We start from the raw sequence: 288,358 nt of genomic DNA, 5'->3' as shown, positions 1-288,358 counted from the left end.
GTCAAGATTGTAAGAACTGGGCCCACGCTAGAAGTAAGCAGAATCAAGCCTGATTAACCTACTTATGCCCGAACTGTGATTGTGATGTATCTTCTGATGATTAATTAATTGTAAGTAGATATGTTTTCTGCCTGTGACGGCAACATGATAGATATTTTCAGCCTAAGACAAGGCCAATATGATTGAAGACTGAATTATCAAGGCTGAGGAGTTACAAGTCATTTGATAACCTGTTAATTACTAAAGGATTAATAATTGTTTAAGTACAGACTGTACTTACTTGTAATATAACATACGTATGTTTATCTGATGTTTCGTACAATATTGTTGATTATTACATAAATAAACAGGCATGTTTTAATCATTTTTTGTTTTTTACTTCACAAGTAGTAGCTTTAACAAATACGGTAACAACTTACTCTGGCTTGTTAACAATTTGCTCCAAGTCTGGGTAAGTCGTTATTTTATGACTTTACGCATTACACCATTATTACTAAAAAATCTCAGAACAAATGACCCAAATAACTGTCTTAATATCAAAGTTACATGTATAAGTTAATTTTGATTGCATCGCATGAATATTAAAATCAAGCATTCTTAACGAATTTTGAGTTTAACTAAAGATCGGAACTTGCAGCTTCACTCTACCCTACAAGCAAACTTTTTTCCGAAATATTTTAGGCTTTTATTATTTGTGTTTACGTTTTAAATAGTGTGTTTTAATATATCGATGTACTAGCAGTTTTATGCATAATTTGAAAAATTGCCAATGATTGTGTGCATTTGACAGTGATTTGGAAGGAGTGAGCGGCCCTCTGATTGCCATCGAGAGTTAGATTTCGTTTCGACGTACCATGAATCTCTCCTATTCCGTGACAACTTTCTAATATTGTTACTGAACTTCTCTAAAACTTCCCCACATGTCGATACTGGAGGTTGGGGCTGTTTCAGACTTCCAGTTTTTCTCGATGTCCCTTTCTCGACGCTTTTATTTCTCCGATTATATTGTATTCTGTCTTTGTATTTACCTTATTACACGTTCTTAAGATCTTACAATAACTAAAAGTGCTTGTAGTGAATCCTATTAAACTAAACTTCGTGTTATGGTAGTCATGTTGTCAGAGAGTGTGAACAAAATGAAAGACGAGACGGGCAATCCACACTAATGGCTGCCAAACTCTGCGTCATTATCTAAAAGACGATACACAGGAAAAAATACGTTTATAACATCACTTCAGAACTTTAGATGCAGAAATTAAGGATTCGGTATAGGAGATTGGCACTCAAACTTTTGCTGACGAAATTTGTGCTGTTCTCTCGCTGGAGAGTGACCACCTTTCGTAATCATGTGTGTTACGAAACTAACAAACGATAGTCAAGGACTGTGACTGGAAAACTTCAGATGTTACTAAGTTATCAAATGGAAACAACAAAGACTGTACAGTGAGGTGGTAAGTCATGGGATATCTGAAGTCCGCTGCACAAATAATGACCCATGCTACCACTATAGCCGTCCATGATTCCGAAGGTATTGTCGGTGCAGTATTTTGTGCAGAACTGACCTCTCGATTGTGTTCCATAAATGTTCGATGGGATTCATGTTGTACAATCTCGGTGGCCAAGCCTTTCGCTCAAATTGTCCAGAATGTTCTTCAAACCAATCACGAACAATTGTGGCACGGTGACATGGCGCATTATCACACATAAAAATTCCATAGTTGTTTCGGAGCATGAAGTCCATGAATGGCTAGAAATGGTCTGCAAGTAGCCGAACATAACCATTACCGAGTCCACTTGTTGGAAACATAACCAGCACCATTATGAAGCCACCGTCACCTGGCACAGTACGTTGTTGACAACTTGGGTCCATGGCTTCGTAGGGTCTGCGCCACACTCGAACCCTATCACCGGCTCTTACCAATTGAAATCACCATCTCACCAGCCACGGTTCTCGAGTCGTCCACGGTCCAACTGATATGGTCATGACCCCAGGAAAGGCCCTGCAAGCGACGTCATTCTGTTAGAAAAGGCACTCGCGTCAGTTGTTTCCTGCCATAGTCCATTAACGGCAAATTTCGTCGCATTGTCCGAAGCATACTTGCGTGGTACATCACACATAGATTTCTGTGGTTATTTCACGTATTGTAGCTTTTCTGTTATCACTGACTACCCATCCAGGTGCCGTTGCTCTCGGTCATTAAGTGAACACCAACGGCAACTGCGTTGTCCTTAGTGAGGGGTAAAGACTGGAGCTAAGTATTCTGGACACACTCTTGACACTGTAGATTTAGGAATATTGAATTCCATAACGATTTCATAAATGAAATGTTCCATGCACCTTCCTCCAACTAACATTCCGCATTCAAAGACTGTTAATACCCGTCGTGCGCCCATAATTACGCCGGAAAGCTTTTCACATGAATCAGCTGAGTACAAAAATTTCTACCAGGCGGCGTCCTCTTTCATTCCTTACCCCCATTTCATATTCACCTACTACGTTTCCTTCTCTTCCTTTTCCTACTATCGAATTTCAGTCCCACATGACTATAAAATTATCGTCTCCTTTCACTATGTGAATAATTTCTTTTATCTCGTCATACATTTCATCAATCTCTTCGTCATCTGCGGAGCTAGTTGGCATATAAACTTGTACTACTGTGGTAAGCGCGGGCTTTGTATCTATCTTGGCTACAATAATCCGTTCGTATGCTGTTCATAGTAGCGTATCCGCATTCCTTTTTTTTATTCGTTATTGAACCTATTCCTGCATGACTTTTGTTTAAAATTGTGTTTGTAACCCAGTATTACCTGAACAGGAATCTTGTTCCTCCTGCCACCGAACTTCACTAACTCCCTCTACACCTAACTTTAACCTATCTATTTCCCTGTTTAAATTTTCTAACCTACCTGCCCGATTAAGGGATCTGCTATTCCACGCTCTTTCCTGATAACGACGTCCTCCTGAGTACTCCCGGCCCGGAGATGCTAATGGGGGACTATTTTACCTCAGGAATATACTGCGTAAGAGGACGCCATCATCATTTAACCATACAGGAAAGCTGCATGCCCTAGGGAAAAATTACGGCTGTAGTTTCCCCTTGCTTTCAGCCGTTCGCAGTACCAACACAGCAAGGCCGTTTTGCTTTGTGTTACCATGCCAGTTTAGTCAGTCATCTAGACTGTTGTCCTGCAACTACTGAAAAGGCTGCCGCCCCTCTTCAGGAACCACACGTTTGTCTGGCCTCTCAACAGATACCGCTCCGTTGTGGTTGCATCTACGGTACGGCTATCTGTATCGCTGAGACACGCAAGTCACCCCACCAACGGCAAGGTCCATGATTCATGGGGGGGGGGGGGGTAAGTATTTATATAAGTTATTATTTATTAGATATCCCATGAATATCCAAAAACACACAAATGGCTCTAAGCACTATGGGATATGATATCTGAAGTTATCAGTCCTCCAAAAACACATAAAGACTTGAAAACAGTAGAATTGGCTAAAAAATGTGGATACATTTGTGTAAATAAATTTGAAATTCATTTATGGTGACATGTAGGACAAATTGTGCGATAATGCTTCATATTTTGTTATCTTTAGGATTGATAGTTAATTGTAGCAAGTATTTTGTTAATGCGAGAGAGGGATTTACTTAATTTCTCTCAGCTTCTTTGTTTGTATAATCAGTTATCAGAACAGTAAATTGACAGTGTTGGAGTGTTGCTAATTTATCAATGGGTACATTAATTCATGCATATGAATTATATCTGTGTAAGATATCTATGTAAGTGACTTCATACATTTATTTAACTGTGAGGCTTCAGCCTTATGCGGTTTCGTCTTATTTGTCTTCCATTCGGAATTGAAAACAGACTTTTGTTTGCGGTCAGTGTCGTCTTATTATGTTGTTAAGATCATAAATCACAGGCCGTAATTCCGTGTAAAAGTCTTACAGGATTTGGCGTGGTAGCTAAGCAGATACCGGCATTATAGTAAGACGTATGTTGCAAGAAAGTGAGTTACGATGATAGATTCAGTTGTATTACTACAAAAATTGAGATCACGAATGCATAGTTCATTGAAACCATAGGCAGTTGCATCTAACTGGAAAGTTACGTGTACACAGATTCGCTAGTTGTTAAGATACGAAGCAAATGACTGAACTAATGAGAAGTCATCAACACAATTAAACTGAAGCACTTGTGATAGAGAGCAAAGAGCTCCTCACAAAATAGAATGATGAACCGATCTTGAGATAGACTAAATCGCTAAAGAAACAGTTACAAACTGTTGAAAAGTCATTAACGAGAAAGTGTTTGTTTAATGGAATAACGGAGACAGCGGAAAGTCTAAAACTGTTTTATTTTGCATTCTTTAAAGTACTAGATCGTAAGGTGATAACTCTGTTGTGGCGTAGTTACTGTCTTCAGGAAGAACAAAAAAAAAATCTTAAACTTGCTTACGTCAACAAACACATAAGTAAGTCATCACGTCACAGAACAAGAGAGAAATAGTGTAAGAATCCGTACATGGCTCGATGCAGGACATAAAACCCAATTCACACAAATACGAGAACAAGATGAAAGACTAAAGGTTTTACAATGGTGTTTTCAGCTCAGGTCGAAATCATTTGAATTTAATTAAGGTTATTATACGGATAACCTATTTGATGTGGATGCAATGTCGATCAGTTTTGATGTTTATACAAAATATCGAGAACGGACGAAAATGTTAGAGAAATATCAGAAAAATATGCTGATGAATCTGTTGGGGATCTATGATAATTAAGCAGATATTGCTATATATGTAATGTTGGAGCTAAATTGGGATATTATTCTCAGCGAGAATGTATAGGAAACGCGTTCCATTAGAAGTTGCGACGATAACACCATCTTCAGTCCGAAACTGGTAAAACTGACGAATTCAGATTGTTAGCCTCGGCATGTGAGCAGTGAACTCTAGGGAGCAAGCGGTCAGAATATGGTAGAGAATTCTAACAGTTAGAAAACATCTGGATCACGACGCTTTTTTCTCAAAAGGAACCTGCGCATAACTAGAATCAGTGATCTAAGAAGCAAGTATTTTAAGAAATGTTTTTCTGCAATGAAAATCGAGGAGTATTTCATAATTAATTGTGTCACAAACATATTAAAAATATATCACTTCTAATTTATTACATTTGTATTCTGTTTTTATCCATATCATTAATCTGGTAATTGAAACAAGATGGAATCCTCATGAGACGAAACTGGAACTTTTAAAGGAGTTATTAGTACCAAATTTGAGAAAAATGATAAAAATTTCAGAACAATTCGGCTAAAGAATGAGCTGAATCGCGAGCTTCTACTCGTCGACTAAATAAGTCGTTTGGCGTGTTTCTGTAATTTTCTTGGATTAAGTTTCACTGTTTGTTTATGCAATATACTGTCGATGGAATGTCCTAAGCTACAAATTTCCTGTCAGTAACATGTCTGACAAACAGTTCTATTAAAATTTTCTCTCGTGTGTTGTGAAGAGAAAGTGTTTATGTTACATATTTCGGGAAATTTGTGCGAAGTTTATGCTTGGCGCAAGGCCATTTCAGTTTGACCCTGGAAGGTCCACTGCAGTTCGTAGTAATTACTCTTGTCGAAAGCTACCCATAGCGCTTTCTAATGTCCAGTGCAGAGCTTTAAGCCGTGTGTTGATACATGACTCTCCAACACTGACACAACCTCAATTTGCGGTTTGAATAATGGAGTAATAGGATCTCTGCTCAGTCAGATTCAATTCCATGGTCGCGTGAAATACTGCACAACGTAGCGGCGACTTTGGACCCGTTATGACAATCTCCCGGCTACTTAGATGAGACCTCTCTCTAAAAGGTTTAGCACGCACTGTACCATTGTGAACGAATGTTAAGGAATTACTGAACAACACTCTAGAAGTACATGTTTTATTTTAAGAATATATAACTGCTTCAATATCTTGGCTGATAAAACAGACGTTACAAATATGAATCACATTACAGTACTACGATAATTGCGTACCTAATAAAATCATGTCTAAATCTCTTGAACCTTATGTGAAATATTAGGATTCGCTGATATGTTGTTACACCTTCAGCTTTTAAGTTCCCATTATACACACTGTCATAGCTAATTAATAAGACAGTTATTGTTCTTGTACTTTAGTTTACCAAGTTCTGAATACCATCTAGTTACTAAATTAGTATATCAACCGTTTTTCATTTTTATGAACCCGAAGTTATAGAAATAGTCCATACAACTGCCAAAGTTTACCTCACTGCACAACCTGACTTTTTCGGAAAGCCTTTCATTGATTTCTGACGTCGAAGACATGACACAAGCTCTGTGACTGATCATTTTTATTGTATTACGTCGTACCGCAGCGGAAATTCTAGCAGAACGACTTGCAGAACAACTTTCTGCCGGAAAGAAATATTTTGCAAAACATTCAGATGACTCTGCTCCACTTCAGTTCATAATCTTAAGTGTAATTTCCTTCGTGCTTAGTAAGAACCGGAAATAGAACATCAAGGTGGATCGTAGGAGAACGCAACACATATCATTTCAGAACTTCAGAACTTAAACTAGTTCTTTACTCTGTCTTCGTATGCCGATTCTCCAGGGATACATTACAGTACAATAACTGGTCGACAGAAGTCGGACGCGCAACATTGATTGGAATAAGAAGCAACAAGGCAGTTTCTCAGTCAATCTTGAAGATACTTTGAAGCTAAGAAAATTGCATGACCATTGTATCGCTACTGTTTTAGATATATACCAAGAATACACGTTAGCTGTATACAAGGAACCCAATACGCTGTCATTACCAAGAAATATAGTGTACAGTATGCGAATACGGATTCTGTCGCTATTTTCTCTATTACCTAACGGACCACGTCGATCTTTCTGTGGAAACTGTAGCATCATCGATTCTAATTTTGGTTGCTGCTTTCTCACAGTAGGGGAACGGTAAGTCAGTTATAAATCAAAGTATTACGTCTGGTGGCAATTGTCCAGACCTGATAGCAAGTTATAAATAAAATTTTATCTGCTTCTGCTACTAGCCCGTAGATACGAGATGTCTATTACATTTGCAATAAACGATAGAAATAATAATATATTAACTATTAATTAATTAGTATCGTCCAAGTAATGCAGAAGGTTGACGATTGTCAAAAGCCAGTATTCAGTCTGGGCAACAGCAGTAGTAATAACGCTCAGATTTTAATATTACTTTGTTATTGAATTTCATTGTGATGATATACAGCTCGATTAGAAGAGAAAAAGAATCTAACTTAAAATATACTAATTCTCTAGTGGTAATTACAGTAGCATTCGTATCAGGAGACGAGCGCTGTGTCACACGGCAGACGAGTTTCAATCGGTGAATGCCCCCACAGTGTTCTAATTGTGGGTAGGGCAGACAGCAGATAACTGGAAAAATAAGAACAGTTTTAATTTCGTACGGAAACACATCCGGGAGTATAAGAAATGAATATGCTGTACATACTCACTATCACAACTCACTATGAAGCGCAGATGGGTCTCCTTATTTGCTATTATTTTGGATTATTCCTTGCCTTGAACTTAACTAGCACTAAATTTAATTGTGAATCGATATCCTAACACGGACTGGATTGATCGCATTCGTGCATAATAAATAGGGTTTAACATAATTCGAATATTTGCAGCTGATGATGAATGGACATGTGTTGAGCGTACTTTCACAGAAAACGTATCTGACATCTCTAATATACTTCAGGTAATATCTGTTTCCACGCATATCGTTTCCTTTCCAGAAGAGACTGCATTGCGATGTACCCGTTCGCAACATTGTCACTGTCAAATATAGGTACTCGTAACTGGCCAATTACTGAATGGGGAAATATACTTTCCCCTTAGCAACAAGTAGTATGAATAACTGTCAGAAAATGACAACGCATCTGGATCAGTGCTATGTTTTTTGCACTTTTGGGATTGTGTCTACACCCCGACTCAGCACCTGAACAGAAGGTGAAGGGACAGATTAAATGAATTTCTTTCAGGAAGTGGACGGAGAACCACAAGTACACAAGGCAAATGCCTGTGATTACTGGAGTCAGAGGTTCATTTTATAGATCAGTCATGCAATAGATAGATGGTCTTGAAAGAAGTTATAACAGAACAGTACCATAAATTATTGGACTAATTAAAATTAAACTCCGTCCGAACAGGCCTGGGACCGCAGTGACGCCCTCAGTCAAAAGCCGTTACTGGATATGGGCGTGGACGGGCATGTGGTCAGCACACCACTCTCAAAGCCATTGTCAGTTTTCGTGACCGGGTTGCCACTTCCCAGTGAAGTAGTTTCTCAATGGACCTCATAATGGCTGAGTGCACCATGCTTCCCATCGACAGACCCGAACGGTAACCCATCTAAGTGCTAGCCAAGCCCCTCAGAGCTTAAGTATGGTGATCTGACGGGAACCAATGTTACCTCTGTGATAAGGCCGTTGGCCAATTTATGTGACAATTTCCAGAAAAATATAGCTCATTTGTTTCATTATAACATTATAGGGCTGAAAAACAAGATAGATGGCATTTTTCTTTGTCTGAAATAAATTAAAAAATTAAAAGTGATAGATGTAATGTGTCTCTCTGACACCGTATGACCACAGGGATATAAAAAGTTAAATTCAAATAACTAGAAACAAACTAATTACCGTGTAGAAGGAACATGGAAAGAGGAGGAGTTGCAACACATGTAAAAGTTGGAAGCAAAGTCAAAAATATTGATACAAGCAGTTTTTGTCTACATCATAACCTACCAGAACGTACCAGCGAGTTACTACTGCAGAATTCTTGTAATTGTAGCAATCTACAAATTACCTCTAGGAAACTTTCGTCTGTTTTTGAGAAATCAAGATGGGTGATTGAGCGACCTGTCAGACAGTAAAAAACAGTTACGGTTTTGTAGAAATTTCAATAAAGATTTCTTAAACGGATGGACAGGAAACATGAACTGAAATGATTATTTGGGCGTTTAGATCTAATTTCTGTGGTTAATTTTCAATTCCTTTGCAGCACCATAGTTGGACCCTGCCTGATAGATTTTTATAGAGAGTGCTCAGGTTGAAATATTTGATGTGTGCCCAGTAGTTAATGCACTGTTTGATCATGATGCACAAGTAACGGAAATACACAATATACCTTACATCCCTGAGGCAAATTCTTAAAGACAGTGGAGTTTGGTAATGGAATCAAGGTGAAGTGTTTTAAGAATAAGTTAGGAGGTGGTATGGGATGAGGTTTATATAAAAATAGATGCTGATGTCATATTCAACATATTCCATAGTTAATTTGTATCAGTATTTCAAAGTAGATTTCCTAAAAAGTTATCAAAAATCAATTAAAAAATAAGTAAGCTATGGATAACTTTTGGAATTAAAATCTCATATAAAAGAAAAAGAAGAATTTATGTGAAGGAGAAAATAAGTTAAGATCCTACATTACTTGCGTACTACAAATTTACTGTTGCATTTTAAGAAAAGTAATTAAAATATCCAGAAGCATGCATATTCTGATACGAATTAACTATAACTATACGGGATGTCGTCAAACAGGTGACAGGACAGCCAGTCAGTGAACAAGATACCATAATAATTTAACTAAGGGACAATTTTGTGACTGAAGATTCACAAGTAGAAAGTATTTTCAAACTCAGTTAGCGAACGTAGCAGCGAAAGCAGGATTAAAGGGTTCAGTTAAGGTAGGAAGATAATATGTCATTCTAAAAACCTCAAAGTCACTAGACATAGCTCTAACATCCTTCAATGAAATTAATAAAATTATAAACATTCCAAAAATTGAAGGCTCATATAGCATTGATGGAATCATAAACAGAACTCTGAAAAGCTGTTCCAACTTAATAAGTAATGTCCTTAGTAACATATGTAATGCATCACTGATACAGGAAATATTTCGTGAGAGGTTAGAATATGCTTTTACTAAACATCTTTATAAGGCAGGTAGATACACTTAAATAATTATCTTCCAGTTTCATTCTGACATCTTCTTCCAAAACACTTGGAAAAAATGTACTCAGGAATAGTGCCCCATTTGAAGTAGAAGCAGTTTACTTAGGATCTGACAATGTGAATTCCAGAACGCTTACTCAACTGAAAATGGTGTATACACACAAGCCCACCAAATATTAAAAGCCGTAAATAATAAAATGTTATCAGTGGAACTTTTTGTAATCTTTCCAAGGTATTTGATTGTGTATATCATTTTACGCCCTTTGATAAACTTATTTTATGGAATTGATGGATTTACAAACATCTGGTTAGAATCATACTTAACAAACAGAATTCAAAAGTTTGAGTTGAATAATACCTTTCAGTTAACATTCAACAACCAGAATTGGTACTTTTTACAACATTAGTATAATAATGAATTCCATTAGAGAGAAAGCAACAAATGAGAGTCTTACCGAGAATCATTAAATAATTTTTTGAAAATGAACCACTCCTAAATTTTTAGGAAAGAAGTTCACCAATCCAAGAATACAAACTGAAACAAATGAGATGGGAAACATAGTTCTTAAAAGTATCATTGACTGGTTTTCTGCAAACGGTCTCACCTGCAGTACTGTAAAACGACAAAACGTATTCAGTTGTGCACATCTCAGGTTACTACACCAATGGTAAGTGTAAATATGGTAAGGAAATGATAAGTAGTGTGGAACCATCAAAATGCGTATGTGTCGATATTCGTCAAAATTTAAACTGGAAGAAGCACGTTATTGAACTAGTAAAACAACTTAGATCAGCCACATTTGCAATTAGAATCACTGTAAATCTGGGGTAGAGACAAATCACTAAGTTAACATATTTTGCATATTGTCGTTCTGTAATGTCATATAGAATAATGTTCTGAGGTAACACATCTTTAAGAAAGAATATCTTCGTTGCACAAAAACATATTACAAGAATTATATGTGGTGCTCACTCATGATCATCTAGAAGACATCTGTTTCATTAGTTTGGCATTTTGATTACTGTTGCATAGTATATTTGTTCCCTTACGAACTCTGTTGCAAGTAATCCATTACAGTGCTGAAGGAACAATTATTTGCATAATTACAATACCACAAGAGAAAATCACATTCATTACTCCACTTTAATGTTGTCTTTAGCTCAAGAAGTGGCCCAAATTGCTGCAACATAGCTTTTGATCACTTACCCTCCTCTATTTTCTAGAATAATTTCTAATACTGTAATGTACAAAGTATACATTACAATAATATATATATATATATATATATATATATATATATATATATATATATTTGTGTGTGTGTGTGTTTGCGTGTGTATAGAACTAAACTTATAAATGTTAAATATGTAACCATATGTTTATATTAATTTATTAATTTTCGAGTTTCGATGTTAATGTAAAATGATTCGTTTCAGATCATTACGCTCTATCGTGCAAAAGGGCTCATGGAACATGTAACTAATTAATTTTTCTCTTGCTCTTTGTATACTTGCTAGACTTGGAATAAAACGAATTTACCTCCTGACATGGTTTATATGTTTTCTCTCATTAATGTCTTACAGAATAATTTTCAGATGTAGGTTATCACTTAGAAAGTACTGACTGCACAAACGAGAGCTGTAAGAGTAACGGGAGTTTGTGGTGTTCACCAGCTGTCCTCATGTAGGCATCTCCTCAAGGAGTAAACGAATTCTATTTGCACCGTCACAGAACATATATTTGCTAATGAAATTCAACGTAAATAATCCTTCACACTTGGAGAATAACACTGATGTGCATACATACAACACTAGAGCAAAGAATTACTTTTATTACCCATAATTTGTCTGTTGCTCAGTAAAGACTTCAATATGCAGAATCAAAAATTTTTGATGTTTTCCCGGTACCATAAAATGTCCGACCGGTAGATAAGCAAGTTTAAAAAATAATGTCTCTTGGACAAATCCTTGTCTTCCATGAACGGACTTCTGTTTACAACTTGATAGCCCGAAAAAAAGACCAACTATATTTTAACCACGGTGGCACGAGTAGGACTAAATTATTTTGATTTTATTAATGTTAACATTATTCATTTACCATGTATACCAGTAAAATGACTCATTCCACATCATTTCGATAAAAGAATCTCTCATATGATCTATGGAACATGTAACTAACTAAATTGCTAATTAACGATGGTCAAAGCAGTCAGATAGGGAATGATCTTATTAACCCGCGCAAGCTAAAAAGTACCTCGAATAATTGTAAGCTTTATAGGAATGGGAACAAGTGAAGAGAGATAGAACCATGTGCACTCAGCGCGTATACCGGCGGGACTTATTCAACGATCTGAAGAGGCCATCCCAGCAGAAATTCGGGATATCTCAAGCCGGAAGGAACGGTGCCTTTCTCGGGGATCTGAAGCCATATTTCGTTCCTTCCAGCGGACTGAGAGAGTGGGTGGGAACAACGAGCCTCGCTCTGGTTTAGAGCCGAGTGGAAACCTGAAACAGACTTCAGCACTTCTATGACCACTTACGCTGTGGGCACTCTAGACCTGTGCCACAGGGTTGAGAGCTGTTGCGTTCCCGTTAAAGGGAGTAGCGTTGCGTTACGCACTATAAGTGGCTACCAGTTTAGCTGACAGCATACAGAATGCGTATAAGGCTTTTTCAGAACCGGTGAACCCCGCTGCTACTGCAAAGGGCTCCGAAATCTTCTATTTGGACCTCTATAAATGTCCCAGACAGATGAAAGTACCAATATATATTTGTGGCAAATAGTGGAAGAATTCGGAAAACAGTTCCAGAAATTTGAACACAATTAAAAACCTGTGGTGCCCACGTAATGTTCGATAACGAAAGTTGGCTAAAACCAGACACTAACAGTACGGAGCTGTTTGGGACAAATCTAAGTTTTTATCGAAAAGACGGGCCTCATGGGTTGGAAAATGGCGTATTTATAGCAATTGTCTAGAATATTAAATCAAGTGAGTCATCAAGCAAACTGTTCTGGTGCGAATAACCACCACTAATGGGGTAAAACTTGTAGTCGGAACGTTCTAGTGGCCACCAGAAACAATTAAAGTTTGACCGTTAGCTACAGACAAGACCTTCTTTTTCTGGTACTTACATTTCCAAGTATGCTATAATAGAGGTTATGATCGCCTCACAGTTGCCTGAGGTATTATGACTTCGGTGATTAGAGAACCCATTATGCTGAAAAGTTATAAAAACTTCCTCTAAAAATTAAGTGGAATAGATGGTTCGGAATTGTACTAATGATATTTGCGTATTATTTTCTTTACACGAAACAGATAAGAGTTACAGTATGTTCTCATAGAGACTGCTAACGCCAGTATTCAGGATGCAGTTGCCGCTACAATGGGAACCATAAAATGATCTTCTCAGTAACAAAAACCCAGCGTTAGGAAACTTATGGGCGATACAGGAGCAGCAATAGAAAGAATAAAAACAAAATCAAAAATACTGATTTCTTTTTTAAATCTTTCTCTCTCAAAATAATATCAGATAGTTTCTGTTGATTTCACTGTAGGAACCTGGTGCAACAAGATTATATTGAAAATCCAGACTCTTTTCGCTTCTTTCACAAGCTGCTTATATAGAGCCTAGGTTTCCAGTTATTATACCACAGTCTGGCATAGCAGGAAAAGCTCTTATTGTGGACAATGCTACAAACATAAGCCACACAATGAGCTATTTATCTGAAACCCATGTAGCCAAAATAAGTAGTAAGTGAAGCAAGTGCCTAAACAGTTGAGTTTTTGCTTAAAAGGCGGGTAATGTTACCATAATTAAATAACCACACCCTTGCATATATGAGTGACAGATTAATCAGTACTCATGACGTTGATAAGCATGCTAAATTGACAGAAATCCAAAACGGCCCAGGACCAGGGCGAATGCACTTACTGTGCTTTTGGCCGTAGTTATCGCTAGTCCCCTCAGCAGAGATTCATTCTCAGAAACGCAAAATAGCAGTAGCCTCTCCGGTCCATAACAGAGGAAGCAGAACTGCGGTCCTGTGTCACTCAAATCTGCCTGTTGGATAATACTCGTACTATCGCATAGTCTGAGTTATGATATAATGATCTACCTGCACCAAATAAACTTCTACATGCAAATAAGCATGGATACCAAAACCAACGATTTTGCGAAAGGCAGTTCGCTTTCTTCACACGAGATACACTATGTGATCAAATGTATCCGGATACCTGGCTGAAAAGGACTTACAAGTTTGTGGTGACCACCATAGGTAATGCTGGAATTCAATATGGTGTTGGCCCACTCTTAACCTTGATGATAGCTTTCACTTTCGTAGGCATACGTTCAGTCTGGTGCTGGATTTTTTCTTGGGGAATGGCAGCCCATTCTTCACGCAGTGCTGCACTGAGGAGAGGTATCGATGTCGGTCAGTGAGGCCTGGCACGAAGTCGGCGTTCCAAAACATCCCAAATGTGTTCAGTAGGATTGAGGTCAGGAATATGTGCAAGCCAGTCCACTACTGGAGTGTTATTGTCGTGTAACCACTCCTTTACAAGCAGTGCATTATGAACATGTGTTCTATCGTGTTCAAAGATACAATCGCCATCCCGAATTGCTCTCCAACAGTGGGAAGCAAGAAAATGCTTAAAAAGTCAGTGTAGGCCTGTGCTGTGATGGTACCACGCAAAACAAGGGGTGCATGACCCCTCCATGGAAAGCACTACCACACCATAATACCAACGCCTCCGAATTTTACTGTTGGCACTACACACGCTGGCAGATGACGTTCACCGGGCATTCGCCATACCCTCACCCTGTCATCGGATCGCCATATTCTCGTAGTTTTGGTGGTAGCTGTCTGTGAAAATGCCTCGGTTGGCCATGTTGTTGCTGACTGTACATCTAGTTATGCCTTTGTACCAATGTCTTTTAGATCTTATCTACAAACCTTAACAAATTGACTACAGTATCTACGTCTTTTATGCATCCGATAGTTCAGCGTCTAATAAAATTCGCGTTGTTGTACGTAAAAATCATACCTGCCTGCACAGTAAGTGATACCCTATCACTGTTAAACGGAACACTTATTATGTACTCACTGCTACATGACACTTTCAGTACAGACTAATTTCGAATGACGATTGTAAACTCGTCTCCGAAGAAACTACAAGATCTGTAGAGGTGCATTACAAATGCTAACGGGGCAAGGATTGGAAAAATTTCGCTACATTTTATTCTGAAGGATCTACCAAATCTTTCCTGATTTTCCTCCAACTGTTATTGTGACTTCCTTTTTCATTAGATGCACAATAATCTCTGCGACTAGGAATTAACTTCCGCTGCAGATATTCGGGAAAATATCTCTTCAAAATGGAATTTTGCATGAGTTCAACTAATGGTCTGTTCAAATGAATTAGCTTCTTAACCTCTTCACTGCAAGATTCTCGCATAGAACGTCTATCTGTTTCACCTCTCATACCGACGACGAGACTGTTTTTGCATATGCAAGTAAATCAATAGCGTGGTTCTTACTCTCTCTAGATATACATCTTAAATTTGGGATCTGAATACGATAACTCTGTGCCGCTTTACACAGTTACACCGATTAAATATCTACACGTAACGTCCAGAGCGATATGAAATATAAAGAGCATGTAAGAACTGTAATAGGAAAGGCGACTGGTCGATTTCGGTTTTAGGAGAAAGTATAGCTCCTCTATAAAGGAGATGGAGCATAGAACGCAAGTGCGACACATTCTCGAGTACTGCTTGAGTGTTTGGAATCTGCAGCAGGTCGGATTAAAGGAAGATATCGAGACATTTCCGAGACGTTCTGCTGGATTTTTTACCGGTAGATTCGATTAGCAGCCCCGTGTTATGGAGACACTTCATGACGTCAAACGGGAATCTCTGATGGGAAGACGACGCTCTTTTCGAGAGGCACTGTTTCGGAAATTTTGGGGGAGTGGCATTTGAAGCCGACTGCAGATCATATCTGCTGATGCTACGGATATTACGCATAAGTATCACGAAGATAAGATGGGAGAAATTAGCGCTCGTACGAAAGCTTGCAATGAGTCGTTTATCCCTCGCTCTATTTCAGAATGGAAAAAAAAGGAAATTACTAGTAGTGATTCACAGTACGCTCCGCCATGCACCTTACTGTGGTTTGCAGAATACGTGTGTATATGTAGTCGTAGATGGAACAACGATCGATAACATAAATGATAATAAACTTTCAGCACGTATTTGTCAGGCCCCTATTCCTAGTATGCATTAAAATTAATTCGAGTAAAACCAATGTTTTTAAAAGTAAACCACGTACGTTTTCCACCAAAACTCCGGAATTAACGACGTAGTTGCGTGAAGTTTTAGTCATTAGATGATCTTGGTGTCGTGAGTGTATTAGCTTCGAATGTTTTATAACAAGTGGCCTCACTGTAGTCGTTCGAAGGAATGTGGGGACGTAATGCTAGGTTAGGTTAGGTTAGGAGTGAGTGAAATTGCCATTGTAAGGATACCACGATTAAAATTTCAACTCTTTGATTATGCAAATCGTTTGAGATATTTATTTGCCTATCTTGTTGATATTTCTTATTGATTACATTATGAACCCTCGTATTTTTACCAAATATTATACGGAAAAAGATGCAAATGAAAACTGCAGAATGAATATGGGTACGAACACACATTCTCTGTTCCCCAGCTAGATGCTTTGACAGCTACACCGGCGGCGCTTTCTTTGACAACGTTTACCTTATTGGTACATAAATGGGAGTCGCAACAGTTTCATTCTTCGGTTTGTCGGAATATTGTCTTAGTAAAATAAGCGTTCGTGGACCTCATATTTGACGTTGATAAATGCTCAACTTTTAATTACCTGTTAGCCCATGACTTTTGACTCGATTACACGTTATGAACTTTAGGAGTGACTTTCTCATAAACGAGGTGATATTGAGCCAACGTATCGTAGAGCCTTTCGTTGTAGGTTGTACATAAGCTCCTGTCAAATGTGAGACGAATTTGTCAGAGTGTCTGAGGCCTTCCCCTTGTATATCAAACTTCTGCACTTTGCAACTCTAACCTACATCGGCTACCAGGCTCTCTGCTGACCATTGAATCACAGTCACTTAGCCGCTTCTCTGTAGTCCATTCTGACTGGTGATATAACTGAAATAGCAACCAAAACCAGAAATGCGGCGCTGTATTCAAGTAGCCTAGATATGTCAGAAATCCCATGCTCCGTGTATGACCTCGCCGTCGTCTGCTGAGGTGAAACGGGTGTTGCTACGATGCCTGCTACTGCTGCATGGGTTGAAACTGCTACTGTCTGCTGCTCTGCTGTGGTGGAAGGTATCGTAGTCTGCCGCCACGTCCTCATGTGTTCCGTTTCCGCCGTTCTGCTGCTGTTATGGATACGCTGCATAACTTTTCTCAAGCCCACCATACCGATACATTTACTTTGTTGTCCGCATCTCGTGATCGTGCGATAGCGTTCTCGCTTCCCACGCCCGGGTTCCCGGGTTCGATTCCCGGCGGGGTCAGGGATTTTCTCTGCCTCGTGATGGCTGCGTGTTGTGTGCTGTCTTTAGGTTAGTTAGGTTTAAGTGGTTCTAAATTCTAGGGGACTGATGACCGTAGCAGTTAAGTCCCATAGTACTCAGAGCCATTTGAACCATTTACTTTGTTCCCGCACTGTGTCTTCTGTTCATTCTCATTGGGCTTCTGCAAATAGCCCCTTCAAATAGAGTCACCCAACTACAAGATCCTGCAATCTAGGGGTCAGCAAGATTTCTCACATACAGTCCGACAGTGTGATCGGATAACATCTATTTTCTATAATAAAATGTAGGTAAAACACTTATAGGTGGTCACAGCCACCAGTTTAAGTAGGCAACAAAAATTTATGGATTACAACAAACACTTATTTCACACTACTATCTGTTGCTCGTCGGCACGCATATCTCCATAGCGTCTCCCGGACACGCAGTGTCCTGCAACTTGCCTGCAGCTACCTGAGACAACATTTGCAAATTCAAACTGATGTACGGTACACGACTGTATAGTTAACACTGAAACATCCGCTTAGAAAAATTTATGAATTACTCTGCTTGGATACCCCTTAAGTTATTTGATTTTCAAACAACTGAGCAGAGTTGAATGTACTCAGACATTTCGCTCTTTACTTATCCTGATCAACACTAAACTGACACACAATATTTTTAGTGTAACGCAATCTGACTTTAAATAATCCCTACAAAGGAATTGTCCTGTCTAACAGTAACCTATACCTTCCATGAAATCACTTACCTCACAAAAATCTTCGCTACTCGAACTACTGCAATTATATAGTTCATGACATCCAGTATTACAAATTTGCTGTCTCTGATGAACACACGTCCAGATCGTCCACTCTCAAAACTCCGCCATCTCTCTCCCCACATCCACCACTGCTGGCGGCTCTCCTCCAACTGCGCAACGCTACGCGCTGTTCACATCCAACTGCCCAGCACTACAATAGCGAATATGCCAACAATGCCACCCAGCCACAGACTGCACACAGCACAGCCAGTGATTTTCATACAGAGCGCTACGTGGCGTTACCAACATAAAAACCTAAACAGCCTACTTAGAACATGCGAGAAACTGCATATGACGTGGCGAGGACGCTTTTAGAATTCACAAGATAAAAAAACTTTTTCACAGGTGTAATCAAAAGTTAACTCAAAGGTAATGCAAGGGTAAAATCAACATAAATGTTAATCTTTCGTTATCTTTCTCTTTGTTAACGTGCAGTCCTCTTAATTTTTTATACCGAGATGCTGAAATTGGCTGTGAGCACCAAACAGCGAAAACTAATTCGAGTGTACTGAAGAATAGTTAGTTTCACAAGTATATAAGATATGTATAAAACATTGATTATCTGGGTAAAGATTTGACAAAATAATCCACAGAAGGCGACTTCTACCTGAAGAGGAGTTTTTTCTGTATTTCACATTTCCAACGATTACATGCCACAGATTACATTTTACAGTACCGATTTTCTTTATGTACATGTATATGCTAATATTTTCCGGGATTTCCCACTAATTTCTGTCTTTTCCGACGGCGATTTCTGAAATCAATTTTCATTTAGTAGGATCTTTCCTTTACATACTCGTATTCACACTTGTAGAATATATTTTCGTTATTTATTGTTTCTCAAGTGTCATAAATATCTTGTTAGTGCTCATTCGTACTTCCATCTGTATTATAAGATAGCAACTTTTCCTAATGGTGCTCTTTTATATAGCGATTTTGTAAAATACTATGACACATATGATTTTTCCTTGGTTACTGTAATGTACGAGTAGCCATATCTGATTTAGATTTTTATTTTTATATTTCCTTTCATGTCAGGTACATGTGATACATCAATATGAATAAGATTGTTTGTGTTTATTTAATGATCATTGTAGCATCAAAGATGGTTCAAATGGCTCTGAGCACAATGCGACTTAACTGCTGAGGTCATCAGTCCCCTAGAAATTGGAACTACTTAAACCTAACTAACCTAAGGACATCACACACATCCATGCCCGAGGCAGGATTCGAACCTGCGACCGGAGCGGTCAATCGGTTCCAGACTGTAGCGCCTAGAACCCCACGGCCACTCCGGCCGGCATTGGAGCATCTCTAGAAACCTTAACCGCATAACCTTCTCTGTAAATCGCTATACCATATTAATGCGTTTTTATTAATAAAATTATATTGGTGAATTCAGCTACTTGCATACGTGTAATAAAAATAATTTTAGCTCGTTTTTATTCATACGGGCCGGCCGTGGTGGCCAAGCGGTTAAAGGCGCTACGGTTTGAAACCGCGCGGCCGCTACGGTCGTCGGTTCGAATCCTGCCTCGGGCATGGATGCGTGTGATGTCCTTAGGTTAGTTAGGTTTAAGTAGTTCTAAGTTCTAGGGGACTGATGACCTTAGAAGTTAAGTCCCATAGTGCTCAGAGCCATTTGAACCATTTTTTATCCATACGGCTCCCGCTTCCGATGGGTGACACACTGTAAAAGTTATGGAGCACAGCCTACTTACGATTGGGAAGATGTCGCTCGCAGCGTGAGGGCGCTGTTCGGCTTGTATTTCGTTTTAATGGTCGCAGGGATGGTCTGAGGATTCTGAATGCTCTGTTACTGGTAGCGACACACACAGATCGGGGATCCCCTCCATCTATCAGCTTGCGTTCGCCGTTTTCTCCGATGTTACTTGAAGTTAATGAGATGGCTCTTCCCAGGACTTGCAGCTGTATGTGCAGATACGTGATGAACGCCCGCGGCATGTTACTGTTGCCGAGGCTGGCCGCAGGCTGGCAGTGCGGCGTCAGTGCCATGGCCCCTGGCCTTGTAGTGTTGACTCAGATGTACAGCATCTCGTCGTAAATATGACGGTGTTTGCGCTGTTATCAGATATGTACAGACCGTTTTTTTCCAGCAGTTATTGTGTACATTGATTGCAATTTGAAACCACTTGGTGGTAGGTTAATTGCAACTCAGTCTATAGAGAAATTTTTTATCTGCGGACGCTGCTAGAATTACACACTTCTATTAGGTTGAACTTCTTTTATCGTATAGAGGGAAAGGCGCTGAGACCTCTGGGAGTCGTTGACTTTGTGTGTAGTATCAGTGTGGCCAGTGATCATATTTGTAAACGGCGACGACGTACATACTTTGGATTATTCCCGCACTTACTTACTAGTTTTATGTGACGTTCCATCAGTGATACTCAGACTTTTTAATTTCCCCGAGAGCCCTGACGGATCTCGCCCATAGTCAGCGTCCTTGCATGATTGCATTTGCGAGCCCAACGGAATCACCGAACACTAATAAAATTGAAGTGTTATTTTTATATAGATATCTTAATTATAATTAAGTGTATTCTCTCCCTCTGGGAGTGGTGCGAGGCTGAAAATGAGTTCGCCTACGCATAAGCGCGAGTGAAAGAGGGTGGGGAGGGGAGTGCTTGGCACTTAAACTGTTGGCCAAGTTTAGTATTAAAGGCGTCTACAGATTTCCTCTGGTGAGCATGTAGGTATCTGCGACTTAACGACTGTTTTCCCTAGGCGGTGTGAACCCTGAATGACTACCAGGCTGGAGATGATTGCACATATAGGGTGTCTCCGTAAGAGCGTGCAGAAATGTAACAGGACTTAGAGAATGCTCCACTGAACAATTTGAGTTAGTGAAACTGAGGTCGGATAAGCCATCTTAAAAAGATATGGAAGTAAACTTGTCTACCGTTTTGTCGAGCATTACTGTTTTCCACCTTATGTTCAACTAACATGCGTAGAATTTTATGCGTACTGTGCTCTTTATTTACATGCACTTTCTTTATTTCCAGCAAGGAAACATGGAGGACAAGCCTCATTACTAGTGTGTCATGATGCAGGTTTTGTCTATTGTACTTGTTCATAAGGTAGCTCTGTCGTATCGTATTTACATTGTCCGATGACAGACCATGCTATGAATCAACAACAGTTCCGCAGAACTCACTGACAAGCACCTTGTGTATGGGGAAGTATGGTGCATTGCTGTCGCTCCCCCAAGGCTGTACAGGGACCGATTTCGTAACCTGCATCATCCGACACGACGAGTGTTTATTTCTTTCGAGGGACGAGTGTGGGAGAATGATTCATTAGAAAGGAAAAACGATGGACCTGGCAATATGAGAACCACACCAGGTATATTTTCGAGGGACGAGTGTGGGAGACTGATTCATTAGAAAGGAAAAACGAGGGACCTGGCAATATGAGGACCACGCCAGGTATATTTGTCAGGGTGCGTCAGAATCTTGTTCGACGATGTCATTCTTGCATTGAGGGTGATGGCCGTCAGGGTCAGCACATATTGCAATATAAGGTAGAAATGGTACGTTCATTGTGTCAGTGATGGTATTTGCAGCTAACTGTAACTAATACAAATAAAAAAGTGCACAGTAATGTGATTTTATTTCTATTATCTCCTTAAGCTGGCTTCCCTGACCCGAGGTTCCCTGCCTCAAATTTCTCGGTGGCGCATCCTCTATAGTTCAAATCGCTCTAAGCACTATGGGACTTAACATCTGAGGTCATCAGTCCCCTAGACTTAGGACTACCTAAACCTAACTAACCTAAGGACATCACACACATCCATGCCCGTGGCATGATTCGAACCTGCGACCAATCCAGCGGCGCGGTTCAGGTCTGAAGCGCCTAAAGCCGCTCGGTCACAGCGGCTGGCAGCATCCTCTATGTACTGTAAAAATTTTGCATCCTCTAATCGAAACACACTGTATAATTGAGCAACTATATCTAACTGCAAGTGTATTTCAGCTATCTTGAAGCAGAGACGACTCCGCTGGCTGGGACACGTCCACCGTATGGATCCTGGCAGATTACCACGTGAGGTGATGCTTGGAGAGATCTCTATAGCCAAAAGACCTGTAGGACGTCCTGTATTGAGGTTGAAGGACTCCTGTAAACGATATATGGAGAGCTTTGGAATCGACACAAACAGATTGAAGGCACGAGCTAGCATGAGACCAGAGTGGCGTGATGATATATCATCTGGAATGTCGAAGCATGATGAAGGCTTGTTAGACAGATTAAGGCAGAAAAAGCTTCGCAATGCTACCACTGCTCCTGCCTCAGCAGCCAGATACACTTGTGATAATTGCGGCAAGAGATGCCGTGCTGCCATTGGCTTGACAAGTCATATGAAAAAATGCCTCCCATAAACACACAGACACTGCAACAATCATCTACCAAGATGTCGTGGCCAATATATATACCATGCCTAGGTAGATGGTCTGACTAGTGTTGAGCAGGTTGGGCAGACATGTAGAAGTTTGTCGTTCGCGCCCAAGGATTCGATGGCGGCTGCGGCCGCTAGAGGAATTCCATACCTGAGTAGTTTCTCACTTCGCTCGTTCTACCTGCGAATGCTGTAGAGATTTCCTCGTATTCCTGGTGTGTATGTGTAGCAGTCTTTCACTTTTCCACTAAAGCGTTGGGATCTGTTTGCCAGTATTACCGTGGGTGGGAGATACCTTGGCCAACCGTATGTGTCAGCCACCAAGCCGGAAATTATTGCGACTATTATTACATCTATTATTACGTTTTCTCTAGGTGGTGACAGATGTGAAAATTACCGAACAATCAGTTTAATAAGCCACAGCTGCAAAATACTAACACGAATTCTTTACAGACGAATGGAAAAACTAGTAGAAGCCGACCTCGGGGAAGACCAGTTTGGATTCCGTAGAAATACTGGAACACGTGAGGCAATACTGACCTTACGACTTATCTTAGAAGAAAGATTAAGGAAAGGCAAACCTACATTTCTAGCATTTGTAGACTTAGAGAAAGCTTTTGACAATGTTGACTGGAATACTCTCTTTCAAATTCTAAAGGCGGCAGGGGTAAAATACAGGGAGCGAAAGGCTATTTACAATTTGTACAGAAACCAGATGGCAGTTATAAGAGTCGAGGGGCATGAAAGGGAAGCAGTGGTTGGGAAGGGAGTAAGACAGGGTTGCAGCCTCTCCCCGATGTTATTCAATCTGTATATTGAGCAAGCAGTAAAGGAAACAAAAGAAAAATTCGGAGTAGGTATTAAAATCCATGGGGAAGAAACAAAAACTTTGAGGTTCGCCGATGACATTGTAATTCTGTCAGAGACAGCAAAGGACTTGGAAGAGCAGTTGAACGGAATGGATGGTGTCTTGAAGGGAGGATATAAGATGAACATCAACAAAAACAAAACGAGAATAATGGAATGTAGTCGAATTAAGTCGGGTGATGTTGAGGGTATTAGATTAGGAAATGAGACACTTAAAGTAGTAAAGGAGTTTTGCTATTTGGGGAGCAAAATAACTGATGATGGTCGAAGTAGAGAGGATATAAAATGTAGACTGGCAATGGCAAGGAAAGCGTTTCTGAAGAAGAGAAATTTGTTAACATCGAGTATAGATTTAAGTGTCAGGAAGTCATTTCTGAAAGTATTTGTATGGAGTGTAGCCATGTATGGAAGTGAAACATGGACGGTAAATAGTTTGGACAAGAAGAGAATAGAAGCTTTCGAAATGTGGTGCTACAGAAGAATGCTGAAGATTAGATGGGTAGATCACATAACTAATGAGGAAGTATTGAATAGGATTGGGGAGAAGAGAAGTTTGTGGCACAACTTGACCAGAAGAAGGGATCGGTTGGTAGGACATGTTCTGAGGCATCAAGGGATCACCAATTTAGTATTGGAGGGCAGCGTGGAGGGTAAAAATCGTAGGGGGAGACCAAGAGATGAATACACTAAGCAGATTCAGAAGGATGTAGGTTGCAGTAGGTACTGGGAGATGAAGAAGCTTGCTCAGGATAGAGTAGCATGGAGAGCTGCATCAAACCAGTCTCAGGACTGAAGACCACAACAACAACTAGGCGACTGCCAGCGCTGTGTCCGCAGCTACACCCTACGGGTCGGAAATCGAGGTTCGGGCTATCCTGCAGACAACCTGGTATCACGAGGGTTGGTTGCAGTTACTGATCACCTCTCTAGGTGCCTATTTTTTGTAACGCTGGGCTACATATACAGTATCTTCGTTTGTGGCAATCAGTATTTTACTGCGAAATCATACAATCTAGTAACGTAGTGGTAGTTCGGCAGGGGCTTATCTATCACTGTGTGGTATTTCTTATACATACAGTCTGTTTGGTTAGAAATAGGTAGTGCTTATAGAATTTGGTATGATGTCATTCATATGACGTGACGTCATTATTTCTGCCAATGTGTTCGTTTAGAAAGTCACAAAAACAGTAATAATTGGCCCATGACGCATTGCGTTTTGCTGAGACCATCAAGACATCAACGCAACTTGATGCGTCGTTGATGCGACAAGACGCGATGACACAACGTTGCAACGTTGATGTGACATCGTGACGTTGCGAGACGCGATGTTGACGTCACATTAAGACAGTACTCACGAAAATCCTTTAAATCCGTAAAACTATTGAAAATATGGAAAAATACGGAAAACGTAATATGTGGGAAGAATGAGCGTACTTATATATCCGTGTGGGTGGACTTCTGCAGGTGCCCCTAATGATGATATACTATATTGTTTTAACAACCAGCCATAGCCTAGACATCAAGTGATGTGACTTAACGTAATCTGTTACTAACAAATAGACTCAGCCTACAACCTCTCCCACTACTGCCCAGCTGCTGAGTTTCCCAGTTATTGAAGATGGTACTGCGGAGGTGTGCGTCAAAATCTGTGATAATTAATTCGGGAACATGCTGCATGTGATTTGCTATGAGTGTGTCATGACGCCGACGGGACTTCGGGAGCAGTGGGATGGATCTTGCGTAGTTTGATAAAATACGAGAAACATGGCAATATAGATGGCGGACAAGCGTTAAGTAAGCTGTCTCTTGATTATATCTGTTCGTTTTCTAAGTGTTCTGCCATAAATGACAGTCTTTGATTTGTTCCCCACAACATTAACTATCTGATCGTTCCTATTTAAGTTATATGTAATTGAAATATCAAGGTATTCAGCTACATTGACAGCCTTTAGATTTCTGTGCTTTATGGTGTAACAGAAAATCAGCGGACTTCTTATGGTACTCATGTGGATGACTTCACACTTTTCATTATTTAGAGTCAATTGCCACTTTTCGCGCCACACGAATATCTTGTCTGAATCATTTTGCAATTGGTTTTGATCATCTGATGACTTTAAATGACAGCATCATCTCTAAACATTCTAAATGGGCTGCTCAGAATGTCTACTTAATCATTTACGTAGATCAGGGACAGCAGAGGTCTCATAACACTTCTTTGGGGAATGCCAGGTATTACATGCGTTCTACTCGAGGAATAAGATAAGTTACGTATCTGTCAAGGTATGGTCTCTGCTGGTGCCTCGAATGACGTAATATTAAATTGTTATTAACAACTAGGCTATAACTCAAATGTCGAGACTTAACGTAACTTGTCAGTAACATACAGACACACTCCGTTCTTCTCTCTATGTTGTTCAGCTGTAGAGTGAATCCCTCCTTCTCAAGTGTCCCAGTTATAAAAGATAGTCATAGGGAGGGAGAGGAGAGGGTAGTTAGTCGTCAATGGTCCAATGGAAAGTGAAGAGGAGGGGAAGGCACTGAAGACTTGGAGGAGGGGAGCGGTTGGCGGGAGAAAAAAGTAGGGGTGATCCTGCATATAACTCGCGTAAGTGTGTAACATGACACCTGATTTCCTTACTTTATCAGCAGTGCCCACGATATCTGGATCCGGCACAACTGTCCTACTTACGCATTCGAAAGCAACGTCTTGTCCACCGATTTAACTCAAAATCCCGAGAAGTTTTTATCCAGCATTCAGTCAATAAAAGAATAAATTTATCGAATCGCTCAATTGGTATACTGGCACCAGATCAGCCTACAGCAGAGCGATAATAAATTCTGTTTTGCAAAATTTTTTCACCGAAGACGGTCGTAGTACAGTTTCTTCATTCAGTCGTCTTACGAATACGAACTTGACATGTCTCTAGAAACTTTTTGTGGTAGGAAATCAGCTAAAATCACTCAGCAGAAATAAAACTACTAGATCTGATGGAAAAATGGCTCTAAGCACTATGGGACTTAACATCTAAGGTCATCAGTCCCCTAGACTTAGACCTACTTGAACCTAACTGACCTAAGGACATCACACACATCCATGCCCGAGGCAGGATTCGAACTTGCGACCGTAGCAACAGCACAGTTCCGGACTGAAGGGCCTAGAACCGCTCGGCCATAGCGGCCGGCTTCTGATGGAAATGCTTTACATGTCTAAATAGAGTATGCGACAGAATTTGCTCGTATTCTAGCAACAGATCACCGTAGGTCGCTGGAGGAACGAAGCGTTCCATATAACTGGAATAAAAGTAAAAGTCATTGCCGGTTTCAAAGAAAGGTTGTCGAACATCTGTCCACGATTGTAGGCCAGATTTGATAACGTCAATATATCGAAGGATTTTCGCTCACGTTTCATGCTCGCATACGGTTATCCCTATTGAGACTGAAAATCAACATGGATTCAGCAAAAAATGATCTTCTGAAAGCTAGCTCACTGTTTTCGTCCACGATACCCAGAGTGCAGTAAAGCAAGTAAATGCAGTAAATGTACTGACTCGATCCTTCACTTCCGGAAAGCGTTCGATAAAATTCTGCATTGCAGTGTAGTGACGAAAATACAAAAAAATACAAGGCTACGAAATGTCTAGCTTTGTGGTTGGTTTGAAGAGTTGCTAGCCAATAGAACGTAGTATCTCGTCCTCGACGAAGAGAAATCATCTGTAGTAAAAGTACGAGAGCGAACGTGCTGAAAAGCAATCACCACGAATATTTTATGTGAAAACTCTGAAGGGTTTTTAAATCAGACAGACGGTATTAACATTCTGCATCTATATTCTTCATGTCTACATATTTATTTCTGAACGTAGTCACCCTAACAATAAACACATTTCTCCTAGCGAGAGATAGTTTGCTACTGAGCCACAACATCATCAATACCTCTTCGTCACTGTCAAAGTGAAATCCTCGAACGTGTCTATTAAGATTTGGAAACATATTAAGATCGGATTGGGCCAAGTCGGGAATGTACGGAGAATAAGCCAGGACAGTGATCCCAAGGCGTCGGATTGTGCAGATGTCTCAGCGCTCGTGCGCGGTCTGATATTTTCATTTTGAAGGAGGCTGACGTTCAGAATGCGAAAGTCGATTACAGAGCCCTGTCCCTGATGCACCGACATAAAATGAGGTGACAAAAGTCATGGGTACCCATTATTATCGTGTCAGACCTCTTTTTCTCGGCGTAGTGCAGCACAGGCTCAACAAGTCGTTGGAGATCCCCTGTTGAAATATTGAACCATGCTGCCTCTACAGCCATCCATAACTACGTAAGTGTATCTGGTGCAATGACCTCTCGATTATGTCTCATACATCTTCGATGGTATTCATGTCGGGTGCTCTGGGTGGCCAAACCATTCGCTCGAATTGTTCAGAATCTTCTTCAAACCAAAAGGTAGAAACTGTGACCCGGTGAGAAGCCATCGTTCAATGGGAACATGAAGTCCATGAATGGCTCCAATGAATGGTCTCCAAGCAGCGGAACACAAGTAAATTGAGTATATGATCGGTTCAGTTGGACCAGAGGATCCAGTCCATTCCATGTAATCGCAGCCTACACCATTATGGAGCCATCACCAGCCGCACAGTGCCTTGTTGACAAATTGGGTCCATGGCTTCGAGGGGTCTCCGCCACCCTCGAACCCGAATATCAGCTCTTACTGTCTGACATCGAGACTCATCTGACCTGACCACACTTTTCCGGTCATTTAGGGTCCAACCGACATGGTCACGAGCCCAGGGGAGGCTCTGCAGGCCAAGTCTTGCTGTTAGCAAAGGCACATGTGTCGGTCATCTTTTCGTATAGGTTATTAACCGCAAATTCTTCGCACTGTCCTAACGGATCCGTTCGGCGTACGTCCCATATTGATTTCTGCGGTTATTTCACGCAATGTAGCCTGTCTGTCAGCGCTCACAACTCTACACCAACGCCGCTGCTCTCACTCGTCAAGTGAAGGCCACCGGCCTCTGCGTCGTCCGTGGTGAGAGTAATGCCTGAAATTGGTATTCTCGGCACACTCTTGACACTGTGGATCTTGTAATATTGAATTCCTTAATAATTTCCGAAATAGAATGTCCCTTGCGTCTATCTCCAAGAACTATTCCACGTTCAAAGTCTGTTAATTCCCGTCGTGAGGCCATAAACACATCGGAGGCCTTTCCACATGTATCTCATAAGTGCAAATGACGGCTCCAACAATGCACTCCCCTTCTCTACCCTGTGTACGCGATACTCCCACCATCTGTCTACGTGCATATCGCCATCCTATGAGTTTTATCACCTAAGTGTAGTTGCGTTGTACACCGCACATCCTATATGCTGTAGTTCGGAGCCCTCTAGCGACAGAAGTCTGCGGATACGTAAACATGACAAATAAATATATACAGTGTTAATGACGTTCATTTTATTTAAATAGTTTTAAGAGTTTTCGCATAAAAAATTCGGAGCCCTCTAGCGACATAAGTCTGCAGTTATGTAGACATAACAAATAAATGTGTACAGTGTTAATAACGTTTATTTTATTTAAATAGCTTTAAGAGTTTTCACATAAAAAAGCGGAAGCATTACTTTTCGGTGCGCCCTGGTATATTCATTGTACCACAATGGAATATTAAAGAAAGATTGCTGATGTTATCTGGTGGATTACTTCGGAAGCCCCATGAGTCTATCTGTGAAGGGTGATGCAAGGATAGAAAACAGTCCGGAAGCTCCGAAGGACCTGCAGTGTGTCGACATTTTGCGGAGAGGTTGGAAGTTGATTTCTAACGTAAGGAAATATGATGTACGGGGCATAAACGGTAGTAAAATCCGTTATTATTTACATAGACGATAGCCGAAGAATCACAGGAATGCTTGAAAACCTCAACCGGTACCAGGTAGTAATGATAATGGAAACAGAGAAAATAGAATGAAGAGCAAGCGCCACGGAGATACTCCATCAACTCCAGTGGGCGTTATGGTCACAGTAAGGTTTTCTGTTAAGGTACCGAGAGCATACATGCCTAGAGGCGGCAACCTACATACTGATTAATCCTAAAAATAATATAAAACTGGGAAGTGATACAACTTTTTCTTTAGTCCGTGCTTTTCACAACTGGATAAGGAACATGAGGAGGCGCGTGAGTACTTGATGTGCCCTCCGCCACACATCGTACGGTGGACTAAAGAGTATACATATAGGTGTAGATTCATTTATTTCGTAACACAGTCGCTCTTGAAAGCTGAACTATTTTCATGCTTCCAGTACCACAGTCATTTACTTCAGTCAAAATCAAAGAAGCAAAGTGTTCTATCGAGATCTGTAACAATCAGAAGCTAAGTTGTTAAGAATGGAACGGGATATTGGTTTTTTCCTTCTGAAAAGAAGTATTGTGATAACTGTTTCATGTTTAGATAAATCACGGGGCGTCCGTTATTGCCCTGAATTTATGATTTTCCCACAGGTTCCACTGTTGTCTCGCCGTGCAGTCAAAACAGCATAGTTTGTCCAAGTGAGAAGTGTAGCTCCCTCAGCCTGTTTTGTCACCCCCAGGATTCTGAAACGTTGTGGAGTGTCTCTACCTGAAATGTCCTATACTTCGCTGTGGATGTAGTTCACGTACTACTGCATGGCCGAGCTTTTATAGTTACTTTCATCCCTAGCTCTTCAAAAATGCCGTTAGCTCTGATTCGCGAGTACTTATCATCTAAATTTAACCAGTGTTTCCACTTACTACATCAAACTGAAATTGAGCCATGGATTATCTTTTACGTTAATTGCAAAAACCAAATCTGGAGAAAATCTTTAGGATATCTAGGACTTCTATGCAGGTGTGTCATTTAGTACGATGCGGATCCTAATAGGCCAAATGACGTAAATTATATTGCTAGGTGCAGATTTATTAACTACAAAGTGATAAGTCCTTACAACTGTATCACACGTTTAGAAGAAACTAAATGAAACTAGAGCAGGACAATAAAATCTTACGTAGTAGATTTACAGTAAAATCTTGGAAACTATTTTATGAGTGTGTAATTCCTACATAAATAATCTCATTTGTTTTGTATTTAAATTCATGTCGAGCAAATGTTACTGTAACCAGCGATACCGCTACGAAACACTACGTTTCTGGGAGATTTAAAAGGCTGAGAACCTTTTGGGAGAACGAATCACATATTCTGCTGGTTCTTAGGTCACGAGAGAATGCAAAAGATGTGTCCATTAAACTCTGTCCTTATAATTAGGAAAATCATTCCCCCAGAAGGGTCTAGGGCCGCATTTATTCACTTAACACACCACACATCCTTCAAAAAATATCTTGTCGGATGTACATCACTTACGCATAATGAACATACAACGAATAAAAACAGAGATCTGAGAATGGAAATAAATTATCAGTAAGAAATATATTTCATCTGTTAAGACTATCAGGGGAACATTCTCAAGTATAGGCTATAAATCTACGTGGATCTTGCTAAGCTCTTTTATGTTTTTCCCTCCAACCATCTTTCAACTTTGTACATGTCACGACTGCAGAACGAGGGACTATAGTAATTTTTGAAGATGGCGGGAAACTGAGATGCAAATTAATGCAAAATTAATTGAGACACTTTGCTTTCGCCTTACACACAGTTATACATCTCAATGCTGTCAGATTTGTCTGGAAATTTCTGAACGTTGGATAGCTACACTGTCCCGTTAAGAGTAATAGTAATTAAATTCTCAGTGAAAATAAATTTTCATCGTCGTGAAATGAAATAAAATCATGTGTAAGAAATATAATTATTTCATGTGTATATTTCACTAGATTTTATTTTCAGCTTCTAATGACGTTGAGATGCTTACCCATCCAACAACGTTTAAACTGCACACGGATGTGTAGGACTCCTGATGATTATTTTTGAAATTCTGTGGCTATGTTCTTGAAGCGACTATCAGATTATTACAATGAAGGAATTTTCCACCAGGTTGCATAGTACTGCTTAATACAGTATCGAGACCATCATTTTAATATAAGTACAATAAAATGAGTAGCATTTGATAATTTGACTTCTTTTTCCATTTAGAAATTCAGATGAGCATCAACAAGCGTCCCTTACACACTGAGTAATTAACGCATAATTTTACTTTTCGACAAATGTAAAAGACGGTGTACTGCAACTAGAGACTGAGCACCTTAAATACATAATATATTACGAAACTCAATCTGCGTTGAAATCACTATTGAATAAAATCTTGCGTAAAAATTATTGCTGCGGATGTGGTGAGTAAGCGTGTAATTCATCATCGCATTTCACCGATATATGAGCACTTTCAGAGCTTCAGACCGTCCATCTTTCTGCTCTTTGCTCTTTTGCGGCGCCGTTTGTAAAACTATTCATGTCTCTTCGTCTCTGTCACCCCCCAAGTCTCTCCTTCTCCCTCCATCCAAATTCCTCTCTCTCTATTTGTCTCTCTCTTTCCTTTCATACTTCCATCTCTCTCTTTTCTCTCTCTTTTCTCTCTCTCTCCCCAATACCAGATATTTTCTGGTAGTCACAAAGAGCGACCCTTTTCGATATGTCAGCTTTGTTTTCGTCTTACTTGAACTGTTCTCTGTTCTTATTCTCTTAATATGCGGACGCTACAAATATGCAACTATATGAAACGTACTTTTATCTCTTGTTTGAAAAATCTGTAGAAAATTATGTCACCCTGGGGAATGGATTTTAGAACGGAAATTTCAATGTCTATTCAGGAGCTGTTGACGGAGAAGTAGCAATGGTTCTCAGCAAATGTGCTACACCTAGTTGCATTAACCATAGTTCAGGATACTACGCTGTTGTTAGCAACGTTATTGTCTTTCCCTGGGCTGCATTACTCTTGAACGTGAAATTCGTGCGACTGTTACGCTATCACTTTTACATACCGTTCACTTTTAGTGTGATCGGATCACTCATTGTCAGGTTCTTCAGGCTCCATTATGTACTTGACTATTTTGACTTATCCGAAACCGTTTCATGGCGTCAATCAACGATACAAAAGTTCGGACTGGGGTAGGAAATCAGTTTAAAAGGAAGCACCCCACGATTATCCTTAAACGATATGATGAAACAACGAAAAACTGACGCATTTGTTCCGTTATACTGATTACACATTCCTTGTGCGGCTGTATTGGATTGGCACGCTTGACGAACTATTTGTCCATCACAATTCTATATATCACTATCTCCACTCCACCTTGGAAATTCAAGTGGATAACTGTATATAAGGCTCCAATTTCTACAGAATCTGCCAAGCTGCGATTGGGTGGCACAGTTGGCCACGGGGTGCATTAGAGGAAGGAACATACTGTCTTTATTTTCACGCCGACCGCAACCATCACCAGATGCAGAGGAATGGAGTAACCAGAACACTGGTTCCCAGGGCCCACAAACCGTTCGAGACGAATAGTTACACCAGGGGAGTGAGACACCTAAATATTGTTTTCCAGCGGAAAGCCGACGAAGGACAACAGCTTGAGTAAGTAGCTCGCCCAAAAATAACTGTACAATCAAAGAAACCTGAAGCTTTACGTTCCTTTCATATTATGCTGAACTGATGGGAAAAATCAAGATTTTCGGTTGTTTTTTGGTAACATAAAGTAACACAGTAACAACGTTCTCAAAGGTGCCCTTGGACTAAAAAAGTCAGACGTAAAATTAGTTAACTAGTTAGTTACATGTTCTGTAGATCCTTTGAACGAGTCTTTTATCTAAATGTTGTGGAATTAGTCAGTTTACGGGATGTGTATACAATATTAGTGTTAACTTTAATGAACACATTATTACTTTTAGAACTACTCATGTAACTAAACTTTTTTTAGTTACTAACTGTTTTTAAGTAGAAACGCGTCAATGGAACAGAAAGAGATGTCGAGAAGAAATGATTTTAAACTAGATTTAAAACTAGCTTCGCTTCCTGTGAGACATTTTATGTTACTGGGAAAATGATTGAAAATTTTTCTTGCTGCATATTCAGCTTCTTTCTTAGCCACTGACAGCCTTAACAATAGGTAATACAGATCTTTTTCCTCTAGTATTGAAGGTATGGATATCACTGTTCTTCTAAGATTGTGAGGAATTATTTCTGACGAATTTCATTATTGAATATATATACTGTGGGCACAGTTAAGATGCCTAGCTCGATGAAGAGACACACACATGACGTCCGTGGGTGAACACCACATATTATTCTTAAATCAGATCCCACGCTTTTGTGGCGTGACGGAAACAAGGCACACGGTGCTCGCAACGGAAAATCACTACCGATAATCTCAGTCGTGTACGGGGCATCTAATGCCTAATAACTTTCGCAGCAGAATCTCCCTTAGGGTTATATGATATGAACTGGTACTTCACCAAGATTCTGGGCGTTACTTCAACTTACTGGGGCTCTGTCATCGAATTATCAACTATGATGCAAGTAATGGGCAAGTTAAACGGCCCAGATACTTCTTACGACCTTAACAGTGTCAGAGAATCCTCCGTCGCTTTAATTACATGGCGGGAAGAGATAACCCTGTAACAACAATGAACTTGTTGCTGTTGAAGTTAGACACGTCCCTCTAACAAAGTATTTGACTGTGCTATTCCCTTATTACGAGCCTTACTTTTCTTGTGTACATGGTTGGAGATTTAGCGAATTACAAAAACTTTACCTCATCAAAGTTTTAGTAGTATTGAGGAAAGAGCACTTCGGAGGACCAATTTTTGTGAATATTTACCAATCATGCTAAATTTTATTTCTAAACCGAACTATAAAAACTTTCATGAGTGATTTCGGTCTTTTAACAACAAGGTATTTTTCTGAAAGTTTATGTAAGCATGCAGAATTGTATCCGACAGAAATTTTCGTTTGCTGGCAACTGCAGCGTCTGAGATGCTAAACTCAATTAATGTAGTCAACGAAAAATCAATCTTTTGAGCATTGAGGAGTTCAGTGAAAGACGAGGAGATATAACAATCGGAAATCTCCGTGGAATGCTCGCCTGATTTAGCAAGTCAGAGCTGACGCCGTACCGTTTAACACGGAGGCAATTTGGGAGAGTGCGCCGAAGCATCAGGAAGCTCGGTAAACTCATTATCTCCGTTTGCTTAGCCCGCCGCAGTGCCACGACACTAATTAAAATTCAGGACAATTATCTTATAATAGTGCTCTGTGTATGTATACACCCTGCTAATCGTCCTCGCTTGACATCTATCTCGTGTGCCTACCAACCAGCAACAATACGAGGTAAAATCAATTCCTTACATTTTCTGAGCTAAATATCACTGCACCTACGAAAAGCTGTTTCCTCATCTTGGTACTCTAACTGCCGAATAATACACCCGCAGTGTCTCCACAATGTGTCGAGTTCTATAATTACGAATTATTGGATGGATTAATTCAAAGTTTTTCTTGAATTATTCAAGGTTTTCGGTTAGGGAAAACTGTCTGTAAGCTACGTGCTGAAGCATCGGCAGATATTTGTACAGGTCTAGATAACGTCTTACATTCCTTTGACCTTAAACAATTGTTGATATTAGTAACACAACGCAATGACGATGTGACCTAAACGATATGTACGAACTGATACATTAATATTGACACATTAATACAATAATAGGAAGTGAGAGTTTTAACGTAAATTTTCACGCGAATTGACAGAGATTAACTGCAACTAACAGGCCCTTCGTACTCCTGGAGAGATAGCGAAAGTACGAGGGTAATCCCAAAAGTAAGGTTTCCTATGTTTTTATAAGTACATAGACCTATTTATTTCTACAATGGTTTACATCAGTTTACAGCTTGAACATTTGGCTATTTATTGACATAATCACCATTTCTTTCGATGCATTTTTGTAGACGCTGTGGCAGTTTTTGTATGCCCATGTCATACCAGCTCGCAGCCATGCTGTTCAGATGGCGTGATTGTTGCTTGGTCTCAGGTGTAAAGTGGTATGCCCAGGTTTCGTCACCGTGACAATTGAGTCCAGAAAGTTGTCCTGTTCGGCTGCAAGGCGGTGAAGAAATACGCGGGAAGCATCAATTTGTTTCCGCATGTGGTCTTCAGTCAGCATGCGTGGCACTCATCTTGCGCACACCTTCCGATAGTTCAGGGTGTGTTCGTTAAAATTCTGTGAGCGGTGCTTCGGGAAACCTCAGGAACCAACGTGCAGAGATCACCCAGGGTGATCCGCCGATCTTTAAGCATGCTTTGCTCAACTTTCAACACTGTCTGCTCAGAAATTGACGGTCTCCCGCTCCTTTGTTCGTCGTGAATTTCGGTCCGACCAGCTGCAAACTCTCTACAGCAGTTACGAACATTTTTGACATCCTTACTCGACTCACCATACACTTCCGTCAATTGGCGATGGATTTCAGTCGGCGCAGTGCCCTTTTCGTTCAAAGACCGAATAACTGCGTGAATTTCGCACTAGGCGGTAACATCCATCGGGAGCTCCATTCTCAACGGCTGCCAAGCCAAGACTGAGCGCGACAGCGCGGCGTGCGCATGTTTACACACAGCGCGCGAAGCACTCTTCATAACAGTGAGACCAACTGCCACACAGACAGAGTTCTGTACTTATATAAACATAGGAGACCTTACTTTTGGAATTACCCTCATAATAGGAAACGTTGGTTCAAAGTGTTGGCTTGTTCGCTATATGTACCTACAGATTTTACTTGTGTTTCACCTTACTATACAAATCAGGCGATGGAGATAACATCAATCGTTATGTGGCTACACTTGAAGAATTTAAGATTTCTGTATGAAACGAAAGATTGAGAACTTCTGTACTAATAGTGTAAGAGTGTTGTACCAAACATCTTGTAACTTTAATACCCCTATAGGATGTGTAAGCTGCGTACTTTAAAACACGTATCTGGTAGTTTCCAAACTTTTAGTCCTTTTTTTTATCGAGGAACCATGACATAATCTTCAGTGGTGGCTGTTTGGAATTTCATATTTGTTTCGGACCTAATATATTTTCAGCCAAATTCTTTGTTTTGGAGTTGAGTTTCGTGTAAATAGGCGGAACAGAATATAAATGTGCCCCCGAGACGTTTATTTGGTATCCTTCCAGTTTGCCCTATGCAGGGGCTGTTACACATGATGTAACGAATGGTGTGACCACTAGATGTTTTTAGCTGCTGCAAAACTTACACTAGAAAGATGGCATAAGTTCACTCACGGAAATACAATAAAGATGTACGAAGAGTATTAATTTACCATAGTTCACAAATAAATAACAAAAGAACCATTAAATGAACCATTGAATGAAAGTCTAAAATGGCCGAAAAAATTAGTAAGCGATGTATGTTTCTGTGACACTGTTTTCATGTCCTGATTTACAGGTAAAAAGAGAAGTTTCGTACAACAAAATTGAAAAACGCCTTCTGTATATAATGCTTCACACTAGTATTGTTGTATTACAATCGCTTGATGAGAAATTGATCCCAGAAATGTTAAGATACACTCTTATTTTTAATATCTCTGTAGTGCACACTTAACTTTTCGTCTCTTAACTGGACACAAGCAACCTTCAATAAAAGATAAAGGTCAAACAGGGAAACATCGTCTTCTAGCCAATGTACTCGTGAAGTATTAGACATTTCAGAAAGAATATGACAACGGAAGTAAATAGTTATAAAAGTAATTGATATGTTTCTTCAAAAGCCCTATGCTTTCAACTCTTTCCTATGCCCTAAAGTACCTCAACTTACCACAATTTACAGTGCACAAATACTATAATGACACGAAACTTCCTGGCAGATTAAAAATGTGTGCCCGACCGAGACTCGAACTCGGGACCTTTGCCTTTCGCGGGCAACTGCTCTACCAACTGAGCTACCGAAGCACGACTCATGCCCGGTCCTCACAGCTTTACTTCTGCCAAATCTCATTCTGGAAACATCCCCCAGGCTGTGGCTAAGCCATGTCTCTGCTATATCCTTTCTTTCAGGAGTGCTAGTTCTGCAAGGTTCGCAGGAGAGCTTCTGTAAAGTTTGGAAGGTAGGAGACGAGATACTGGCAGAAGTAAAGCTGTGAGTACCGGGCGTGAGTCGTGCTTCGGTAGCTCAGTTGGTAGAGCACTTGCCCGCGAAAGGCAAATGTCCCGAGTTCGAGTCTCGGTCGGGCACACAGTTTTAAACTGCCAGGAAGTTTCATATCAGCGCACACTCCGCTGCAGAGTGAAAATCTCATACTATAATAACAGTTGGAAACATGGAGGAATCCCCCCCGCATTGACTAATGTCAGTACACGCTGGTAAGATTATAACGCAAACTTCGTTAGTCTCATTTGGCCTCTTCGCTTCACTGTACCGCTAACATGGGTGGCCGAGATTTTTCAAGTAGTGGATGATTATTTAAGATGAATAGGATGCCTAACACATCTGCCATCGATTTACATGCTTAGCGATGTCCGGACTTACTGATAGGGTAGAACTATGTTAGATTGGTGTGAGGAACACTTGAAACATATAATGATCCTCATGTCATCTGACAGTTAATCTGACCTACTTCCTGTTGCCCATATGTTGGACACGGTCAAGGGTAATGTGTGAGCATTTAACACGGCATTGATCAGTATCAGTGCTAGACGTCGATTAAGCGGCCATGATGCGGAATACCTCCCAACTCTATCGGTGGTTCCTGCAATCCTGGCATTCAGCAAGTTGCATGCGGTGATACACGTTAGTAGGTAGATGTATTTACAAAAAACCTGACAGACTACCTCTTTGACTCTCTGAGACTCTTCGGAGGTGATATAATATTGTATACGTATTGGTCATGTCGTACGAAATTTTAAATTAATAATGAAAAACTTCAGATGATCAATGCTTGGAGACAAAAGTAGCTACTCCAGAGTCACATAAAGTGTATAACATAAACTTCCACGAATATCTGTCTAGGGTTGCTTGGGATGAAAGAATCGGATGTATTTAGCTGTGCAACAGACGTATACCAGACTGAAATTTATCGAAGGAGATCACTTAATAGCAATCCTTCCACCAGTTTTTGAATTTTCTTCGTTGGTCTGGCAACCTCATGGAGCTGTATTAAAGAATGAGATGTTAAAAACGCGAAGTAGAGCTGCGAACTTCACTATGGGTTAATTTTGTCAACGAGAGACTTACGCGTTAACAAACTTCCAATGCGAGACGGTTTGTGGGATGCGTCGATCATCGTGCTGAGTCGAATTTCATTATAACGATAGTTAGTGTCACAGTACGAAACAAGAAGCACTGTGTAGTACCTGCAGCAAATGATGACCCTAGAACGACCAAGGTGAAAATATTAGAGAAAGTAAGGCGTATATACCGATAATTCTTTCCGTTCACCATTGACCAATGGAACAGTCCAGGAGGAAAATGTTTCACATACATTTTGTATCCCAACCACCGTAAGGAGACTTTCGGTGTCTAGAAGCAAATTTACCACTCACAGATCATCATTGGAGTCTTACTTTCCACAGGGTCCAATGTGTCTACTGAACAGATCACTGGAAGACGCGTGGTCTTCCTTTACTTTGATAAGAGGCCGTAGACATTTCAATGATAGCGCTCCTGATTATCACTCTTTGAACAATGGGAGTCGTGCCACATGTAGTCAGCAACGAAACGTTCGTTGTCTTCGGGATTTTGAAGTATTTACGTTTAAAATCTACCACGGCAGAAATAAATAATGTTCTTTGGTGCGAGTGATATGATGTTACTTCTTCTATGCATTCACTGACAAAAATTTACATGTTATCCCACTTTTATTTTAGCCCCATACAGCTTTAAATGTTTTAGCACGAATCAGTCTGTATTCAGTGATTTAAGAAAGCTTCAAATGAATTATGTCCGCTTAATCTCGTATAGAGAAGTTTATAATTTCCTCATATTCTTCGAAGCACTATTAAATGTTCACAATTGTTTAAATAAATTCAGCACTAGTTATTGCAGCAGAAAATTCTATGCTGGAAACCATCTGCGTCATCGCCTGTCATCCCCAGGTACGTCTTATGTCGATAATACTCTTTAATAAACGTAACTATCTAAAAATCTTAAATAGAAATTTATAAAACTGTGAAAAATAATTGTAGCACACGAAAATATGCCGTGTTATTAATATAAATGTATGAAGCACATTAATCTATACAAATTATTTCATCTGATTTCACTGTCGCATTCAGATTTTGTGTATCTGGGTTCACTTTCGAATAATGATATATGTTTAAAAATTAAATACCCCATGACACGAAATGCACTAAAAACTTTGAAAAAAATTATATCTGAGTACATGAGTACTGAGCCCACTAAACGTTGTTGATTGTTCGTATATTAATGCGTGAACTATTGTAAGAAACTGTTTACGACGAACGAACAGTCTCAGGGTGCTTCAGGTAAGTGTTCATACAACAGGTGCTAATGTCGAGTCAAAACTGTTCTCAACGGCTTAACCGGCTTAACTGAAAGAACTACTAAGTTTTTGTAACTTCTTCTTCTTCTTCGTTTCACCCAACTTTGGGGTACGTTGAATCAATCACTTCTGTGTGTTCTGTGCCTTTCTTTTCGCCCAGTACTGTTTCATTCTTTCTGATCTTGCTTTTCTTTCCTCATCAGAGATGACAATCGTTCTTTTCTTTCTATTTTGGAGCTGGAATCCCTCTTTTCTGCCTTTGCTTATCATTTTTGCGGTCCTGTCTGTGAGCATTTTTTCTGTGATGTGTAGTTCTCTTAAGTCTTTCTCTGTTTGGATAAACCAATTTGGTTTGGATTTTTTATTCCTGAAGTAGTCAAACATTCTTTTTGTAAGTCTATTTGGGTTCATTCTGAGAATGTGCCCATAAAACTCAATTCTTCTTTTCCTCATTGTATCCGAAAGTTTTTCTGTGGTTTTGTAGAGTGTTTCATTTTTGATTTGAATTAGTTTGTCGTTATGAAATTTGGGGCCTAAAATTTTTCTCAATATTTTTCTTTCTTTGATCTCTAGCCTTTCAATTGGGCCATGGTTAGTGATAGATAATGTCTCAGCTGCATATAGTGCTTCTGGTTTAATGACAGTGTTGTAATGTTTTATTTTTGAATTCCATGAGAGGGACTTTTTATTATAAGTATTTTTAGTAAGCTGAAAGGCTAGTTCAACTTTGTTTCTTCTTAATTCTATTGCTTTTTTCTCAAGGGCGTTCCAGCTAATCCATTCACCAAGATATTTGAATTCTTTAACAATTTCGATCTTTTGGTCTCTTACTTTAAGATATTTCATTGGCTTTTTTATATTTGTGATTATTTTGGTTTTTTCAAAAGAAATTTTAAGGCCTATTTTCTCTGCTTGTTTCTGTAATTCGAGGGTCTGTTCTTTGGCTTCTTCCCATGTTTCAGCTAGTAGGGCCATATCATCTGCAAATGCTAGGCAATTAACCTTGATGCCTTTGTTTTTTGTTCCTAGTCGGATTCCACTATTGATTTTCTTGTTCCATTCTCTTACTATTTTTTCTAGGGCACAGTTAAATAACAATGGAGAGAGTCCATCACCTTGTCGTACTCCAGTTTTTATCTCAAATAGGTCTGAGAGTTCTCCCATAAATTTAATTTTGGAGTATGTGTTGGTGATGGTTTCTCTAATTAGGTTTGTAGTTTTATTGTCTAGGTTCAATTCTTTTAATATGGAGATTAGAGATTCCCTGTCTATGGAGTCGTACGCCTTTTGAAAGTCAATGAATGTGATGACATACGCTTTTGCTCTCGATTTTTGGTAGGCCATAAGATTTTTGAGGTTTAGAATTTGTTCTGGGCAGGATCTTCCCTTTCTGAAGCCTGCCTGGTATTCTCCAAGTTGACAGTCTAGCTGGGGTTCTGCTCTGTTCAAAAGGATTTTAGACAGTATTTTGTATGTTACGTCAAGGAGCGAAATCCCTCTGTAATTGTTGGGGTCTGTTCTGGGTCCCCTCTTATCAATTGGGTGAATGAGGGCCATCTTCCATTCATCCGGAATTCTTTCTGTTTTCCATATTTCTTCAAATATGTTTTGGAGAGATTCTATGGCATTTCTATTGACATTTTTCCACAGTTCAGCTGTAATTTGGTTCTCTCCCGAAGCCTTATAGTTTTTGAGATTCAAAATGATTGATTGTAGTTCCTCGACGGTGGGTGGTTCTGAGTTAGGACTTGTTGAAGTTGGGTTGCTGAAATCCATTTTTTCAATTGGTTCTTTACAGTTGAGAAGGTTTCTGAAATATTCCCTCAAAATTTTGCAATTATCCCTGTTGTTGTGTGCAATATTACCATTTTTATCTTGTAATTGGAGTGTCGGTGGGCTGTACTTGGTTATTTTTTGTTTAAAAGTTCTGTAAAAGCTCCTAGTCTTGTTTTTGTTGAAGTCTTCGTTGATCTGCAAAAGGAGTTGATCTTCTTGTGCTTTTTTAATTCTTTTGAGGTTTTTACTCACTAGTTTTCTTACACTCAGGAAATTTTGCCTATTATATTCATTTTTCTGAGATTGCATCTGTTGCCATGCTTTCTTTCTTTGCTCAATAAGTTTGTCACATTCCTCTGTCCACCATGCGTGTTTTTTGATTTTGGTTATAGGTGCTATTTGTTCAGCTTTGGTTAGTAGGCTTTCCTTCATTTGATCCCAATTTTGGTTCCTTATATCTTGAGTCGCGAGGGGAAACTCCTTCGAATTCATTATCTTTTCTGGATCGTATCTTCTGCTTTTGGGTTTACTGTTTCTATCTTTCCTTTTGGGGATAATTTTGAGTTTTATTTTAGAAAGATAGTGATCAGAATCCAAGTTTGCTCCTCTGAGTACTTTGACATTTTGTATTTCTGTATGGTGTTTCCATTTTATCGCCACATGATCAAGTTGAAATTCACCCAAGTGTGGGTTTGGTGAGGTCCATGTCTTCTGTTTTCTGGGTAGTCTCTTAAAGGCTGTGGATTTCAGGATCAAGCCATGCGCTTGGCAGAGTTCTACTAATCTGACTCCATTTTGGTTAGTTCTATTGTGCGCTGGGTAGTTTCCAACAATATTTTTGTATTTCTTCTCTTTTCCTACTTGAGCATTGAAGTCCCCCGTAAGTATGATGTTGTGTTTGTCTGGGATCTTTTGCACCGCGTCATCTAGTTGTTCCCAAAAACGTTCCACCTTTTCCTTATTTTTCCTATTATCTTCATTTATGGGGCCATGTTCATTCACAATTGTGTATACTCTATTAGCAGATTTAAAAGTGAGTGTGGAGAGTCTTTCCGATTGTGATTGAAAGCTGATAATGGAGTCTAAAATACTTTTATCTATTATAAAGCCCGCTCCGAGGTGGGGTGTGTTTTTCATTATTCTTTTGCCTACCTTTCCTTTGTCTATTCTGAAACCTCCGGAATCAAAATTGTTTTCATCTATGTATCGAGTTTCTTGTAGTGATGTTTGAGGGTATCTGTAAGATGTTTTAATTTTCCTGTTTTTAAAAGAGAGTTTACATTGAAAGTAGCTATGTAACTTGTTTCTTTACATTTCAATTTGCTTGATGTCTTATCATGTCCCGATTCATCTCTGTGCAATGCTGCAGACTCCCCAGAATCCGATAGTCTGCTTGCGCACCTTGGTGCGGTGGATTGTCCACCTGGGGTAATTTGTTTCACATTACACTCTTCCATGATTGATAGTATTATGTAAGGGGTGACTCTTCGAGCCACAAATTTACAACCACGGTTGTTAGCCCTGGAGGTTTTTCCCAGCCGCCCCTAACCTGGGGAACAGACGCTGACCAAAGACCGCCCAATGTGAGACAGTCGCCTTTGGATTTCTGGTCCTGTGTTGGTCCACGGGTGGTATTTTATTTCCCACCTACCCTACATATCTGTAGAGCTTTCCCCTATCCGCCACCTGGGGACGCGCCCGGTAGGGGAACAGGTTCCCCCTTTTTGTAACTTATTATTATATGACTATTCACATATAATAAGTTTTTGTAACTTATTATATGTGAATAGTCATTAATTTACAAATTATTGCAAATTCAGGATAATCTGTGTGTGTGGTGTCTAATATATGTGCGTCATATGTGAGGCGCATGCATCAAAAATATTGTCTTTAACAAAGCTTCATAACGGTATATCTGCTTTCTGAATCAGACGATTTCTTCTGGCAAAGACAAAATGAAAACTCATCCACAGTTTCTATCGCTACAGCTGTTTAGTAACATCCGGGCACTCTTCCGTCAGCTCATTCTCCATTCGAACCTAACAAACCCTGACTACATGATCACATAACCTCTTTTGACGAAATTACATAGCGCCGTGTCCACTCCTTCTGATCATGGCCTACTGTCATGTAATGACACAATCTGCTTTAAACTGGGGGAGAAGGAGATGTACATTATCATCAAACAAAAATGTATTCATCGTGGACGAGATAGTGAATATGTGGCGGTAAAGTACCTTTAAGCCGAATGTCTTTCTTCAGTCTTGCATAAATCTTAATGTTATGGCAACAACTCATGGTTTTTAGTAAAAGGTGACAGTGAATGACCACATATAGCTTATCTCTTGGATGAATATCATCCACAGCAAACATTCTTGCTTCAAAAGTGTCCAACTTGGTCTCCCATTATGAGTCTTAAAGAAAACATTTGGCGTACACTTTGAAGACATGTAACATCCTTTTCATCCAGATGAGCGCTAAGAGTAGTTTTGCTAAATAAGTGGTATTCACTGAGAATGAAGCTACTATATATACATAGGAATATAATTAACTGAGAATGAAGATAATATATATACATAGGAATATAATTACACATCAGTTACCTCTGCTCTCAAAAACCACACACAGTTCTGATGTTACTTACATTTTTCTAAATTTACTCGTGTTTTTAACTCATTAGCTATATGTTCCTCTATTATAAGCTCAAATAACAATTAGTTTTCCGGAGCTTTGGTGTTTGCTTTATTCATGATATATTATTTTTCTTCGATGGGATGTAATAATAACCTGACACTACTCCTGCTTGCTTGCGTTTCATTGTGTGTAAGTGAGTGAAGGAAAGCAGAAATTCATGTCAAACATGACCGCAGAAACTACAATACTTCATTTCAGTTATCATCGCCTGCATATCACACTCGACTGTAGTTAAACGTGAAAAAGTTAATGAGAGTTGATCTGGATCGAACCCAATCAGTTTCAATAAAATAAAATTGCAGCGTGGTATTACGACTTCAATTAACTCCCTCTGTAGATCATGCACCCCTGAATTTTACACACGTATTAGCGGAAATTGCAAAACCAGATATGAATAATCAGAATTAAACGTAAGAGATATGCAGAGTATAGTACAATATGGGAATGTTTATGAGTTCAGAGTAAGAGACGATGTAGCAGGAACACAGGGAAGAAGCTCAGGATTTAATGTCTCATTGACGACAAAGTAATTATACAGGGTATAATCAACAACTGTTTGAAACGTAGACGTTGGTCTACGTGAAGACGAGACGATCAAACTGACATACAAACTATTTCTGTACTGTCATGCGGAGAAACAGCTTGAATTTGGCCTATAAACGTCACTTAAGATACAGCGCATGCTCGTCTCGCGAGACTTTGTTCAAACTGTCCTTAAGTTTTAAAAACTATTTCTTGTCCTTACAAACATGAAGTTTGTGTAAATTTTTCCTCAAAATATTGTGAATTCTAACGGCATAAAATTATCAGTTAAACCGCTTTGTTTGCCTGGCCTTCTTTTTACGAAACTGCTTTGTTAGTGAGAGTTAAGTTCAGACTGGACTGTAAATGTAATTAGATTACGTATTCTTTGTTTCCGACAGCAGTTCGTGATCTTGTGTTTAGTGTTTCTGATCCCCGATCACGGGACCTCCTGCTCGATTCCCGGCCTGGTGATGAATTGTCTACCTTCGGGACAGGGTAGTCAAATAAAAGGATTAAAATAAAAAATAAAAGCATTTTCACAAGACGGCCGAACTCGCCACAAGGGGACCCCCAGCCAGATATGCCGTACGCGCATTTCTTTTTTTCGTTGCCATCACGGCAGATTTAAATTAATGAGGTTAAGGAAACAACTGAAGTAAGAGAGCGAGAGTGTTGTGGCGTAGCAAGACAGCCACGCCACTCGGAAGTAGCCGAAATGCACGCTTTACACACGCCGGCTGGCGTGATGTCTGAAACAGGATACGTAATGAATGCTATAAAGAAAAGTACGTAGCTGCGGTTATACTTAACTTTAATCCATCATTGTGGTACATCGCTCTTGACGATACAAATGAGACTCTTTAAATACAAGCACTGTAAGGCTAATGGCGCCTTGCTAGGTCGTAGCCATGGACTTAGCTGAAGGCTATTCTAACTGTCTCTCGGGAAATGAGAGAAAGGCTTCGTCAGCGTAGTCGCTAGCAAAGTCGTCGTACAACTGGGCCGAGTGCTAGTACATCTCTCTAGACCTGCCGTGTGGTGGCGCTCGGTCTGCAATTACTGACAGTGGCGACACGCGGTTCCGACATGTACTAATGGACCGCGGCCGATTTAAAGCTACTACCTAGCAAGTGTGGTGTCTGGCGGTGACACCACAGAGAGAACATAGAAATCCTGGCTGTAGCTTACGTAGCTTTTATAGGACAATATAAGACTGTTTCGCAGTTTGATAGGAGCCAAGTTAGCATATCAAATTGTTCGTCTCGACATTTCCTACACAGCTATGGTAAGTAGCTAACACTTATCGTTTACACTCCGTACACCCCAGATTGAGACAGGAAGGAGATGGAAATCGGCCGTTTCCTTATGAAAGGAACACTGTGACCATTAAACTTAACAGATTAAGGTAAGCGAAGAAAGTTCTTAATTTGTATTGGTGGACGGGGAGTTCAACCACCATCCTTTTAACGGCGAGTACAGTGCCTTACCACCATGCTACTATGAAATCTCCCGTCTAAATTTAAATGTCACGAATGTAGCCAGAGAACTGTACAAGTAACTGCAATCACTGAATTGTTTTCAACGCTACCTACCAGACTGGAAGTACTTTGCCACATATGTGTGGTGGAATGCTGTAATCAAAAGTCAAAGCTTGATGAAATACGAGGGTTGACTGAAAAGTAATGCCTCCATCTTCGTAATTCTTCAACAGTTCGCAACATTGGTATGCGGCAGGTACTGGCTTGTTCCGTAGCCTCTTCTCTACAGCTACAGTTGGCGGGAAACTTTAGCACTAAACAGTTTTGTTGTTACAGCGTAAAGTGTGGATCCCTGCACAGACGGTCGCTTAATGCGATTTAAGCAACGTGCAGTCATTGAACTCTTGACAGTAGAAGGTGTCACCCCAAAGGAGATTCATCAGGGGATGAAAGCAGTTTATGGTGATTGTGTTGATGTGAGTACTGAGCGTCGTTGGGCGAGTAAGTTTAAAGATGTTGAGGCGGGAACATCTGACCTACGTGACAAAAAAAGAGTTGGACGTCCTGTGACAGCAACCACCCACTTCCACAAGCAAAATGTTGACAGATTAATTCAGGAAGATTGTCGTATAACTCAGAGAGACATTGCAAGCACAATCGGCATTTCACAAGAACGTGCGGGTCACATTGTTTTGCTGGGTTATCGGAAGATCTTTGCACGATGGGTACCCCAGACGCTGATTTCTGAAATGAAAGCGCACATACTTGAAATTTGCCAGGAATTCCTCTCGCGTTACGAGAATGAAGGTGACGCCCTTCTCCATTCAACTGTGTCAGGAGACGAAACGTGGGTACACCATTACGACCCGGAGACGAAACGTCAGTGTATGGAATATAGACACAAAGACTCGCCCCCGAAAAAGAAATTCAAGACGCAGCTTTTAGCCGGAAAAATCACGGCCACAGTTTTCTGGGATGCAGATGGTGTTATCCATGTTGATTTCCTTGATCGTGGAACAACAATAAATTCAGAGCGTTGCCTCACAACGCTGCGAACTCTGAAACTACGGCTAACAAGGGTCCGAAATTGTTTCTTTCCCTTCCTCGCCTAAGTGATGTTTGATCTGCCTCTAACAGACTTCTTGTCGACGAAACGAGAAACCCTAACCTTCCGTCCTTAGAAAACACGTGGGAAGGAAGGATGAACTGAATTTAACAGTCTGTCTGCGGCAAGGATATTAGACACGGAACACAAGCTCGGGATGAGGAGAGGTGAGGAAGGAAATCGACCAAGCCGTTTCAAAGGAACCATACCAGGATTTACCTTAACCAGTGAATGTAAATCATGGAAAACCTAAATCTGAGGGACTGGAATGGGATCAGACCTTTTTATATGTGATGCCTTAATACTTGCGCACATCAGTGTTTTCGTTGGTTTTTATCTCCACCAAACAGTCTTCCCAGAAACGTGTCACGTAATTTACAACCTGATATTTTCTGCACGGTCGTAACTGAACTACTAAATGGACACCGCCTGCGGTATAGAGGAAACGTTTTATCTCATCACCTCTACACTTAAACTCCTGAGGTGCTTCCCAGGCTAAAAAAAGTATTAATGGCTTGTTCGTGCCACGTGTAATTGGAGGTACAGCCCGAACTAAAAAGATACTACGCCTAATAGCTATAATTATTAGTCTACTAGTATACTACTCCTAATATCTATAATTATTAGTCAACAAATGAAGTAAATACCGACGCAATATTGTTCTGTAAATTGTCCTCAGTCACCAATAAACATATCTGTACTTACACTCCTTACACCCTGTATAATAATTGTTTGCAACAAACAGATGTGACCTTATTTGTTGTTATTCACAGAGAGACGGCGTTCAGTGATACCTGTGTGGTTGAAGCAACAGTAAGGACCGAGGTAATAAATGGTAATAAAAAAGAAGCGTAAAAGTACACAGATTCATTAAAATCGTCACGTGAGATCACAAAAGCCGGAATTTGACCGTCTTGTTTCCAATGTCAAGGAAATTTTCCTTATAGTGACTACTAGAGGTTCAGTTTTAGAGAATTTATTCTAAATTTAGAATTACCTCCTCAGCCTGTTTTAACACGGTGGGATTCGTGATTGGAAGCTCTTTATTACTGTGATAAAGATTTCAGTGATTTGAAGAAGAAAATAAAAAATAGCAGACAGTTTAGATCTGGAAGCAAAGCTTGGATACAAACAACCCAGCTGATATCTAAAATAAACTACAACACAAATGAAATCGATTTTCAATGTTACCAGATATCGTACATGAACTGCTGACAAGGAAAAAATTCATTGCACCAGTTATCGTCTCTAGTGAATCAATTATTGCAGGATCTGTCCATTGAAACACGTGGCGTTGCAAATATTGCTTTTGATAATTTTAATGCAGTTCTTGAAAAAAATACAGGCTGTAACACAATTGTGAAACTGCGAATCAACTGGCATGGAAAACGTGTTAAGTCCGTGAACAACTAAATAAAAAATAGATTTGAGTTTCTCTCCTGTGCCGATGACATCTTATGCAGAAGAAAGTCTTTTCCATTATGCAAAAGGTTGTTTGGTGACAATCGAAGACGTTTCACTGCAGTAAACATTAGGATAAGATTTCTTGTCTATTAAAATAACAGCATTTGATAATATGGTGAGTTTCTGATACAAAGTATTCTTTATTTCGTTTCACTTTAATATTTAGCTTAAAGCAAAATAGTACTTTTCTATAGAAAGTGAGTGAAATTAATTAAATTGTCATGAACTGATGATGGTTTTGTTACTCGTACCATTCTTATTTTGCATATCGTTTACGCATATCTTACGAATTTTAATGAATATTTTGGCGTTAGCTTTTTCATGTAAATCCGGACTCTCGTTGTCACTATGATTTACCACACATTCAGCAGCTGTCATGACAGCATGCTGATTTATATTTATGATCCGTTAGCCATTTTTTGGTGATTGGCAGAGGGTAGTTCTGTTGTCAGTTCGATTTACTACACACTCAACTACGATCGTGATAGCGTCGACATTTATATCTGTACCCTGACAGCCATTTTTCCGTTTGTAGCGGAGAGTACTTCTGTTATCTACTACGATTCACATCCTGTTTCTTTTACAGTAGTGATTAATGAGCAGGATAACGTCTCATGATATAAGTTGGAGTTATCTGATTTTCGCATCATGTTGTTATCTTAAGCTGCACGTGGGAAGAAGTAATATGTTGCTACAGACTTCCTGGGCCATATGCTCTCTGAATTTTAACAGTAAACCTTCCTATAGACGGATGTTTCTACCTCCTAGAAAGCATGCTCCACAGCGACAATGCGCTGTCTGCGAACAATGAATGATACTGGTGCTTGCTGTTACTAACATACTTTTATCTGTGACTCTTCACAAGATGAACCTGGTATAACATTCAAATGAGGTAGCCGCTGGGTCATCTAGTAGAACTTTTATCTGCAATGTTTCAAAAAGTACTAAACTTAACATATATAGAATGTAAGCATATAGATAATGAAAAAAATTCGACTAAAAATCAACCTTCATGATCTGATCTGAAAATACCACCAACTGTAGAACTGAAAATTTACATTCAACAGGTAGTAACTGATTTCATTTAAAGGCTCAATTAATTGTAATCTCATATAGTGTTTCTAAATAAATGGCAAATGCTTACGTTAATCACACGAGAATCTGAGCGTTTTCAGGAACTTACCAAAATTATTCCATGAACTGTTGGACAAGTGCATTTATCAGAGAAATTCAGGTCTTGACAACAAAATTTATTTTTTGATACTGAAATGTTGTCGTGGGAATGTTGTAAGTTTGACTACTAGTCAGTGATGGAAATTGCTACCTTTTCGAGCACTAGTCAGTCAGCAGTTATTTGTAGATTACGTTTAACACTAAAGATTCAATGTAAATTAGCAATTTAAGGGTATCTCTGGACGGCGTGTTACACACTACACATATTTCTTCGGATTTAATGAAAGGGCAGTAGAGTGGGCGGATACAAATTGAGAGGACACTTACCTTTCGGCAGCAAGTCTCACCATTAAAAACAAGAAATTTAACAACTGTTACCAGTTTTTGAAAGTAGGGAGGGTGGAGAGTAATAAATGGCACAGTAATGAAAGGTATTTATTTCCCTGGTAAATTAAAATTTTCACTTCTGTCATGGTACAGTTGGTTTATAGAAAGTTATGGTAGCGTAGGAAATATCAGAGTAGGCCAGTGCTGATAGGAATCCTAACAAATTATGGGATTTTTTTGGTCTATGTGTTTTTGCTCCATATCATGTCACATATTTTTTCCGAAGAAGGACAAAACAGAGCGATTTGTCGAGAGCATTCCGTAGACATACTTCGTACCATTTACGTAAATTGAGCCTAACGCCTTTATGTAAAATGCTGGTTTGCTGCCTTTTACACACACTTTAAACATAATAATTCTTCACTAGCTCTACAGTAAGCTACAAGGCAAGCCATTCGGCGCTATCCGTATGTCTATTTTGGAAACTAACGTAGTTTCTAGTGCTTAAGTACACTACTATAGTGTGTATGATCTCTCCCTGCACATGTTGTAAGAAGGGTCTTACCGCATATTGAGTTAAGCTTTGTCCTATCCACGTTTTGAGCAGAGGTGATGTCACACTGCTATGGCTACTCCTGTCATTTACAATATTACATAGGTACTTGCAGGTATATGCACCACATCTTTCTAATTTTGTAGTAATATTAACATAATGCACTAAGAAATGTTTTAAATGAACTCTCCAATATTAATTGTTCCCTTAACCAGTGCCATAACTGCACGACCAATACAGAATACGGCGACACACACCAGGATGTGTGTATTCTGTCGTCTGTGTCACGGTCCCGTAAGCACTTGAAACCCAACCTTTCAGCATTCATGTCTTCATTAGCTTAATAATTTTTAAAACGAGAGATGTTGTGTTTAGGGATGACGTAAGAGAGGAATCCTAACCAGCGAGCGTCCTGCTTGCAGGCCATCCTCCGGCATGAGACTTCTGATAGGCCAAGCTGACTAAATGGGTGTAAAATTACTTCTAATATACGCTGTGATCATCAAGGACTCCTCATCTAACGCGTCGAAACAGATGTGAATGTATATCCTGCTTTCGTCCGTAACCAGCTCAATGAACTTGTGGAACTTCCTCATATTACTGACACCAAAGCGTGTATAACTCACACGTGAATACGGGGGCAATTTCCTGAAAGGAGTACCCAGCCACTTAAAAATGCACGCCACAGATTCGATAAAAGGAGGAAATCTTCTTGGTTTCTCTACAGTACTTACTTGCCCATCAAGATACTCAAAACGGTATGTCGACTTTAAGTACATTTAGGATTTATAAAACATGTGTCAGGAATTTAAGAGATTTATTTCTGACGTTAAAACATTGAAATAGCTCGTATGAGCATGAATCGGAAAATTCTTCGTTAGGAAAGTATGAAGAGATTTACTTGTGGTGACTCCTGGCTGTGTAATTTACCTCAAATATGCATTTTTTGTCACTTTCTAGTTTACGGTAGGTTATGGCATTTGTTTAGGTTTTTCTAACCGTCGTTTGTTCTATTGTAGAGTAACTTGCATCGCAACACATCACAATGATCTATTCAGCGTCAGAAATGACGAATATGGGGTCTAAGCTGTACGTACAGTTTAGAAGATGAGAATGTGGTCGCAGCTCGTCAACTTACTCGAAACTTTACCTTTGGAAGCAGTTACCTTGTAGACGTTTGAACCGTTCCGGCACCGCTTGCTAGAGATTAGCTAATTTGAGAAGAGAATTGCAGATGGTGCGAAACCACACGATATACTAACGCCTCAGCGTAAACGACGGTTCTTTGTACTGGGGATGAAGCTCTGTCAACTGGTACAGGGGGAAGTGCGAGAATGAAAGGCATCATAAAATGGTGACCTGAAATATTCTGCATGAAAACCTTCTGTGCTTTACACCTCCAACGGCTGCAAGAATTAAATTAGGCAAACTATCAGCCAAGAATCACTTCTTGTCAATGCGCGTTAGGGCATGTGGTGTCTTTCTGCAGTTCCTGTCATAAACCCTATTCGATGTTGAGACTGACTTTTCACTTGTTTCGATTTTCTAAGGAAAATTACTCAAAATAGATTTGACAAGATACGGAACGCAGCAGGAATTTTCCGCAACGTACGGAAAAATGCGGAACGGTGGGTCAGGGAATGCATGGATGCTGGACGTGGTCACTTTGATAAAATTCTGTAAATATAAATGTATTTGGTAAATGTTTCAGTTCTATACCATGAATAATAAATCCTATCGTACATGTAAATGTTTTTGGTAATTATATAATTTTTGTATAATGAATAAAGAATTCTTTCACACCGCCCAAAAACAGAATTTTCGGAGATATCTTCGTATGAATTTTTCGTAATTTTTTTTATGTCATGAATAAATTTTTAAGGTTTCTGACACATGTTTTTATACACCTGTTTACGTCCTCCTCTTCCATCCACAGCACAGAGCTCTGAATACTATCATTTACTGATTTTTATCAGCATCCCACTGAAAAAATCTTATCTCAAAGGTACTTATTATGAAGTGTTCATATTCCATTTCACGTTTGTATATTATTATTTCGAAATATGAGTTATGAGCAATTGTAGTGAAAGGAGGTAACGGAACCTTTGCCATGCGTTATCGCAAATCGTCTTGGTCACTTAACGTATTCTTAACATTTTTAGGTAGCAATAATATGTGGGAACACCATTTTCAATTGATGAATTTTTTAACATTTTAAGAATTTTATTATGTTATTGAGAAATTTATATAGTTCTTCTTTTACTACGTTTCAATTAGAGGTCTCACTAATTCTGGTCATTTTGAAGCACGCTCCGTACTACTCTTTCAATACTTACATGTTACGATCACATGCTGTGTATCTATAGTCAGAATTCATTGCCTGATGAAACACTATCACTTAAGATTAAGTATGACTATTCTATTGGACATTAAAAGTACTGCACTCTAAAGGCTGGATACCTCAGACGCCAAAACGTCATGAAGTGTATTATATGCTTAGAAATGCAAGTTATCGAAACTTCAAATACGGTAGTAAGTAACTGAAATCTCACTCAAATGTAGGATGTTTGTGAGAAAACACTGTTATTTCTCTTGTAACACTCAGAAACATCTGTCGGCACTTGTCATAATTCGACAGTGGCAGGATGGCTTTTCGCATTTGTTGAGACGCCACGAGTGTCTTGTGAATTTGGAATCGATATGTTCAGGAGGACCATTTACTCAACGCCATGCTGGAGTTCAACGTTCGGAGATAACAAATAGATCGATCGCTTGGCCGCGACTGGTCTTAAAATCACGCCACATACCTTTAGTCAGGAAATGATCTTGGCTGAAGAAAGATACGTAAACATACAGGTTCTTCAATGACGTCAATAACGCCACAGACTGCTGGCAGGGCAGCCATTGTTTTGTTTGAATAAAGACAAACTATAGTCCGACTAAAATTACTTGATTTTTAAAGCCTGTCACTTGATGATACAGTGTTGCCACATCTGCTGCCAGCTACTGCTCGATTACTGGCAACACACTAACAGGCACGTCACTTCACAAATACTTTTAATGAGTACCTTGAAGCAATGTTGGAAGTGGCCGCCGTGAAGTATGATGGAAGCTTAACATTCTCTGTCGATAACTGATTTTAAGTGACCATTGACTGAACTGCGGCAGACGACCAGTTTTGTAGCTCTGAAGTTAAACTCTTGACGTGCAAATGAATTCGAGAAAATGGCGATCAGCAATCTGCAGCAAAACTAAAATCACGATTGCTATGTTCATGGAGTTTGTGTCGATCCAATACGAACAAACTCAAGAAAGAACATTTCATAATATGTTTGTTGGTATAGCCATCTTATGCATCAAAATTTTAGTTTTAGCCATAAAAGAATGATGTAATATTCTTGCTGTCACGGGTTACCTGAAACTATCCTCGCACTGGCTATTAAGGATGCAGCGTTACCAACCGACGGGCACTCTTGGTTGGCACTTGGTTGCACATTAAAGGCGACACAATCAGATTCCAAACGAGAAAACGGCGATAGGAAAAAAATAAGAGCAAATAAAAAAGTCAATACAACGATGAGAACGTCACGTAAAAGAATTAGAAATTTAAAAAATTATATTTATATCAATTAACTGAATAAAAATGAGAGAGCCTTATGATCAGATTTAGAAAAGCAAAACGTTTGCAGGATTTAAGGTGATGTAAGCTTCTGCACTACAGGTTACAGGCTAACCACTACGCTATGCCATTATACTGCTGAAGTATCTTGTATTTATCACCCTAGAGTCCCACTCACAAAGATTATTCGACAGACTTCATAAGTTCGGCTTCACGCATTGTCAGAGGAAGCTTATCTAATGTAAGCCGAACCCTGTGATTGTAATTACTGTATAAATGACGCTAAACCGCATCTGGAGAGGAAAGATCCAGTAGTGTTTGGTTAGTGGTGTGTGTGAAAAGTGTGTATTTCGTTAGTATCGTTGTGTGTGTGTATGGGGAGGGGGCTGGGAAAGGTTAATATGTGTGCTGAAATATGAAATAAAAGGGCCAGACACAGGTTTCAGAATCAAAACACATTAAGAAAGAAAACCAGACAAAGAACTGGAACCGAATTAATTGTTGAGGCAGTTTGGCAACGGCGAACGTTTCGGGCTTGACTTTGAGCGCTTGATTGGAGGACACCATCTACAACACTTCAAGTGTCAACTAGCAAATAATTTTAAGCGGACTACAGACATGTGAGTGGCACCACATCGTCGTTTCAGAAGAGCACTGATTATGTGTGCACAATTCTTGTGTGGACCCGCTGAGGGGAACGAAAGTTTACATATTGCCTTCGTCACCATTATTCAAGCCCAGCACCTGGTGTGGTGGTATTAATACAGTTGCGTACACCACACGATCACCTGTACTTCTTATATTCAGTGCCGGCCAGGGTGGCCGAGCGGTTGTAGGCGCTACAGTCTGAAACCACTCGTCCGCTACTGTCGCAAGTTCGAATCCTGCCTCGGGCATGGATGTGCGTGATGTCCTTAGGTTAGTTAGGTTTAAGTAGTTCTAAGTTGTAGGGGACTGATGACCTCAGAATTTAAGTCCCATTGTGCTCAGAGCCATTTTTCTTATATTCAGTAAATTATACAACTGTAATAACGTTTCACACATCCTAAGTTGGGTGACTGTGCTCTATGTTACAGACCTGTATGAAATTAACTTCCAACGAGGTAACACAAGATGGCAAGTTACCCATGCTATCCTGAGCTACAGACGATGTTTGACTGTTGCCCTTGGACAACACTTTCTTCACTATCTCTCCTCCCTTGAAAACTTCTGGACATGGGTTACCGATAGACTGGCAGGAGACCACACTACAAGCAACGAAATCTGGCATAGACCTGAAGCATCATGGAATGACGTAACCGTCTCTGTCACCGAAGCTCGTTTCGACTCTATGTCCGGGCACGTTAAGACCAATGTTTCAGTCAGGGGTGACAACTCAGTGTGGTATATTTCGCACCCTTTACACCCCAAAATCACCAACAGATTTAATCATGTAATCGTATGCGCTAATATATACGTGCAGTTAGTAAAAATTCCTTAGATTAAAACTGTGTGCCCGACCGAGACTCGAACTCCGGACATTTTCCTTTCGCGGACAAGTGCTGTACCATCTGAGCTACCGAAGCACGACTCACGGACGGTCCTCACAGCTTTACTTCTCCCAGTATCTCGTCTCCTACCTTCCAAACTTTACAGGAGGTAAGGATACTGCGGAGACATGGCTTAGCCACAGCCTGGGGGATGTTTCCAGAATGAGATTTTCACTCTGCAGCGGAGTGTGCGCTGATATGAAACTTCCTGGCAGATTAAAACTGTGTGCACGATCGAGACTCGAACTCGGGACCTTTGCCTTTCGCGGGCAAGAGCTCGGGCACACAGTTTTAATCTCTCAGGAAGTTTCACATCAGCGCACACTCCGCTGCAGAGTGAAAATCTCATTCTGGAAACATCCCCCAGGCTGAGGCTAAGCCGTGTCTCCGCAGTATCCTTTCTTTCAGGTGCTAGTTCTGCAAGGTTCGCAGGAGACCTCCTGTAAAGTTTGGAAGGTAGGAGACGAGATACTGGCAGAAGTAAAGCTGTGAGGACGGGGCGTGAGTCGTGCTTCGGTAGCTCAGAAGGTAGAGCTCTTGCCCGCGAAAGGCAAATGTCCGGAGTTCGAGTCTCGGTCGGGCACACAGATTTAATCTGCCTGGAAGTTTCATATCAGCGCACACTTCACTACAAAGTGAAAATCTCATTCTAAAAATTCCTTATTTTCTATCCTTTCTGGTACTGAAATATCAATGGCCAGCAGTGTACCGTTATTATAAAGAAACTGTGTACCAAAATACAGTACAGCTTAAGTACATAATGGGTACATACCACTATGGGCAGCTTAACTGCTTACCAGCAGTGAAGCGTCCCTGAAACAAGTGCAGACTTGTTCATTACGTCACAGTAGCAGATAATGGATCTATATACTGCTTCACTCGTAACATATGAAGATTGGCTAACCTTGCGTAAAAATTCATTTGAAGCTGAAAGTGTAGACCCAGTTGTTATGGATAAGCTTGATTGTGGATGAATTGGTGTTCAGAGTGACTAACGGAAAGTGATGTGTGAGCACTGAGTAATGATAATGTTCTTCCACTTACTTTTCCTTATGATTCAGGACTACAATGAAACTAAAGATTAAATACTGCTTCCAGCATCCTAATAATATTCATATAATAGATTTCACAAAACCTACCGGATAATGTTATTCACTCTCTCAACACTGTTAAAACGAGGAAGCCAGTTATATCACTCTTGCAACACTGTAGGCCATGCGAGACGAATATCTCAGCAGCGGTGTGCATTAATGACATTAAAAATGTAGAGGCGAAGCGAGTGGGCAGCTGTGAGGGATAGCGCTGTGAGTAATGCGTGACCCAGCCTACTGGGTGGAGCCAGTTTCCGGCAGGTGACATGTAGGCCTGCCCCTGGCAGTATATGTGTATCAGACCACCATGCGCCTCACCAAAAGCTATTTAGAAATTTTATTACAGCTGATGTATGACTGCACTCTCTGCTGCACGCAAATATGTATTCCGTTCGACTGTCAAACTAGTTACATGCACTCGCTCTTATTGCAGCAGTCGCGTTCAAACGAGAGGTAGTCGATTCGATTCCTAATGTGAAAACTATATTTATTCACCCGTGTAATGCCAAAAAAAGATGACATTGTGACGTAAATATCCTATTCGTCAGACCAGTCATGAATGTCTGGGATTATGCTACAAAACTCTGCGCAATGTCATATGACACTGGTGATAATGAAACCACCTTCAGTAGTTGGCTGGTAGAATTTTAGTCTTGTACTCCTTAGGTTTTGCTGTCAACGCTTTATGTGTTTGAGACGTTTCTTGAAACATTCTGGCGTAATGTCGCAGACTGCTTCACGGTAAATGATGGCCATTAGACTTGTAAGTCTCTCTAATGCCTCTGCCAGATATTTGGGTAGTTAGAGCAGGATCGAAGTACTTAACTCTTCATCATGTATGTCCTGTCTCCCACTCAGTCTCCACATAAAAAAGTTCAGTGTGCTGTAAGCAATGATGAATAGCATGGTGTTGAAGCTTTCTCTTAGAGAGCCCATTAAGATGTTTGTCAGTGCAGAGTTAGCGTGGATTCGAAAATGTCGAAGTTTTCTACTGTCACGAAATATTAATGCGGAGCGAGATTAATGGAAATCTGATACGGTATCTCTACGTTATGTGGAATAGCTGCGTGCACAACGTGTGGTTATAATTTCTAAAATACCGGGAGTGATTAATCATCCCATAGTCATTAAATTATCAGCTTGGTGATCTCATGATTGCTCCCAGTCGTCTGTGTTGACCGTGTTAGGAGGGGGCTATAAAATCTGCAAGCGAAAGCGGAAATAAATACATAAATCTCGACCATCATACTGCAGGTATACTCAGTGAATATAATTAATGACGTTATTCCAACTCTGTATACATGTCAGTAATGACTATCAGCATAATAATACTGAGACTACTTTGTTTTTCAGATTTCTCTGCAGGTGAATTTTCCAGTTAACGCAAATATACCTAATCCCCATTCAAAAATGACCAGCTAATGAACCACAAACCTAGATTTAACATGAGTGTTTGACATAAAAGCGAATTGAATCTCTTATTTTTTCCATTTCCTAATATTTCCCTTTTTTTTCCTTTAAGTCATGGTAACTATCGGGTATATTTCGGGCATGCTTTGCACCTTTTTAACCAGTTGTGCAGATATGAATAGGTGTAAGAAATGTCTCTATCGTGACCCATAATAGTACAATATCGATGGGATGTAAGTCGAAGGAATTGGAGATTATAAAGAACAAAGTTAACATCCATCATACCCAAATCTTAGAATAAGTAATAGATACAGGGTGACAATTATTGAAATATACAAAAAAAAGGGGAAACTACGGTGTGCACACACTTTATTCAACATGTAAACGTCACTACAGATTTTCGGGTTTGGGTTATGGTATGTTCGATACGCCTGCCGCGCTCGGCGATGATGTTGCGCAGACAAATAGCGAAATTCTGCATGACCTACTGAAGTGTCGAAACATCGATGCCGTCTATGACCACCTAAATGGCTGTTTTCAGCTCAGCTCAGTTCAGCAGCGGTTTTGGCGTTATTGCTGTACACCTTGTCTTTGATACAGCCCTACAAAAAGGAGTTGGATGTGTTCAGATCCGGAGAATGTGACGACCAATGGAGGTCCATGCCAGTGGCTTCAGAGTACCCCAGAGTCAGAATGCGGTCTCAAAAGTGCTCCTCCAAGACATCAAAATACTCTCCTGTTTCTATGGTGTCGAGCTCTGTCTATCATGAACCACATATTGTTCAAATCAGGGGCACATCGGATAATGGGGATAAAATCATCTTACAAATATAAAGGAATATCGCACCGATTATTCCGTGATAGGACATTGCACACCACACAGTCACCCATTGAGTGTCAAGAGACTTCTCGATCTCGAAAAGTGGATTCTCAGTCCCTCAAATGTGCCAATTTTGCTTACTGATGTATCCATCCAAATGAAAGTGGGCTTCGTTGCTAAGCCAAACCATATTCACTTCAAAGTCCTGTTCGTCACTGTGGACAATTGTGTTGGCGAAACGCAACCTCTGTTCCATGGCGCTGTGGCGTAATGGTTGATGGGTTTGAATTTTGTATGGGAAGACATGTAAGTCTTCAACAACAGTTTGTCACAGTGTCTCCCTATTGATTCCCACCTGCTGTGCAACTCGTCTGATGGATGTCCTGGGGCTGGTTTGAAACACAGCGCGTGACTTCTGGATGTTTTCGGGCGTTTTCATCCTTTTTGAACGACCTATGTTTCCAACACGGTCATCACGAACACTATGCGATCTCTCAAACTTTTGAATCAAAATCTTGATTGTTAGCACACTTTTACAGGCTGTCTTCAGCTTCAACTCCATCGCAAGCTTCCTTCGAGCCGCAGCTGGGCTGTTATTGCTCGCATAGTAGACCTTCACAAGCGCTATACGCTCAGGCATTGTTTACCGTGACATTTTCACGTGCAAATGGCCGACAGAAACAAAGCACGTGCGCATGCGTATAGTAATTCCCATCATGCCACGTGGCCAACCGTGCAGTTTGAACATTGTGACACAAACCGTTTGAACGTTATGACGATTTTATTTCATATAGTTCAATAATTGTCATCCTGTATGTTCTCAACTGTGCCACCTAAGTTGACTCGAGCAGAATGCTACATGAATTGAAACAGCGGCAGATTAAATTGACACACGTGATAAATGTCCAACTTATTGTAACCTTCGTCACAGCTCGATGGCCAGTCATAGCGACAACCAATGCAACATTGTTCACTGCCCTCTAGAAGTCCAAAGAAAAGGCTCCTCCAAGTTCCCAGACCTAGACTCAGTTGTTTACCATTTTCAGCAGCAATTGCACGATCTGTAGGGAATTCATACGCAAATACTGCAGGGGTAAGAACCACCAGCCTCTTACTAGGGTGAGTGTAATAACGTGGAGATGGATGGGAGGACTACGAGATAGAGAGGCAGTGAGTGGGAAGGAGCAGATGACCAGAGAGAGGGGGGTGGTGAATAGAGAGAAGGATGGACTGATAGAAGATTAGAATAATACATACTTTGGCAAGGTTTTGTACTCATCTAGTATTACCAATAAAAAGGTAAGGGGAAATGTTAGTTACCAGTTTTTGTAAATTTACTTTCTTACTTTTCAAATAATAAACTGAAATAAGTAAGATGTAACATCAAATAAAGCTTCGTCTATACTTATAATTAGCAAGGATTAACTGAGATCTTGAGAAACCTTTATAAGAATCTCCAAATTTTAAAATCTACTTAGCTAATCGTAGCTTATCTAAAAATTTCCTGTACACATTTATCATACCAGTTTTCGGCTTGGACGGTACTTTACCAAACCTCTTCTAATATCCGTCATGAGAGGTTAATTATCTGAAACTGCCATTTCGTTCAATGCAACATTATAATTTCCGAAGTGTATTCTTATATTGGCAAGGTTGTGTGAAGCTTTCTTTGTAGCTATAACTTATTTATAGCTTGTGGTCTCTATTTAGCAATCCTCTAGATAGGAAGATTTACGGATCTGGGAACAGCCACTGTTAACTAATGGATATCGATCATCCTTTATGATGACTTAATAGCAGTTCTCATTCCCTGTACATGATACTTCCATTTGATGTATACTACCTATTGAATGCAAATGTGTTAAATTCGCTTTCGCGGCTGTAACTAACGTATTTACAGCTTTTTTTATATAATTAGGCTGCTATAGCGACATTAGTTTATAAAATTAGTAAGATATTTCATCTTTTCTTTATAGCTAGGGGCGATGATTACTTCTACTCCGCGCTGCAGTCGGGAACCGCGAGACTGCTACGGTCGCAGGTTCGAATCCTGCCTCGGGCATGGATGTGTGTGATGTCCTTAGGTTAGTTAGGTTTAAGTAGTTTTAAGTTCTAGGGGACTGATGACCTAAGATGTTAAGTCCCATAGTGCTCAGAGCCACTTGAACCATTTTGAACTTCTACTCCAGCTGACTATCTTATTTTAAATGCTAAAAACAGGATAGTAGGCCAGTCTATATTCCTGGGGCATTTTTCATAAACTCCAATTAGATGGGTCGCCGAGCACACTGCCCACGAAATTTAACTTTCATCCACGTACTGTCTTCATTCCGAGACCTCTCTTTCGTAGTGGTCCCATTTGTTTTCGTAATTAAAAAAAAATGGTTCAAATGGTTCTGAGCACCATGGGACTTAACATCTGCGGTCATCAGTCCCCTAGATCTTAGAACTACTTAAACCTAAGTAACCTAAGGACATCACAGACATCCATGCCCGAGGCAGGATTCGAACCTGGGACCGTAGGGGTCACGCGGTTCCAGACTGAAGCGCCTAGAACCGCACGGCCACTCCAGCCGGCTTTCGTAATTCAAGTATATGATTCACTGTATAAACTTCTTAATTTCATTCATCATAGTCGAAGGTTTATGGAAAGCCTACAACTGTGTTATTCGTGATTTATACAATAAATCACTGCAACAGCGACATATTTTTCCATGCTTACCATGACGCCTGTCGTGAATTTATTCTCATTGTAAAATTTATTTGTTTACCGCACAAAAAATACTTACGAGGCAAACGCACTAGACAATGACAATAAATTCTCGAAACACGTCGTATTAACCAAGAAAAAATACATAACTGGTGCAGCAGTTCATTATTTAAACCGTGTATATTCTTACAGAAATTTTCTGAACACTTGTGGAACTACTATAAATCACTCAAGTAGATATTCATTTTCCAGGAGGTCATAAATTAATTAATTTTTTCTTTACTTAGATTACCATCTGAAGCGTTCCATGTGTAACTCCTTCTTTTATGAACTTAAGAGACTGTGTTTATCGCATGTCATGTTCGTCACAAAATTAAATTAATTTTTTTCCTCTATTGTAGGTTCTTACTCGTAATCTGTTTGGAGAATTCTATCGACACAATATTTTAACATTTATACACACATTAAAAATGTTTTGTATCACCCCAGTTCCCAGAATTCCTGAGGATAGACGCTGACTGTGGATCATGAAACACAGACACAGTCCGTTGACTGTTCAGAGCTGTCACTAACCCCGCCCAACTAGGGTCGCAGGTTCGAATCCTGCCTTGGGCATGGATGTGTGTGATGTCCTTAGGTTGGTTAGGTTTAAGTAGTTCCAAGTTCTAGGGGACTGATGACCTCAGATGTTAAGTCCCATAGTGCTCAGAGCGATTTGAACCATTTTTTAAACCCCGCCCAAAGATGTAAACAACCATCCATGAGCAGCGCCTATTAGACGGAGGGGGTCCGACAGCATCCAGTCATTCCACCAAGTAGGAGATAAACGGCTCATGTTGTCTGTAGTTCAACCATGCCTAGATGGTCAATACCGCGGTTCGACCGCGTCCGCATTGTAACTTTGTGTCAGGAACGACTTTCAATGTAGGATGTGTCCAGGAGACTCGGAGTGAACCAAAGCGACGTTGTTCGGATATGGAGGAGATACAGAGAGACAGGAACTGTGGAAGAATTGCCTCGTTCAGGCTGGCCAAGGGCTACTACTGCAGTGGATTACCGCTACCTACGAATTATGGCTCACAGGAACCCTGACAGCAATGCCACCATGTTGAGTAATGCTTCTCCTACAGCCACAGGACGTCGTGTTACGAATCAAACTGTGCGCAATAGGCTGAATGCTGCGCAGCTTCACTCCCGACGTCCATGGCGAGGTCCATCTTTTCAACCACGACACCATGCAGCGTGCCGGCCGTTGTGGCCGAGCGGTTCTAGGCACTTCAGTCTGGAACCGCACGACCGCTACCGTCGCACGTTCGAATCCTGCCTCGGGCATGGATGTGTGTGATGTCCTTAGGTGAGTTAGGTTTAAGTAGTTCTAAGTTCTAGGGGACTAATGACCTCAGATACTAAGTCCCATAGTGCTCAGACTAATTTGAACCATGCAGCGCAATACAGAAGGTCCTAACAACATGTCGAATGGACCGCTCAGTATTGGCATCACGTTCGCTTCACCGATGAGTGTCGCATATGCCTTCAGCCAGACAATCCTCGGAGACGTGTTTTGAGGCAACCTGGTCATGCTGAGCGCCATAGACACACTGTGCAGCGAGTGCAGAAAGGTGGAGGCTCCTGCTGTCTTCGGGTGGAATAACGTGGGGCTAAGGTACACTGTTGGTGGTCATGGAAGTCGCCGTAACGGCTGTACGATACGTGACTGTCAACCTCCTACCGATAGTATAACCATATCGGCAGCATATTTGCGAGGCATTCGTCTCCATGGACGACAATTTGCGCCCCCATCGTGCACATCTTGTGAATGACTAATTAAGGATAACGAAATCGCTCGACTAGAGTGGCCAGCATGTTCTCTAGATATGAAACCTATCGAACATGCCTGGGATAGATTGAAAAAGTCTGTTTATGGACGACGTGACCCACCAACCACTCTGAGGGATCTACGTCAAATCGGCGTTGAGGAGTGGGACAATCTGGACCAACAGTGCCTTTGTGAACTTGTGGATTGTATGTCACGACGAATACAAGCATACAACAATGCAAGAGGACGTGCTACTGGGTATTAGAAGTACCGGTGTGTGCAGCAATCTGGACCACCGCCTCTGAATGTCTCGCTGTGCACATGCGATGTGTGGTTTTCATGAGCAATAAAGGCCGGACATGATGTTTATGTCGATCTCTATTCCAAGTATCTGTAAAGCTTCCGGAACTCTCGGAATTAAGGTGATGCAAAACTTTTTTGATGTGTGTATTTAACGAAAAATTTTATAAGACGAAACCAAAGACAGACCAAGGCATAAAGTAGTAAAAGATATACTGAAAGTAACAGATTGCCCAATTCATCAAGAAATGGAAAGGCAGAAGAAAAAAGAGAACAATTTTGGCAGCGACAAGGCATAGCTTTCAGAAGACAATGACGATGGACTTCCTTTACTCCCTTTCCATTATGGCGCATTTCATAACTGTTTGTGCAATATTTTCACGGTACTTCATCAAAATGGGAATTGGTATGCTATTGAAAGACCGTCGGGGTAGTAGTAATAAGTACGACAGGAAAATAGGTAAATCTCTTCGGACTGTTTTTTCTGTTTCTGTTATCTTATAAATTATGAATATCTGAGGAAAATCTGTTGAAAACAATTCAAATTATTACAGTTTCATAAGTGATGGTAACCATTACACGATCATGGGTGATTTTCGTGGCAAATGATAGGCCAATACCAACATGCTTTGTAGAACAATACCAAAATTTTTAAATCGATGCGAGTTAACATAAAAAATTTCTGGATAAGATAACACGTCGTATTTTACGAGGGCGTCCTGAAAAGTAAAGCCAACCATTTTTATGCGAAAACCCTTAAACTTTTCAAATACAATAAGCTTTATTAATATTTTTTCCCTTTATTCTTCATCTCTACATCCTTATTTCTCGACATAATTACACTGGCGTCGAATACATTTCTCCCAACGAGAGACCACTTTGTTTATACCGTCACTGTAGAACGTTTGACTTTGTTCAGGAAGCCACCACACCACGTCTGCTTGCACCGCTTCATCACTATCGACGTGAAGTCCTGGAAGGTGTTCTTGAATGAAGTTTGGAAAAGATGAAAATCGTATGTGGCCAAGTCGGGATTGTATGGAGGAAGATCGATGACAGTGAACCCAAGGCGTCGGGTTGTTTCAGATGACGCAGCACTCGCGTAAGGTCTAGCATTGTCTTGCTGAAGGGGACGGTGCTCCATGTGTGAACAAACTCATCGAATTCGACACTTTCTTACAGCAGGCACGTTCTCACAAACATAGTTATTTTGCACACCGTCATGTTACCCGCTACAGATGGGAGACCTCTAGCGACAGAGGGCTGCATATATGTAGACATGAAGAATAAAGATGCAGAAAGTTAACAACGTTTATTTACTTAAAAAGCTTCAGGAACTGTCACATAAAAAATCGGAGACTTTACTTTTCGTCGCGCTCACTGGTTACAACTGACGTCTCGGCCACGGTTACAGTGACCTCTAAAGATCTGCTGTCTTCGTCATCAGCAAACCCAGAAGAACGACACTGTAACCGTGACACAGACGTTAGTTTGGTCCAGTGAGGGTGATTTTACAATGTAACAAGTAGCCATGCCCCAACAACGATGATGTTAAAAGATTCTGACCGCGGCAACCTACGCAATTATTAAGTCTACTAGTTGTCCTGGAAGGCCGAAGTTGAAAACTGCTGTAGAATTTGGGGTCAGCTTCCTTCGTGAAGTCTTTATTCAGTCTCAGTACACGGTAACTTATGTTCCTAGAAGTACCGTAAGTAACAGTGACCATAATAAACCTGCTACTCAACTATATCGAGCTAATTGTTCGTTTTAGAACTTTCTATCAACTAGTCATCCGCAGTATGAGAGAGTTGGAAGTTTTAGAAACCTGCCGGTACAAGCGTTGATTGTAAACTAATTGCTGAAATAATCCTTCAAACTGGATAACAATCTCATGAAATCACATTTCAAGTATTCCGTTTTTTACAAATTATTTCACCGCCTTAGGACTGCACAAGTTCGTTATCTTCAAAGAACCTCGGCCACAAGCTTGTTCCGTAATAATGAACGTGGTCCCATTAAATGGGAGTTACCTTTTCTTCTGATACAGTAAAAACGCTAACGAGCAATGGCAATTTTGTACCGCTCGTGATTTAGATTTCAGGCCACTTTCTTTAATAATATTAAAAGGGCAAGTGAGGAAGTGCAATTCTTGTATTTGATAAGAGACAACGATCATGTGTTGCATGCTAAGTGATGACAAATGCGGTGGTACAACACTTAGGTTCATACTGAAATTTATTTATTAACGCTCGCGTCTATTCACTCTCATCATCTCAAATAATAGATGTTTTTCACACTATCCTCATAAAATTATCAGCGAGGTGTAACATCTATTTAGTCTTTAAACTTTTATCCTTATAAGCTCCTGTGCAATTAGCATAAAATAAGCTGTTCATTAATGTCAGTTGAGTGAGAAAATGTGAATGGAACTACTGGATCCATACGAGTATGTTGGAAATATACTACTATCTACGTAGATTTTCCATTCTACTTCTCTTTCGGATATTTTAACTGTTCCGTTTCATTATTTTTTGACGTTAACCGTAAGACTTTGTACTTAAATTTAAAAAATCATCTAATGTAATTAAGTAATTACTTTTCCTAAGAATCTTCGTACTTTAGAACTAATTTAAAATTTTCGTAAAATACTGATATGCGAAAAGTTTTCTATCATGCTGCGTGACAGTCATGCAATATTTTTTTAAAGAATAAATCGTCATTTGACTGTGTATTGCTGTATTTATCTTTAGAATTTGGCTTATATGCCATTATCAAGTACAATATTCAAAATTCTTAGATCGTTTACACGCCATATCTAGTCAAGTCAGAAGATAAATAAAGTAATATACATTCAAATGGCGGTTTATTCATTCAAATAATACTGTATATGCCTCACGCTAGTACATTAATCCGAAGCAGAGACGGTGTTTATTAACCATAACAGGAAAAGACGCTAGCACCTAGTCGTTCAGTTTTACTACATGTCTCTCTTTAAATAACGTGTATAATTTAAACAATTTGGGTGCTACTGGGGCTGTATCATGGCTGTCCGATTGCTATTCAGTTACGTTGCCGTAATAGTTTAAAGATGTATTTCAATGTTCAACGTTGCAAAGTGAGATTGATTTTGTTTCTTGAGAATTGTAAATAGATTTATAGAATTAATGATTCAGCGAAAGGAAAGCCACACATGGCGAACAAAAATAATTGTCTATCCTTTACATTGTAACGCAGCGCAAGTTCTATACTGATACACATTTTCCTCTTCCAGGAATTGTGTAAGAGGCTTAAAATTCATGTATTCCACCCAGTTGTCGACTTTTATCAGGGGTATGAGCATGCGGAGTAGCTTCACAAATATACACTCCTGGACATGGAAAAAAGAACACATTGACACCGGTGTGTCAGACCCACCATACTTGCTCCGGACACTGGGAGAGGGCTGTGCAAGCAATGATCACACGCACGGCACAGCGGACACACCAGGAACCGCGGTGTTGGCCGTCGAATGGCGCTAGCTGCGCAGCATTTGTGCACCGCCGCCGTCAGTGTCAGCAAGTTTGCCGTGGCATACGGAGCTCCATCGCAGTCTTTAACACTGGTAGCATGCCGCGACAGCGCGGACGTGAACCGTATGTGCAGTTGACGGACTTTGAGCGAGGGCGTATAGTGTGCATGCGAGAGGCCGGGTGGACGTACCGCCGAATTGCTCAACACGTGGGGCGTGAGGTCTCCACAGTACATCGATGTTGTCGCCAGTGGTCGGCGGAAGGTGCACGTGCCCGTCGACCTGGGACCGGACCGCAGCGACGCACGGATGCACGCCAAGACCGTAGGATCCTACGCAGTGCCGTAGCGGACCGCACCGCCACTTCCCAGCAAATTAGGGACACTGTTGCTCCTGGGGTATCGGCGAGGACCATTCGCAACCGTCTCCATGAAGCTGGGCTACGGTCCCGCACACCGTTAGGCAGTCTTCCGCTCACGCCCCAACATCGTGCAGCCCGCCTCCAGTGGTGTCGCGACAGGCGTGAATGGAGGGACGAATGGAGACGTGTCGTCTTCAGCGATGAGAGTCTCTTCTGCCTTGGTGCCAATGATGGTCGTATGCGTGTTTGGCGCCGTGCAGGTGAGCGCCACAATCAGGACTGCATACGACCGAGGCACACAGGGCCAACACCCGGCTTCATGGTGTGGGGAGCGATCTCCTACACTGGCCGTACACCACTGGTGATCGTCGAGGGGACACTGAATAGTGCACGGTACATCCAAACCGTCATCGAACCCATCGTTCTACCGTTCCTAGACCGGCAAGGGAACTTGCTGTTCCAACAGGACAATGCACGTCCGCATGTATCCCGTGCCACCCAACGTGCTCTAGAAGGTGTAAGTCAACTACCCTGGCCAGCAAGATCTCCGGATCTGTCCCCCATTGAGCATGTTTGGGACTGGATGAAGCGTCGTCTCACGCGGTCTGCACGTCCAGCACGAACGCTGGTCCAACTGAGGCGCCAGGTGGAAATGGCATGGCAAGCCGTTCCACAGGACTTCATCCAGCATCTCTACGATCGTCTCCATGGGAGAATAGCAGCCTGCATTGCTGCGAAAGGTGGATATACACTGTACTAGTGCTGACATTGTGCATGCTCTGTTGCCTGTGTCTATGTGCCTGTTGTTCTGTCAGTGTGATCATGTGATGTATCTGACCCCAGGAATGTGTCAATAAAGTTTCCCCTTCCTGGGACAATGAATTCACGGTGTTCTTATTTCAATTTCCAGGAGTGTATATTTCACTGGTGGATAGTGATCAGAAACAAAATTCGTCGTTGGTGATGGAGTGGACTTGTTCCATAGTTTCTGTAAATGACCATTCAAAGAGAGTGATAAATATAGTAAGATTATCTTCTGAGGCAGCATTAGTGTCCAGGAAAGCTTAATCCACCTGTAAATCTTAGGGAATTACCGAATTAATTGCATAGAACAGATACACTATCGGATCGAAAGTATCTACACACCTCTAGGTAATGTGGAATTAACCACTATCCGTCACGAGAGGTGGGTAGGCCACTTTACTGTGTTGTTAGCAGAGGAGCGATAAGAACAGAATGGGTCGGTGAGGAGAGCTCAGTGATTTCAAACGTGGACGTAAGTAACAGATACATCAAGGTAGTTTCAAACCTTCTGAAGCTGCCCAAATCGTCTGTCTGTGATGTGATTGTGAAGAAAGAACGTGAAGGAACAAACCCAGCTAAACCAAGGCCAGGCCACCCTGGTACCCAGGGATACCAACCGTCGAACATTGCGGAGAGTGGATGTAGAGATCCACATGAAGTTAGCGAAAGGAATCACTCATGTGTGTTCCGAAGCGCTACCAGCAGTCCAGCTTGTACAATGACCGTGCGAATTTAATAAGAATCGGGTAAAATGGTCCAGCCTCATAAGTCACACATTTCCGTAGTCAGAGCAAACCGACTATTCAGGTGGTGTTAAGCGCGATCTCAGTGGTTAGTGTATGACTAAAAACGAATGATTTGGAGAGGTGAATCACACTGCAGCATGTGGGAATTGGATGAAAGTTTCTAGGTTTGGCGAATTCCTGGAGAACGTTACGTGGCACCATGTTTAGTACCAACAGGGAAGAAAGGAGGAGCTGGTGTTACGTTTGGGGTCTTTCCTTGGTTACGGTGTTGACTCTTTATTGCGCCTCAGAAAACGCTAAATCTTTAAGTATACTACATTTACAGCGTTCTGTACTGCGTGTAGAAGAGGAACAGTTTAAAGACGATGGTTGTTTGCTTGTATGAGCATGAGAGCGCATTCTGTCATAAAGAAGCATCTGTGAGAGAATGGTTTGTGGACAATTACTTTCCTGAAGTAAGCTGGTCTACTCAGAGCCCGACCTGAGCCCAATGGAAAACCACTGAAATTTGTCAGACCTTCTACTTCGCCCCATATCCGACCATCCAGCAACACTATCACCTCTGCTTTCGGCTGCTGAGGAAGAATGGGCTGTCATTCCTTCATGGATATTCAGATGTTGTTGTTGTTGTGGTCCTAAGTCCTGAGACTGGTTTGATGCAGCTCTCCATGCTACTCTATCCTGTGCAAGCTTCTTCATCTCCCAGTATCTACTGCAACCTACATCCTTCTGAATCTGCTTAGTGTATTCATCTCTTGGTCTCCCTCTACGATTTTTACCCTCCACACTGCCCTCCAATGCTAAATTTGTGATCCCTTGATGCCTCAAAACATGTCCTACCAACCGATCCCTTCTTCTAGTCAAGTTGTGCCACAAACTTCTCTTCTCCCCAATCCTATTCAAAACCTCCTCATTAGTTACGTGATCTACCCACCTTATCTTCAGCATTCTTCTGTAGCACCACATTTCGAAAGCTTCTATTCTCTTCTTGTCCAAACTAGTTATCGTCCATGTTTCACTTCCATACATGGCTACATTCCATACAAATACTTTCAGAAACGACTTCCTGACACTTAAATCTATACTCGATGTTAACAAATTCTTCTTCTTGAGAAACGCTTTCCTTGCCATTGCCAGTCTACATTTTATATCCTCTCTACTTCGACCATCATCGGTTATTTTACTCCCTAAATAGCCAAACTCCTTTACTACTTTAAGTGTCTCATTTCCTAATCTAATTCCCTCAGCATCACCCGACTTAATTTGACTACATTCCATTACCCTCGTTTTACTTTTGTTGATTTTCATCTTATATCCTCCTTTCAAGACACTGTACATTCCGTTCAACTGCTCTTCCAAGTCCTTTGCTGTCTCTGACAGAATTACAATGTCATCGGCGAACCTCAAAGTTTTTACTTCTTCTCCATGAACTTTAATACCTACTCCGAATTTTTCTTTTGTTTCCTTTACTGCTTGCTCAATATACAGATTGAATAACATCGGGGAGAGGCTACAACCCTGTCTTACTCCTTTCCCAACCACTGCTTCCCTTTCATGCCCCTCGACTCTTATAACTGCCATCTGGTTTCTGTACAAACTGTAAATAGCCTTTCGCTCCCTGTATTTTACCCCTGCCACCTTCAGAATTTGAAAGAGAGTATTCCAGTTAACATTGTCAAAAGCTTTCTCTAAGTCTACAAATGCTAGAAATGTAGGTTTGCCTTTTCTTAATCTCTCTTCTAAGATAAGTCGTAAGGTCAGTATTGCTTCACGTGTTCCAACATTTCTACGGAATCCAAACTGATCTTCCCCGAGGTCGGGGATAACTCATTGAAATTGTCCACATCAGCGGTCAAAGCATCATAAAGGCGAAGGGTCGACACGTCAAAAGTTAATATCCACCAATAGGTATCCGGATACTTTTGAAGAGATAATGTATTGTGTTTTGAGTATCAGCTTACATCAAGCGAGGAAAATTTCAAGTAATGTGCATCAAAGTGAGAAAAATTTCAGAGATTTGAAGTACACAGTTAGATGCCCATTGTTTGCTAAGTCAGGTAAACCGAATACCAATACAGTACGTTCAGACTCGCGATGAAACCGAATGGCGATGTACAGTCCGGAAGGGAGATAGAATTGAATGACATAAAACTATTATTCCTGTTCTAGGAAATAGGAGTACATGCAGAAACGAAAATCCGTAAGAGGTTCTGGTGCGAAGTGTTCTAGAATAGTGCTCCACCGTTTGCGTCTTCAGCAGTTAATAGCGAAGACGACATGAAGAAATTCACAGTCGTGCAGCTATATTCACTGCTGGACTCCTTTATCAGTCTAATAGCGTTCAAAAGTGTCTTAGGAATTTTAAAAGCAACGTTTTAGATGAAAGACAGCATTCTTTTCTCTAAACGCTTTTATGTAAGTTAAAATAATCATAAATTTGTTATACTGTACAACGATTACATTCCTTCGGCGTATATCCAACCTAAAAACCATAAGAGAGTTCAGGGGCCATACGAATACAGGTAGTCGATTTTTTACCGCATTATTAGTAAGTGAAACAGTAAAGAGAAAGAACGAGAGAAGGTTCGGAGTTATCGTCCCGTTGACGATGAGGGCATTAAAGACATACTTGGAACGGATGGGGAAATAATTTGGCAGTAACAACTCAGTGGAATCCTCCCGGTATTTACCTTCAACACTTAACGGATATTGCGAGAAACATAAATCTTGATGGCTTGACTGAGACTTGAAATGCCGTCCTACCAGATATGGTTCCAGTAGCATAATACTGCGGCCTTCGATTGATCTTGAAAGCGCAGTACAAAGAATGAAATACTCTCCGTCATGCACTATACACTATTTTCCGGAGTATGCATGTATATGATGTACTAGATATCTAGTTGCATTCTACGTTACGCAACCTCATCCCACGAGTTTCTCGAGAGCAAACAAGAAATGTAGTTTACGTACCGGCAGAGGAAGATTGGATGAAAGGAAATCCGTTATTTCACTGGAATGGAAAACGTTAATAAAACCGTTCCCGATCTGTTGTCTAACTTTCCAATATTTATCAGATTGTATCGAAGACCTGTATAATGTGAGTCTCTCGAAGCGTCTCCTCTGGTACGTATAACCTGTTACCGCGTTAGTGAAACCGACCCCACTGTCTGGGACTATCAGCTGAGAGTTCTTGTTGCAGAGTGAAAGTGATCTTAATTCTGCTCAGTCGCTGGATGCCTGGGGGCGCTTCATTTTCATCCACGAACAGACCGACGAAGAGCCCAGAGCTGACGTTAAGCGCAAAATTTCTGGAAAGCTTCCGCAATAACGCGGTCTCTCATAAGGCAGCCAGCGGTCTCACTGTCAATTACGCGCATCTCTGTCAGAGAAGCAATAAACTACTGGAGATATTCCTCCGTGCTTAGAGTTTATTGTCTCTGCAGCTGGTTCCATGGAAATCATTAGCTCCGCTATTTCAAAAATGATTACACCTATGCATAAGAGCATTTATTGTCAGATGGTATCGCTGTGTGTAGTTCCTTCTTAAATTCCTGCTTTGCTAAGCTTTAAATTGCGATAGGTAGCGCCAGTTTGCCTATTGACAGTGTAATTACCCAGCACATATGCCACAGACTTAGTTCCCAACCCATAAATAACATCCCGGTGAGAGTGTCCACATAAACAGTATCAATCAATACAGTTACTCGTAAGGTACACTTCAGTTTTAAGCTTACTACTAGATTAAAATGTGTCCTCTTGCGAAATAACATCTATTTTCGTAAATCCTTGCAGGTATTAGATAAATATTTAGAATTACACACAAATAGTAATTAAAACGCTGGCTCTAACCGATAACTTCATGAAGGAAAAGTGAGTGGTATTTAACGTGTGCTAAACTGAAAAAATGGAAGTATTCAGGTGTGCCATGAGGCTGCAAGTGATATGTTTTTATAATTCATCAGTTATAGGCATAGATATTATTAATTCTCCTGGACAGCATTCTTGAACTAATTGGTACTGGATACGAAGTAGAAAAAAAGTTTCTTTTTCATTTTAAAACTGCAAACATAACCGTTTTTCCGAGAAGGCATCGGTATATGCTCTTAAAATGTCGTACAGCTATTGTTCCTGTGTATCTGTCGATAAATTTGAGTGGAACATTTCTATCCCAATGTCTTTTCTGGACTGATCCTGAACTTCTTCAGTACTCTGCTCCACTAAAATGTTAGCGCCAGTTGGTATGCTTATTTTATATGAATGAAAGGTTTTTCTTATTTATTGGTGAACTTAGCTTAAAAGAAACTTCTACCCCATAGTCACCCAGACTACATCTTATAGATATGTTGGAAGAGTCAAGTATTAGATGATGTTTCAGTTACCAATCTGACACTAGCAGTACTTGAATATTCGTGTTATGTACTACTAATAACGTTTGAGCGAAAGAAAGAGGTCTAATTTGTATTGCGATTCTTCTTTCTTGTTTAAATAGCTTACCTTTATTTCCGGCTATATACACTCCAGTTACGGATAATATCAAATATTGGAGAAATTTCACTACCAGAATCTACATAGACTGAAGAACCTGGTAATATCGTGTAGGGCCCTAACGAGCACGCGAAAGTGTCGCAACAAGACGTGGCGTGGACTCGACTAATGTTTGAAGCAGAGGTGGAGGGAACTGGCACCATGAGTCCTGCAGGGCTGTCCATAAATCCGTACGAGTACTAGGCAGTGGAGATCTCTTCTGAACATTACGTTGCAAGGTATCCAAAATGTGCTCAATAATGTTCATGTCTGGGACGTTTCGTGGCCATCGGAGATGTTTAAACTCAGAAGAGTGTTCCTGGAGCCAGTCTATAGCAATTATAGACGTGTGGTGTGTCGCATTGTCCTGTTCGAATTGCCCAAGTCCGTCGTAATGCACAGTGGACATGAATGGATGCGGGTGATCAGACAGGATGCTTACGTACGCCTCTCTCGCATCTAGACGTATCAGGGGTCACATATCATTCCAACCGCACACGCCCCACACCGTTACAAAGCCTCCACCAACTTGAACAGTCCTCTGCTGACACGCAGGTTCCATGGATTCATGAGGTAGTTTCCATACCCGTACACGTCCATCCGTTCGATACAATTTGAAACGAGGCTCGTCCGACCAGGCAACATCTTTCTAGTCACCAACAGTCCACTGTCGGAGTTGACGTGCCAGGCGAGGCATAAAGCATTGTGTCGTGCAGTCATCAGTCCACTGTGAGTCTTCTGCTCCGAAGGGAATATTGATGATGTTTTGTTGAATGGTTCGCCCACTGACACTTGTTGATGGCCCAGCATTGAAATCTGCAGCAATCAGCGGAAGGGTTGCACTTCTGTCACGTTGAACGATTATTTTCAGCCGTCATTGGCGCCGTTCTTACAGGATCGTTTTTCGGTAGCAACGATGTCGGAGATTTGATGTTTTACCATATACCTAATATCCACGGTACACTCGTGAAATGGTCGTCTGGTAAAGTACCCACTTCATCCCTACCTCGGAGATACTATGTCCCATCGCTCGCGCTCCGATTATATTACAATGTTCAAGCACACTTCAATATTGATAACCTGCCACTGTAGCCGCAGTAACAGGTCTTAGAACTGCGCCAGACAATTGTCTTATGTAGGCCGACCGCAGTGACGTATTCTGTAGATTTGGATACGCATGAATATACCAGTTTCTTTGGCACTTCCGTGTACACTAAGTGATCAAAAGTATCCGGAAACATGGCTGAAAATTACTTACAAGTTCGTGGCGCCCTCCATCGGTAATGCTGGCATTCAATATGGTATTTGCGCACCCTTAGCCTTGATGACAGCTTCCACTCTCGCAGGCATAAGATCAATCAGGTGCTGCAAGGTTTCTCAGGGTATGGCAGCCCATTTGTCATGGAGTGCTGCACTGAGGAGAGATGTCGATGTTAGTCGGTGAGGTCAGGCAAGAGTTCGGCGTTCCAAAACATCCCAAAGCTGTTCTATAGGATTCAGGTCAGGACTCTGTGCAGGCCAGTCCATTAGTGGGATGTTACTGTCGTGTAGCCGCTCCGCCACAGGCCTGCGTAATGAACAGGTGCTCGATCGTGTTGAGAGATGCAGTCGCCATCCCCGAGTAGCTCTTCAAGAGTGGGAAGCAAGAAGGTGCTTAAAACATCAATGTAGGCTTGTGCTGTGAAAGTGCCATCTAAAACAACTACAAACGGTGCAAGGCCACTCCATGAAAAAAAAAACGAACAAACCATAACACCACCGCCTCCAAATTTTATTGTTGGCACTACACAGGCTGTCAGATCACGTTCACCGGGCATTCGCCATGCCCACACCCTGCAATCGGACCGCAACATTGTGTACCGTGATTCGTCACTCCATACAATGTTTTTCCACTGTTCAATCGTCCAATTATTACGTTTCTTACACCAAGGGATGTGCCGTTCGGATTTCACCGGCGTGATGTGTGGCTAGAAGAAGCCGCTCAACCAGGAAATCCAAGTTTTCTCACTTGCCGCCTACCTGTCATAGTACCTGCAGTGGATCCTGATGCAGTTTGGAATTCCTATGTGATGGTTTGGATGGATGTCTCATTATTACACATTACGACCCTGTTCAACCGTCGGCGGTCTCTGTCAGTCAACAGACGAGGTCGGCCTGAACGCTTTTGTGCTGTACGTGTCCCTTCTCGTTAAAACTTCACTATCACATCGGAAACAGTGGACCTAGGGATGTTAAGCAGTGTGGAAATCTCGCGTATGACACAAGTAACATCCAATAACCTGACCACGTTCGAGGTCCGTGAGTTCCGCAGAGCGCCCCATTCTGCTCTCTCACGATGTCTAATGACTACTGAGTTCGCTAATATGGAGTATCTAACTGTAGGTGGCAGCACAATGCTCCTAATATGAAACACGTAATTTTTTTGGGGATGCCCGTTTACCTTTGATCACATAGTGTATATGTCTACATCACTCCCACACAGAACTTGATATACTATAGGTTTGAATATTGTATCATTATTATGTAGTTTCTCCTGTAATAACAATATTTATGTGCTGAAAGCTATGTATTTTTCTACGTATGGGCCCCATAGAGTTCGGTCACATCCTGGATCTTGGTCGTGGACCCAGTATTCTCTCCGTTCTCCGTGATAATCACCGGATAGCTACTTAGCGTCGTAACTTGGCTAGTATTGCCCCTACACGTAGTGCACTAGCCTGTGTCGTCACGTCACATTGATGTACCAACACCTGAGACTTAATCTGGTCATTTTCATTTCATTTTATTTTTCTTTGCTCGTATTGTTACCGTGTGAACTACAGTAATTATTTTCCTTCTTTATATTAAATATACCTGAACTTTGATATAGTTTCTCAATCCTGTTATACTGTGTCTCTCCTGGTCTTCCTGCTTTTTGTTCTTCTCTGTGTTTAATGTGTACATTCCTTCAGTAAACGATAGTAGATCTCCTTCGTTCTACCGTCCTCTTTACCATGTTTATTTCTGACGTATTATGTTAGCCTACGTATCAGCACTTTAAGTAAGTCAGTTTCATCTAACACATCCTCTAAATACTTCGCTTTATTTAAATCTGATACGATATACATCTTGTAAGGAGACCTGGAACTATTGAAGTACTTCGGATCTGTTGTTGTTGTTGCTGTTGTTGTTGTGGTCTTCAGTCCTGAGACTGGTTTGATGCAGCTGTCCATGCTACTCTATCCTGTGCAAGCTTCTTCAACTCCCAGTACCTACTGCAGCCTACATCCTTCTGAATCTGCCTAGTGTATTCATCTCTTCGTCTCCCTCTACGACTTTTACCCTTCACGCTGCCCTCCATTACTAAATTGGTGAACCATTGATGCCTCAGAACATGTCCTACCAACCGATCCTTTCTTCTAGTCACGTTGTGCCACAAACACCTCTTCTCCCCAATTCTATTCAATACCTCCTCATTAGTTAAGTGATCGACCCATCTAATCTTCAGCATTCTTATGTAGCACCGCATTTCGAAAGTTTCTATTGTCTTCTTGTCTAAACTATTTATCGTCCATGTTTCAATTCCATACATGGCCACACTCCATACAAATACTTTCAGAGACGACTTCCTGACACTCAAGTCTATACTCGATGTTAACAAATTTCTCTTCTTTAGAAACGCTTTCCTTACCATTGCCAGTCTACATTTTATATCCTCTCTACTTCGACCATCATCAGTTAATTTGCTCCCCAAATAGCAAAACTCCTTTACTACTTTAGGTGTCTCATTTCCTAATCTAATTCCCTCAGCGTCACCCGACTTAATTCGACTACATTCCATTATCCTCGTTTTGCTTTTGTTGATGTTCATCTTATATCATCCTTTCAAAACACTATCCATTCCGTTCAGCTGATCTTCCAAGTCCTTTGCTGTCTCTGATAGAATCACAATGTCATCGGCGAACCTCAAAATTTATATTTCTTCTCCATGGATTTTAATGCCTACTCCAAACGTATATTGGTTTTGAAAACTTCGAGTTGCACTTTGTGGAGCTTATCCCCAACATTAAGAAAATATTGCTTAAAGTACGTATTCACTAACAAATGTACTTTATCAGGTAAGTTTTTTGTAAGATTGTTAACCTTTGTGTCAATATCTGTAACGTTGTTTCCTGTCTGTTATTTGAGCTGCGAAGTCTTCTTTTGTTTCATTAGTAACCGTATCAGAAATAATTTCTTATATGATATCCTGTCTTGCATTTCACTTAAGATCTACAGTATCCTCTATTGCAGCATTTATAGTATCCAGTTGGTCTGTTAAGGTTTTAATACTTCCGACTGAGCCATGTAAGCCCGAAGATAACACTTTGAAACTTGTGCTCAAAGTCTTGATTTAGTCTTTAAAGTGGCAAACAACTTTTCTTTATTGTGGTTATTTTCCTTCAATTTGTCTTTTAAATCTGTTGTTTCGTGACTACGACTTTCTTCTGATTTTGATTAATGCTTTCCATGAACTGTTTATTATTATCAGCTAGATGTTGCCTTAGAAACATAAATATTCCACTCGTCTCAGTTTCCGAGTAGGCAATAGGAATTAAGTCGTAACTAAATGTACTATATGAATGTGTATATACACTCCTGGAAATTGAAATAAGAACACTGTGAATTCATTGTCCCAGGAAGGGGAAACTTTATTGACACATTCCTGGGGTCAGATACATCACATGATCACACTGACAGAACCACAGGCACATAGACACAGGCAACAGAGCATGCACAATGTCGGCACTAGTACAGTGTATGTCCACCTTTCGCAGCAATGCAGGCTGCTATTCTCCCATGGAGACGATCGTAGAGATGCTGGATGTAGTCCTGTGGAACGGCTTGCCATGCCATTTCCACCTGGCGCCTCAGTTGGACCAGCGTTCGTGCTGGACGTGCAGACCGCGTGAGACGACGCTTCATCCAGTCCCAAACATGCTCAATGGGGGACAGATCCGGAGATCTTGCTGGCCAGGGTAGTTGAATTACACCTTCTAGAGCACGTTGGGTGGCACGGGATACATGCGGACGTGCATTGTCCTGTTGGAACAGCAAGTTCCCTTGCCGGTCTAGGAATGGTAGAACGATGGGTTCGATGACGGTTTGGATGTACCGTGCACTATTCAGTGTCCCCTCGACGATCACTAGTGGTGTACGGCCAGTGTAGGAGATCGCTCCCCACGCCATGATGCCGGGTGTTGGCCCTGTGTGCCTCGGTCGTATGCAGTCCTGATTGTGGCGCTCACCTGCACGGCGCCAAACACGCATACGACCATCACTGGCACCAAGGCAGAAGCGACTCTCATCGCTGAAGATGACACGTCTCCATTCGTCCCTCCATTCACGCCTGTCGCGACACCACTGGAGGCGGGCTGCACGATGTTGGGGCGTGAGCGGAAGACGGCCTAACGGTGTGCGGGACCGTAGCCCAGCTTCATGGAGACGGTTGCGAATGGTCCTCGCCGATACCCCAGGAGCAACAGTGTCCCTAATTTGCTGGGAAGTGGCGGTGCGGTCCCCTACGGCACTGCGTAGGATCCTACGGTCTTGGCGTGCATCCGTGCGTCGCTGCGGTCCGGTCCCAGGTCGACGGGCACGTGCACCTTCCGCCGACCACTGGCGACAACATCGATGTACTGTGGAGACCTCACGCCCCACGTGTTGAGCAATTCGGCGGTACGTCCACCCGGCCTCCCGCATGCCCACTATACGCCCTCGCTCAAAGTCCGTCAACTGCACATACGGTTCACGTCCACGCTGTCGCGGCATGCTACCAGTGTTAAAGACTGCGATGGAGCTCCGTATGCCACGGCAAACTGGCTGACACTGACGGCGGCGGTGCACAAATGCTGCGCAGCTAGCGCCATTCGACGGCCAACACCGCGGTTCCTGGTGTGTCCGCTGTGCCGTGCGTGTGATCATTGCTTGTACAGCCCTCTCGCAGTGTCCGGAGCAAGTATGGTGGGTCTGACACACCGGTGTCAATGTGTTCTTTTTTCCATTTCCAGGAGTGTATATGTATGTATATATTGCAATTATTTTACGTATTCATAGTAAATGACTTTGCATGTAGGATTTCTTTTTCGATAAGAACACACACTACAAAACACACACACTCACACACACACACACACACACACACACACACACACACACACACACGCACACAGTGTTAAGAAATTCACTGCGCACCGCCTGTGGTGTGTCATCGAATGGCGGCTGCATCTGGTATCTGATGGCGGTGTTCCGTCGGTGCTCGTCGACTGCATCTAGGCGGCTAAGTTCCTTTAGCGGTCGAGGATAGCCCCTCGTTGTTGTGTTGAGATGTATCTGTAGCGTGCTGCGGGACGGAGGATTTCGATGACTCGCAGGTATGATCTCCTTCGAAATTCTTGTTAGTAATTTAAATGAGATTTATCACATTTTCGTTTCAAATTTCACTGTATTATTGCTGATATCGGTTAGGAATTTTAAATTTAAGTTCGCAAACTAACTGCGTAGCTCCTTATCGTTGTTTATTTTTTGTTTTCCATAGAAATTCTATCTCACTGGTGTACGTCCTCTTCGTTTAGTGGCAAATTCTAAGTCGTTAATGGTCTTCTTTTGCAATTACTTTTTCCAGAGAACACTGTCGCCATATACGGCGAAAGGTAAGAAGAATATCCATGTGAGTTTTTACTGTGTTAGCTCGTTTAGTTCACTTTCGTATCGCCCGATACTATTTCACTTAGATGCTGTACCGTGCGTCACTATGTTCTGTTGAAGGATTGCCTCTTTTATGCTGGCTTGCTTTTAATTCCGGTCACCGTGTAGAATTTTGTGCGCCAAGCTCGTGCGGACTTCTCCGAAGCGTCTCCTCTGCTGCAGGAAATTGCTAAGGCTTTCCGACTAACGACTTACACCAAATTACCAAATGACGACAGACGTATTTTCTCTTTCAACCATCCATCTCCAGGTATTTATTGCGTAACTGCACTTACAGTTCAGTGCATTAATATCACGCTAACACAGTCTTTCTCCATGCGTACTCAAACAAGCGTGCCGCCGATCTCAGGGTAATACAAAAGCTTCCTTACATTACAATCAAAGAAACATGATTTGTTTTTATCCTAAGGGATTCCATGTTTATTCTGTGCGCCTCTTCTGGATACATGGACTGCATACCAGACGCCCAGCAAATAGTCAACATTCCTCGAGCTTCCGCGCACTACGGCTACATCTTTCTTCGTACGCACTCTCTAAAGGAACAGATACGATACGCACAGCAGGTCAGTCGATATTTGATTCCCCTACTTAACTTAAATATCGCAAACAACTTTAGCTGATGAGACAATTCTTGATATAGCGGAACAGAACTTAACTTACGACGTCCTGTTAGGCTGAAAGTGGACGTTTTATTTTAAGACTATCAAAAAATTAACGATTTCTTAGTTACTAATGAAGAAGTGCATGTTTGGAATTAACCAGGAAGTCGAGAAAACAATCAGAGAAACGAACAACGCTGGCAAGTGAATAGATAGGAGGATGAAATTATGACTGTGAGAACAATGAAAGTGATGTGAACAGAAGAAGTAAAAAGGAAGGAAGAGTTGAGTTTAATGTGCTGTCGACAGCAAGCACATTAGAGGCGGAACACATGTTCGAATTACGGGAAATTGGAGAAAGAAATCAGTCGTGAACCAACAGGCCACGTGCCGTAAGCGATTTAGGGAATTCATTTACAATCTAATTCTGGATTGCTGGAAAGGGATTCGAACTGTCACCCTCTCGATTGCGAAGCCCATGTGTTAACCACCGCCTCCTCGCGCGTTGCTAAACATGTGTTCAGGATATAGGGTGGTAGGTGGACCAACAAATTTCTTTGCTACATTCCAAGAAACAAGGAAAAACCGTTACGTCGATGCAGCTCAGCGTAGGTGGGTGACGTCAATATCACGCACAGACATGATGGAAGCATGTATCTAAACACCGGAAAATTCTATAGAAGATATTTGTCCAGGAGAGCATTTGAAATGAGGAATGAGTATGAGGTGAATGATAATGACGACTTTGGTGTAAAAGATGTGTAAAAATGGTGTACTCAACGCAACGTAATAAGACGCCTTACCAAAATAATATTTCGCATATATGAGAGAATACCGCAGGTGTGCGATAAGACAATGATTTTTAAAATGTTCTTAAAATATCTGTGTAATTAGAAGACATATATTTCCAGTAAGAAGTTAAAGTAATGTCCGTTTGAAGCAATGTTTTTTTACAAAATTTTACATTTTTTTCTTCTGAGAAGATTATGCCAAATTTTACAGGGCGTTGATATGAGATTGTGTGGTATTTAGCAAAAAGAAAAAAACTTTAAAGTACAAGAGGAAAAAAATATTGAAAACAGATTGCGAATACGTTTGGCTTCAGTTCACAGTCCTTTATTACAAGATTGTTGGGCAATTCTTGGTTCTTCAGTCTGTTAATTTTGTTATTCTTCGGTTTCTCTGCTCCTCTCGATGCTCATTGTCGTTCATTGGGAACTTAAACGTGCTTCGTGCTCTTCGTCTGGTTCGGGTTTTCGCTGCTCTTTCCGTTTTCACCGGTTTGCTTCAGAACAGGAAAGATCTCCATCCCTTTAACTTTGGGCGTTGTTTAAAATATAAATCAAATCGACTTTTTACTAACAAATACAATAAGTATACTTGACACACTTTTCATGCTTTACTTTAGATTCATGTTCATTCACTGTATCACTTGGACTACTCGCACTTCAGTGTTTGTTTTTATTTACTCACTGCTATATTTTTTGGCTCCTCCCTTCGTCACTGATATGGAACTGACATGCGAACCCACAACGAGTCTTGCTTTATTTACCACTAGCAGTGGGTAGTCCCACGAGTATTTCAGAACGTACTAAAACGGTTTAGAATGGTCCACAAAATACCAGAACATTCGATAATATCAGAGAGTGTTTGGAATGTTCTACAAGGGGGGAGGGAGGGGGGGGAGAGAGGATGTTCAGGGATGTTCCCGTACTTTCTGGCATTTTTCCGAATGTTCCAGACTATTTCAGATCATTCCAGAAGATCCCGAATCATTTTGGAACATTCCGGAACATTCTAGAATGTTGTGGAATGCTCTCGAACACTCTCGAGTGTTCTGGAACCTTCTCGAGTACTCTCGCACCTTCTGGAATGTTCCAGAAATTTGTAGCGGGCGAATGTTCCCAGTCCTTATATCTACAAAAGCACGCCCTTCCGGTAAAAACGGGAACCTCCTTCATGGATGGGGGATAGAGAGCTACTGTACCATATAATCCCACGATCGTATTGGGACTCGTTTCTGAGTTTTAGAAGCACGCTCACGGTACACTTAATGTGATTATAATTAAACGCTGTAGAAATAACACCACAGGTTACAATGACGTCAAACTGCAAAAAAAAAAAAAAAAAAAAAAAAAAAAAGGGGGGGGGGGCGAAAATTGATCAATAGATGGTGCTGTATCTGTCAGAACACGTAAATGAAAACACCTCATGTTCACGACCCATTGAAGGTGGTATAAATACGCCAGGTACACGGCTTTTCCTCCATCCGCGTCTGCGACGTTCGCCATGACTGTCTCAATGCAGGATCGCGCTCTGCTTCTAAAGATGTACTACAAAAATGATGACTGTGTACACGTCGCTCTGCAGACGTTCCGGACACTGAAGGGTTTGTAAAAATAGACGTTGGTCCGATGACTGCCGTGGGTCTGCAGAAAATGATTCGGAAATAAGAAAAGAAAGGTTCTCTTGGTGAGCAACCTGAAAGAGGGAGAAAACGAACTGATTCGACTTCAGTGGAAGCAGTGGCCACAGTAATGAAGGAGGAGACGAGTGGTGATGTGCAAACGTGTAGTCCATGGAGAACTGCCCGAACATTGGACTTACCCGTGAGCATGGTGCGTAAAATCCTACCAAAAATCCTTCTTTGCTATCCATTCAAAATTACCCATATGCACTAGTGGCTTCCTGTTGACCTGCCAGCAAAAGGAGCCTTTGATTAGAATTTCTTGCTCGCGTGGAAGTGGACAATGATTGGCCGTGGAAGTTTTTGTGGACAGACGAGGCCCACTTCCATCTCGCAGTATATGGCAATACACAGAATTGTCGAATTTGAGCCACGGAAAATCGTCACACAAATCAACCACTCCCTCTTCACCCTGAAAAGGTCACAGTGTGGTGCGGGTTTACGACATCATTTATCATAGGGCCATATTTTTTCCAAGAGACAGGTGCTTCCGGTCCTGTTACCTGTACCGTCACTGCTAAGCGCTATGAATGTCTTTCGCGCAACCACGTCATTCCAGGTCTCCAACAGCGTGGATGTATGGATGGGATCATTTTTATGCAAGATGGTGCGCCTTCTCACATTGCAAATCCAGTTAAGCAGCTGCTGAAGTGCCATTTCGGGAATGATGGGATTACCAGCCGCCATTTACCTACAGCCTGGCCATCCCGATTACTTGAACTCAATCCGTGTGACTTCTGGCTGTGGGGCTATCTGAAAGATATTTTGTTCAGCGTTCCGATTGCGAAATTACCTGTATTGCGCAAGACATTCTCAACGTGACACCGGAAGCACTTCGGTCAGTTGTGGAAATTGCTGTGTCTCGATTTCAACTTGTTGCAGAAAACGGTGAACAGCATGTTGTTCATATTTTGCGCCAGACACACCCTCTGTTCCACTCGCAGGGCGCGCGCGGGAAAAACAACTCTCTGAAAACCTCAGTACGAGCTTCAGTTTATCTTACCTTTGAATGGTTATCATTGCACGATTTGGAAGTTGGTGGTAATAATATATGCAATAATATATGCTCTACATCCTCGGTGAACATCAGATTTGGGAATTTAGTGAGCAGCCCCTTCAGTTTATCGCGTCGTCTATCTGAAAGTGTGTCCCACTTCAAACCTTCTATGAGATTTGTAACGCTCTCGTGATGGCTGAATGTACCAGTCATGAATCTTGCCGCTATTCTTTGAACCTTCTCAATATCTTGAATCATACCCAACTGGTAAGGATCCCATACCGACGAACAATACTTTATGACTGGAGGAACTAAAATATGGTAAGCAATTTTTGAAGGACTGCATCGCTTCAGGAATCTACCAATCAACCGCAATCTATAGTTCGCCTTACCAATTACTTATGTAATTTCATCGTTCCATTTCAGATCATTTCGAATAGTCACACCCAGATACTTGACGATGTTACCGTTTCCAAAGACTGGGCATTTATTTTGTACTAGTACATTAATGGGGATTTTCGCTTTGTAATACGCAATAGGTTAAACTTACAAATATTGAGAGATAACTGGCAGTCATTACACCACGCATTTACTTTCTGCACATCCTCATCGATAAGTTCACAACTTTCGTGTGATACTACTTTCCTGTAGACTTAAGCATCATCGGCAAACAGTCTAATGCCGCTGTCAATACCATCAACCATATCGTTTATGTAAATCATAAAAATCAGCGGACCTATTACGCTGCCCTGGGGCACACCTAACGTTACGCTTGTTTATGTTGAGGTCTCCCTATTCAGGATGACATACTGCTCTCTGTCCGATAGAAAAATTTCTATCCAACCTCATATGTCATCGGACAGAGCGTAAGCGCCCACCTTTTGGAGGAAGCGACAGTGTGGAATTGAGTCGAACGCGAAGGAAAGGCGAGGAATATGGCATCAACCAGGGAGCCGGTATCTAAAGCCCGTTGTATATCATGCACAAAGAGGGCCTGATGTGTCTCGCATGGCCACTGTTTCCTAATACCGTGCTGGTTTCTGCAGATGAGCTTCTCAAAGTCTTGAAAGGTCATTATATCTGAACACACAATATTTTCCATAATACTACGACGGAAAATCGATGTCATTGAAATTGGCCAGTAATTATGTGCATCCGATTTTCTAGCCTTTTTATAGATTTCTATGACCTGGGACTTCTTCCAGTCCCGTGGAACTTTCCACTTCTTTATGTTTTTAGCTGTCTTTGGCCTCAGGACAGTTAAAAACCGACGTGAGTGATGCTTTTAATGCGGTTTTTGGCCTTAGGACAATGAAAAGACGATTTTTCCCCTCCGATGTGATGTGACCTTGCCGTGGTGGATGGCCTTACACAACTAATAGTATCATACCTGTACACCCATGCACACTAAGTAGTACAGTTTGTTTAACATCAAAACTACACCTTAGGCATTCTTGTATGATTCATTTGTCATTTGTAGTCGACCACTATTAAATTATGATACTTACAGTGCTATCTATTGCTACATTGTGTATTTTTCTTCTTGCATACGTTTTCTCCCTTCTCTAACAATATTCCGTTGCAATTTGACGTTATTCTGACCAGTGACGTTATTTCTACAGCGGTTTCAGAGTGTAACTTTAATAATAACCACTCTGTATATTGTGTGGAACTGTCATGATCAATTAAATAGAATTCTTCCTTCACAAAATTCTTCTGACTAATTCCCAGGTTGTTTTGATTAATTTTTCACAGTTGTAGATTTCATATATGACATACAAGCTTCTGCTTTGTTAGTAATAATTTCCCATTAACACATAACACTATATGGGTCTCGTTTTTTGCTACATGACATTTTATCGTACTTTGGAATACAAACTTTCACCTTGCTGTCATATTGCGCAGCTTTCATTGGAGAGCACCCGTTAAAGGTAGAGAGAAGTTCACTTTCATGTTAATTGATGTTTGCAGTTTACATCACCGCATTACGTACCTTACTCCACGTGATACTTTCTATTGTACTTTGAAATCTGTCTCTAGTGAATTAATTCACTGTTCCGATTGTTTCAGTGAGTAAGAATTATAATATTGCTGATTGACTTTCATTGCCTGAGAACACTTTGACAAAGAGATAAATATGAATTTCCATAGCAGTGAGTCCCATGAGAATTACGAAGGATTTTCCGCTACATTGACCGTTTTTTTACGAATGTAGTTTTATTTGTCTTGTGAAAATTCCTAATTCGTTCTAAGTTGTGAAAAATTTAAATAATGCGTCGCTTTTGTTGACTATTATCTTTAATGGAAAGTTCTAATGTGCTATAGTGATGCTATCATGCACAAAACAGAGGATATGCTCACGACAGATGTTACTTTCCTACTTTTAAACTATATTTTCATATCTTCTGCTTGTACATACTTCTTCTAAATATTAATAATAAATAAAATGTATGGTGGCGCTATTAGTCAGCATTTCTTCACATGCCGACACTTGCATGAGTCAAGCTTTAGAAGAAGACTTTTTGTCTACAGCTTACAATTTTTGTTTATTTTCCACATACATTACTATTCATTTCCCCATACTACTTCACAAATGAAAGCTATTAATCTACATCTACATCTACATCTATACTCCGCGAGCCACCTTACGGTGTGTGGCGGAGGGTACTTATTGTACCACTATCTGATCCCCCCTTCCCTGTTCCATTCACGAATTGTGCGTGGGAAGAACGACTGCTTGTAAGTCTCCGTATTTGCTCTAATTTCTCGGATCTTTTCGTTGTGATCATTACGCGAGATATATGTGGGCGGTAGTAATATGTTGCCCATCTCTTCCCGGAATGTGCTCTCTCGTAATTTCGATAATAAACCTCTCCGTATTGCGTAACGCCTTTCTTGAAGTGTCCGCCACTGGAGCTTGTTCAGCATCTCCGTAACGCTCTCGCGCTGACTAAATGTCCCCATGACGAATCGCGCTGCTTTTCGCTGGATCATGTCTATCTCTTCTATTAATCCAACCTGGTAAGGGTCCCATACTGATGAGCAATACTCAAGAATCGGACGAACAAGCGTTTTGTAAGCTACTTCTTTCGTCGATGAGTCACATTTTCTTAGAATTCTTCCTATGAATCTCAACCTGGCGCCTGCTTTTCCCACTATTTGTTTTATGTGATCATTCCACTTCAGATCGCTCCGGATAGTAACTCCTAAGTATTTTACGGTCGTTACCGCTTCCAATGATTTACCACCTATGGCATAATCGTACTGGAATGGATTTCTGCCCCTATGTATGCGCATTATATTACATTTATCTACGTTTAGGGAAAGCTGCCAGCTGTCGCACCATGCATTAATCCTCTGCAGGTCTTCCTGGAGTACGTACGAGTCTTCTGACGTTGCTACTTTCTTGTAGACAACCGTGTCATCTGCAAATAGCCTCACGGAGCTACCGATGTTGTCAACTAAGTCATTTATGTATATTGTAAACAATAAAGGTCCTATCACGCTTCCTTGCGGTACTCCCGAAATTACCTCTACATCTGCAGATTTTGAACCGTTAAGAATGACATGTTGTGTTCTTTCTTCTAGGAAATCCTGAATCCAATCACAAACCTGGTCCGATATTCCGTAAGCTCGTATTTTTTTCATTAAACGTAAGTGCGGAACCGTATCAAATGCCTTCCTGAAGTCCAGGAATACGGCATCAATCTGCTCGCCAGTGTCTACGGCACTGTGAATTTCTTGGGCAAATAGGGCGAGCTGAGTTTCACATGATCTCTGTTTGCGGAATCCATGTTGGTTATGATGAAGGAGATTTGTATTATCTAAGAACGTCATAATACGAGAACACAAAACATGTTCCATTATTCTACAACAGATTGACGTAAGCGAAATAGGCAGGCAGGCAGGCAGGCAGGCAGATTAGTGTTTAACGTCCCGTCGACAACGAGGTCATTAGAGACGGGCGAAATAGGCCTATAATTATTCGCATCTGATTTATGACCCTTCTTGAAAATGGGAACGACCTGCGCTTTCTTCCAGTCGCTAGGTACTTTACGTTCTTCCAGCGATCTACGATAAATTGCTGATAGAAAGGGGGCAAGTTCTTTAGCATAATCACTGTAGAATCTTAAGGGTATCTCGTCTGGTCCGGATGCTTTTCCGCTACTAAGTGATAGCAGTTGTAATTTGTAATTCATAACTCTTAAAGACAGAAATTCAAATACTGGATTCCATGCAGGTACATTACATCAACAAGTTAAAACATTTCCATTCATTTAAGCCAGAAACAGGGTAATTGTCTTTAATTCTTGGTGTCTCTGTTGTTTTAGTCGTCGGTGGCAAATGTGATATTCCTTATTATACTACTCCGAATGTCAGGTAACTTTTTTTCCTCTTTACTGCCTATTTAAATGAATGGCTTCTCTCCCAAACCAACTACTATAAATTTTTTGTTAATTTTATTTTTAACTCATTTACTAATCTGTCAGTCGCCTTCATATTAAGACGAAGAGCGTACTTCTTGAATTACCGTCTAAAACAAGAGCGAACGTTACAGCATCTACGTGAGCTCTCTGAGAAGGCAGCAGTAACCAGTTTATTTCCTCGTTAACTCGCTGTACAACTTCGTTAAGCCAAGGCTGATTACGCTGCTGTGGAACTTTCACGAAACTCACACTAGCTTCTGCAGTTGTAACTCCTAACACGTGAATAAGGCTCGTGATATTACACCTTACATTGTTGACTGCTCTCTCCTATACCTGAGCTTGATATTCCTGATTCAGGTGCTAATTAATGTCTTGATATTCTCGGACATAACGATGGCTAACACTAAGCTGACAATGATTAAAACCTAGACATGACAGCCTGAGTTCCATCTAGATCCAAAATGTCTTTTCGTGTCCGGCGTCACGTCATAAATGAGGAAAATGTGCAGGGTGGTTATGAGTAACCAGTGTAGACGAAAAACTATTTACCGTATGGGTACCCAACTTCATAGAATTGATGTTCAGACTGCCCGCTGCTATATTTGCGTTGTTATTAGTTTAGTATCATTACTTACCCTTCAGCGCCGGTACGGGTACGACGACGAAACGTCAAAACACAAGCATCAGTGTGCATTGCAGTTGCATTCAGTCAACATGAGTGTGGACTACGTTAACAGCACTTTACTCGGAAAACTGTTGGATAAAAACAACAACAACTGTGCTGCTGCTCATCATGTGAGAGGACGGAGGTTAAATTTCCCGTCCAGCCATCAGGATTTAGGCCGTCTGTAGTTTTCCTATTAATTTGACATCTACACATCTGATTTCCTTCTCTGTTCTTTCCTAGTCATAGCTTGTGCTCCATCTCTAATAACCGTGTCGGCGGCCGAAACTTTAACTTTAATCTTTCTTCCTAACTTTCCATTCACCCTTTACCTTCCACTTTTTCCTACTGTCAGTTCCTCCCATCTCCCCGTCATACACATCCATGTTTCCACATTAATGCAGTTGCCCACATGAAATTCATCTTAATTTAACCATAGATAGTCCATAAATCACTCTATAGGTAACCAACGTAAGGCAGCAATCATGTCAATTGATGACAGTATCGTGGTTAACATGTTCAGAAACTAAAAACAGACTTACGGAGCCTAAATCAGTCTTATAATAAAACCGATACGTAAATAAAAACATTTCTCGCATGCTTTCACGCATTAATTGTTAATTCTTTACTTCTTCTTGTTCATGGCTTTCAAAGAGGAAGAAAAACAAATTAAGTTGTATAAAAAACTAGTAAGACGATTACAAATGTCTTCAGTATAGTTTAAATAGTTTCAGTATAGTTTAAATTCGTATTCTTCCTTTTCAGGTATATGTTTAATCTTAAAATTACTAAATGTGTTACTGTTTTTATCTACAAAGGGGGACAAGTAAAACGCAAATGGAATACCAAAATGATTAAAGGTCGGTTTTCGAACTTAGTCTCGTATAAATACAAATTCATATTGTGAATTACTCGCTTCATAATATCTGCTGAATATTTTCAGTAATCTATTGTAATTTACATGTTAAATATAAAGATTGCCCTCATTTTATTGTTCCAAAACTACGTCTGTTAACGTAACAATCCAAATGTTGTGGAATAATAAGGTGTACACTATGCGGGCATCTTGTTTTCTGCCTATGTTTATAATAAGTGCCAGTGTAGCACAAAATCAGTTAACTATAATAGCTTTCAGAAACTTCCTCTTCCAATAGCTACAATATTTTTTTCTAGTCAAATGAGACAACTCTCTGTAGAAAACACATATTTCTTATTGATGATGAAATCTTCTCGGGGTATCAGCGGAGTCAGTTCGTCGTGCCGCAAAACGAAGCCTTGACCCGACTGACATCCCAAGAAGACTTCAACTGAGAATGTCTAGATTAGCTTCCGAATTTTTTATTATTTCATACTCTGTAAAAGTATTCGACTGATGGATGTGAAAGTACTTTCTTTATCTTTTCAAATAATCAGTATTACTACAACACAGTCACTTTTGACTCTAAATGTTTGATTACACAATTCAGTGACTTGATACTTTTATGGGTGGTACCTAAAGAATGTCGTGTAAGAATGAGGCAAAAGCTACAGTTCGCTGGTCGCTATTTGATTATACGAAATTCCTCCAGTATTTTCTCTAAACGGTGCTTTGTTGTACCGCATGCTACTCTTCGCGAAACACCAGCTTCAGTTATTAAACCACAGGCATACAGCGGTCTTCCTGCTTAATTTTCTTCATTTAATGCAGTATTCTATATCTGGCTTTCACATTCCACTTGGGGCCTATTACAGGAAATGAGGAGAGGAAATGCAGTAGTATACTTCTTTGTATATCTGTTAAAGGAATGAGTGATGGTGAACTGTGCTATCATTACAATGTGAGTCTCAGAATATATCGTGTGTGCTAGTATCTAAGCCGTGTAAAAACATTTTTAAATACTGATTTCACCAAACATTATATTTTATACTACCTCTCAGTCATAATACTTCCACTTTCCATAGAAACTAGATTTCGCTTAAAGCAAACGTAGCTATTTGTATACGGCGTATTATACTAATCCTTTAGAATTAAAAATTAAGTTAGTGCGCTTTGGAGATCAGAAGTATACCAAAAGTCACCTCAAGAGCGATTTTGCTCATGTAATAAAGTTTCGTGATTTCTAATTATTTCGTTAGTTTGCTCTTTTACTTTAACTATTTATTCCTAATTCCTAACTGAAATAAACTACGTGGAGCTTTTCCCCATTTAGCATTTAGGAGATCTATCGTCATAGCATCTTCGGCTGTATTTACGTCACCGAATATCAGGCATACGTCATCAGCACTTTTTTTTCTACAGAAGCTATCACGTCTCCATCAAGCAACCCGTCAGTAGTCTTCTCGGAAATATGTGCACTTCATCTGAGTCCTGTCAAAAAGCAAAACCCAAACACGATCCTTGTTCCTCTATCGTCTATGTAGGTTGAACTATTTGTAGGAATTGCTGGACGTCTAACCCCTATTCTTCCAGGAACTGTTTATTTGTTTTGGGTTATGTTAGACATCAAACAATTTACAGGCTTTCTATAAACATTTATTTTATTGTTTCGTCCCAGTATACACCATATTTTGCTACTGTTTTCTTCGCTGATCCTTAAACTTAGCCGAATGTTTCTAAGTTTTTATTTTAAGTTGTTTGTTTACTTTTTGATGTCCAGCTGGCCTCTTTTTAGAATTTTTTGGGGAACACGTTTGCTCATCATGTATCTTCTATAGGCAGCCCTGTTCCAAGTGTCTGTAGCGTGAGACCCGCAACTCTTTCATGAGCTGTTCCAACTCTGTGAAAGGAGCTCCCTATCCGTTTCTCTTCGAGAAATGGATAAAGATTCATTCTATTAATTTTTGTACTTAATTATCATGCTTTCTAGTTTTATTCCTGAACCAAGAATATAGGACAGGTTAATCGCTTTCTAATGATGAATGTCACTTTCTGTTCTTCGTAATTCAGCCTGTTTTGTGTACCATGCGTTTGTTTTTTATCATTTGACACTATGCATTGTACAGAGCTTCTGGTCGACTGAATATATAGTAGTGTCTAAGCTTGACGCTGAAACTGTTATAGCTATCTGGGGGTTAAACAATTTTCATCTCATTGATCTACTAATGAAGGGAATTTTATTAATCGTTAGTTAAATTTTACTGCTCCCGTAGGTGGCAAAACTACCAAACAAAAGGGAGCCACAAGTGATTATGCTTGTGAAATTTGCCAGCAATCAACATGTCTCTGTGTATATACGAATTGCATGCGGAAACGCCTTCACTGACCACGTTTAACACAATCAAGCGAAATACAGACGGTGCCGAAAAAAGAACGCGTTTATTAATTTTGGACACAGTATAGTAAGATAACTTAGTATACCGCTGATCGCTATTCTTGTCCAGTATTAGAGAAAAACTACGTACGAGCTCTAAACCATCAATCATATAAAGTGAGAGACATAATTTTATGGAAAGCTTTGTCCCATGTTAAGATGTGCACAGTATAACGGCCGATTATTGCTGCTGAATGAAGTGTATAGTGCGAGTGTGGATACCACTTGTGGGCAGTCAATTACAACCAACTGACTAGTGAATATTGCTGCACGTAGTGAGTTAACTGACTTTGAACGTGTGAAGAAGGCCGCTATGAGACAGATAGATCATAGCATATCGCAGGCTACACAAAAATTCTGGTTTTCCTGTGCCTAGGGTGGACTTCCAGTACCGCAGAGACAATTTTTCTACATACGTAGATGCCCTCATAGGATCACAAGTTTTGGACGTCGCCTCCGTAGACCCATACGGGAAGATACATAGTGCACCACGAGTTAGATCGCCACCGATTGAGTGCTGGGCATCAGGAACTCAATCCGTATCAGGACTATGCACAGACAAATGTACCGCATAGAGTTCAGCAGCCAGAAGCTGTCTCGTGTCACATGTGTTCTCACGACTTTTGTCAGCTCGGTATCTCTCTCAAAATGTGTATAAGAATAACAAACGTAAATTCAGAGTACACGTAGATTCTTCTCGCATTCCATCGAAAGTGAAACTGGAAAGGCAAGAACCCGTAACAATATAAGAAACTCTCCAATACAAGTTTTTCAGGAGCTAAAGCTTTAATGTACGCTGAGTAACAGAATGCAGCACTTACATTATACAGGATGTCTACACACAATCATATTTCTCTTTGGAGCTTTCGGGTAGTCGCGTACTTTTATTTCCAGAGAAAACTTCGAATGCCCATGCTCAGAGAAACAGTTTCACAGAGTTTAAGAGCCTTTTCTTTCTTAAACAGTTGATTACAATGTAGTCTCAATACAGGTGAGGTGTAATGATAAAACATTCCTGGAAGTAACACTATACTGTTACAGTTCAAATGGCTCTGAGCACTATGGGACTTAACATCTGTGGTCATCAGTCCCCTAGAACTTAAAACTACTAAAACCTAACTAACCTAAGGACATCACACACATCCATGCCCGAGGCAGGATTCGAACCTGCGACCGTAGCGGTCGCGCGGTTCCAGACTGTAGCGCCTGGAACCGCTCGGCCACACCGGCCGGCTGTTACAGTTCACCGATTACGTTACAAGTGAGCTCAGGTGTGATTTAATGACTTCTTACAGAATGAACGAGACTTTGTACTAGATGTTTGTACAACTTCGTCGGCTTTCAGCTTCACAAAATCAGAACTGTGAGGTCTTCTGTTGAAAAGATGAAACTAGATCAACGGCTGAAAATCATGAGAGTTCATATTAACGCTATGTTACCGTTAGCCTACACGTTGAGCGGTTAAGTAATAGTATTGTTGTTGCTACATCGAGAAACGGTGCGATATGATCTCCGACGTATCAGATAGTCCTGTGTGTGTTCGCGTTCATGCATGACGCATAATTGAAGTAGCCCCCTCTGATTTGTTCGAGTGTTTCAGATAGTCCTGTGTGTGTTCGCGTTCATGCATGACGCATAATTGAAGTAGCCCCCTTTGATTTGTTCGAGTGAGTTCGACAAAATGAATGTGTCGTGTACTCTTTCGCTACTATGTGGGGAGGCATGCACTGGACTGTTTGAACAACCTGGAAACTGCACAGATTTAATCACTCATACTCAAAAGCTCTGTAGAGGATTTAAATGTCTTTCAAGCACATCTAATAGCTGTGTGACACGTCTGAGAGATTTTTCGATTCTTTAATTGCATTTACTGCTCCAATGCTCCACGACATGCTCATTAGCTCTGTGATACCAGTCACAACATACCGAAGATGCATCACTAAAATAAGTTCTATTGTTTTTACAACTAATGAAAACAGTGATCACTTTCAAACGCGTGTGTTCAAAATGTGGCCATGGCAGAACTGTTCCATCTCAGAGCTTAACATATTTCTCAGTCGCTGTATAACAATGCACATAACATAGAAAATTTGAGATGATGGGGGTGAATGTCCTTGGTAAAATAATAGTTCCTGAGTAATTACTAGAAATATTGTCACTGGGCAGTTTTTTAATGTCAGTGATCGTCATATATTTGAAGAATTTCGTATAATGCATATAGAATGTACTGAAAAAGCGATAAATATTGACTGATTTTCACTTAATACAGTAACTTGAGCATTATGTAAAATATAAGAGCAATTCTCAAATGTCTAATTTAGAAACATTACTGTTTTTAAAATGTGTCCCACAGGTACCTGAAGCCAGCCTATGCAGTAAATTGAAACGAACTATTCTTAATGTGTGTACTGACTGCACTGACGATAATACCTTCTGAATAACTAACCACTGTTAAGCACTATGTATCATATTTGATAAGTAAGCTTACCAGTGAGTATAAATGACACGCGGTCAAAAATTTTTGTTTTGTTATTTAGTTATTTACTTTTCCTTACTAACGTAATAATTACTCCACTTCACGCTGTAAAGTTCACGAAAGTGTCGAATGTTGTCTTATAACTGTTGTTTATAAAAGTGAAAAATTTTTTCATCAATCTAAAGTCTCTAAACTTTAAAAAATTCATATTACAAATTTTGAACAGAATAGAGTAGAAATATTTTAATTGTTTATGATACACATGGAAATGATTTTAATGGGAAAAAAGTCAAAAGAAAGGCATTTATTCGGGACAACTCACATTTATTAAACCTGGTTAACACAGTTCCCTATCTCGACCTGCTCTTTTAACTGTAATTTCTGATATACGCATATACTTCATTCGACATCTTGGTGAACTGATGATCTTAATGTCTCATTCTTTTCTTCTGTTTCATCATCTTCCTCTTCCTCAGATGCTTTTAACCGTTTCAGAACCATCAATGAACAGAGTCAAATGGATCAACTGCCTATTGGAAATAGTTGTATGAAATGTAGTACTAGAAACCAAACATAACAAATTTGATGGATCTGACTAAACAATTTTCAAGAACTGAAATAATACTGAGTATAAACATTGAAAACTGCAACCAATAACATTTTAAATATTTATTTACTTCCATAAACTAGTCTTCTACCCCGTTGAGACTCATCTTCCGATGAAGCACATAAAATATATATCTTTATTTTCGTAGCGTTATACTTGCTACTGGCGCTGTGATAAGAACATATTTAAAAAACTTTAACTTAAGGGCTATGAGTAATAGTTGCACGGCGAGATATGTCGTAAAACGTATTGTTACTTACTGTGACATTATGGACGATATTGTAGTTAGTATCCACCTGGCACCGCTATAAATTGTCACCATAAATTACCAGTATTTAGCAAGTTCTTTGCAGTTGATGTATGTTACAAAAACCTTCACTCAAAAATGCATTACCTGAAAACTAAGAAGGATTCAGCATTTTCGCCACACAGGATCATTCTGATTAATGTTGTAGGTCACCGAGAGGATAAAGTGTAAGTAGCACTGTCCTTCCGTAGTACAAAGTGGAAATGTCCCCTATGAAAACTGCCGTGGTGTCGACTTCAACTTATTACTTCTTATGACTGTATAGATCGTCGTTGTACATGTTGTCAGTGGCGAGGCTTTACCGAAACTTCGTCGGGGAATACTGCCTTCCCTGCTGGCAGATGTTCTTTTGGCGACACGAAGAGTCATATGGCTCTGCTCCAGTTTCTCTCTCGACCTCTGACAGTATACGACAGCACGCTGTACACTGAAATGTACAGCAAAGGATGTCACGTGCTATATCAAGCGAACCATGTGTTTTCGTTTATTAGACCTTCTTGCCATCAAATCCTTGAGAAGTCGACTGCCAAAATATCTCACATTCGTTCGGTATCTTCTAGTGTAATTCCATGTAATGTGAAACGTAAAAACTCTGCTGTGTGCTGAATTTTAGTGTTGTCCTTACACAGAATGTAACTGTGAAACTCATAGGCAGCGACTAATTGACATAAACATAGGCTGTCTTGTTAAATGATAAAATTCTCCCACTCGTACGAAGGGATACATAAAATTTCACCTGATATCACCCAGTTAAAAATTATTACTTTCAAAAAGATTCATTTATTTCTTCTGATACAAATATTACGTCTGCCTCGATAGATGAGCGGTCAGTTCGTCTTAATGTAGTGTGAAGGTCAAGGCACTCTTTTCAGATCTGCATGTGGCTTTACTATTGTGGGATGATTCTAGCTGGCTGGACTTGGTTCTGTTAGAGCAGATGAGAAGCTACTTGAATCACGAGTAGTGAGTCCAAGATGCAATAACCAACGTCTAAGGCTGCTGACATATTTGCCTTACATGCCGCATCCAGTGGTACCGTTGGCAGAAGATGACACGGTGACTCGTCAGCGGCACATGTTCTTACAGGCTTGATTGCAGAATTTTTACTTTATTATACATGTACTTTCAAAATTGCTTTACCATGTGGTCAACTCGGCGTTCGCGCATTGTTTGTTCCTCATCTCTAATGGCCCCGAAGTCGACGAAACTTTAAATCCTAAGCCTCCTACCTTCCTTACCTGTTACGAGTGACGTAAGTGTAGGAGGAACGAGAGCTAATTTGTGGACAGGTAACTTGATGCCGCTGGTCCATAATATGTTTTGGTAAATACGCTGGGCATTACCAGTACAGGTTGTGTTACATGCTGTCCACCCAGTTAGCATTAACGTTGGTTACAGAATGTCCTCTTTCACACCAACTTCACGTAAAAACCTATAAACTGAAGTGGGTATTCGTGTTACTTTTTACCTACCTTTTCGTCTTCCCAGTGCCTTCAATACAGTTGAGGAATATTTTTTAATGTGTCTTGACAAATATTCGTTTTTTATGTGGAAGAATTGTTTCGTTTTTGACAGCATACTAGTTTGTTGCAATTCTTTTCTTTTCATTCTCGGCTGCAGATTATATAAACAAACACTTTCTAAATATCTTCCTGAAATTAGTCACCGAAGAAGAATAACTTTTATTTCGTCAGTCAGCTAAGTTCTGTGGAATGATGTGCTATTTTGCTAACAAATATTGCTCAGTGCTGATAATCTGCTACTTACTTGATGAGGCAAAGCTATTATGATAAGACATCTGCCTTAAAGCTCAGCTCCTCAGAATTCTAATACCCTAAATACATTATGCGCATAAACGTTGTTCAAAATACATTGGAAACTAAAGTCTCAGTGTTCCTTAAATACATACTATGCATTTATTATTAAAGTTTTCCATGTCAGTCATTTGGAAATACTAGTAAATAGGAAAAAAAAATTTCTCGATAAAGTGAAATGTGAATGCAGACAAAACTTTGAGGAAGGTGTTTCTCTTCAACATACAATTCATTGTGATTATTGCATTAATGTGAACAGTTCTAGTTTAGATTTGCGTTTTCGTACTTAAATGTCCCACCAGTACCCCGATATACTTTACGCTGAGGTGGCAGAAGTCATGGGATAGCGATATGCACATAATACAGTTGACGATGGCATCGTGGACACAAGGTATTAAAGGGCAGTGCACTGGCGAAGCTGTTATTTGTACTCGGCTGATTCAAGTGAAAAGGTTACCGACGTGATTCCGGCCGCGCGACAGGAATTAACAGACTTTGAACGCGGAATAGTACCTGGAGCTAGACGCATGGGTCCCTCCCTTTCGTAAATTATTAGGGAATTCAATATTACAAGATCCACAGTGTCAAGAATGTGCCGAGAATGCCAAATGTCAGGCATTACTCTCGCCACGGACAACGGAGGGGCCGAGGGCCTTCACATAACGACCGAGAGCAGAGGCGTTTGCGCAGTCAGTGCTAACAGACAAGTAACACTGCCTGAAATAACCGCAGAAGTCAATGTGGGACGTGCGACGAAAGTATTCGTTAGGACGGTGCTGCGCAATTCGTCATTAACGGGCTGTGGTAGTTTACGACTGACACCATTGCCTTTGCTAACAGCACGACATCGCCTGCAGCGCCTCTCTCGGGCTCGTGAGCAAATAGGTTGGATCCTATACGACTGGGTAACAGTGGTCTGGTGAGACGAGTCCCGGTTTCAGTTGACAAGGGCTGATGGTAGGCTACAGAGGTCAGTTAGTGCACAAAATCCTGCGCCGGAAACGGTTCCGCAGTTACGGACGTCTATAGAGGCAGCACGGCTCAACAATCACATAGGACACTTCCAACCATTTGTTGTGTCCATGGCACGTGACGTTGCTCCACTACGACTGAAGAAAGAAGCTTGGACACCTCAGTGTGTGTGGTTTTTTTTTTTTTTTTGTTGCTACAGGTTTCTGATACATATTTGATTATTATATTCATAGTGATAACAAATTTACTCGACTAGCTCGAGTGGACATTTTGTCATTATCAAACGTACCTGTGCAGATGGTATAATAGGTGTAACATTGTTTCTTAGGTCTATGTCTGTTATTCTGTCTACATATTGTACATTATGCTTACGTCTTAGATGGTATGATGTGGTCCATATTGCATACTGAACTGTAAGTATCGGATTTCTTTCTCTTACCATATATTCACGTTATTTCCATATACTTTTATTCGTGTGATCTCTAAGAAATTACTTTCGACAGATTTTTGACAGCTCTGGCTCCAGTGATGTCATATGTTAACAATGCAACGTACTCACTGAATTTCCACGAAATGTCCACTATAGACTTACACCATCACTGGAGCGGGAGCTGTCAAAAGAAAGAATGGTTCAAAAGGCTCTGAGCACTATGGAACTTAACTTCTGAGGTCATCAGTCGCTAGAACTTAGAACTACTTAAACCTAACTAACCTAAGGACATCACACACATCCATGCCCGAGGCAGGATTCGAATCTGCGACTGTAGCGGTCGCGCGGTTCCAGACTGTAGCACCTAGAACTGCTCGGCCATACTGGCCGGTAGCTGTCAAAAAGCTGACAAAAATAATTTTACCGAGATCATGCAAATAACAGTGTATAGAAAAAACGTGATCACATCGTAAAAGATAGACATATATGCTCCAAGAAGCAATATGAACCACGACATACCAGCTAAGAGGTACGAATAATGTATCATAGGTGGACATAGTCTAACATAGACTTAAAGAATAATATTATATCTGTTATACCATCTGCGCAGGTGTGTTCGATACGGACAGAACGGTAAAATGAGCTTGGCCTGAAAATTTGTGATCACTACGAAAAGATAAATCAATTTCGCAATAAGTGTCTGTATCAAAAATAAAATATGTCGTTCTTCGGCTTCGTCCATGCTACGGGCCCATGAGACAAAAATTTTTTTAAGTTCTTCAATTTGCTGTAGTGTGTATTACGGCTTAGTTAGATCAGCCACTTTGCCTTATGAGTAAAAGCTCAGACTCCAACAAAAGCACCCCAGTATGTGCCTTGACGGAACCACATACTCTTTACTCATGTAACTGAAGAAGCTGAGGAATGATTACAAACTTTAACTAAGACTATAAATATCCAGTGAACTATTATCGGACCATCTAGACCGCGAAGTGTAACTCATTATCAGCTGTCTTATAATTCAGTTGTCTGGTAGCTTTCTCTGTTCCGTGCTTAAGACGTTAAGCGGACACTACGGAAGCTACATCACTCAGGGCTCGGACTCATTTCGTGAAATAGAGGTTGCTGACGTGGGATGGCTTGACATCAGATGGTAGATCCTTTATTGGAATTCCGTCTCCTACGTTTTCAGTGCTTGGAACATCGATCCACTGATAATGAAGGTCGGGGAGTGACTTTATGATGGCAGCGGTGGTTGTCTATGCAGGGCGAAGCGATCGGCTCGTACGTGCTGCACTGGAGGAACGCACGCAGTCCACCTCGGCTTTGCCACCGATGGAGAAATTCAGAAGGAATTTTTCATTAGCAGCCCGCAGCTATCGGAATGTCAGGCATCGTGGGCAGCAGTCAGCCATCTTCTTGCTGAGGGCACCGAGTCTACTTGGATCCCCCATAGCCAAGTAGTAAAGAAATTCGTGTTTCTTGACTACTCTCTCTCATCTTCAGCCTTTACCTTTTTCACAATTACTGCCTACTCTTGTACATTGTGGAGGTAACTTTTTATCGTTATTCACGGAACAGATGAAAATTATACTTGTCGCAACAGGTTTCTTGGAAAACAAGACAACACAGAGGACCTGCTAGGTCTTATAGAATTTTCTTAAGACTTACGCTGGTGTTGACTCAGCACTAAACTAAGAAATACATGATGCTAACGTTGCTCGTGGTTTCATTCTTTATGGTCGATTCGTCAAGAAAGTGAACCTTAAACGTTATGATTGCCTCCTACAACCAGATACACAATCCATTTAAACTCATTTAAACTAGAACACATGAGCACAGTCATAGATAACGTCTCCACAGTTGTTTCAACTATCTGATGGATGAACAGAGAGAGTAATCGTCTGCCATATCATAGTTCACAAAGCAAACCATGCTCATATCTCAAAGATAGCAAGGAAGATATTTGGAAATATTAATCCACTTGTTGATGTAATTTCCAGAGCTCTTCATGTATGGAAGTTCTTTGACATTATGGAAGCACTTCATTTAAATACTGAATTGTCGCAGAACTTCTGCAGTAATATTTCGGTTTATATGGTACCAGGAATACTAGGACAAAATAAACATAAAATCTGTGAAACACAAGCAACGTCTCTGTAATCGTTAGAAGTGAAAACTGATCTAGAAAGAATGTATGTAAAATTAACACGGTTATAACACATATCTGTAAGGAGTTATAAGTGCTTTCATTATCACTTATCGTTGTTCACATATATTTAATTTGCAAACTTCGAATATTTCTAGGGGAAAAATTTATCATGTCAACAGTAACAACTATGCACCTAGAGAGTCAGCACAAAGATCACCTACTTAAACCTGCGCATGGAATTTTCTGTTCTTAACGTCATATTGATGCGAATTACGCATTTTAGTTTGATTCAAGTCCATAACGTTCTCACACAGGTGAAAGTAATTAAGAATGTACTTGAGTACTGTTATTTTGTTCTTATTGGATCGCAACACGTTAGTCGTAGCCAAACCTATCTTACATGCTAAAATTGTCATAACATGTATCTGCTGTGGTATATGAGTGCGCTTGACTGATGGTATTCTCCATAAATTCATTTCTTGGTATGCTAAATTTCCCTGTACCTCTGGGTCGTGAAGTTTTTCTTCGAGGCTACCCTGATTAGCAAATAAATGGATAATTTGACGAAGCTGAATCTTACTTTACTTTACACGGTCCAGTCACATTAACATGATCACCTCCTGTGTTCGACCTCTACCACTCATAGACTGCAGGTAGCAGCAGTAGGAGTGGAGGGCATCTAAGGCGTCTCGGGGGGAGATGGGAAACCGTACAGTCATTGTCACTATAGGGAAACGGAGCAATTTATCTGATGCTCAAAAGGGCATGATCATTGCTTTTCGGGCCAAGGGCTGAAGCATTTCCGAAACAAATAAGTTTTTAAAGTTTTCGTCTGGCATCGTGGTTGAAGCAAACCTTGAAAGGCAAGATGGAATTATCGATAATCGGCGTCGAAGCAACTATGTGCGTCACAGGCGGTAGATGAAAGAGTTGAATGACGGCTGCGGAGATGTGTACGGCCGAACAGACGTGCAACTGTTGAGCAATTGACCGCCCAGATGAACCAAGGGGCTACGAACAGTGTCACCTCAACGACCGTCCAGCAAACGTTGTTGCGTATGGACCTCCGCAGCAGGAGCTTGTTTCATGTTCCCATGCTGGCAGCCGTTCGTCGGTGACGAAGACTGGAATCTTGACGCCAGTACCACAACTGAGTGGTTACAGTTGGCTCTTTTAGATGAATAACATTTTATGCTCCGTCCGACAGATGACCATTAGACTGACGGAAGGGTGCAGGCGGAGAAGGGAGCTTTATGGTCTAGATAATGTTTTCATGGTATTCTCTGAATGATCTGAAAGGCACAATGGATCAAAACAAGTACGCATCTATTCTTGGAGACTATATCACCCCTACGTACACTATGGCATCTACCAATATGACAATTCGACGTGTCACACAGCTCGCAGTGAACGTACGTGGTTCGAGGAGCACCACGATGACTTTAGCTTATTCCCCTGTCCACCAGATTCCCCACATGTAAACCGAATGGAAAATCTATGTGACCTCCTCGATCGGGCTGTTCGCGCGATGGATCCTCATCCGAGAAACCAGAGAAACTGCCCACGGCACTGAAGCATAGCATAGCTCCACATTTCTGTTGGTCCCTTCCCGAATCTCACTGGCTCTCTTCCTGCACGTCTCGCAGCGTTTCGCCCTGCAAAAGGTGGTTACTCAGGCTTTAGACAGGTGGTCACATTAATGTGACTGGACAGTAGATAAAGAAACTATTAACTGAAGAATAAAGTACGTCCGTCTAATGCGCCACTCGTACCGCATAAACAGATTCTCACACAATGTTAGTAATATATTTTCTGTATTTTGATGGTACAGCATCAGGTTTCCTGCTGAACTTCGACGCGATGATGGAAATCTCTTATTCAAAGACACATCACTAGATTTCAGTCGGTGTAACAAACTGTTATCTTGCATAGAGACGATCTCGAGATTGAGATGTACATAGACTGATGAGAAGTCAATTAAAAACGTTGTACAGCCGACCCGAGATAAATTCAATATATTCTCTTTCATTTAATTATTTTTTAACATGCGACATTTCACTAACGGTGTGGTTGAAATACTCAGTGTAGAAATTTCGGAGAACAGCAACGCGTTTAATTGCATATATCTACAGATTCGTTACATTTGACCATTCATGATACGGTTTATCGTTAACGTCTTACTAAGTGCAACTTCAGTCTATACACTCACTAGTAACAACCGTTTATCGGTAAGTTAATCCACATTGTTCCAACTTGATCAAATTCTATAGATTTTTGCGGTAAATACATAATTTTTCAGTAAGCTTAACCGCAACTAACAATCGTTCATCCATACGATATTCAGCTCGTAGCAACAACATCATATTTCATCGTGTTCTGTGGAAAACTAATAATCAACAAAGAAGTTTAAGTAGCACTTTGTCATGATGGGTGGTCTTATTTTTGTCACCATCGAAATTGTGAGTAAGCAAATTTTAAATCTTTCTTATGAGTAAGGATGTAACAACTGTTTCAGATTTTAAATCTCGCATTTAATATCCAGTACAGTTTCCGGATAAGTCTTGCATCGTCGGAGCTGCTAGAATTATAACTGGAAATTGTTGCGATGTAATATAAGTTAACAGCTAACTTTAAGTAAAATTACCAGGAGTAATGATTTACACATTCTAACAGTAAAGCTTAAGACACTCATAGCTACAACGACGCAACTGAACTTTGAACATTTCTGCAACGAAGTTTATATGGCACGTGGAGATGATGGCGCATTAAGGAAGTTAACGGCGCTCACGAAGAAGTTGTCAGTTCTCTAACAGTTATCTACATTTGACTGTCTCTTACTGTGCTTCAGCCAGGCTGAACACTGTTTAGGATGATGACATTTTTGGTGTGGGTAATGTTTATTGTAATACTCCTCTAGCTTTTCTTTTGCAATTTTCGTATATTTCAGATACAGCTGTTACGACATATCGGCGTACGCTGATGTATGGTAGCTAGTTAACGTTCTTGTATTTATTATTCCTCTGTTTTATTTGTCACCTTAAACGTCGCTTGTCTTATACACTGTCTTTTGTTTATGAAAAAGCTAAGTGAAATTTGTTGTGCGTGTTTATTTCAACGTAGGAAAAATGTGCACTTTCATCAGAAATACGACACGTGATCGGTAAATTTGGAAAATAGTAGTAAAAAATTTTGTATAAAATGAAAGTTTACTTGTAACATAATCTGTATGGAGCTAAATGCACCTGATACTATGAAATTCAAATTGCTTTATTTACTTGAGGAAACCAATTTGTTTTCAACAATACCTAATAATAGTTTACAGAACACACAACCCTCTCATTAGCACGTTACAACAGACTTTTGTAGATTTTATCCATTCCTTGGAGAAGTTCATATATTTTATGATTTTATCCTCAATGTTTCATTTTAGAACTTGATGAATTTGCCATGGCTGTTCTCTTAATTCCACCACTCTAATTTGGAGTACTGTTCCTTTCAAGAAAGTTTTAATACAAGAAGACTAAGCGGGATGGGGTATCCCATACTCTCTATGATTTGCTGTAAATGTTTTGAATATGGGTAGTCTCCTTATTGTGTGCTCGATTCTTTTGGGATTTACTGTCCATTTCGTATATTTAGTATCTAAACGTCTTGGAAGTTACAAAAAGTTTTCACTGAACTTCTTATCAATTTTTTTTTTATTTTTCTCCCAGTCTTTGTTTTTGTATTCAGATGTACCTGAAGATGCAACTTTAGGTTGCGAACCTGGTTGTATTAATAAAGACTTATTCGACAGCTGCTGCACTTTTGTTTGACAAGAATGAAATGAGTCTGTTTAAGACATATCCCCAGACACGGACGCGGTAATCGCAACACTTCCTGTATCCCCCACTCCTTGCCCCAGAAAGTATCGGTTTGCCAATTTGCAACAGGACAGCCCTCGTCTGCACATTGCAGCTGACCACTGTGAATAGTCTGCGTGATTTTGAGGGACTGCATTGGTCTCCGATCCACAAACCTCTCACCGGTAGAACGAGTTCCTTTCCAGTGACAGGGGCCGTAGCCAGGATATCAACGACCAGGGAGAACACTCGTGGGCCAGCTTGCCTCAAAAAAGAATACAAAAGCTTTATGACACCGTTCCCTATCGAATCGGGCATCAGGCCAGAGGGGTAGCAACATCTTACTGATAAGTGGGCTTACAGTCGTAAGTTCTTTGTCTATTGGACTCGATTTTGTAATAATTGCAGTAACATCACATACCCTCTCAGTTCGTTCCCTTCTACCGAAACACCCAGAAGGTACCGCTGAACCAATTCTGAAAGTTAGTCGGTGTATTTCTGGTTCACACTGGGCACATGATCGGTTTACTGGATGCGAATCCAGAAGACGTTAGCTCTTCAAATCTGAGGCAGATTTTCTTCCGTCAACTACTGAACCACAGTAACCAGGGTCCTAATATTCATAGGCGAGGCGTGCGGTAACATCATCTACTGATGTCTCCTGTCTGTTTAACATCAGCGAAAACTGAAAATGTGAGTCACATGCCGTACAGGAACTGAGTTCCGCGAGGCAGCTACTGCATTGCATACCCGTAGCACCTCATTGATTTCGAATTGAGCAGTTGTCTCATAATATTCAAATAACTAAAAAAATTGTTTGTTCGATTTATTTCTCACATTAATAAACTCTGTTACATAGCGTGACTATTGTTTTAAAATGTTTAGGGAATCAGTATGCAAAAAAGTGTACATAATGCATAAATAAACAGGTAAAGCGGTTTATGAGATCATTATAAGAGGTAAAATAACAAAGATACCGAATTAAGTTATGGAGAGCTCATAGAAAACAATTCTCTACAGGGTACCCTTAACCGACCCTTCAGCTGCAAAAGTAGGTTCTTGCGCTGACATGTTAGAAGTATAACTAACTGCAATTGGCCTGACAGCATTCAGGACTTCCCTCGCCCATCGCGGCAAGGTTCTGAAGATCCGTAAGTGAATTGGCCGCAGAGGCATCAGCGTACACAAGGTTTCGAACAAAAGTTTAGCCTAGCAGCAGAGGTTTCCTGACACAGTATCCTATTCAGAACATATTTCCAAAGACGTCCTGTAAAACCCCTCGAATTTTGTTGGCATCGTTTACCTGCTTTAACCTTATCTACTTTTTTATCCCATCCTCAGCCTGCTACATTTAACTCGGATTTCTCCTAGAACCAACATTCGAAGACTTATGATCACTTTGCATCACAAGAGAAGGAAATTATTGTTTCCTCACGAAGGTGTCAAAGGCACTCTCATACTCTCCAATTGACGGTTAGTCTTGATTTACAACATTAACACTTCAGCCGACAGTAACCTTTCCGTTGAATAATGTTATGTCCTTCATTTCAGGTTCGTCATATGCAGATACATAGTTGGTAACGCGGAAATTCCCGATACTGTGAGGCTTTGTGTGTACTCTGCAGAACGCGAGTGATCTAGGATGTATGTGAGTATACATTAATTGAAGTAATAGTTGTTTAAGTTGAAACTTAAATGCATTGATACCGTCCATGTCACCACATTCTACCAAAGACAACTTTGACGCCACGAAAGAGCGTTTAACGATCATATGTTTAAAGTTATTGGAACTGGAAAGTCCAGTTGGTCACTACCACCTCTCATGAAGATGTCTGTTGGGTCAGGTGGTTACCTATCTTCACTAGAATGGTACTGATAAAATGTTTTCAATAGCTTCAAAAATGACATCGCACTTGTCATTCACTTATACATAGTTGTTGGATGATTGCTTCCCTTTTCTGAAGTGATGGTATTTGGGATGCTACAAGTGTAAGCGAAGTTTCTGTACGTCTATAATTAAATTTCTCGATTTTTCCATAAAAAAATTCTCTTTTATTAATGTGCCTTACGCTACTGAAAACTAGCGCTTGAAATGCGTTCCCAAAACATGTTACTTAGTTTCTTTATGGAAAGAATATATCGTATTTCGCAAAACCTCTGTATTAAATATGAATTGTACTTTGTGTGTGTAAACAGGAACGCACAAACTAAATAGCACTTGCCCGACGCCAAAGTGTTTTAACGGGATAATATTGAACATTTCTATCCTTAGTAAACTGTCATGTCTTTATGGCAGAGCATTCGCTCAGTTTAAAAGGAGATAGCAGGTTTCGTGTTTGCAACTGGTCTGCTGTAAGTTATAATGAAACGAAAAACTTTAGTAAATGCACTAGGGATTGTGATCATTCAGGCACTCAAAAGACATCTTGAGAAGTTAATTCCGTTTTGACAACAAACGAGAAATAACGAAACGAGAAAATTATTAAAGACAAAAAATGATATTAGTTACATTGCGCCACCGCTCACCGTAGTAATGTTCTATACATACTACGAAATACAATTAAAGAATCAGATATTCGAAACGTTATAATTGTCTCCCACTGCGATGCGTAGGTTAGAAATTAGGCTCAAAAGTGTCTACAGCCTTCCTCTGTAATGATGTAAAAGTGTGGCGCCCCGCGACATCACCCTCGAACTCGACGAGGCTACAGACAGCAAGTTGTCAATACATACGAAACAAGGCCATAGATCAGAAGTTCATGTGACATGTAAGGTGGATTAATGATGTCACATTGGCGCCAAATTTCGCCACAATTACGCCCAACGCCATGGTGGACGAGTCACACTGTAGGATGACCGCAACATCCCCATCTTAAACACATTTCACCCCTTAATTTGACGCCTGTGCGATGGATATCAGAAATGCGATATCCAGTGTTGAAATTAAGCGGTTTCCTTATTGGTGGCTGAGGAAAACATTTCAGAGGCACTGCCGCTCAGAACAGACATGAAAAGGCCTTATTCAGTGGCATAAAGGGCGTCAATGGAACCGCCCCTTCCCTGGGGGCGTTGATTTCCACTCATTTAACGGTCGAAAACGACAGTTCGAAGTGCGATGAGCAACAGAACGACGTCCTTGAGAACCTTTGACACACCTGACACCCCTTGGACGATTTAGCCCTACTCTAAGGACGCTGGGGTCCAGCATCCCATTCAATGTGATCCTGCTCCTTTGGTTTGCAGTGCGCCAACAATTTTTGCTCTGCTATACAGGGTGGAACCATTAGGGCCGTGTTAAAAAAAAATTCGGCGTAACTCGAAACCGATCCGAAGCTGCAAATGGTGCTTATGCTTTATCAGCCCTCGTGTTTCGTGCCGTCCTATGGAGGTGTGCGAGACTGACACGCTTTCAGACGGCAACAATTTCGACACCCCTCCGATTCCGGATGGCCAACTAAGACGTGCAAGGACGGTAGCGAAACTGCCTCCAGCCTCCTAAGACTTTCACCGCAGGTTCTGTCTGTACAGGTTTACTTTTAAGATGCTCGACAAAGAGGGGAAGGTGACACCGAGGAGCTTCCCGAACTGGGTGTTTTTAGAGTGATTCATTGCCGTTTTTTATCCATGTCTCAGTGTCACAACACTCTGTAATCACCCCAAAGGAGGGCGCGAAATAGATAGGGCTGATATGGCATAAGCACCATTTGCTGCTTCGGATAGAATTAACGTATCGTCGATTGGTTTTTATCGGTTCCTAGCTGTTCCACCCTATACCCAGATAAAAATTGTGTATTCAAAACGGGTGGGATCACGTTGAGTGGTGTTGTTGGCCTACGATGTCATTAGAGCAGGACGGAATCGTCCGAGCGGTGTCAGCAGTGTCAAAGGTTGTCAGGAACGTCGTCCTGTTACTCAGTTTAGATCAGACTGTCGTTTTCGATAGCGAAATGGGTGGAATTAACTCGCCAAAGAAAGGGTAGGGTCATTGATTCCCTCACTGTAAGTCCATGAGGCCTTGTCGTGTCGGTTCTGAACGGCGTTGTGTCTTAAATGATTCCCGCTGTCATCCATAAGGAAACGGCGTGATATCAACACTGGGCGTCACGGTTGTCGCATACATCACAGAGACGAGAAGGGGTGAAATGTGGGTAAGACGGGGTGTGGCGATCTTTCCCTCAAATGACACGTTCACGGTGGCGTTGGGCATAACTGTGGCGGAATTTAATGTCAATATGACGTCGTTAACATCTCTCACATCACACATGAACTTCTGAGCTCTGTCCGGTTTTCAGCACGAGTCGACACGTTACTGTTTGAAGCGTCGCTGAGCCCAAGCACCATTACAGACAAAGTTTCTAGGCATCTTCCAGACAATTTTCAAACTTATGCGTCGCAACGAAAGACAATTATGTGGTTTCGAAATGTGTTCTTTTAATTGTAATGGGCAGTGCACTTTGAAGTTAATTCAGACACACGTAACTATAAATTCTTACGATATGAAATGTGTCACTGCACGATCATCGTGGAATTCGATGAATGATCAGCAGATGAGGTCAGGTGGAAAAGTGCAGAAATAGACAGATATTATTGCGCCAGACTGTGGGCAGTTCAAAGTCTGAATGATGGTGTAACTTTATAACATTTAACTCAACAGTTCCCAGGGTTTCCATTTGTGTAGTATCGTTCCGCATAAATTATTATGCCTAAACGCTCAACGGCAAAGCAGGTGCACAGTTGAAAATCCATATCACAATAGTAAACTAACGTCCAGCTGAAATGGCTGGACGATGGGCTATAAGGACAGGCGTCAATATAAGTGAAGGCAACATAATGCCCTTCAGTGTGAACTGTCACAGAAACGATTGTGGTGACGAATATACAGACGTTAAAATGCAATATATCACGAGTAAGTCCGACTGCAACCAATTTAGTGATTCCCTTACCTGTCAGGAACCTGAAGACATTAAACATGGTCTCAAAACATAATATCTAGCCAACGCAGTACAAGCAGCGATGCAGCAAGAGACACCGGCAATGAGGTGTACTCTAACGTGGCCGGATACCGTTCCTGTTTCCAGCACTTCGTCCGGGACGGAATCTGTGTATCCCATCTGTCTGCAGCTAGTGTAGCTGTTATATGTGAGATCGTTTTCTTAATGTATGCGCAGTGAGTATCTGAAGAGTGACGTGGATACCAGCCCGGTATTTACCTTGGGGGGGGGGGGGGTAGGAAACCATCTAACACCCACATACAGGCTGTCCGACTAACGAGCCCACCTCGTTAAACCACGCCACCTAACCTGGAAGCGACGCAGCTACGAACTCGGCCATCCAGGAAGTAGTCCGAGGTGAAAACCTGAAACAAAAAAGACACATATCGCCGGATCCATATGGCATTCCCACTGAAATTCTGAGGATTCTTCTTATGCAGATCATGTGTACGATGAACAATACATGTCTCCTATAAGACAATAAAAATGGGTAAAAGCGTACGTGATTTTATATAAATAAAGGAGTACTTACATCCTAAATGCCAATGTATGCTAGAAAGTTCGGGAAAAGTTCTTCACAACCCTACGTAGCAGACTCACAACGCTAAGAGACAAAACTCATATGTCCAAGTCTACATTTAAACAAATTCCCATAAGAATCCATCTGTGGTATTCTGTGGTGGATCCACTCGAAGGAAAATTGCAAGAAAAATCGGTCATATGTCTGGTAGCATAGGTAACATGATAACGCTCAAAATATTTAAGAGTCGTTTACAAAGAGTGACTAAATTACAGCGATCATATAGAAAAAGTAGTTACAAGATTGAAAAATGTAATACAATAAACAGGACGCTTGGTCAGACGCGATTATAAGGTTCCAATATAAACAATATGATTGTGTTAAGAGACTATTTTTTGCTACTATTGTGGATGATTTTACGAGTGTCTGGGTTAAAGGACTGCTACTGCTAACAGCAGCACATTCAATAAACTTTCCGATGCGTGCTTCAGAGCTGTATGGTCCGCCTCAATGGCTCATGGGGGTTATACATACCAGGCTTCTCTCCGTTCATTAGGACAAACGTTGTTGCAGAAGTCTCGAAAATAACTGTATCAAAATTACCTAATGCCCCAAAACGATGAAATTATCAAGATATTAGTTAGAAGCTGTAGCAGCATTCGAAGTGAAGGACCAGAGTTAAAGGAAGTATTAAAAAGTTGTGGTATTCGACACGGACATTTGTCGATCATCAGAAACATTGTCAGATATTCGAAGCAGAACTAAATGTATACCGAACAAATGCGCTCTTCCGGATGGGAGTGGTGTGTTTGTAGTAGCATAATAGAATCTTAAATCACTGAATTGGAATCGGAGGCTGCAGTCTAAATGATTTACTCAACAATAACAGTCAACAGTGGAAGACGGGTGTAATCGGGTTCTTCTAATGGTAACCAGACTCAGCTGCACAAGAAGTTGTTAACATTCAGTAACTCACCGTTACCTAGTAGTTATGTTCACGAGTCATGCTATAACAGTTGGCAGAGATTTTAATTTATTAGACACTTTACATTTCATAGCCGTGAGAGAAAATCCTCTGAGAATTAGGGAAATTATCTAGAACACGTACTTTCGAACTCTCCCAATAATAGAATTATCCGAAACTTGTTAGCAATAAACTGATCCGAACTCTTTGATCATTGAGACGTAGAGACTAGGATTAGAGATCATGATGCAGTTGTATGGACACATTTCTAAACGGTAGAAAATTAGTATGCAGTGACTTTATGTTCAATCAAATGAGTAAGGAAAAGTTGAAGACAGTTCTTTGATAACAGATACAATGATTTGTTTCCGTCAGGTAACATGCACAAAAATTGTGAGTCAAGTTCAGCTCAACAGTCAGCCAAACTCTGGAAAAATATGTATCTCATTAAAGGTAGTACATATATTGCATAATATACAGAAAATATCGGGAAACATCTACAGAAAAAGGGTTTGTAGCACACTAGGTACAAAGCACAACTTCATAGGCAGATCGCAACTGACGCCTTTGACAACTAAAATACAAAAACTTTACCACAGTGCCTGTACTAAAACCTCAGGAAATGTAACGCAGTATTAAGGCTGTCAGTCCAGCAAACTACAACTTGTCCATAATGTAGGAACCGAATTCTTAAGTAGCAAAACATAAGACGAAATGTTTAATTGTGTCTTCAATGATCATACATATAGAAAAAACAAGTTATATGGCAATCATTCAACAGCCGTATCGATTCTAAGACGAATGACAGTGATCACTGCTATTGGTGTTGAAGAGTAGCTTACGTTGACATAACTGAATAAAGCTCCTGGTCCTATGGAGTGTATGTGGAGTTATACAGAGAACTTGCGACTAAATTAGCTGCAGTCATGACCACACCTATCCCTTTAACGGAAAAAATTCCACAGTTTATGGGAAAAAGCACAGATCAGGTTCATATCCCAAAAATGAATATAATTCACCCACTGAACCACCTGACTGTATCAATCAGATACGTGTATAACAGAATCCTAGAACATATTCTGATTTCAAATCTTATGACCTGCCTGGGAAAGAATAACTTACTCCACTCAAATTAGCGTGGTTTTCCGAAATCATTAAATACGTGAAACTCAATTCCTTAACACGTATCATCATAATTGTTGTGGATAAAGGCCTTCAGCTTCATTAAGTATTTATAGACTAACAGGAAGCTTTTGACTCAGTACCACATAAACACCTAACAAAGGAAACATGTTTCCATGAGGTTTGTAATTTGGTTTGCAACCGGATCGAAAATTTACTCACAGGTAAGAAGCGACATGTTCTGCATGAAGAGTATTCTACATACACTTAATTAATATCTGATCTACGTCAGAGGAGTTTATTCGGATAGCGAAAATTGGTATTATACGTCAATGACTTAGCGTATGCTATTAGCTGTAATAAAAAAAATGTCATGTTAATGTTTTCCCCTGCTACGTTTGTATCTCGGTAATGTAGCACTCTCTGGAAGTTACGTGTAACTGATCACTCATCGATAGTTTACCCAGGCAGTCAGTCTTACGTAGTGGTTACGTGAATCTACTGTCATTCCCAAAGAAGGTTGCACATTGGTTCAGGTGATAGTCATTAGAAAATCTTCTGCTAGAGTGGAGAGATGAATGTCCACAGCCCGTGGTCGTGCGGTAGCGTTCTCGCTTCCCGCGCACGGTTTCCCGGGTTCGATTCCCGGCGGGGTCAGGGATTTTCTCTGCCTCGAGATGACTGGATGTTGTGTGATGTCCTTAGGTTAGTTAGGTTTAAGTAGTTCTAAGTTCTAGGGGACTGATGACCGTAGATGTTAAGTCCCATGGTGCTCAGAGCCATTTGAACCAATTTTTGGAGAGGTGAATATTCTTAGTTACATAAATAATACTAGAGGCTCTCTTTCATCTTCCTTCACAATGACTATACATGTTAAAAATACACAGTTAGACAAAGCTGACAGGGAGGTGGAATGTCTACTACATTTATTTGGAATAGTTAATGCTATAACTCTCTTATGAATCTTAAAATATCACAAAATAACAGATATATGTTGAATTTTCTACGACAAGCTAATGTAGAATCTCTCTCAGTCTTCTTTTATGACAAAAAGTAAGGCTCTGTAATTAACCGTTATTTCTGCACCAGATACGTTTTTTTTCTTCAGTTGGAGAAATATAATCGGTAATTGGCTCTTCTGTTTATAGTATTCTCAGGCTTTCAGTTACTGATATCTTTGGTCATTGACTAATATTGTCTTTCTTCTTATTTTCCTCTGATGTTTCGATCTCTTGCCACCTGGGTACATACTGCCTTCTGGATTATTATACGAAAGCATGCGTGCTTGCGTGTACAGTTGTGAATCTGTCTTCGTGCAACACAGTCGTCCAGTAAAACACGCTACAATCTCACTCTCTTCCTGTACAGTTAGCCTTTCCGCCACTCACGTAAAATACACTTCACTTCCACAAGTTTTGTGTTTGCTTAGTTCTTTAGTTCTCCTCCAGTGACCTCTTAAATTTGGAGGTAATATTTACAGTGCATCCGTAGGTACCGGGTGGTTGTAATTAAAGCGCAGCTACTCACTGAGGGACAAGAAGAGAATAGAAGCTTTCGAAATGTGGTGATACAGAAGAATGCTGAAGATTAGATGGGTAGATCACATAACTAATGAGGAGGTATTGAATGGAACTGGGGAGAAGAGGAGTTTGTGGCACAACTTGGCAAGAAGGAGGGACCGGTTGGTAGGACGTGTTCTGAGGCATCAAGGGATCACAAATTTAGCATTGGAGGGCATCGTGGAGGGTAAAAATCGTTGAGGGAGACCAAGAGATGAATACACTAAGCAATCAAAATATCCACGGGTATGCTGCCGGTCTATAGTGCCCGTTGGACACTATAGACCGGCAGCATACCCGTGGATATTTTGATTATCAAATACGCCGGGAGAAACTCAAGAATCACACAATACACTAAGCAGATTCAGAAGGATGTAAGCTGCAGTAAGTACTGGGAGATGAAGAAGCTTGCACAGGATAAGGTAGCATGGAGAGCTGCATGAAACCAGTCTCAGGACTGAAGACCACAACAACAACAACAACAACAACAACTCACTGAGGTACAGTGTTGGCTGTAATTATAGTGTAGAAATTCGCTCCAATTTTGGCCACCAGGTGCAAATCTGGCACTGTGCTGCATCTCGCCGACGTCTCCGGTGCTCATATTGAACAAATTGTGTAAGCGACGTTTGATAAAAAATGCAACGCTAAGCCTTTTTAATTTTTTTCACCTTTCCTGCCATATCCTGTTCCTGATCCATGACATATGGAAACATTTCTATACTTCTTGCCATACTATACTCTTACGTTACGTAGTGACAAATAACAGCATGGATGACACACCATCATACAAACACTGTACAGTTCCATTACGCACCTGGTGGACAAAATTGGAAGTAATTTTTTCCAGCATGAATCGATTCTGCATTAACGCATTAAAATATATATCCAGTTTAGCTGTCAGACGATGTTTACAAACCACACTAGACCCCTGTAAGTAGCTGTACTTTAAGTACAGCCATGTAATACATTCATACTTCGATCATACTGTGACCTATTAGTTTCTAATAGTTCTGCACTTTGTCGCTGTTGGTAATTAGCTCCAAGGTATTGAATCAGCGTGTTTTTTTCATGTGCCGTCAATGACCGTCTACCTGACACTGAGACGAGGTCTTCGATTGGTTGCTTCCTGTTGTAGTAGCTTGAATATTCTGGTTTTTTTCATTACTTCTGTGAAAAAGTTTGCTCTAACACATTATTATTACCATTCTAATTAGTCACCGTAGAGACAACTGCTAGTTGGCAAGTACAGGAAATTATCATGATAGGAAATAATTGAACCTTCAACTGACTGTCACCATCAGTAATTCACTCCTCGTGGTTTTATTGAGTATTTTAGGTATGTAAAAATTATTTTCCCCAGCACAAATGAAGGCCAAGGGTTCAAGACTTTCTCAGAGATTTGGTTAGACAGTACCTAGGCAAGTTCTTCTTTCGTGAGAATTTTAATAAACGTAATGTTCTGTTAGGTTCTACTACTATCGGACACTGGGGTCAAGTTATTGAAAGCATCATGTCTTCAGGAGTATTGCACATTTTAAAATCGGAGCAGAACAAATAAGTCACCACTGTTACGGAGTCGTGCTCCGTTACCGATCTCTCGATAAGCTCCCTTAATCTTGCCACCACGACTCATTGGGATGTGGTCGACAATGTGTTCTACAGTAAGCGCTTCCCCATTTCGATGTATCTGGTAGACAAGGTGACCCAGGAAACGTTGTCATCATGGACGCCAAAGATGGTATTTTATCAAAAATGGTTCAAATGGCTCTAAGCACTATGGGACTTAACTTCTAAGGTCATCAGTCCCATATAACTTAGAACTACTTAAGCCTAACTAACCTAAGGACATCACACACATCCATGCCCGAGGCAGGATTCGAACCTGCGAACGCAGCGGTCACGCAGTTCCAGACTGTAGCGCCTAGAACTGCTCGGCCACCCAGGCGGTATTTTATCAAGGCCAGCCGGATGATCTTCTATCAGCTGCCCGTATTTGATCATCAAGACAGCCTCCAGAAACTGCAGGATCGCAGTACAATGGAGATCTTATAACGCAATAATGCGTCCATCATACAGTCTTAGGGCTATCAACAAAGACCCAGAGGTTAAACAATTGCAGGGAACTTTGAAACCGTTAAGGTAGTTAGGAGTATATACAGCTACAAATACAAGAGATAATGTCCGAAGAAATGTCAGAATTGCAGCCAATCATTGTTCACTTTATGATATTTCGAAAGGGCACCAGATGGTCACCCTCAAGTGAGTCGTAGAGGATCCACGGAATCTCCCCATCTCTTAATTTATTAGTGCGGTGTGTGTATTCTGCACATAGACTCATCACACTACTCAACGGGCAGCGCCCTCGTTGGTAGGACTGTAGTACTCAGCTGTCCTCGGGACTGCCGTTCCAAGCGGCCACCGGAGTACTCTGTCGTTTCCAATTAGAGCAAATTGTGGACATTATTGCGTTACACGCATAATCGTTGTCATTTCCTACGTGTTCAGTGCGAAACGTGTAGCAAATGTAATTTAAAGGACATAAATATATCGAGTGAATTTACTAACATAATTATGAACCACTCAAGAACGTAAATCGATGGTCACATAGTTGCCAAACGTATTCTACGGTATTGCCATTGTCCATTAGTCAATCAGCAGGAAGAAAACGTCCGCTCAGCTGATGTGCTGAGATAGCTATCACTGGCGAAGCTCTCGCTTCAAAGACGCCAATGCATCTTCTGCCACCACTTCGTGGGCAATGAAATACCTGAATTATAAGCCTATGTGTTGTATTCTGTGCCTATGAATTGGCGCTAAAGTGTGGTTATGGACAGTACGTATGCTCAGATTGCGAATTTACCATCATAAATAAAGACAAGGGGAAATGAATTAGGCGTGTTTCCTCTTCCGGAACAACAAATATATTCCAGTTACTCTGTCTTAAATGAACTGCACAGAAAATCATTCAGCAGAAGTGAATAACATTTTAGCAACACCAGATGATATTAACAGCAAGCCGGCGCGGGTTAGCGTCATATCGCGGACCTCGCGGCTGCTTACACCATCAGTTCGAATTCTAGCCCTGGCATGGATGTAGGTTTACGCAGTTCTAGGTCTAGGAGACTGATGACATAAGTAGTTTGGTCACATAGTTCTTAGAGCCGTTCTTTGACTTTCGCGTAAATTTTCTTTACATAAACGGCTATATCTTTAGATTGCGCTGACATAGAAGCTCACTTTTTTACACCACCAAGGGACCGTATACCGCAGGAAGTGCGATACACTATGTCTACCCGTACTCGAGGTTCAAAATGGTTCAAATGGCTATGAGCACTACTGGACTTAAATTCTGAGGTCATCAGTCCCCTAGAACTTAGAACTACTTGAACCTAACTAACCTAAGGACATCACACAGATCCATGCCCGTGACAGGATTGGAACCGGCGACCGTAACGATCGCGCGGCTCCAGACTGTAGCGCCTAGAACCACTAGGCCACTCCGACCGGCGTACTCGAGGTAAACGGGTTTTAAGGGTTGGGTTGACAGATAGACGGTCTAGAAAGTGAGACTAGTAGGGTTCCATTTTCACCGATTTAGGTGACAAAATCCTAACAACGAAAATAGCTACGACAGTTACTGAAGATGAGGGCCGCATAAATAATTACCCCTACTCTTTATTCGAAATGTTCTAGTTGCAGGCGATACATCAGCATATTACTCGTAGCTACGCTTTCGATTTAAATCACGTTTACAGGATTGCAAATAAAATCCATTTGCCTATACACGTGGTAATTCAGATCTCCGGTAATAATGCTACCGCGTTTTAGAAGTGCGAGCGTTCCCATTCCTTGTTAGCTTAAGAAACACTTCGGCTAATGAACATTTCCAGGCTCTGACGAGTCTAATGGAGAACTCGAAACACTGTAGAATACGTTTGGTGGCTATGTAGCCGTTTATTTCCTGGGGTGGTGCAGAATTATCTTACTACATTTACTCGCTAATAACAGTATTTTGCTATTTAGATAAACTTCCCGAATGATTGTCACATAAGCGGTGACATAAAGGAAGAAAAATCATGTTTTTGACACCAGAAAGTTCTATGCAACAGAAACTGCCCACCATTTTGCCATTTTCATTGCGAAATTGTTGGCTTATTCATGTCTGGGATAATAATAGAGGGCTCTTTGCCTGGGTTGTCTGCTAGTGTAGTGAAAGGTGTTTGCTACTGTAAGGGAGATCTGGTTTGTTTTCGGATCTGATCTCGATGGAGGCAGATAGACTATCAGTAAAGCGATTTTAAGAAATTCTCGCGCCCCCAATGCGTTTTTTTGCTACCTTTGTTTGTACTGGCACCTTGTGGATGTCAATATGAAACTCTTGTAGAATTTCATACTTGTTACTGCCTATTTTGTCCGCTTCTGTCAGTAATTGAATTCACTTACGTGTGGCACTGAATGATTTTTAGCTGACTGTCGTTATGAATCTTCACGCATTGCTAAATTCGCACACTTTCATGGTAGGTCAGCAACGGTAATCCAGAATGACTGGTCTGAACGTTGACACAGACCGTTTCGCGGCAGAATGCGCATGTCATTTTGCTAATTCGTAACGATCTGGGATACTTAGGCTTACTAAAACAATTATGTTATCTCGATAAGCTGAAACTCATTTTTATTAGTATAGTTCATACTAATTAGCGTTTCTTGTTTCATTTATGTCTTATATTTACGTATTGTGTTTAACATACTAATCAACATTAATACGTATAATCTTACACACGATTGAAAACAGTCTGACAACGTTCGGATAGTTTGTCAACTTTACGCGTGTGCATAGTATGTTGGTAACACTTCGTCGCCTTGCCTGTTATGCTGTGAAGCAGACTTTAAATCTGTGCGGGTCAGCATAAGGAAAAAGTGAGGAGTCTCGGTCGTTTTGTCCACGACTGCACATCGACTTCTGTACACTGGATTAGATCATTTGGCCATTTGATAACCAAGCTAAGTGCAAATGCACTCCTCCGTAGTTATTTTTATTTAATGTTATTTTTGGGATATTTATAGGTTGCCGGAAAGTCATTAAACACAACAGTTACAGTTCTCAGAATAGCCTGAAGTGGGCCTTACTGAAGCTGTAATTTCAACAAGGTACAAACTTAATATAGGTACGTTTGTACGGACCGCATTTTAACGTCTCGCTGTGAATTGGACTTGACAGCAAAGCAGAGTAAACATTTTTTGTAACTGAAGGTACTATCTATGAAAGACGGGCAAGCTAAATACTGTCATATGATATCTAGTGTAACGGAAATTAATGTAAATTTCTATGCACACGTCACTACAATATTTATAATAATCGTTCAAACTTTTAAATATATCGACGGTGCTGTACAATGATAATGAGTCACTTAGTTTTTATCAGGAAAGAGTTATATACTGCAGTAATTGCCATGCTGTTTATTTTCAATTATTGCATTCTCATTACACGGATGTGTTGGTTTGTAAATGTACTAACAGAGTATCTGTCTTCACCTTCAATTTGATCAAGGCTTCCCAATTGAGATCACATGCAGTATATCCAGAATGAGATTTTCACTCTGCAGCGGAGTGTGCGCTGATATGAAACTTCCTGGCAGATTAAAACTGTGTGCCCGACCGAGACTCGAACTCGGGACCTTTGCCTTTCGCGGGCAAGCGCTCTACCATCTGAGCTACCGAAGCACGACTCACGACCGGTACTCACAGCTTTACTTCTGCCAGTATCCGTCTCCTACCTTCCAAACTTTACAGAAGCTCTCCTGCGAACCTTGCAGAACTAGCACTCCTGAAAGAAAGGATACTGCGGAGACATGGCTTAGCCACAGCCTGGGGGATGTTTCCAGAATGAGATTTTCACTCTGCAGCGGAGTGTGCGCTGATATGAAACTTCCTGGCAGATTAAAACTGTGTGCCCGACCGAGACTCGAACTCGGGACCTTTGCCTTTCGCGGGCAAGCGCTCTACCATCTGAGCTACCGAAGCACGACTCACGACCGGTACTCACAGCTTTACTTCTGCCAGTATCCGTCTCCTACCTTCCAAACTTTACAGAAGCTCTCCTGCGAACCTTGCAGAACTAGCACTCCTGAAAGAAAGGATACTGCGGAGACATGGCTTAGCCACAGCCTGGGGGATGTTTCCAGAATGAGATTTTCACTCTGCAGCGGAGTGTGCGCTGATATGAAACTTCCTGGCAGATTAAAACTGTGTGCCCGACCGAGACTCGAACTCGGGACCTTTGCCTTTCGCGGGCAAGCGCTCTACCATCTGAGCTACCGAAGCACGACTCACGACCGGTACTCACAGCTTTACTTCTGCCAGTATCCGTCTCCTACCTTCCAAACTTTACAGAAGCTCTCCTGCGAACCTTGCAGAACTAGCACTCCTGAAAGAAAGGATACTGCGGAGACATGGCTTAGCCACAGCCTGGGGGATGTTTCCAGAATGAGATTTTCACTCTGCAGCGGGGTGTGCGCTGATATGAAACTTCCTGGCAGATTAAAACTGTGTGCCCGACCGAGACTCGAACTCGGGACCTTTGCCTTTCGCGGGCAAGCGCTCTACCATCTGAGCTACCGAAGCACGACTCACGACCGGTACTCACAGCTTTACTTCTGCCAGTATCCGTCTCCTACCTTCCAAACTTTACAGAAGCTCTCCTGCGAACCTTGCAGAACTAGCACTCCTGAAAGAAAGGATACTGCGGAGACATGGCTTAGCCACAGCCTGGGGGATGTTTCCAGAATGAGATTTTCACTCTGCAGCGGAGTGTGCGCTGATATGAAACTTCCTGGCAGATTAAAACTGTGTGCCCGACCGAGACTCGAACTCGGGACCTTTGCCTTTCGCGGGCAAGCGCTCTACCATCTGAGCTACCGAAGCACGACTCACGACCGGTACTCACAGCTTTACTTCTGCCAGTATCCGTCTCCTACCTTCCAAACTTTACAGAAGCTCTCCTGCGAACCTTGCAGAACTAGCACTCCTGAAAGAAAGGATACTGCGGAGACATGGCTTAGCCACAGCCTGGGGGATGTTTCCAGAATGAGATTTTCACTCTGCAGCGGAGTGTGCGCTGATATGAAACTTCCTGGCAGATTAAAACTGTGTGCCCGACCGAGACTCGAACTCGGGACCTTTGCCTTTCGCGGGCAAGCGCTCTACCATCTGAGCTACCGAAGCACGACTCACGACCGGTACTCACAGCTTTACTTCTGCCAGTATCCGTCTCCTACCTTCCAAACTTTACAGAAGCTCTCCTGCGAACCTTGCAGAACTAGCACTCCTGAAAGAAAGGATACTGCGGAGACATGGCTTAGCCACAGCCTGGGGGATGTTTCCAGAATGAGATTTTCACTCTGCAGCGGAGTGTGCGCTGATATGAAACTTCCTGGCAGATTAAAACTGTGTGCCCGACCGAGACTCGAACTCGGGACCTTTGCCTTTCGCGGGCAAGCGCTCTACCATCTGAGCTACCGAAGCACGACTCACGACCGGTACTCACAGCTTTACTTCTGCCAGTATCCGTCTCCTACCTTCCAAACTTTACAGAAGCTCTCCTGCGAACCTTGCAGAACTAGCACTCCTGAAAGAAAGGATACTGCGGAGACATGGCTTAGCCACAGCCTGGGGGATGTTTCCAGAATGAGATTTTCACTCTGCAGCGGAGTGTGCGCTGATATGAAACTTCCTGGCAGATTAAAACTGTGTGCCCGACCGAGACTCGAACTCGGGACCTTTGCCTTTCGCGGGCAAGCGCTCTACCATCTGAGCTACCGAAGCACGACTCACGACCGGTACTCACAGCTTTACTTCTGCCAGTATCCGTCTCCTACCTTCCAAACTTTACAGAAGCTCTCCTGCGAACCTTGCAGAACTAGCACTCCTGAAAGAAAGGATACTGCGGAGACATGGCTTAGCCACAGCCTGGGGGATGTTTCCAGAATGAGATTTTCACTCTGCAGCGGAGTGTGCGCTGATATGAAACTTCCTGGCAGATTAAAACTGTGTGCCCGACCGAGACTCGAACTCGGGACCTTTGCCTTTCGCGGGCAAGCGCTCTACCATCTGAGCTACCGAAGCACGACTCACGACCGGTACTCACAGCTTTACTTCTGCCAGTATCCGTCTCCTACCTTCCAAACTTTACAGAAGCTCTCCTGCGAACCTTGCAGAACTAGCACTCCTGAAAGAAAGGATACTGCGGAGACATGGCTTAGCCACAGCCTGGGGGATGTTTCCAGAATGAGATTTTCACTCTGCAGCGGAGTGTGCGCTGATATGAAACTTCCTGGCAGATTAAAACTGTGTGCCCGACCGAGACTCGAACTCGGGACCTTTGCCTTTCGCGGGCAAGCGCTCTACCATCTGAGCTACCGAAGCACGACTCACGACCGGTACTCACAGCTTTACTTCTGCCAGTATCCGTCTCCTACCTTCCAAACTTTACAGAAGCTCTCCTGCGAACCTTGCAGAACTAGCACTCCTGAAAGAAAGGATACTGCGGAGACATGGCTTAGCCACAGCCTGGGGGATGTTTCCAGAATGAGATTTTCACTCTGCAGCGGAGTGTGCGCTGATATGAAACTTCCTGGCAGATTAAAACTGTGTGCCCGACCGAGACTCGAACTCGGGACCTTTGCCTTTCGCGGGCAAGCGCTCTACCATCTGAGCTACCGAAGCACGACTCACGACCGGTACTCACAGCTTTACTTCTGCCAGTATCCGTCTCCTACCTTCCAAACTTTACAGAAGCTCTCCTGCGAACCTTGCAGAACTAGCACTCCTGAAAGAAAGGATACTGCGGAGACATGGCTTAGCCACAGCCTGGGGGATGTTTCCAGAATGAGATTTTCACTCTGCAGCGGAGTGTGCGCTGATATGAAACTTCCTGGCAGATTAAAACTGTGTGCCCGACCGAGACTCGAACTCGGGACCTTTGCCTTTCGCGGGCAAGCGCTCTACCATCTGAGCTACCGAAGCACGACTCACGACCGGTACTCACAGCTTTACTTCTGCCAGTATCCGTCTCCTACCTTCCAAACTTTACAGAAGCTCTCCTGCGAACCTTGCAGAACTAGCACTCCTGAAAGAAAGGATACTGCGGAGACATGGCTTAGCCACAGCCTGGGGGATGTTTCCAGAATGAGATTTTCACTCTGCAGCGGAGTGTGCGCTGATATGAAACTTCCTGGCAGATTAAAACTGTGTGCCCGACCGAGACTCGAACTCGGGACCTTTGCCTTTCGCGGGCAAGCGCTCTACCATCTGAGCTACCGAAGCACGACTCACGACCGGTACTCACAGCTTTACTTCTGCCAGTATCCGTCTCCTACCTTCCAAACTTTACAGAAGCTCTCCTGCGAACCTTGCAGAACTAGCACTCCTGAAAGAAAGGATACTGCGGAGACATGGCTTAGCCACAGCCTGGGGGATGTTTCCAGAATGAGATTTTCACTCTGCAGCGGAGTGTGCGCTGATATGAAACTTCCTGGCAGATTAAAACTGTGTGCCCGACCGAGACTCGAACTCGGGACCTTTGCCTTTCGCGGGCAAGCGCTCTACCATCTGAGCTACCGAAGCACGACTCACGACCGGTACTCACAGCTTTACTTCTGCCAGTATCCGTCTCCTACCTTCCAAACTTTACAGAAGCTCTCCTGCGAACCTTGCAGAACTAGCACTCCTGAAAGAAAGGATACTGCGGAGACATGGCTTAGCCACAGCCTGGGGGATGTTTCCAGAATGAGATTTTCACTCTGCAGCGGAGTGTGCGCTGATATGAAACTTCCTGGCAGATTAAAACTGTGTGCCCGACCGAGACTCGAACTCGGGACCTTTGCCTTTCGCGGGCAAGCGCTCTACCATCTGAGCTACCGAAGCACGACTCACGACCGGTACTCACAGCTTTACTTCTGCCAGTATCCGTCTCCTACCTTCCAAACTTTACAGAAGCTCTCCTGCGAACCTTGCAGAACTAGCACTCCTGAAAGAAAGGATACTGCGGAGACATGGCTTAGCCACAGCCTGGGGGATGTTTCCAGAATGAGATTTTCACTCTGCAGCGGAGTGTGCGCTGATATGAAACTTCCTGGCAGATTAAAACTGTGTGCCCGACCGAGACTCGAACTCGGGACCTTTGCCTTTCGCGGGCAAGCGCTCTACCATCTGAGCTACCGAAGCACGACTCACGACCGGTACTCACAGCTTTACTTCTGCCAGTATCCGTCTCCTACCTTCCAAACTTTACAGAAGCTCTCCTGCGAACCTTGCAGAACTAGCACTCCTGAAAGAAAGGATACTGCGGAGACATGGCTTAGCCACAGCCTGGGGGATGTTTCCAGAATGAGATTTTCACTCTGCAGCGGAGTGTGCGCTGATATGAAACTTCCTGGCAGATTAAAACTGTGTGCCCGACCGAGACTCGAACTGTGGCTAAGCCATGTCTCCGCAGTATCCTTTCTTTCAGGAGTGCTAGTTCTGCAAGGTTCGCAGGAGAGCTTCTGTAAAGTTTGGAAGGTAGGAGACGGATACTGGCAGAAGTAAAGCTGTGAGTACCGGTCGTGAGTCGTGCTTCGGTAGCTCAGATGGTAGAGCGCTTGCCCGCGAAAGGCAAAGGTCCCGAGTTCGAGTCTCGGTCGGGCACACAGTTTTAATCTGCCAGGAAGTTTCATATCAGCGCACACTCCGCTGCAGAGTGAAAATCTCATTCTGGAAACATCCCCCAGGCTGTGGCTAAGCCATGTCTCCGCAGTATCCTTTCTTTCAGGAGTGCTAGTTCTGCAAGGTTCGCAGGAGAGCTTCTGTAAAGTTTGGAAGGTAGGAGACGGATACTGGCAGAAGTAAAGCTGTGAGTACCGGTCGTGAGTCGTGCTTCGGTAGCTCAGATGGTAGAGCGCTTGCCCGCGAAAGGCAAAGGTCCCGAGTTCGAGTCTCGGTCGGGCACACAGTTTTAATCTGCCAGGAAGTTTCATATCAGCGCACACTCCGCTGCAGAGTGAAAATCTCATTCTGGAAACATCCCCCAGGCTGTGGCTAAGCCATGTCTCCGCAGTATCCTTTCTTTCAGGAGTGCTAGTTCTGCAAGGTTCGCAGGAGAGCTTCTGTAAAGTTTGGAAGGTAGGAGACGGATACTGGCAGAAGTAAAGCTGTGAGTACCGGTCGTGAGTCGTGCTTCGGTAGCTCAGATGGTAGAGCGCTTGCCCGCGAAAGGCAAAGGTCCCGAGTTCGAGTCTCGGTCGGGCACACAGTTTTAATCTGCCAGGAAGTTTCATATCAGCGCACACTCCGCTGCAGAGTGAAAATCTCATTCTGGAAACATCCCCCAGGCTGTGGCTAAGCCATGTCTCCGCAGTATCCTTTCTTTCAGGAGTGCTAGTTCTGCAAGGTTCGCAGGAGAGCTTCTGTAAAGTTTGGAAGGTAGGAGACGGATACTGGCAGAAGTAAAGCTGTGAGTACCGGTCGTGAGTCGTGCTTCGGTAGCTCAGATGGTAGAGCGCTTGCCCGCGAAAGGCAAAGGTCCCGAGTTCGAGTCTCGGTCGGGCACACAGTTTTAATCTGCCAGGAAGTTTCATATCAGCGCACACTCCGCTGCAGAGTGAAAATCTCATTCTGGAAACATCCCCCAGGCTGTGGCTAAGCCATGTCTCCGCAGTATCCTTTCTTTCAGGAGTGCTAGTTCTGCAAGGTTCGCAGGAGAGCTTCTGTAAAGTTTGGAAGGTAGGAGACGGATACTGGCAGAAGTAAAGCTGTGAGTACCGGTCGTGAGTCGTGCTTCGGTAGCTCAGATGGTAGAGCGCTTGCCCGCGAAAGGCAAAGGTCCCGAGTTCGAGTCTCGGTCGGGCACACAGTTTTAATCTGCCAGGAAGTTTCATATCAGCGCACACTCCGCTGCAGAGTGAAAATCTCATTCTGGAAACATCCCCCAGGCTGTGGCTAAGCCATGTCTCCGCAGTATCCTTTCTTTCAGGAGTGCTAGTTCTGCAAGGTTCGCAGGAGAGCTTCTGTAAAGTTTGGAAGGTAGGAGACGGATACTGGCAGAAGTAAAGCTGTGAGTACCGGTCGTGAGTCGTGCTTCGGTAGCTCAGATGGTAGAGCGCTTGCCCGCGAAAGGCAAAGGTCCCGAGTTCGAGTCTCGGTCGGGCACACAGTTTTAATCTGCCAGGAAGTTTCATATCAGCGCACACTCCGCTGCAGAGTGAAAATCTCATTCTGGAAACATCCCCCAGGCTGTGGCTAAGCCATGTCTCCGCAGTATCCTTTCTTTCAGGAGTGCTAGTTCTGCAAGGTTCGCAGGAGAGCTTCTGTAAAGTTTGGAAGGTAGGAGACGGATACTGGCAGAAGTAAAGCTGTGAGTACCGGTCGTGAGTCGTGCTTCGGTAGCTCAGATGGTAGAGCGCTTGCCCGCGAAAGGCAAAGGTCCCGAGTTCGAGTCTCGGTCGGGCACACAGTTTTAATCTGCCAGGAAGTTTCATATCAGCGCACACTCCGCTGCAGAGTGAAAATCTCATTCTGGAAACATCCCCCAGGCTGTGGCTAAGCCATGTCTCCGCAGTATCCTTTCTTTCAGGAGTGCTAGTTCTGCAAGGTTCGCAGGAGAGCTTCTGTAAAGTTTGGAAGGTAGGAGACGGATACTGGCAGAAGTAAAGCTGTGAGTACCGGTCGTGAGTCGTGCTTCGGTAGCTCAGATGGTAGAGCGCTTGCCCGCGAAAGGCAAAGGTCCCGAGTTCGAGTCTCGGTCGGGCACACAGTTTTAATCTGCCAGGAAGTTTCATATCAGCGCACACTCCGCTGCAGAGTGAAAATCTCATTCTGGAAACATCCCCCAGGCTGTGGCTAAGCCATGTCTCCGCAGTATCCTTTCTTTCAGGAGTGCTAGTTCTGCAAGGTTCGCAGGAGAGCTTCTGTAAAGTTTGGAAGGTAGGAGACGGATACTGGCAGAAGTAAAGCTGTGAGTACCGGTCGTGAGTCGTGCTTCGGTAGCTCAGATGGTAGAGCGCTTGCCCGCGAAAGGCAAAGGTCCCGAGTTCGAGTCTCGGTCGGGCACACAGTTTTAATCTGCCAGGAAGTTTCATATCAGCGCACACTCCGCTGCAGAGTGAAAATCTCATTCTGGAAACATCCCCCAGGCTGTGGCTAAGCCATGTCTCCGCAGTATCCTTTCTTTCAGGAGTGCTAGTTCTGCAAGGTTCGCAGGAGAGCTTCTGTAAAGTTTGGAAGGTAGGAGACGGATACTGGCAGAAGTAAAGCTGTGAGTACCGGTCGTGAGTCGTGCTTCGGTAGCTCAGATGGTAGAGCGCTTGCCCGCGAAAGGCAAAGGTCCCGAGTTCGAGTCTCGGTCGGGCACACAGTTTTAATCTGCCAGGAAGTTTCATATCAGCGCACACTCCGCTGCAGAGTGAAAATCTCATTCTGGAAACATCCCCCAGGCTGTGGCTAAGCCATGTCTCCGCAGTATCCTTTCTTTCAGGAGTGCTAGTTCTGCAAGGTTCGCAGGAGAGCTTCTGTAAAGTTTGGAAGGTAGGAGACGGATACTGGCAGAAGTAAAGCTGTGAGTACCGGTCGTGAGTCGTGCTTCGGTAGCTCAGATGGTCAGTTCGCCGGCGGCCGGCGTGGAGGTAGGACGTAGTGTGGTGTGCGCTGCGCCGTCTGTGCTTCCGCGTGGTAAGTCTCGCGCTTGCTGCAGCTTAAAGCTCTGTTTATCGAACACTTCGAGAAGTAATGAGTAATATGCAGTGATGGCTCAGCCAAGCCGAAAAGATACGTTGAAACTCTCCTTTGATTCTCGATATGCCAGACCTAAGTCGTTTGAAGTAGAGAATTGGTTAGAAGAAGATGTGAAGCTCTCCTTTAATGATATAATCGGGATCCACCTGTCGATTGTAGCTTGTGTCGTGTTTGTTAAGCTGCGTAGTTCAGAGTTGTGCGAGAAAATTGTTGAGTCTTCCGGAGGTGTCATGAAATTTAAGCACTCTGACGGAAATGTTGGTGAAGTCACCGTTGCACATGCTGGTTTTGGCCTTCGCACAGTTCGAATCTTCGAGTTACCTTTTGAGATTACAACAGAGCAAATTAATGCCGTAATTTCACCCTTCGGTAAAGTGCTAAGCAACTTTGCCGAGAAATGGTCAAGCGCGCATAAGTTCCCAGTACTAAATGGAGTACGGCAGCTTCGAGTAGAGCTACAAAAGCACATCCCGTCGTACGTCAATGTCTGCGGATATAGGGGGATTGTAATTTATGACGACCAACCGCGAACCTGTGCCGCCTGTAACAAGCCTGGGCACGTTCGCGCAGACTGTATACAGCGGCGCGTTGCACAGCTGCCGGCCGGCGAGGCCGACAGGCCACCTGCTATGACAACACTGCCGGGAACTTACGCCGCTGTGGCACGCGACCGACCGACTGCCTCCTCAGCCCCTGAATCGTGTGCACATACAAATTCTCCAGACACTGAAATTCCGATGGACGTCAGTGCCGTCATAGCTGACGAGCTACAAGAGTCCCGCCAATCTACGGAAACAGTTGAAGTTCCACCGACACAGGCACCTGCAATTGTAAAGGCAGCAGATCCGCCGGAAGCTGAAGATCGACACACCTTGCAGGAAAGCGACACTAACGTGGATACTGAAGAAAGTCCGTCGAGAGGCAATTCTCCGAAGAAAAATAAGAAACGCCGGCTGGCGCGCAAAGGTGCAGAGGAGACAGCTCCCGCACTCCGACAAAAAGCGAAGGAAGTAGGTAGTGCCTTAAGCCAACAGATCTGTAGCAACACGAAAGCGACACCAGTTTCTGGGAAGCGTTCCCCTTCTGCGCTGGAAAAACGAGACGTCCAAGGAAAGCCAACAAAGAAAGCATCCAACGACCCTCAAGAAACGAGTCACTCTCATGAAGCTTCACTCGTCCCACCCACGACGACAACCTCAACCAGCTGGGCAGACGAAAGCGACCATAACAATGCCGACGCTGAAATGACAGAAGTTTCAGGAACTCAGACAGACTGTAAGCTAGCCCCACAGGTGGCTGATTTCTTCAACGACGACGTCTCCGCGAACGAACATTCTAAAGAACAAGGACACACCGCTGAAACATTGCTACCGGTGAATATTATTAAGATGCGTTTTAAAGCTGACGTTTGCGGGACAAAACAGAAGAATATTTTTTAAAGTTAGATAAAGTAGAACGAAGAATGTCTGACATACAAGCATACAAAATCGCGACAGTAAACCTTAACAAGATTCACAGTTCCTTTAAACTACAGAACTTAAAAGATTTTATATATGCTTCTGACAGTGACATTATACTTTTACAAGAAGTGACAGACATTGAGCTTGGTAACATACCTGGCTTCAACGCCATTACAAACCCAGGGCATGGAGCGGCAATGGGCACGGCTCTGCTCACAAAGGAGGGCATAGTAGTCCAAGATGTAGTGAAACTACCAAACAGTAAAGGCATAGCGGCCACAATAAACAACATACGGCTCATTAACGTGTATGCCCCTTCAGGATCCAGTAACAGGCACCGCAGAACGGAGTTCTTTAAAGAAGAAATTGTCCCACTATTTGGAACTCGATATGATCACCTTATCCTAGGAGGAGATTTTAATTGTGTTTTGCATGCCAAAGACCAAACTCCAAATTTTAACAAGTGTACTGAACTGGAACGTATAGTTAATGACTTAAGACTAATAGACTCATGGGAATATATGCACGGTGCAGCCCCTGGCTTCACCCACGCCACAAGTCACTCGGCGAGCCGTCTCGACAGGATATATGTAACGCACAATTTGAAACACCTCATTTTGCAGTCCGAAGTATGGCCTACCGTTTTTTCAGATCATGCTGCATACATCTGCACAATCAATCTGATAAAACAAGGGACATTCAGAGGTCGAGGCACATGGAAGCTCAATGTGTCACATCTGGAAGACCATGCTTGTCAGGAGGCATTTCACAAGGTATGGAGAGAGTGTGAAAGCAAATTTAGCTCGTACAACTCTGGCACTGACTGGTGGCTGAAACATGCCAAACCTAAAATACGGAGGTTTTTCATAAACTACTCCAAAGACAAAAACTTTTGGTACAAATCAACTATAGAATTTTACTTTCAGTGTCTAAGGGATTTGTACAAGTGCGATGCAACAGTTGTGGACAACTACGAACGAATTAACAAAATTAAAGCAAAAATCTTAGCACTGCGGCGTAAACAACTGGAAGGCTACCAAATAAGGTCGCGTGCCCAGAACATAACCCGGCACGAGGTCACTTCCATTTATCATGTCATTCGTGAAAGCAAAAGGGCGGCTCGCAAGCTATTATCTGAAATAACAACTGAGGATGGAAGGAAGCTGACGAAGCAAAGAGAGATTAAAGAGGCAATCGTACAGCATTTTGAATCCTTAATGTCTAGTCAGCCGGTTGACGAACAGCTTCAAGACGAGTTAATGATCAACCTCCAGGGCAAAGTATGCCACGCGGAAGCACAAACTCTTATCTCGGAAGTGACTGACGAAGACGTCGAAGAAGCTATATATGGAAGCACGACAAATAAGGCTCCAGGGGCAGATGGCATTCCGGCAGAATTTTATCGCAGATTCAGTGGCCTCGTAAAAGGCAAGTTTACTCTCATCTGCAACGAACTGCTAAACCCTGAGAATGACATCCCGAAGGAATTTCGTGAGGGACTTGTAGTGCTAGTGCCAAAAACTACCAATACGAAATCTGTAAGCGCTCTGAGGCCAATTACGCTTTTAAACAGCGATTACAAAATCTTTGGCCGCATCCTCGCTCGCAGGCTGAAAACCACAATGACCAGCGTCACTGGCCCTTATCAAACAAGTGTGGGCAAAGACAGAAGAATTCTCCAGACCCTCTGTGATTACAGGGACATAATCTCAACGGCCGATGTCTGCAAAATAAAATGTGCACTCATCTCACTCGACTTTGACAAAGCCTTCGACAGAGTTAATCATAGTTTTCTCCTTCGCACCATGGGCGCAATGGGCTTCCCACCTCTATTCATTGCGGTAGTAAGAAATACAGTAACAAACAACTCAGCCAGATTTCTCATCAATGGACACATTAGCCGCCCGATTGACGTCACCAGCTCCATTAGGCAAGGGTGTCCAATGTCAATGGCACTGTTCGCCATCGCCATTGAGCCCCTGCTTGCCTCCCTTATGAAACATCTACAAGGACTACAAATACATGGAGAAAAGATCGTGTGCAAGGCGTACGCTGATGATGTTGGCTTCCTAGTCGTGAATGGCGCTGAAGTACAGAGCGCACTACAAATAGTAACAAAATATGAACAGGCATCTGGTGCAAAACTTAATAGAACAAAGTCGGGGATTTTCAACATCGGCCGTGGAATTGGGACGCAAACGCAGGATCTGTTACGCGAGCTTGTAACCATGAAATGTCTCGGCATAGATTTTAAAAGAAATATCAAGCACACTATTGCTGCGAATTATCGAAAATTACTTAACAGCATACGCGCCTCTGTACAAGCACACAGTATTAGGAAACTCGATGAACTTCAAAAAGTAACAGTGGCAAATGTATACATCACATCCAAAGTTAATTATGTAGCACAAGTTCTGCCACCACCTGCGACTTTGTTGAAAAGCATCGCATCTGCACTAGGACACTTTGTGAGCCGCGGACGTACATTCAAAGTCAAATATGACATTCTGATGCTCCCTACGAAATGTGGTGGGTTAAATCTTACCGATGTCAGCAAAAAAGCGCAAGCCTTATACCTTGCTACCACATACAAACAATGGAAAGAGCCAAGTGGTACCCTTGCTGCACATTTGTTAAACGAAATAGCTCCTGCTGACGTCAGTGCACCTATAAATGTCCAACACATACCCACCGGACTATACCACTTGAAATACTTTTTCGTAGAATACAGCTATATACAGGCAAGGATTCCTGGCAAAGACATCATGAAAGTAAAAGAACTTTATAATAACTTGATGAAAGACAAACCCAGAAACGACGTAGAACAAAAGTATCCTCGTTATAACTGGGAAACAATATGGGAAAATATTCACTGCCGGAACTTACCAACGTATGTCAAATCGACCTGGTACTTTGCTGTAAACAGAAAAATTGCGACGAACTCTAAACTTCACTCTATTCGATTGGCCGAGTCACCGCTGTGTCCATTATGTAAAATACCAGATACCGAAGAGCATAGATTGCTGTGTGACAGGGTAACAGAAATATGGCTCTACATAAGACAAAAGATAGCGAGCGTCAGCAGAACTACGCCCAATGCCGTTACGACTGCTGACTTTTTAAACCCTGACGGTATACCTTACCCTAAAACAAAACGAAATGCAATTAACTGGTTGAAAGGCCAAACGATGCATTACGTCCTAACAAAAGAATCAAGCAATAGGGAGGACTTCTGGGTATACCTTACAACTGAGCACCACAAGTTGATGTGTACTAAAAAATACAAAGAAAATTACGCAAACTTTTTAACTAAAACAATCCTGTAACCATTAGAAATGCGTAATTTACATTGCACATCCAAGCATTTCATATATTAGACGAATGATTTTTGGTTAAAGTTTGTTCTTCACGTAGCAGGAGGAGGATTCCAACAGAAAGAAGTCAGAGAAGATCATCAATATAGACCAATTAAGCCTATGTGTCTCTCTTACTTTGGTTTCGGGGAAACACAGTGATGAAACTGGTATCCGCCATTTATTTATTTTTTGTTTTTCTTTCCTTTTCTTTTCACAAGAAGACACATTTATGTTACTTAAGTGTAAAATCAAGCAGAAGAAGCCTAATTTTACTTCATTACCTTCTGAAAAAGGAAATTATATTTATCAGCAATAATGAGTTTGCTTCTTTCCGTTTTTCCACGCACGGAGAACGAAATTTACAGATGCAGTTACATTTCCACAACAATTATGAGACTGCCTTCTCAATGGAATTTACATTTATTTTTATTCAAGCCATGTTGCAAACAAAGGCAACAGAAGGTGCATACTTCGTTCGTCGTTCAGAAGAAGCGCGTTTCCACATCATCAAGTTACATTCATTCTTAAAGGCGGAGAAGCCGGGCCGAGAAGGCAATACTTGGCGAGCGTAAAGGATGGGTTGAAGGGGAGGAAGGAGACCCAAAAAAAAAAAAAAAAAAAAAAAAAAAAAAAAAAAAAAAAAAAAAAAAAGATGGTAGAGCGCTTGCCCGCGAAAGGCAAAGGTCCCGAGTTCGAGTCTCGGTCGGGCACACAGTTTTAATCTGCCAGGAAGTTTCATATCAGCGCACACTCCGCTGCAGAGTGAAAATCTCATTCTGGAAACATCCCCCAGGCTGTGGCTAAGCCATGTCTCCGCAGTATCCTTTCTTTCAGGAGTGCTAGTTCTGCAAGGTTCGCAGGAGAGCTTCTGTAAAGTTTGGAAGGTAGGAGACGGATACTGGCAGAAGTAAAGCTGTGAGTACCAGTCGTGAGTCGTGCTTCGGTAGCTCAGATGGTAGAGCGCTTGCCCGCGAAAGGCAAAGGTCCCGAGTTCGAGTCTCGGTCGGGCACACAGTTTTAATCTGCCAGGAAGTTTCATATCAGCGCACACTCCGCTGCAGAGTGAAAATCTCATTCTGGAAACATCCCCCAGGCTGTGGCTAAGCCATGTCTCCGCAGTATCCTTTCTTTCAGGAGTGCTAGTTCTGCAAGGTTCGCAGGAGAGCTTCTGTAAAGTTTGGAAGGTAGGAGACGGATACTGGCAGAAGTAAAGCTGTGAGTACCGGTCGTGAGTCGTGCTTCGGTAGCTCAGATGGTAGAGCGCTTGCCCGCGAAAGGCAAAGGTCCCGAGTTCGAGTCTCGGTCGGGCACACAGTTTTAATCTGCCAGGAAGTTTCATATCAGCGCACACTCCGCTGCAGAGTGAAAATCTCATTCTGGAAACATCCCCCAGGCTGTGGCTAAGCCATGTCTCCGCAGTATCCTTTCTTTCAGGAGTGCTAGTTCTGCAAGGTTCGCAGGAGAGCTTCTGTAAAGTTTGGAAGGTAGGAGACGGATACTGGCAGAAGTAAAGCTGTGAGTACCGGTCGTGAGTCGTGCTTCGGTAGCTCAGATGGTAGAGCGCTTGCCCGCGAAAGGCAAAGGTCCCGAGTTCGAGTCTCGGTCGGGCACACAGTTTTAATCTGCCAGGAAGTTTCATATCAGCGCACACTCCGCTGCAGAGTGAAAATCTCATTCTGGAAACATCCCCCAGGCTGTGGCTAAGCCATGTCTCCGCAGTATCCTTTCTTTCAGGAGTGCTAGTTCTGCAAGGTTCGCAGGAGAGCTTCTGTAAAGTTTGGAAGGTAGGAGACGGATACTGGCAGAAGTAAAGCTGTGAGTACCGGTCGTGAGTCGTGCTTCGGTAGCTCAGATGGTAGAGCGCTTGCCCGCGAAAGGCAAAGGTCCCGAGTTCGAGTCTCGGTCGGGCACACAGTTTTAATCTGCCAGGAAGTTTCATATCAGCGCACACTCCGCTGCAGAGTGAAAATCTCATTCTGGAAACATCCCCCAGGCTGTGGCTAAGCCATGTCTCCGCAGTATCCTTTCTTTCAGGAGTGCTAGTTCTGCAAGGTTCGCAGGAGAGCTTCTGTAAAGTTTGGAAGGTAGGAGACGGATACTGGCAGAAGTAAAGCTGTGAGTACCGGTCGTGAGTCGTGCTTCGGTAGCTCAGATGGTAGAGCGCTTGCCCGCGAAAGGCAAAGGTCCCGAGTTCGAGTCTCGGTCGGGCACACAGTTTTAATCTGCCAGGAAGTTTCATATCAGCGCACACTCCGCTGCAGAGTGAAAATCTCATTCTGGAAACATCCCCCAGGCTGTGGCTAAGCCATGTCTCCGCAGTATCCTTTCTTTCAGGAGTGCTAGTTCTGCAAGGTTCGCAGGAGAGCTTCTGTAAAGTTTGGAAGGTAGGAGACGGATACTGGCAGAAGTAAAGCTGTGAGTACCGGTCGTGAGTCGTGCTTCGGTAGCTCAGATGGTAGAGCGCTTGCCCGCGAAAGGCAAAGGTCCCGAGTTCGAGTCTCGGTCGGGCACACAGTTTTAATCTGCCAGGAAGTTTCATATCAGCGCACACTCCGCTGCAGAGTGAAAATCTCATTCTGGAAACATCCCCCAGGCTGTGGCTAAGCCATGTCTCCGCAGTATCCTTTCTTTCAGGAGTGCTAGTTCTGCAAGGTTCGCAGGAGAGCTTCTGTAAAGTTTGGAAGGTAGGAGACGGATACTGGCAGAAGTAAAGCTGTGAGTACCGGTCGTGAGTCGTGCTTCGGTAGCTCAGATGGTAGAGCGCTTGCCCGCGAAAGGCAAAGGTCCCGAGTTCGAGTCTCGGTCGGGCACACAGTTTTAATCTGCCAGGAAGTTTCATATCAGCGCACACTCCGCTGCAGAGTGAAAATCTCATTCTGGAAACATCCCCCAGGCTGTGGCTAAGCCATGTCTCCGCAGTATCCTTTCTTTCAGGAGTGCTAGTTCTGCAAGGTTCGCAGGAGAGCTTCTGTAAAGTTTGGAAGGTAGGAGACGGATACTGGCAGAAGTAAAGCTGTGAGTACCGGTCGTGAGTCGTGCTTCGGTAGCTCAGATGGTAGAGCGCTTGCCCGCGAAAGGCAAAGGTCCCGAGTTCGAGTCTCGGTCGGGCACACAGTTTTAATCTGCCAGGAAGTTTCACATGCAGTATATGGTGTGGAAATGACGAAGAACTGTAACTTAAAAGGTTTCTACAATTGGCTGTATTCTGAGATAAAGAAGGGAAGTAACCGTGTGCTACTAAGTAAGTTGTCTGGCAATTAGATACAATAGCAAGGTAAAAATAAAATTTTGTGCCACAGGCTGCACGGTTTTAAATTTAAAGTTATAAGAAAATTCTTTCTACCTATGACACTTCAGCATGATTTTGCAAAACAAGCCTAGACGTTCTGTAAATCACAAACATCTTATAATTTTGGCACGATATTTACACCTATTGGAGAGCGTAAATATTCCAATACGTCATTAAAACGAGATTTCAATAATGCTATAGCTTTGGCAGGTGATTCTACTAGAAGTTCCCTTGACCACAGATCCCTCCATAATGTCTAGAGAAACTTGCCTGCCTCTGTCTTTATTTGTCACAGCTCGATTGATCGTTTCCGTTAGAACAAATTTATATGCCTTACCACCTTGTCGACCAGTACTTTAACAAAAAATCCATGGAATAGCGGAAAAACTAAGATCATTGGTTCATAGTTATAATGTCTGAAATAAATATTTTGAAGCAGTTGAAGATATTAGTGCAAAACTCGGAATCAACACAATAAATCTAAATTTGAAAAATTATTATCATATTGTTTGTTGATGAAATATCGTTTTTGTTAGGAGTGATATTAAAGTTCACATTCTGATTCAAGTTTCCCATACCTCTCTCAGTTGTTTCCAGTGTCTGATGGGGCGGTTTCGTCAAGACAATGGCGGTCGTTTCTTTCCTCAGGATCGTAGAGCAGATTCTTAATCTCTAAAGATCTCTATGTCAATGAAACGCGAAACTTAAATGGAGGTCCCTTCATTTTACTTAAACTGTTTCAGGACAATCATTTCTTTTGGCTAATGAAACAAACGAAAGCAGAAGAGCGTACAGCCGGCCTGTGTGGCCAAGCGGTTCTAGGCGCTAGAGTCTGGAACCGCGCGGCCGCTACGGTCGCAGGTTCGAATCCTGCCTCGGGCATGGATGTGTGTGGTGTCCTTAGGTTAGTTAGGTTTAAGTAGTTCTAAGTTCTAAGGGACTGATGACCTCAGCAGTTAAGTCCCATAGTGCTCAGAGCCATTTAGAAGGCGTACATTACGTTTACAACTTTTGAACTTACCTTTTACTTTCAAGTACGCTGACAGCAGACACACAGTGAACGGAGTGTGCCAAACCACCAACGTGATAATTAGTGGCCAACCGACCAGTCAGAATCTGCCAACACTGCCGAATTATTTCTTTAACGGTTTTTTGATTAATTTACTTTCCAACAGTAGCTGGAGATGTGCCTCAGTCTTTGCGAAACTGCGATCACAAAGTGACTGCAGCATTATCCATCGTTGCGATTATGCAACATAGTTCTATTATATGACTTTAAGACTTGTTAAAACCTGATTACATGAAATTCCTACAAAAGGAAAAAACTTGTAATGGACTACATTAACTTCCGTTTAACATGACTCGACGATTAGCTTCTAGGACTCTGAAACTGAAGGCATTTACTTGTTGGCATTACATTGTCTATTATATTTCGAAGATATACACACTAAACGAAACGACACACTACAAAGGAATTATCCGAATGGGACCGAAATGTCATGTACAATTTCACAAAAACTGGATACATTATTCGAAAGAAATAGTTTTACAAATACAGCAAGTCCATATCGTGTTGGTCCGACTCTGGGCTTTCAGCAACCAGTAATTTAGCTTGGCACTGATTGACAGAATTGTTGGATGTCGTGCTGAGGGATATCGTCCAAATTCTGTCCAACTGTAGCATTAGAACATAAAAATCCTTAAATGGTAGGAGGACCCTGCCCATAATGCTCGAAACGTTCTCAGTTGGGGAGAGATCTGGCGATCGATTCTGGGCAAGATAGGGCTTATCAAGCCCGAAGACAAGCCGTAGATACTCTCGCTATGTGAGGTTGGGCAATTCCTTGCTGAAATGTAATTCCAGGATGGCTTGCGATGACCGGCAATTGAACGGGGCGTAGAATATCGTTGACGCTACACTGTCTTGTATAGGTATCATGAATGACAACCAAATGGTCCTGGTATGAAAAGAAATGACACCGCTAACCCTAACTCCCAGATGTGGGGCAGTTTGGAGAGCGACATTCAGGTTGGTATTACACCACTGTCCGTCGCGTCTTCAGACACGTATTCGGCTTGAAATATCATTGACTGGGGTATAATTGTCTTCAGCGATGAATTGAGCTTCGAACAGAGCCGCAATGGCCAGCGAAGTCGTGTCTGTAAGCGTCCCAGAAAGCGTTGCTGTATCAAGCTGATTATCGGCCGCCATGCAACCGGACAACCGGGAGTGGGGTCATTTCACAGCAGGATACCTTTGGTTGTCCTCTACGGCAGCATTACAGCACAGCGGTTCGTAGACGATGTATTATGCACCGTTTTTGTGCCCTTCGTGGCAAGCCTTCCTGGGCTTACATTTTAGCTAGATAATGCACTCCCGCATACGGTGAGAGTTTATACTGCTTGTCTTCGTTCTTGTCATACCCTGCCCCTTGGCCAAAAAGGTCGCCATATCTCTCCCGAGTTGAGAATACTTGGATCATCGGGATTTTGATGATCCAACGCGATAGTTGGACAAAATTTGGCACGGTATGCCTCAGGAAGATATCCGACATCTCTGTAAATTAATGCTCAATCAAGTCGAATCACTGCTTGCATAAAAGCCAGAGGTGGACCAACGCGCTATTGACTTGTTCAAATTTTGAAGCTGCTTCGTTTCAGTAAATCATCCAGTTTTCCTGAAATTGTAATAGTTTGCTTGTCTGTACATGTTCATCACATATACAGATTCCCGTCCCATTCGGATAATTCCTTCCTGGTGCGTTGTCATTTCTTCTAGAGTGTTTACCGGTTTATAGGCAAATAACCAGGTAATACATGGTAAGGGACAAAATTTCTCGGCGTAAGCGTAGATGTGAAAGACGGTGCTCTCATACAAAGACCAACCCCTCACATGATCTTATTATTTGTAGACCCCTTCGAGGTCAGAGAAGTTTCTCCAGCGGAGTCGATTCAGGAAGATACGCAAAAATTCTTCTATAACTCCCATGAGTTATTCATTAGATTCCAAAGGTGCTAGAAACCAAAGTGTCTTTAAATCAGAGAACAGATGTTGGTCACAGGGTATAAACCTTTTCCAATAACATGATTTTTCCACCTATTCCTACATCTAACCACTTCGTGTTCCTATTGTCAAATAAATATTGTTCGCTGGTATTTTGTCCTGATGAAACATTTGCAGAATAAATATCTTCAATGATATTTTCTCATCTAGTGGTTCCAGGAGACACGCGTAGTTTTGGCCATTTACGATTTAACCCTCGGAAAGGCATTGCATAGATGAAAACATCGTGCATCTCATAACACAACTGCCTACTTCCTTTGGTAGATTAAACAGATTTTGCCTTCTACGGTGAATGATTCCCGGCCTGCAGCCAGTGCTTTGATAGCTGTTTCGTTTTTTATATCAGATGGTGGTCCTATGTCTCAACTACAGTTATAATTCGGTACAGACAATCTGATATAATTGTACTAACTCTACGAATTCCTTTCCACATTTGCTTTTGATCAACAGCAAACTGCTGTCACTTACCTTGCAAGATCCTTTCTTATAGTTAATTCTTCTCTTGAAGTGCACAGTACACTTCTTTACGATACTCACATGGTTTCATCTGTTTTGTATATATTAACCGGCCGTTGCCCACAAGCATACTATGGCCTTTTTCGATGATTTCACGTATGGTTGTAGTTTTGTAGTGACGGTTACATGGATCATATTCTAAATACTTACGGACACGTTTAAATAACGTGTCCGATTCTTAAGTGTTGAAAAAGAAGGAAGAGACTTAGTATAAAGTTTCATAATTAGTGGTGTAAATGTAAAGAGCTAAGGGTTTTATTACAACACACTGTTCCAGTTGGATTATTTGAACTGATCACACTATAAAACCACTTCAGAGAGTTCTACAAGCAAGACTGCTTATCATATCTAACTAATCTACGAATTTGTGCAATATGTAAAATCACAAGAAAATTGAAATTCATCGATATGAAACTTCCCGGCAGATTAAACCTGTGTGCCTGACCGAGACTCGAACTCGGAACCTTTGCCTTTCGCGAGCAAGTGCTCTACCAACTGAGCTACCCAAGCACGACTCACGCCCCCTCCTCACAGCTTTACTTCTGCCAGTACCTCGTCTCCTACCTTTCTATCTTTACTGAAGCTCTCCTGCGAACATTGCAGAACTAGCACTCCTGATAGAAAGGATATTGCGGAGACATGGCTTAGCCACAGCCTGGGGGATGTTTCCAGAATGAGATTTTCACTTTGCACCGGAGAGTGTGCTGATATGAAACTTCCTGGGAGATTAAAACTGTGTGCCAGACCGAGACTCGAACTCGGGACCTTTGCCTTTCGCGGGCAAGTGCTCTACCGACTGAGCTACCCAAGCACGACTCACGCCCCGTCCTCACAGTTTTACTTCTGCCAGTACTTCGTCTCCTACCCTCCAACCTTGCCCGCGAAAGGCAAAGGTCCCGAGTTCGAGTCTCGGTCCGGCACACAATTTTAATCTGCCAGGAAGTTTCATATCAGCGCACACTCCGCTGCAGAGTGAAAATCTCATTCTGGATTCATCGATATATCCAACATCTCTTTTCCTTGCATATAAATATTTCGTTCCTGTTGTAGAACGAATAGGTCTCACTCCTGTTTCCAATATGATGAGTGTCTTGTTCATGGATCAACTGTGCAAATAATTCGGAGTTGTTGCGAGACAGGAAGTTTCATAATTTCCCTACATTCATTTCGCTTCCACGTGTAACAGATCATGCTACCTGAGATAGATATTTACACGTAAATCTGTATCGTATAACAGGAAACATCAATCGGTTGCCGAAACGCAATTCGGCCATTATGCGTTAATTGTCACGCTGTTCAGATTTACATTTTGTAAGATTGGGCATTGTATTTGCCTTCGACAATGTAATACATATAAACGCAAAGTACGTCAAGAGGTTATTGTTGAAGACAGATGTTTTTGTTCCATGTTGTATTCGCTCGTCAGCTATATATTAGAAAAGCGAAATTGTTAGTAACTCTAGCAGCAAGGACTCAGTTCTATTGTCATGTCTGCAGAGGGTCATCCGCTCGCTGTTCCTGTTACAGGGCAACCAATAGCTGGATATAAAAATTCGATCAGTGCTCGGAGAATTTAATTTCAAATTCAAACGCAGTGAATATTACTTAAATTATCATAGTTTCCCTGAAATGGTACAGATCAACGCCAGATTGGTTCGACCAGGAAGACGATGGCCGTCTCCTCCCCACCTCTTTTTTATAAATTTTCTGATACTATGTTTTAAGTTGTAACTGGTGTTCATAGGAGAGCTAATTCTGGCTCTCAGTGGTTTTTTTTTTCTGTGTCTTAACGTGATTCATTGTCACGGAAGTCATTACAGATAACTGAAGAAGCCTTTTTTTCCTTATCTTAATAAGAATTCTTAGATTGGTGTATTACATTTTATGGAGCGGCAGAAAACTGTAACTGTACGCTACAGGTCGAACCACTAATGAAAAATTCTACGATTTTATGGGTCCACTGTATTTTTGCCGTAAAACCACGATGAATAAAACTTCATCTCTAAATATTATGTATACAAGTTAGAGACATGCTTTAATAATGCGTAGATAATAGAAACGCCGTCGAATAGTTCCTGCAGAACTGTAATAAATTACAGAATATTTTCTTCTTTTGTGTGAGACTTGCATCTCACGCACATATGCAGATTCTTCAGCCATCTGTGAGGCAGGTCACCCGTTGAGCGATAGGGCTAAATCGGTCGACGGTAAATCCTGGACCGTGTTGGTGCTACTTCGCCTCAGAGCTGAAAGAGAACTTAGTGCAGACTTCACAAGGAACGGAGAATGCCCTTTGCATTCAGGAACGGAGCTTATTTGCAGCAGTCTGGCAAGCACACCAATTTCTTAGCGCGGAAAGAGAGACACGCGTTGTTGCAACGGAAATGTTTCGTCACGGTTGTAGAGCGGACGACTGCCCTATTTCCAAACACATACATACAACGGTGCTTTGCAACTTCAGAGTTTGTTAGCGTTGGCATTTCTTAGAAATTTATTCGATCTCGGGCAATATTTGGAGTTTAACAGTTGCAGAAGTTCTCATACTCAGCAGAGTGAGGTAATATGTTGTGTTAGGCTTCTCTCTCTCTCTCTCTCTCTCTCTCTCTCTCTCTCTCTCTCTCTCTCATTGTGTAAGGCCTCGTTTTACGATACAGTAGGTCCTTAATCTCCGTCATAATAACAGAAGGATTCAATGTCAGGTTTGAACTCTTCCCATGGAGAGAATAGATGAATCGTGAATGTATGAAATTTGAGCCATTGATAATTATTTATTTATATGCATTTTATTATTTAAAAGCAACTAAAGTACGACATTGCTCTTATAGTTTCTGCACTTGTTATTCGTCTATTATTTTTTACTTACCTACTTCCAGTGAGGTAAGAGCTGCTGAGTTTTCCGTTCAAAAAATGTGAATGACATACTAAAATCCAAGCAAATTTGCTGTATGAGCCCGTTTTATTTTTGATAACAGTTCATATTCAGTCATTCACTCAACCTTAACAACAGACAAACTATTATTAAACACCGAAGGATGCTTCTGCTGCTGATTATGATAAATATTCTCTGGCGCATGGGAGGTGCTATGTAAAGATAGTGCATTCTTGTTATAAAACGAGTGTGATTAAGATCATTATGTTGGATGCTGAAGCTGTTTTTTCATTCCGCGCTTGATGAGAAAAATGAAAGAGATAATCTGCCTTATGGTAGACACTGCTCACCTGTTTCACTTTTCCCAGACAGGTTTTAGCACTCTTTATGCTATTTTCAGTGAGATTTTTAGTTTTTTCTTTGAAGATTATTATGATATGTTAATATTTGAATTTATATCCACATAAAATAGTGATATTTTGAGCTTTTTTATATAGAGTTAATGACACGTATCACTTAACTGATACCCAAAGTACTGAAAGTTTCTGCTCTAGCGAAAATAAGGCGTACAAGAAATTGTGTGGCAGCTGTAGACCTACGGGCATATAAACAACTTATTCACATCATACAAGGTATGAGAGAACCTGTACAAATATTTCGTCCCCAAATCAATATTGTAGATCTGAATTTTTGCTCTAACAAAAACACGCAATATTTCGATTATAAGTAAGGTGACAATTGCGATTAACTACATTTGTAAAATAATACTACATCTCACGCCTATTTATCAGACGATTACATGTACAGAAATAAATTTAAACAGAGATTCAAATGTTTCCGTATTATAATAATTCCACTCATAAACACATAATAATTGCTGAAACATGTTTGGCAAAAGTAGAACAAACAAACACTGCCTTGCATATGGTGTAATACGTCTACAAAACAATGAGTGTCTTAAAAGAATTAAAAGATTCCTATTGCCAGAAAACCAATAGCACAAAAGGCGAGCGCGCGCGTGCATACACACACACACACACACACACACACACACACACACACACGTACGTGCGCACACACAGATAATATACTTACACAAGTGCTATTCCTTTGAAATCAATTAATTTGTCACATCTTATACTTTCCCCTAAGGAAGAAATAAAACAATCAAAACATGAAATTGGGAGGCACAAGAATTCGGTAGGCTTATCTCCGGGACTGTAAAATACTAGCCAATCAGTCTTCAGCTGTCCTAAAACCCTCATCCTAAAGGTTTAGACTGGATTTCAGACAATACACAACAGTACAAAAGTTCTACCACATTCGTCTCATCGTTGACAACAGAGAACGGGTCTCCACTTAAATTTATAGCTGCCCTCTCGTCAGAATTTAAAATACAGAAAAGTATGAGGTAAAGAGGTGCCTACGCCCCTTGTACTACATAAAGAATGATCCTCTCACTAAGGGAAGACGTCTTGTGTAGTAATGGAAACGTCTTCCCTTTTTTTTGTCCTTAAGGAGGAAAGGAAGGATAATTGTATGATTCCACTGTCTGCAGCTTCTTGTACTTCAACATCAGCCGCTCTTCTTTCCATTGATGTATGACATTCTGTTCCAACGACTAAATAGGTCGAAAGGCAAACGTTACACTGTTCAAAACGGGGTAACACTACATATCACCAGCTTGTGGGTTTCCTACTTATTTTGTCTGCCACTACTCCCATAGAATATCATTTATTTGACTCTGAGCACTATGCGACTTAACTTCTGAGGTCATCAGTCGCCTAGAACTTAGAACTAATTAAACCTATCTAACCTAAGGACGTCACACACATCCATGCCCGACGCAGGATTCGAACCTGCGACAGTAGCGGTCGCCCAGTTCCAGACTGTAGCGACTAGAACCGCACGGCCACTCCGGCCGGCATCATTTATTTACAATAGTGTTCTAGCAAGAGAGGTGCTTAGGAATGGAGCTCGAACTGAACTTCTCTTCGGTGCAATAACACTCTCATGGCGGACCGTATCAAATATTCTGACATATGATGTTGTCGCTGATCCATACATGTGCAGTTGTACTCATGTCAAGAGGGAGCAGATGCTCAATGAGATTGGAGCTGACTAACTGTGTCCCTTTCTCATGTTGTACGCGCAAAATATAATGTTGTCTACATATGTTAAAAACGGGGTCGTACGAGAAATACTACCGTGAAGAACGCCATTCTCTATATAAACCATATTTGAATACATACTAAAAATGACGTGTAGAGAAAGGAACGTAAAAAAAAGAAAAAAAATTGACTACGTTCCTGAGGTCACATTTTTCGAACTGTCTGAGAACAGTGAGCCTTCAAGTTGTATCAGAGTGTTTTCAAAGGGTGAAAATTGTATCTCATATTTGTTGCTTATTTAGGGAAGCCTGCTGTATAGCCCTCTCCAACAGTGTAAGGTTAACAACAGTGGAAGGACCCAGGCTGAGAACGTCTGATGAGCTGTCTGGATTCTAGTATACACACAAGACGATGGTTTGCCACCCGCTCTATGATCTTCATTACGCAACTGGTAAAGAAATTTCGTTGACAGCTATTTGGCCACATCCGATCTTTCCCTTTCTTCTGGAACGGAGTTAAAATACGAGTAGATTCCTTAAATGAGGCAGGCCATTGTTTGATCTTCCACGTCAAATGAATATTTCCATGTCGAGCTCCTTAACATTTACAGTGAAATAGGCTTCATGTAATGGACGGCGGCTCGAAGCGTGCAGCACACCACAGACGCAATCTGGTGCTATCAGTATAATTCTGTGGCAGACACTCTCCTGTTCTTGCATGGGTTCCGTGGTAGTAATCAAAGACAAGCTGACAGCTGTGGACCACCTTCATCCCTTCATGCTTGATGTCTTTTCCGACTGCTATGTCATCTTTCAGCAGTAAAACTGTCCGTGTCTCGGAGCCGTAAAAGTGCTACAGTGGTTTGAGGAGCATTATAGTGAACTCATTTCAATGTCTCCGCCACCAAATTAAACTGATGTAAATCCCATGGGACCCACCTGGGTCGCCATCGAGTCCCATCACCGCACACGCAGATCAGTAGCCCGTTACTTACACGAATTACAAGACCTGTGCGTTGACATCTAATGCTAAATACCTTCATAAACTTACCAACAAACTGTTGGATGCCTGGCACGAAGTATCAGTGATGTATCTCATTCCAAATGTGGACAAACAAGCTATAAAATGGCTCTGAGCACTATGGGACTCAACATCTATGGTCATCAGTCCCCTAGAACTTAGAACTACTTAAACCTAACTAACCTAAGGACAGCACACAACACCCAGCCATCACGAGGCAGAGAAAATCCCTGACCCCGCCGGGAATCGAACCCGGGAACCAGGGCGTGGGAAGCGAGAACGCTACCGCACGACCACGAGATGCGGGCAAACAAGCTATAAAGGAGGTAGTCATAATGTTTTCTCTCATCAGTGTAGATATCTCTAATTCCATAGGCTTTTCTCGAAGTGTCAGCTGACGTGTCAGAAGAATAAAATTTGAATAGATTAGTGATTTTAGCTCGGTCTCTTTAGTCTAGCGACTTTTCTTGTAATTTGTGTTTTAGACCTGAAGTTAGCAGTTTCAATGTTCGAGAACGTTTGGTTTCTTTTCTCTCATCTATGCGTGTGGAAGACGTTTTCGGTTAATTGCTGGCTTGCGTACTGGAAGATCATTTGATAGGCACAACTGATTTTAAAGCAAGAGCTTTGGCGGTAAGTGCAAGCCCACGTATTTCTACCATCTGCGACTGCTTTTGTTAGTGTAGGGGAATTCTTCGTCTGTGCTACGTTGTTAGTCATTGTAACAAATACAGGCTGCTTCGTAATGTAAACTACTCCCTATTATACTCTGTGAAGGAGCGAGCTAACAAACTTAATTATGTAGGAAACTACTGAACACACAAGCCGAATAATGCTGAACAAAGAGTACACTTATCCATCGGTTCCAAACAACATATACACACATAAACAGAAGTTTTACATCACCTAGGTTCCGAGAGTTACAGAATCTGTACAGAAAATTGGAATATAGATCAACATAAACCTCATTTCAGCCCTTTTTATTGCTCATGAATACCACACATTGCATGTTGTACAACCATACAGCGAGACCTTCAGAGGTGGTGGTCCAGATTGCTGGAAACACCGGTACCTCTAATACCCACTAGCACGTCCTCTTGCATTGATGCATGACTATTCGTCGTGGCATACTATCCACAAGTTCATTAAGGCACTGTTGATCCAGATTGTCCCACTCCTCAACGGCAATTTGGCGTAGATCCCTCAGAGTGGTTGGTGGGTCACGTCGTCCATAAACAGAGTTTTTCAATCTATCCCAGGAATGTTCGATAGGCTTCATGTCCAGAGAACATGCTGGCTACTCTAGTCGAGCGATTTCGTTAACCTGAAGGAAGTAAATTACAAGATGTGAAAGTTGTAGGCGCGAATAGTAGCCCATGAAGACGAATGCCTCGCCAATGTGCTGCCGATAAGGTTTCACTATCGATCGGAGGATGGCATTCACGGATGGTACAGCCGTTGCGGCGCGTTCCATGACCACCAACGGCCCATATAGTGCCAACCCAAAACAGTAGGGAACCTTCACCTTGCTGCACTCGCTGGACAGTGTGTTTAAGGCGTTGAGCCTAACTGGGTTGCATCCAAACACGTCTCCGACGATTGTCTGGTTGAAGACATATGCGACACTCATCGGTGAAGAGAACGTGAAGACAATTCTGAACGGTGCATTGGGCATGCTGTTGTGCCCATCTGTATCGCGGTGTATGGTGTCGAGGTTGCAAAGATGGATCTCGTCATGGTCGTCGGGAGTGAAGTTGCGTATAATGGAGCCTATTGCGCACAGTTTGAGTCGTAACACGACGTCCTGTGGCTTCAGGAAAGCATTATTCAACATGGTGGCCTTGCTGTCAGTGTTCCTCTGAGCCATAATTTGTAGGTAGCGGTCATCCACTGCAGTACCAGCCCTTGGGTGGCCTAAGCGAGGCATGTCGTCGACAGTTCCTATATCTCTGTATCTCCTCCGTGTCCGAACAACATCGCCTTGGTTCACTCAAGACGCCTGGACACTTGTTGAGAGAGCTTGCCCTTGTTGAGAGCCCTTCCTGTCACAAAGTAACAATGCGGACGCGATCGAACCTACAGACAACACGAGCCCTGTACATCCTACCTGGTGGACTGACTGGAACTGATCGACTGTCGCACCCCTCCACCTAATAGCCGCTGCTTAAGCATGGTTGTTTAGATCTTTCGGTGGGTTTCGTGACATCTCTGAAGAGTCAAAGGGACTGTTTCTGTGATACAGTATACACAATCAACGTCTATCTTCAAGAATTCTCGGAACCGAGGTGATGGAAAAGATTTTTTCTGTGTCTATCTTGACAGTTACTGCATTTTGTATAACGACGGGCCACCACCATGTACGTAAAATATAAAACGGATTACCCATGCACGCACCCTACCAGACCACGCGCCGGCCGGTGTGGGCGAGCGGTTATAGGCGCTACAGTTTGAAACCGCGCGACCACTACGGTCGCAGGTTCGAATCCTGCCTCCGGCATGAATGTGTGTGATGTCCTTAGGTTAGTTAGGTGTAAGTAGTTCTAAGTTCTAGGGGACTGATGACCTTAGCTGTTAAGTCCCATAGTGCTCAGAGTCATTTTTTGAATCAGACCACGCGTCATCTAAAATCCCAGCCCACTGTTGTGCCAAACAGAGAGCAGCGCACCCTCAGATTCACACAACAAATGAGTCACATTCACAGGTACAGCACTAGAGAAATTGATACAATACTGGAACATCTAACTGCACATATATACCTCTCAATAACACGAAAAGCATTTTTGGTTTTGTATATGTTCAGATTTGTGAGATTATTTTACTGATTTTTCTTGTCTTTATAGAATCTCGAACATTTGGAAGTCACGATATCAAGATTTCCAGTGCAGTTTATACTAAACGGTGGTGACAAAGACGGTGTTCCAGATTCATGTGGCACTAGCTACATGTGTCACAAGTTGTGGGAGCTTTGCTATGGTGAGCTCAAACTCACCGCATTTGTATTTGGTACATAGGATCTAACTATGACTAAGATAAATAGTGTTGGAACAAACTTCAGTAAAACTGGTATGTTAGAGAAGAGAAATAAATCTGCTGTTTCCTCATGCTGGCCGTTAGTCCGTTTGATCATGTTTCCTACCACAATAATATTTTATTTTCCCCATTAGTCTTTCAGTTCTTGAATATCCATTCTCATTAGATCTCTAAATGATAGAAAGCCCTGAAGAATCTTATGCTGTTTCGAAGCTCTGTAAATTCTGGATATCCTCCATGAAAATTAAGTTATTCTAATTTGATGACAAGCCAAGCTGAAGAGCAGACGTTCATTACAAGACGTTTTACTGATCTAACGGTTAGCGCCGCACGATGTAAGACGTCTTGTAAATAAACCACCGAATCCTTTCCACACGATTCCTAATAGAGTTTCAATACTAGAAACTCTCTCAGTCAAGAAATGTGTTACAGTTCACTAAGATCTGAAATACTCCTGTTCTTGAAAGTCTACCTTCCTGCAGCTCTAGCCCAACAGCGTGCCGGAAGATTTCGATCGCGTCAAGCGAATTTGCTCACCAAGTCATGAGTTCACTATCTTGGTCCTCAGACCACTATAGCACAGTTCTGGCTTCGTGACATGGATATTTCTCCTATTGCTAACTGCTATCTTCATCAGGAAAGGTATGATACATGAAGGCATGTAAGTGTTCTGTAGAAGCGTCAAGTAGTCCACAGCTGTTATAGCGCCTTGCGTTATTACCATAGGTAACACAGAAGCCTAGATGGATGTCCTCCATAGTATAATACAACACACACCGGCCAGCGTCCGCTGCGCGTACCATATTTCGAGCTGCCGTTCGCCTGGATGACGGCATATCCGGATACTACCATCGATGTGACGTAACGTGCAACTTGATTCATCCGAGTAGACGACCCGTTTCCATAGTTTCACGCTCCAATACAAATGATCCAGAGCCCCACTGCGGTAGTAATGACGGTGTCGTTGGGTCAACATGGGAGCTTGTCTACTGCGGAATATCATGTACAACAATGTGTTCCGAATATTATACTCCTACATTCTTGTGGCTGCACCAGCATTGTACTCTGTCATCCGATCTGCCACAGATCGCCTATTCTTACTTACAGAGCAGCAATTCCCCCACCTCAAAGTTCCGCCATGAGGTTGTGACGTCCAACGTTTTATCACCCATTCCTTGTATCACCATCCTTCAACTACTTGCCATAGATGTTCATCACAGTAGCGCGTGAACAGCTGGCCAGCTTATCTACACTGGTATCGAAAATTAAAGCAACAAATGGAAATTTTGCAAGTTTGCGTTTATTTTGCTACAAAACGGTATAAACATGTGATAGGAAACTAAAAACAACGTAAAGAATGTATAACGTAAACAACTGCAACATGAATAACGAAAGACAAAAATTTTCTTCGTTTCTCCAACTTAAAGGATTTGCTCACAGCTGGTTAATGTGCTCTGTGTGGCATCTGACCAATTCTGGCAGCAGTATAGTACTGACAACGATAGGACATGCTGTGAATGATTTCATCAATGTCATGTTGAGGCAATAACACCCATTCTTCCCGTAGAGCTGCTCCCAGTTCTTGGAGAGTGGTTGGTGGACGGTGACTTGGTGCAACCCGTCTCCCAAGTGCACCCCAGATGTGTTCTAAGGGGTTGAAATCGGGAGAGCGAGCAGGTCACGCCGTGCGTGCAATATCTTCCCTTTCCAGGAAAAAGTCAACCACCCGTGCACTATAAGGGTGAGCGTTATTGTCCATTAATACGGAGTCTGCGCCACAGCACCTCCCTGTAACCGCACATGAGGCCCCAAAATTTCGACACCATACCTGAATTAAAATCGCTCAAAAGAGGAAAGGCCTCTGGACCTGATGGGATACCAGTTCAATTTTACACAGAGTACGCGAAGGAACTTGCCCCCCTTCTTGCAGCGGTGTACCGTAGGTCTCTAGAAGAGCGTAGCGTTCCAAAGGATTGGAAAACGGCACAGGTCATCCCCGTTTTCAAGAAGGGACGTCGAACAGATGTGCAGAACTATAGACCTATATCTCTAACGTCGATCAGTTGTAGAATTTTGGAGCACGTATTGTGTTCGAGTGTAATGACTTTTCTGGAGACTAGAAATCTACTCTGTAGGAATCAGCATGGGTTTCATAAAGACGGTCATGTGAAACCCAGCTCGCGCTATTCGTCCACGAGACTCAGAGGGCCATAGACACGGGTTCACAGGTAGATGCCGTGTTTCTTGACTTCCGCAAGGCATTCGATACAGTTCCCCACAGTCGTTTAATGAACAAAGTAAGAGCATATGGACTATCAGACCAATTGTGTGATTGGATTGAGGAGTTCCTAGATAACAGGACGCAGCATGTTATTCTCAATGGAGAGAAGTCTTCCGAAGTAAGAGTGATTTCAGGTGTGCCGCAGGGGAGTGTCATAGGACCGTTGCTATTCACAATATACATAAATGACCTGGTGGATGACATCGGAAGTTCACTGAGGCTTTTTGCAGATGATGCTGTGGTGTACCGAGAGGTTGTAACAATGGAAAATTGTACTGAAATGCAGGATGATCTGCAGCGAATTGACGCATGGTGCAGGGAATGGCAACTGAATCTCAATGTAGACAAGTGTAATGTGCTGCGAATATACAGAAAGATAGATACTTTATCATTTAGCTACAAAATAGTAGGTCAGCAACTGGAAGCAGTTAATACCATAAATTATCTGGGAGTACGCATTAGGAGTGATTTAAAATGGAATGATCATATAATGTTGATCGTCGGTAAAGCAGATGCCAGACTGAGATTCATTGGAAGAATCCTAAGGAAATGCAATCCGAAAACAAAGGAAGTAGGTTACAGTACGCTTGTTCGCCAACTGCTTGAATACTGCTCAGCAGTGTGGGATCCGTACCAGATAGGGTTGATAGAAGAGATAGAGAAGATCCAACGGAGAGCAGCGCGCTTCGTTACTGGATCATTTAGTAATCGCGAAAGCGTTACGGAGATGATAGATAAACTCCAGTGGAAGACTCTGCAGGAGAGACGCTCAGTAGCTCGGTACGGGCTTTTATTGAAGTTTCGAGAACATACCTTCACCGAAGAGTCAAGCAGTATATTGCTCCCTCCTACGTATATCTCGCGAAGAGACCATGAGGATAAAATCAGAGAGATTAGAGCCCACACAGAGGCATACCGACAATCCTTCTTTCCACGAACAATACGAGACTGGAATAGAAGGGAGAACCGATATAGGTACTGAAGGTACCCTCCGCCACACTGTCAGGTTGCTTGCGGAGTATGGATGTAGATGTAGATGTAGATGTAGACAGCAGTTAAACGTTGCCGCTTCACCGGTACTGTTTCAAGACGATGAGTTCAAGTGATCAACATAATCCGTGCTCACATCTTTAGTGATCATCCCCGATATCGGTCTCTTTACACTATCTTTGGTTCCCGAAATCGTGTTCCGCGTTCCCTCCAGATGAGAATCCAACGAGAATCACTCTCCAGGCAAATCGGGACTCATCTGTGAAGAGAACATTGGCTCACTATTCTACCGTACAGGTGGCATGTGAACGATTAAACTCTAGACGTTCTTTTCTGTGCAGATGCGTTAGAGGTATACAGAATGAGATTTTCACTCTGTAGCGGATTGTGCGCTGATATGAAACTTCCTGGCAGATTAAAACTGTGTGCCGGACCAAGACTCGAACTCGGGACCTTTGGTTCGCAGGAGAGCTTCTGTGAAATTAAGTAGGAGACGAGGTACTGGCGGAAGTAAAGCTGTGAGCCCGGAGCGTGAGTCGTGCTAGAGTAGCTCAGATGGTAGAGCACTTGCCGGCTAAGGCAAAGGTCCCGAGATCAAGTCTCGGTCCGGCGCACAGTTTTAATCTGCCAGGAAGTTTCACGTCATAGGTACACATACAGCAGGTATCCGACAATAAAGGACGCTCTGCCGACGCCTTCTGTAAACCGTTTACCTCAATACAACACTTCCAGTGGATGCTGGAAGATCAGATGCCAGCTGCCGTGCAGTACTAAGGTGGTACCGTCATGCCCCTACAGCAAAATAATGGTCATTACTTTCTGATGTGATCGGCCCAGCTCTTGTCTTCGGGATACAGTTTCGGTCTCCATAAACTGTTGCCACATCCGAGAAACAACAGGACAATTCACATTGAGCTATCGGGCCACATCAATTTGCGACTGTCCTCTTATTCTTCCTAGGGTAATCAATCGCAGAGATCCTGGTAGGCATCTTGTTTGTGCCATGCTACACAGTCTTTGATTGTGTACACAGCGGGTAGGCATCTTGTTTGTGCCATGCTACACAGTCTGTGATTGTATACACAGCGGGCGTGGATGTGGGACTACGCGGCAAACACAACTCTTTCTAATAGTTGCTCTGATGGCATAGTTGATATAGTTGTCCGCTGACCGGAATGCTACCTTCCGTGCAGAATGCGATCGTACGGACATCTATTGACAGTTTGTAAGATTAGATTGTAAATTAGACACAAGACGGGGAAATATTGGTTTGTTGCTTTAATTTTTGACACCAGTGTATTTTCTAGATATTCGTTCTCAGGCACAGGATTACAACAATAGGCCAAAATCACTTATTAAGTAGATATCCCCGTTTTCGGCCCGCGCCGCAGCCAGTAAATTTCCCCATTCGCCCTCTCCTCTTATATACGGTCCCACAACGCCATCAGGCTGCATTTAATCTCGCCGTGGACAGTGGTCGTAACACTAGTTAGTGTACATTGTAGAACGTCATGGGTTAACGCCAATCAGTCATTCGAGTAAACAGTAATTAAATACCTAGCTGATTTACTTAGCTCCACGTGAGACCGCGGTTGTGCACAAATGGCTTAACAACCCACCCTAATTTGGACAGTGGTTTCCACATATCTCAGGAGTGACCGCTGCACATATGAGTACATAGGTAAAATTTTCTTTAGCTTAAATTTTGTTCTGAAAACTACAGTAGTTTGCTAAATATGGCACTGTTGATCGTAGCAAGACCTTACTTCCCTTATTAATACGAACTGCAAAGTGATTTAGACAAGATATCTGTATGATTTGGAAAGTGGTAATTAACTCTAAATAATGAAACGTGTTATGTCATCTATTTGAACACAAATAGGAATCAGTTACACGATAAATCACAGTAATCTGAAATCTGTAAACTCAACTAAATACTTAGGGACTACAGTTACTCATAACTGAAACTGGAACGGTCACATAGATAATGTTGTGGGGAAAGCTAACCGAAGACTGCGATTTATAGTTATAACACTTATAAAATGTAAAAGGGCTGCTAAAGAGACTGCTTACACTACACTTTTCCGCCCTTTCCTGGAGAACAGTCTTGCATTGTGGGATCCGCATCAGATACGATCGATGGAGGACATCGAAGAATTTCAAAGAACGTCAGTTAATTTCGTATTATCTTGAAATAAGGGAGAGAACGCCACGGATATGATAAGGGTATTCGGTGTAAGTCATTAAAACAAAGGCATTTTTCGCTAGTGCAGGAACTTCTGACGGAATTTCAATCACTAACCTTCTACACAGAGTGTGAAAATATTCTGATGGCATCCTACATAGGCAGAAATGATCATCATAATAAAATAGGAGAAATCAGAGCTCGCACGGAAAGACTGAAGTGCTCGTTTTCCCTGCGCGCTGTTCTAATTGGTTTAATGAACCCTCTGTCAGACCGTTAACTGTGAACTGTAGAGTAATCATGTACATATAGATGTAGAATACGCAGTCGGTAATAGAGGTACCAAAAGTTTAACTTTGAATACAAACCACGAAGAAGCTTGGCATTACTCACACAAAAATCAATGCCAGACGAGAAAGTAGCAATATACAGTGTAAAAACCCAAAACCAAAGGCAACCTCCGACCTTCGGAAATTCAATCTGGCAATCATCTACTCAGCGATTAAGGCACTGTTAGTGCTTGTTTATCTAATTAGTATGTTGTCTGAATATGTTCACTGGATCATATTCAGCTGTCCAGCTAAATATTTATGCATTGATGTAGGCTCATCGTGCAAGCTTTCGTATATGTCAACTAAAGGGAAATAATTTAGGCGAACCAGTGGCGGTTTTGTAATTTATCGTGTATTTAATGATAATCCACTGACGGCTCCCGGGTTTAGCTGTGAACGACGTCATTCAGTCGCTTCAAATGCGTACACTGGATGAAGAGTAAACTTTATAGTTAGTTTGCTATGCAGTGCACACCATTTAGAAAATAGGCTACAAGTTATCTCAAAGGCTGTTCGTTGCTCGTGTTGCGTCTGAGTAGATAACACCTTATTTGCAACCTGAAAATGTATTCCGAGATTTCGGAAGTGTTGTAAGACTGATAAAGAAACTGACAGCCCATATCGTTGCACTCCTATTGAGGCCACTCCTTGTTTACACCTTTGGGTCCCGTACAAGTGGAATATCCTCATTTAAATATACGATAATGAGCAAGGGTTACTTTGGAATAGCGTAAGACGAGGGAACTGTTAGCTGTACAAGAGTAAGGTGACGTATAGCGAACTACAATGCGTGGTGATCCGCTGCCAAATGCTGATGACAAATTAATCATAACCACTATGGTATACATACAGTGGAAATATTCACTAAAGATCTGTGTCTATTGTGTTTATTGCGTTCTGTGCTCGAGAGGCACGTACTTATTGCTTCAGATGAAACAATACAGCCTCGACTTCATCATTAAATAGTTACTACGATTGTCAAATACCTTAGCCTCTGGAATACCGAGCTGGTGCATGATTTCGACTATGTGCTTTATTAATAGTCATCATAATGCTTATTAAATCGCATACGAATACGTCATTCTCAAGAGTATTTCCTAGAATATCTAGAGACAAAGACTATTTTTCTTAGTATCACGGATCTGTGTAGCATACAATGTGAATACAATTACCATGATAAGTATCAGAGATTTGTAAGAAAAACGGGCATGCACACAATATATATATATATATATATATATATATATATATATATATATATATATATATATATAGAGAGAGAGAGAGAGAGAGAGAGAGAGAGAGAGAGAGAGAGAGAAGAGCTCTTAATACAACTGTTAGGCAAGAGAAGTGCCAGAACACCACAGCAAACGGGTTTCACAAACTTGGGATAGAGAAAATGACTTATCATTCAGATGGCGCAGTCCTCCTACTTTCTCATCCGGAGCACCATAAAAGTTACCACAAGTACGGAATCGTCTGAGATTCTCGAGATATATGCCTATCATCTTACCTTTCAATAATACAGATCTTCCACTGCCTCATGTACAGAGATCGCTGCCCTGTGCAATATAACATTCTTCAGTGAAACTACTGGTTTCTCTCTGAAAAGTGGAATTGTTGTGCATGCTAAGTAACTTTTTTGTAGTATACTTCTTCTTTTCCATTGTAAAATGTAAAATTTGTATCTGCAACTAAAGCTGTGACATTATGTAACAGGGCTACAATAAACATTACGCAAGTATACTGGCGAACAAAAAAATTTACGAATAATACGTTTCACTTCATTCTTAATAATTTGTTCAACTCACTGTTATATTTTTATGTGCTAAGGTGCCTCTGATAGCTAAATATTTGGTTTGAAAGTATTGTTTCCTCGAATTCCTTACGAAAGAACAAAAAGTATATCTAACGGTAAAAATAAAATAATTAAAATAGAGTACCTCCAGTGGTCACATTTATGTTGGTGTGGTAATCGGTACGCTCTCTGCTGCAAGGCATATTTACACTGAGCCTCTCAGTTGGCTTATAATGATTTTGTTTTGTTCTTTTTGCACTTTCTCTGCCATTATTTGAACACCATGTGATTATAATGAAAGTGCTGCTACACACACAGGTCCAATGTGGGCTGTAATTATCGTATGGCAGCAAAACTTCGTAGATATTTTAATGGTTCAAATGGTTCTGAGCACTATGGGACTTAACATCTATGGTCATCAGTCCACTAGAACTCAGAACTACTTAAACCTAACTAACCTAAGGACATCACACAACACCCAGTCTTCACGAGGCAGAGAAAATCCCCGATCCCGCCGGGAATCGAACCCGGGAACCCGGGCGTGGGAAACGAGAACGCTACCGCACGACCACGAGCTGCGGACGTATTTCAAGGCCGTAATGCGAAACTGATTTACGTTGAAAAAAATTAGTTCTGATTTTGGCCACCAGATGGAAATTTGGCGCTGTGAATGAAAGAAGGACGTACAAAAACGTTTCCATATGTAACGGATCTCGAACGGGAATTGGTAGAAAAGAACAAGTAAGTGAAAAACGCAAAATGGTGATTTTATTACCAACTACCACTAACATAATTTGTTTGGTATCAGCACCGGAGACGTCGACGAGGTACTGAATCAGTAAAACTACATGATCAATAGTTCCTTGCTGCAGTTCCGGTGGAATGTTGGCCATTTGTTCCTGTATACAGGCCGTCAGGTCGGATAAGGACCGAATATGATCCTGGTAAATGCGTCCTCTTAGGTATCCCCTGAGCCAAAAGTTATACAGATTCAGATCAAGTGCCGGCCGGAATGGCCGCCCGGTTCTATGAGCTAGAGTCTGGAACCGAGCGACGGCTACGGTCGCAGGTTCGAATCCTGCCTCGGGCATGGATGTGTGTGATGTCCTTAGGTTAGTTAGGTTTAATTAGTTCTAAGTTCTAGGTGACTGATGACCTCACAAATTAAGTCACATAGTGCTCAGAGCCATTTCAGATCAAGTTAACTTCCTGGACGTGCATCTAGAAAACCTCTTAAGATAACACGTTCGTGGAAGGTTGCATTAAGCAGCTCCTCCACTGAGCGAGTGACATGAGGTGTTACCCCATCCTGTGTGAAAACAGTGGTGTCCACACTGCTGCGCTCTTACAAACTAAGATTGACATCCAGTACAAGCAGATCGCGATAACGCGCAGGCGTCACGGTTCGCCTCACAGACGCCCTGTGTATATTCTCTTCAAGGAGAGAAAGGAAGGACATATAACAACACGAGAAAAAATGTTTTTTTTTATGATTAGTACAGCAGAACCCAAGAAATAGGAACAAAAGGGGACAACGATCGTCATCAAAGAAATTATCAAACTTACGGCCCCAGACCGTGAAGCATTCCTCACATCTGCAATACATGGAAGTCCGTGGGCTGGAGAAGTGAGGCCTGCATTAGGGTCCGAGGGTGTAATTTCGAATACCTTCTTTGAAGACGATCGTCGTCTGCGTTGTTCTTATTTCTTGATTTTTGTTGTATTAGGCACAATAAACACATTTTTTCCACCCTGTTCGTGTCCTTCCTTTCTTGTGTTTTGTGTCGTCACTTGTGCACCAGTAAAGCGTTCCCGACAATGCATTTCTATGCGATTTTCCATCGCCTAGGTGTACTCTCCTGATAGTTTGTAACCGCTGTGCTGAAACACCCTGTATAAAGCACCGATAATATTGAAGAAAGGGTATGTTATGAATACTAAATTACATACAGGAAAATGTAATTAAAGCTTTTTCGTGTTCAGTAAATGTAGAAATTAATATTTAATAAAATATGGAAATATATGAATTATCCGTGATTTTTACATGGAAAGCTGTAAGAAAACCCTTTTTACATACTGTTTCCAGCTAATTCCGGAAATTTATTAGAAGATTCTAAAATAATTTAGTTTGATAGCATATTCAGCTTGTCACTGCAGAACAATTTTCACTGGAAGGCAAGATCACGAAATTACTGTTATTACAGAACTGAATAGTAAGTGTTTTTTCGATACCATTCGAAACGGCAGTGCAAAAATATTTATTTTATGTACACAAGTTCTGATATTTGTTTAATCGTTCCTGTCAGAAGTGGCCATTGGTCTCGTTTTACAGGCCGTAAAATTCAGTATTGAAGTCCTGTGACGACACGACTTCCAATTCTTGATTCCTTTTCACTGAATAGTAGATTTTTGAACCACAATATACCCAAAAACCAGGTTCTAAATTCCGCTATTTATTATCTCCTCTAAGAAATGCATGTAATTTTATTTTTCAAAAGGTAACCTGAAATTGATAATGAACATCTCCATCAAATATCGAGAAATTTAATGTATTAAGGCATACGTTTCCTCGTTTTCGCTTGTCTGTGTACTGTGTTCCTAAACCTGAAAACATAATTCATTTTATTATTTTCCTCTGCTTACTATTAGGCTTCTCTTCAAGTTTACGTGACGCTGATCAAAAATTACTTTATCAGTGCAGCAAATGAATAAATAATCTAAAAGCAACAGTTATATACCATCCAATGCGACAGTATAACACAGTGAAATTGTATGTGGAAGTTCAGAAATTTGTTGGTACAAAATACATGATTTACAATAAATTATAAAGTATGCTTCATCACTTTGCAGTGCAGTGTTCTTGACGGCGTACACCTATTCGCAGCATCAACTTTCCATTAGTCTTCATGAAGTATAAAGCAAAATTTGAAAACCTGAAAGTGCTTTCACATTTCACCACTTTATTACCAAATGAAATGAATAAGGTAATTTGATATCTGACACCGGTTACGAGGAAAACGTAGGCTTGCTTTTCCGTGCTTAGTGCTCGTAATTTTTGTCTCCAAATATTAGTTGCTTAGCACTTGTTTACGAACTTTTTCGAACATTAGGTGAAACTTTCTCTTCTTTGCAGATATGTGATAACGTATCAAATAAAATTTTGTTACTATCATCTTATTAAATGTTTCACAGAAAATGTAAGCCTAGCGTCACCTTCATTTTTTAATTAGATTTCCTTATAAAGCTTTTGAAAGTAGTGCTATATGTGTTCTGTTCAAATAGATTAAAAGAAACAACGTGCTGCCATAAATTCTTTGTTTCAGGCAGTTCATCGCGATCGGAAGGAAATCGGTGACTGAATTCCAACAGCCCTGCTCCTTTCGAAAATGTCTGACGTGAGCAAAGCCCTAAAATTGCAGCTACAGACAAAACATTGACACGCTGTCCAGTATAGAATTGCACAATGAAAAATTGCAATTGTACGAAAGAAATGACTGATACATACATGTCAGAGGAAACACTGTTGTGTACTATTTATGATATTAATTATGGGAAAGTTTTGTCCAAAACTGCTTCTTCGAAAAGCATATGAGTAAACGAATTTCCAAACAAAGTTGGGAAAACTTAAAAAGAATAGAGCTCATGTTTTGGATCGATATATTACTGTGGATTACACTTAGGTTCAGCACTTTACATCGGATGAGACACCAAACAAGTAGATGAAACCCGGGAAACCCTATCAAATTAAAGGCGGTGTCGATTACAGCTTCAGGAAACGCTGTTTCTGGTATTTCTGCGTTGCAAAAAGATTTTTATTTTGTATAACGAAAATCACGAGAAGTGGATTTGATTGTAAAACAAAAACATTTTAGTCAGAACACCACACTTTCGGAAAAAGTACTTCGCAATATGAAATCTGAATGATCTATAGTAGGAATTGTTTAAAAATCTAACGACTTCACCCTTACACTTACGTCTACTCCCACATTCAAGACGTTTTGAATCCTATGAAAATGACCCAACAGGGATAACTGCTTACTTTCCAGAATATCTCATCTGGAATGAAATCTATGCACTGAAAAAGCGGTGGACTAAGTGAATTGACCTACTGGGACTAAGCCGTATATTAAGCCATCTTTGATGGAAAAGGCCATTCTTTAACTGCAGGACTGAGAGATATTCCTAATCTAGGCTATTGAAGAAACAAACGTAGAGGGAAATCAAATAAAGAAATCTTTCTTATTTGTAAGAAAGGGGTATTTGTAACTCTGCACACCGATGTTTCGGGTCATTCTGCTTTAAGAAAAGTCGCAGAAGGTAGACGTGGCTTGTCGCATTAAAACGGTACACAGGTGAAAGCTATAATGCATGAATGTGAAGGTACAACAGATATGTCGAACGCCCGTTCCTGTAATACAGCTTCATACACACAGTTGTGTTTCGCTAATAATTATGCGCTCGGGTACACAACATGACGCAGATGAATTGCTGCATTCGGCCTACATCGTTCACGCTGCACATGATCCGGTGTTCACATCACGCGTCGCCAGTTCGCTCTTCCAGGGCTGAAACAGCTCACTGCGTCCACTGTATCGCTTCCCTTCAGCGCCTCGCTTTGTTACACATAGCAGCAAATTACACGTCTACGGTATATTGTCCGTACGTCAAGCAGGCAGCAGTGTGTTACCCATGTTGACGGCAACAACTGTCACATTCCTTTTAATTTTACCCGTGTCTGCTGTTCCACTTCTACTAATGTCTGTAAGTTCTGTCATCCTTGTAGGTGAAGAACTGTTAATGAAAATAAGAATCTGGCAAATATTCCTGCCCGGCCGGTGTGGCCGTGCGGTTCTAGGCGCTTCAGTGTGGAGCCGCGTGACCGCTACGGTCGCAGGTTCGAATCCTGCCTCGGGCATGGATGTGTGCGATGTCCTTAGGTTAAATAGGTTTAAGTAGTTATAAGTTCCAGGGGACTGATGACCACAGATATTAACTCCCATAGTGCTGAGAGCCATTTGAACCATTTTTTGTGAACCATTTTTGAACCAAATATTCCTGTTCACAGCCCTCCTGATTTGAGTTTGCCTCGTTTGCCTCGAATCATTCTATGATGGATTCTATTGTAGGCCATGACCGACAAATTTACATCTCCTTCTCCATTATGAAGCTTTGCAAAGTGAAATAATCTGAATTGTTGTACTGTTTATTATTATTATAATTATTATTACTATTATTGTTGTTGTTTTTACGGTTGTTAATTTCTGTACTGCTTTCATTTTTGCACTTCAAAATTCAGTTTCTTATTTCTTTTCTTCTAAAAATATCTGTAAGTAATATGGCCCATATATGATCTTATGTGCTGAACTCTTGCGTTGAGTGGAATAAAAATAGCACACTTAAAATTAAAAAAAAACAGGAAGTCTTCAATTTTGTACATGTGTTCTCTGGTGTGTTAGATAATCTTTTGAAACCTGACAGCCGGCCGCGGTGGTCTAGCGGTTCAGGCGCTGCAGTCCGGAACCACGGGACTGCTACGGTCGCAGGTTCGAATCCTGCCTCGGGCATGGGTGTGTGTGATGTCCTTAGGTTAGTTAGGTTTAAGTAGTTCTAAGTTCTAGGGGACTTATGACCTAAGATGTTGAGTCCCATAGTGCTCAGAGCCATTTGAACCATTTTTTTGAAACCTGACATATTTTTCGTATCTGTGGTTTCTGTTGTGCATGACACGAATAACTATAGGAAAATCTTAACGACGGTGAGAGAGCCCTAAACTTACAGAATTCCAGTGATCAAGTGATTGTCACAGTGTTTAAATGTAGTTTTTTACATTTGGATTTTGGTCGACAGATTAAAATTTTGGTGTTGTCTACACGCATCCATGACTGTTCTGACCAGTTGCCAGAACAGGTACTTCAACAAATACTCAGATTCTGCTTCTTGGAATTGTAACTTTATCTGCTATGATTTCTCTTTTGCGTGGAACTTAAACAGAAACAAACCGTTAAACAGCAGTAGACACACAGTGGTAAGGAGACTAGTATTAACCTCAGGACTCTGACGTCTTCTAGGCGCTTCAGTCTGGAACCGCGCGACCGCTACGGTCGCAGGTTAGAATCCTGCCTCGGGCATGGATGTGTGTGATGTCCTTAGGTTAGTTAGGTTTAAGTAGTTCTAAGTTCTACGGGACTGATGACCTCAGATGTTAAGTCCCATAGTGCTCAGAGCCATTTGAACCATTCTGACATCTTCGAACCTGTCACTTGTCTATGGAACTGACCGGAAGAAGTGTAGTGCTTACAAAGGTAAAATCTCTGTAACAACGTAACATACTACTACTGCAATCGTATTCCTAGCAAGCAACATTCAAATGTATGCCTGATCATCCCAACTTAGATATTTTCTTGGTTTATCGAAATCGTCTGCCGAATGGTGTACTTCACCATTTTACTCTTTCGTTGTGGTCAATCTGAGCTTGTGCTCTATCGCTAAGAACGGTAATGACTGTGGGACATTAATTATTACACATTGTATCTTCATTAACAGAACGCCAGTATACAGCGAGCTCGAAATATAAAATCCATCATAGACTCTTATTATAGGTTTAGTTTCGAACCACTCATTTTTTAGATTCCCCATAACTGGGTTACACGGATTAGTATTTTCGACCTACAGACGAGAGTTAGTTGATGTGGCATACGACGTTGTGGGACGATTCGTGTGTGAGTGTGTGTCTGGGAGGGGAGTGGGGAAATGGGGGACGGGGAGGGGGATAGGGGTTGGGGCGGGGACGAAGAGAAATAAATGAAAGGTAACACATGCAACTTCCTGGACTTAATCTTCCCTGCAACTCCTTTTCAAAATCTGTTGTACCCTATTAAAATATTTTGATGATTTCCACTCATGAGATAGTCAGCCCTAGACGCGTCAGTAATTTTTTTTTTTATATCCGCTAGCGTCTCAGGTGTGTTCCACCGGATTGAGAACATGCAAACATATTTGCCAGATATCAACGTCAGTTCATTATCATGTTGCTCAAATCAGTGTAGCACGATTCACAAGGAAAAGAATAACTGGAAAAGGAGGAAGATGGTGAATCAAAAAAATCTTAGTTAGTTCGTAAAATCACAACAGCACTACACCACATCCGTAAATCAATTAGGTTTTCAGTTTCTTTTTTTCATTCACCTGATGTAACTACAACTTAGTGCGTATAATGAGAAACGTTGATATGTACCGTAAAGCTAACAGGTGCCTGTTCAGAACTCATTATTAACATAGTTAGTATATGGTAATGCAGAAGAAAAATGTACATCCAGATATTTCAATGTTCTTTTGTATTTTGAATACATTGAATCCAAATGGTCACAGAAGAATCTGAATAGCACAGTGGTGTAGTAACTATGATGCTAAACTGTTTCAGGGAGTGTCATGTGTTCAAAATTCCCGTGGATTATACAATTTTAATTTCTATATTCGGTTCGATTACATTCTAGAAGTATACACAAATGTCAAGAATCATTGTACTGGAATGTTCTGTAGCTGTATATACACTCCTGGAAATTGAAATAAGAACACCGTGAATTCATTGTCCCAGGAAGGGGAAACTTTATTGACACATTCCTGGGGTCAGATACATCACATGATCACACTGACAGAACCACAGGCACATAGACACAGGCAACAGAGCATGCACAATGTCGGCACTAGTACAGTGTATATCCACCTTTCGCAGCAATGCAGGCTGCTATTCTCCCATGGAGACGATCGTAGAGATGCTGGATGTAGTCCTGTGGAACGGCTTGCCATGCCATTTCCACCTGGCGCCTCAGTTGGACCAGCGTTCGTGCTGGACGTGCAGACCGCGTGAGACGACGCTTCATCCAGTCCCAAACATGCTCAATGGGGGACAGATCCGGAGATCTTGCTGGCCAGGGTAGTTGACTTACACCTTCTAGAGCACGTTGGGTGGCACGGGATACATGCGGACGTGCATTGTCCTGTTGGAACAGCAAGTTCCCTTGCCGGTCTAGGAATGGTAGAACGATGGGTTCGATTACGGTTTGGATGTACCGTGCACTATTCAGTGTCCCCTCGACGATCATCAGTGGTGTACGGCCAGTGTAGGAGATCGCTCCCCACACCATGATGCCGGTTGTTGGCCCTGTGTGCCTCGGTCGTATGCAGTCCTGATTTTGGCGCTCACCTGCACGGCGCCAAACACGCATACGACCATCATTGGCACCAAGGCAGAAGCGACTCTCATCGCTGAAGACGACACGTCTCCATTCGTCCCTCCATTCACGCCTGTCGCGACACCACTGGAGGCGGGCTGCACGATGTTGGGGTGTGAGCGGAAGACGGCCTAACGGTGTGCGGGACCGTAGCCCAGCTTCATGGAGGCGGTTGCGAATGGTCCTCGCCGATACCCCAGGAGCAACAGTGTCCCTAATTCGCTGGGAAGTGGCGGTGCGGTCCCCTACGGCACTGCGTAGGATCCTACGGTCTTGGCGTGCATCCGTGCGTCGCTGTGGTCCGGTCCCAGGTCGACGGGCACGTGCACCTTCCGCCGACCACTGGCGACAACATCGATGTACTGTGGAGACCTCACGCCCCACGTGTTGAGCAATTCGGCGGTACGTCCACCCGGCCTCCCGCATGCCCACTATACGCCCCTCGCTCAAAGTCCGTCAACTGCACATACGGTTCACATCCACGCTGTCGCGGCATGCTACCAGTGTTAAAGACTGCGATGGAGCTCCGTATGCCACGGCAAACTGGCTGACACTGACGGCGGCGGTGCACAAATGCTGCGCAGCTAGCGCCATTCGACGGCCAACACCGCGGTTCCTGGTGTGTCCGCTGTGCCGTGCGTGTGATCATTGCTTGTACAGCCCTCTCGCAGTGTCCGGAGCAAGTATGGTGGGTCTGACACACCGGTGTCAATGTGATCTTTTTTCCATTTCCAGGAGTGTATACTATATGTGTTCTGGCCGGAGGCATTTCGCTCCGCCAGTGCTGAATAAAGGTTCGTTAAGCGAAGTTAGTGTTCGTAATTCATCTAATTACACCTTCTTCTACGTGACAGTATATCCTTGCCTGCACGCTGAACTCATGTGTTGTTTTATCTTGTGTTACTCTCATATAACATTTTACGGTAACCTACAAACATGTAATTCTAAAACGTAGAATTATTAACAATAAGGTAGTAAAAGTCTGAATACATGCCAATCACGTGACCCAGAATAGTAAATGGACCTGACAAATTACACTCTAAATTCAATTTTTTGAGTATTTGACCATTAATATCACATTCCTATCACATCTTAGAAAAAGGCTGTGAACGATTATACTTTATTTACTTTTTCTCGTATTTCCCCATTTCACGAACCTGGCGAGGGATATCCATTATGCGCACGAAATCATAGAGACAGGTAAGACAGAGTGACATAGGTCATACAACATTTAATTTCAATCGAGTCCTATCAGAACAACCACTGAGATTAAATTTTTATATATCGTTTTTATCTAGGGATTAACTGTGTAGTCGTCATTAGCCTTCCTGCCACAAGGTGGAATACCAGGACACATGACTCAAGTCCGTGTCGTTTACGACACAAAGCTAAACATTATTTTCCCCTTATAAATACACATTAAAGAAAATATTTATATTTACAAAACGTACAATTAACAAACCGTTTGTTTTATTTGCCAAATTTCAAGTTTGTGAATTCGGAATGAACTTTCTATTTATTTGTATTTGTTTAGTCATATGCATATCGAACAAACAACTTTCTTGTGTACCTCACAAACACTTTTCTACCACTTGGTGAATAGGTGATTCTTTCTTACATTCTTTTTCCCTTCACAAAATTAATGTTTTCCTGGCATTGTCGGTGTTCAAGGTGTTAATGATTGTGCATCTCCGGACATTTCTATTCGTACGATGTTCCAACTTCTTGTTCCAATGCTTTACTACAGTAGGGATCGGTCAGCCTGTTCTTCATGTTTGGTGTAACCAGTGCAAAAGAAAGCTTCTGCAAAAACTCTGTCCGGCAGGTGCTGCTTTTATGTTTAGATGGGATATCTAGCTTGTAGATTACACGGGCAGTTACTGCTCAAATGGTTCAAATGCCTCTGAGCACTGTGGGACTTAACATCTGAGGTCATCAGTCCCCTAGAACGTAGAACTACACTCCTGGAAATGGAAAAAAGAACACATTGACACCGGTGTGTCAGACCCACCATACTTGCTCCGGACACTGCGAGAGGGCTGTACAAGTAATGATCACACGCACGGCACAGCGGACACACCAGGAACCGCGGTGTTGGCCGTCGAATGGCGCTAGCTGCGCATCATTTGTGCACCGCCGCCGTCAGTGTCAGCCAGTTTGCCGTGGCATACGGAGCTCCATCGCAGTCTTTAACACTGGTAGCATGCCGCGACAGCGTGGATGTGAACCGTATGTGCAGTTGACGGACTTTGAGCGAGGGCGTATAGTGGGCGTGCGGGAGGCCGGGTGGACGTACCGCCGAATTGCTCAACACGTGGGGCGTGAGGTCTCCACAGTACATCGATGTTGTCGCCAGTGTTCGGCGGAAGGTGCACGTGCCCGTCGACCTGGGACCGGACCGCAGCGACGCACGGATGCACGCCAAGACCGTAGGATCCTACGCAGTGCCGTAGGGGACCGCACCGCCACTTCCCAGCAAATTAGGGACACTGTTGCTCCTGGGGTATCGGCGAGGACCATTCGCAACCGTCTCCATGAAGCTGGGCTACGGTCCCGCACACCGTTAGGCCGTCTTCCGCTCACACCCCAACATCGTGCAGCCCGCCTCCAGTGGTGTCGCGACAGGCGTGAATGGAGGGACGAATGGAGACGTGTCGTCTTAAGCGATGAGAGTCGCTTCTGCCTTGGTGCCAATGATGGTCGTATGCGTGTTTGGCGCCGTGCAGGTGAGCGCCACAATCAGGACTGCATACGACCGAGGCACACAGGGCCAACACCCGGCATCATGGTGTGGGGAGCGATCTCCTACACTGGCCGTACACCACTGATGATCGTCGAGGGGACACTGAATAGTGCACGGTACATCCAAACCGTCATCGAACCCATTGTTCTACCATTCCTAGACCGGCAATGGAACTTGCTGTTCCAACAGGACAATGCACGTCCGCATGTATCCCGTCCACCCAACGTGCTCTAGAAGGTGTAAGTCAACTACCCTGGCCAGCAAGATGTCCGGATCTGTCCCCAATTGAGCATGTTTGGGACTGGATGAAGCGTCGTCTCACGTGGTCTGCACGTCCAGCACGAACGCTGGTCCAACTGAGGCGCCAGGTGGAAATGGCATGGCAAGCCGTTCCACAGGACTACATCCAGCATCTCTACGATCGTCTCCATGGGAGAATAGCAGCCTGCATTGCTGCGAAAGGTGGATATACACTGTACTAGTGCCGACATTGTGCATGCTCTGTTGCCTGTGTCTATGTGCCTGTGGTTCTGTCAGTGTGATCATGTGATGTATCTGACCCCAGGAATGTGTCAATAAAGTTTCCCCTTCCTGGGACAATGAATTCACGGTGTTTTTATTTCAATTTCCAGGAGTGTACTTGAACCTAACCAACCTAAGGACATCACATACATCCATGCCCGACGCAGAATTCGAACCTGCGACCGTAGCAGTCGTGCCGTTCCGGACTGAAGCCTCTAGAACCGGTCGGCCACCGCGGCCGGCTGCATTTACTGCCGTTGATCTAAAATGCCGCAGACGTTTATCATAGACCATTGATTTGTCACTCTTTCGACGGATTTTGCTTGACGTAACTTATCAAAAATATCCACGTCTCTTTCTAGTCAAATTATAGATTTCAATTATTGAAGGTATTTGGCTAATAAATTCACCAGTGTAGCGCATGGATGATATGAGGACTACAGTTTCATTTTTCTTCGGACAGCAAGAAACGAGCATCTTCCAATAACCACAGTGAAATTTTGAAGAATTCTTGATTCAACCTTTGGGACTTATCATGGATGAAGGAAGTTCATTTTGGTTCTTCCGGAGCGTACCGACTATGGTGAGTTTTCTTTTAATTCTTCGCGTAATTGACAAAATGAGACGCAGTTGTCGGTCGTCACATTTCTGCTTGTTCCTTTCAGTTGCTCAGTAAGGTTTAGAACTTACCGTGTTGCCTAGAGTAAGGTACTTTTGGGTCTGTTTTCTCTGCCAACTTAAGGAATCCCACCGCTAAAGTAAAACGTTCCCGTAACACACATTGCAATAATTCTGTCCACCCGTTTATCTGGTTTTTAGGGTATATAGATATAAAAAGGGCATGTGCCCCTAAAGCTGAAAAAGATCTCGTCAACACTTACATATTCTAAAGGCTCTAGTATTTCGACAAATTTTGATTAAAATAACTCCAAAATTACTGGAATGCGGCAAATGTATCGCAATCTTTCCAAAAATCCCTTGAAGTGCTTGTATCAAAACGTATTGCACTCAGTAGAAAGTCAAATCAATTTGTGTCATTGTGCACTGAAACAAAGGTGAAACATAAATGTGAGGAGAAACGTCTATTATGGTCAGTCCAAAATTTCGTAGGACCCCAGACATAAACAACATGCTTATAAGAGGTTTGATCTTTGTTGAATTAGTTTTACTAATGTACCATTCTTTTGACGTGTACTTCTCCGCTTTCAAATCCATTTCTCAGTTGGTGTATTTCACCAATAGGTCATCTTTCTATCAATGATACACTTTGATAATATTTCACTCTCTTTGACAAGACGTTTTGCCCAACCTTTAGGTCCTGGAAGTTGAGTAATTTTTTTTTTTTTTTGTGGAATATATGAATACGTACTTCTAACAGGCTTATTTGAACCAATAGTTCCGAAATCTCGTTCTGGTTCTACATTCCCTATATCATTCGCGTCAACAGGGAGTGAAGTGGGGTCTTCTACACCATCATCATCATTCTGTAAGATTTCATTGCCCGTTTCACTGCTCGAGTTGTTGATACTCGTACTTTCGCATTCGTCATGTGCATCTTCAGCCTGTTGCCATAAGAATTCTACGCAAATTTCGCCTTCCGTAGTAAACTATTTTAATCCTGCCGTAGGCAAACCAACGGTAAATAGTACATATATTGCTCTTCAGGAATTTCCTACATGATAAAAAATGATAACGTAATTCAGGCTCGGGCACGGCGTGCCAAACTTGACGCACCATCGTGGGGTCAGCGCTGTCTACCCTTCGCTATTTGTTCGTGGTATAAAGGACGTTCACAGGTCTAGCGGCTGTTTGCACAAAAAGAGGCAGCCTAGGGCCTATCGTCATTATCTTCTAAAATGAATGGGAATGACAGAAGAAAGTTATGAGCATTCTCAATTCTCATAAGCGACAAGTGCTGCTTATTTGCTACAACGATATTATACTACAATGCAGAAATAATTTAAACTCTTAGATGACAACAAATGATCAACAGACGAGATTCATTGCTCTGCATCAAGAAGCTCTTTGTGCTAAATTTTCAGGTACGAAGAGTAAAATTTGTGAAGTCACATCTATTCTTACAGTTTCAGTTCCAACTCTTTTAAATGGAAATGATCGAATACTATGGAAACTTCATATATTACTGCAAAGTGCGTTGGTTAAGTCCAGGGGAATGCCTGGAACAATTTTTCACTTTAAATACTCGCTATTGTTTAATTTACGAAGGAAAATGGAGTGCAGGAAAGAAAATCAGATAATCGGAAATGGATTGCTGACTTCGCGTTTTAAGTCGACTTGAATCCACATGGCCGATGGTAGGGTAAGTTTTTTCTGATTTGATCAGGAGGCATTTAAAAAGAAAATGACATTGTACAAAAGACACATTCTGACAGAAACAATCCAGTTACCAAAGCTCATTGGCGTTAGAGAAACCTGGAGGTATGAAGAATATATTGTGGCGTTGCAAGGAGTGCAACAGTTTTATAAAGGTTTTGAGGACACTGTCAGTTTTATATCTCCTTTCGATCTGCTTTCCAGACCGTTTGCCGTTCCATTTGAAAGCACCCCTGTGCATGTGCAAATGTAACTCTCTGACCCGGGAGGTAGTTCCAGTTTTAATTACAAATCATTTTACGTTAAAACTGTCCATGACGTCTACATTGCTTTTATCAGGTAGATTTTCCAAGTGCCCATAACGAGGTTGCAAAGTGTTTAAAAATTTCGATCGACATATTTGTGCCAAAGATCTTTTCTCGATTATGAACATAAATAAGTCACGATTACGTGGCAACTTGAGTGCGAAACTATGTGAAATCTTCTGAGTCTGTCCGTATGCCAGCAGTCTGCACCATATAAAGATTATATTATGTCTTTAGCGCGCCTAAAATAATTAATTAAAACGAAAACATTGTTTGGTGGGTGATCTATGTTGTTCAGAAATGTGCCGTGTAAAATCAAGTGCTGGCCGGAGTGGCCATGCGGTTCTAGGCGCTACAGTCTGGAACCGAGCGATCGCTACGGTCGCTGGTTCGAATCCTGCCTCGGAATGGATGTGTGTGAGGTCCTTAGGTTAGTTAGGTTTCATTAGTTCTAAGTTCTAGGCGACTGATGACCTCAGAAGTTAAGTCGCATAGTTCTCAGAGCCATTTGAACCATTTTTTAAAAACAAGTTGTACACATTACGACTGTACTGCCATTTAAATGCGGTGCTTTCGCTGTATTCCTCTCCTCGCGCTCATAACAGCGCAGCGTGGCGGTGGGAATATGTGAAGAGAGGCTGAGCGCTTTCGCACTCAAGGCCCGGGCGTGGCCCGCGATACGAAATCTTGGCCACCCCTACATAGATCACACGGGGTTGTCGTAAACGACACTGGGGCAGAGTGCGCCATAGTAGTACCTAAATTATAGGACAAACTGAAAGTAAACGACTTACCTTTCCATGCAGCTGTCTTGCAAAAAATGGTTCAAATGGCTCTGAGCACTATGGGACATAACTTCTGCGGTCATGCGTCACCTAGAACTTAGAACCACGTAAACCTAATTAAGCTAAGGACATCACACACATCCATGCCCTTGGCAGGATTCGAACCTGCGACCGTAGCGGTCGCGCGCTACCAGATTGAAGCGCCTAGAACCGCTCGGCCACCAAGGCCGGCTGTCTTGCTAACTACTGCCTCATAGGGTAATTGACCACCCCCGGTAGCTGAGTGGTCAGCGCGACGGAATGTCATACCAAACAGCCCGGGTTCTATTCCCCTGCTCTGTCGGAGATTTTCTCCGCTCAGGGACTGGGTGTTATGTTGTCCTTATCACCATCATTTCATCCCTATAAACACGCAAATCGCCGAAGTAGCGTCAACTCGAAAGACTTGCACCAGGTGAACGGTCTACCCGACGGGAGGCCCTAGCCACAAGGCATTTGCATAGGGTAATTCAAGGTCGCAGCTTCCAAACACTAGCGCTGTTTCCTGTGCAAACGGAAACAAAGAAGAAATATTGGATCGTACATCGTCTTGTGGTAGGAAGGTTAAGAAATTTCCGCCTTGGGCTGTCGGTTGATACAAATGTACACAGACGTGTAACTAGCTATTACAGATCGATCCAATGCGCAACAGGTGAGACAGTAATTAAGAATAAATAAAATTAAGTATACAGATATTATCCTAAACATATACTAACCAGAACTTCATTACATTGAAAAATCGGGTATTATCAAAATCAACTCACGTATACCATAAAAAGTTAGCGCTTAAAGGGCTGAAAAGAGCGCACGGAACTAACATTTGAAAATTTGAGGTTTTTCTTTATAATTTTATCTTCATTTGTGTTGTAAGTTGTAAGAAAATAGACCTGGACACTCGTGCCGACTTTAATAAAGCAAAGAGTTCAAGTATCATGGTGTTACTATTTTGTGCGCTACAAAAAAGATTTTGCAACTTCAATGGTAAAAATTATAAATCTATGACAGAGTTCATGTGCTATGACGCTTGAGTTACAGTACCTAGACTCCTTAACAAAAGCCAACATGAACCAAAATCACTCCTATTTTCACACTGGATTATGAGTTTTATGGCAACAGACATTAACGTGTTGTTTTATATTGAATTAAATTGAATTAAAAGGGCTCAAAACTCTCAATCGTAACAAGAAATTTGGGCTATAATTTGAACGGACATTATGTCAGATTTTCTAGGTGGGAACAATTTGTTTCACGTTTCTGTTTTTCCAAATATGAGACACATCTGACGTCACCGAACACCTATTAAGAGAGATAAACATCACTATTTTGCAACTCATGAAGGTAGAGCTACCATTATATTTACCCTTATATAGCGTGAAATTCTGCGTGAGGTTTACACTAATGAAAGTGTTTAGGGTGAAGTCATTTGTATTCTCGGATAAATGAGGGTGTAAAATGGTTACCAATGGCAAAATTTTTCGATTTCATCACATTTATCACGGATAACACATTCACAGAAAAACACCAAACATTTTATTAAAGCTATCATTTTCAGTCATTAGTGGCTCTCCCGTAAACTTAATAGAGTCGTTGTGCGTATGAATACGAAGCTCGGGGAAAATTGTTTGAAATAAACGTCCTTCGTTTCCCTGACACGACGTGTGACTGCTCATGTCAAATGAGCCGAAAGACGCTGACAAGAAAAATAAACACAGCACACCGAAAGAAGCCCTTCCGGTTCAGCAAATAGAACTGAAACTACGATTCAGCGTATTTTCCCTGAAATGCACAATGTGGTATGAAGGCAGTCTTTGCTCCTGTATTTTAGAACCGAGCATCGCATTCCCTTACTTCATTTCTTTATTTTGCACAATCTAAAATTTGTTGGATATGCGAGGAGAGTCTAGGACGAAATTTTCGATAGAAAAGGAAAATTGCCTAAGTTACAGGGTAACTTTAACATACGATGTTCAGCCAGGACAATACGACAGGCACCCCTTCCCAGTTTACTGCGCTTAGTTTACACAGCGAACACGTGAGACGGAACTAAATATATGAGACAAGTGCAGGTGATACATAGAAATAATGCAGTGTTCTCCTTTTGAAGGAAACAGGGAGGTACATCGACTGAGACTACTTACATAGAAATGCAGTTTGAGCTAACAGAGTATTGGGAAAGGGAATCGCTTGGGTAGAGAGGATATGTTCGCGTAGAGCGGAATAAAAACTATCGCATGCAAAAGTCTGATGGTGGAACTGTAAGGATACTATTAAATGTTAAAAACTTGTACCTCGTTAAAGGCCATAGACACCAGGCATTTTTTCACTTTCTAGGACATAACACGTGATAATTTTTCATCAAACATAGCTCGTCACTAGCTGAAAACAGAGGTCGTAAAATACCATCCTACATGCTAGACTACGGCAGAAACGGAAACATTATCGTCATCATCCAGTTACTGACAAATACTTAGTATATCTATGGACGTATATGGATATTACAAACAAGACATCTCAGGTGGGCGTGGGAGCCGTGGCAGCAACTGTACTTGTTTTTCATCGAGAAAGATATACTGCATCACGACTACATGCGGCTGGGATTTGTGAAATATAGGGAATACAGTTGCCTGAACCACAGACGGGATATTGGGTCCGAAACCGACCTCATCTAGCAGTTTCGTTTCAGATTGATATTTATTCACGGAAGTCGAGGTCGCGTATTGTATCTGTTGCCTTCTTAAAGCATCGCATTTTACGTCTGTATCGCATGATAAGTAATGCCCTATTTCAGGCACAACGGTAAATCGTACGTAACCACTACTAAAGGAATCGATTGGAGTGGGACGCGTCCAAATGCTCAGTTTTTTTCTACTCAGCACCCAGTCATCACCATTCACGAGCCTTCTCCATCCTGAAGCGTTTGTGGCTTTTAGCTTGGAATGTTACATTATGTCCATTAGGTTTCCAGCTAACATCTCAACCCATAAAACACTGATATGGGGCACCCACGAAAAGAAGAGATCTGTACCGAATTAATACGGTTAAATTCTATCATCATTTACGTTGATCAGCCAGAACGTCATGGTCAAAGGCATGGTGTCGATCTAAGCCCCTCCAGTCGATAGCAGCATCACCTGGCGAGACGTAACTGCTAGTCAGACACACACACACACACACACACACACACTAACTCAGCATATAGTATCAGTGGGCGTGCTGTCATTGTGTAGAATGGGGAAGGCGCGTGATCTGTCTGAACGAGGGCAGATCGTGATGGCCTGGAGGCTCGGCACGAGCATTTCGGAAACTGTACGACTTGTTGGGTTCGAGGAGTACTGTGGTGAGTGTCTTCAACACGAGGCGAAACCAAGGTGACAGCACGTCCAGAGGTCGTGGGGATGGACGGCCACTATTCATCACAGATGTCGGATGTCGTAGGGTGAGCAGACTCATAAAACAGGACACGCGGCGAACTGTGTCGCAAGTAACATCAGATTGTAATGGCGACTATACCTCAAGAGTGTGTGGACACACAGTGCACCGAAAACTCCTAAATATGTGCCTCAGCAGCAGACGACCGATGCACGGACCATTGTTTGCACCACGACATCGTCAAATACTACTGAAATGGTCAAGTGACCATCAGCACTGGGCGTTAGTGCAGTGGCGGAGCGTTTCATGGTCTGATGAAACCCGACACCGTCTTCATCATGCCGACCGGAGGGCGCGAATCCGTCTTCTTCCAGTGGAACAGTCCTCGACGCCTGTACTGCTAGACGGAGTCGATCTCGCGGCTGCTCCATTATGCTCTGGGGGACATTCACCTGGGCATCCACGGGTCCAATGGAGCTCTTGCAGGGCACCATGACGGTAAAGGAGTATCGTATACTGGTTGCAGACCCGTACGTCCCTTGATGACGATAATGTTCCACGACGGCAGTGGCAGTTTTCAGCAATCGCCATGTCACAAGGCTAGGAGTATGATGAAGTGGTTCCAGGAACACAGTGGCGATTTCCAGTTGATGTGCCGACTACCCAACTCCATAGATCTGAATTCGATCAAACACATCTGAGATGTGACTGAACGTGGCGTCAGAGCTCATCGCCACACTCCGCGGAATTTACGGGAATTAGGTGACTTGTGTGTGCAGTTTCTCGACCTCCGCTATCGGGTGGAGATATGTAGGGTCCCCCTGAACTGGTCAGGCGTCCACTACACGCCGGAAGCGGCTACGAGGGTAGCGGGGTACGTGTGGAGTGCACATGTGGGGTTTTAGGTTAGAGAATTCCCTCCCTAGGCCCGACAAGACGCCTCCTGAGACGCGGCAAGGTAGGAGTAGGCAAAATACAACAGGGAATAACAATATTAATGTCCTAATAGTAAACTGCAGGAGCGTCTATAGTAAGGTCCCAGAACTGCTCTCATTAATAAACGGTCACAACGCTCATATAGTACTAGGGACAGAAAGTTGGCTGAAACCAGACGTAAACAGAAATGAAATCCTAAACTCAGATTGGAATGCATACCGCAGAGACAGGCGTGTTTATAGCGATAAGAACTGCAATAGTATCGAAGGAAATTGACGGAGATCAGAAATGTGAAATAATTTGGATGAAGATCACGGTTAAAGCAGGCTCAGGCATGGTAATTGGATGTCTCTATAGGCCCCTGGCACAGCAGCTGTTGTGGCTGAGCACCTGAAGGATAATTTGGAAAATATTTCGAGTAGATTTCCCCACCATGTTATAGTTCTGGGTGGAGGTTTTAATTTGCTGGATATAGACTGGGAGACTCAAACGTTCATATCGTTCATAACGGGTCGCAGGGACAAAGAATCCAGTGAAATTTTTTAAAGTGCTTTATCTGAAAACTACCTTCAGCAGCTAAACAGAGAACCGACTCGTGGCGATAACATATTAGCCCTTCTGGTGACAAACAGACCCGAACTGTTTGAAGCAGTTAACGCAGAACAGGGAATCAGCAATCATAAAGCGGTTACTGAATCGATGGTTTCAGCCGTAAATAGAAATTTTAAAAAAGGTAGGAAGATTTTTCTGTTTAGCAAAGGTGACAAAAAGCAGATTACAGAGTACCTGACGGCTCAACACAAAACTTTAGTCTCAAGTACAGATAGTGTTGAGGATCAGTGGACAAAGTTCAAAACCATCGTACAATATGCGTTAGATGAGTATGTGCCAAGCAAGATCGTAAGAGATGGAAAAGAGCCGCTGTGGTACAACAACCGAGTTAGGAAAATGCTGCGGAAGCAAAGGGAATTTCACAGCAAACATAAACATAGCCAAAGCCTTGCAGACAAACAAAAATTACGCGAAGCTAAGTGTAGTGTGAGGAGGGCTATGCGAGAGGCGTTCAATGAATTCGAAAGTAAAGTTCTATGTACTGACTTGGCAGGAAATCCTAAGAAAATTTGGTCTTATGTCAAAGCGGTAGGTGGACCAAAACAAAATCTCCAGACACTCTGTGACCAAAATGGTACTGAAACAGAGGATGACAGACTAAAGGCCGAAATACTAAATGTCTTTTTCCAAAGCTATTTCACAGAGTAAGACGGCACTGTAGTTCCTTCTCTAGATTGTCGCACAGATGACGAAATGGTAGATATCGAAATAGACGACAGAGGGATAGAGAAACAATTAAAATCGCTCAAAAAAGAAAAGGCCGCTGGACCTGATGGGATACCAGTTCGATTTTACACAGAGTTCGCGAAGGAACTTGCCCCCCTTCTTGCAGCGGTGTACCGTAGGTCTCTAGAAGAGCGTAGCGTTGCAAAGGATTGGAAAACGGCAGAGGTCATCCCTGTTTTCAAGAAGGGACGTCGAACAGATGTGCAGAACAATAGACCTATATCTCTAACGTCGATCAGTTGTAGAATTTTGGAACACGTATTATGTTCGAGTATAATGACTTTTCTGGAGACCAGAAATCTACTCTGTAGGAGTGAGCATGGGTTTCGAAAAAGACGGTCGTGTGAAACCCAGCTCGCGCTATTCGTCCACGAGAGTCAGAGGGCCAGGTTCACAGGTAGATGCCGTGTTTCTTGACTTCCGCAAGGCGCTCGATACAGTTCCTCACAGTCGTTTAATGAACAAAGTAAGAGCATATGGACCATCAGACCAATTGTGTGATTGGATTGAAGAGTTCCTAGATTACAGAACGCAGCATGTCATTCTCAATGGAGAGAAGTCTTCCGAAGTAAGAGTGATTTCAGGTGTGCCGCAGGGGAGTGTCATAGGACCGTTGCTATTCACAATATACATAAATGACCTTGTGGATGACATCGGAAGTTCACTGAGGCTTTTTGCAGGTGATAGTGTGGTGTATCTAGAGGTTGTAACAATGGAAAATTGTACTGAAATGCATGGTGCAGGGAATGGCAACTGATTCTCAATGTGGACAAGTGTAATGTGCTGCGAATACATAGAAAGATAGTTCCCTTATCATTTAGCTACAAAATAGCAGGTCAGCAACTGGAAGCAGTTAATTCCATAAATTATCTGGGAGTACGCCTTAGGAGTGATTTAAAATTGAATGATCATATAAAGTTGATCGTCAGTAAAGCAGATGCCAGACTGAGATTCATTGGAGGAATCCTAAGGAAATGCAATCTGAAAACAAAGGAAGTAGGTTACAGCACGCTTGTTCGCCCACTGCTTGAATACTGATCAGCAGTGTGGGATCCGTACCAGATATGGTTGATAGAAGAGATAGAGAAGATACAACGGAGAGCAGCGCGCTTCGTTACAGGATCATTTAGTAATCGCGAAAGCTCTACGGAGATGATAGATAAACTCCATTGGAAGACACTGCAAGAGAGACGCTCAATAGCTCGGTACGGGCTTTTGTTAAAGTTTCGAGAACATACCTTCACCGAAGAGTCAAGCAGTATATTGCTCCCTCCTACGTATATCTCGGGAAGAGGCTATGAGGATAAAATCAGAGAGATTAGAGCCCACACAGAAGCATACCGACAATCATTCTTTCCACGAACAATACGAGACCGGAATAGAAGGGAGAACCGATAGAGGTACTCAAGGTACCCTCCGCCACACACTGTCAGGTGGCTTGCGGAGTATGGATGTAGATGTAGATGTAGAACTCTCTATACCGAGCTGCCAGGGCATCATTGCTTCCATGCCACGACGCTTCGTCATTGTTATCCTTGCCAAAGGTGGACATACCCGCTGTTAGGTGGGAGTTCATAGTGTGCTGGATGATCAGTGTACAGTGCCTTTTGCTTTGATTTTCAGTTTCAAAGAGAGCTCTGACCAATGGAACGCTTTTGGAGATAGAGGGGTTACTAATGTATTACGAAGTGTTAGAGGAAACCTGATAGTATCACTTTCAATGCCAAATTATTAACCGTTTTAGATACTCATTTCGACGGAATTAATTTACCTGTCTTTCACTTATTCAGTAAACAGCTTTTAGGATTAATTGCTGTTCGGTAACAGCATTGTCTTTTTCTCTGAAATGGCACTCTTGATATTTTTCAGTTTTGGCACATCCTTCAGTCTCTACTTGCAGGCAGTCTTGGAAAACTGTGTTTCGTTTAAGCAGGGCTCTTAATATTTTGCTTAAAATAAAATAAAGGTTTATCCCATTCGCATACCGTTCTTTAAGTCTTGTTGACAATCATTGTGCTTTTACACAATAATATTCGGCAGTAAGGTGTTCGTTATTGGATTTTCTCATCGTCTAACTTTTTATATGTGTGAGAAACTTCTTAATTAATCGCTGTAGCCGGCCACGGCGGCCGAATGGTTCTAGGCGCTTTAGTCCGGTTCAGTGCGGTTTAAGTAGTTCTAAGTCTAGGGGACTGATGACCTCAGATGTTAAGTCCCATAGTGCTTAGAGCCCCCCCCCCCCCCACTCCCCTTTGATCACAGGATCCCTAAAACGCCGCTGTATACGTGGAAACCAGGGATAACCACAGTTCTGACTTAAATTTTCGAAGTCGAGGTGGGATTTTGCAATTTTCACTGCCATTTTCGAAATAAATTTCTCTGTTTTCAGAACATAATCACATGTTTTGTACAGCGTAATATGTAAGAAAGAGTGTGACAAAGCTTTACCTAGCTGTTTAAACCTTCATACATACATATCAGAAAACACACTCGCACTCTTTGACTACGAATAATTTTTGGATTCTAGTGTAAGGTTCATCTATGTTTTCATTTATGTTAACGTTCTTTCAAGTACATAATTACTTCCTTGGAACGTTTACTAAACGTCCGAGAGAGTGCTATGCTGTCCACATGCCTCTCCAAACCGCACCTGCATGACGCCGCAAGGTGGAGGATGACGCAGTGGCCGGTAGACATCCCTTGGACCTTCATGACCTCCCGAGAAGCTCGGTAACCTAGTATTAAGTATTCTGGCTGTTTTATAGATTTCATATGGTTCACATAACGCTTTAATTTCGTAGCTGACAGATAGTGAACATTTGCTGAACACAATAAAACACTGTTTTAAAGAGCCGAATGTAATGCACGATAACAGCCCTCAGTTTCCACTTGACATGACTACAGTGATAGGTTATCCAAAAGCAGAATCTGTTGTAGCATTTTTCCAGAAGTTCAGGATCGGCTAGGGGCAAAAATCTGAAAAGTGAAACGAGGCACAACACTCACCCCAATAATATCAGTGGGCACTAACGCAAAATCCGTATTGCGTCACAGTCGTGTGCCATATTCAGGAAGTAATTGATAAATTAAACCTCCGTGTGTTGAAGAGAGTAGTGCATAGACCCACATATGTAAATAGTGTGGTGCTGCCACCCAAACTGACGTCCCTTTGGCCCGTTAACAAAATCAACTCTCAGAGAGTCTTTCAAGACGCTAGTGGTTGCGACGAGAATAAGATTACGATGGCTCTGTTGTATCGCGGTTTACTACGAAGGAATTTGGTACAGGAACACAATCATGATAATCGAAGGGAGACATGAGGTGATTGTATGCCCCGCACGAAAAGCAAAACCCAAGTGTCCTTTTATCATTTGCACAGGATGGAGTGGCAGCTGCTATCACTCAGTTAAGGAATGGGAAAGCTCCCGGTACACACTACAGTAATAACGAAAGGCTGAAAGCAGCAAATAACAAAACAGTTCCATTCTTCGCACAGTTACTGAAGAAACACTAGGACAAGGAAGAATTACTGTATTATGGAAGTCTCCGAAAACTGTGATAATTCAGAAGAGAATGAATGTGGATTCAATGATTCCTAAGACATACAGAACAAAAAAAAATTTCAAATGGCTCTGATCACTATGGAACTTAATATCTGAGGTCATCAATCCCGTAGAACTTAGAACTACGTAAACCTATCTAACCTAAGGACATCACACACATCCATGCCCGAGGCAGGATTCGAACCTGCGACCGTAGTGGTCGTGCGGTTCCAGACTGAAGTGCCTAGAACTGCTCGGCCACACCGGCCGACAATACAGAACAATCAGTCTCTTTAGCACATTGAGTGAAGTACAGGAGCCCTCACTGTGCAGCAGACTATAGTCTCACAAGGAGCTACACGGCTTCAACCCAACACATATCGGCTGCAGAAAGGACAGATCGTTAGAAGACAAGATAAATTGTGCTGTAAGCGTTGTGGACAACTGTAGCAGCAAGTATGCCGTAGGTATCACGTTTATATAATGGAAGCATTTGCAGTGTGAGGTGGTCCGCAAAATTTGTCCACTTGCGACGTTAATAAAAAGAGTTTCCCAGATTACTGTGAAAGGTGCACTGTGGGAGGGGCACAACATTCAGTAACGAAGTGAGGCAAGTAGCTGAGGGGTGCCTCCAGGATACGTATACAGACGAATTTTCTTAGACCTTTGCCTTAAGACCTTGTAACAAGAATGAATGAAAACGCTCAACTGCCGTAAGTTAAAGTCTATGCCGATGATATTCTGATTGTGGTGGCAGAGGACTCAAGACCCAGACTGGAAAGTAAAGCTCGTGATGTGCCTGCTGAGTGGAAAAAGTGGTGCTCAGATGATATACTAGAAGTTGTAGAGAAATACTTTCTACCTCCTGCTCCAAGGCAGCTTCTCCTGCTCGTGGAGTCCTACTCTGAGAATTGGCGAAATCCGGCGCACTGCCTAGATATGCATGTATTTCGCCATATGTTTGGATGAGCCGCGCAACTTTTCCTCAAATATCTGTCAGATACGTTAGAAAGCAGTGTAAGTTATGAGCAAATCGTCAAGACTGGTCACCATTATTCATTTTAAGATCCTATAGCAACTGCTTGGACTCAGTCATGATGCAATCCTCAGTGTCATCCTAGGATTTGCAGGCAGTGTTTGGGAACATCCACTGCTATATAGTCGATACGTGTCATTCCTAAGACATACTCAGAGGAGCGTGTTTCTAACGCTCACAGTAGCCGTTTGGAGAACGTAGTCATAGTAGGTACGTGCTCGATAGTACTGTCAGATACAGAGGTTCCCTCAACGAGAGAAATTGCTGTACAGGAAATAACAACCAAATTACAACATAAATGATGGAAAGTGCATGAGTGGTAAAGAGACTGGGAAAATATCCAACAGATCGTAGAGTATACGACATATTTCCAAAAATTGAAGAGAGGAAACTTATGTTTAATCCATCTAAAGGCATAATTCACTGCTTGAAAAGCCATGAACAGTACCATGAATTACCATATAGGATAAAGAAACGTCAGCAAAAATGTATACATGTCGCGGCATTGGTACACCACACCACATCATACTAAAGTGCTCTATCTATAAAGATTTGTGGACTCAAATAACATGCACTGATGCAATAAATTACTTTTTTGGAGGTCACAAATAAATCCTTGCGTGATAAATGAAGTAGCGAAGCAGGTACCCGGGAGAGAACTTAGAAAATAAAAGCACTATAAGAGAGGATCCAGTCTTACATGATAAAGCTGAAGTGAACACAGTGATTGCAGTGAATGTTACCGAATATTCAGGGATGACAGCTGATCATTAATAGTGGACACGAGAGACAATGTAGGAGTAGCCAACAACGTGACAGCTGTGAAAGAAGCGGCAGCGTGCATGAAAAAGTTCTAGGTGACTTACGTGGGTCTTCAATCAACAGCAAGCTGTGGGAGGTGGTATGATGGAGTCGTTAAGTCCCATTGATTCGCCCCACTGGGACTAAGGACTATTCCTCGCTCGTGGCCACATGGCGGGGCTGATGCGCGATTGGTCCCGGAGTGTTTTGGGATTGTATGGATTTCTAAGAACTACTCTTCTAGAGATTTAATATCTTGTCCCCTGCAATCAAGGACTCACTCACATAGATATAGGTAACGATAGAACAGGTCATAGACATAGAATTCCGCAAAATCGGCTTCCTTCACCCGGATATATCCCAGAAGTTAAGATTAGGAACTACCAGTTAGTCGTCTGCTGTGATGGTAATGCAGATTGTCAACAAATAAAGTCCCCTGGTTTAAGGGTTTTGCTGTTCTTCTTCTTTTATGTTATAGTAAATTTGAACAACATTACAAGTCACGAAGCGAAAGTTTACAATTGTATATAATTTTATGAAGCTATGGGGAAATACGATCTGCATTAAACTGCAAGCCAAGTGTCGAGATGGTGAAAAGAGAATATCCCACGATGAAGCCCCGAAGCCACGCGATAGTCAACTGAACACCGTGTCATCCTCAGTCGTTCATTATTGGGTGTGACATGGAGGGGCACAGGGACATCACACTGCGCTCCAGACCTTGGCCATATTCCGACTATGGAGCTGCTACATCTCAAGGAGGTAGCATCTGGATTGGATCACGAGGCTTAGTGCTCCCTTGTCCAGTCCTCTCATCAAGGAAGAATCCCTGGCAGTACCAGAAATAGAACCCGAGTCCCCAGAATGTGGGTCTGTAGCGTTGACCACACGGTTACGGAGGCGGACGTCGAGATTGTGACTAATAATAAATGAATAATTAGCCAAGTATCTCGTAAGGGCCATTTCTCACAGTGGCACAGCAAGATACACGGCATCATTGGACCAAGTAACACACAAACCGGGCAGTGCTGAGTGCAGGTGTGTAGTGTGGTCTGATGAATCACGATTTGTCCTCTTGGCAAAATATGCAAAGAGTCGACTTCATAGGCAGCTCCAAATGGCGTTTAACCTGCCGTGTGTGGAGGTTACACTTTAGGTCAGAAGTTTTAAAGTGATTTATTTCTGTGGGTGTAAATCGTACAGTGACTTGGGTCCACTTATTCTGGTTTCCATAAACATATGGCACCACGCTTATTTCAACATTCTCCACTCCTACATGATGAGAACGCTGTGAACACTCCCGTCATCCAGAGCGCTGTGGCACTCCCGTCGTCCAGAATGGCTGAAGTTGTATTCCCCCGATATAGCAAACACTACGGCACCATATTCCACCTCGACGAGGCCACTAAATGATCCACTCTCTATCCAGTATAAAATGTCTGGGACCGTTTGGTAAGAACAAGGTGAAAGTAGCAGTCAGTGTTCAAGCGGTTTGGTAGCTGTAAGGGCACTGATCGTCAAAGAGTGGCTTCAGCTGCATATGGCAAACCTGAAGAAACGTCTAAACTCTGTTGTGCGCCAGATTTATTCCATTCTCAAGGCTACAGGCGTTTCACTTGGTATTAGCTTCAGGCTAATATTTTCTTCCAATCGGTTTACTCTGTCTGACAAAAGAAGAGAAGCACCTAGAAGGGGAGGAGGAAATGTAGTGGAACTTCATGGGTTGGGAGGGTATGTGACCCTATTTTAGTGATTACAAAAACGAATCTAATTCACAAATAACTTGGCAGTAAAAGCCCTTTTATCTGTATAACATTTCACCCACTACGGCCTAAATTCCATGTCTGATTTGGTAGGGAAGGGTGTAATAAAGGTGTTGAATATTCTCTTGCGGCAAGCTGGACCATCATATCCTGGCACCAGGACGGAGTTGATATCCCAGCAGGTACCACACATGTTCTACTGCGGAAGATCTGATGATCTTAATGGTCACATGAGCACCTCAGAATCACTTGGACAGTTCATAGAGACCCATGCCAAGTTTTGACGACGGTTTTCCTATTGAAAAATGGCAACAAATTGCAGTCGCATGGGAGGTAGCACAAGAGGATGCAGGACGACCTCGGAGTTCATTTTATCACTGTGCCAGCAGTGGCCTGAAGTCATACCTGGAGGCTGCCCACTTCATGACGTCAGGAGTACCAGGAGTTTTGCAGTGGGATCTCTCCTCAGGTCACCACAGACCTTACCGGCAATGATCGTTTAGGGTAGTGCAGAATCACAGTTCATCACAGAACACACTTCAGTGCCATTCCTCAACGTTTCTGTTCAAATGGTTCAAATGGCTCTGAGTCCTATGGGACTTAACTGCTTAGGTCACCAGTCCCCTAGAACGTAGAACTACTTAAACCTAACTAACATAACGACATCACACATCCATGCCCGAGTCAGGATCCAAACCTGCGACCGTACCGGTCGTGCGGGTCAAGACTGTAGCGCCTAGAACCGCTCGGCCACACCGGCCGGCCCTCAACGTTTCTGCCTTCATGCTCATGGCACCGCTCCAAATGCCATCGTTTGTTATATTGTGTTATCAGGATCCTACGCATGGCATGGAAATCCCATAGTCCGTCTGCTCCTAGTCTCCAACGAGTGGTGCTAAGTGACAAACAATGTTTCAGCGAGTTATTACTGGTTCTCGGCTGGCTCTCATACATGTGAAGGGATAACGCTGTCCTTGGTCCACAATAAGAGTATCTTCCCTTGTGGGGCAGAAGTGGTCGACTGGAACACTGGGACGAGTTTTCCTGCCCTCAAATTCCCATGCTGTCCAACACTCGGAAACTGTCTCAGCTGGATACCTAAGAATCTGAATGCTGCATTATTGGGCCGGCGCCGGCCGTTGTGGCCGAGCGGTTCTGGACGCTTCAGCCCGGAACCGCGCTGCTGCTACGGTCGCAGGTTCGAATCCTGTCTCGGGCATGGATGTGTGTGATGTCCTTAGGTTCGTTAGGTTTAAGTAGTTTTAAGTCTAGAGGACTGATGACCTCAGATGTTAAGTCCTATAGTGCTTAGAGCCATTTGATTTATTGGGCCAGCCAGTCCAATGCAGACCCACGCTGAGGCTTTTTCAAGTTCTTTCAAGTCCTGATAACGCAGTCTTACAGGAGTACACGACATATCCAGGTCCTTCACAATGATCACTCAACATACCCTACCAGACCCTATAATAAGGTTGTCTCAAGAGTACTTCGATCTGAAAGAAGTGGTGCTCATAAATAACAGCATGTTGACGACAGGGACATTAACTGTTATTACATTTTGTTACAGTGCAGACGGACTTGCGATGCCCCACCCAGTTTATCCTAATATGGATACGTATTCACATATAAAAGACCGCGACGGCGATCGGACTCGTAAATGTTTGTCTTCGGGCACTCGCCTGTAGTAGATAATCAGCATTCACTTTACTGATCTGTCTCTCTCTAGAATGGAGAGCTTGTAGCTTACCACACAAATAGAATTTTGATTAAAGGAACGGACAAAATAACATTATTAAGAACGCTGAAGAGGAGGGCACAAATATTATTGGGCAACACTGAGATAACGACGTTACCCTGAAGTATTCAGTGAAAAAACCTAATAAGCATTGAAGACGCTTAGTTACTGTGGAGGTGTTTTTATTAGTAGTGTACCTAGTAATCATTACCGTCGTATTACTTTAAGGTATCTGATCACTCTGTATAGAAATCTGCTTAGTGATTATTATTAAAACACTACACTTTATGTCGAAACATGGCTAAAATTACGTGATTACACTTTCATTGAACAAAAAACACTGTATCTTGCACTTTATCAAATTGGAAGCTACTTTCGTCACAAGCAAAGAAATTTTGAAATCGTGTAAATTTAAGTGCCACCACCGTATTTTTCAGATGTATATAAGTAAAATTACGTAGTACCTTTTGGTGTCTCCTTCTGCAACACTGCTTCCCACTTGTAGTAGCAGAAAAATCGTTGGTAAAGATTATTTGGTAACACTATGATCTTTTATTCAATCATGCCAGTAATAGAAATTTAGAACATGTTATAGCCAGCTGAATTATCTTCATAAAAACAAGTAGTAGGTCATAGCTTTTATAATATGTCATCGTAGTATGAAAACTACTATACACTGAACTGCTCCAATAAAATATACTTTAGTCTTTTCACAGATTGTGAAAAGTACGACGAATTTGCCTCTTGTAATTAGAGCTTAGGTGTCATAGTACTCTCCATTGTCATACTTAGCCAGCACAATAGATCTTGCTGCCACATAATGCATGCCATAAGCCAGCATACAACAACTGCAAACTAGACAAGAGCTTGGACAAAAGTTGCTTAAAACACTGCAAAATTAATAGCAGAAACTATCTCATCTATCAGAGGCTTATATAAACAATTACGCTCAATTAAGGTACCGCAATATAATATACGTGTTCACTATTTCGCTCATAATTCGAGACTGTAACGAACTTCTACTAACGGAATGTTCTAGTGAGTAAAAAGAGGGTAATTTTTGCCACCAAAACACTTCTATGTGTAACTCCTTGTTGATTGTGTCTTGAAACTAAGGTCATGCCCCTGTACATTTGTATTTACACATGTCCATGATTATTACAATGATAAAGCAGTTTTACAAAATACATATAACAACATACAAGACATTATTTAAACAGTGAAGTTCAAAATATATCTACGAGCTACGATTGCTCATTTATCTTTCTGGCGGCCATACTGTGCAGAGCCACGTGAGCTCAGTTTATCACTGTTGCTGCTAGATGGTAGAAGGGTACCCTGCTTGCTCTGACATCTCACAGCCTACTAAATGTTATTATCCATCTATGTTCGGCTGATACTCCTAAGTAATGATAATATTATCGTTACAGGCTACAGTGAAGACAATGCGTTGCAAATGACTGACGCACAACAGCAATTGATAGTCAGTCCTACTATTCAGAACCATGACATTTGTTCGATGTTTCTCAAATGATCATAAAAATTTACAGATACGATCCAGAAACGAAATATATCATCTGTAATAGCAAACGCTGATCCGGAAACGAGTGAGACGTAAATTAAATGTGAAAATGGTGACGATGATGAAAATCGAAGAAGACGGACATATCTCTGTAATTTTAACTACTATCTATGCCAACTCCACAAGGCATTAAGCTGACAATAGTAATCTAAAGCTGTTCCTCCAGCTTCTGTTGCATAAGATTCTCTCGCGGTTGTTCGGATTATCCCAATATTGTTCAAAGATCGACACAGGCAGGAGAACTTAGACAGTGTCGACAGGTCTTTCGAAGGGCATACTTTTTTCATAACCCTCCAAGAATATGTCAGCAGGGGTCGCAAGAGAATAAAAATTTTTGAGAGAACATCTGACCCAGATGGTCTCGAGCCAAGTGTGGAAACCGAGATGGGAATTTACAATTTGGGAATCATATACATATACGAAGACGAAGGTGGGTATGTTTCAACGATCTGGAGAGTATACATCTCAAAAACCAGGTGCATATTTGCTACATCGCAAAAACAAAGTGCATATTTGTGCGATTATACGGGGAGAAGTAGATACGGCGTACTATCTATTAACTGACTAATTCTGCCCATTACTGTAGCTGGTTACTCTCAACCGCACATGCACGAAAAATTATGTTATTGAGAATTCAGTCGGTGGTGAAACATATTTCATCCGAGAAACCAACGTACGCAGGAAAATGAAAGTGGACTACACATCTCTGTGGTATTCAGTTGGCCGCCAGTGACGCGAGGTCCACGTCAGCGAGAGCTAATGCTTAGTCATGTATCTACATCTACATCCTTTCTGTCCAATGAGGTGTACAGCAAAGGGTAACTCTAATTGTAACACGTTTTAGGGTTTCTTACCGACCCATTCGTGTATCACGTGAGGTAAGAATGCATGCTCAAATGTGTCTGTGCGTGTTGTAACTAGTCTAAGCTTGTTTTATCAGTCCTCACTGGAATGACACGTGAGGGGTTTGTAACGAATCTTGAGACCATGTAAATGGGCTTTCCTGAAATAGTTGAAGACTGACTTCAAATGACTAACAAAAATTGGTTCAAATGGCTCTGAGCACTATGGGACCTAACTGCTGAGGTCATCAGTCCCCTAGAAGTTAGAACTACTTAAACCTAACTAACCTAAGTACATCACACACATCCATGCCCGAGGCAGGATTCGAACCTGCGACCGTAGCGGTCGCGCGGTTCCAGACTGTACGCCTAGAGCCGCTCGGCCACTCCGGCCGGCAAATGACTAACAGTCCTAGTAATTCAGTATTTACAAGATTTCGCATGCCAAACCAAGTATGTTGCTTTTGTTTGTGTATTCGCAATATCCCTTGTCTGCCTTCCTTTTTTTCTGATTCACTTGAGAAATATTTAAAAACAGTATGTGTCACACGAGTATTCTGCAAACAATCTTCTTTGGAGACTTGCTGCCATAGTCCATTATCTTACCAGTAAATCGAAGTCTACCACCCGGTTGCCCTAGTATTGCGACGATACCATCATTTCAGTTCATACCCTCACAAATTGTTACACGGAGGTGCTTGTAGCAGTTGAACAATTTTAGCGGTGACTCATAAATATCATAGTTAAAGGATACTACATTTCTGCATATCGTGAAGAGAAGTGCATACTTTAACATTTCCGAATATTTAAGGACAGTTGCCAATTATTTAACCGCTTTAACGTGTATCAATACGTGGATGAATATTCGTGCACGTTTTCTCTAATAGTACTTCATAAGTAATGAAGCAGCTGCAATAGGTTAAGAGCTACAATTAAAACAACGTATCAGTATTAACATAAGACATAAACTCCAAGGAACTCAAAATACTTCTCTGGAACGCGTCTGCAGTTGCTACCATATTTAATTTCCATTCACCGTAACTTACTTTGTCCAACCAGCTTACTTCATCCACTCAGCTGCACTTTAGTTAACAAACTTTGATGTTGTGCTTAGTCTGATTCTATTTGGAAGCCAAGAAATGCCATATCCACATTGTTTCCTTAATCTACGACTCTCAAATAATAAAATGAGAAATGTACGAGTTTCATTTCGCTCCGCGAAGTCAGAATTCCAAAAGCACTCTACGACACCAAAAGAAAGAACAACTCACCCCAAATTAATTATCCGAATAAGACGGAATTCAGTAGATGCGATGTACATGTATAGACAAACAGACGATTTCTATTTCAGAACAATTGGTAGATTTATTTAAGAGAAAGCGCTTCACAAATTCTGCAAATCAATAACGTGTTGGTCAATTTCTGGTCCTTATGCAAGTAGTTATTCAGCTTGTCTTTGAGCGATGGCATTTTTAGATGTCCTCCTGAGCGATATCGTGCCACGTTCTGTCCAATGGGCACGTTACAACGAAAAAATTCAGAGCTGGAGTGAGAGCCTTGCCCATAATGCTTCAAACGTTTTAAATCAGTGACAGATCCGGCGACCATGCTGACCAATGTAGCGTTTGACAAGCAATAGAAATCCTCGCCGTCCGCAGCAGGATTTTATCTTGCTGAAATTTAAGCCTAGGGTTTCTTGCCATGAAGGGCAAAGCAAAGAGGCTTGCAATATCGTTGACGTACCGCTGTGCTGTAAGGTTGCCGCATATGACAACCAAAAAGGACCAGCTATGAAAAGAAGTGGCACCCCAAAGCATCACTCCTGGTTGTCGACTATACGACAGACGATAGTCAGGTTGGTATCCCACTGCTGTCTGGGGCATCTCCGAACAGATCTTCACTTGTCATCGGTGATCAGTTCAAAGTACGACTCATAGTTAAGGACAATTACACAACAGTTAATGAGATTCCAGGTCGAAGGCGAGTCTGAAAACACTCTGGACAGTAGTAGGACACCGACCTGACTGTCGCCTGCCAGTAGTGATGTTATGGGGAGCTGTTTCTTTACATAGCAGGACCTCTTTTGTATTCATTAGCTACACACTTATAGCACAGCGGTACGTCGACGGTATTCTACGCCCCATTTAGTTGCCCTTCGCGGCAATTCATCCTGGAATTAACATTTCAGCAAGAGAATACCCACCCTTATATGGCCAGAGTTTCTACTGTTGTCTTCATGCTAGCCAAACACTACCTTGGCCAGCAAGGTCGCCGGATCTCTCTTCAACTGAGAAGGTCTGGAGCATTATGGGCAGGTACTTGAAAGCAGCTCGGGATTTTGACGATGTAACGCGCCAATGAGACATAATTTGGCACGGTTTCCCTCACGAGGACATCAAACAACTCCATGAATCTAGAATGAGATTTTCACTCTGCAGCGGAGTGTGCGCTGATATGAAAATTTCTGGCACACAATTTTAATCTGTCAAGAAGTTTCATATCAGTGCAAACTCCGCTGTAGAGTGAAAATTTCATTCTAGAAACAACCCCCAGGCTGTAGCTAAGCCATGTCTCCGCAATATCCTTTCTTTCAGGAGTGCTAGTTCTGCAAGGTTCGCAGGAGAGCTTCTGGAAGTTTGGAAAGTAGGAGACGAGGTACTGGCAGAAGTAAAGCTGCGAGGACGGGGTGTGAGTCGTGCTTGGGTAGCTCAGTTGGTAGAGCACTTGCCCGCGAAAGGCAAAGGTCCAGAGTTCGTGTCTCGGTCCGGCCCTAAGTTTTAATCTGGCAGAACGTTTCAACTCTATGAATCTCAGCCAAGCCAAACAACTGGTTGCATACGGGTCAGACTTGAGCCAACGCGTTATTAACTGACTCAGTTTGTGAAACTATTCCTCTTGGATAAATCCTCCAGTTCTTCTGAAATTGTAATAATATGTTTTTCTGTACATGTACATCACTTCTATTAACTTCCGTCCCATTCCGATAATTCGTCCGCGATGAGTCAGTTTTTTTTTTTCTTTTTGTTAGAGTGTAGTTTGCTGTTCTCCACAAGCATATAAAATTTCTCCTGTAGCCATTGGCACCTTCTTCATTCAAAATTAGGATTACGAGGGGTATCTCTTGTCAGCCTCCTTGCGGTTTCACTGTACTAGGCAGTACAAGAGATTTACGTCTGCTTAAACCGTAACCGTGTACAAAACAATTTTTGTAGACCAGATCCACTGTATACTTCTACTCGTAAATGAAAATGCAATCTAAAAGTCGTTAGGTCTGGATGACCATTTTAGTGCACATGTTACCAGGAGTGTCAAATTAAGGCATCGTATAGAATGCCTAGGAGGTGTGTAGAATGCCTACCAGTTGTTTGTAAGGTTTTTAATTAATTTGAATTTAATACTGTTTTTAGGAAATGTATAAAATGCCTAAGTACTTCATGGAATGCGAAATGCAGGCAGGCAAGGATAAAATTACAACGAACTATCTTCTTCACACTAAAATTTTACATTTTAATGGAAGTTAAATTGTAACATGGATATTATCGCAGTTGTATGAAACTATTTAGTCAGGTGATCTTGATGTACTATATTCACCGGCCGGATGATTTTTAAAATCAATTAGGTCAACCTTGTTGCGAGAATTTTTATCAGTAGAAATCAGTGGTTTTACTACTTGCCTTTTTTACAGTCCTCTTGCTTGTCCTGGCAGGCTTCAGAGATTTGTATGAATAGGGCTGTATCATGACGAGTTACATTAACATATCTAATAGAAAACTTCTTTATCACCCTGTCTTGCCCAGCATAGTCAATAGAAGAATGGATCTCATACAGTATGTTAAACAACTCTCCATTTGGGATGTAAAATTCGATTCTACCAGACATTCCCTTCAGTGGCTGTATCAGTTTCTGTGTTCCCTGAGCCTTCATTGCACTGTACTTCTTCATTTACCAGTAATGACGAGTTGCTTCTTTTCCCCAGTCTTAGCCTTATTCACATCCATTATTGTTTCCTTATAGCAATCGTATGATAGAAAAATACTGTTTTTAGAAGAATTACTCCTCATTATCTGTAACTCGCCATAAAATTTTATTCTCATAGCATTTCCATGACCGTCAGACACAACATTTTCTCAACCATAATATACAGCTTCCATTTTAGCGAAAGTAGCACTCTGGCTCAGCTTAGCTCCAAACAATCTGGACTGAAACTGTTACAGTAATGATGTTTGTGGGTTTCTTAACTGTAAAAATATTTAAATTATATTTCGTTCAATTAGTGTGCCTCCATCTAACCAGTATTCTACTAAATTCGAATGCAAAGTGTCAAGTGAGATGCATTTCTTTCCACACCCCAAGCTTTTTGGTAATCTATATATTGCCTAGCTATTCCATGAAATGCCGTATTTCAAAGTTTTCCAGTAAGTAATGGAGATTACTTTCACTACTCGTCATGACGCTGCTCCTCGTGTTTCCTATCATGGAATGTTAGTACTGATGCAGGAGGGAAATTAGTTTGTTACCACAGGACCTTGCAATCCATTATTCCGAGATAAACATAACAATTAAAAGAAATTTTAAGGCACTAAGACAGATTACAGAAATAGGGTAACAGAGAATAAAATAAGAGAAAACTGAGTCAATAGCTCAAAGATAGCAAGATGCTCACCAAGCAAAGCGGAGCAGTAGTGGAGACACTCAAGTCGTATGGGAGTGAACCATTTCTCATGAGAAACTGTGTAATTAATTATTACACATGCATCGTACACAGGTTAATGGGAAAGATGGAAACTTTCGAACCTATAGAGATGTATTCGTCGTTACGGCGAATGGTGCGATAGGTAGCATACTATCTGAAGCTGACCCAGTGCGGCGGTACAAGTGCCTCGCCAACGGATTTTCTCGCGCAGTCGCCTGCTTATCACGGCCAGTAGTTCTAGCTGCGCAAGCGAGCTGCGTTAATCTTCGTCGCCTGAAACAAACAACACTGGCTGGATTAAAGCTGTCATCTCCTCTCTTACATCACGGCCGCGTTAATCCTATGGCTTCTTTCAGCTTTCACCAAGTAACGTGTGTATTCACCTCGATCTATGTAAGGAGTGAGGCTCTTGTGGTGTCTCTCCGTTCATCTGACTATCACGGTAATAGTTACTGTAACTGGATTTTAATTCCTTCCTGTATTTTAAGCTGTTGCCTACACCAAGAAATGTCCTTTAGATGCACCAGAAAACTATGTTATCACCTGTCAGCGTTGATTAAATTGTTCTGTTACGTAATTTTTTGATTCACTGTGGAGTAGCACGTGTGACATTGTTGCCACAATACACTAATAATAGCATTATGCAAACGAAAAGCCACCTTCCTAGCTCATGCAAGAGGAAACAGACACTGCCACTGATCATTGTGACAAAAAGGTGCCCCAGAATATTTATATGGTAAAAAAGATATCATTCATACTGTAATAGAATGTCTCGTCTGTTTAGGGGCTACGTTGTACGTACTCTGTCTATCAGAAACTCACAGTTTAAATTAGAATAATTCCTTAGACCCGTAATAACGAGTTCCATGAGAATGTGGATCAGGCCATAACAAAAAAGTACAAAACACTTATTTATTAAAGGACTTGTGTGCTAACATGCCATCAAAGGCGTAAGTGGTGTGGCCATAGAGTACGTGCGAAAAGCTAAGTATTGGCTGGGGCAGTTGCCGAACCTGTTCGGTCAGGAGACAGGGCGCCGTCTGTAATAAAAGATTAAATCAGTGTGAAGTATCCAACGACTTAATTTGAAAGATGTTATGCGACCTCCACACAGGACCACTGACAAAAATATGGCGAAGATACTAATAGAAAGGAATACGACAAAAAAAAAATTGTCAGCGTGGAGGACTCCCAATCCTAGAAACCGGGTTCGATTTCCAGTGTTAGCAAAAAAAAATTTCTTGTTGGACGACTGGCACGGATTTCACACAGAGATGTGGTGCCAGTTGAGGGGCTACTTGACTGAGAAGTAGCGGATCCCCAAGCGTCTGGAACGTCGTCAAAACGGCAAGGAGAGCGGCGTCGTCACCATGACGTCAAATGTCAGGGGATGGCACGGCGGTCATTCGACAATCCTAGGCTTTCATGGCTGGTATGACAACGAGGAGCCAGTATTAAGTACATCACTTGTTTGTGTTAAGAAATTCAACATTTAAGAAGAAGGTGTTGTTCCCATATAAATTGCGTAATGCGATATGCTACAGAGGACCGCGCTGTGCCTACCTGACGACGTGTCATCCCCTGCTGAATGTGGTCATTCAGATGCGATATGATATCCCGGCCGTTATCAGGTTTTCAGATCTTGAAGCCTCTATTTTCGATTCAAGTAACTCCTCATTTAGCGTCAAGAGGCTCAGTAAGTCTCGCTCCAGCAGTCCCACCAGGGAAAAATTCGGGCAGAACTGGGAATTGAACGCTGTTCCCCTGTACGACAATCGGGGGGAGGTAACCTCTTAGCTGCTCTTACAATGTACTTCAGTCAGAGCAAAGTCTTATACGATTACAGACAAACCTGTAAACGAGTCACATAAATTACATAAATCTAGGCAACTTGTCTAAGATTGGAAATACGAAACTGGCAATTCTTTTGATTACGATGCATATTTAACAAAAACTGTGTAACGTCGACGCTTCAGAAATAAACCTATTTAAAACTTCCTGCTAGATTAAAACTATGTGCCGGACCGAGACTCGAACTCGTGACCTTTGCCTTTCGCGGACAAGTGATCTACCATTTCAGCTGCCCCAGCATGACTCACAAACCCTGCTCACAGCTTTTATTCCGCCATTACCTCATCTTCTACCTTCCAAAATTCACAGAAGTTCTGATGCAGACCTTGCACAACTAGCATTCTGCTGCAGAGTGAAAATTTCATTCTGAATACATTGAAAATGGTCAAGGCTTTCGAGGCCACTTCTTGACAAACTACCTGTTTGCTTCTGTCTCGAGTTCTTCGGTAAACGTTTGAAGATTTTTTTGTGACGTTTCGCCAGGACGAGTGGCTGGACTTGTTAAAGCTTCACCGTCTATTACTGGATGTGGACTGGAGCAGAGCTCGTGGCCACATATGGATCTGTTCACCGTGAGGCTTCCTTTTTTCTTGTTGAAGCTATTCCCATGTAAGTGTATTTATACAGCTTCTTTGAACAAGCAGGTGTGATAGTCCATCTCTAGAACTAGAACTTCCGTGTCAGCGAAGTTTGCTATGTGGTCGGCCTCACATAGCGCGTGCTCTTCAGCGGCCGGTTTCTGCACCTGCCCCAACCTGCAATATTGCTTACGTTCTGTGATCCTGATGTTTTTTCCACATGCGGTGTATTCTCGACATTGCAAGTGGGTCCCTTTTCCCCTCTGCCCATCTGAGACACTCTTTGATCTTCTTTGTCGGTTTATAAATCGTCTTTACACCGTATTTGCGCAATATACGGCCGATTCTATCTGTCACTATGTGAATGTACGGCAGAAAGACCGTACCCGACATTTCTTTTTCTGATGTGTCACTTCGCCGAGTGTTTGACACTGTTACACTTCTTATGTAATTGGTAGTGTACCCATTGCTCCTCAGAACGCTTTCCAGTTGTTCCATCTCGCGTCTGAGATGCTGCAGCTCACATATTCGTCTTGCTCGCTTTACGAGCGTATTAATCATGCCTCTTTTTCTGGCTCGGATGATGATTTGACAGTTTGTGCAGGCATCGGCTTGTCTGCGCCGGTTTTAGATACACGCTATGTCCCAGGTTTTCACCATCTCCTGTGACCAGCACATCTACAAGGAGTACCTGCTTTTCTACTTCCATGGTAAAATTTATGTTGGCATGGAGGCTGTTCAAGTGTCTTAGGAAGTCACCGAGTGGTTCTTCATCATGGCTCCACACAACGAAGGTATCATCGACGTTCCTGCAGCATACTTTGGGTTTACGAAGTTCTAAAGTGCAGGTGCAGTAACCGTTCGTGGCAGATCGCTCTCTGTGTGAGGCAGACCACACAATAAAATTCGCCGACACTGAAGTTCTGGCTGTAGAGAAGAACTATCACACCCGCTTGTTCAGAGAAGCTATAGAAATCTACAGATATGAGAATAGCTTCAACAAGACAGAAGAAAGCGTCCAGGTGAACAGATCCAAGTGGACTCCGGTGCTGTAGCGAACAATCATTGTTGCTACGAAGAGGAGAACCACACCTGAAGTGACCACGGAAAACCCCTTGGGCGTTAGTGCGCCGGGTACATATAACACGCGACCACGAGCTCGATTCCATTCCACCACCAGCAATGGAAGGTGAAGCTTTCATAATGCCAGGGACTCGTGCTGGCGAAACGTTAGAAAAGTCATTAAACAAACGTTGGCCGAAGAACCTGAGACAGAAGCCTACAGACAGTTTGTCAAACTCATTTAATTACATTTTTTATCTTGTGTTCGCTTTGAGAGCTAACTATTGTTATAACACAATAAATTAATGCTGACTGGTTACTTTAGCGGACGCTATGACATTGGAATCAGGTAATGAAGTATTCTTCTAGTTCATATAGTACCATAGATCATTTGCCGTATCTGTTCTTCAACGTATACTACTGACCATGAAAACTGCAACACTAGAAAAGGTAGCAAGTAATGTTGGTTTCCTTACTATGCGTATATAGCGTAGAAGGATCAGTACACGATTAAATTTGTAGATGATTTGCCAGTACACAAAGCTGCTAATGCTGGCAGAAACAACGGCTCTTAACCGGCTGGTCAATGAGTCAAACTGAGCTTGGATAACTAATTAGAATGCGCCGTTCCATGCTGATTCAACTCTCTGAGTAGTGGTTGATTAGTGGTGGCATGCTGGTCTCTCAGTAAACCAAGACCAGATGGTTTCAATGGGTGAGAGTTCGAGAGAACGTACTGGCAAGACAACAATCAATCACACTCTGCATCGAGGTAGGTCAGGCAGCGCAGACAACATGCGATTTTACGTTTTCTTGTCGAAATATAACGCCGTGAAGACCTTGAAGGTAGGACACAGCAAACGGAGTTAACACGGTAGAGATGTAGTACCTGCCGTTCAAGTTAACTGCGAAATGCGAACCATAGGTTATCGTGTTGTATACACAGTCGAAACGCATATCCTCTCACCAAGTTCCAAGGTCCGTGTGACGATGCGAATGCAGTTCACCCACGAGCAGATATTTCTATTGCTAACTTTAAAACGAATTTAGTATTTAAAAAGATACTTATTACGGACGTATATGGATGAAATTACTCTCAACTCACATCCTGCTGCTAGCGTACTCCAGTTTGGTGCTGTATGACTTTGCATTCTTCAGACTACTGATACGCCTTACCCTGCCAGTTATAGAAGGACCAACATTTTAACTTCAATTTGCAACGACCATGCTGCTCGACAGCTTTTATACTAATAAGTCATTGCTATAAGTGCAAGTATTGATAATTAAAATAGAAAACTAAAACCTTTTCCTGAAGATGTTACTTATCAATACACAACGAGTCAGCTAAGACCGCCTACCCCAAAATACCTCCAGAACCAGTAAATGTACTGAGGTGAGGTTTTGCGTAAGTAATAGAAGGCAGCGTCCACTCGTCGTTGCTTTTATTCGGGAGTCAATATTAGCGAGAGAAACTTAACACACACTTTTCTGATATTCAAAACGATCTGGAGAATGTCTTGAGTCCTTGATTTATAGATGTAGCTCCATTGTGATTTGTGACACAACAACATTGACATCCAATAGAAGCACACTCACTACCTGACACTGCCCCTACACAACAGACTGGCCGACAAGCAAGTGTAGTGTTTAAAGTTGTTAGATCTAGCTGCCACCGTAGTTAATGCGTAGATGTCGCTTGCACGTAAGGAATACAATAGGTCGCGGAGCGTTTTTGACGGACAATGTGTATCAATAGTTCCTAACAGATATGTTACCACAGTTATTGGAAGACATTTCACGTAATATAAAGCATTTCATGTGGCTTATTTTTTCTCATTTCCGGTAGCAGCACCGTGATTCCGCTCGTACAAAACATCCTCATACAGTTTACATAGCGTCACTTTGCGATTCTATTCAATGACACAGTTCTGTACGACGATTCAGTACAAATTATTTCATGACAATGAAAGGAAGGGATAATTTAGGTGTTTAACATGCCTATACGAGGTCATTAGTGGCGGAGCACACATGTGAATCGTGGGGAGGTAATCAGCCGTTCCGTCTTAGAGAAATTATCCTGGTAATCAACTTCAAATATATAGGGATACTGAAGAAATCCTGTATGAGGATGACTTGAGGATGGTTGAAACCTACTCCTCTATATTTCTATTTCATTTCCTTAAACCGGACGCCAAGCCTGTGCAAATAATCGACGGAGAACACGAATTCAAGCGTGGTCTAGAGAATGTACGCACACACAGCACTTCACACCACTGTCCACATGCAGTTACTGCAAACTGAAATGAAGCTGTCGAATGTGGAATATTCCCCACAATGATGTATGAAAATCTGAAGCGCAGTAGAAAGATGTGGGCGATCCCACATATTTTCAATGTTGTTCGGAGTACGCTGCTGAAGTTTCGACTGTAAGTCGTTACACGTTCCCCATACACTCTCGATCTCTAACCACGCGATTTCCGTATTTTTTGGAGTCCTGGCCGCCAGTTTGCTTCGGATGAAAAGGTGCACGCCTGGATACGATCACATGTTCCATGGACAACCGAAAAAAATTTTTCAATGAAACCAATGGATGTCTTATCTCACAGTGGGATAAATGTTTTAACAGCTATGGTGACTAATTTTGAAATGATAAACAGTTTACTTACTTTTTGCCATCTGTCTCGTTTTGATTTGACTGCCCCTTATAGCAGGTAGTTAAACAATAGGATGATTGTTAGGTATATTTTCGAATGGAAATCCTACGAATTAGTGATCTATGGACCGGTTTGATCACATATTTATTATTGTGTTTGTGTTTGGTCTTCCGTTTTGCGAACACGAGCTCGATGTACTGTTGCACTATTTGCTCCGATATTTTAAAGTAATTCTACGTTCTAGTTTTAGTTGCTTTCTTATTATGGACAAATATGTAAACATACTCACAAGGATAAACAATAGGCAACTGACTGAGTTACGCATACGCAGTTGCCGTAACCATCCTCTTAATGGAATTTAATTGTACTCATACAGAAAATGCGAGAAAAAGTACTTCTGTATTTTTGTATGTGGCCATTTTAGCATGAGAAAGTCGCTACTAATCCTTTAATCACAGTTTAGTTTCAAGTGAAAATTAACCTTACAAATCTTTTTCATAAATGTAATGTCGGCTTCAGTGTGGCTGCGTAATTCTCGCGGTTCTGAATAGCTGGTTTCCCTTGAACAGTACAGGAGCTTGTAACGTGAAACTTTTCGTGCATGTAACAGGAGCCGTTCCACGCTCGTGAAAGTTACTTTAGCAGTGTTGTTCCTCGGGCTCTGGCTGCTATTGCCGGTTTATGCTTATTCACAATAGCTATCTCTCCGCATCGTTTCGTATGGTGGGCGTTGCCTGATTCTCTACCATTAATACCCCTCCTCCGGGTCTCCCTCTCTCTCTCTCTCTCTCTCTCTCTCTCTCTCTCTTTATCCCGCTCCCTCACTCCCTACTTCCCTCCCTTTCTCTCTTAGTCTGTCTCTCTCAGTTTTTCTCTCTCTCTACCTCTCTCTGTTTCTCTCCATTCAATCTGCATTATCCTAGATTACATTTCTGCCACGGTACATTTTCTGTGATCCAGATATCTGTTTCCCTGCATTGAATTTGCATTATTATAGATTACATTTATGCCAAGGCACATTTTCTGTGATCCAGATATCTGTTACTCTCCATCGAATTTACATTATTCTAGATTACATTTATGCCACGGCACTTTGCCTCTGATCCTCACTTACTCAAATTAATTCGACAAAGAAGCTGACAGTGAAACGAGTGATGAGTAACCACTGACCCTAAGCTATTCCCCGTTGATGTTGGTATCAACAGCCTATTGAAATGCATCAGGCTTTATTAAAATATCTACATCAGTATAATCTACAGCGAAGATTCTTTTAGAAGAATTGAGAGAAATGTCATTTATCAGGAAGTGTTCAACAGATTTTCGTGATCTTCGTGTACGACACAGATAAAATACAGTTACGAGTTGAAACATTATGACCACATGCTCAATAGTCTGTTGTTCCCTCTGAGGAACTTTAAACAGCAGCATTTCAGAGTTACATGGATTTAACAAGTCTTTGGCTGGATTATGTGGTATGCGGTACCAAATTTCTGCAAAAAGGTCACCCAGTTCCCCTTAAGTAACGATCCGACGATTAAAGGGTCCGATATAGTCTCTGATGTTTACTACTGTTTAAAATCAGGAGAATTTGGTCAACATGAGATCACTATCATGTTTCTCAAACAACCGTAGCGCGTTTCTGGCCTTGTGACACGAACAGTTGTCCTGCTGGAAGGTGACATCACCGTCGAGGAAGACATGTGGTTTGGAAGGATGCCACTGCTCACTTACGATTCGATATTGCAACGCATGTCTGATAGAACATTGCCTTCTACTTCTTAACAACACAGACATTGCAATATGGTATTTATTCGCCAATACCAGGTAGCGACTTTCAATTAAAGGGATTAAATAATGTGTACGACTTCAGGTTTTGACGCATGAACGACTACATATTTAAGTTTGGGTCTGACCGTAGGTCGTGCACGGATAGCCGAATCGCTTATAGCGTCTGCTCACGTATGGCGAGAAATATGTGTTCGAGTTGCGGTCCGGCACAAATTTTCACTGTCGCCATTCCATTATAAAGCTGATGGTTGTCCGTATTCGTAACTGCGAATGTATTTCATGTCCGTTCATGTAGTCCATAGTTGTCATGGAGGTTTCGATTACTATCTTAGCTCCCCTGAGAGCCCAGGTGAGTCTCCTCTATAGCGTAATACTGCCCCACCACGTGTGACCATGACGTGGTGCGCGTTTCGATCAACCGTTTGCGTAAATGACGGCGTCTCCAGCAACTACCATCGACATCTTGTAAAGAGAATGGTGATTCATCCAGCTAGGCGAGATGTTTCCGTTGATTCACGGTTAGGTCTCGATCGTCCCGTGCCCAGTGCGATCGTAACTGACTTGGGAAGAGGGTTGAGGTGTCTTCAGCGGAGCGCCATGTTCCACTCTGTGTGCTTACAAGTTTCCTCCTATTTCGTCGTTCTGTGATGAAATTTAGATGTTCAAACCCTTGTCACCAGTTCATGGTTTCACCGTCCTTTAACCACTTCACGTAAATGCTCACGGCAGTAGCATGTGGACAGCCGACCATATTCGCCGTTTCAGAGATGCACGTTAACAGGTACTAGGGCCTAGCTTTCTGCTCTTTGTCGAAGTGGTTTATGTCACTGGCTTTCCCTCTTTGCTTCACCGTTAGAATGATACCACATTCTTCTGCTACTAAGCTTATGTGTACGATCTGATGAGATCTATCCAGAAACTTATTACTGGACGTTAGCGTATGGTGTATACACCCTTCGTCTTAATAACAGCTTGTTGAAGAGACTTTGTAAAGCGACTGAATGTCAGTGGAAGAAGCGGATCCTCACGACCCGTAACCAGAGACGCTGGGGTCTGAAGCGAATTCTACGTTCCGTCTCATCCCAAATGTATTCCATTGGGTTCAGGTGGAGACTCAGGAGAAGGCAGTCCATTTCAGGAATGTTATATTTCATAAACCATTGAATCACAGATATTGCTATACAACAGTGTGCATGGCTGTGCTGATACAACAATTGTCTCGGAACTCATCACCTAATGTACGTGGTAGTCATAGGGGAATCACATCCTAACCACCGAAAACTTGTCCATGCCATAACATCACCTCCTCCTCAAATTTCACTCTTGGCATGACACCTGACAGTTGATGACATTCCCCAAGCATTCACCGAATTCCATCCAATCCAGACCCATCCGTCGGATTGCCACAGGGGATAGCGTTATTCATCTCTCCAAATCACTCGTTTCCTGGCGTCCACAGTCCACCTCAGAAACCCGCTTTACATTTACTACAGATATGTGTGGTTTATAATGATCTGTTCGGTCACTGTCCAACATTATTTTTACCTTCACACCCACAGTCATTGTGTCAGCATTTTGGATAACAAGAGTGATTTCTTCCGCTGACTTCATGCGATTTTTACAACCACCCTCCGCAATGGTTGATGGTTCCTGTCTGTCGGTGCATGTGGTCTGCCTAGTCTTGGGTTAGCTGCGGTTGTTCTTCGCGCTTTCACTTCACAGTCACATCGCCAATAGTCGACTTGTGCAGCTTTCGAAGATCTGAAATGTCCCTGATGGATTTGTTACTCTGGTCACATTCAATGATTTGTCCACGTTCGAAGGCACATTCTGATGGTACTGCATCTCCACTGACAACACAGTACTCCCGGCCTCTATCTTACAAGTGGATCATTCACTTGTGTCATCTAATGATCAGTTCCTCATTATTTAGGGGCGTTCACATCCTTTTGATCAGATAGTTTCTTTCTTTACCACGTCACTTGCTCGTAATACCACCCAGACGACATCAATCTCTCGCTGGGCATTGGTCATAAAGTTTCGACTCATCTCAGTATCTTGCAAATGAAATTACATTTAAGGAACAATTGTTTGTGAGTACATGTCATGATAAATATCTGTTTTTAAGTAAGATTTACGACAAATTTTGATGAAATTAAGAGCAGTATATACACTCCTGGAAATGGAAAAAATAACACATTGACACCGGTGTGTCAGACCCACCATACTTGCTCCGGACACTGCGAGAGGGCTGTACAAGCAATGATCACACGCACGGCACAGCGGACACACCAGGAACCGCGGTGTTGGCCGTCGAATGGCCCTGGCTGCGCAGCATTTGTGCACCGCCGCCGTCAGTGTCAGCCAGTTTGCCGTGGCATACGGAGCTCCATCGCAGTCTTTAACACTGGTAGCATGCCGCGACAGCGTGGACGTGAACCGTATGTGCAGTTGACGGACTTTGAGCGAGGGCGTATAGTGGGCATGCGGGAGGCCGGGTGGACGTACCGCCGAATTGCTCAACACGTGGGGCGTGAGGTCTCCACAGTACATCGATGTTGTCGCCAGTGGTCGGCGGAAGGTGCACGTGCCCGTCGACCTGGGACCGGACCGCAGCGACGCACGGATGCACGCCAAGACCGTAGGATCCTACGCAGTGCCGTAGGGGACCGCACCGCCACTTCCCAGCAAATTAGGGACACTGTTGCTCCTGGGGTATCGGCGAGGACCATTCGCAACCGTCTCCATGAAGCTGGGCTACGGTCCCGCACACCGTTAAGCCGTCTTCCGCTCACGCCCCAACATCGTGCAGCCCGCCTCCAGTGGTGTCGCGACAGGCGTGAATGGAGGGACGAATGGAGACGTGTCGTCTTCAGCGATGAGAGTCGCTTCTGCCTTGGTGCCAATGATGGTCGTATGCGTGTTTGGCGCCGTGCAGGTGAGCGCCACAATCAGGACTGCATACGACCGAGGCACACAGGGCCAACACCCGGCATCATGGTGTGGGGAGCGATCTCCTACACTGGCCGTACACCACTGGTGATCGTCGAGGGGACACTGAATAGTGCACGGTACATCCAAACCGTCATCGAACCCATCGTTCTACCATTCCTAGACCGGCAAGGGAGCTTCCTGTTCCAACAGGACAATGAACGTCCGCATGTATCCCGTGCCACCCAACGTGCTCTAGAAGGTGTAAGTCAACTACCCTGGCCAGCAAGATCTCCGGATCTGTCCCCCATTGAGCATGTTTGGGACTGGATGAAGCGTCGTCTCACGCGGTCTGCACGTCCAGCACGAACGCTGGTCCAACTGAGGCGCCAGGTGGAAATGGCATGGCAAGCCGTTCCACAGGACTACATTCAGCATCTCTACGATCGTCTCCATGGGAGAATAGCAGCCTGCAGTGCTGCGAAAGGTGGATATACACTGTACTAGTGCCGACATTGTGCATGCTCTGTTGCCTGTGTCTATGTGCCTGTGGTTCTGTCAGTGTGATCATGTGATGTATCTGACCCCAGGAATGTGTCAATAAAATTTCCCCTTCCTGGGACAATGAATTCACGGTGTTCTTATTTCAATTTCCAGGAGTGTGTGTTTCAGTATAAATTTTCCAGTTTACTGCCAACTATATTTCCAGTGATCGATATGGTTATGATAACAGATTTCACATTTATATACGGCGCTATGCAAGACTTACAGATTACACAATAAACTCCCATTGATAGTGGATGTAGGGAAAAGTATGTTGGAGTTTCTGACAAAGGTACTTTGGAGCACAAAAATATACTATCCTCTTTCTATGGCTGCGGTGTCACGTTAGTGGCTTGTGACGCTCTATGATATATTAAATTAAAATGTACGAAAAGTGAATTTATTGCTAAAAATCAGCAGTACGGATATCTTTAAAAGGATTCAACAGTTCAAATTGTGGTTAAGGCACTGAATAAAGGAGGAAGCTGACCAGTTCGTAAAATCGTAGATTTAATTGCTAAGTTCATAGAATATATCACTGCCAAGATTCATGAGATTTAATACTATTAGATTCTCTTTCTCCAATATTATAATAAGGATTATTTCCGAAACGATGTCCTGCTAACGAAAGGTATAGTACAGAATAATTTTATTCCTGGAAGAGCTTCATGACACAACAAATTCACACTGCGTCTAAATATTTTGCTGCACATTTAATCTTGAACGTTTCTGCATAATGCCAATTTGGCAAGAAGTGTTCAGTGATTCGTCTGCTAAAATTTGTTTGGTGAGAATAGATGTAATCGAGCCACGAGTAATAAATGTATAAAATAAATAAATAAATAAGATGAAATAGCTTTGTACGCTATTATAACTGTTTTAAAACAGTATATAACTCTTGCACTACACCACTTTAAAGAAACAATGTAGCATCTGAAACATCATATTTACGCATTCAAATTAAATTAGCGTGTATTGTACGGTTTCATAGCCGTGTAATTCGTTGAATAGTCTTCACATATAGCACTGAAATAGTAAAAATGTATGTCTTGGTACGTGTACGAGACACAAGAAACGTAGATCACCCACTATTTGGGATGGATATCGTCGAGGGTCGTGACATGAGTTCGGAGCGACCGACTCATCGAAACCCGACACGCTTATGTATGCACGCCACGAACCCATCAGCTGATCAAGAGAGGGCGGCATCAATTGGCTCCGTTCGGTAATGCACATCAGCTGCCAGTGATGTAGCGAAGATCCATCATGGTAATGGATTCAGTCATTGTGTCGTCGTTTTGGCGTATTGGGCAGATACTTATTCTACAGTTTTAGCGATTAATTCTCAGCTATACGTGAAAACCCTGTCTCAAACGAATCTAATAATATGTATAAAGGAGTTTGATGGGCAAAGGGGAAGTAATTGAATCAATTAATCTTATCACCTAAAGCTAAGACTTGTAAGGCGACAGTCTGCCCAGAAATACAGAAATATCCGAAAGTTTATTCCCGTGGATTAAGAGAGCAACTAACGTTATTTTGAGAGTGTTCTGCTATTATATAAACAATTCTAGTTGGTTAAATGACGTAGGAATGGTTTGTATGAATCTAGATACATGGATTTGGGAATGACTTAAACGGTGTCTCCAGAAGAGAAATGAGACTCAACTAACCATCTCACTTTTAAATAAACAGCTATACATTGCGATTTGTGAGATAAGCTTTTGCAGACTTTTGCTTGTTACTATTATCTGGAAAGATTGCAGAGTTCCAAACAGATTTAATTGTGTTTGTTATACCGCTCGCAAAGATCATTTATCGAAAAAGTCTGTAATTCAACGAGATGGCCACTGAGAAACAAGTGCGATTTTTTTGTTCGTGAAAACTTAAGTATTTAATTGGTCCTTCTTTGTTATTTTAACGGTTTGAAATAATAGAAAGTTTCGTAAGTTTGTGTAATAGTTATATTGTTAGAGGATCATATGTACGCTGAAGTTTTGATAGACTCAAACTAGGTCCGGCAGCAGCATGAACTCCTGCTCATAAAGAACTTTGTGTATTGTCGCACATTTATGCATACATTTTTATCGAAAATCGGCGCTGGAGCCTCTTTACTGTAACACTAGTAAAGATTTGAAATTTTACAGTGCGTCTCGTGATGTACGAAATTCTGTAAGAGAGGATCTAGGAATAGCATTTTCTTTACAAATTTGCTGACAACTTTACTAGATTTGAGCTTGTAAGGAGCTTAGCATATTCTCTCGAGCTGCGTGCATTTACAGTTTAAGAAAGGTAATAAATTGCAAAATATACATTTAGGGTTGTTTCTTCTTTACTATAGTTTTCATCGTAAGTGGAGAATGTTGGAACTGTTGTAGGAAAGTCAGTAGTGGGATTCACTGCGAGGATTGTAGTAAGCGCTTTCACTGAGGTGAATGTACTGGACATAGCACTAAGGCAGTAGGAATTGCTTGATGGAAATGCAGGCCAGGACGATTTGTTCCCTTCAGTTATAGCTGGAAGAAGCGGGGAATGAGCTAGTGAGAATGTAGCCACGCTGTGGATTTGGTGGTGGCTGTAAACTGGTAGATCTTCGGAATCTTGGTGGGAGGAGGAGGACTGGGACTCTGTTACTGTAACGCAAAGAAGTATTCCCGCTAAATCGTAGTCAGAGGTACAGAACCTCACTTGAAGAAGCTAGGATTAGTATCAGGTCACTAGTTCTCACAAGCAGAGTGGAGGATTCAGGCAAGTGATACAGTATTAACGGCCTTTGTGCGAAGATGTAACTAAAGATTATCGGGTAGTAATACACCGTGGAGCTGGGAGCAGCTTGTACATCTACAGGGCACATTATCACGAGAGACAGATATAGTCTGAAAAACATGTCAAGGCGTTACAATGGTGTTGCAGGAGAGGTTATGCTCGGAAATAGTTGTTAAGAAAAAAATTCGATACGTTGCACCGTTTCCGAGGCAATTAACGTTGAGATTAGCCATTCAGGCCGTTGCAGACGCAAATTCAAGCGGCCCACCAGAGACGGTGTCTCCAAACGTGTTTTTCGTTTGGTTTCCTAAAACCGAACATGGGAACGATACAAAATTTACACATCGGGTGAAAGAAATAATCGAACTCGAATCAAAGCAGAGCAATTTTGCGCGGTGTTAGCTACGCTGTGAGAGCAGGTGTCACTAATTTATTGTATCTTGTGGGCCGTTTGAATTTGCGCGCAACGACCTCTTTGGCTAACTTCAGTGCAAATTAACTCGGAAGCAGCGCAACGTGTCAATTTTTTTTCTTAATAACTATTTATCAGCACAACCTATCCTGCAACACCCTCACAAGCTCTTCAGGCTGCTTTTGATCGCTCTGTATAGACTTCTTAACTGGTGGAGCAAATGCTCACGTGGCCGAGCTGTTCCGACGTTATGATCCACCTCGCCTTGGCAGTGATGTACGGCGCATTAATGCAGGGCTGGGAATAGCGCTCGCCGGCCTGTGTGGCAGAGCGGTTCTAGGCGCTTCAGTCCGGAACCGCACTACCGCTACGGTCGCAGGCTCGAATCCTCCCTCGGGCATGGATGTGTGTGATGTCCTTAGGTTAGTTAGATTTAAGTAGTTCAAAATTCTAAGGGACTGACGACCTCAGATGTTAAGTCCCATAGTGCTCATAGCCATTTGAACCATTTGAATAGCGCTCATGACAGTTGACAGGGCGCACGCTGAACTGGTGCCATTTGAGTCCATTGGAAGATGGGTTTTCACTAGGCACAGCTTGCATGGCAGTAGGGCTGGGAAGGTAAGGTTGGTTTACATAATTAGTAGGAGAATAGAGGGTGAGGATGAAACTACGTATGCTCAAATCCCTATTCTCATGAGTTACAGGACTAGATCTTTTTTACGACACACCACGACAAATGATTTCCCTCCCTAAAACGTGTTTGTACGGGTGCAGAGATTTATAAGAATTTCGTTCTGTGTGGCTCGATGACCGGGTAAAAGTGTCTACTGAATGCCACTTGCGTATCCCAGGTCTTCTCAGCTATCCAATCGAGGCAAAGGAGACCTAGAGTTTAACATGGAATCCGAATAATGTGTCGTTCCTGGCGACTCAACTTACGGTTGAGAGATGGAGGCTAGACTAAAGGCAGACTGAAACTTTCTGTGGTCCTATCGGTATTCGACTGCACTACATCTCGGTTACCAGCCACGTCCTTCTGCCGCTATACGATCAGCTCCGATATAGAGATATCTGCAGTAGGTTCACAGAAAGCAGAATTTACTACACCTGTGAGAATTGTCGCCAGTATCATTTAAGAAGAACAAATGGTCAAAACATACCCCACAGAAACATGCAGTCCGCTGCAATGTAAAGTAATACATCCTGAAGTAGACTTAAAGAGTCTGAACTGTGCAGTGGTGTGCACTACATATCACTGGTGCAGAGACGCTGAAATACAACATACAGTGACCTCTATCATTTTTCAGGAGAAGCTGCGGAACTGAGGGATCATAAAGGGTACAAATTTCTTAATTTGGCTACATATGATTGCAGTTAGTGTAGACAACCATTTAGAAATGTCAGCTATTGAACTGACAACAACTGACATTCATTAAAAATTTAGTCATTTAGTTTCTGTGCTCAAAGGCTCGCATTGTGGACACCTCTTTTCACAAATTAAATGAAGTTCTGGACATAGTCTCAGCTCCAAAAACTAATGTAATTTTATGTGGAGATCGTCACATGAACACAAGTGTTAAGGATGAAATTAGTAACAACTTCCTGAAGATGTTGATATCTGCAAGTTATTGGTCTGAAACTAATGCTGAACTTTTGGTTACCTTTGTAGCACTGTTCGCTAATTTTACCACGACAAAAGTTTTCTGCAGTGAAAATTACTGCATGTATGTAAAAGACCTTGGCCTCTTCGGAAATTTCTAGCAATTAATAACGCGAAGGGAAACTTGGAAGATCTCACGAAACAGATGAGAATCTCCTCTAAGCCCAAAACACACTCTCTTTCAACGGTATTGGCTAATCAGAGCTGGGATTAAATGTATACAAAAACCATATAAAGACAACATTTCGAGAAGTGACTACTTCAGCAGCAGTGGCCTAATGAATTAGCGTATGGCATTGGTGGCCGGGTGACCCCTCTCGGAGCGGTTCGTTCGCGGCTCCACAAGTTCTTTAACGCCACTACGGCGACTTGCGGGTCAATGAGGATGAAATGATGATGAAAGACACACAATACCCAGTCATCTCGAGACAGAGAAAATCCCTGACCCCACGGGAATCAAACCCGCGACCCCGTGCGCAGGAAGCGAGAACGCTACCGCAAGACCACGAGCCACGGGCAGTGGCTTAATAATTTGATAACATCAGGTATTACAAACGGTTTTGATAATCTTAAATACCTCAGTCATTTACAGAAACGCTGTACCAATCCAATTACATAACGCTATACAGGGGGTTATGGCCTGTTAAAGAACATTTAAGTAAAGGAAAAGACTAAATGAACAGTGTATAACTATTTTTTATGTAATTTACGTAACTTATTCCAATTATGTACAAATGTAAGGCAGGTGTATGTTAGGTGGAACTGCCCAAGGTAGTGCATTTGTTGAAACACTGGCCTCTGATTCGTGTGTATGGATTCTTACGTTCTGTCCAGGTATTCTTGTTGAGGTTTTCCTCGAGAGTTCTGAATCAACTTAAGCTTCCTCTGACAAAATCACGGTTGACCATTTATCCCGTGATCTCCTCATTAAACTCGTGTATTATTCATATTTGTATATGTGACTTTGGTCTCCCTTATATTTAGCTGAACCATCCTGTATCATTGTTAAAGGACCCATGGTCGAATAAATTACTGATACTAAATGATTATATCGATGGCTGAAGGTTAAGGAAACTAGGCTCTGCAGAAGCAGAAACTATATCGCATAACAAAGAATTATGACCAGCAGATTCATAACACTCCCATTGGAGGTGTTATTTGACAAAAATCTAAGCATTTTCTCGGATGAATGTATGTCAGCACATGCAGAATATTCCCCGAAACAGAAGTAGCTGTGTTGTTGGATGTTGTTCCCTTATCCGACACTGAAATGCAAATGTGGTATCTCATTTATATATTTAAAACACAGCGAGAAGGGAAAGCTTGCGGAAAGCACTTGATTGACGTGAGCACTATTGTTTTAAGAGATTGTACTACTGCATTGTGGAACAACCTCCAATGATACAGAATGTCCACTTGATGCTCTTGTCAAATCTTCATACCATTCCATTTGGCTGTTTTAAATCTCTTCATTCCCTGTATGCTACGACACATTCGTTCATATATTTCGGCCCACAGTATTGTTGGTCAAGACCAATTGACTGATACTACCCACCATTCAGAAATGGCCACCTATTAAGACAATAAACTAGAATGCTTCCTTTCGGAAACTGGAAAAACATCTAAAAGTTTTGAGAAGAATTCAAGCGTTGAAGAAACGTGTTTGAACAAAGGAAAAGTCAGAAAATGAAGCCGTTACATTACTCTGTAACACCTACCAAAACGGAAAAGCCACTAGTTGTCGTATATCTCTTGTTATTTGTCTTCCGTCGCTGGAAATTTGTCAGTAGTTAGACTTCTAATAGTCACAAACACTTATCTGCCGTTAACCATCTTTTCATTGTGTGTGCATTATTTTGTCTATGCTATTCATTAAAATCTTGATCATCACTATTCCACTTCGCACAACCGAGTTTACCACTAATTTCAGATCCTATTTCTAAGCAAGTCCACCCCGATAGCTGAGTGGTCAGCGCGGCGGTCTGTCACGCCTAGGGGCCCGGGTTCGATTCCCGACTGGGTCGGAATTTTCTTCCCTCAGAGACTACGTGTTGTGTTGTCCTCCTTATAATTTCATCATCATCAGTGGATGCTAAAGGGAAACCACAACTGGAATCATTTCCCTAGAGGCGGTGGACCTCTCTGACGAGGCTTCCTCTCTTAAAGACCTGCCGGAAGGCAGAACACAGAGTTATTTCTAAGCAATAGGCAACGCATGTGATCACTTCCATCATTCTATAAAACCATGTTATCCTGTACTGTTGCAATATGATTGTCCTTAGTGTTTGTAGCACTGATTTGTTCATTGAAATAGGAGACTAATTCTCATAAGCGTAGCACTGTGGTAAGCGTTCACATTACGAAATTTTCTCTGTAACTGTGCTTAAATGTGGCGGTATATTATCAATAAATGGAATGTCCTCATGTATGTACTTATCATAAATTGCTGACAATGCTATTAAAACAGAAGAAGAAAACAGTAATTTCAGTGCTTGACGATATACGTCTGGATTACTGTATATAGAGACAGCCGGCCGTTGTGGATGAGCGGTTCTAGGCGCTTCAGCCCGGAACCGCGCCGCTGCTGCAGTCGCAGGTTCAAATCCTGCCTCGGGAATGGATGTGTGTGATGCCCGTAGGTTAGTTAGGTTTAAGTAATTGTAAGTCTAGGGGACTGATGACCTCAGATGTTAAGTCCCATTGTGCTTAGAGCCATTTGAACCTTATGGAGACACGGCTGTTCCAAAAATCTGCCACGTTTATACGTTTTCTAACTGTAACTAAAACAATTTTTCTCTCAAGTTATGGTAAATTGGACATCCTCAAATGTATCATTAGTGCACTGCCACCGCCAATTTGTATGAGAAGGTGGACAACAGCCTTTCCATGTCAGATCAAAATGCTGTGTAGATCCGACAAAGCTATATGATATACAAGAAAATAAAAATAGTCAGATGAAATGAGTTTATTAGATGGTCAGTGTATGATGTTTCTGTAACAAACGATTAGGGATCCTCCTACTGCAAGGGATGTGCGGATGTGGATGAGGTTAAAATGTGTGGATTACTTCAAATTAAAATGATGGTGACTTTGCAAAAAATGGTTCAAATGGCTCTGAGCACTATGGGACACAACTTCTGAGGTCATTAGTCCCCTAGAACTTAGAACTAGTTAAACCTAACTAACCTAAGGACATCACACACATCCATGCCCGAGGCAGGATTTGAACCTGGGACCGTAGCGGTCTCGCGGTTCCTGACTGCAGCGCCTAGAACCGCACGGCCACTTCGGACGGCGGTGAATTTGCACCTTCATATTATAAACACTGCTAGTTCTCTCAGCGACAGGTCAGTATTTAGTCATGAAATAAGGTTTCATGTCACCTCGTCCTTTCACACTTGCTCTCCATTGACAATCTCCCTCTTTCTTGTTCTGCAGCTCTGAACATCCGTACCAGAGTAAAGTAGCAGTTGAAGGTTGTAAACATCAATTTTGTGTTGTAAGGTGTTACAAGCACATAACCATGTGAAAGATACTTTTAAAGTTATTTATTGAAATACAGCCACAGATTTATAATTCCTATTTAATTTAAGCTATGACCAAAGCTTGTCATTATTCTGAGATCATTAAATACCATCGTGTGATATTTGAATCAGAGCAGAAACTTTATGTGCGACAACAAGGCTGTACCACATGACCAGAGGCTTCCGTGATACTTTCACACATCGTTAACTACGCATGATAACACTGGATCAGAAGGTAAAGGATTGACATGTCACTTCAGGAGGAAGATAATGTCGTGGCAGTGCCAGGAAATTGCAACAAAGAAATCTAAGATGAAGAAACGTCGTGAAAGTCTTATACAGATGCACCAATTCAAGTCAAATGATTTTCTTTAACATTATTTTTATCGTATAGAATTGTATCCTTTTCAAAAGAAAACTGTATACTCACACACACATTGAATTATGGAATCCCTCACATCACTGCAAGTGAAACACTGAAATTCTTGACATCAAAATCATTAAAAACAACAGATTAATGTAACATCACTACAAATGAGATTCTCATCGTCATTGTCATGAGAATTTAAAAATGTTACTATATAAATTCTCATTGTTTGTGGAATTGATATCTGATTGTGCTGCTTCAGAGTATGAAAATTGTACGTATTTCGACTATAACAAAACAAATATACTTCCTATGTTGTACAATTTATAACAGGCACTCTGAATATCGAGCAGTCAGACACTGTGTACCATAGGTTTCCACCTTGGCTCTCCCGTTACATTCGATATACATAAATCATCTACCAGTAGTCTCTCAGACGAATGAAGTTTAGTCATTTTTCAAGATGATACCAGTATAATAATAAAGAGTAGTAACTGTTCTCTTACTGAGAAGAGGTAGCTAATGAAACATTTAGGAGACATGAATAAATATATCAGCGATAATAATTCATCTTTAAATTTTTACAAGGCTTAGAATGTGGAATTCGACACTACTAGTAGATCTTCACAAGCTACAGGAATGGTTTATTAAGAATATGAAATACAACACATAGTTTTGGGTGCTTGAGTTAGATCATAAGCTGTATTCGAAAATACACACCTTGTGGTAATGCAGCGGATCAATTCGTTTTGAAAAATAAAGAAACCGCAGGACAGTAGCTTAATCCACAATCTTTTATTCTGTGCACCGCGGGTTTCGGATCGCTTAAAGTTCCATCGTCTGGTGTAAAATATAAAAGAACTTAGTTATCTGAGGTCATCCTCACCTCATTGTTCTCATAGGAATAAAGGTTCCATGTTAAAAGGGTAAAAGGGACAAAAACTCCACAACAATGGTTTCCCGGTGCTGCTCGACTGGTCGCAGTATGAGTTAGTCGTACATATAACCAAAATTTGACATCATTCACTACAAGCATTTCATTTGTGGTTATGTAAGTGAAGCTAGGTTTTTTTCAACTGTGAAGTGCACGGCAGAGGGTACATGAGCGTGATACCACATCCTGTTGTCTCTTGCTATTCCAATCGCCTATAGACAGCAGGAAGAATGCTTAAAATCTTTTGTACGTGCTGTAACCAGTAAAATCTTGTCTTCAAGGTTCATGCGGGAGCGAAGCATAGGTAGGTGAAGAATATTTCTGGATTCTTCATTCAATACTAGTCCTCGAAACTTTGTGGATTACCGTTTGCTGGATAGTGGGCGTCTATTTTCCACCCTCTGACTTGCCAAGTTTGTTAACATTTCCGTGGCGCTCTTCGGTAGGCCATACAAAACTGTGACCGCTTGTTCCACCCTTCTCTGATAGTCCTCTTTCATTTGGATCCCAAAAACTTGAAAAAATCTACTAAGTAAAGTACAAATGATTTGAATAATGCAGTACAGTTTATAGACAGACCGCCCAGAAAGACGAAGTCTTCGAACTGTCCTGCCTGTACCTAAGTCTACGTGATATTTCCATTTCATCTCCATACTAATTTTTGCACAGAAAAGTTCGAATGAGTGGACTGATAATAGTTGTGAATCATGAATATTGTAGTTGTGGGATACTACGGGGGAAATTCAATAAACAATGCCCCAACTATTTTACAGCACATTAAGGTAAACTGGGAAACATCCTTTTAGATGTCTCAATTTTGTGTTTACTCTACACATGTGCGAAACTTTGAACAGTGCCACAAGCAGCCACCAAGAGGCCTGCAGGGAACATTACGTTACAAAATATACTATTCCCCCGCAGGCTGTCATTTCGTTGGCGTATCGCAGATCCATGAAATTGCGAGAGGAGGAGTGGCTGGCAGTGACAGGCAATAACTGTTCGGGTGTGGCGTTCCTCGTGCCAGGTGCTTCGGCGGGATGAAGTGGCTCTGACCTGTCTCCCAATTGGCCACTTTCCTGTAACGCATGGCCTTTTACTCGGGCGAAAGAACCCCGCCTGTCAGGATGCCTGTGGCGTGCAAAATCGCGATACGTCACATTTTAACTGATTGCATCTCATTTTGTGACAAGTGGGAAGAAGCGAATGCTAAAATGCTTCTGAGCACTATGGGACTTAACATCTGCGGTCATCAGTCCCTTAGAACTTAGAACTACTTAAACCTAACTAACCTAAGGACAGCACACGCATCCATGCCCGAGGCAGGATACCGACCTGCGACCGCAGCGGTTGCGCGGTTCCGGACTGAAGCGCCTAGAACCGCTCGGCCACAACGGCCGGCGAAGAAGCGAATCTTGGTGGGGACGTGCCCTTTGTTTTAGTTGATTACGAGACAAATTGCAAGTGTTTAAAACTATGTGACGTGTCTGGACTATGGTCTAAGCTTTTGAACCGGAGATTTTAGTATGTTGCAAAGGGGATGGCTAGTCCCTTCAACTCCACTGACCATCTGCAGGTTTCTGCTATCTCCTTTTAATTATTTCCATTTCGTTTTTGTTTGTGACTGTGTATTAGGTCTGACAATGTGATATTCGTTGGTTTCTGTGTGTGAGAGTGCGGGCGCGCGCGCGCTGACTTGTGTGTGTGTGTGTGTGTGTGTGTGTGTGTGTGTGTGTGAGTGTGTGTGTATGTATGCGCGGGTTCGTTGGATTTTCTCATTCCTATTGCCCCTTTTAATGATTTTGTGACCTTTATTCACACGCATCTCATTACATTTTAGTACGGACGCTAGTGACCTTGTTGTCGTGTGCCCTCATCACAGCATAATCATCATCATTCCAATTCCGATAGATGGCAGAGCCGTAGCAAACCTTCAAGATCACATCTACGCGAGGCACTCGTCACAAGCGTTGTGCTGTTATGGAATTCCTTGTTGTGGAAAAAGAAATATTGGGAAAAGTCCATAAATGTTTGCGTGCAGTGGGTGGTAATGATACAATCGATAGGAATATTGTTGGACTACGGGTGAAGTGAGTTAAACCGTCTGGAAGCGCCAAAACTGTGCTCTATGAGAGACCACGTTTGGGATGTCATGTCACAGTCACATCCTCCACCATAGTGAATCATGCACATGGGATTACTGGTGCAGACTGGCACAGCAATACTCGACACCCGTCTCTGCAGGTATCGCTGTGCATTGGAAGTGTGTCTGCAGTGATTCAAACTCTTGGAGATTCAAAGATGGGCTCAAGATGGATTTCTCAAATGTTTACAACAGACCACTAGATTCTAATAAAAGCCGTTTCATCTGAACTCTCAGAGATCTTGGGGCCAATGGAGAGGCGTTTTAGCCATTATTCGTTAGAGATGACGAAATCTGGGTGCAGTTTGCGCCGGAAACAAACAGATAGTCACAGGAGTGACAACACCCGAAATCACCATAAAAGAAGAAATTCGAAGCACGTCCCTCTGCTGAGATAGCTATAATGATAGTATTTTGGGAGAGTGATGATGTCATTCTCATGGATGTGTTCCCAAAAGGATTAGTTATTAATAGGGAAGATTATGTGAAGACTCTGAACAAACTGAAGAACCGTTTCCGATGTGTTTGGTCTTACAAGAATTCAGAATAAATCTTGGTAAAACACGGCACTACATTCCTACAAACTTCTCAGAATCCAGGAACGCGTCACCAGACTCAGGCAGTTGTCACTGCCTAGTCCACCCTACAGCCCTGACCTAGTACCTGTGGACTTCCATTTCTTGGACCATTTACAGATTCCCTATGTGAAATACACACTGAAAATAATAAAATCGTAACAAATGCAATGGAAACATAACTACGAGCAGTGGACGGAAGCTTTTACCAACAGGGAATACATGCTCCTACATAACGCTGGCGCAAGGACCTAGAACTTGATGGAAACTACACACAACAATAGTGCACGTAAAACAGATGTTGACTGATATCGTCACCAAATTGTAACACCTGTGAAAAAATATGTTCTGAGGAAAATAACTTGTGAATTTGACTGTTTTACATTTCTGAACATTTAAAACCGGTTGCCAGACTTTGGACCTTTCTGAAATCTCATCAAAATCTGACTTGACATTTATGAAGCGTTTCTCAGATATTCCTTCCTGCTACATCTGCAACATGTCTAAGGTTAGTATTTATGTCTGCTAGATTCTTCATTCAGTGCTGATTCCCGAAACTTTGTAGGATAACTTTTGGTGGATAATGGGAGTCTATTTTCCATCGTTTGACATGTCAAGTTTGTTAACATTCCCGTGGCGCACCTCGGTATACAGGGTGTTACAAAAAGGTACAGCCAAACTTTCAGGAAACATTCCTCACACACATATAAATAAAATATGTTATGTGGACATGTGTCCGGAAACGCTTACTTTCCATGTTAGAGCTCATTTTATTACTTCTCTTCAAATCACATTAATCATGGGATGGAAACACACAGGAACACAACGTACCAGCGTGACTTCAAACACTTTGTTACAGGAAATGTTCAAAATTTCCTCCGTTAGCGAGGATGCATGCATGCACCCTGCGTCGCATGGAATCCCTGATGCGCTGATGAAGCCCTGGAGAATGGCATATTGTATCACAGCCGTCCACAATACGAGCACGAAGAGTCTACACATTTTGTACCGGGGTTGTGTAGACAAGAGCTTTCAAATGCCCCCATAAATGAAAGTCAAGGGGGTTCGGGTCAGGAGAGCATGGAGGCCATGGAATTGGTCCGTCTCTACCAATCCATCGGTCACCGAATCTGTTGTTGAGAAGCGTACGAACACTTCGACTGAAATGTGCAGGAGCTCCATCGTGCATGAACCACATGTTGTGTCGTACTTGTAAAGGCGCATGTTCTAGCAGCACAGGTAGAGTATCCCGTATGAAATCATGATAACGTGTTCCATTGAGCGTAGGTGGAAGAACATGGGGCCCAATCAAGACATCACCAACAATGCCTGCCCAAACGTTCACAGAAAATCTGTGTTGATGACGTGATTGCACAACTGCGTGCGGATTCTCGTCAGCCCACACATGTTGATTGTGAAAATTTACAATTTGATCACGTTGGAATGAAGCCTCATCCGTAAAGAGAACATTTTCACTGAAATGAGGTTTGACACATTGTTGGCTGAACCATTCGCAGAAGTGTACCCGTGGAGGCCAATCAGCTGCTGATAGTGCCTGCACACGCTGTTCAAAAATGGTTCAAATGGCTTTGAGCACTATGGGACATAACATCTGTGGTCATCAGTCCCCTAGAACTTAGAACTACTTAAACCTAACTAACCTAAGGACATCACACACATCCATGCCCGAGGCAGGATTCGAACCTGCGACCGTAGTAGTCGCGCGGTTCCGGACTGAGCGCCTGAACCGCTAGACCACCGCGGCCGGCTACACGCTGTACGTGGTACAGAAACAACTGTTTCTCCCGTAGCACTCTCCATACAGTGACGTGGTCAACGTCACCTTGTACAGCAGCAACTTCTCTGACGGTGACATTAGGGTTATCGTCTATTGCACGAAGAATTGCCTCGTCCATTGCAGGTGTCCTCGTCTTTCTAGGTCTTCCGCAGTCGCGAGTCGTAGGCTGGAATGTTCTGTGCTCCCTAAGACGCCGATCAATTGCTTCGAACGTCTTCCTCTCGGGACACCTTCGTTCAGGAAATCAGTCTCGATACAAACGTACCGCGCCACGGCTATTGCCCCGTGCTAATCCATACATCAAATGGGCATCTGCCAACTCCGCATTTGTAAACATTGCACTGACTGCAAAACCACGTTCGTGATGAACACTAACCTGTTGATGCTACATACTGATGTGCTTGATGCTAGTACTGTGGAGCAATGGGTCGCATGTCAACACAAGCACCGAAGTCAACATTACCTTCCCTCAATTGGGCCAACTGGCGGTGAATCGAGGAAGTACAGTACATACCGACGAAACTAAAATGAGCTCTAACATGGAAATTAAGCGTTTCCGGACACATGTCCACATAACACCTTTTCTTTATTTGTGTGTGAGGTATGTTTCCTGAAAGTTTGGCCGTACCTTTATGTAACACACTGTATACTAGATCAAGTCACTAGTCACCATTTTTTAAACCACGTGAACTTCTACTTTTGCTGATAATCGTTGGTTTGATGCCGAGTAATAAGCTTTTCCGATGTCACGAAGTAATGCATCAAGGTGACCGTCTTAACAAATTGTTTCCAGGAAGACATGCGAGAAAAGCGCGAGTTAGATTTCGCACAATCGATGTTTTCGAAAGACATGCTGGTTGTCATGGTGGAGGTCAATCAGTTTGAGATTCCTCACTGTGTTTTTATGTTTAGATTATGTTCTGGGATTCTACGACAGATGATCGTCAATTAGATTGGGAAGTAGTTTTGTGGATCACTTCTGCTACCTTTCCAAACACTTGACACAGTTTTTGTTCAAGTGGTCTATGGTATACTATGGTGAAAACAGAGCTAATTTTGCTGCAAATTATGTACAGAATCCGACAGAAGTTTTATCGAGCCCCGTAACGTTGTTCAGTTTTAGTGATTTTCATTATTTCTCAACGCAACTGATACTAATATCTCCAAATTTGTTTTGGTGCTAGAAGTAAACTGGGGCAGTGTTCCTCAGTACAGGAACATTTAAAAACAGACCTTAGGAATTTTGTTTTTGCTTTGCTGCCCTCAGTTTCAGTTTGTGCGTCATTCACGGATACGTGGATACTAACTTTGGCGCCACTGACATCCATTAAGTTCAATCAGATTTCCTTGGCCTTTGTTAGAAGTCTTTGGTAAAATATTGTGCTACGTTAGTCACTGAAGGCTTCACATATTTCTCTATTTACACCGTAACATGTTTCATTCAGTATCTCCCTACGTGTCGCCCTACGTTTCGTCTTGCTCCAATTATTTAGTAATCGCTCTTCCTACAGTGACTATAGACCACGAAAGCTCCATCCCAAAAAAAAAACTGTTCCGCTAGGTACATATCTATTCAGTCCGTGATTAAATACGCTTTACATCTGAGACACAGTTCTTCTACGAAGGCTGTCCAGAAAGTAAGTTACGATCGGTCGCGAAATGGAAACGACTATGAAAATCCGATAAAGCTTTGCAAAGATGTGTTGGGCAGTGTCTCTAGTGTGACTCTAGGTAGAATTATGTCGCTCTTTTCATTCCTGAGCTTTTAGTGAGCGAGTAAAGATGTTATAGAAAATAGTGTCTCCTGCCAAGTACGAGGGCCTGGTGAGAATTTTCCCCTGAAGCAATGCAACCAACATTGCATAACTGTCATGCAGTTTCTTCTTCAAGACAATTCTCAGCCTCATTCTGCAGGGGCAATGAAGATGTTCCTGCATCGTATCAATTGGAAATGTTTGGTTACCCACAATACAGCCCGTAATTGTCTCCCCCTGAGTTTCAGCTCTGCTCAAACGAACCGCTGGCTATGAAGACAACATTTTGGCACAGACAACGAGCTTTAGGCCAGCGTAGAGAATTTGCGGAAAGCACTGGCGGCTGCCTTCTATGATGAGGGTATTGGCAAGTTGGTACAACGCTACGACGAATGTCTGAGTGAGAACGGCGACTACGTGGAGAAGTAGCTGAAAGGTGTAGCTAACTATGATAAATGAAACATTTCTGATTTTCACTGTGATCTTCATTTCGCGATCAATCGTAACTTACTTTCTGGACAGCCCTCGTATTTCCTCCTGTCCAGAGGTAAATGTTTTGAAATCCTCTTTCAGTTATTACATGACAGCTCTTTATTCAATTTACTGAACGTGCAAATTTACTTACATGCTATAGTGGTCCTTTGTACCTTAACTCTAGTTCACACCGTAACTCAAGGTAGCGCGTCTTCACCCCCAGAGTATACTGCAGGTCTAAAATATTTGAAGCCCATCGAAAGAAGTTCTCTGAAACAAGTTCTGCAACGTTGCAAATGTGGACGTCCTCGGCGGAAGTTTGGCTGACAGTGGAACGTTCACGATCTTGATGAAATTTGGCGAGTGTGTTGAGCGGGCAAAATAGGACAATACATAATTTTTTGTTTTGTGCAGAATTTCACTTTTAAGGGTAAAACACACCCCAAAATCGTAACTAACCGAATTTTAGGAAATCTGAGTAGTCGCAAACAAACAGGTACTAGTTGCAATTAGTAAATTTTGTATGGGTTTATGACCGCATTGTCAACAGGCCTATGTATAAAACAAGCGACAGTTCGGTCCCTGTTACAAACGACCTTCTTCAGAGTGTTTTTGTCTACTGCTGGATGAGAAAACTTTGTTTCGAGGGATGATAGAAGTCTTTATTGATTTTTTTTATTTCTTTTCATTGGTGGAAACCTGACATTTTGATTGGTGTTTGCATTGCTGCTTGTAGGCGAGACGGGACGACCCATCAGCACACGGATATCTGAACACGAAAGCTATATCCGACTAAGACAGCACACCAAGTCAGCGGTGGCAGAACACCAGGATGAGTGTGGCAAACAGATTAATTTTGGTGATGCACGCATACTGGCGAAACAGTCTCTTACTTCAAGGAGGAAGATTAGAGAGGCAATAGAAATAGCCAGGTGACCGGCCAGTATGAACAGAGGAGATGGATATCGACTTCCGACGTCTTGGCTACCAGCAATAACAGCGCTACGGGACGACAGCTCACGCGAAGCAACACATACATGCGCTCGGTAGACCGCAGCGGCCGCAGGTACATGCATACTGGCGCGCCTCGGCGGGCGCTAGAAAGCAGGAAGACAACGCCACGTCAAAGCTGCCACCTGGTTTTCCATTCGCCGATTTCCACCTGTCACAAGCAGCAATGCAAACACCAATCAAAACGTCGGGTTTTCACCAGTGAAAAGAAATAATAAAAAACACCAATAAAGACTTCGAACATCCCTCTCCTGCATCCTAAACAGCCTATCAGAATTAGATAACAACCATGTCTGCAGGTATATAAGATGAAAAGTTTTCTCATTTAGCAGTAAACAAAAGCACCCAGAAGTAAGTGGCTGGTAACAGGGACCGAAACGGCGCTAGTTTTATATAAATTGACAAAGTGGTCACAAACCCAAAAAAAATTTATTGAATGTAACAATGGCCGCGGTAGCCTACGTTTATAGGTACTGGTTGCTTTTTGGTGGATTTATTCTGGTGTAAGCAACACAACAAATAATTAGCAATACGTATTATTTTAAAACAGCAAATGTTAACAAGAAAGCACAAAACCGAACTAAATGTTGGTACCAATACATACTATTTCACCGCCAAACTTACTTGACAGCTTGTTACTTACCCATACAGTCACGAACTACAAGGTGTTACATCTATTTTAAACTAGGAGAATGGAAATTTTGGTCGTTGGAAGGACTACGAAAAGCTGTTACTTCAGTGCACTCGAACTTGCTAGATAAACGATGCGGTACGAGAAGTCACCACCTTACGGCATTACGGCTTGCAAATGCCGATTTGTTTACTATAAATTCAAGCCGTAACCAATAACAACCTAATTTAAAATGGTTCAAATGGCTCTAAGTACTATGGGATTACCATCTGACGTGATCAGTCCCCTAGACCTAGAACTACTTAAACCTAACTAACCTAAGGACATCACACACATCCATGCCCGAGGCAGGATTCGAACCTGCGACCGTAGCACCAGCGCGGTTCCGGACTGAAGCGCCTAGCACCGCTCGGCCAGAGCGGCCGGAAACCAAACGTACATGCTGTGTGTCTGCACATAGGCACAATAACACTTTCGCTGCGGCGTCGATGCAGCCCCCCCCCCCTCCCCCTCATGAACCGTGGACCTTGCCGTTGGTGGGGAGGCTTGCGTGCCTCAGCGATACAGATGGCCGTACCGTAGGTGCAACCACAACGGAGGGGTATCTGTTGAGAGGCCAGACAAACATGTGGCTCCTGAAGAGGGGCATCAGCCTTTTCAGTAGTTGCAGGGGCAACAGTCCGGATGATTGACTGATCTGGCCTTGTAACACTAACCAAAACGGTTGTGGTACTGCGAATGGCTGAAAGCAAGGGGAAACTACAGCCGTAATTTTTCCCAAGGGCGTGCAGCTTTAATGATGATGGCGTCCTCTTGGGTAAAATATTACGAAGGTAAAATAGTCCCCCATTCGGATCTCCTGGCGGGGACTATTCAAGAGGACGTCGTTATCAGTAGAAAGAAAACTGGCGTTCTACGGTTCGGAGCGTGGAATGTCAGATCCGTTAATCGGGCAGGTAGGTTAGAAAACTTAAAAAGGGAAATGGATAGGTTAAAGTTAAATATAGTGGGATTTAGTGAAGTTAGGTGGCAGAAAGAACAAGACTTTTGGTCAGGTGAATACAGGGCTATAAGTACAAAATCAAGTAGTGGTAATGCAGGAGTAGGTTTAATAATGAATAAAAAATAGGAGTGCGGGTAGGCTACTACAAACAACATAGTGAAAGCATTATTGTGGCAAAGACAGACACGAAGCCCACACCTACAAGTTTATATGCCAACTAGCTCTGCAGATGATGAAGAAATTGATGAAATGTATGATGAGATAAAAGAAATTATTCAGATAGTGAAGGGAGACGAAAATTTAATAGTCATGGGTGACTGGAATTCGAGAGTAGGAAAAGGGAGAGAAGGAAACATAGTCGGTGAATATGGATTGGGGGAAAGAAATGAAAGGGGAAGCCGTCTGGTAGAATTTTGCACAGAGCATAACTTATTCATAGCTAACACTTGGTTCAAGAATCATAAAAGAAGGTTGTACACATGGAAGAATCCTGGAAATACTAGAAGGTATCAGATAGATTATATAATGGTAAGAGAGAGATTTAGGAACCAGGTATTAAATTGTAAGACATTTCCAGGGACAGATGTTGACTCTGACCACAATCTATTGGTTATGAACTGTAGATTAAAACTGAAGAAACTGCAAAAAGGTGGGAATTTAGAGAGATGGGATCTGGACAAACTGATTAAACCAGAGGTTGTACAGAGTTTCAGGGAGAGCATCAGGGAACAATGGCCACAAATGGGGGAAAGAAATACAGTAGGAGAAGAATGCGTAGCTCTGAGGGATGAAGTAGTGAAGGCAGCAGAGGATCAAGTACGTAAAAAGGCGAGGGCTAGTAGATATCCTTGGGTAACAGAAGAAATATTGAATTAAATTGATGAAAGGAGAAAATATAAAAATGCAGTAAATGAATCAGGCGAAAAGGAATACAAACGTTTCAAAAATAAGATCGACAGGAAGTGCAAAATGGCTAGGCAGGGTTGGCTAGAGGACAAATGTAAGGATGTTGTTGTTGTGGTCTTCAGTCCTGAGACTGGTTTGATGCAGCTCTCCATGCTACTCTATCCTGTGCAAGCTTCTTCATCTCCCAGTACCTACTGCAACCTACATCCTTCTGAATCTGCTTAGTGTATTCATCTCTTGGTCTCCCCCTACGATTTTTACCCTCCACGCTGCCCTCCAATACTAAATTGGTGATCCCTTGATGCCTCAGAACATGTCCTACCAACCGACCCCTTCTTCTGGTCAAGTTGTGCCACAAACTTCTCTTCTCCCCAATCCTATTCAATACTTCCTCATTAGTTATGTGATCTACCCATCTAATCTTCAGCATTCTTCTGTAGGACCACATTTCGAAAGCTTCTATTCTCTTCTTGTCCAAACTATTTACCGTCCATGTTTCACTTCCATACAAGGCTACACTCCATACAAATACTTTCAGAAATGACTTCCTGACACTTAAATCTATACTCGATGTTAACAAATTTATCTTCTTCAGAAACGCTTTCCTTGTCATTGCCAGTCTACATTTTATATCCTCTCTACTTCGTCCATCATCAGTTATTTTGCTCCCCAAATAGCAAAACTCCTTTACTACTTTAAGTGTCTCATTTCCTAATCTAATACCCTCAGCATCACCCGACTTAATTCGACTACATTCCATTATCCTCGTTTTGCTTTTGTTGATGTTCATCTTATATCCTCCATTCCAGACACTGTCCATTCCATTCAACTGTTCTTCCAAGTCCTTTGCTGTCTCTGACAGAATTACAATGTCATCGGCGAACCTCAAAGTTTTTATTTCTTCTCCATGGATTTTAATACCTACTCCGAATATTTCTTTGGTTTCCTTTACTGCTTGCTCAATATACAGATTTAATAGCATCGGGGAGAGGCTACAACCCTGTATTACTCCCTTCCCAACCACTGCTTCCCTTTCATGCCCCTCGACACTTATAACTGCCATCTGGTTTCTGTACAAATTGTAAATAGCTTTGCGCTCCCTGTATTTTACCCCTGCCACCTTCAGAATTTGAAAGAGAGTATTCCAGTCAATATTGTCAAAAGCTTTCTCTAAGTCTACAAATGCTAGAAACGTAGGTTTGCCTTTCCTTAATCTTTCCTCTAAGATAAGTCGTAAGGTCAGTATAGCCTCACGTGTTCCAGTATTTCTACGGAATCCAAACTGATCTTCCCCGAGCTTGGCTTCTACTAGTTTTTCCATTCGTCTGTAAAGAATTCGTGTTAGTATTTTGCCACTATGGCTTATTAAACTGATTGTTCGGTAATTTTCACATCTGTCGACACCTGCTTTCTTTGGGATTGGAATTATTATATTCTTCTTGAAGTCTGAGGGTATTTCGCCTGTTTCATACATCTTGCTCACCAGATGGTAGAGTTTTGTCAGGACTCTCTCTCCCAAGGCCGTCAGTAGTTCCAATGGAATGTTGTCTACTCCGGGGGCCTTGTTTCGACTCAGGTCTTTCAGTGCTCTGTCAAACTCTTCACGCAGTATCGTATCTCCCATTTCATCTTCATCTACATCCTCTTCCATTTCCATAATATTGTCCTCAAGTACATCACCCTTGTATAGAACCTCTATATACTCCTTCCACCTTTCTGATGCTTAGATGCTTATTTCACTAGGGGTAAGATAGATACTGCCTACAGGAAAATTAAAGAGACCTTTGGAGAAAAGAGGACCACTTGTATGAATATCAAGAGTTCAGATGGAAACCCAGTTCCAAGCAAAGAAGGGGAGAGCAGAAAGGTGGAAGGAGTATATAGAGGGTCTATACAAGGGCGACGTACTTGAGGACAATATTCTGGAAATGGAAGAGAAAAGAATGGCTCTGAGCACTATGGGACTTAACATCTATGGTCATCAGTCCCCTAGAACTACTTAAACCTAACTACATCACACAACACCCAGTCATCACGAGGCAGAGAAAATCCCTGACCCCGCCGGGAATCGAACCCGGGAAGTCGGGCGTGGGAAGCGAGAACGCTACCGCACGACCACGAGCTGCGTACAAATTGGAAGAGAATGTAGATGAAGCCGAAATGGGAGATACAATACTGCGTGAAGAGTTTGACACAGCACTGAAAGACCTGAGTCGAAACAAGGCCCCGGGAGTAGACAACATTCCATTAGAACTTCTGACGGCCTTGGGAGGACCAGTCCTGACAAAACTCTACTATCTGGTGAGCAAGATGTATGAGACAGGTGAAATACCCTCAGACTTCAATAAGAATATTATAATTCCAATCCCAAAGAAAGCAAGTGTAGACAGATGTGAAAATTACCGAACCATCAGTTTAATAAGCCACAGCTGCAAAATATTAACGCGAATTCTTTACAGACGAATGGAAAAACTAGTAGAAGCCGACCTTGGGGAAGATCAGTTTGGATTCCGTAGAAATTTTCGAACACGTGAGGCAATACTGACCTTACGACTTATCTTAGAAGAAAGATTAAGGAAAGGCAAACCTACGTTTCTAGCATTTGTAGACTTAGAGAAAGTTTTGACAATGTGGACTGGAATACTCTCTTTCAAATTCTAAAGGTGGCAGGGGTAAAATACAGGGAGCTAAAAGCTATTTACAATTTGTACAGAAACCAGACGGCAGATATAAGAGTCGAGGGACATGAAAGGGAAGCAGCGGTTGGGAAGGAGTGAGACAGGGTTGTACCCTCTCCCCGATGTTATTCAATCTGTATATTGAACAAGCAGTAAAGGAAAGAAAAGAAAAATTCGGAGTAGGTATTAAAATCCATGGAGAAGAATTAAATATTTTGTGGTTCGCTGATGACATTTTTAATTCTGTCAGAGACAGTAAAGAACTTGGAAGAGCAGAAGAATGGAATGGACAGTGTCTTGAAAGGAGGATGTAAGATGAACATCAACAAATGCAAAACGAGGATAATGGAATGTAGTCGAATTAAGTCGGGTGATGCTGAGGGAATTAGATTAGGAAATGAGACACTTAAAGTAGTAAAGGAGTTTTGCTAATTGTGGAGCAAAATAACTGATGATGGTTGAAGCAGAGAGAATGTAAAATGTAGACTGGCAATGTCAAGAAAAGCCTTTCTGAAGAAGAGAAATTTGTTAGCATCGAGTATAGATTTAAGTGTCAGGAAGTCCTTTCTGAAAGTATTTGTATGGAGTGTAGCCATGTATGGAAGTGAAACATGGACGATAAATAGTTTGGACAAGAAGAGAATAGAAGCTTTCGAAATGTGGTGCTACAGAAGAATGCTAAAGATTAGATGGGTAGATCACATAACTAATGAAGAGGTATTGAATAGAATTGGGGAGAAGAGGAGATGTGGCACAACTTGACTAGAAGAAGGGACCGGTTGATAGGACATGTTCTGAGGCATCAAGGGATCACAAATTTAGCATTGGAGGGCAGTGAGGAGGGTAAAAATCATAGAGGGAGACCAAGAGATGAATGCACTAAGCAGATTCAGAAGGACGTAGGTTGCAGTAAGTACTGGGAGATGAAGAAGCTTGCAGAGGATAGAGTAGCATGGAGAGCTGCATCAACCCAGTCTCACGACTGAAGACCGCAATAACAACAACAATCGGTGCAGGCGCGGAACTTTCCAGTGCGGCCCGGCAACGTGCGAGTGCGTGCCGGTAACACGGAAACGGCAGGTACCGCTCGGAGCCGACGCTCCTAAGCACACCTGACCTACAGGCTGACGTCAAGACCTTGTAAGATCTGTATGGTCATGTTCTATACTGACTTAATGATGACACCATAGATGCATTACTTCAAATAAGCTTCGACTGCATTGTGGTCATGTTTTAAAGTCTGTTTGCTGTCTGACACCTAGAGGGACCACAGGCGTCATTCAAATGTTTGTGATTTGTTGATAATGTAATAAAAAATACAATTCAAACAAGCAACAAATCACCAGGCGGAGTGGCCGAGCGGTTCTAGGCGCTTCAGTCTGGAACCGCGAGACCGCTACGGTCACAGGTTCGAATCCTGCCTCCTACATGGATGTGTGTGATGTCCTTAGGTTAGTTAGGCTTAAGTAGTTGACCTCAGATTTTAAGTCCCATAGTGCTCAGAGCCAAGCAACAAATCCACGGCATTCAGGAAAAATTTGGATTCCAAAACGCAAATTCTTAAGAAGGAAAAAAAAATTGAAACTGGATTCATTTGAGATTATATTTACTTCAAATGCGCATTTTTAAGATTGACTCTGATAGAGGTCGTCAATTTAGTAGCATGTTTGCTCCTGGTATGAGAGACTTAGCCGTCTACATTTATCCTAGACGCCCAGGGGACGCCCGGATGTGTAGAAATTAGTAAGCGAAACACCCCCAACGTGGAGGCTTCTCTCATGTCCCCCATCACTTCAATAAGAAATAAGTCGACTTAATACAAAAGAAAAACTCATTTTCTGAGTGTCATGAAAAAAGTTCTAGCCTTTCACGTCATAAAAAGAAACCATGCAATGTCAAAAGAAATAAAAGTTGTCTTCGATAATCGGAATTTCCCTGATATTATCGCGTTTCTGATACTTACGGGAAATTATACAGTAGTTCAAGCTGTATCCAGGTTTGTCTGGGCAGTTTGTACACTTGTATGGTGTATCAGTGTGCTTGCCTTGTTCCGCGCACTTCTTACACCTCTTCCTCATAACTTGCTTCTTGCATGCAGTAGCTTCCCGCTTTTGCACAACGTGTGATTGTGATGTTTCTTGCTCACATTTTGTAAAACGTCCATTGGTGGAAGGAAGCCCTTTATAATGTTAATCCTGTAATCGTACAACGTCATTTCATTTCCTGAGTATATGCTGTACAGATATAGAAAATTGAAAACTAGCGTGTCAATGACATGAAAGAATAGATATTTCGGCCAGCGGATGGTCTTTCGTTCACATAAATAATACGATAACATACGATCTTGTTTATCAGTCCCAGACGTACACGCATTGTACCTAATAATAGGCAAAGGTTTCGTGACTATTTGCTGGCGCGCAATCGTCACTTGCTCCATAACAAAATGGTTCAAATGGCTGTGAGCACTATGGGACTTAACTTCGAAGGTCATCAGTCCCCTAGGACTTAGAACTACTTAAACCTAACAAATCCAAGGACATCACACACGTCCATGCCAGAGGCAGGATTCAAACCTGCGACCGTAGCGGTCGCGCGGTTCCACACTGTAGCGCCTAGAGCCGCTCGGCATTTAGATGTTCTGTGGAAATGTAGGAAACCTCTCGTCGATCCTTCCATTAACCAATCATAACTCCATTAGAATACCGAGCAATTATCTCTCCTCTCCCAAGTTTTGCCGATACAACGTCTTAATTTCAGAGTACCAGCGGAAAGTGTTTTTAGGTTCAACAGAGTTGTAGCTAAATGGAAACTGTTATACTAATTGTCCAAGTAAATGTGATGACGAACATGCAGCTTTTCTGCCATCAAATGCTAAACGACCTTTTCAGCGTGACCTTTTCCCACCATATCTCCACTACTTCCAGAGTACACAGCGCACTTATTTATGAACCGGTATGGATTGTTGAGCATGTACATCTTAATGCCATACTTATTACGTTTGCTTTTTATGTACTGTCTAAATGACAATCTTCCCCTCCAAAGAATCATTGATTCATCTATTGATAAATCTCTTCCCGGGTAATACACTTGAGACATAATTTCCGTGCGCAGAATCCCTATGCTACTTCCTAATTCTGCCAGTTTATGGGTTTTATCTTTTAAATGGAAACCTAATGCGCTGCTGTTGGTCTCATATCCATGTTCTTTAAATGTCGTTTTTATTTTTCGCCCTCTTCGTCCCATGTAAAAACATTCACATAATACTGTATTACAATACTTACTTTGCTCGGATTCCAGCTGTGCCTGAACAGGTTCCCCAAATTGGTAAAAGTTTGGAATCCTACCTGAACGTTAAAAGTTTTGTACAAGTTTGCAATCTTTTGCGAAAATCGCAAAAAAATGTTAACACGACTTTTCTCTACATTCCATTTTGCCTGCGGCAACCTTAGTAAAAGCTTTTTCACCCTGCCTCCTAATATTAGCTTAATCGTTCCCATTTGAGAGATTGCTCTGTACAATTTTACAACCAAATTCAGTATGATTTCAAATTATGGCGAATGATCCTCTAAATTCCCTGGATTTTATCAGGCATATTTCAGTACGTTGACTAACCCGGGTGAAGAGGAGTGATTATGTACTAATGACTGCAGCTTGATTATATTTTTCCTCAAGTTGACAGTGACATTAAAACATTCAACAGATCTCGATCTGAAAATCTTTACCAAAAGTTCTTCCAACATCAAAAGCTGTATGCGGTCACAGCTGTCCCTGTGCCGTTGAGCCCTATGTGATCACCAGATGAAAAAGTTCCTTATCCTCAGGTACGATGCTGCACCCAGTACTTTCACATTCACCACCTCAAGAATCTGATAATATTGTAGTTATTTCTCGCTCACTGGGAAAGAGAACGTCTTTCAAATATCTTTTGAACAGGTCAGACGTTATTTTACAAGATATCGACGCTGTCACAAGTACATTTTGGGCTTCAAAAAGACAATCTCGAATTATAGTCCAAACTCACAATCAGTTTTTTTTTAAACTATGATAAGGTGGGTGGTCAGTATGAGAAAAGGCCATTACGAGCGCCATACCCGAGGCCAAGAAACATCAGGTGATCCTAAACGGCTCGATGGTACAGGTACAGCCGTGGAACGTATACGGCTTGCAGTGTAGGATGAACTTAGTGGAAGATTTTCAGATCTAATTCTGAAGAATGATTATAATTTTAATTTATTCTTGAGAAACAATAGAATCAAGCTGCACTCACTAGTTCATGGTCAAATGATTTCGCCAAGGCTTACCAATGTATTGAATTATGCCTTATACACATCAAGATTTTAGAGGATCACCAATTTCAGGTCCTGCTGATTTTTGTTTTATGTTTTCTCCTCTGTCGTGTGTATTACGTGTAAAAATTTATTTCATTTTATATACATGGTGCGATAGAAGGTTACGTTTTAAGCACTTCCCTAGATATTAACATTATTGTAATTATTTTCCTTCATAATAGTGAGTTACTGATTATCATCAATTAAAAAATACACTTATGTGAAAAGGTAAAAAAAAAAAGAAAAACAAAAAACCATGAATTTAAAACGTACAGTAGCAGTTCAAAACATGAAAGGAATGCTAGTTAGGACATATTCTCTAAAAACGGTATTACAGAAACCAGCTTTATTACACAGGGCTGTATCTGGCTTGAAAGCTTCTTTCATTTGTGTTGTAACAGAAGTTTCCATTTTTCAAATTTAGCTAATGGTGGTTGAGTATTTTGTAGCATTTCAGGTTATTGCAAAAGTTCATTATGGAGTTTTCTGTAACATTAATTATATCAACTTTTATATGAAAAACATTTTGTATATATCATCGTTTGTAAGATATTCCATCTTAATCTAAAATTTCAGAATAACTTTTGGGGTTTGTTTTGCTTCTTAAAAGTGAAGTTCGGCACAACAAAAAAAGAAATGTACTGCATCGTTTTGCTCTCATATACACCAACCAAGTTCCATCACGATCGTGTATTGACACTTGGGAAGGTTTCCTTGTGAGCTGTCAGTGTTACTGCTGTCGTCTGACGTAGTTGTACTTTATGTTTTCCAATGTATGGACGGCAGAAACAACTTTGAAATTAATTGATGATCTTCAAAAGAATAACTGATAGTGGTATAATACGCATATACGAGAATACAGACAACGGGACAAACAAGCACAGGCATTAAAATGTTGATCATTAAAGTCTGGCGCTCCAGCAGCGGGAACAGAAGGATATCATACTTTGGAAAACCAGTTTACCGGGTACATAAAAAATTACAGGAAAGCAGGAAGAGCGGGACTTCTACTAAGAAATGGTCGTGGGGGGATATGAAACGCTGATGTTTCTCTCAAATACCACTCAATCAAGAGGAAGTCGTAGTGTAAATGTAGTGGAATATAAGGTACTGTAAAATTATTTTCACATTATATTTCTTAGAAATACAGGAAAGAATTAGTAAAAGGTAACATATTTACAAATCATTTAATAGTCTCAAGGTACCTAACCTGCAATTGAGATGAACTAATCTCCAGATTTTTTTTTAATTTCCTCTATTTCATTTGCAGATGTTCTCGATCCAGTTCGCAGTCCTAGTTGTTGTAATTGTTGCAGTTCTAATCTCCACGCTCCGTGTGCAAAGTTTCCGTCAAAATCTTCCTGCTCAAAGGTGAAAGGTGACGTTAGTTCGTTTTTTAATGCCGTTGTAAAAATTTACTCAAACAGGCAATTGCAGGAACCACTGTTTCCACTTTACTAGGACGCAGTGACAAGGGTAAAACTCGAAATTTTGCGCCCAGTATCCCAAAAACATTCTCAGTAATATGGCGTATATAACTTAGATGGTAACTGAACAGTATTTCAGTAAGTGATAACGATTGATTGTTGTAGCCTGGATATCGTTTCATCAAATTTCGTTACACACGAAACGTGTCATCTGCTACGAACGAGAACATAACGGAGAGTTCTCTCCATGGCAGTGAGGCGGGCTTCGGTAAAGCTAATGTCCCATTCCTTATTTTTTCATGTAGCGTTGCAGATTTAAGGACTCCGACGTAGCTGACATCAGCTGCAGTGTACACAAAAATAATATTTGCGGCAACTGCCTCATGGTCACTGAGGCATTTAAAGTACGGATATCACTGCCTCGTAGTAAATGATTCAGTTACATTATGGAAATCACTACATTGCACCTGGCCTAATAAGCTTCCGATAAACCCAATTTCACTTCCTCGTGAAACGATTATAAACTTTTGTGGCGATGTCATTCGAGCTACGACGATTACAGTTATGATAAGAACTCCATTTATGGTTATATTACAAACTGCATAATCTAAACACACATAAGTTTTGACAGCATCAATGTTTTATCGCAAGGTGAGGGTATATTTTTCCTTTGTCAGTGTTGACTTGTATTATGTTATCCTCAATGTCAATAACATACTAAGTTTACCTGCATTGTCGCACTTATACCTGTCTTAGAGGTGGGCTGCTCTGCCTAAATTTCTGTCAAAAAACACTGTTTCTTACTGGTTCGATAACAACGCGAGGAAGCTACTATCAGAACGTAGCGCAAGTGATTGTTGTTATCATATTTTGGCTGCTGTTCATGTACATTTGTAATAAACCTGTCACAGTTCACGGTCTCCTTACATCACATACTGCATCTGCTTCCTAAATAGTGAAACAGCCTCAGAACGTAGAGAAACTTTGATTATTGCTAGAAGTGAGTAAGACAATAGCTGTATCCGTGTTCCATGAAGATTTTATATTGATCCGTTTCAAAATTATTTGCCCGTGGCATCTTAATACGATCTAAATTGTAGAACCAGAAGCTCTTGGAGCAAGTTATGTAGAGTGCTCAGATCTGCACGTTTAGGAGATGAATGAAGTGGTGTGGAATTTAAGCAGAACAAAAGCGACTGAAAGATTGACATGGCTTTTCTCCTAAATACGACATATTGTCATTGACGCAACTAGCGACATGTCTGTCGTAACATAATTAGCTGCATTTTTCAGTTTGCTTCTGCCATCCACTACTTGCCGGTACGTACTGTGATATTAGATTATGCCAGTTTGTAAAAGCACCAAATAATTATAGAATATGTGAAATGTTGACACCTTAAATGTTTCAGATAGTGTAAGAGAAAGAACTGAAGTATCGACATGTAAATATTTACACAAAATAATCCTTTCTCCCTCTACCTTGAGTCCACTCCTTCCTCTAACTCGTTAAAATAAAAGTGATCACGTAGATTAGCTACTTAGTCTGAATATATTTATTATTATGTTCATAAGGATTTCAATTTCAACGTTGTGAGGAACTTTACTTTTTATATCAAATTGCACTCAACACTAGTTCTATGAAAGAGAATTCAATATTATAATTTCGACAGCTGAAGAAATCTAAAGCGGGATTAGTATCAATAAATCCTACATTCATGTTGTCGTAAAATGATAGTAATTCCAGTAACAACAGCTAGTGTATCATTAAAATACAGTTTCAACCTTTTTAGCATTTATTAAGGGGTCACTGCCCTTTGCTGCCATGTAACAGAAGCCAGACGATTTAATTGGGCGTTGGGGAGACGCCAACTATGCTGTAGTGAAGAAGGTTATGTGTGACTCTCATAGCTCCCCCACCAGAGAACTGTCGACGTAATTCCTTCATCAACGTTACGATCAATACAACGAGACAGGCCCGTCAAATCAGAGCAGATGTGGCCCGACTCTAATGATTGTCTGTTTGAGGAGCCGTCCAGCAGTAATGGCGCGTGCTGGAGGGAACTAGGGAAGCGGAAAGTAAGCCTCTTGCTACAGAGAACGTCCATAAACAGGATGACGATAAGACCATTATGGACGAAGTAAAAGACAAGATTGGACAAGGATTGTCCAGCCGAATCGAAAATACAGGAAGTTTCATGAAGTGCGATTTAGTAAACCGGTCTACTATTTTTGAGGACAATTGTTTCTGACTATGGGTACTACTGTGTAGGGCGTAAGAATAGTTAGTTGACTGGATGTGTATCATGTACGTTTAAAATTCCCACAAACAGTTCAAGATATTGAAAGAAGAGTGTTAACCAGTTACGGTATTTTTCTGAAAGTAAAGTCTAAGGCAATCGGAACGGTATATTTTTCGACACTGCGAAGTGTATATCCGGTCACTTCATCTACTACGCTTAGTCAAGCAACATGATACGGCAACCGTACGTACAAGTTCGTGTTAAACGTTCTAAGGTAGGTTTCGTGTGTGAATTGATAACAGAACGCCTGTACTCAAACAGTAGCGCTGATTTCTTTATGTTACTAAGTTACCTCGTCCGCAGAAAAAGAGAACGGACAAGCAGTATGCGGGGTCATGACGAAAAGTAAGGCCTCCGAATTATTTATGTGAAAACTCTTAAATCTTTTGAAATAAACAAACGTTACTAACATTCTCCATCTTTATTCTTCGTGCCTACGTATTTACATCTCAAAATAATCATCCTAACGACGAAAACATTTTCCCAATGACAGACCATTTTACGATCCTCCAGCATGGTGGAGTAACTTTGTGTCAGTAATTTTTGTTAATCAGTAGAAAGAAAAACCAGTCCAAAGTTGTAAAATTTTACTTTTTTATTCGCAGTTACAGCGATTTAACAGTTCGTTGCAAGTTTTTGGTATGGTTTTCACATCTTCGGAAATACCATTTTCGATACTTTACGGTGATTTGATCATGGGTGTCGGCCCGAAACTAGTCATCGAGTGAATAAAAAACTAAAATTTGCATCTTCCGACTCGTTTATCGTTCTACTGACAGATCACTTTGTGGATACCGTCACTATAGAATAATAATGAAATTCGGATCGGACCAGGTCGGGACTGTATGGAGGATGATCGATGACACTGAAACCAAGGTGTCTCATTGTTTCAGATGTCGCTGCTCCCTTGTGTGCTCTGGCAATGTCATGTTGAAGGAGAGGGCGCTTCATGTTTGCAAGAACTCTTTGAATCTTAAACTCAATTACAAAATACTGTTTTTACACGCAGAAAAGTAGTTACGTAACACACTCCCATCTAACACTCTACAAATCGGACATCATAGAGTATTAATTTTACAAGTTTTAACTTCTCTTTTGAATTTAATACCCACACAATTTTCCATGAGGCGAAGGAACATCATTATCGATCTTGACTGAAACGGTGTGGCACAGTTCCACTGGTATACATAGAGAATGTGGTTATTTTGTAACAGAAAACAGCTATAGGGATGCTGTCTGTGCAGAATCCTCTTCGGTCGGGAAAATAAAATTCCATCTTTGTTCTTCGATGAACCAATGCTCCATAGCAGTGGCGGTTTTCGTGACTACCAGTTCACAGTAGTCACTCGTAACAATTGTGGAGCCCGCCAGTGTCCTTTTTTATCCTTTCGCTATACAACCATTTTGTCCCTGGTTTTCGGTTTGATTTTAGGACTGTAGGTTTATCAGATGGAAATGAGGATTACTGCCTGCCGCTATTTCTCTGTCAGCAGATTAAAAAGTCTCACCTGCCAAACTCCTGTTCTCTGGAGTGTGGTGACCTCAATCTTCATCTTCGACATTAGGGGATTCCATGGCCTGTATAAATGACAGGAGCAGGAGGAAAGATACAGACCAGTAACACACAGAGAAATGAAATTAAATCAGCTATATGTACGATAAACGAACAGAAATGCAAGATAGTCATGTCACAAACAATGGAAATTAACCAACTCACAAATCTGGGCCGTATGGAAAGCTGTGGACTTTCTGTAAGAGAAAATAATTATAAATGCACAACAATGAGCATCAAACGAGATACAACGAAATTCGTCCAGTCGCAGAATCGAAAAAATTGAGAAGAATTTCGGGAACTGAGAATAACTAAGGAAAGTAGTTACCCTTGAGGTGCAACCTAATACGAACACATAGAAGGGGGAAACGACACAGAGCTTACCGTCAAAGCATCGATGCAACTGTAATTAGGGTTGCTCCCGCTGCAAGTAGCATATGTGAATCTTACCCTAGGCCAAAGTTACCACGCGCTTTCTAAAACGAAACATCTTGACAAATAACTTTCTTGTAATATGACTCCACAGCTATTATAGATATTTAAAGATACATCGACTTGCTTTCAGCTGTCAGAATTTTATTTTACGGTTTCAATTACAGCACTGGGCCATTTCCAAGCATAAATGTTTATGTTAGGCAGAGAAAACAATGTATCTTAGCCTAAAGTAAACCTGCACGTGAAAATACTTTGCTTGAATATGGCTTAATGCTGAAATTGCAATCGTAAAACAAAACTCTAACAGCTGAATTAAATCAAGATGATATCATCATTAACCTTGAATCAAGATGACTGGATATACACATGCTTGCTTCCAGTGTGATGGAAACCAACTCATGGAAAGTACAACGCAATGTACAAACTGTAGCTTGAAAGTAATCGCACCGAATTTCTTCAGTGTTTTCCAATCTTCTTAATTTCTTGAATTAATTGATTGGTGATAATGAAAACCGCTTTGCTTCCGTCATTTGATGGTCCTCTACACAGGTGAACCACGGTTGGTTTCAGTTACCTGTCGAAAATTTATGTTAATGCATAACTTGGCTGTTTAGTTTCATAGACATTCTAATTAATTGATTTTTAATCCTGTGACTACTATCATTAAAGTCGCGATCACCTAAGCGATATGAGACTGTGCTTGAAAAAGTGATTTTAATTTCTATCAATTCTCTTTGATTGTAGGGTGAGTAGACTGGACCACTGCTGTGGCCTCTCCATGTGCTCTATAGCTCTCTCGGTCGGACCACTCCCTCCAAGGTTCTGACTGGGAAGCAGAATTCCTTACCACACGTCAGACAGAAATCAGTATCAGATAATGAAAACCATATGCACTGAATACACACAAAGAAAAAAAAACAAGGGTAAAAATTATTTACAGATATCAATATTGTTGTTCTCTTCAAGACTACTACTTCCACAAAAACTAGCCTAATTATCGATATGGAGTGATTTTCTGTGCGAGGGACCCTCCACGTAAACAACAAATTTACATAGTGAAACATTGTATTTAACATTTTTGAACTTTGCTAAAGGCTTTTAGAGCTAACAGATTAATTCTAATGGATTCTCTACTCACGAGTGATGTGTTTACGTAGTCACTGAGGCAAACTGGAAGGATTTAACAATCACCTTCCATTTTCACATAACCATTGCCACTTTTCAGTTACTCACAGGTGATGGAAAGGGCTGCCTTATTAGGCAATCTGACGTGTTGTCCCAAAGGTAAGGGGGACGGGAAAAGGGGGAGAGAGGAATGTGGAGATGGTCTGGAGGATGGACTCGCAAATGGAATGGTCAGTGCCAATGGCTTCCTTTAGCAAAGTGACCAACTGCCTTGGGGTGCCGCGTTGAGAAGTTTGGGCTGTAAACGGCTTACAGCTGGCATCTCAGGAGTCACATTCACTGCCATGGTTTACTGCAACGGCTCTTGTGTCTCAGTTGACAGTTCATTCATGCCCCTGGACCTCAGAGGCGTCCGTTCCACATCCAGCTGTTGATATCAGAACTATTTGTGGTAGTCACCTGCTTCAGTCATTGAAGTTTATATTTAGAGCACTAGTGTCATGCGATGGTGACTGTGTCATGTTACACCTATTTCATTACTCATTCAAAACAATTAACAAGAATATATTTATTAATTTTCTTTAGTACCATATTTCCAATGGTTGCCTTTCTTCCTAAGTGGCACCACTAAAATTTAACAGCTTGATTACTCGGAGACATCTCTCAACAGCATATGCTGCTTCATGATAGATGCCATCCAGTGGATTGTGACTCCACACGGTTTCAGTTCAGCGATCCCGGCACGAGAAGACAACTGAGGGCTGTTGTCTGACAAGATTCTGCCGGCAGTTCACCTCCTTCCTCAGATCGCTACACGCAGCCATTAGGGTACCTCAGGTTTGGATATTAGATTTCCCAAGAAACTTCAGTAACAGACTCTGTCGCCACTAGTAGCGCTCTCTCCTTTGCACTTAGCGGGGGCGCGTGCTGACAACTGTTTCACTTTTGCTTTCTTCAACAAGCGTTTGCGAACTTCACCGACTAAATATTCTTCTCGTTCTGGTTGTTTTTTCGATAAATGGTATTCTGGCTGTGTCCCGTCTGTCCCATCCAGGCTTATTGTTACTCTGACTGTAGGAAATCTGTGACACGTTGTTACCGCGAACCTGATCTTTGTTACTTGGGTTGTGACGATTTCGTTGTCCTTGAAAATCGTCTAAGGTAGCGATAATTTTCAATGCTTGTACTATACCGACGAAGTGGACGGTTGGCATTCAGGTATCCTCTAATAAATAACTGGGGTCATTTTCTCTGAATCTGCTGGTGGATACGGGTGGAAAACTACCGGTATTTCGCACAGAAACGACAACCAGAGAGGTTTGCCACTAGCACTGTGTGCTGGGCCCGTCATTAGAGAGTGTCTGAACCCCAGATGACGCATCCAGTTGCAGTAATGAGCGAGGAACTCTTAGCTCTGTTGTAGAAAGTCAGAAAAATTCCCCCTGGTGATCTACCACTAAACCGTTCCGTATTCGGTGGAGTAGTTGCTGTGGGCAGCTATAAAAGTTGATATCAGTTACTACACGGAATCATGACGATTTTCTTCATGGGCTGAATGTTCTTTGCTCGTGACAGCTGGAACCGTAGCAGCCCTCTCTGCTGAAGTATACGATCCTATGTAATTTGCTCCTGTGGCTCAGGGCAATTACGTGAGGGGGAACCAAATTCTAAGTGGCGAAGTCCTGCAAGGTGTGTGAATGGAGTTCTATTACTTGAAACACTCCACCCTGATCCTTAGGGTTCCCTTTTAACGCAGCTGGGAACCTGCTTGGGGACCTAAAGAAAGTGAAATACTGTCTGGTCGCCCGCAACACGTAAAATTTAGTTACTTAATTTACTATATAATTTTTGTTCTAATTCTATTAAGGATGCATCAGCCTTCTCAGCTACTCCTGTTTGAACGCTTCGTACTGCAAATCTGTTAAGCCAATGTTTGTTTCTACAGCACATAAAAACTTCTCCAAAAATAGAAGTACTCGTTTCCTCCTCCTGTTCATTCAGCGACTCTAGTGTAGTCTTCGCCACCTCTATCTGAACAGCAGTGGTCAACACTTGCTGAATTATTTAAATAAGTTTTTCATTGACTGCACCTAGATTGATTCAGCATTAATGGAGGCCTCCTTGTTGTCTTTTAGCTCTCTATGTCATATATCTGCTGCCTTCTTCACGTCTATAACTTGAGCTTCTAGATGGCTGAAGACTTGATTGCGTTGATTTCTACCAGCCTCCGTCAGTTGCTCAATCTTTTCCTTCAATTATTAATTTAATTTACGATTCTGCGTTCTTAACTTGACAAACATATCTCGCTTTCATGCTGCAGTTGAACTAGCAGTCAGAGCTGCTTGTTATTCGAATTCCTTTTCTATCTTCCTGTTAATGTGGCAAAAGAACTATCTATCTGAGCTGCTAAACCAGTGCCCTGAAAGTGCATCATTGTCATTAATTGCACAAACGTAGATTTCATACTACTCATGACAGCAGCTGATAGCAAAGTGGTATTCACCTTTGGTTGATGGTCAGCTGCTAAGGTCAGCTGGGTGGACGGCGCCTGACGCGATCTGGGCAGCTGTGACATCTGGTGTGGTGACCTTGCCTCAACACAAGCTGTTGCCCTCTCCGAGGTAGCAATGATTTTCTCGGCCAAGCTACCGGGTTCCCCAAAAACCGATGGAATGGGAAGACACACTGTACAGGCTGACTGACCTGTCTCGTTCATTGTCTACTGAAGCACCTGTTCTGCTTCGGAATTGTTCCCTTACGTCTTCTCTATTGCATCAAGCAACAATCGAAAATGAGCTACATCTATCAAAATGAAAATATACAAGAAAATAGTCACCGTTTACAGGATGTGGCAAGTGGGAAACAGGGTGTACCCCTGTCACCGCTTAAGGCCCGCTTAGGCGTGGCTAAAAATTACCTGGAGTGGTTCGTTCCGCAGGTATGATGAATGACTCGCGATCAGGACTGCATTGTGGGCCTGGAAATAATGAATCCTCAACTCCTGTTACGGTCGCCAAGACTGTAAATCCTAGCATTCAACTTAGTTTCGGGCTGAGGTTCATCGGATGGAAATGAGATTTATGCATGTCACTGTTTCCCTATCAACGGTTTAAAACAATCTCACCTCCTAATCTACTGCACCCTGGACCATGGAGACATCAGCATTCATCACTTCATCACCTGAAGCAGGGGACACGGGGAAACCACAAACCAGTAACAGACAAAGAACTGAAATTCAATCAGATATAGGCACGATAAGAGCCTATTAATGCGAGGTAGTCTTGCTACAAACAACAGACCTAAGCCAACAAACAATTCGTAGCTATATGAGGAGCTGCGACTTGCAGTAGGACAAGGTAAATATACATGCGTAACAATGAGAATCAAACAAGAAGCAATGGTAACTTTCCAGTCCTTACAGAGTGTGATAATCGAAAAAACACTGAAATAAATTTTTAATACCGAGAAGCATGAAAGAGAGCCATCAGGAAGCACACAACTCTAACCCTTAAACAGGGGCAATGTTACAAAGTTAACTGATGAAATCATAATTCTGGTGGCTCCAGGTGCAAATAGTGCATTTGAATCTAAATCAAGGCCTAAGTGGCCACGAGCATTCTACTGTGAAACACTATGAGTAAACCTCATTGACTATACACCTTGGTTGCTCCCAAAGTGACGGAAGTCTACACATTTACAATGAAATGGAGGCACCTCCCACACTACTACAGTTAATGAAGTGAAGCCAACCAAGGACTGCAACGAAATGAGGATGAGAGTGCGTCTCGCCGCTGCTTTGTAACCTCGAATCCGCCAGTGTGTTTCCTTTGATAGAAAATTGTTCCTAAGCCAACTTGACTAGGGTTGGCAGTGCAAACAATTCCTGCTGCTTTCAGCCGGAGGGGCTGCTCGGCCTCATTGCGCTCATGTTGGTAACCCTGTAGTGGTACAAATTCTCAGAACACTGGGGAAATATTTTTCTTATATGTCAGGGTGACTGCAGCTTTAATTATAAAGTAACGGCCCTGAACTTCTACAGATATTCACCATCATGTTAGTTTGCAGAGATAACTGACTGATGAAGCTTTCTACCTTTCGATGGGCCTCTTCCGAGGTGAGCCATATGTTGGTTCAGCTGGCAGGACAACTGTTGAAGATTCTCCAAGTGCTTTTTACATTTCACAAATGTCTCCGGCTTTCACAACAACCAGCTCAACAAATTAGTATAAATGATGAAGTTAGTCGTTAGTTCACACACATATGACCACCAGACGAATGTTATGTATCGCTTTAAAAGGGAATACTGGTCGCTTTCGGGTGTTTTATACGGGGTGTGATGCCAGGCAGTCTTGTGGCCCTCAGCCACTAACGTACGTCATAACAGTGAAGTGGTACTTACACGACAGTTGGTTTATGGGATCATCGTAGTACGATGTGCCAACGCCGAGACCTGACAGAATTGCTGAATGGGCCTGTCGTGCTTTCACGTTCCCATGACCGCACTGTGACTGATGTTGGCCGATTTGCTTATGTATTATTGTGGACTGACCAACGTATCTACAAGGAATGATGTAACATGGCGTAAGAACTTTGGTCGTAGAGGACACGGACCGGAGACGGGTGTCACGCGCTGTCAAAGGCTATCGGTTACAAACTCAACTACAAATGCTTCTTTCCGTGGATCTTCTATTTTGACCAGTTACCACGCGGAGAGTACGAATGGAACCACAAGCGATGGCTATATGCAGTCAGATGTATCGCAATGGGCTCGCAGCGATACGTAAAACTGCAAATCCTCAGTGTCCTATATAAACATCGAATCCACCGAATCTGAATAGCAGCTGATTATAGGCGTATAGTTGGCCCAGTGACTCACGACCTCTTCACTTTTCAAACAGTACTAGGCTTCACGAACACCGACAACCAAATGAGGCGCACAGTCCACTGTGTGTAGAGAATGTAATTCAGGCTAGTGGCGGTTCACGGATATTTTGGGCGTGTTCCTCGTTGCATGACTTTTTCCACCTATTGAGGTTACGTTGAACATGAAGAAGGAACATTATTGCAACATCCTCAATGATTATGTGTTGCCCTTCCTCCTACATCTTCATGATGAGTATGCTGTGGTCACTTCACAACGGTCATATTCACTATGTAGTAATCATACGTCCCTAACTTAACGAGCACAGAGGCACCTTTCGTACCACGACTGACCCGGTAAATATCCCGATAGTAATCCCTTATATAATGATCTTATTGTATAGCGAGTCAAGCGTAGCAATAGAAATTCCAGCAGTGTGGTAGGTCAACATTATCTAATCATCAATGAGTGGCTAGAGCCGTTTATGGCTTGCTTCAAGGAAACTGTGGACCATATTGCAAGTAAAACTGAGGCCAATATCAATGATAGAGAACTTGTCCGAAGTGCTTTTATGTGCTCACATCCTTCGTACCTCTTTGTAGCTCGGCATGATCACACAGGCTCGGCACATACAAAAGCCACAGTCGCGTTCGCGGAAGCAACCGACCTCTTGGAGGGTGGGCAGAAGAATACCTGGCATCTCTTTCAGTGTCTCTCTTTCTCGGACGTATACAGAATGCTACTGCCACTGTGAAGCGAGCACAGTTCTGTAGGTCGGCTATTAGTTTCAGGGCTATTAACATGTAAACCTCGCGCATCGATCACATGTTCCACCACTTTCTGCGGAATGTTTGATTATAAACTTCGACAAACGTAGCGCAACTTACTACCCGGCCACGATATTGTTGCAGCTGGCCTCCCGTGGCCGTTATCGGCAACACATAGTGACGGTAAAGGTAACAAGTACGATGGTGACTAAGGAAAATGCATCGCATTATGAGTTATTTAAAGACAGTTGTGCATTATCTGTCAATGTTTCAGTGTCTTCTCGTGAAATATCACTATGAAACCCACGATGAGACGATGTGGTCGGCTAATAAGTACTGGAATGCTGCTGAACAGAATTATACAGTTCCTTAAAAATTAAATACGTTTTTGGTGTTTCGGTGTCTCGATAGATATAAGAGCTTGGAGAATTGGTCATGCAGGTACGACATGAAAATAAAAATGACAAACGTAGTAAACGCAGTTTATCGACAGTGCAACACTTTTTCAAGCAAAACATGACTATAGCGTTCCAAAAATAGTACTGGATTTATATTCACGTAATACACATTCCTTATAATTGTTATTGATACAGGATTTCATCTGCATTAAAATCAGTTCTCCGATTATCATTAGTGTAACTGCTTCCACAGGGACAGAGATTACACGCCTAGCTGGATTCGGATCTGCAGGCACGAGAGAATAAAATGCAGAGGTGCCTTGGCGCCGGTTGTGAACGCCGCTTCATCGTGCCCTGTTTCACCGTCACTCGCCGCCATTTATCCCGTTGGTGGCTCGCGCAGCACTTGCCCCAATAACCGGTTATTTCAGTCGACGCGTAAAACTTTATGGGCGGGCTAAAATCTGCCCCAGGTGGTACGCACCTGACGCGTGCCACACGCTCGGCCGAATGTAAACTGAACGATACACACATCCGACAGAGACACGCAGTAGAAAGGCAAGCGCCACGAAAGAAGCGGATGTCGTCATTTCCATCATATTCGCCGAAATATCGACTAACTGGAACGGCGGCACGCGTGAAACTCTAAAAACCAAAAAGCATGGCTCAGTCGATACGAACATTGGCGGTATGAGTACAGCTTTCACAACACCGTTTCCGCTTACACTACAATCGTCTGTGTTAGGTAACGTTATGAGCCATATCTTCATTACTCTATTGATTATCAACTGAAATTCAGTTCTCAGAACATCACTATCAAAACTGACCGTGACCTTGTGGCTAGGTTCGTGCAGAGAAAGTCCTATTTACAGTTTCCAATCAATGTGCTACGATCCATGTGTCTCCCGCATGGGATTGAAACATTACATTAATCATCTCTTGTTTCATGAATCAATATGGCAGAAAACGCCGTTTACTTTTCATTACAGTAGAATAATTCTAATTTAGTTAAGTCACACTACTTCATCGAATTGAAGACTAGATAACAGTATTTTGGATCTGATTCTAGGTTAGAGAAACATACAGATGAAATATCGATGAAGTCAGGACGAGAACACCAACCTGTAAATCTAAAGGAGGGGCTGAAGGTAGGGAAGGACGTCATATAGAAAAAAGAAAGATAAAGACAAAAAAGACTGTTTAGCATTGCTGTCCATAGATCCAGGTGTCCGTGGTTCGATTCCCAACTTGGTCAGAGTTTTTCTCGGTTCAGGGACTGGATGTTGGTGTTGTCCTCATAACTTCATCTCATATTCATCGAGTAATCGAAGTTGCGTAAATTAGAAAGACTTACACCAGGCCTAGGCGACCGAACTACCTCGCTCAATAATGCCATACGACCATTTCATTCCACTACAGAAACTGATCTAGTAGTCCGCGTCTGATAGACTGCCGGACGACAGCTTATTTACTGCGGATGAAACTAGAAAAATGAATTCTGGTTGTACACTGAAGAGCCAAAGAAATTGGTACATCTACGTAATAGTGTGTAGGGCCCCCTCGAGCATATAGAAGGGCCGCAACATGATGTGGTATGAATTCGACGGATGTCTGAAGTAGTGACAGAGGGAATTGACACCATGAAACATTCAGGGCTGTCCATCAATCCGTAAGAGTACGAGGGTTTGCAATTCTCACGTTGCAAGGCATCCCAAATAAGCTCAATCATGTTTATGCCTGGGGAGTTTGGTGGCCATCGGAAGTGTTTAAATTCAGAAACGTGTTTCTGGAGCCACTCTGTAGCAATTCTGGGCGTGTGTAATGTCGCATTGTCATGTTGGAATTGCCGAAGTCCGGCGCATGCACAATGGACATGAATGTATGCGGGTGATCAGACAGGATGCTTACGGAGGTGTCACCTGTCAGAGTCATATCCAGACGTATCAAGGGTTCCATATCACTCCAATTGCGTACTCCCCACACCATTATAGAGCTACCACCAACTTGAACAATGCCCCGCTGACATGCTGGGTCCATTGATTCATGAGACTGGCTTCATTCCCGTACACATGCACCCTCCTGATACAATTTGAAACGAGACCCGTGCGACAGGCAACATGTTTCCAGTCATCAACAGTCCTATGTCGGTGTTGACGGGCCCATGAGAAGCGTGAAGCTTTGCGTCGTGCTGTCATCAGGGGTTCATGAGTGGGCCTTCGGCTGCGAAAGCCCATATCGATGATGTTTCGTCGAATGGTTCGCACACTGTCAGTTGCTGATGGCCCAGCATTGAAATCTGCAGCAGTTTGAGGAAGGGTTGCACTTCTGTCACGTTGAAAGATTCTCCTCAATCGTCGTTAGTCCAATTCTTGCAGGATGTTTTTCCGGGAACAGCGATGTTGGAGATTTGATGTTTTACCGGATTCCTGATTCCTGATTTTCATGGTACACTCGTGAAATCGCTTACGGGAAAATGCCCACTTCATCGCTACCTCGGATACCCTGTGTTCCATCACTCGTGCGTTCAAACTCACTTAAATTGCCATTGAGGCCGCAGTTACCGATCTACCAACTACGCCAGACACTTGCTGTCTTATATAGGTGTTGCCGACCTCAGTGCCGTATTCTGCCTGTTTAGATATCTCTGTATTTGAATACGCATGCCAAACCAGTTTCTTTCGCGTTTCCGTGTAATACTGTCCCACTTTCATAAATACATACAAATCAGTGAAAGACTACGTCAAACTACGTCTAACGACTATAACGTGAATGTACTTAACAGATAAGAATTAAAATTTATACACGTATAAGAAATTAAGTTGAAGATAAGTGATGTAATCTAGTGATAATGCTCTTATCGCAGCGTTTCTCGTGGCTGGGACGCCGTAAGGAACCGTGGTACCCCTCGGCGTGAATATCATATTCATGATAATGAAGGATGTAAGATATTTTAATATCAGATACAACGGACATTTAAGAGCACTCAAGAGTGGATGAACCTACTCCAGATATGTAGGACATCCAATAAAGGAAATTCAGTACCACACTGGGATAAAAATATGTATGGCCATTTATACCACAACAATAACAGTAAATAAAAATTAAAATATGCTGTATGACAAGAAAGGCAATAGCTGAAGGAAAATATTCTCACAAATTCATAACTTACCACACATACAGTGTCCAACATCCCACTCACCCCCCCCCCCCCCCCAATCCCCAGCTAAAATACCTCACCTTCCTGTCACCCTCTACAACACTCATAAACTCTCAATCATCCCTACAGCATGTGAGGAATATCATGCGCAGTGCGCAACAGGATAGGTTGTGTGCAGTGAAACTGAATTTGTTTTCCAGCGAAACTTGTATAAGGGGCGATAAAATAGACCGTACAGCCCAGAATCGGTATTCCAATCCGGCCAGGTCGCAGTGGGCACTGAGGTAATGATTACACCGACGCAACAGGTTGAAGATATCGTTTGGTACCTCGTCCGACAGGAATCGTTGACCCTTCAAGGCCATTTTAAGGGACCGAATACGCAATAGTCGCATGGGGAGAGATCAGGCCTACAGGGCGGGTGCTCGAATGTCTCCCACTCTTCATAACGGTCGTCGCTGGTGTCTCAGATCGTCTGGCATCTTATGTCGAACCGTTTCCAGCACGGAACTCGGCGCACCATTTCATAACGGTGATTTCCGACAGACATACTGCCCCATACATGTTCCTTCTCCAATGGATGTGTACCGGTGTTTGTCCATCGGCAGGCAAGAAACAAATAACAGCTTGTTGGTCTTCTTTGGACTCAGTTGGTAATAATATCGCGATAGTTCACGTTTCCACATTTACCGAACGCATGTTGGGAAAACAACAATGCCACACTAATTTATTGCTTATATATCGGTGCTTATATACGCGCATCGGAGTCCCTCAACGTTTGCATAGCCATTGTAGCAACGCCCTCCAACTGAAACTTTTTAATCGCTCCTTACCGTTTTTCTGCAGAGCACACAACTATGCTGGCAGCTACACATTACTAACAAAAGCTCACAACACAAATGAAATTTTAACGGATTATAAAGCCTACTGCAAGATATGCAGACACCAGCCTTTCTTAAGAAAACTAATCCACTGGTAATGGATGTAATGAAAGCCACCGAAGGAAACGAAATTTTCTGGAAGACGTTAAAATCTATGTGAATGAAGTGACACGATAACATTGTATATGATGAAGTAGTCGATAACTTAGCGAAGACCTATGCTCTTTTTGTGAACCGAACCTCCACAGACAAACTTTCAAATGTCGTCAAAACACGAAAAAAATGTCTGGTAAACATGGGAATATCTTGAAAGCCATGAGCAATTATTCATCTCTGCTAATGTGTAATAGATCCCTTCTACTGAACAAGTGCTCATACCTTTTACGGAATGCATTTTGAAGCTCACGTTTACTGTACTTTATTTCTTGTTTGGGCTCATACTACCCCCTTCCAAAAAACCAAAGAGCTTGTAGGAGAGGAGATGCGTTTCACAGTATCGAAGATGAACATGTGCTAATAGCTCTTAAGGTAGGCACTTTAGAGCATATGTTTACCAGATATTTTTTCTTGCTTTGGTCTATACTATCTTCTCTGAAAGTGTCGGTGGAGTTCAGGTTCACCCTGTATAAAATAAAAGGCAAGGGGCCAACGGGAAGATGTTTAACAATCATCCACACTCAGTAAAGTGAAATATTAGGGACAGATACAGCCGTAAATTACTTCGAAGCAGTGTTTCTACACAGTGTAGGCGAATAAAAAGTTTATATATTCAATAACTCGCCAGCCATCTTCACCGAATATAAGTTCGAGATACTTCTTTTAAAGTGAATGTGATGGAGTAAAAGTGAGATATATCCATCATACTATTTCTTAATGTAATCTGTATGCAAAGTAGAAAACTGATTCCATACAACAAGTGATCAGAATTCGTCAACCATTACCAACTAATATACCGACTCTCCTTCATCGTAATAAATTATTAATTTTGGTACAAACTGCAACATTCTGCACTGGCATGGTGCAACAACAATGGTATCAAAATTACAAGTAAAATTAAAATATCTATTTAGTAATAACGTGTTTCGCGCTCGTTGAGCATCGTCAGATTAACTGCAAAACATGAATACACGATTTTATTTAATATAATTTCTATGATATTCAATAGCTTTTAGTGAAAACAGAAAGAACTAGAATTAATTTGGTTTTCTAGCTTCTATGTAAGTTTTCTATCAGTTAAAATGACATGAATCAATGAGAATATATTATTTACTTGAGCTCCTTTCAGTATAAGTATGGAAATTTTTTATTCAGTGACATACAAATGATATCACGTTCCATTTGAAAAAGTGAGACAGAATGACGAAAATTATTATTTAATTTTATACTGCTGTGTTCAACATAAGACACTGTTTAACTGGACATGTTGCACGTTACGTATGAAGAAAACCCACCAGTAAATAGTTACATTTCAGACAATTTGCCGTGGAAGTAGTTGATAACTGATAAAAATTCTCAAAACTTTTATGAGTACAACCGAAAACGAGAACACAGATTTATGTGTGATACCACAGAAAGTATGCTATAAATAAAGTTACGTGAGGGCGACATGTGGCACACATATTTTAACATCTGAGATTAGTATCAGGAGGACTGAAAAGTAACGTCGTGTCTGCGCACTTCGATATTCGTTTGTCGTTTATCAATTCATTATGTCCTTTAAATTCGTGCCAAAGACGTTTTAAGGTTAGAGTGACTTGATTACTCATAAATAACAATTTTGTTCCGTTACTTTTGAAGTGGCTAACCAAGTACCAGAATAGGTACATATACGGCGTCGAATGCTTCGTGAGTTTCGCAAGTGTAGTAACGGCACAGTTGCTACCAAAAACATTTGGGATGTTTATCCAAGCACCTTAGATATTCGTAAACGCCAAAGGTGTTTTCAAAGTGGAAAACCAATAATGTTGAAATTTACGGCTCGTATTGACTAGAAAGACCATCAACTTGTAGACAGTGGCATATTAAGGGCGGAAGTGGAAGAATTTTTTTTTTTAATTTGTGCTAAGGTCTTATGGGACCAAACTGCTGAGGTCATCGGTCCCTAAGCTTAAACACTACTTAACTTAACTTGAACCTATGCTAAGGACAACACACACACCCACGCCCGAGGGAGGACTCGAACCTCCGACGGAGGGAGCCGCGCTGACCGTGACAAGACGCCTAAGGCCGCGCGGCTACCCAGCGCAGCTGGAAGAAAATCCGCATCACACCATCGAGGAACCGCCAAACAGTCTTAACGAACCTAGTTCGACCATCCAAGAACATTTACAGGAGATTGGTAAAGACAAACAAAGTTAACCGATCCCTCACACTTAAAATTTTGCTTCAGTGGTACAGTGCCGGTTTTTGAGCGCTTGGTCATTGGAGGTGATAAGTGGGTCCTCTACGAGTATTCGCGGGCTAGCTGATTTTGAAGTGCTGAAACCTGGAGAAACTGTGAATGCACACATTAACGGTGAACAACTGGTACAAGGAAATGAATCTGTAATAGAATAGTGCCTAGTTATGGTCAACAGAAAAGGCATTATTCCACAACACAACAATGCAGGACCACCACTGTACAAGACGATTCAGGGAAAAAATTGTTGAATTGGCGTGGAAGGTATTGACTCACCCACTACACTCCCCCGATATTGCGCCAACGGATTTAAATTTATTACCATAGCTACAACATTTTTTAAGTGTCAACAAATTAGAAAATGTGGATGGTGTCCATAATACCATCCCCAGATTCATTGCTCAAAAACCAATAGATTTTTATTGATCTGGCATTAAAAATTTCCATACTACAGGTAAAAGGTTGTTGATAACGAGGGTGATTACATCCTTGAATAAAAACTTTAAGTTGTTAATAATATACCTGTTCCAGTTCAATGAAAACAAACTACTTTATTTTCCAGTCCCCATGATTCTTGTTCCTAAGGTAGGCCGTGGGTGAAATGTGACTGTAATTAGATGGATATTTAATCGGAAAGTTCATATTTCAAAGACGTTTATACTAACTATAATACTGTTGATACTCAAGTGAGTGGCGGCTTATAACCAGACAGTCAGAATTATCTCACAATCAACTCGTTCGCATTCACATGTTTATTGGAACCTTTCTGCTCGTATTAGCGTATGCTTTCACCGTGACAATTTTTGCCACTAATTATGATACACCTTGTCTACAAATTAGTCCGCCTCTGTAGCTGAATGAGCAGCGAGGTTGACTGCCATACGGAGGACCCAGATTCGATTCCCGGTATTGTCAGTGATTTTCCCTTCGTGGGAGAACTGGAACGGGGTGGATTCAGCCTTGTGATGCCAACTGAGGAACTATATCACAGCGTTATATCGGCTCCAGGTCAAGGAAGTGTGGCAATGCACGATCCTACGTCCCTCAATACTGCAGGCAATGACGTCACTGCCCGCGGGTAACAAGGAGGTCGGTCGGTACCGATAGGCCCTCCTGGGCCAGCGAAGAGAGTTTACGTTTATGTCTATAGATTTCCCATGGGCACCCTAAGTGGCCGCTTGCGTCTGAAGCTGGCATTGGGCACTGGGCTTAAGCCAGTGCAATTTCGGACGTGGATATCTCGACCTCTCATATTTGGCGGTGAAGTGTAGAGAACTTACAACCCCAAAAAAGGAAGCTGCTACTTGGATTGCTCTGTACTTGTTATGTGAAGTTTTGGGTTTCTCAGGCCCACTGGTGAACTATATGTCACAACCGAAGAAAGTATCAGATGAGCCATGTCAAAGCTCCAGTATTAGCCTTAATCATTTAACCCAATAACGCGCACACAGGACGTAGAACAGAATATAGGTTGCAACCAGTAGTGAATAGAAGCTAAATTCGAGATACAGATTATGCGTACAGAAGTCCACTATATCCTTGCAAGGATAGAGTGGACGTCAGTAAGCCTAATCTGTATCTCGAAGCCGGCCGAAGTGGCCGAGCGGTTGTAGGCGCTACAGTCTGGAACCGCGCGACCACTACGGTCGCAGGTTCGAATCCTGCCTCGGGCATGGATGTGTGTGATGTCCTTATGTTAGTTAAGTTTAAGTAGTTCTAAGTTCTAGGGGACTGATGACCACAGTAGTTAAGTCCTATGGTGCTCAGAGCCATTTGAACCATTTGTATCTCGAATTTAGCAGCTATTCACTTCCAAAATACACTACTGGCCATTAAAAGTGCTACACCACGAAGATGACGTGCTACAGACGCGAAATTTAACCGACAGGAAGAAGATGCTGTGATATCCAAATGATTAGCTTCTCAGAGCATTCACACAAGGTTGGCGCTGGTGGCGACACCTAAAACGTGCTGATATGAGGAAGGTTTCCAACCGATTTCTCATACACAAACACCAGTTGACCGGCGTTGCCTGGTGAAACGTTGTTGTGATGCCTCCTGTTAGGAGGAGAAATGCGTACCATCACGTTTCCGACTTTGATAAAGGTCGGATTGTAGCCTATCGCGATCGCGGTTTATCGTATCGTGACATTGCTGCTCGCGTTTGTCGAGATCCAATGACTGTTTGCAGAATATGGAATCGGTGGGTTCAGGAGGGTAATACGGAACGCCGTGCTGGATCCCAACGGCCTTGTATCACTAGCAGTCGAGATGACAGGCATCTTATCGGCATGGCTGTAACGGATCGTGCAGCTACGTCTCGATCCCTGAGTCATCAGATCGGGACGTTTTCAAAACAACAACCATCTGCACTAACAGTTCGGCGACGTTTGCAGCAGCATGGACTACCAGTTCTGAGACCATGGCTGCGGTTACCCATGACATTGTGTCACAGACAGGAGCGCCTGCGGTGATGTACTCAACGACGAACCTGGGCGCACGAATGGCAAAACGTCATTTCTTCAGATGAATGCAGGTTCCGTTTACAGCATCATGATGGTCACATCCGTGTTTGTCTACATCGCGGTGAACTCACATTGGAAGCGTGTATTCGTCATCGCCATACTGGTGTATCACCCGGTCTGATGGTGTGGGGTGCCATTAGTTACACGTCTGGGTCACCTTCTGTTCGCATTGACGGCACTTTGAACATTAGGCGTTACATTTCAGATGTGTTACGACCCGTTGCTCTACCCTTCATTCGATTCCTGTGAAACACCACATTTCAGCAGGATAATGCACGACCGTAAGTTGTAGGTCCTGTACGGGCCTTTCTGGATACAGGAAATGTTCGACTGCTGCCCTGGCCAGCAAATTCTACAGATCTCTCACCAATTGAAAACGTCTGGTCAATGGTGGCCGAGCAACTGGCTCGTCAGAATACGCCAATCACCACTCTTGATGAACTGTGGTATCGTGTTGAAGCTGCATGTGCAGCTGTACCTGTACACGCCATCCAAGCTCTGTTTGACTCAACGCCCAGGCCTATCAAGGCCGTTATTACGGCCGGAGGTGGTTTTTCTGGGTACTGATTTCTCAGGATCTATGCACCCAAATTGCGTGAAAATGTAATTACATGTCATTTCTGGTATAATATATTTGACCAATGAATACCCGTTTATCATCTGGATTTCCTCTTGGTGTAGCAATTTTAATGTCCACTGGACGACAGTATAGACAGTATATTTATTGCTGTTAGAACTCGATAGTATCAAGTTAGATCGTTACCGATCTGTGAAAAACAAAATAACTGAGTGACAGAGGGATAAAAGTGGTTCAAGAGTGGTTATCGGTTGCTCTCATCAGTACCTGCCTCAGGATCTGCATTATCTGAACGCCTCAGAGAACGCATAAGGTACACTACGTATTCGGACACCTGGCTGAAAATGACTTACAAGTTCGTGGCGCCCTCCAGCGGTAATGGTGGAATTCAATATGGAGTTGGCACACCCTTAGCCTTGATGATAGCTTCCACTCTCGCAGGCATAAGTTGAGTCTGGTGCTGGAAGGTTTCTTGCGGAATGGCAGCCCACTCTTCACGGAGTGCTGCAATGGGGAAAGGTATCGATGTCGGTCGGTGAGGCCTGGCTCGAAGTCGGCTTTCCTAAACATCCCAGAGGTGTTCTATACGATTAAGGTCAAGACTCTGTGCACGGCAGTCCATAACAGGAATGTTATTATCGTGTAACCACTCCGCTAAAGGCCGTGCATTATGAACAGGTGATCGATCGTGTTGAAAGATGAAATCGCCATCCCCGAACTGCTCTTCAACAGTGGAAGCAAGAAGGTGCTTAAAACATCAATGTAGGCCTGTGCTGTGATAGTGCCACGCAAAACCACAAGGCGTGCAAGCCCCCTCCGTGGAAAACACGACCACACCATAGCACCACTGTCTGCGAATTTGACTGTTGGCACTACAGACGCTGGCAGATGACGTTCACCGGGCATTTGCCATACGACGCGTCACTCCACACAACGTTTTTACAGTTTCAATCGTCCAATGTTCACGCTCATTACACCAAGCGAGGCGTTGTTTGGCATTTACAGTCTTGATGTGTGGCTTATGAGCAGCCACTCGACCACGAAATCCAAGTTTTCTCACCTCCCACCTGACTTTCGTTAGTACTTGCAGCGAATCCTGATGCAGTTTGGAATTCCTCTCTGATGGTCTGCATAGATGTTTGCCTATTACACATTACGACCCTCTTCAACTGTCGGCGGTCTCAGTCCGTCAACAGACGAGGTCGGCCTGTACGCTTCTGTGCTGCTCGTGTCCCTTCACGTTTCCACCTCACTATCACATCGGAAACAGTGGACTTAGGGATGTTTAGGAGCGCGGAAATCTCGAGCACAGCCGTGTGACACAAGTGACATCCAATCACCTGTCCACGTTAGAAGTTCGTGAGTACCGCGGAGCGCCCCATTTTGCTCTCTCATGATGTCTAATGACTACTGAGGTCGCTGATATGGAGTACCTTACAGTGGGTGGCAGCACAATGCACCTAATATGAAAAACATATGTTTTTGGGGGTGTACGGATACTTTTGATCACATAGTTTATGACGTAGGTATACCTCTTGATCATACTACTGTAGGCCTAATAGGAAGAGATTTGAATTTGAGAGCAGTAGCATTGGTAACCCATACGACTGAAACAGGTGACAGGCACGAAGGTTGGATGATTTTTCTGAACTTCGTATAGTAACAAGGCTAGTGGTGAGTCCGCGCCCGATAGAGCGAGTGTCGAATTATGAGGCTGAGGTGGTGGAGTAGGAAAGCGTTGATAATATAGCCACATGCAACCTGTGAGCAGAGCTGCGAGTATGTTGACAACTGATTCACGTAGCATGTGTCGAACAATTAAGGGAGCTGTAAATGCTGTGGTTTACTCGATGCTGTAAATGATTATTCAAGACATGGGCAAATAAAGTTGTTTTGGTGAACAAAGGTTCATATAGCTGCGCCGGCCGTTGTGGCCAAGTGGTTTTAGGCGCTTCAGTCCGGCACCGCTCTGTTTCTATGGTCGCAGGTTCGATTCCTGCCTCGGGAATAGATGTGTGTGAAGTTCTTAGGTTAGTTAGGTTTAAGTAGTTCTAAGACTAGGGGACTGATGACCTCAGATGTTAAGTCGCATAGTTCTCAGAGCCATTCGACCATTTCATATATCTGTAAGTACAGAAATGGCACGTTTTAAACTAAGAGAGCTCCGATATTTGTAAACACACTTGAGTCTTGGCAACAGTTTTTGAGTACATGATTTTATTAATGCAATTAAATTACGATCTCAGTTAGACTTTAGTGTTACCGAATACAGACTTGACTAACACGTTGTAGGATATCAAGCGAATGCCGCATTTGTTGCGCGCAGTAAAGATATCTTACGTTGCCGAAGGTCATCAGTACATGCACTGCAGAAGCTGGCAGTTTCTGAATGAACTTGAATCAGCTGACCAGAAGAATTCGTGAGACTACATATGGAATCGATATACCTTCCGGTTATTACTCATTCGGCAGCTAATGGGATGACAGAAAGGAGAAGACATTATGCTACAATAGGAACACATGTTGTGAACTTGTCCTGTTCATTTAACACAAAAATGTATGGAGTTCGCCAACCTGCTTGAGAGTTTGTTATTGCAGGATATCAGTGACCCAGATTTCGTAAAAACACCTTATCACCATGTGGATCTATAATGGAAGCGAACACTAGCGGTTTGTGCTCTGTGTATATTGTTCAGTAGTACATATTATGAGGAGTAATAGAAAACTTAGAGATAACCCCCCCCCCCCCCCCCCATCTGCCTTTGGCTCGGGAGTGTCATATTTGGGCCGCCATTTTCGTGCAGTGTTTTACAGTGAGTGTTCCGTGTTGCGTCTTTTGGGAAGTGTAGCGTACAGCCATCATACTGTCGATGGGTGTGATTTTCTATCTCTTGCGAACAGAAACCTGACTGTCGCCATGTTTTTTAATTGTGTGTCTACTACGTTACTTGTCTGATTCCTGTGTATTTTATCAACATTGCCAACCCCTTTAGCTTTCTGTTTTAACTTTCCGCATTTTTCCGCCATTTTACACTTTAAGTCACCGTTTTATAGCCTGTTTTTCTTGTTTCTTTCTTCTTCCTTTTTTACATTAAGTCTGTAGGCTGTAGAGCAGCGTACTAAGCTGCTGCCAGCCCGCCCCCTTCGGGGGGAATTGAAAGTCAATAAAGAAAAAAAAAAAAACTTAGAGATAAGTGAAGCCATCTGTTGCTGGGTACGGGAACTATCCAAACTGACATTGGTCTCACCCGTAAATATCACTTGTCAGTTTTGATTGTTCCCGTACCCAGCAACAGATGGCAACACTTACAGTGTCTCTAAGCTTTTACATTTGAGGGACCGTTTTCCGCGCATGTCTTCATATTCCCATAAAACTAAAACTTTCGCAACTGATTTATTTATTAGTGAAGCTGTCTATCTGTAAAACGCAACCAGGAAACTAACAGGCAGAAAAATGCGATCATTTTAGAAGTTCGTAGATATGTGTAAGAAGCCGTGCGTGTTGCTGTTAGTAAATGGTGGAGGTAACGGCTCCATTCCTTCCAGTTTCTTTTTTTTTTTCATACCTCGTCACATAAAGAAGAAACAGTAATTCAATTTTAAGTTCTAATCACACGTCTACGAACTTAGTATCATGCCCCCAAACGAAGAACACATGAACTACAGCACAGTGCTCTGTCTGCATTTAGCAGGTGCAGCTGTAGCACTGGGCCCTGAGCGCCAGTTATTATTTGAAATGACACCTTTGTGTCCGGTGCGCTTCCTCTGCAATATTCAATAACGTTTCCCAGGTGGCTCATCCATTTCCAGATAGTCTTTTACTTCTTTCCTTTTACAGGTGGTAGGGATTATGCGTATTTTTTCAGATGAAAGTTGACATGCATGTATTGTATTAACATGAAATGTGAGTGGACTGTAATTTTAGTTGTATAAATTGTCCTTTGTGGCGTATGCCCTAATTGGCTTATTCTCCAACGGTGCTCACACGGCTGTCTGACGTTATTTCATGCTTTAAATCTGTCCATACTTTTCATACAGATGTTTTACTTTTGAGAGCTTTACATCAAATCACTTTGGCAGTGATTTTGTAACTTCTCAGTTGTAGTCCGTTGCGTCCAATTAACAAACCACAGAATAAATGTATCTCAAAAGAAGGCAAACTATTACTAGAAACACTGTCATTTTAATAACGTAATACTTGTAACGAGATAATTCATTTGGAATTTATTTGAAAACAATACGCACTACGTAAAGATAGAATTAGTTACGAGTCAGAAAATGTGAAGAACCAATTACGAGACTGGAACATACTTATTTACTCTTGAGTTTTCCGAGGACAACCAAGTTCTCACGTACCAATACAGACAATCTTGTAGAGGTACATTTCACTGACGTTTGTGTTTGTCATTGGAGTACTGGGTGCGCCCTCCTCTGTAAGTACAGTGCTTTGTACAGTATACTCCTGTTAGGTTGAGCTGTTTACATACAGACGCGTGGATTATGCCTGAGTGGTAAAACACGGCCGATTACTTCCTCTCCCCTAACCAATGCAAGGCAATACTCTATGCGTCATCGACGGAACGTTAAGCATTTGCAGATTTATACTAAAAGGTGTTTAGTACCTGTGTAGGACACTTTAAATAAGTACCGGACACTAACGAGTGTTCCATCTCCACTATATCAATGGGTAGCGCAGTTTTGTTTTGTCTTCTCTAGCGGCGTGAAGAGGTAGTGTGTAGCGGAACTGCATAAATGTTCCGACTAAAATTAATTAATTAATTAATTAATTAATTAATTAATTAAAAATTCATGGCGCCGCCTACCTTTTTCAAAAGACGCTCTTAAGCGAATGTTTAGTCAAGAGACGCGTACGTAGATAACAGACTGACATATTTTCCTCGCTATTAATTCTTGTGGGGTGAGGCAGGTTGTCAGATCTTATAAATGATTTTCTTCCCGACTACACCGACAACAGTGTCAAGGAAATTTGAAAGGCTAAGGTAAGCATATAAGAATAATTCAATACTGTGTTAATGCTAACAGAACATTCTGTGGTGACATATATAATTCGAATGCATGGTGGTAATCCGTTCTTGATGTAATAGTCTTCCATGGATGGATGTCCGCCGTTGTTGATGTTGTTGCAGGAAGAGAGTGTCTGATGAAAAGACTTCACTACAGAGGTCTACGCATAGTGCAGACATTGCATATTTTACGATGATGTGAGAAGTGTTGTTAGGCTAGAGAGTGCTAGATAATAGAGACAACGTATTATGAAAATGAATTCCTGCCTGTACAAGATCCGAAAGTGACGAAGGTAATTTTGTCAGGGTTGTATCCGTCTTTTTGTATAAAGATGGTTAGGATAGTTCCGTAACTATCTAGTAGATACATCAGGAACAAGAATAAAACTGAAGAGGAAGATACTATGGCGGACTTAGGAATATGAACTGAAGTTTCGTAGCAGACACACTAATCAGCCAAAACACTTTGACCAGCTTTATAGCAGATGGCATGTCTACATCTACATACATACCCCGCAATCCACCATACGGTGCGTGGCAGAGTGTACCTCGTACCACAACTAGCATCTTCTCTCCCTGTTCCACTCCCAAACAGAAGGAGGGAAAATTGACTGCCTATATGCCTCTGTACGAGCCCTAATCTCTCTTATCTTATCTTTGTGGTCTTTCCGCGAAATGTAAGCTGTCGCCTGTAAAATTGTACTGCAGTCAGCCTCAAATGCTGGTTCTCTATATTTCCTCAGTAGCGATACACGAAAAGAACGCTTCCTTTCCTCTAGAGACTCCCACCCGGGTTCCTGAAGCATTTCCGTAATACTCGCGTGATGATCAAACCTACCAGTAACAAATCTAGCAGCCCGCCTCTGAGTTGCTTCTATGTCCTCCCTCAATCCGACGTGATAGGGATTCCAAACGCTCGAGCAGTACTCAAGAATAGGTCGTATTAGTGATTTATAAGCAGTCTCCTTTACAGACGAACCACATCTTCCCAAATTTCTACCAATGAACCGAAGACGACTACCCGCCTTCCTCACAACTGTCATTACATGCTTGCCCCACTTCATATCGCTCTGCAATGTTACGCCCAAATATTTAATCGACGTGACTGTGTCAAGCGCTACGCTACTAATGGAGTATTCAAACATCACAGGATTCTTTTTCCTATTCATCTGCATTAATTTACATTTATCTATATTTAGAGTTAGCTGCCATTCTTTACATCAATCACAAATCCAGTCCAAGTCATCTTGTATCCTCCTACAGTCACTCAACGACGACACCTTCCTGTACACCACAGCATCATCAGCAAACAGCTGCACATTGGTATCCACCCTATCCAAAAGATCATTTATGTAGATAGAAAACAACAGCGGACCTACCACACTTCCCTGAGGCACTTCAGATGATACCCTCACCTCCGATGAACACACACCATTGAGGACAACGTATAACACTCCTGTCTGCTACTGCTATACCATAACCTCGAAACTGGAGGCAGTTTGCAAAACAGAATTATTTTGTTAGAGTAATAATGGTACAAAGCAACAGAGCAGTGTTACCCTCTGAGAGGAATTTTGTTATGTTGACCGTGTTGTACCTAACGGAGGTGGCTTATCGGAAATGAAAGTCAGAATTACGTAAATATTTGAACAGTAACAAACAAATTTTGCCTATCTGCACTGTTTAACGGATAAAGAAAACGGTCACCAGCCTAACTAGGCAAGAGAATGATTAACATTCTCGTTCAAGAAAATAGTTATTAGTAACTTTAATGGATAAGCACAACCTATACTTTGTCACACGCGAGTGCAGTGAACTCTGACACACACATATGTTTACGGTAAGACTGAAACTAACAGTTAGAGCAGCACCAACTATTTGCAAAATTATAACAGATACCGAAACACTCTATTACTTTCAGGGCTTACACAAACTGAGTGGTCTTTATACCATTACCATTAACATTCCCTCCAAGATCATAAATTGGACATAGGTTAAGTCTCTCTCAGTTAAATACTTTACTATTTAAAATGAAAGTTAGTTGAAATTCACTGACAGGTTACTTATCACTGTCTTTCTAATAAATAGATTATGGTTTTCATAAATAGAGATCTTTCCGTTACTTGTTACCTAGAATTAGCACAATAGACAGACTGTGTATCTTGTTATACTATTAATATGCACTTCCAATTCACAAGAGAGACAAACACTTAGCAATCATGAACATATAATTTTCTACTATTGCAGTTTCCCACTTTTACTACAGCGAAACACAATGTTGACAAAATTGCAAGAAACTGACTCACCTTTTAGAATTTACTACAGACAACAATGTGATCATTTACTCTATAAGCCTCAGTCTTAAGAACTTTTAATTTTGAAGTTGGCAACAGCACTTTAATAAGCAGTTTTAATAGGAATATTTTCAGCAAACAACATTTACTTTAACTCACTCTCTTGCCACCTTAACTTTAACTTTCTTTTTACTATGTTGAAGAGGCATTAATGAGCAAAATACTGGGCTTTAATGTTCTTTTAGTAAGGACACTCGGAAATCACTTTAGCTCAAACGGAGAGGAACCTGGGAGGTGTTATGAAGAGGAGAAAAATCAGGGTAGGTACATAAATTCAGATATAAATTACCTTATATTTGAGCACAGTAACACATCCATTAAGCAGATCCTTCACTGTACATCATTGTAGTATTCCGATGTAATGATTGCGCAATGTGGTGGCAACTGCATGTTGTTAGGTGGAATTGCAGGTAGAATTGCTGGACTCTGTCATTTCTTGGTGGCGATGATTGATACCAATCCCAGAATATTTCCAGCTATTTATCCATTCTTCCGAGGCATTGGAAAGCGGCAGGAAAAGCCTCTCTCGGAACCAGCACAATATGCATCTTTGACATGGCAGTCCCCGACTCGTAGCTCGTCCCCGACTGACTGTCAGTTCCACCTTTTCTACGTAGGCCAACCACAATTTGCGCGCGCTACACAGTTCCGTTCCCGAGGGGAACCACTACACCATTTACATACAAACTAACTAAGAACCCTATGTGAAGGTCAGCAGTTTACATAACAGCAAACAAACACATTAAATAAAACAGAACATTGGCACATATTGACATTTCTACAAAATTATTCACACAATTACAATTATATACAGTAAGTTTTGTTCCCTCCAAATGAGACAAACCATTTAAATGACAGATACACTACTTTGCATTGAACCAAAGCATGACATCAAAGTTTTAACAAAGAAAGGAGTATACAATTTTGTGTCATCGAGTCATACATTTACAGATACTCTATGATGTAACATTGAATCAAATAAAAGCAAAACAAATCAGTACAGCAGAAGAGCTATGGTGTTACAAACGTACTGGGTTCTATCACTTAAGAAGTCTTCGAGCAACTCACATACTTTGTAACCAATCCCATGTGATCGTACCTTAGTTAGGAGTCTGCAATGGGGCACCGAGTCAAAAGCTTTCCGGAAGTCAAGGATTATGGCATCCGTCTGATACCCTTCATCCATGGTTGGCAAGATTTCATGTGAAAAAAGGGCGAGTTGCGTTTCACAGGAGCGGTGCTTTCTATGCATGGACAGCAACTTCTCTCTCTCAAGGAAATCCATTATATTCGAATTGAGAATATGTTCGAGAATCCTGCAACAAACCGATGTTAAGGATATTGGTCTGTAATTCTGAGGATCCGTCCTTCTACCCTTTTTATATACAGGTGTCAGCTGCGCTTTTTTCCAGTCGCTCGGAACTTTACTTTGGGCAAGAGATTCGCGATAAATTCAAGTTAAGTAAGGAGCCAATGCAGTACAATACTCTCTGTAAAACCGAATTGGAATCCCATCAGGACCTGGCGATTTATTTATTTTCAACCCATTCAGCTGTTTCACAACCCCAGGGATGTCTATCACTATGTCCTCCATACGGGAATCTGTACGAGACTCAAACGGCGGTATGTTTGTACGATCCTCCTGCGTGAAAGATGTCTCAAATGCAAAATTTAAAATTTCAGCTTTCGTTTTGATGTCTTCCGTTGCCAGGCCAGACTGATCAGTGAGTGACTGGATGGAAGCCTTCGACCCGCTTACCGATTTTACGTAAGACCAGAATTTCCTTGGGTTTTCAGCAAGATCTTTTGCTAAGGTATGACGGTGGTAGTGGTTGAATGCTTCGCGCATTGCTCTTTTTACAGCAGCACCAATCTCTACTAACTTTTGCCTGTCCTCATTCTCCCGATCTCTCTTGTACCGCAAGTGCAACTGCCTTTGCTTCCTGAGCATTCTCCGAATACTGCTCTTAAACCACGGTGGTCTTGTCACCGATAACAGCAGCGATGCGTCGTAGAGCATGGAAGCAACGAGGCCTCGGCTGCTCGGTGGATAGACTTGGCAACACATCTACACACACAAGTCACCTAATACCCGTAAATTCCTGGAAGGGGGCGATGAGCTCTGACGTCACGTTCAGTCACATCTCAGATGTGTTCGATCGCGTGCATATACGGCGCGCTGGGGGCCAGCACATCAACTGGAACTCGCCACTGTGTTCCTCTAACTACTCCATCACACTCTTGGTCTTGTGATATGGTGTATTATCTTGTTAAAAAACGCCACTGCCGTAAGGAAATGTGATTGTCAGGAAGAGGTGTACGTGGTCTACTACCAGTGTACGATACTCCTTGGCCATCATGATGCCTTACAGGAGCTCCACTGGATCAATGGATTACTACCTGAATGTTCCACAGAGCATAATGGAGCCGCCGCCAGCTTGACTCCGTCCCGCAGTGTCAAGGGGCTTTCGCATGGTAGACGACGGGTTCGCGCCATTCCATTGGCATGATGGAGAAGGTATCGAGATTCATCAGACCATGCAACGCCCTGCCACTATGTCAACGTCCAGTGCCGATGGCCAAGTGCCCATTTCTGCTGTAGCGTTAATGTCGTGGTGTTGACATACGCGTATGCATAGGCCCAATATTCAAGTCTGTTCTTAGTTACACCACAGTTCACCGCCTGTCCTCTTTTACCTGTGTGCACAGCCTACGACTTCGGACGTCTGTAATAATCGGAGGCCGCCCAACCTAACGATGGCTGGACGTGGTATCACCTTGGTTTCGCGATGTGTTGCATGACACTCACCACGGGACTCCTGAAACACACGACATGTCGTGCAGTTCCCTAAATGCTCGTGCCGAGGCTCCGGGCCATCACAGTCTTCCCTCGGTGAAACTCAGAACGCGCAGCTTCCCCATTCTACACACGGTCAGCACGCTCACGGTTACTACATGCACATTGCGAATGTCTGACTAGCAGTCATTCCTCAGCAGGTGACTCTGCTATCGCCTCGACGCGTTTATATCGATAGCAGGTCGGTGATCATAATGTTCTCGCTGATCAGTGAATATGTAGTTACATGACTGGCGAATGTGTTAAGGCAGACGCAACTAAAATAAGTGTAATGAGATGAAATTTGTGGGCCATATACTACACGGGCAGATGTTCAGTGTGGTTGTAATTGGAGAGGACGTTCATAAACTGGTTAAATCTGTTGTTGAATGGCGTAAATGCACGTGGCTAGCAGTGGGTAGAGCCTGACAAAGTGTGTACTGTTTGAAACTCAAGTAATGTTTATATAGATTATTAGTATGTTAGCGGAGTGCAAATTCTGTCTGACTGGCATAGGAGAGGAATGATGGGATCATTATTTATAGTGGCAGATTGGGGCAATCAGGTACAATCTTCATGCTTGCTGCATGAACAGTTTTAGAATATTGTAATGTTTCTGGTCAAATAACTGGTAATTTGTTGAGATGGATGGCTCACATTAGCAAATGGTCGACAGCAGTACTAAGAGTTGTAAACTTGTAGACTGAAGATACGGAAAGACAGAAACAGAATGTGCGTAGATCTATAATTATGGAAGGTCTTGTGGCTGAAGACATTGATATTACTGATAGGTGAGGAGGTGAGCTGGCTCAATTAACCTATGGAAGTTAGGAATGAGTGCTAGTAGGATTAAATCCTCTGCGTACCGAATAAGGTGGGTAGGATGAGTTTGTTTCTGCGTGCTAGCCGTTTTTCAGAATGCATAGTAGCAAAGATATCATGAAACTTTTGATTGCGTGTGAAATAGGATGGAGGCTAAGAAAATTAGCATGGTTAATGAATACAAACATTTCATAAATGGGTGAAAATGAAGCTATGCAGTGGATGTAGTTAACTGGGAGTGAGCAGTGACGTAAATTTATAATGAGCTGCAGCATGAATGCCATTCTTCTACTACTATTGATGCAGTTTGTGGGTATTAACAATATGATCTTAATGCGAAATTGCAGAAATGAGACTTACAATCATTTACCTCCAATTGTGAAAGTCTCCCAGTTTGCGTAATAATAGTAAACAATGTAAACGAAAGTATTGTGTGGTGTTTTGAGGACTCTAGGAAATAGTGTTATTTTTAGCACACTTATACACGGGGCATTAAACTATTATAGATACTAACGAAAGAGGAAAGTGCAGCACAACGAAAAAAAGCAAATTATCCTAGCGAGGACAGTTCCGAAAACCTATAGTTTTCTCGAGAACATTACTGCAGTAACTCCAATGGTATTACACTGTTAATGCCTAAGACTACGTTTATGCCGCAGTTGACCGTGAAAGAATGAGTCTGTGGTACATGCATGATTGCGCAGCAGCGGACTTTGAAATGGGTGTTCGTGATAACGTAGACGAATCTTGGACGACAAGTATATCCGACATAGTCGTCGATACCATGGTCTCGCTTCTCCCACGCCTTGAACCCGTTGTTTCTTTGTGTGAGGGAACATTTAAAAATTTTATGTATTCTATCCGTCTCATAGTGCCACTGTACACCGGGAAAGTATTGTAAAAAAAGAAAAGTGAGACTAAAAGAAAATAGTATACACCACACAAAACAAGTAGTTCCCAACCAAAATTAACAAATACAATGTACCAAAAACGAATAATATTTATGTCTAAGCTAAGGCTCCAAAGTACACTGCGCCCCCAATGAGCCCGCCTACTTTTTAAATGAAACAAACTTTATTAACGTTCGACATACACTCCTGGAAATTGAAATAAGAACACCGTGAATTCATTGTCCCAGGAAGGGGAAACTTTATTGACACATTCCTGGGGTCAGATACATCACATGATCACACTGACAGAACCACAGGCACATAGACACAGGCAACAGAGCATGCACAATGTCGGCACTAGTACAGTGTATATCCACCTTTCGCAGCAATGCAGGCTGCTATTCTCCCATGGAGACGATCGTAGAGATGCTGGATGTAGTCCTGTGGAACGGCTTGCCATGCCATTTCCACCTGGCGCCTCAGTTGGACCAGCGTTCGTGCTGGACGTGCAGACCGCGTGAGACGACGCTTCATCCAGTCCCAAACATGCTCAATGGGGGACAGATCCGGAGATCTTGCTGGCCAGGGTAGTTGACTTACACCTTCTAGAGCACGTTGGGTGGCACGGGATACATGCGGACGTGCATTGTCCTGTTGGAACAGCAAGTTCCCTTGCCGGTCTAGGAATGGTAGAACGATGGGTTCGATGACGGTTTGGATGTACCGTGCACTATTCAGTGTCCCCTCGACGATCACCAGTGGTGTACGGCCAGTGTAGGAGATCGCTCCCCACACCATGATGCCGGGTGTTGGCCCTGTGTGCCTCGGTCGTATGCAGTCCTGATTGTGGCGCTCACCTGCACGGCGCCAAACACGCATACGACCATCATTGGCACCAAGGCAGAAGCGACTCTCATCGCTGAAGACGACACGTCTCCATTCGTCCCTCCATTCACGCCTGTCGCGACACCACTGGAGGCGGGCTGCACGATGTTGGGGCGTGAGCGGAAGACGGCCTAACGGTGTGCGGGACCGTAGCCCAGCTTCATGGAGACGGTTGCTAATGGTCCTCGCCGATACCGCAGGAGCAACAGTGTCCCTAATTTGCTGGGAAATGGCGGTGCGGTCCCCTACGGCACTGCGTAGGATCCTACGGTCTTGGCGTGCATCCGTGCGTCGCTGCGGTCCGGTCCCAGGTCGACGGACACGTGCACCTTCCGCCGACCACTGGCGACAACATCGATGTACTGTGGAGACCTCACGCCCCACGTGTTGAGCAATTCGGCGGTACGTCCACCCGGCCTCCCGCATGCCCACTATACGCCCTCGCTCAAAGTCCGTCAACTGCACATACGGTTCACGTCCACGCTGTCGCGGCATGCTACCAGTGTTAAAGACTGCGATGGAGCTCCGTATGCCACGGCAAACTGGCTGACACTGACGGCGGCGGTGCACAAATGCTGCGCAGCTAGCGCCATTCGACGGCCAACACCGCGGTTCCTGGTGTGTCTGCTGTGCCGTGCATGTGATCATTGCTTGTACAGCCCTCTCGCAGTGTCCGGAGCAAGTATGGTGGGTCTGACACACCGGTGTCAATTGTTCTTTTTTCCATTTCCAGGAGTGTATTTATTCTTCATGTCTGCATATTTTCAGCCCTCTTCCACTAGAGGTGTAGCGTGTAATATGGTGGTCTGTAACGTAACTGTGTCGATGATTGAGAAACAGCGTGCTGTAATCGAGTTTCGAATTCGATGAGTTCATTCTTCAGCATGACAATGCCAGACCACTCACTATCATTGCGACATCTACAACAATCAAACGCCTAGAGTTAACTGTCATCGATCATCCCCCACACAGTCCCGACTTGGCCTCATCCGATTTTCGTCTGTTTCCAACGCTTACACAACACTTCCGGGGGCATCACATTGGTACTGATGAAACGGTGCACGTAGAACACACCTGGGATTGTTGACGGTGTACGGGCACTGAAGAGGAGTCCTGATTAATCCTGCCTTCACATGAACGATGGCCACGTGGAACACTTGATGTAATTTGTCTGTCCTCTAGTGCATGTCTGTAGCTTGGACTCTCGGGGACTGTGTTATAAAACGTTCTGTGCTCCACTGCAATATGTGGTATTGGCTTCTGGCCCTATGTTTGTTTGTTATTTGATTTTTCCATTGTCACCAACTTGTCCCTTTCGTTTGCACCAATGATAGTCAAATAGCCCGTATAAAGCAGATGTTATCTAGAGCAGTGACGTGTTGCTTGTGGTACAAATCGTTGGCACCAACTGCCGTGGTCATGGTGTTAACTGAAGTACAATTTTCTTTTTCTTTTTGGTTCAGAATATTGGGTACAGTTAACAGTTTTGGTTATTGATAAATTTACTCAGATCTCAGAACAATGCAGAACTGGCTCTTTAGGGTGTGAACTTTGTCGTTGGTCCCTTGTATCTTTACCGCCGTCATGCCTCGCTTTGTACAACGTTCACCCGATGGGACTACTTTGACTTGAACTAAGCACTCTGCATTAACTGAAACCTCTTGTTCAGTCAAAAGCATGTCCTCGTAGGTCCCTTACAATCTTGCAAATGCACACAGCCGGATGTCATCGAGTAAACGCCGTTCGCCAACGACTTAGACCCTCTCACTGACGCAATACACTAGCATTTTAACACGTCTCGTCTCGAAGATCGAATGAAAGCCTTGAAAGCAAAATACCATTGCATTGGAGCAAGACAGTCGAAAATGCTGCATCGCAGACTTGCGAAGGGCATTTCTTGGCCGGCCAGAGTGGCCGAGCGGTTATAGGCACTTCTGTCTGGAACCGCGCGCCCGCTACGGTCGCAGGTTCGAATCCTGCCTCGGGCACGGATGTGTGTGATGTCTTTAGGTTAGTTAGGTTTAAGTAGTTCTAAGTCCTAGGGGACTGATGACCTCAGAAGTTAAGTCCCATAGTGCTCAGAGCCATTTGACCTTTTTTTTTTTTCTTTATGCCTTTCTTGTAAGTTACGCTTCGTATCAATATTCCGTTTCAAACCAGTTTTGTGCTGTATAGTTGGTTCTGTTTTGCTTTTTTCTGATATATGTAAACGATGATCATATTAGTAGGCTGTATCCTGGCTTAGGCCACTCCTCAACAATTTAGAAAGCTATTTGCCCTCTATGTTATTAGAGTACATGAACATTTACCAATGTATGTGATACGGTCGCAATACATTAACGTTTATAAGGTATGTTTCATACAATTGAAAAATGGTCTATGCAGTGCATACTGAAAACTATATAGTAAGTAATGACATTCAAATCATCTTCTAATTGAAAAATATACAAATAACTGTTTCTTAGGACTAAAAATCTGGAAAAGAATCAAATAGTAAAGTGTGCTGATGAAAGGGAAGCAAAACTTCAGCTGCTCTTGACGTATTTAGTGGTCAAAATTACAGAACGGGAAAATCAAACTTCAGTATTAATAGCACAGTTTTATTTGAGTTGGAGAATGCACTTCTTGTCCTGAAGGCTAATTTCCATATACACTGAAGAGCCATAGAAAATGGTACTCCTGCCTAATATCGTGTAGGGACCCCGCGAGCATGCAAAGTGCCGCAACACGACATAGCATGGACTCGATTAATGTCTGACGTAGCGCTAGCGGGAACTGGCACCATGATTTCCTCAGGGCTGTCCATAAATCCATTAGAGTACGAGAGGGTGGAGATCTCTTCTGATCAGCACGGTACAAGGCATCACACATATGCTCAATAATAATCATCTTGTGATGTTGCAGTTCTTTTTATGTCGGTGCTTGCTATGAAACTAGGACGAGGAATTTCGCCTTATGCAAGACACCTTTTCAGTTTCGTTTTACCCAGACATGTTTCAGCACTTTTTGCGCTACCTTTAGTGGATTATTTTACTTTTCTTACTTACATGAAGCTAATGGGTATTTATGTTGGTAGCTGGTCAGCTACACAATATACAAATTGTCATGGCTTTGATGTTGTAGTGTTTTCTCATACGTTTTGGCGAGGTGAATACGCTGATTTGTGTGACTTACAGTCGTTTGACCACGCGTTTTCTATAATTTTTTTTCTTTTGTGGCGAAAACGCTGCCCATGTTTGAAAATTCGTAGAAAATGCGTGGTCAAACTACTATAAGTCACAGAAATCAGCGCATCCACCTCGCTAAAACATATGAGAAAACACTACAACATCAAAGCCATGACAATTTGTAGATTGTGTAGCAGACCAGCTACCAACAAAAATACCCATTAGCTTCATGTAAGTAAGAAAGTAAAATAATCCACAAAAGGTGCTGCAACATGTCTGGGTAAAACGAAACTGAAAAGATGTCTTGCATAAGGCGGAATTCCTCGTCGTATGCTCAATAATGTTCATGTATGTATGGGGAAGTGTTTAAATTCAAAAGAGTGTTCCTGGAGCCACTCTGTAGCAATTCTGGAGGTGTGGAGGGTCGCATTGTTCTGCTGGAATTGCCCAAATCCGTCGGAATGCACAATGGACATGAATCAATGCCGGTGATCAGACAGGACACTTATGTACGTGTCACCAATCAGTGTCGTGTGTAGACGTATCAGGGGTCCCATATCACTCCAACTGCAGACGCCCACACCATTACAGAGCTTCCACCAACTTTAAATGTCCCCTCCTAACAAGCAGGGTCCATGGATTCATGAAGTTGTCTCCATACCCGTACACGTGCGTCCTCCCGGTACATATTGAAACCCTTGAAGAATTTTAAATACCGCAAAAGCTGTTAACATTCTGTATCTTTGTTATCCATGTCTACATATCTATTTCCCAACATAGTCATCATGAGGACGACCACACGTCTCCCAACTGAAGACCAGTTTGTTGATACCGTCATTCTAGAATGATTGATTTTGTTGACGGAGCAATAACGTTACCTCTGCTTGCACCGTTTCATCAGTACCAATGTGAAGCCCCCGGAAGTGTTGTGTAAGCGTTGGAAACAGACGAAAATCGGATGAGGCCAAGTCGGGACTGTGTGGGGGATGATCGATGACAGTTAACTCTAGGCATTTGATTGTTGTAGATGTCGCAATGATAGTGAGTGGTCTGGCATTGTCATGCTGAAGAATGAACTCATCGAATTCGAAACTCGATTACAGCACGCTGTTTCTCAATCATCGACACAGTTACGTTACAGACCACCATATTACACGCTACACCTCTAGTGGAAGAGGGCTGAAAATATGCAGACATGAAGAATAAATATGTCGAACGTTAATAAAGTTTGTTTCATTTAAAAAGTTGTAAGGGCTTACAAAAATAAATTCGGAGGCACTACTTACCAGAACTCAGTCGTACTGGACATATTGTCATAAAGATGAGGAAGACTTAACCATAAATTCTACAAGGGAATCTTTTTTTTACTTTTTTAGCCTATGTAACAATCTAATATGCTATTCTCTCCTGAAGGCTAGATCAGCTTTCAGATATGGAACTGTCGTTGATTTATTTTCGGACGTTGGCCTATTTATAATTTGTGCGGTAAATCGTGGTAGTTCTCCGTGAAATCCCTGAATCAGTGAGAGTGCACTTTGCTTAGCGTCGTTGGTGTTCCTAAATTTTCCCTGTATACTCTAGCTGTAGAGTGCTTTACAGCTGAAGGCCGATGCATGCGAGGGTCATTCAGCAAACGCGATCCGCTGATCGACAGGCGACGAGGGCGGACGCGTAGCCGCAGCGCAAACAGACTGAGAGCCGCGCCGCCGACAGATGCGGATCCGTGACTTAAATATTTACACAATGTCAGCTACTCAGCGCCACATCTGCGCTCTGTATCGAGTTGCTTCTCGTGTGTATTTTGTCTTTGTCGTTGTTTGGGTTGGTAGCAGCCCAAACTTCTTCCTGCGATTCGCGACCAGGTTTCCGATGGTGGTAAACTTTTTCGTGAATGCATTTTGAAATTTTTGTTTCACGGTGAAACACTTGTACTCTTTCTACTTAGTAATTTCCCGATGTACATTCATTTGGATCTTGGGACGTATATAAACTATTAGTTACACTTCTGTTCTGTCTTAAAGTCAGGAGCACAATTTAAAAAATTCATTAGAGGATCATAAATGTCAGGTCTGAAACATTTCATAACATCTGAAGGACCTATATCCACGTTATTCTCTTGACGTACAAATTCCTAACAGTAGTATCGGAATTTCGAAGGAAGTAAAATCAGTATTTGACATACCACTGACGTGACATTATTAGACGTATAGCACAATATCAGTCAGGCAAGGTATGGGAAAAGGAAGAGCGCCTGTCCTTTTCGAAGTAACTGCCTCTGAATTCTTCTTCATGGATTTAGGGAAACCATGAAAATCCTAAATCACTGTGAGTGGAGGTGGACACTAACTGCGCACCGACGGAATGTGAATAGAGTGTATTAACAACTGTACTTTCTTGTTCGCTACATATGATGTCAGCTTATGGTCTAGAACCATCATGAATGAAAAACTATAGCATACACGTATGTAATACTCACAAACATACTTGTGATATGTAGTCGTCAGGAAGAAATCCGTTACTTGAATGGAATTTAATCTTCAAATGTAGATCATAAATTCAAAGTAATAGTTAAATGTGTATAATAATAACCAATATTAAAGCTACAATGGCAGTATTTGTGTTGCCACCACATACTATTAGAAGGAATTTTACGCATCTTAGATCGAATGTTTTTCATCGGTTCCTAAGGAATGATAGTCCAGTGCCCATATAAATGATTAATTCTACCGTTTTCTCGTGAGTCAAATGAATGCGTTCCCGATCAACGAAGTAGGAGGCATATTCCATGGGTGACCGTGCAATAACTGGAGTACACTAGCTGTCGCGCAGAGCACAGAGAAAACCACTGTCGACTTAGGAACGTCCACTGATTTAGCATGAGATCCACTTCGGACCCCAACTCTTCTATACTGTAAACGTTGTTTTGCGTGCTTATTACTAAAGGTACATTGCTCGCCCACGATTTTGAATGACAATAGAGATTATCATGTTCACGCTCTGGATGTTTACACTCTTACCAGTAGTATATCACATACACTAATCCATCAACATTATGAAGATTACAACGATATTTAAATGAAAATACGATTTTTTGCTAAGTGGCAAATTGTGTACAGTGGCGAGGCTTTCGTAGTCCTACGACTGTCTCATTCCGTTTCCGAGGGACAAGTGAATATGTCGTAATACGAGTATATACATGAAATCCACACTACAGCGGTACCCCTGAGAGGAAGCCTTGTTGACAGTCACCCATTTGTAACTGTGCCTTCTGTTATCCAGAACTGATCACACCTCTAGTAGTTTCCTAGCAGTTTTTGATACCGGTATGGCTCTCTTCCATCCACCCTTCTACGCTCGCTTTAGTATCTACAAATTTCGTGTGAACAGCATTTTCACAACTACACAAACTACGTAAACGGCTGATGATAACTTGGACCCTTTTAAATTCAGTACATGTTTTGATGAGCACCTCGATTTAGAATAGGTAGAGTGATGGCTTACGTTAAATATACCACTACCGCACAAAAACGCACAATATTCAACTCTCGGATACAGTATCTAACAAATTCATTCATATTTGGACCTCTTGGTCGAGTGCCCTGTAAGTTTTAATTTTTGGCATGGCCTTGTCACGTTTATAAACGGCATTCTGTCTACTTTGAAAGACCTGTAATGTGCCAAGTTTCATCTATACATATAGAAGATGAGACAGCTAAGCTGTTCACTCAAATTTATTCGGAACCATTCCTACATGAATAAATGCACTGCCGGAATAAATGTAACACACTCAAGGACAAGGTCATTTCATTGGCAAATGAGATAACAGGTAGTTCATAATTGTAAGAGTATATGATAACAAATTCAGACAAAATGAAACACTCATGAGACAGTAAATAGTGCCGAAACAGTCGCGTTGAAACGTCCCCTTAGAAAAATTATACATGACTGTGCTTAAACTGACACACAATATTTTTAACGCAACGCAATCTGACTTTCAATAATCCCTACAAAAGAATGGCCCTGACTAACAAGAACCTATACCTTTCACAAATCACTTACCTCACAAAAATCTTCGTTACTCGAACTACTGCAGTAAAGCGAGCGCCACTACTGCCAGCTAAATAAAACTACTGAAGGCACTAACTACTGATAGGCATAGTTAGCAAATGAAAGATTTTATAGAGAACAAACAATGTATTTACCTTAATAGTGTTCAAAGGTCATAATATATATATATCGATTCATGATATTCAGTCTTATTAATTTACTGTTTCTGTCCAGATAATCCGCTCTCAAAACTCCGCCATCTCACTCCCCACATCCACCACTGCCGGCAGCTCACCTCCAACTGCGCAACGCTACGCGCTGTTAACAGCCGACTGCCCAACACTACAATAGCCAACAACAATGCAAACCAGCCACAGACTTCACACAGCACAGCCAGTGATTATCATACAGAGCGCTACGTGGCGTTACCAATATAAAATCCTAAACAGCCTACTTATAGCGTAGCCGTGCTTGGCGGTATCGTTGCGTCATTGATAGCCTTTCTCCAAACAGATGGTTTCCATTGGTCCCTGGATGCGTTCTGTCGGTCACTGTTGCAGTCACAGTGCATCTAGCTTAACGTGCTTCTGCATTAAGGGGAATATGGGCTACAGGTGTGGGAATGTTCCACAAACCACTGTTGGAAGCAGTGGTACACAATTTCATTTTACCCGGCAAATGCAGCAATCCGTCGATACGCCCATCCACCTTCTCGCAAGCCTTCTATGCAACCCCATTCAATTGGCTAACGCAGTCCAAAGGGAGTCAGTGGGACACGTTTCTACCCTACAATGAATGTTGCAAACCCTTTTCACCTTTAATCTCGGCATAGTTACTGCCTGGAAAATCAAAGCAGAGGGTGCACCCCTCAGTAGACACAAATTAATCTTGGTGCCAACGAACACAGTCCTTAATGGTGCTGCATTTTTTCGGCAGAGTAGTATACTCGAACCTCCGCCGGGACCATCCTCAGAATGAAAGGTAAGAGTGACACACTGTATTGTTTTTTAAATCAATATACTGAGGTATAAAATGTTTTGTACAATAACTCGAAATGAATAGAAAATTAAAATGAGTTTAATTTTGAAGTTCGCTCCCACTGTGTTATATTACAACATCGGAAACTGCAATAAAAGTGAAATCAGAAAGAAAAGTGTTCTTAAAAATACATATAATTTTATTTATATCATCAGGTTTTCGAAATACTATCCAAGTTTTACTCAGTACATATTTGCATTATGGTACAAGAATTTATGGGCAGACAGAAGAGACTCCTTCGGTGCTGTTGCACACTCTACAGCACTAGCATGTTTTAAATCCTATATGGCCCTCCAAACTTACGCCTCATCTTCATTTTTTATCGTACGCTAGGGTAAAAGGACCTGTGTCCTCAAGTCAGCTGAAAGTGATGAATAACTATGAATGCCTTCACGTCATTTCTAGAGACAAGGAAAACGCTGCATAATAACCAGATGGAAGATGTTTGAAAAAAAAAAAATGCGAATAACGCTGCACAGCGATTTTCCAGGGGAACTATCTGCTTCTCAGGAGTTAACGTATGCATATTGAGCAACTGCTGCCGGTGTATTCACTGTGTTCGTCGTAGGTTTGCCCCTTAGGCGCATTCCACACTGTGGCGATACGATAGGCGACACGATACGGGATGAGGCTCGCAATACGACGCAGAAACGAACTGTATTGGCGAAGCACATAGAAATATAATTGAGGGGAATTAACTGATTCGCGCTCGAGCGATAGCGATACGACACCAACACGTATCACTACCGCATCGCCTGGCGCAATATCTACTGCTGCTCGCCCCACCCAACTTCTGTCATACGACACAAAGTAAAACATTTACTTTTCGCTTAAAAATTGAAACCCACGTTTTTTAGACTCATTCGTGTCCTCCGCGATGTTGTCTTTCTCATTCGATTTTGAGAAACCTGTTAAAAACTAAAAATTTAATTTTTCCGCATCTTATAATATGACATTAAAGCTTGATAATATACTGGTTTTATTTTAGTTATTCCCCATAGCTATGATATTTCCCAAATAATGAAACCGTGCAACATGCTTTGAAAAGTTTGAATTTGACACTGTAGTCACTGGCCAGTTTAGCACTCCGTCTTCAGGCCACAAGTGGCCCATCGGGACCATCCGACCGTCGTATCGTCCTCAGTGAGGATGCGGGTAGGAGGGGCGTGTGGTCAGCACACCGTTCTCGCAGTCGTTGTGATGGTTTTATTTGACCGGAGCCGCTACTATTCGGTCGAGTAGCACCTCAATCGGCATTACGAGGCTGAGTGCACCAGAAAAATGTCAACAGCCCATATCGGCTGGATGGTCACCCATCCAAGTGCCGGCCACGCCCGACAGTGCTTAACTTCGGTGATCTGACGGGAACCGGTACTGGTCAGTTTACGTGCTGTAAATTTTAGGGCATACATATCTGCATACGAAATAAACCTGACATATCGAAATGATTTCAATGCTCCATGGTTCTGGGAGACTTTGTGACAGGTGTAAAAGACATCCAATAGCGAAATTGCTGTTACTTTTGAGTAAGCAGCTGAACGAATCTGAGAAGAATATGTAGGATTTTTCTTTCATGAAGGACTTCTTCCATTTTTGAAACGTATTCTCTACCCTTACGCAGATTTCACCACCTGCTGTTACACCATCAATGATGAGTAATCCCACTCCGAATCCATCAACGTTTCTTCCGGATACTACTACAGCTGAATCACATAGTACTTTGTGAAACTGAACAGTTCTAGAAATACTATCCTACGTTTATTAATTTGTAACCATCATTTATGTCATTACCAAACTGAATACAGTACCATACTAGGTGGCCTTACAAAAAACAAACTGTCCACTGGAGCATTTTTTATGTCATTTGCACTTTCACCAACTTATTGTAATGATTAGCTTCTCACCAGGAGAAATAACAAGTCGAAAACTTGAACCCTTCTTTGTCACTTCGTCAGAGTAACTGATACTACACTGCACAACACAAAGGATCACATCTGCGAAACCCAGTTGTTGTCTCCAATTGCGACGAATACACTCCTGGAAATTGAAATAAGAACACCGTGAATTCATTGTCCCAGGAAGGGGAAACTTTATTGACACATTCCTGGGGTCAGATACATCACATGATCACACTGACAGAACCACAGGCACATAGACACAGGCAACAGAGCATGCACAATGTCGGCACTAGTACAGTGTATATCCACCTTTCGCAGCAATGCAGGCTGCTATTCTCCCATGGAGACGATCGTAGGGATGCTGGATGTAGTGCTGTGGAACGGCTTGCCATGCCATTTCCACCTCTCGCCTCAGTTGGACCAGCGTTCGTGCTGGACGTGCAGACCGCGTGAGACGACGCTTCATCCAGTACCAAACATGCTCAATGGGGGACAGATCCGGAGATCTTGCTGGCCAGGGTAGTTGACTTACACCTTCTAGAGCACGTTGGGTGGCACGGGATACATGCGGACGTGCATTGTCCTGTTGGAACAGCAAGTTCCCTTGCCGGTCTAGGAATGGTAGAACGATGGGTTCGATGACGGTTTGGATGTACCGTGCACTATTCAGTGACCCCTCGACGATCACCAGTGGTGTACGGCCAGTGTAGGAGATCGCTCCCCACACCATGATGCCGGGTGTTGGCCCTGTGTGCCTCGGTCGTATGCAGTCCTGATTGTGGCGCTCACCTGCACAGCGCCAAACACGCATACGACCATCATTGGCACCAAGGCAGAAGCGACTCTCATCGCTGAAGACGACACGTCTCCATTCGTCCCTCCATTCACGCCTGTCGCGACACCACTGGAGGCGGGCTGCACGATGTTGGGGCGTGAGCGGAAGACGGCCTAACGGTGTGCGGGACCGTAGCCCAGCTTCATGGAGACGGTTGCGAATGGTCCTCGCCGATACCCCAGGAGCAACAGTGTCCCTAATTTGCTGGGAAGTGGCGGTGCGGTCCCCTACGGCACTGCGTAGGATCCTACGGTCTTGGCGTGCATCCGTGCGTCGCTGCGGTCCGGTCCCAGGTCGACGGGCACGTGCACCTTCCGCCGACCACTGGCGACAACATCGATGTACTGTGGAGACCTCACGCCCCACGTGTTGAGCAATTCGGCGGTACGTCCACCCGGCCTCCCGCATGCCCACTATACGCCCTCGCTCAAAGTCCGTCAACTGCACATACGGTTCACGTCCACGCTGTCGCGGCATGCTACCAGTGTTAAAGACTGCGATGGAGCTCCGTATGCCACGGCAAACTGGCTGACACTGACGGCGGCGGTGCACAAATGCTGCGCAGCTAGCGCCATTCGACGGCCAACACCGCGGTTCCTGGTGTGTCCGCTGTGCCGTGCGTGTGATCATTGCTTGTACAGCCCTCTCGCAGTGTCCGGAGCAAGTATGGTGGGTCTGACACACCGGTGTCAATGTGTTCTTTTTTCCATTTCCAGGAGTGTAGATTTGAGACTTGCCTCAAAGGTGCCTACAGCCTTCCACCGTGATGGTGCAAAAGGGTGGCGCCGTGTGACATCACCGTCAGGCTATGTGATGTTTGAAACAGCAAAGCCTCGACACTTAAAAGAAAAACCTAGCGCCACCGTGGACGAGACATACGATTCTGTGAATGTAATGTTGAATTCGCCCTGTTTTCTTATAGGTGCGGGCGGAACATATTTCCCGTTCACTGCCTCTCAGACTCGACCCGAAAAGACCTCAGGGGGTGCCATAAAGGGCGGAAACGAAACCATCCCTTTTGATGGGGTGCCACTTCCCACACGTCCACACATTTCGCTGTTGAAAACGCCGCTCACCACAGCTATGAGCAACCGTACGACTTTCTTGACTACCTCTGACACTGTTGATACACGCCAGACGATTCAAACTTTCTCTAGAGGCATCGTATGCTAACCACCCCACTCAACATAATCACACCCCTTTGGCGTGTATTGCGACCGCAATTTACGCTCTGGTATACAGTGTGGAACCTATAGGGATCGTTCAAAACCGTTCTGCAAAATTTTAAAGTGATCTGCTTTTTCGGCTCTCCTGTTTGCTCCCTCTTGTGGAGTAATTGTAAATGTGTGTGAAATCTTATGCGACTTAACTGCTAAGGTCATCAGTCCCTAAACTTACGCACTACTTAACCTAAATTATCCTAAAGACAAACACACACGCCCATGCCCGAGGGAGGACTCGAACCTCCGCCGGGACCAACCACACAGTCCTTGACTGTGGAGTAATTAAGGCCGCTGTCGCCACCACCGATGACGCAGGCCACCACCAAACCCGACGACACGCCCCAAACAACTTGTCCATCGTCGGTGAAGGGAGGGAATGCTGACCTCTACTGGAAGCCTACACACATAGCTCAACTGTGCTACGGGTGTGTTTGTGTGTATTTTAGCTTTGGTGTTGGCAAATAATGTTGGAATTTGGCAGAAATACTAGATACACTGGCTGGGTTCGGACTCTGAACCAAAGTTGGATGGTATAAAAGAAATTTCAAGTTGCGAGTAGCTATGTAACAGAAGGGGCATATCTATACTTGTGCACTTACATAGCCTATAGAAGAATTGGTAAATACGGAAGAATGTGGAAAATATCAAAAATTCACTAAAAACCACGTATGTTATGATCAAAACGTTACCTGTAGTTATACTTAGAGTGTAGCCGCGACTTTTTGTGGCATTAGCAACAGATAAAAGTACCAGGAGATTTATCTTATATACATTGCTGGACAGTTAGAAGGACGAGCGAACTCCCTGATCTTTGCTTATTATTATTATTATTATTGTTGTTGTTGTTATTATTATTATTATAGTGGACATAAAGTACACCCTCGTCAATAGAACACGTTACTGAAAGTGCGCGGATATTGTTAAGTGTGTGTTAAATAATACTTTCACGTTCCGCACCCTACTTACACTTTAGTATGTCTTTAAAATGTGTATTTTTAATATAGATCAACAACAACTAACAAATTTTTCAAAAGTTTTTAGGGTGACAATAAAGTACCCCTCTTGGCAATGCGCGTTATGGAAAATGCGTGGTTGCTAGGCTCAATAGTGGAACGGTGATGCATTCTATAATACAAAAATTTATAATGACTGTAAGCATTAAATTTCAAAGAACAATTATGCATCTCTACGGGGTCTGACTCCTGCGCTGGCAGAGACATAGGAGATATTGTAGCCTTCTGTGAAGTAAAGGAGGCACTATACGTCCAGCCAGACTTAGACAGTTACTTATTACGGACTTCGGATATACAGTTCTGCAATTTGTCTAGTTTGGGAGTAATACTAGCTTAGATGCTATTGATGATTTCTCTTCTGGTTATGACTCCTAAAACTCCAGTTATCTAGGGTCCAACCGATATGATCACGTGCGCAGGAGAGGCGCTGCACGCAATTTCGCGCCTTTAGCAAAGCCATTCGCTTTTGACACCTGCTCCCATAGCCGATTAAATCCAAATTTCGCCACATTATGGTAGCAGATATTTTCATCGTACAAGTCACATTGATTTCTGCTGTTATTGCACACAGATATACTTGTCTCTTAGCAATGACAACTCTACGCAAGCGCCGCTGCTCTCACAAGGGGAAGGCCTCAGACATGGCCCACCGATTCGGCTCAGATTTAGCAGGTCGCTTTTGTACAACCTAAAACGAAGGACTCTAAGATATTTTGGGTCAATACCCCCACAATTTAGAGAAAATCACCCGTAAATCTTATGACGACCAATCGACTCACAATTGGAGGGATCGATATATAATTGTAAACAGAACATTTATCATCATCAGGTATGTGGTCCGCAACCGCAAACATATCCAGAAATCGAGGAAAGAAACTTTTACAACTACCGCTTCTGTACCCACATGGTAAACGCTTTTCGCCGACAGCGCCGATAAGGCAACGGCCAAGGTAACTGGGAATCGGAAAATGCGGGTTCGAGTCTCGAAGAAACCTAGCGGATCTGGCAGCCCGGATACCCCATATAGCCCAGATTCCGCCCATCACTGCGACAATGGCGGCCAGATTACAGGCTGATTTCGGCTATTTTATTTGTTCTGGACACATCTTCAAAGTCCAGCATGAACCTCTCACCTTACCGGAACGGGACGGTGGCCTCGATCTGGTTAATGTGAGAGCCAGAACTACGGCACTTTACACCAACACTATGCTCCGGTTATAGAAAAGACAAAATGCAAGTTTTACTGGAATGTTGACCACCGAGCTGCACCTGTTTCGAGACGCCCACCGACGTCTCTGGCACACATCCCACCTCCGATGTCACATATCGACCGTTTCTTTTTGGAATTCAGTTACATATGCACCGAGCTCCCTAGGACGAGGAAGACGACCACCCGCGACATCTACCGCCTTCTCCGAAAGTCCCCATCCAGAAACCCCGTCGAAACACGTCACCCACAGGTTTCATGGCCTACAGTTTGGAAAACGATCCACCAACCATATCACACCACAGACACCACAGCGATGTGGTACCTTCTCGTGAACGGCAAGTATACTACAAGACAGAAACTGCATCGCATCGCGCTGGTGAACTCACCCTTTTGCCTCAAGTGCAATGTCGAAGATACAGATTTACATCGTTTTGAGTGTGGGCCAGCAGCAGCTGTCTGGACCCTCGTACAGAAGATTGTGGCTTTCTACCTCCGAGTACCATCATATCAAGTTTCTCCTACCATGATGATATATTCCGACACAACCTGCTTTCCATCGGCTAGGTGGCACGCCATCACATGGATCAGTGGCATAGCTGTCAACTACCTCTTCCGGGACGACATAGTCGATCCGGCGAACTTTTGGACACGCCTCCAAGTACATCATCACACCCTTCACCCTTCACCGAGATCGACACTATCGGCCCACTTTCGCGAACTATTTACAGAGTATTTTCACCAACCCGCCTCAAAGCTGGAATCTCAACGAACCGTGCCAGCCAAGACTGGACGGTCCCACGTTCCCCTTTTAATGGTCAATGGCAGAATGCACTTTGTTCTGATGGCGCTCCAAAGTGGAGCATGACGCGGAAAGTATTCATAATTTATTTCGCTTCTCTTTTCTCTTCTTCTTCTAAGCTTATTTTTCCCCTTACACATGTTTATCTTTTTCACGCATAGCTCTCTATCTGCAGCCTATTTGTTTTCTTTCTCCTGTGCTCCCTAAAAAAAGTAACAAAGAAAAGTTGGGTTGCTGCTGATGGTGAGACTGTATACTCATTTACGTTAGGAAAAAAAAGGATGTTGCGAAAATATAGCTACCTATTTCTGTTTTACGTTTTTAAGGGATATTGTGTTATTTTATGAAGAACGTCGTCTTTTATTTTCATAGACAAGAGGTTTTTATTTGTTTTCTCATTACCTGCAACTATTGCTCATGTAGTAGGTTTTTGTTCTCTTTGAAAAAAAAAATGCGGTTAAGGCGACAGCTCGTGTAGAGCGGAAAAAAATTTATAAAAAATTAAAAAAGCGGATGTTATTCTTTTCGTTTGTATTTTTCCATATCTCAATTGATAGGGATAGGAGGGTTGATAAGGTATGGAAATCAATAAGGAATGATAATAATAAGGTAGGCAAACTAATTTCCCAAACGCCATGAGTTAGTGAAGTATTAAACTTTTAAGCCTTGTCACATGAAAACAACTCCGAGTAAGAGTGCTGCTTATTCCTCACGAGGGACGCTTGTTTACAGCGAGGTACGGGACAGAATGCACGCGGGAAGAGTTAAGTTGTCCCGGTTGCCTCTTCATCAAATCAAAGTTGTGAACCTGGAAGAGTGAAGATGTCCAGCACGAGCAGTGCAGAAGTCAATCGGAAAGAGTTGTTTTCTGTCATTAGGCTGACGCGAACCTCGCGGATACATGTAGTGATTTTTCCATCGTTAATGCGCCGAATGGAATACGTTTTGTGAATGAATACAGTGTTCTTCCGTAAGTAACATATGACGAATACTGTATGTAGTTCGTAGTAATTTTCTCGTCTGTTTATGCCGTAGTAACTAGTTAGTGTTTCTTGTGTCATATCTTTCAGGTGCATACTCTGAATAATGGACGATGTACACCCTTCGACTAGCGCTATAATACACTCCTGGAAATTGAAATAAGAACACCGTGAATTCATTGTCCCAGGAAGGGGAAACTTTATTGACACATTCCTGGGGTCAGATACATCACATGATCACACTGACAGAACCACAGGCACATGGACACAGGCAACAGAGCATGCACAATGTCGGCACTAGTACACTGTATATCCACCTTTCGCAGCAATGCAGGCTGCTATTCTCCCATGGAGACGATCGTAGAGATGCTGGATGTAGTCCTATGGAACGGCTTGCCATGCCATTTCCACCTGGCACCTCAGTTGGACCAGCGTTCGTGCTGGACGTGCAGACCGCGTGAGACGACGCTTCATCCAGTCCCAAACATGCTCAATGGGGGACAGATCCGGAGATCTTGCTGGCCAGGGTAGTAGACTTACACCTTCTAGAGCACGTTGGGTGGCACGGGATACATGCGGACGTGCATTGTCCTGTTGGAACAGCAAGTTCCCTTGCCGGTCTAGGAATGGTAGAACGATGGGTTCGATGACGGTTTGGATGTACCGTGCTCTATTCAGTGTCCCCTCGACGATCACCAGTGGTGTACGGCCAGTGTAGGAGATCGCTCCCCACACCATGATGCCGGGTGTTGGCCCTGTGTGCCTCGGTCGTATGCAGTCCTGATTGTGGCGCTCACCTGCACAGCGCCAAACACGCATACGACCATCATTGGCACCAAGGCAGAAGCGACTCTCATCGCTGAAGACGACACGTCTCCATTCGTCCCTCCATTCACGCCTGTCGCGACACCACTGGAGGCGGGCTGCACGATGTTGGGGCGTGAGCGGAAGACGGCCTAACGGTGTGCGGGACCGTAGCCCAGCTTCATGGAGACGGTTGCGAATGGTCCTCGCCGATACCCCAGGAGCAACAGTGTCCCTAATTTGCTGGGAAGTGGCGGTGCGGTCCCCTACGGCACTGCGTAGGATCCTACGGTCTTGGCGTGCGTCCGTGCGTCGCTGCGGTCCGGTCCCAGGTCGACGGGCACGTGCACCTTCCGCCGACCACTGGCGACAACATCGATGTACTGTGGAGACCTCACGCCCCACGTGTTGAGCAATTCGGCGGTACGTCCACCCGGCCTCCCGCATGCCCACTATACGCCCTCGCTCAAAGTCCGTCAACTGCACATACGGTTCACGTCCACGCTGTCGCGGCATGCTACCAGTGTTAAAGACTGCGATGGAGCTCCGTATGCCACGGCAAACTGGCTGACACTGACGGCGGCGGTGCACAAATGCTGCGCAGCTAGCGCCATTCGACGGCCAACACCGCGGTTCCTGGTGTGTCCGCTGTGCCGTGCGTGTGATCATTGCTTGTACAGCCCTCTCGCAGTGTCCGGAGCAAGTATGGTGGGTCTGACACACCGGTGTCAATGTGTTCTTTTTTCCATTTCCAGGAGTGTATGTAGTTGGGAGACCGAGCGAGGTGGCGCAGTGGTTAGCACACTGGACTCGCATTCGGGAGGACGACGGTTCAATCCCGTCTCCGGCCATCCTGATTTAGGTTTTCCATGATTTCCCTAAAGCGTTTCAGGCAAATGCCGGGATGGATCCTTTGAAAGGGGACGGCCGATTTCCTTCCCAATCCTTCCCTAACCCGAGCTTGCGCTCCGTCTCTAATGACCTCGTTGTCGACGGGACGTTAAACACTAACCACCACCATGTAGTTGGGAGCATGTCACAGACGATGGCAAGCGGAAGTTATCAGCGCTGTGTTTTGGTTTGTAAAAGTGTTACAAGACTGATGCATTATCAGTGCACTTCCGGACGCAGGCAGTTCTCTTTCTCGGCGTTCCAGATTGATAGGGTCGGCTATCGTGGAGCGATTTTTGGAGCTGACAAACGAAATGACTTTTGTTGATACTGTAGTACTATACCATGAAGATGAAGCAGAAGGTGATTCAATGGAAGATATCCCAACTAGTGAATCGCTAAATGGTCATAACACTTTGGAAATCTCCACGTCGCTGGGGATATGAGCTTCATCTGTTCCCGATGAGCATTACGAACCGGTTACTAAACGACTGAACTACGGTAGTATACCCCTTCAAGTTAAAGTAAAGGTGGGAGCGCTAGCCGGGAATCACACAAATTGGAACTTACAAACACTGCAAAAGAATGGAACAACAACAGCCCTGAAAAGGAAGAAGGACTTGAAATTGTGGGAAAGTGATATCGTTAAAGGAGAGACGAAATATTACAAATACCAGGCGATAAATAAGTGGTCATACGACTGATTTGTCGAAACTCGTTGTCGTAACGGGAGTGTAACAACGAGAATACTTCAGGACTGGGCTGCAGGTGCAGCGCTTCAATAGACGGCCAACAAGGATTTTACGTTTGCTGCATCATTATCTTGGGCAGGAAATTTCAAATCAGAGTATAAAATTCGTCAACGGCACTAAATACGTCTCTCATAAGGAGGTACAAATTATAGAAGATATAAAGAAACTGGCGGCTCTTTTCAGCACGCAAACGGCGTCACTTATGACCGGTTTTAATCGTGATTACGTGATCAACGCCTATCAAACAAGATGCGAGTATCAGGTGAACATTCGACGCACGTTATCGCATAAGGGAGAAAAACGAACCCTGTCGCAGTTGGTACTAAAAACGAACTAACACATTCTTACACGGCGCAATATGCCATCACAGCCTCTGAAAAAGTGTTGCCTAAGGTTTTCCTGTGTTTACAAGAAACGGATGTTACATTTGGCCCTCGGGTTATAGAAAAGGTCAATCGCTTAACCGACTTGTTCAAAAATGTTTACATTACCTGCTCCAAATCCGGGAAAATGACGAAAGCGATTTATAGAACGTTTCTTGAGAATGTTTTAAAGCCATACGTTTCTGATAACACGTTTTGTCTAATATTGGATTCCTGGACTCGACAGACTAGTACTACAATATATGACACAATGTTTATAGATGGCGAGGTTCAGCCGACGTGCACAGTAAAAGTAATACCGCCGAACTGCACACCTGTGTGACAGCCGTGTGATGTTTATTTCTATCACCAGGTTAAAAACTTTAGTTCCAGGCTTCAGAATTGCAGTGTGCTTCAGGAAACCCAGCTGGAATTGCACAACCGCACGGATGCAATAACTATTCACAGCATCATTCATAACCAACTTTGAGCACCGCTTTTTCAGGCAATGATATCGTGCATCAAAATCAATTCCCTAAAGAGACATATTTTTAAATGTAAATCGAGTTTGTTTTCCGCCGACTCTTCGGAAGGAACAGTGTAGCTGTCGAAAGGTTGCATTCATTAGATGTTCTTGGTGCCGTGAGTATATTTGTTTCAAATGTTTATATGGCAAGTACCATCCATCTAGTTGTTCGAAGAAAAGTGATGACACGTAACAGTGACTGGAAGACCCATTGTAAAGTGACCTGGAGTAACATTTTAGTTATTTACTATCCCAAGAGGTTTGACAAATTTATTTGCCTACCTTCTTATTATCATTCCTTATTGATTTACTTACCTTATTAACCCTCCTATCACTATAAGTTGAGATATGGAAAAGTACAAATGAAACAAAGAACATCCGCTAGGTTTCTTCGAGATTCGAACCCGGATTCTCCGATTCCCAGCCAGTTACCTTCGCTGTTGATCTATTTTTTCATTTTTTCTCGATCCACATTTTTTTAAAACCTAACAAAAGAAATAAAACACAATCACAGTCATCCCTACGGGGCACTGCCACTTGTGTCCCTGCCAAACAAAAATGAACTCTTACCTCTTCAGGCGTTGCCTTCCTAACTTTACGTAACCACTCCCACCCCCCCCCTCCCATCTAAAATGTGAAGAAACTATACTATACGGGACTAAAGTGTGTGCGCCCACCCTCAAAAACATAATGAAAGGAAGGGGGGAAGGGTATTTATAGGTATAGAAGGTGCGGAAGGTATAATTTTTTATTTTTTCTTGTTTTTTAAATATTTTTTTCTATTTTTTTTATTTTAATAGATATCAATGCGCAAACAGTCATAGTTAATCAAGCCTGGAAAACTAAAGCAGAATGAAGACACCATCGAAGACAGTATACATAAATAACATGAAAATAAAGCTACCACTTCGTAGTTAGGCTTCCCAGCGACTGCACCCACTGATAAAGATAGTTCAGTGTATGATCGTTTGCAGTTAGTTCTGACCTCATCTACCACTGCCTGGAACATTCCAACTACACGGCGAGCTCTGAAAGGCACTCCATAGGTAGTTAGCGAAACATTGTCGATATCTGGTATGGCCGGCAATAGCATGATGTCTTTCTTGCAACTAGAGCCAGAAGTCAAGTAGATTCTTGTGTCTGTCACGATAGAGGTAATGGACCGCATGTCCACGTATACAGTTAATGGAGTTGG

The 288,358-nt window shown here is 42.3% G+C and overlaps 1 non-coding gene across 1 annotated transcript; it reads right to left on the bottom strand.

Annotated features, from left to right (window-relative positions):
* Window positions 1-37,487: 37,487 nt before the first annotated feature.
* On the bottom strand, window positions 37,488-37,562 carry Trnas-cga (transfer RNA serine (anticodon CGA)). Its single transcript has one exon. It is a non-coding gene; the product is annotated as a tRNA-Ser (tRNA).
* Between the last annotated feature and the right edge of the window lie 250,796 nt (window positions 37,563-288,358).

The sequence above is a fragment of the Schistocerca cancellata genome, chromosome 4 (assembly GCF_023864275.1).
Source record: "Schistocerca cancellata isolate TAMUIC-IGC-003103 chromosome 4, iqSchCanc2.1, whole genome shotgun sequence".
NCBI lineage: Eukaryota > Metazoa > Arthropoda > Insecta > Orthoptera > Acrididae > Schistocerca > Schistocerca cancellata.
The sequence above is the reverse complement of the archived record's forward strand: the minus strand, read 5'-3'. Positions and strand labels throughout refer to the sequence as shown.